This window comes from Panthera pardus, unplaced genomic scaffold (assembly GCF_024362965.1).
Source record: "Panthera pardus isolate Hobbes unplaced genomic scaffold, ASM2436296v1 HiC_scaffold_6, whole genome shotgun sequence".
In the NCBI taxonomy this organism is placed as follows: Eukaryota; Metazoa; Chordata; class Mammalia; order Carnivora; family Felidae; genus Panthera; species Panthera pardus.
The window spans coordinates 103,483,801-103,719,708 of NW_026526991.1; the positions used below are offsets into that span (position 1 = coordinate 103,483,801).

A 235,908-nucleotide genomic window follows, 5' to 3' on the forward strand; every position below is an offset into this window, starting at 1 on the left:
GCTGCTTGTGGGGAGATTCAGAGCTGCTCTTGCTGTCCCCCTGGAATCCAGAACCCAGAATAAATAAGACTCTGACATCCGCCACATCCGAAAGGTCGAGACCCAGAAGGGTGAAGCCTCTCCTGTTGACAAGAAGGAGAGGGGGGAAGACCATTTTGAGGCCGCCCGTCTCTGTTCTGAACCTGGCTGTTGGCCTGCGCCCCAAGCCCGAACTGCAGAGGGCCCCAGGGGAGAAAAGAGCGGGGCAGCGCAAGAGGAGACGGGAGGGCACACGCACAGGGCCGCACGTGCCCGCATCCCACACGCAGGCTGACTCCGTCCCAACACCCACGCACTGCCTTTCAAACAAGCTGGCACGGACACCCTGACAGTTTACAACACCGTCACACCCCTCGTGCTTGCAGGCGCCCGCGCGCGCGCGCGCACACACACACACACACACACCCCTTCCACCGACCGCTCCCACCAGGACCCCAGAGTTGGACGCGCTGCAGAGCCTACCACCACCACCCCCCCCCCACCCCCGCCCCTCCTCCTGGAGTGCTGGGTTTTTCCAGCCGGAGCCTCACTCCCTCTACTGCAATCTCGGGGAAATTGGTGTCTGACGCGGCTGCTCCAGCACGTTATTTATTGATTTACTCTGTCCCCCGGGGAGACCCTCCTGTCAGGAGAGCTGCGACCCGGAACTGAGGGAGGCGGGAAGCGGCGGGGCCACGGGTGGCGGGGCAGAGGGGATGGAGACGAGGACGGTTCAGCAGCCCCCGCCCTGCTCATCAAGCTCTGGGAGCCCCGCAGGGGCCACCCGGCAGGAGGCCAGAAGAGTGGAGGGAGACTCCAGGAGGAGGGGACAGGAGGCAGCGCTTCGCGACCGAGCCCCCCTGAGCCAGCAGCGCCGGCTCAGACAGGCCACCCAGTTCCTGCACAAGGACTCTGCCGACCTGCTCCCCCTGGACAGCCTCAAGAGGCTCGGCACCTCCAAGGACTTGGTGAGGCAGCCCTCTCCCCACCCTTCCCCTCTCTCTTCCTATATCCTGGGGAGGGGGCGGAGGGCCGGAAACTGCAGACCCTAACCTTCAGATCCCCCCTCCCTTGCTGAGAGTGGGGCAGAGGTAGTCCCAGGTGGAGGGGCTCCACCCCGACCATCCTCAGACTCTTCACTGGGGGTGCTCCCGTGGCTTGGTGGCTCTGGGGGGGCCTAGTCTCCTTGCTCAGTCAGCTTCTCTCACACAGCCCAAGACTTATCTTGGGGGTGATGAGGAACTGTGCTCTCTAGGAGAAGAGGCTTACAAGGACACAGGAACCTTCTGGAGCAGTCATTTACTGCTGGGAGGGCCTGGAGGCCTGGCCAGTTTAGGGTTATGGTTTCTCTCCTGTCCCTAAACAACGGATTCCTTCCTACCAGCTCTGACCATCCATTTGCCTTTTCCCTCCAGAATGGAAGCACTAAGGGCCTCTGTCCTTTCCAGAGCCTCAGGGTTTCATATGGCTCTTGCCTGGGCCACCAGCCCCCTGAGTGCCCCCTTACTTCCTCGTAGGGGCAATGGCCCTTCCAGGCTTCTTTCTTTCCATCTCCCTGCAGCAGCCGTGGCCTCCAGAGGGAATGGGGTGGGGGTGTAACAAGGAGGTGAATGGGTCAGGGGCAGCTGCGTACACTCATCCCTCCCCCGCCCCCACCGAGACAGTGGTGAAGAGCATGGGCTTTGGAGCCACGCTGCTTGGGTTCAGATCCTGGCCCTGCCACTTACTACCTTAGGCAAATTGCTTGATGTCTCTGAACCTGTTTCCTCATCTGCTAAATGAGGACGAAATTAGTAGTATCTCCCTCATGGCGTTGCTGTGGGAGTTGCACAAACTAATGCCTATAAGGAGCTTAGAAAAGAGCCTGGAAAATAGAAAGCATTATCTAAGGTCTGAGTATGATTGTTCCTCCAGCTACGACTCCATTTAGCTTGAGGGAGAAAGTAAGCTCTGTAGGGCCCAGAGAAAATGGAACCCTCTGTGGCCTGTGGCTCTTCTAGAAGAAAGGAGGGCTTTTGCTTGGAAGCACTCTGTTCCCTCACCCATTTCCTCATCAGAAGGTCTGAGAGGAGGACACTCTTCCAAACTGAAGGGCACGAAGTCCCTTCTCAGCCAACGCAGCCCCTCATTCCCTTTCCTGACCCAGCCCTACCAGATTCCTCTCAGACGAAATGTTCCTTCTCCAGGAACCCAACCCAGAGGCCAGCAGATTCCCAGCCTCATCCCGGCAGCTCCCAAACAGGAAAAGTGACCAGACCGAGATCTCAGTTCAGGGAACTTCGGGGCTGCTCTTGCACACACACAGAGAGCACAGCTGAGAAACAGGGAGAAACGGGACAGCAGGGAAGCTGGTGCTTTGGCTCCCGGTGGCTAGGACCTCTGAGCCTCTATGGTTTGGAGACCACCCTACATCCATCTGGCCCTGGATTAGAGGCTCTGTTAACATTACCATCCCAGCGTGGCAGGTCCAGCCTTTTGATAAGTCCTGAGCTTTTCACCTCACCCCACTGCCTCAGGACGTCCCAAATTGATCTCAAGCAGTTACCTTGTGTGGCTTTGGCAGTGAAGACACAACAGGTTGGGGGGACCCCACCGTCTCCCTCCTTAGGATGACTCTGGAGCAAACCTCACAGCAGTGGGGGCCTGAAGGCTGTGTCCATCGTGGGAAAGGTGGGAGGAGAGCTGGGAACTGCAGAGCCGCTCTTTCCGGCCTGCCCTGGAGTTCACTGCCCTTTTCCCAGACCTGGGTCTCCTGCTGGCAGCCTTGCTGGCGGGAGCAGCAAGTCTCAAGGGGCTCATTAAACCAAGGGTAGAAAAACAATCCCACGTTCCCAAGAAGAAAGGGCAGGTGGAGAAGGATGTGTGGCGCCTGGACAGATAGAGTCATTCTTCAACAAGCATTTATTGAGTGCCTACTATATGTTAAGCTAAGCCTTGGGGTATAAAGATCTGATGTCACAGGCTCTCCAGGATAATGGGAGAGTAAAAGCCACAAATAACAACTGTGAGAAGCATGACAAAGGGAGCTAAGAGAAGGGATGCTGGCCCCAGCCTGACGTGTGGAATGAAGAGTACAAAGAGGTCAGAGAGGGCTTCCTGGAGGAGGTAAACCCTGTGTTAATTACAGGACACACATGGAATTCCAGACTTAGATAAAAACCTCTCTCCCAAATAAAGAGTAGCTCCGGAACAAAGTACGTTGAACCAGTCATCCAGTCTGGCCCACAGAAGAATGAGAGTCGTCTCAGGAAGGGGGTTGAACAGGAGCAAATGTGTGGAGGCCAGGAGCAAGCAGCCTGGTACAAGCGGTACACGTAGGGTCAATGGGGGCAGATAGGCGGAGCAGAGGACAAGGCTGAGGACGAGGCCATGACCAGGTCATCTGGGCTGAAAGTTTCAGGTCACCCCTGAAAGTTTGGGCTTTATCATGCAACAGGAAGCAGGCATGCTTTGATGGGAGTTTAAACAGGAGTAATATGGTTAGTTTTGTTTTCCTTTTCTGCTTCTCAGACTTTACCATGCACATGAATCATCAGGACATCTTGTTAGAATGAAGCTTCTGATTCAGTAGGTCATGATTCTGCATTTCTAACAAGCTTCCAAGTGATGGCAAGTGATGTTAAAGCTACATATCTGAGGACCACACTTTGAGCAGAAAGGGTTTTATTTTTCTTAAGTTTATTCATTTATTCTGAGAGAGCGTGAGCTTGAGCTGGGGAGGGGTAGAGAGAGGGGGAGAGAAAGAATCCCAAGCAGGCTCCACATCATCAGTGCAGAGCCTGACATGGGGCTCGAACTCACGAACTGTGAGATCACGACCTGAGCCGAAATCCAGAGTTGGACCCTTAACCGACTGAGCCACTCAAGCACCCGAGTAGCAAGGGTGATGCCAGATAATCACTGGCTTCAAGCAGTTGTGTCTGAGAGACAGCAGTACTGGAGGCCAGTTCTTAGGAACTTAGGGAGGTGGTCCAGTGATCCGGGACAGCTGAGGTGAGGCTTGAATAAAGGCAGTAGTACAAAGCAGGGTATAAATACAGGAGACAAAGCTGGCAGAACTTAGTAAATTGACCAGATGGAGTGAAGGTGGTTTCAGGCGAGGGATGGTTCAAGCATCCTAGTTTTGAAGATGTGACTTTTTTTCTCTGACTTCCATCACAACATCAACTCTGGGATCTGCAGCCCATTGAAGGATGAGGTCAGAAGGGGAAACAAAGGGGGAAAAATGTTAAAAATGTGTTGTAGACCTGAGACAAAAAGTTCCCCAAGCATAATACTAGCTCCTGAGAGGTCTTGGCAGTCAATAGGTTGGTCTAACTTAGAATGGACTGTTCTTTTCTCATTTCTTCATTGCTGAGCAATCTATTGGGGTCTCAGCAAAACAGTATGATTTGATACGAGGGTTCACTCTGCTATAATGATGTGACGGCTGGGACTTGGGTAAGATCCTGCCCCTTTCTTACTCCCGTGAGACGCGGGACTGGGGTGGGGTTGGGTTGAACATCGTGGGAGATCTAAGGTGGGAGAGCTGAGTGGCCTGGATACTTGGGTTTAGACCTGTCTGTCTTCTTTGTTTTGTGACGGAGCCAGCAGCCGCACAGTGTGATCCAAAGACGCCTGGTGGAGGGAAACCAGAGTCGGTTTCAGGGGGAGTCTCCCCCCGCGCAGGCCCCGATTCACAGCCAGGAGAGCAGGAGGAAGACCAGCAAGACACAGATTCCTGCTCTTCTGGTGAACTGCAAGGTGAGAGGCCTCCCAGGGCACTGGCTTTCATGAATGATCCTGTGAACGGCTCACTTCCGCCACTCTCCTTCCTCCCCTGGGTGGTGAGGGAAGGAGGGAGGGAGAAAAAGCACCTCTCCCCCGAGGTTGGACCTAAAAATGGGATCCTGTACATTCTCTACTTTCTACCTCAACCCATCTTCCCTCCGTGCAATTCCACATGTCCGTGCCAACCCTTTTATCAAATGTAATCTCCAAATGCGCATGTGTAAATACTTGCCAGTGTTTCCCGATGACAGCCTTGTCCTCTCTAGAGCCATTTGACCACCCCAGCGGTACTGAACACCCACCACTCCTCTGCCACCACTTTTGTGTGGCATTTCCTCTTCCTGCTCTCCAGTCTGTGGCCACATTCTAGAACCTTTTAAAGCCTCAACTGTTACCTCTTCTTTGAAACCTTTTCTGATTTCCCCAGGGGAGAAAGAGCCTCCCCTCCCTCTCAATATCCAGGACACTTTATTGACAACCCTTTCATAGACCTTAAAACTTTCTACCATGCATTAGTTACATGTCACTTCCCCTACACCCGAGCACAGCATTCATTGATGTACCTTCCAGCAACATCTCTGGCACATAGCAGGTGCTCAGCAGAAGTCTGGATTGAGAAAATGACATGCATTTGGGATGTCCAAGTGTACCCACAAATGTCTGTATATATCCAGAAGAAAGTGAGCCCGTCTGTTTCCGTGATAAACCTGTCGCTTACCCTCATCTGAACTTCCCGGCGAGACAGCCTGGTCTTCTCACCCCTCCTGTATCCCTCACCTAGACCTCTCTAACCTAAGCCCCCAGCTTCCCAAGAATTCCTCTACACAAACAGATCTCCATTTCTGGTCAAGTGGTTCCCAAGTGTATGATCTCCCCATAGACAGCTCTATTTCCTTTTTTGATTCCTCCATCTAAGAGCCAGTTTTGCCTCAATTGCATGAGTGCCATAAAGATCACTCTGAAAGGCTTGGTTCATTCCCTTCACTCGTTTTTGAGAGGGAGTCATCAAAGGGCTGGGAAAGGTGAAGGATCCAAGCCCAATCCATTCTCACTGACTCCCCGCGACCCTCTCTCTCAGTGCCGAGACCAGGAGCTTCGGGTGGCCGTGGACACAGGCACCCAACACAACCAGATCTCGGCTGGGTGCCTCAGCCGCCTGGGGTAAGAGTGCGGCCTAAAAGGATGGAAGGGGGATGGGGTTTCTTTAGGGGGGGTGATGAAAATATTCTGATATTAGATAGTAGTGGTAGTTGCAAAACTCTATGAATATACTAAAAACCTCTGCATTTATAAAAGGGTAGCTTTTGCGGTATATGAACTATATACCAATAGAGCTATAATTGGAAAAAAAAAGATTGGATGGGGGCTCTGGTAGAGAAGACAAGGATTCAGACCCCACGTGGGGGCAAGGGATTGGATGAGAACCCACGTGTAGGGGGAGGGGCGTCAGCTGACAAAGGCATTGGGGTTGGGAGCTGTGGTGGCCATAACCCTTGCTTCCCAACCACAGGTTAGGGAAGAAGGTCCTCAAAGCCCCAGGTGGGGATGTGGCACCTGGGCCCCCCACGCAAGTGGAGCAGCTGGAGCTACAGCTGGGCCAGGAGACGGTGGCCTGCTCAGCCCAGGTTGTGGGTGAGTCCTCCGTTCATTCACAGCCTCTTCTTCCTCTTCCACCTTCCTCTCCTGGCACCATATGAGGTGCCCCCAATCTCTGGGCCCAGATCCTCAGAGCTGGGGGTGGGGAGGGAAGACAAGGAGTGAGTGCTCACAGGGCACTGTGACCCCTGGGTGCCCTCCAGCCTCTTCTGTTTTCAAACGATTCCTGCAGATGTTGAGAGTCCTGAATTCTGTCTCGGACTGCAGACTCTGCTTTCTCTCAAGGTAAGAAGGATGCGGGCGCTTGACCCACATTTGGGGCCTGATCCAAAGGGCTGGGATAAAGAGGTAAAAGGCACAGGCGAGGAAGCGTGGGCCAGCTTCTGATGAGAATGGCTCAGAGTTGTGGGATTTCACCTTGCTTCCTTAGAGGTTCCTTATTTGCCCACAAGTGAAACATAAGAACCAGGTCCCACTGCCCACAACCCCAGAGTTCCAGGTGAATGGAAACAGGGGGATGAGCAAGGAGCAGGGGGCTGGGGGCTGTGGAAAGTTTGGGGTGGGGAGGGCTGAGGGAGAGGCTACCTGCTGAGAGAAGCACACATTTCCCCCCACCCCCCACAGTGCTGCATCGACCTCGAGCATGGAGTGCTGCGGCTGAGGGCCCCCTTCCCAGAGCTGCCCTTCCTGCCTCTGTACCAAGAGCCTGGCCAGTGACTGATGAACCAGTCAGTCCCCGGGGGAAGGACCTTGCCTCGGGGAAGAGCCATGTTGGGGAATGGGGCATTACTAGAGCCAGGTACCTGGGACTACCACGTCTGTCCCTTCTGTTACCACCCTGACCCTGCCGTCCCATTGGCCTCAGTCAGCCACATTCTTCTCTGCTTCTCAGCAACTGCCCAATCCTCCAGAAGACTTCCAGAAAGAGGGCCCATGATCTCAGGGCTCTGGCCTCCCCGTTCCCCTCCAAATCAGGACTGTGGAAAAGGATGTAAGCGTGGCGTGGTAGGAACTGGTCCAAGTCAAAGGCTGCAGCCTGTACTGTCCTTTACCTGCCTCCAGATCCACCCCACACACCCCTCGGTGGCCTTCACTCCCATGCCTCTCCCTTCCCCTCCTGGGGCTTAGTACCTCTTGCAACTAGACTGCCACATCTCACCCACCAGGGGTCCTGTCCCTGCTGCCGCCTGCCTTTCTGATTCTGCGCACATCTGCTCACAGCTGAGTGGGGGAAGAAACAGGAAACAGAATACTCCGGTACAGTAGAAAGGCAAGTTGGCAGAGGAGCTTCAGAAGCTTTCTCAGTTACCTTTCCTGGGGTTGCAAATGTCGGAAGTCAGTTATTATTTGATTTCCCTGTGCAAAACCTTGGGTGTACCTCTAGCATTTCTCCAGGTGTCTCTCCTCCTCCACTTGCTTTTTTACACTTGAGGGGGATGGTGAGGAGCCCTGTTGGGAACTGCCCCTACAAGGTGGACAGGATGGCAGGGCCTGGCCGTACTCAGACTTGGAACCTAACCAGTAGTCTTTCTTATTTCTAGAACTACTCACCTCATTAGACGTTCTTCCTTCCCCTCATCTCTGGCCTCCTGAGCTTGAGCTTGTCTTATTTTGGAATCTTATTTTGATCCCTTGCCAGGCTCTGAGCCAAAGCACAAAAACAAGGAGGCTTTTCATCTTCACTGTAAAGAGAGGAACCCAAACCTTAAGGAGCCAGACACCCTGAGCGTCTTTCTGGCAGGTTTGAGTCTCTCAAGTCACGGACGAAGGGGAGAAGAAGACAGTGGTGTAACTAACCTCAGCTAGGGAACTAGGACCTTGGGGTGGAAACAAGATTGTGAGCCTGGGGTAGATTAGAGGAGAACCAGCTGCCCTGTGACATCTGGTCTTGCCTTTCCCAGCTGAGTCCCCTGACCTCAAGAGAAGAGGAGGGGGCTCACTACCACGTGTGTAATGTGGGTACCCTGGTCCCTCACTGCCTTGCCCCATAACCTCTGCTTTCCTGGCTCTGCTTGTTCCTTCCTGCCTCCTGCTGCTTCTATAACCGCAGACCCCAGACCCAGTGGCAGGCCTTCAGCCCAGCTGCTTCTCCACTTGAATAAACACCTGTTTCTCTATGCTCATGTCCTTCTCTGGTTTCCCTCCATGTCGATCAGAGTCCAAATTGGTAACTCTGCCCTTATTCCCTTACAGAAAGGTGATGTGAATGTGGACCTTTCCCCAGGTTGACCCGTCTGGCTGGGTTAATATAATTGAGAGCAATGGCTTTCTGACTCCCCTGAACACAACTCACAGCAGGAAATACATTTTACAGAGCAGTTAGCATACACACGCACATGCACATGCACATGTACAGTTATAACAGAACAATACTTCCCTATGCTGTGAGTATGACACTCTGATATTTTTCCTTCTATTTTATTCTACCCCATTTCGTTTATTCAAACAATGCTGACCACAACCCACCAAAGAATTGCAGCCTGTAACGTGAAAAACACTAACTTACGGTGCACAGAATCGAGAGCAGAAGGAATATAAATGGTCCAAGATAGAATTCTGATTGTGGTCTGGATCATAAACGCGCATCGGATTCTAAAGGTGTTTTGGGGGGATGTGGGGGCAAGGCCCACAAAGTTGCAAAAGCAACATGGCAAAATGAGAAAGTGCTAGCCCAGTTTCTTTGGTAAAAAGAAAACAATCATCTCAGCGTTGCTGGGAACAATTAAGACCAGACTGTAAGATAATTAAAGACCCCCGCTTCAAAAGCAAAACAGTGTGCCATTCCTGTAATAATCCCTAATGCCAGTGACTTGGAGCTGTGCCACGGAAGACGGAGCTTGGGATGCGGGGAGCCCTTATCTCATTGCCCTACTGGCTCCGAAGTCTGGTTTCCTTACAAGCATCAGAGCCATGCAAAGGATCTGTGCTCCCTCCTCATGAACAAGTCTGTTTTCCACACAATGAGATTTGGAAGTGGGGGGGGGGCGGGGGGCGGGGTCTAGGAAGGGGGCAGTCCCAGATGATGTGGAATGAGGCTGGGGTTCTATGATTCTGCTGATGTGATGGGTGAGGTACATAAGGAAATAGGGCCGAGGGCCAACTCGCCTCTTCTTTCACCAAGGAGACCATGAAGGCTATAGTTCACAGCTTCCCTAAGGTTGCTGCCATCTTTCCACGCTCCTCTGTGATGTCTACTCCCAATCCTTCCAGCACTATGGATACCTTGGGGGGTGGGTTGGTTCAGGAGGCTCCTTCTTCAGCTAAGAGGGCAAGTCCAGCTAGGTGGGATCGTGAAGGCTTGCAGGAGCACACTGTGGGGGCTGGTCTGGATGGTAGAGGGTTTGGTGAAGCAGGGCGCGGACAGCTGGGAGGTCATCAGGATCTGAGGGCAAGAAAGGGGCGGTTCAGAGGCTGTGGATCTCCTGGGCACCTGGCATGGGGCTTCTCAGGCCCGAAGCACTCCTGGGACTCACCCACGCCCAGCTCCTGCAGCAGGCTCTGGAACTCTGGCTCAGCCTCCAGCAGCTTCAGCAGATTGGTCGACTCCATCCGCTCAAGCTGCACCTCCCAGTACACGTAGATCTTCTGGTTGAACGTGACGTACACGAGGCAGGGGCTGTTGCGGCCCTCCTTGCAGGCATACAGGCCTGCAGGGTGTGGGGGTGAGACAAAGGTCAGAGAGTTCCAGTCCCAGTGGGGAAGGGCAGAGAACAAGAGGCCTTGGAGTCAGCAGTTTGACCCTCCCACAGACGTCAAGCAGAAAGCTAAAGGCCCTCTTTTTTTTAATTTAAAAAAAATGTTTATTTATTTTTGAGAGACAAAGCATGAGTGGGGGAGGAGCGAGAGAGAGGAAGACACAGAATCTGAAGCAGGCTACAGGCTCCAAGCCTGTTGCGGGACTCAAACTCCCAAACTGTGAGATCATGACTTGAGCCAAAGTCAGATGCTTAACCGACTGAGCCACCCAGATGCCCCTAAAGGCCCTCTTTCTAATCCATTTGTGTTGGGAACTCAGTAAAATAGGTAAAATACCTCCCCATTTCAGATATGAAAAAACACCATGAGGGAACCTGGGTGGCTCAGTCGGTTAAGCGTCTGACTTCGGCTCAGGTCATAATCTCACAGCTTGTGAGTCTCAGCCCGGTGTCGGGCTCTGTGCTGACAGCTCAGAGCCTGGAGCTTGCTTCAGATTCTGTCTCCCTCTCTCTCTGCCTCTTCCCTGCTTGCACTGTGTCTCTCTCTCAAAAATAAATAAACATTAAAAAAAAATAGGTGTTGAGTTATGGTATGATGGCTTAATAAATTAAAAAAAAAAAGAAAAAAAACTCACCAGGCAGAATGGCCCCACAAAAGTGCTTTGCTGATTTTCCCATCTTAGTGATAGGCTTGGAGGAATGAAGGACAGTCTTGGTAGTCCAAGGGGTAGATTAGCAAAACACGATCAGAAACTAAAGCTGGGCACCTGGGTTGCTCAGTTAGTTAAGTGACCCAACTCTTAATTTCAGCTCAGGTCATGATCTAACAGTTTGTGAGCTCTCTCTGATAGCATAGAGCCTGCTTGGGATTCTCTCTCTCTCTCTCTCTCTCTCTCTCTCAAAGAAAGAAAGAAAGAAAGAAAAAAAGAAAGAAAGAAAGAAAAAGAAAGAAAGAAAGAAAGAAAGAAAAGAAAAAAGAAAAAAGAAAAAGAGAAGAAAGAAAAGAAAGAAAAAGAAAAGAAACTAAGGCTTCTCTTTGGTGGCAGTCCCTTCTTCAAAGGCATTTTAACCTTCTGGGTCACTGGAGTATGTACACCAGAGCGCTGTACAATTCTTACCATTTCAGCAACCAAAGATCTCCCCATGTCACCTGAAAAAGCCAGGACTGCTTTCCAAGTCCCTGATTTAGAACAAATGCAAATTGTCTGGGAGAATGCTCCTCACACAGTTCTGACATGCTCATATGGGAGAGAACTTTCCCATGCCTTCACACATCCCAGACGGGCAGATGATAAGAACTCATCCCATTCTTTAACATATTGAGAGATGAACCTGTCACTGTCTCTCATTCCTTATTTAAAACTGTGCAGACGGTAATTCAGTACCCACCATCACTCTCTAACAAAAGTGCCAAAGAGCTCATTTGTTTATGAAGACACACGTTAGGGGACACAGAGAGAGTAGAAATGAGAGGCAAACAAGTGTGGTTAGAGAGGGTCCATGGGGTGGGGTCCCACCTGCACAGAAGGCTCGGATATTCTCGTCCACTTGGAAGCGGACGACGGTGCGGTTGTGATCAATGATATACGTCTGTCCATCCCAGGCACAGGCAACCACCTCCTCATGCCCATTGCCCTGAAAAAGGCCAGAGACAAGGATGCAGGGGTGGTGGGGAGCTGGTAAATAGAAGAGCCCGAACGATGGGTCTGGATAGCACATAAAGGACTTGTGGACCTAGTTCTGGGTGGCCAACAGCCGGGAAGGAAAGCAGCCCTAAGTTTCTTACTGAACTTCCTCCGTGCGCCAGTCACCAAACAACTGATGAAGGAGACACCATTATTCCCAGTTTTATGTGGAGGAAACTTCAGCTTATAGACATGAAGTCGCTCACTCGTGGTCACACAGCATAGAAGGGAGGCAGCACAGAATCAGGACTCAAACCCAGGCCTGTTCTACTGACTTCAAAGCCTCGTGCCTTTTCTCCTACCGTCACACATGCACAACGGCAAAGTATGCCCCCGTGTCGCAGATTCTGCGGCTGCAGCCTTGGTAAAGAAAGGCTCATAGATAGACGAGAAAAAAAATTACAGAACATACATCTGGAGTTGAGGCCAAAAACTCACTTCTGGACCCTAATAAATTATTTCTCTTTGGAGCCATTACTCCTGGAAAAGGTGCCGCCGAGAGATTCCGCGGCAGTGCAGAGATGGTACTAAGCCCTGAGAAGTTAGGAAAAAGACTCTCTTGAGACGCAGTTAAGAGTCTGTCTGAAGAGACTTAGATAAACATCGGGAGCAAACTGTGAAGTGAGAATGGACTCATTTGTATCACATCTCTCCACGTGAAGAAGGTAAGAATGTTCCTCTCACCGTGACATCCAGTTTCTCTAGGGCAAAAAGCTGGTGATCCACCTGCACCGACCACAGCAGCTTGTCCGCTTCCTCCATGAGCTTCAGCGTCCCTGCAGGGTGACAGGCAGGCCGGGGTGGGCAGGACAAGGACCCCTGAGCGCACCCCACAGGCACACAGCCTCCTGCCTCAGCAGGAACTCACCATCCAGGGTGCAGAGGGCAAAGAGGCCGGAGCCACCCATCTCAGAGTTGTGGCCTGCAGGAGGGACAGAAGGACAGGAATAAGAAAATGTGAAGGGTAGGGCAAGGTCAGAGCACACAGGGTGGGGTGAGAGGCGGCCCAAGGTAGGGAGGAAGGGAAGGCCCAGCATCTTCCCTCTCCCAGGACTGATGCTTGCCCCTCAGCTCCCTCCTGTGTCCCCACCCCACCTTCACCTCGTTTGATGTTGCCAATGAGGTGGGTGGAGACATTCTTGTTGTGGATGCGGCCGGAAGTCTGGTGCAACATGACATCTCGGGCAGCCGGGGCCTCCCTGTGTGGGGGTGGGGTGGGGTGGGAGGGATACTAAGTGGGGACCAAATGAGCCTAGTTCTGCAGGACGTTTGTGGCCCCGATCTCTGTACGAGCTTCTAGGATGTGAATCAGCCTGGAAATCTATTGCTGACCCTGTCTGGCCCATGTGGCGAGTAGAAAAGAGAGGGACAGAGCTGCCAAGTTAGAATCTTGGAATCTTTTCCAGGTGCTACGAGGTTAAAGCCCAGGATTTCCTGGGTCCTGAAATCATTTTCCTTAATGGGGCAAAGGTGCTGTGCCAGGACCCAGCCGAAGCAGCTCTGCCCACTGCAGTCCTGTCCACTGCCAGTGCATCCAGGAGCCCATCTAGATTCCACACACCCACACCATCCACAGGTCTGCGCCCTTACCTGCTGCCCTCCGGGGCCCCCTCAGAGGTGGGAGGGGGCCTGGCGTCCTTGTTCCAGGTACACAGGAGAATGGCGTAAGCACAGCCCGGCTGAGACACCATCAGTTCAGGAACACCCAAGGGCCCTGGAGTCACTGAAAGACTGTCCACCTGCACCAGGGAACAAGGCCTTAAGGGGGGCTGGGGACAGAAATGGGACCCTGCCGAGAGCATGGGAGAGAAGTGGGGCAGGGGCCCTGGGAACAGCATCCCAGGCTTGGGGGGCAACAGCAGGAGGAAGAATTTGAGTTTGTAGGGTTCCTGCCTCGTGCCATCGTCTCCACATAGCCCATCTGCTCTCCACTGTGCATGTCTCAACCAGGGTCCACACTCTGACACAGAGCACATCACACCCTCCAGCACACTCTTAACTCTTAGCCTGGTGCTCTTTGCCTCTTATTAGTAATTTTCCCCTAAGACCCTGACTTGAAACTCTCTTCTTTGGATTTCTCTCAACAAGGAGATTTTCCCTTCCTCCCACTCTAAACCCTGACCCACGACTGTTCTCCCAAGAGGGCCCCTGCAGGAGGGCTTCCTCCCTGCTCTCTGGGCTCCCTGAGCACCCCCCGCTCAGCCTCTCACCTGACCCTCCAGTGTCCACTTCTTGAGTGACACCAGCTGCCCTGTTGGATGTTCAGTGCCTTCACCCAGATCTTCCCAGCGGAAAGCCCGTACCACACGGTCCGTGTAACCAACCACCAGCTCACAACACCCATCTCCATCTGTGGGTCCACAAAGTAGGACGAGTTTGGAGCCACATGTGTGTTCATTAGCTTGAATCCTACACACATGTCCTCTCCGCCTCCTGCTAACATCATCAGCGTTTGCGCCGAAACCCGGTACAACTTCAGACCCCAAGAGCTGTGCTAGTCCCCTCACACTTTGTGCTGTGCTTCTTCTCTCAGATACACAACTCGAGTGTCCTGATTCATGCCACATACCATCACCTTCGTGACAGCTTCTGGCCGAAACATCAGCCCTATATCTGTACGACTCACTCCCTTGCCACTTTCAGTGTCTGATCAAATGTCACTTTCCCAGAAAGGACTTTCCAGATAACTCCATTTAGAATTGGTAGCTCTACTTCTCTACCCTGACACTCCCTAGCCTCTTTCTGTGGTTTATTTTCTCCACGGCACTTACTACATTCTAATATACTATTTAATCTTCTTAAAATATTTTACACTGTTTATTTTCTGTCCTTCCTAGGAAAGGTCCAAGAAGGCAGTGATTTTTGTCCATTTTATTCACTGCTGCAATCACAGTGCTTAGAATGATACCTAGTTTATAATGGGAGCTTAGTAACTCAACATAAAATGCATAATAATTGCACCCATGAATACTAACTACCTCCCTGAATCCCGTGACATCTGCTCTACTACCCATTGACTCCTATTCCCCTGGCTGCCTGCGGAGAGAGCCATGCCCACCGATGTCGCTGATCAGCATGACCTTGGTGTTGGCAGGGATGTGCTGCTTGAAGACTGGATGCTGCTCCTCTCCCATTAGGGTCTCGTGGTGCCCAGAAGCATCCAGGGCCTTGGTAGGCGTCAGGTCACACAGGTGAAACCATCCCTCAGCACTCACCGCCACCACCAGGTTCTGGGAGAGGCAGAGGCATAGGAGGGATGGCTGGGGAGGGAAGTTTGGGCACAAGCCTGGTCGTTAAAGGACAGAAGTGAGGGCTAAAGCCTTTAACTCTCAACTGATTTCCACCAGGAGAGGGGGAGCAATCTAGGCAAAGCCTTGGAGTTCTACCGAAATCCCAACGTCCCTTAGAGTTCTTACCTTTCCTTTATTACAAACATCTCCAACCCCAACACAAGTCAGCTGCAAAGAAAAGGGGAGACATGCTGAAGGAGACCAGTACTCTCTAATCTCAGTGAAGCAAGGAGAGGGTTTGCTAACTACCATCATTTGCTGAAAAGTTGTGCCACATGACCTACACAGAGAGTTCGTGTTAATCGCGTTCTTGTGCTCTAAGTCTGGTTTACCTAGAGCAGTAGGGAGACCTCAAGTAGTTAAGTCTGTCTGGGCTGAACAAGACAAAGCAAAAGATACATCTAATACAACCAGTCTATCATATTTCTAGACTTATGCAAAGTATTACCCCCATTTTGTACTATACTTTATGAGATCAGATGACCTTGGCAGTTTTTAAAGTACTGAGAGCCACGCGGAAACGGAAGATAAAAAACAACCCACCAGCTGGAGGCGCACTGTCCAGCGGCTTCCCTCCCTGAATGGAATGAACCCTGAAACAGTGGCTGGCTGAGTAGCTGGTGAACTGGGACACACTGGTCGGTTTCTGTATGGCTCAGCCTTGATAGTCCCTGCACAGAAAGGATTCTTCTGCCCCTTACGCCCCAGGAAGTTGAATACTGACCATGCCCTGGCAGGAACAGGTGAGCCACGGCCGACTGTCATCATTCTTATACACAAACAGCTTCCCGCTGGTGTCCCCCACCACCAATTCATTTAACTTCAAACGGAGAGAGAAGACAGTGTTAGGATGGGATCCTATGGAACCACCTGAAGCTTTTCTCTAGGCCCATCCTGGGGACATCATAAGACCTTAATTTGTATCTTCGCCAACTTTAGTAAAAATCTTTTGCAACCAACAAAGCCACAGTTTTCCAGTTTCTTTTTTTTTTTTTTAATTTTAGGGATATGCATTGGGTGTTGTATTTAAACCAATTTGACAATAAATTTCATATTTAAAAAATTTTTTAAAGTTTATTTATTTTGAGACAGCAAGCGTGAGCTTGAGCGGGAGAGGGGTAGAGAGAGGGGGAGAGAAAGATCCCAATCAGGCTCCACATTATCAGCGTGGAGCCTGATAAGCCTGATGTGGGCTTGAACTCACGAACCATGAGATCATGGCCTGAGCTGAAATCAAGAGCTGAAATTAACTGAGCGAGCCACCTGGGCACCCCTCCCAGAGTTTCTTTTTTTCCCTGTCAGGGGTGGGTGTGTGTGTGTGTGTGTGTGTGTGTGTGTGTGTGTGTATGTGTGTGTGTGTCAGAGGAGGATAGCAGAATGGGGCAACACGGAATCTATGACTCTTCCCAGAAAAGTCTGACAAGTGAATAGCTCCATGACCCGCTTGCCTGATTTCAGCTCTTCCAATCTGTCCATTGCCAATAGGACATGTTTTGAAAACAACCTAGAACATTGAACTTTTGGAAAATTGAACTTCAGACCACGTACTTAATCAAGGGCCAAATAAAAAGACAAGGTCAGCTCTGGGGGCCCTCCTTCCTCTACAAACATCTCCAACCCCAACACAAGTCAGCTGCAAAGAAAAGGGGGCCTTTTGAACTTGGTGTGTATGAGTGAATATATACAGGGGATGGAGGTGCTGGAGGGGACAGCACGAAGGGGTTGCTGGTGTCAGCCTCCTCTGTACTCTGGGCTTCTGGCGCCCCCAAGTGGTGGCCCAGCTCTCAGGAGGGGGGGTTCCCTGAAGGGAGTCTCTTCCTATTTGTATTTGGGTACTCCATTTCCCAGTCATTCCGCAAAGGCTGCCTGCCTTTCTAGGGGTAAACAGTGATAACAAGGTAGCACCAAACCCTGTTTCCACAAGTAGCTTTCTGATTTCCCCTGTTGAGGAGTGGGAGGGTGGTGGGGAGGGAAGGGGTGGAGGGGTGGGCAGCCAACACCCCCTTCCTATTCTCAAAATAGAGTGAATATCAGATTCTCAAGAGATTTAATTCTAAAGGCAACAAAGACGTAACAGATCACAAATAAAGTTAAAAATGAATTGGGATTTATCAATGATTTACTTGATTTGAATCTTCGATTTATTTTTTTAATAGTTATGGGAATATTATATTATATTATATTATATTATATTATATTATATTATATCTGGTGGGAATATTAGATCACAGAAGCATAAAACAAGTTTATTGACATTAAACTCTCTCCACCTGATGTTTCCATTTCGGCCGCTCCAGAGGACTTTGGCAGACACACCGGGGGCAGGCTGCACAGCACAGAGGCTCAGTGCAGCTGCCTGGATTTGAACCCAGCTCTCTATGCTTAAATTTTGTCATCTATAAAACAAAGATCATAAGGGTATTTACTGAATAAAGTTGTTCTAAGAACTGAGCTAACAGAGGAAGGCCTTTAAAACAGTGACTGGCAGGGGCACCTGGGTGGCTCAGTCAGTTAAGTGTCCGACTTTGGTTCAGGTCATGATCTCACAGTTCATGGGCGCTGTGCTGACAGCTTAGAGCCTGGAGCCTGTTTCAGATTCGGTGTCTCCCTCTCTCTCTGCCCCTGCCCCACTCCCACTCTCTCTCAAAAGTGAAGAAACAATAAAAAACAAACAAGCAAACAAACAAACAAACAAACCAATGACTGGCATACAGCAAGCACTAATACCAGGTGGTTTTCAGCCTCTAGTTAAAAGGCCTCCATGGCTAGGGACCCTGGTATCTTTCACACAATCTATTCTTTTTTTATACATCCATTCAGCAAATGCCATAGTCCATACCAGCACCTCAGTAAATGTTTGCTTTTCTTTTAAATTAAATTTGATTTAAAAAAAATTGTTTTTTCATTTTTGAGAGAGAGCGTATGTAGGGGAGGGGCAGAGAGAGTAGGACGGAGGACCTGAAGTGGGCTCTGTGCTGAGCACAGAGAGCCCAATATGGGGCTCGAACTCATGAAGCATGAGTTCATGACCTGGGCTAAAATCAGACACTTATCTGACTGAGCCACCCAGGTGCCCCAAATTTAATTTAATCTGAGAGAGAGAGAGTGCGAGTGGGGGAGAGGGGCACAGAGAGACAGAGACAGAGAGACAGAGGGCGAGAGAATCCCGAGCAGGCTCCATGCTCCGTGAGGAGCCCAGCACAGGGCTTGACCCCATGACCCTGGGATCATGACCTGAGCCGAAATCAAGAGTTGGACACTCAACTGACTGAGCCACCCAGGCGCCCTGATAAATGTTTAATTACTAGACAATTAACAAAAAAGATTTTAAGAAACAGAGAAAAATCAGAATGAAAGGGAATGCTCAGTCAGCCCTTGAGTTTCCAGGTAAAGGTAGATAGTGAGTTAGGGGTACAAAGATAAATGCCACAGACTCCCTACTGAGGGGGACCTTACAGTTTTAACAAGGGCACAGACATGGGTATGGTAAGAGCAGTGACCAAGTAGATGTGGCCCAGCCAGGCAATGATAAGCAAGACCAAGCAATGACAGTGAGGCAATGGCTGGTCTCCTGGAAGAGGACATTTCCAAACTAGCCCATCTGCTTCCTGGCAGCTATAATGCTTCCCAGCAGTTCTGCTTCCCTGTGGCTGATCCTGGCTCTGGCCTCTGGAGGTCACTCACGGACGCTAAGAAACCCCAGCTAGAGGGTACAGTCGCCATATAATACTAAAGGAGGCAGGAGGAGAGATCTCTGATCTGCTATAGCCTTCTAGAGATTTTCCCCTGGTGTAGCCAGGCTTCCATGGGCAATCCTACAGGGTGTGCATCCTATTCCTGGCTTCCCTTCCCCCACAACTTACCAGGAAACAAATTAGTTTCAAAGAACTTTAGGCTAATGATTTATGAGGATGAAATAAGTCTTTTTCCTGCCCCAAATGCTGAACTAATAACAGCGTTTCTATCCACACTCATGCAGGCTGAATGTACCACGTGCATACATACATGTACCACTAGGCAACGATCTCAACTACTTGCCCTTCTTTCAATTATATTTATCAATAACATGCAAAGCCCTTCAAATTGCTTTGGGACAAATAATCACATTTGCTTTCCATAACAATCCTCATTTATTCAACAAACATCTGAGTACCTACTATGTGCCAGGCACAATTCTAAGTGTTGGGAATATAGCAGTGAAAAAGCAGATAAATCCCCAGCCTTATGGAGCTTACAACTCAGGGTTAAAAAAAAAAGTAGTACAATATATCTAATATTGTAGAACTGAGTGTATTGGTGCAATCTACTTAGAAAAGTACAATTTCCAAAAAAGCTGATGCCATGAAGCTATGAAAAAAGGCAGGTATTTTTCCCTTTTAAACAAAGAAGACCATCAGATAACACGGAAAATCATGTACGCCTAAAGTCACTCTGTTAATTTACTATTTGAAAATGCCTCTCTTGATTTTCTCATAAAATTGTACTGCTTGGCATATTACGAAATGTGAAAGTCCAAAAAACAATACAAATTTATGAGAATAACTCCTTCCTCCCTACAGGGAGTAGAACCAAAAGAGGCTTCATAAAATATCTTCTCTATCACAGCACAAAGGAGGCTGGGGGCAGGGGTATGTTCTAGCCCTTTTTTCCCCCAGGGAAGAGAGCACAGAACAGTTAGGGACGTGAGAATGAGAAGACGGCAGAATAGGAAGGTGGGGCAGAGGGTAGGAGAGGATGGCAATAAGGTGCTTTGCATTAAAAATAGGGAATAATGAATGAAAAGAGTCTGTTAAGAGTGTCTCACACCAGCAACAGCCCCCATCCCCTCTGATGCTCCACCTCAAAACTCTACATATTTTCATCAATGCACCTCCTTACATTTCGTTGTTCTGGTGACTATCACCCTACCTGACTGTGAGCTAGCTGAGGGCTGGGGCTGTCTTGTTCATTTTGGAATTCCCAGAATATAGCAGAGTCCTTGGCGCACACAATGGGCACTTGAATAAACATTTGCAGAAACAGAATCAAATACTAACAACACTAACACTTGGTGTTAACTGTGGGCCAGGCATAGTTCTACCTGCTTTATCTGTATTAATGCATTTCAACAACGAGAAAAAGAACAGCTGCGGAGATGGTAGATGTCAATTGTTTTTGTAATCCAACCAAGGTGTAGCGCTTTCAAGTTGCCATACGCTTGGTGTACTATGCAGCAGGCATTACAGAAACCAGGCATTACAGAAACTCGGCATTAGGAATGGGGTGGTGGGGTGGAGAGGCAGAAAAGTACAGCAGTGTGTTCCGGCGCAAGGAGCCACGTGTAAGAGCAGCAAAGGCGCGTTTTAAGCTTCTATGGAGGCTTCGAAAGGCAAAGTGATTTGAGGTGATGCCCCTGCATAAGGAGAGAAGCAGTGAGCCGGGATATCGGGCCACCGGTTTACCAGGTTCCTACTGTGAACCAGTTACTGACTTAGGCAAAGGATCAGTTATCTATGTCCCTAAATGAACACCAGGGCAGGGAAGCAGTGCAATTCGGACCTGACTTCCAGGCACGTAAGCTATCTGCCAAGTTCTCCTTAGGTCACCGCGCAGCCCCACCGCGCACGCGCTCCGCTCCTCCCGCACGCCTAGGGCGGCTTCTCCATTTCCCCGGCCCCGCCCTACCCTGGCGCAGAGCTAGGCCGCGTCTCTCGCAGTGCGCATGCACTGACCGTATCATTATCGACGTCTCCGAGGCAGATCGCGTGCGGGAAGAGGCTCCCGCTAAATTCCAAGGCCACGCGTTGCACGTAGCTAACCGACCTCATCGCACTTGCACGGGCCGAGGGACTGGGGAGGCCTGCCAAATGTTCCCCGAGCCCCTCCTGAGAGCAGCCCAAGCGGAAGGCAGCCAAAGCGGAAAGTCACGTCACCACTCGAGCCTCCAATTGCGGCCTTTCTCGCTTAACCTGAAAGAGGAGGTGGGTCTTCCTAGCCCTCTGAACTTGGGGGCGGGCTTATCTGATGTGAGTGACAGGGGCATGGGCCACTCCTAGCCTGGGTAGACCAATCTTAATGGGGGGGGGGGGCGATCTGTTCCCCAGGCAACAGGCTGTTCGGGGTTAGACCTAATAACCTTGACCTCTTCCTTTGTTGCCCTAGCATTGAAGTCTCCAGGCCATTAGACTAAACCAGGGAATCATAATAATCGTAATAATTGACAACTGTATGGTTTCCAACAGTGTTTTTTTTTTGAAACAACTATAAGTTACCTGTTAGGAGCCCTGCAAACAATGTAGTGAATTGAACCAGCATTTAAAAAAAAACAATAGAATAGAAAATACCAAGTGACTCTAGAGTAGTAAGTATTCTTTTTGTGAAACCTTTGTTTCAATTGTAAATATTTATATATGTATATTTTATATACTGGCTTACCACGTGAAAATGACTTTTTAAATGGTGTGTGTATGCTTTTGTGGTCCTTAGTTAGAAAGGTCCTTAGTTACACTTGCTGTAAAGCACATTTCATGTATATTGTTTCACGTAATGAGCACAACAACCCTGAGAGCTTGTATTATTATTCAGTATTTTTGGATGAGAAAAACAGGTTCAGCAAGATTAAGTAAGTCTTTCTTTGGGGTGCCTCATCAATCAGGGCATCAGAAGTATTATTTGCAAAATTCTGTAGTTGTTCAATACACTTTAAAGTTCAGATCTGCAGCTCTAGGCCAATTATGCACTGGTTTTTCAGGAGCCAACGTTGTAAAAATAATATCTACCTCACCTGGGGATGTTGGACCAGGGGCTGGTCCCGCTTTCTATATCTGAGCATGATGGGAGAAGGCACTGAAAAGCAGGACATTTTTGTCTGGGAGTGTGAGAGGGGGATGACACATTTTGTCCCAGAGGTCCCAATGGATCTGACAGCCAGGTAAGATGAAAACAAGGAAGAGCAAACAAAACGGTAAACAGGAGGCAGTCTAGACAAACGCTGGGGACTGCAGATACATTCATGTTTCTGTTTTTGGTGATACATATACTGTGGGGTTGGCCGGGTCTATTCAAAGGTACTGTGTCACACAGGTGTACCTAATGCTTTCAATATATTATCTAATTACGGAGGGGCTGCATGCAACCTCCGGCTACCATATCTCTATCCTTCTCCCATTGTAGCTGAAACCTTAAGCTTCATTGTTGGTTTTAAGGGGTAGGAAAATAAAAAGCCAATTTAAAAATGTTTACCTCTCAATGTAAAGTTAAAATGTTTTGAGTTCTGTTTCTTCTCACTGTTATTTCTTCATTGTTTTCTCTTCTTCCAGCCTTTTGAATGAAATTGTAAAATAAATAAATAAATTCATAAATAACCCAGGACAAAATAGATGAGGATCACCCTGCTTCTGCCACCAAGTGCCCTGGCCTGACCCAGTTCTCTGAAATTATACCCTGACCCAGCACTTTGCAGTGCCTCAGTTTTATCTTCTCCATTACTTGAGTTTCTTGTTCTTGACCTTTCTGTGCCAAGGGGCGCCTGCTAATGTTTGTCCTGTAGGTCATGTCATTATGGTGTTATGTTACATGGCAACTTGGATACCATGCCTTTTAGCTTTTGTCAAGAGAACCAAATGAATTTAGAAAGGGAGGAAAGATAAGTCTTCAGGAAATATGACATGGACCAAGTCCCTCTCCCCACTGTGTGTCAATTACTGTAACTGCCTTGTGTTATAGTCACAGTAAGTGGAACACAGGGGTTGCACAGCCATGTGGACAGAGCCCTGGTTCCACAAGGAGCACCCATGTTCTTGACCCTTTCTAGGGGGATGGTTGGTGGGTCTCCACCGGCACCATCTAGAGCTCACCTTTTTAAAGTCAAGCACTCTTCCAGTATCAGTTTTGGCTTACTCCCCAGAACTGCCTAACCAGGCCATCTTCCTGGTTAGATGACATGGTACAATTGTGTGGGTAGTGGCATAGTCTTTACCAACCAGCCAAATGGTAGCTTCAGTAGAAACCTGCTATGGGAGTGGGGAGTGGTGGGGAGGTGTTAGGTGGGAAGGATTTCTAGGGAGATTCTTTGTCCACTTCTTCCTCCAGGAGTAGACCCCAGTAGAGGAGTCCAAGTTCTGTCTGCTTAGGAAGGCCAGGTAAGAAATAGGACCTTTAAAACTTTCTACACAGCTTTCTATACGTGAGGTCCAGAGTCACTCACCATCCTGGGGCGGGGCAGGGCCTAGGGCTTCCTAATGGGCTCAGTTTGAGACTTCCTTATTCTCCTTCATGATCTACAGTGCACCTTAGCATACTAAAGGTTCTGAGAAGTCCTTAAAGACAGAAACCTGTTTCTCAGACTGACTTGACCCAGAAATTAGGTAGAATTAACAGTGTGGGCAGCCCTGCTCTGAGTGAAATGCTGTTATTTGCTGCTCTCCTTTTGAGTCCCACCCCCTCCCTCACAAGTTTGGCCCGTTAGAAGGGACCACCCACTCTGGGAAGCTTTGATCCTAGAGCCTGTCTGCGTTGTTGTCTGGTTTTTGTTTTGTTTTGTTTTTTGATGTTTTAAGTAATCTCAACACCCAACAGGGGGCTCACAGTCACAACCCTGAGATCAAGAGTCACATGCTTTACCAACTGAACCAGCCAGGCACCCCAGGGTTGTTGCCTGTTAAAAGACTCTTCTGGCCATTCACTTAAGGATGAAGAGTGGTCCTTCATGGTCTCTGAAGTCAAAACATGAGGACATGGGCTTCAAACACAAAGGATGATGAAAATGTTTTAGAACTAAACAGAAGTGGCAGGTGTACAACATTGTAATTAGACTAAATACCACTGAATTGTTCACATTAAAATGGTTAACTTTATATTATGTGAGTTCCACTTCAATTAAGAAAAAAAATATATATATATACAAACAACAATTTTATGTGTGAAGCACTCCTAACAGGGGCACAGGAGACTGGTGATCCTGGAGCCCACATGTCTTGGGGGAGGGGGATGGGGTATGGCCAGTCCTGTCTTCTAGCCAAAGAAGTCTGGAAGGTCATGAAGGCATTATTAATATTATTATTATGTTTATTTATTTTTGAGAGAGGGACAGAGCATGAGCAGGGGAGGGGCAGAGAGGGAGACACAGAATCCAGAGCAGGCTCCAGGCTCTGAGCTGTCAACACAGAGCCTGATGTGGGGCTCAAACTCATGAACTGTGAGATCATGACCTGAGCCAAAGTTGGACACTTAACCGACTGAGCCACCCAGTAGCCACCCGCCCCTACTATTATTATTTTTAATGTTTGTTTATTTTGAAAGAGAGGGACAGCAAGCAGGGGAGAGGCAGAGAGAGAGAGGGAGAGAGAGAATCCTAAGCAGGCTCCATGATGTCAGTGTAGACCACGACTCTGCTGTGGGGGCTCTATCCCACAAACTGTGAGATCATGACCTGACCAGAAAACAAGAGTTGGAGACTTAACTTACTGAGCCACCCAGGTGCCCTGGCATTGTTTTTTTTCTTGATCGTCTCTCCTCAAAACCACTTTGTGAATCTTTCATTCTTACTTTGCCTCCCAAATTGGTGTCTTTAGTGTTGTGTCATTACACGCTAAACAAGGTTTTATTATGAGCCTTAGATTTTATAGTTGAGGATAGTGGGTACATCCAAGTTATCTGAGGTTGGCAAGCAGCTGGGGAACTACAGCCATAAAGTCAGCAATAATGATTTCCAGAAAGAGGACAAGTTCTCTTACGTAGATCTTTCCTTTGGCTTTATTCAGCACTGCCCTTAGCCTCTTTCATTTCAGCTTAATGGTTACAAGGCTCTGAGATGATCTGCGCTTGGAAAGGGAATGGAAGAAACATGGAAGACAGGAATAAGATGTGAGATTCCACTCTTGTAAGTGAAATGACATGCATAATTTCCCCCTTCTACTCTTCAGGTGGTGTGGCCAGTGTAGAGTGGAGTCCAGTGCTCTGATGCTGGTGTAAGGTTGGCAAGGTTGTGCTGGGCCCCACAGTGGCTGTGGACTAAAGTTTCTAACCTTCAGACTAAATGGGATAGGAAAAGATTTTAAGCAGTTGGAGAGGTAGAATTTGGATGCAGTGTAGAGTCAAGTGCACCTGGGGCAAGAGAGGATGCAGGACAGGAGGAACCTTTTGCAGGACAGGAGAGTGGGCTGGAGGTGCATGGTGACGTTGGAGAAGGGCTGCTGGAATGGAGATGGGAAATACTCAGGAGATAAACTGTATAGAACTTGACATTAGGATCAGCAATAGGACAAGATGGACCCTTACATTTTCCAGAGACTGCAAATCTGCAGGAACAGCTAGCAGTGCTGGTCACTACTGGTTTTCCTTTATTCAAGCACATTGTCTCCGTATGGGAAGGTTTTAAAGGTTGGTGAGGGTCAACGGACTAGGTTATGAACTTTGAACGTGGGTCAGAGCAGAGTGTAAGTACGTGCTGGGTCTGTTTTTAATCCTGAAGACTTCTGGCCACTTAAACATCTTCACAACACAGTTTTAATGTTACATAAAAGACTTGTCCAGTTCCATAGAAGTGCAATTGTTTGAAATTCCCGGAATCCCACAGAACCATCCAGGGGTATTAGGAACCTCAGGAGTGCATTTCATCCACTCCTCTATTTTTGCAGATAAGGAAATCTCAACTTGCCCAAGGTCACGTAAACCTCATATTTAAGAGTTTGGGTTTGTTCAAGAGAGCTCCTATTCCAGGCAGACCCTATTTAACTTGAGCCTTGGTTTCCTCTTATGTAAAATGGGGCATTAACTCCTTTGCCAAGGATTAAGGTTAATTCACATGAGGGGCACTTGGGTGGCTCAGTCAAGTGTCTGACTGCAGCTCAGGTCGTGATCTCCTGGTTTATGGGTTTAAACCCCACATGGGGCTTTCTGTCAGTGCAGAGCCCACTTCAGATCCTGTATTCCCCCCCACCCCCTCCCCTGTTCATGCAAGCACATGTGCACTTGCTCTCAAAAACATTAAAAGAAAAAAAGGTTAATTCACACGAGGTTCCTGGTTTAATGCTAGGCTTATGTTCTAGGTGCTTAGTGAGTTAGCTACTGTTGTTGGCTATAGGGGCATGACAGATCTTGAAATGTCAAAAAGACCCAGAGGCACAGGACTGTGTGAACTCAGCAAGAGCACTCAGGAGACTAAAACAAATATTAGTTCTGGCTCTGGCACCAATCATGATGTAGGACTTGGGTGAAATCTTCACACAGAAATGAATCTTCCATAGAAAAGCATGGAGAAATTTCTTCTGGGAGGAACTATATAGGCATGTAGGTAGGCAGACTACCTCCACCACTGTACAGGCCAGCATACATTAGAGAGAAGAGGGTAAGGCTATAGACAGAGGCTCTAGCCTACAAGCAAGATCATCTGGAGAAGACAGATTTGTGCCCCCTGGCTTCTCTGAGGGCCCCATAATGCTATAGGAGCCAAAGGTCAACACATAGTTAGAAGCATAAGCATAAGCTTTTTTCTATTAAGGTCAAAGAGGAAGCTGGAAAGCGGGCCTGAGCGCATGTTCCCTGGCTTTACTGTTCTTCACCTTAATTGTGTAAAAGGTGTCTAACTGGAGGGATGGGTAACAGGAGTTTTACCTTGATGAGAAACCAAGAAAGCTGTGCTTTCTGCTAATCACTTAGGCAGAAGTAGACAAATCTAACCAAAACACACACAACTGGTCCCAGTATTTTACATGTTTATATTTTCCTAAGTGTTAGGGAACAAAAGCAGAGCTATGAAAACCCACCAGGCTGTGGGGTTGGGGGGTGGAGTGGGGAGTGGGGTGGCGGTGGTGGCAGTGGTCTGGGCAGCACCCAGGAGGCCCCGTATGCGGGCACCACTCCATGCTCAAAGAATGCTCCTCCATCGTTGTTGCACTTGCACAGCCACCATGCCCACCCTCTGAGGCCAAACAGAAAAAGGTTGCCTGACACTCAGGTTTCGTTTCCACTTTATTGCTCAAGCATAGAACTTGAGGCAAGCCTGGACCTTCAGCAACGTGCAGAGAAAAGGCTGAGGGGGTTGGGAACACAACCTGGTTGAGAAGGGAAACAGATCCAAAGGGAAATATTGGGGGGGGGGGGGGGGCGGCAGAGGCGGTCATCAGGACACCAGAAGACATCTCAGCCATACCATCTGGGGCAAGGACGGGAACAGAGAGCAGTAGCGGGCACAGCAGTGGTTTTCCCCATGCCCCTAGCACCCACATGGAGGCCACATGTTTGGGAACGGACCGGGAGGAGGGAAGGACAAGGAAAATGGCTGCCCAGGAGTCTCCCTCTCCACCCTGGTTTCACATCAGACCCCACAAGTATCCCTACCACTCACTCCCTTCTACCATTTGAAAAATGGACATAGCAAACAGAAGCAGCAAAATAAATTAACGTTCTGATGAGTGTGCGTGTGGATGGACATTCGTTCACATGTAATGGGGGAAGGGGGAAGGGAAGAGGGGGTGACATCACCTAAACCGATCCCCCAGCCTACTCCTTTCCCCCTTCCCCCAAAGCCACCATCTAACCAGATAGAAAAATAAAGGTCTAATTCACTCAAAATTCTTCAGTTTTTACAAAACTAACAGGGTGGAGGAGGGGAGGGAGCAGGGGAGGCAGGCAGCCGCAGGAGTAGGGCTGGGTAGAGGCTATGCTTCCGTCTCCACCTGAGGCTGGCTCCCTGCCACATCATTCTTCTGGTCATCCTTCATCTCCATGTCAGCATGATGGTTTCCTGCAGCTACTGCTGCCTTGGCCTGCGGAAAGGAAGACAGGAAGGGGATGAGTTCCAGTTCTCATCTGGCCCAATCCCTCTGATGAGAAAGGGGACTTTTCATGTCCCCACTCCCACTTGATTGCACTGATCTGGGGACACAGCTATATTCACCTACCACCATGCTGACACTGTGTTGGGTCTGTACCACAAATACTCATCCCAAGTTGAAAAAAAAAAAAAAAAAATACATGCTAGCTTCCAACAGAATTACCCCAACACAGCCAACTCCCTTTTCAGGTATGTCCTAAAGGCACACACACATGAAATTGTAAATTTACAAAATCGTTCACTATGGTGCTACTTAGAACTGTACTCATCCAACATGGCAGTTACTACCACATTGGCTACTGAGTGCTTCAAATACAGCTAGTTCAAATGGATGGGTTTTAAGTATAACAGAACAGTGGATATTTAAGAGATTTACTTAGTCTGGAAAAGAAAAAAAAAAAGAAAAAAACCCAAACAAATGCAATTAAAAAAATTTACCCACTGCTATATTTTTTCTGTTCACTTATTTGTTTATTTTTAATTTTTTTTTTTTTAATTTATTTTTGAGACAGAGAGAGACAGAGCATGAGCAGGGGAGGGGCAGAGAGAGAGGGAGACACAGAATGGGAAGCAGGCTCCAGGTTCTGTCAGCACAGAGCCCGACGCGGGGCTCGAACTCACAGACTGTGAGATTGTGACCTGAGCTGAAATCGGATGCTTAACCGACTGAGCCACCCAGGCGCCCCTCTGTTCACTTTTTTAACACGGCCACCAGAAAACTTAAAATTGCTGTGTAGACTGCGTTATATTCCCATCAGACAGAGCTAGTTTAGAACACTGGAAGACTAATCAGACTGGGTAAGAGGATATAGGTTATGTGTCCGATGCTACACCATGTTAAGTGCAGCGAAGAATGTGAAAGCTATTTTTTCTGTTGATACAAAACAATCTTCTATGTATGATCTGAAGACAGCATAATGTAGAAAAGAGGTGGAACATGTGGCCTTTTATTTCGGGAAAAAGGAGAAAACGGTCTACTTGTGCATGTACGAATGATCTAAGCACTGGTAATATCAATTGCTTCTGGGGGTGGCAGTCTTTTTACTACATGTTGTTTTGTGCTATTTAAAGTTTTTTTGTTTTTTTTTTTTAAGTTTATTCATTTTGAGAGACAGAGAGAATCCCAAGCAGGCTTGGCAATGCCTGTGCAGAGTCTGAAGTGCGGCTCGATCTCACAACTGTGAAATCATGACCTGAGCTGAAATCAAGAGTCAGATGTTTAACCAGCCAACCAGGTGCCTCTGCGCTGTTTAAATAAAACTACATAACTGTATTATCTATTTAAACATAGGGCTTTTAAAACCTAGGTTTAGCAGGTGCCTGGGTGGTTCAGTTGGTTGATTTCGGCTCGGGTCTTGATCCCAGGGTCATGCACTGAGTGTGGAACCTGCTTAAGATTCTCTCTCTTTTTCTCTGCTCTCCGCCCCCCCCCCCCCCCCCCCCCCCGCCATGTTCTCTCTTTCAGACAGACAGATGGATAGACAGACAGATAAAACCTAGGCTTTAAAAAGGTACAGGTTGGGAAGCACACACAGAGTAACCAACTCCCCACCTCTGGGGCTTGTGAGTGGGTTTTTAGCCCTGATCACTGAGGAAGTGTGGCCCCCACAACAGGGTTCTGTGCTGAAGGAACATACATGTTCTTCCTCCAGAGACAAGGGTAGCTTCTGGTTTCCAGGAGTGACCCATACAACCAGAGGCATGAACAGCCACGGCACTTGGGTTAGGCCTAGCCTCCTCTTCTGTCTATCCCAACTGTTCCCTGTCCCAATCCTTACCTTGCTCTCCTCCTCAGCTAGCCTCTCAAACATGTTGGCATAGAGCTTCTTCTCCCGAGCGAGCTGCTTGCGGATCCGCTGCTGGCAGATAGCCAGCTGGGCCTTGGCGGCTTTGTTGCTGGGGTAGAGCTGCAGGACCTTCTGGAAGTCAGCCCGTGCCAAGTCAAAGTCATTCACCGCCAGGTGGGCCTCTCCCCGGCGGAAAAGGCCCTTCTCGTTGTTGCTGTCCAGTTCCAGGGCCTAAGGAAGCAACAGTGAGACGTCAGTCCCTGCAACCTGTGGCCAAGACTGGGTTCCAAAGGTAGTCCTCACTCCGCAGGATGAGGCAGAATGGAAATGGCTGGCTCCACCCCAGAAAGGAGTTTTGGGGCACTAAATGAACAAACCAAGGTTTAAGAAAGAATCCCAGTTAGTCCAAGAAGCAAAGGGAAAACAGAGCTTTAGGTGAAAGAGAAAGACCCATGACAACATTTTCGTTTTCTCTAGAATAAAGCAGGTATAGAAGAGGGACATGGGGCACCTGGGTGGCTCAGTCAGTTGGGCGGCCGACTTCAGCTCAGGTCATGATCTCGCGGTCCGTGAGTTCGAGCCCCGCGTCAGGCTCTGTGCTGACAGCTCAGAGCCTGTTTCGGATTCTGTGTCTCCCTCTCTCTGACCCTCCCCCATTCATGCTTTGTCTCTCTCTGTCTCAAAAATAAACGTTAAAAAAAAAAAAAAAAAAAAAAAAAAAAAAAAAAAAGAAGAGGGACAGACTAGGAACCAGGGCCGAGAAAATGCCATAGCGGTTTTTCCCATCCAGTGTTACCTTCTACCTGTGTCAGCTGCCTCCTACCACTAAAGCCAAGGTGCTTGCTTCTCCTACCACTAAAGCCAAGAGCCCTTGCCTCTGGGCCCTTCATCTCTGAGCTTCCACTAGCCCACCTACTATCCTCCCCTATCCTAGTCACTGAGACCAAGTTTCAGACCTGCTGGCAGCTCACCCAGCCAAATCCGTGAACATTGCTCCCATGCCTTCTCTAAAAGGGCCTCACCTTGTTACAGCTTTCGATAGCAGCTGAGAAGGCCTGTAGTTTCAGATGACACATGGCCAAGTTGAGGTGGGAGGCCAGGCGAAGGGCCTGTGCCTTCTGTGCGTCCTCATTAGAGAAACTCGACTCGTATTCTAGCCAGGATACAATCTTCTTGTACTGCAGTACAGCTTGCTTGTACTTGCCTTCCTAGAGAGGGAGGGAGGCTTAGGCAATAGACACAGGTTCAGGGGCACCAGGCTGTCAGACTCTGTAGACATCAGTGATGTATGGGCATGAGAAGTCCTGCCTCCCCTCCTCCTCCAGCAAGAGCAGCTAGCTTAGATCTACTAGGTGAAGACTATAGGCATTCCCGCCGCCGCCATCCTCTCCCTGGCAGAAAAGGACTTCAGGCATCAGGAGAAAGGATGGGCCCAGAGGGGCCTTCCCCCAGGCCCCAGATGCTGGCTCACCTTGAAGTACACCGTGCCCCGCTCTTTCACTATGGTGCTCTGTTCCAGCTTCTCCTCGGAGTTCATCTCCCAAGACTCCTTGGCCTAATCCCAAGACAGAAACAAAGCTGTGAACTACCTCAAGGCCACCTACCGGGACAGATTCCGGGACAGAGAAGACCTCGAGCAAGCTCACCTTCTCGAAACTCTTGAGGTGTACTTCGTATTTCAGCTCAGCATTTGGTGGGATTTGGAATTTTTCCTTCCCAACACTGCCAAAAGCATAGCTGGGGGGAAGGAGGGGGGCAAAAAAAATCTAGGTCACCGCTGCCATGCTTAACCCGCTCCCTACTGAAAAGGCTTCCTGTCTGTTTCCTGCAAAGTAACTTCCCATCCCTTGAGACTTGGTTCAAATGTTTCCTGTTTGGCAAAATCTTCCCTGACCTCTTCACACAATTAGCTGGTCTCTTAGCATCTTCCACATCCTCCTCACGCACACTACACACTGGGATGATTACTCAATTACTAATTGCTAAAGCTCACTGAGCAACGAGTCACTAGAAGGCAGGAATAAGGTCTTTGAATACCTGGGAATTTTCAGCATTATACCTGGCACATAATAGGCATGTTATTAAAACATTTAATAAATATCACAATGATGGAGTACATTAATGGAAAATAAAAATTTTTACATTGGTAAAGGAGGGAATCTTGAGCAGCCTTGACTGAAAAGGTTAGCCTTTGATTTGAGATGTGGACAACTGTGACCGTGCTCCTAAATATGGAGATCACTTTTGCTGTGCACAGAGTTGCAGGGCCCTCTATTGAAGCTGTGGGAGTAGTGAACACACACAGAGGAAAAGATACAAGTGTCCAGTTACACAACTAACTGTGGACATGTGGATCTTGGACTTTTGATCACCCCATCTGTTATACAAAGCACCCACTCCTCACCTGGGCTTGAGGTACACAATGGAACGTTCTCCTTTTTCCATGCGCTGAATGGCTTTCTCCAGCCCACAAGGCAGGTCCAGGCTCTCCCCCTCACCAACCTCAAAGCGGAGCTCCCGCCGGTCGAACATCTGGTCCTTATAGTACCCTTCCAGTGTAACTGGCATGAAAAAGAGGCAATGTGTCAGGGATGTGAGCAGGCAGGGGATTGAGGAAGGATGCCACCGGCTTCCCTCTATCACCTCATCACTTCCTGCCCCCAAGATGTCTTTGTCGTGTTCTCAGAGCTGGAGGGACATTAAGAGGAAATGGTCCAATCCCTCGTCTCTCAGACAAGAAATTAGGATCAGAAAAGGAAGTGACATGGGGTGCGTGGATGGCCCAGTTGGTTGAGCGTCCGACTTAGGCTCAGGTTATTATCTCACAGCTTGTGGGTTCGAGCCCCACTGTCAGGCTCTGTGCTGATAGCTCAGAGCCTGGAGCCTGCTCTGGATTCAGTGTCTGTCTCCTCTGTTTCTCTCTGCCCCTCCCCCACTCACGATCTTCTGTCTCTTCCTCAAAAATAAACATTGAAAAAAATAAATAAATAAAATTAAATTAAAAAAAAAAAAAAAAGAAAAAAGGAAGTGACTTGCCCAGAACCACCCAGGGCCTAAGTACCAGAATCAGAACGGAAATCCCAGACTATACTGTCTCACCCTCCACGATAGCGCCCTCATTGGGCCTGGCATAGCCTTCACCCCGAGTCCGTATTCTCCGGATGATTCCGCCATCTTCTTCTTCCGTCAGGTCCTCTCCCTTGAACTCAAAGAGCTCTACCTGTGGGACAACACATAAGGCAACACGACTCCTTTGGGCACTAACTCCATCAGCAGTGAGATGCAACTTCTCCCTCACTCAGAACAGTCCTTAGTAACTGCCAGACCAGGAGTGGACAAAATGGCACTTAGCAAAAGTTCTAAGTCCCGGGGGCTCTAGTCTCAACTCTGGTAGGGGTGGGCCAGTCCCACGGCTTTTGTTGACCTCAGAAGATCCATCCATTTACTACCTGGCTCCACACAGGAAGGACACGTTCCAGCCTATTCTAATCCAGCTACTTGAGAAGGCCAATCTGGTAGGCATTGGAAATGACCCAACATCTTTCAGTAGTCTTCTGAACATTCTCCAAGTATCCAGTAATGAGGGCTAAGCCATCCTCGGAACGAATGAAGTTCCACCTCTCAGTGAAAGCTTTCCTCATCCCCTTGACCCACGGGGCGCATCCCTCCCCTCCTCTGATCCTAAAGCACTGGTATTCCATACTGTCATTTAGAATGTATAGACCTCCTGACCTCTTCCAGTCAAAATTATAACCAATCTCTGGGTGCTGCTCCTGACATAAAACATGCCTCAACCCTCACCCTGCTTCAGGTCCGAAGAAGGGTTTGTGGCCACCTCTCTCCACCCGAGACCTCCATCAGCTGCTGCTCTCTGGCAGCAGCATGCTATGTGTACAGCAGAGTGAGCTGCCCTCTCCCTGTCTCTTCCTCCTCTAAGGCCAGGCCCTTAGCCTTGGCTACATTGTCTCCAAGCAGCAGGAAGGGCTGGAGGGCAGCCAGGACCCAGGCGAGATAAGGCTGGTTCTTCGCCTTGCTCTCTGCTCCTGGACACTCACCTCAAACACAAGTGTGGCATTGGGGGGATTTTTGGAGGGCTGCCTGCTGAACCGTAGGCATATTCGGGTTTGCACGTGATGTGGCACACTTCTCCCACCTTCATGGTTGCTACAGCAATGTCCCAAGCCTTAATGACCTCCCCTGTAGGTATAGAAAGCAAACAGGTCCTCTTTGGCAGGGATCCGACTCTGGGCTCAAACACTGGCTCCAAAAGACTTTTATTATACCACGCCCAAGGGGAGGCTAGACACTCTTTAGAAAAGTAGAAAACTTAGTTGCAATAAGTGCTGTCAGGTCTCAGACCTCTTAAAAAGAGAAAAGTAAAGGAAAAACAAAACAAAAAAACCCCCACTCAACTCTGGAACAAAGGAGTTTAAGGAATAAGGCAGTCCATCCCTGAATAGGAACTGAGGTGTTCAGAGATGATCAGGGAAGGTGAGATAGAGATCAGAGATCGATAGTTACAGAAGAATAGAAGAAAAAAAAAAGAGTAACAGAAGAAAAATTAACAGAGTGTAACAAACCATTCCTCCTTAAACTTCTGAGAGTATAGTTTCTGTTTGTGACAGCTTATACCCTCCACAGAGCCTACACTACCAACCCACTAACCATGCCTACCTTTGCCCAGGTCAAAGGAGAATTTGTCCTTGCGGTCCAGACTGGAGTCAAACTTAGTGCCATCTAACAGCCAGCCAGTGTAGTGGACAAAGACTCGGTCCCCAATCATGGGCAACTCTGTGCCCATGCCCTCTCGCTTGATGACCTGGGAGGAAGGGGGAGAAGGTGAGTACCCAGGCATGGGGGCAGAAAGAGGCACCCACGCTACCTGCATACTTCTGATGGAAACCCAGAAGGAATCGTCTGCTTCCTTGTAAGCCAAGGGACTAAGCCTCAAATGATTCTAATATGGAGTTTGGGTAGAAGTCAACTGACCTCTCACCCCCTCCCCCCATTTTACTTGAGGTGGAACATAAAACTTGGTTTGAAAACTAGAGCCAAAAGACCTGAGGTTCAAGTTTTTGCTGTATGATCTTGTACAAGTCCAACTCTCTAGACCTTATTTGTAAACTAGCAATAATAATCTCTATCAGGGTTGGAGAATTACATTGGTAAAAAGTTAAAAGATGATCAGCAGCAGCAGCAAAGAAATGCCAGTGGTCGTCAGATCAAGATCTGGTTTGCAGATAAGACAAGGATGAGAATATGAATAATGAACAGGATAGCAGCAGTCCTAAAATACCAGGTCACTGATAAGCACAGGGGCTCTCACTCGGGCCCTTAAACTGACTTGGGACACCACCATTCCTGACTGGTAGGCTAATTAAGTCTTTTATTTCTGGGCTAAGGGCATTTCTCAGGAACTTGAGTTCTGCTCCTCTTCTTTAACACTTAAAAGAGGTGACAAGGAGACTCCATGGATCACCTGGATAGGTATACCTTCTAAGGAAAAGGACAAATGACTTGAGGAATAGAAAGGCAAAGGGGAAGGACTGGAGGAAAAAAAGGGGAAATGGCCCTTCTGGGATGAATAACCTTGTAGAAATCACCAGAATGCTGGAAAGAAGGGGAAGCCACATGCCCACTGGGAGAACAGCTTAAGATTCGAACATGTGGGGCAAAACCAGGAGCGTTTCTGGACCAGATAAGGGCTCGCCAAGATCTCTAGCTTTGCTCAGGTCTGTCTGTCTGTCTGTCTGTCTGTCTCTCTCTCTCTCTCACACACACACACACACACACACACACACACGTGGAACTGAGCAGTGGGAGGCCAGGACGAAAAGAAACACTGGTTGAGGAGGAGGTATGAAATCCAGGCTGATTTCACCATCCTGTACTCTGCAAAACCTGTTCTGAATCTGAAGCACCATCAGTCGTTCAGACCCAGGTCAAGATGCCCTTCCCCGAATGCCAGATCCCTCCCTTTCCCTCCTCCGAGGCTCCCAGCAAAGCATCTCCTCCCGGCCCCACACCCCCATGCCCCAAATCAAGACGGCAGAGGGCGAGGTGGGAGGGGAACTACAGGTCCCGGCATGCACTGCTCCCTGATTTTCCCGGGGCCGGGGGGGGGGAGGGGGGCAGCATGGCCGAGCGGGTGACCTAGCTGAGTCCCAGGCTTTAGGAAGAGGGTAACCAAGGGGACGGAGGGCACCAGAACCTCTTTCACGGCGAGGCCCCGGACGCCAAGTGGTACAAAGACCTCTGGGCCAGGAAATAACTCTGGTGACCCGCTTCAGGTCCTAGCTAATGTTTAACTGCCCGGGGGGTGGGGTGGGCGAGCTCTCGCAGCACCGCCAGCGAAGGCGGCCAGGGACTTCCCGCTGCGGCGGGCGGCCTGGCCGGGGACGCAGGGTCGCGGAGAGCTGAGGTGAGGGAAAGGAGCCGGAGCGGGCCCGGGTGCATGTCGCCCGGGGCCCCCTAGCTGCAGCTCGCGTGCAGCGTTGCGGCCCCGCCCCTCCCTCCGCGCTGCACCGCGCACGCCGGAGTTGGCGCTGCAGTCCCGGGCCCGGGCGCCGCAGGGCTGGGGGGCCGGGGCCTCACCCGCATCGCGGGCCCCCCCTAGGGGGCCGGAGAACGGCCGTGGGGAGGCCCGCGCACATCGGCCACCCCCTGCGAGCGTGCGGCGGCCCTCCCAGCCCGAACAACGCAGCTAGATCCAGGAAGGCGATGCAACCGGCCGCCGGCCCGGCTCAACGACCCGCCCGGACGCTGCAGAGGCGGCCCGGGGCTCCCAGGCTCGGCGGGAAGGGCGGCTGCGATGGGCGTCTGCCGTGCCCCCCATCCCCCTACCTTCAGCACGCCTTCGTCTTGCTTGGGGCTAATGTCTACCCCCTCGAGGGGCAGCGGCGCCGACTGCGCCCCGCTCTCGGCCGCCTTCATCTCCTCGGCGGTCATCGCCACTCGGTGCGCCGTTTACTCCGGGAGCACTGGGCGCGAGCCAAGCCCTCTCGTACGGGCCTGTCTGCACGGGCGTGCGGGCGGGAAGGCGCTAGCGCGGCGGCCACCCAGTTGCAAACCGGTCGAAGGCTCGAGCACCTCTGGCTACCGGCGCGCTCGCAGCCCGCGGCGGATCGGGCGCGGGAGCAGGAGTAGGTGGGTAATGAGCGGCCGCGGGGAGCGATTGGTCCCACCCCGCCGCGGAGGGAGGGGCTGGGAGGAGCTGGGGCGGGAGCGACGGACGGAGGGGGAGGAGGTGGAGAACTTTCTAGAGACGGCGGCGTCTAAGCCTGTTCGGGCTGTAGTACTAAGGGTGCTTATATTAATTTTTTTTTTTTTTTCCGTGTGGGGGGGTCATTCCTTCTCCTAGCTGCTTGGCTCTCCCCTGCCCCCACTCCTGAAACTCTAGGACTCTGGGGGTTTCTCCCGCTCACTACTCCTGCTCCCCTCCGGCCCAGCGCCCTTCCCCGGCCCTCCCCCGTCCGTTTCCCGGTCTAACCGGATTCTTCCAGATCCTTCTCCATCCCCCTACATCACTCCAATACCGAGCCTGCCAGCCGCCCCAGATCCGCCCTATACATTGCATCTTGCAGCGTGGTTTGCTTAGAGCCTTGTAGCCGGATGTGAGTGGCAGCGCGTCCGTCTCCCCGGGACCCGAGACGCGCATTTTTATAAAAGCCGGTCGTAAGCGCGGACAGCATGATCTCTCCATCTTTACTCGGTGTATATACTTAACGAATTGGGGAGAAAGTGAGTGAAAAGATGTAACCCCACTGCACAGAATTGGGGAAAGCAGCCTTGATTGCCCCAGAGCCGGCAACACGTGCCGCCTTCAGCTCTTTAAAATGCTACAAGCAGCAGATCTGCAAGAAATGACCCGCTGAGCTGAGGGCTCTTTAAATGGGGCACATATTAAAGGGACCTAACCCGGCAATAATAAAACGACCGTTTAGGTTAATATTTAAAAATAAGAATGGTTTCAAGTCACGAAAAAAGTCATTCCATCTTATCAAAGGCCCGTGGGAAGGAATCTTTTCTTAATACTTGGTTCCGAAGTATTTAGCGACTGCCTGTGGAGTACCGAGCATTTGTGTGGCAAGTCAGAGCTAAATAGCCTTTGACAAAAAGATACATCTAGGGAGAGTCGGTTTTGCTCAGTACTCAACCGTTTAACATAGTGCCTGGTGAGCAGTTATTGGCTGCATAAATTTGTATTCCAATAATAATTATTTATTTATTTTTTGGAGTCCTTGCTATGTGCCTGGTCCTGTGCAAACTCTCCCATTTAGGTACGCAATTTAATTTGCTTGTGCCTGGTCCTGTGCAAACTTGTTGCTTGTGCCTGGTCCTTGCTATGTGCCTGGTCCTGTGCAAACTCTCCCATTTAGGTACGCAATTTAATTTGCCCTATTATAGATGAAATTTCAATACCATAACATAATTTGATAATTCACTGTAGTCTTTTCTGATGGAACTTGAGGGGAAGGGGATACAGAAGAAATAAAACCGTCTCCTCCAGCAGTTTACAGCAAATGACTTTAATGTGTATTTATTTTAGAGGGGGTGTGTGTGGGAGAGGCAGAGAGAGAGGGAGACATAGACTCTGAAGCAGGCTCCAGGCTCTGAGCTATCAGCACAGAGTCAGATATGGGGCTTCAACTCCGGAATGGTGAGATCATGACCTGAGCCGAAGTCGGACGCTTAACGAACTGAGCCACCCAGGCACCCCTACAGCAAATGACTTTAGCCACAACTAAGACATTTCTCATTAGATGACTGGGGATACCCTCAGCGGGAGGGTATGGGGGGTTAAATTTTTTTTTCTTTTTTCCTCAGTAAAGGAGGAAATAACTGTGAATGGAGGTCCTCCAAAACTCCAGGAGACAGAGGTGGTGGGGAAGGTGCTGGCTTGCTGGGTTGGCAGTTATCTTGCTGTTGGTTTATGCACAGGGCTATCCCATCATGTGATAGTTTCTTTTGATGCTAGGTTCATTGGGTATTATCTGGAAGAACCAGTTGGGATGGAAAAGAAAAGTTCACCTTTAGAGGACTGCTTTTTGCATCTGTTTCCTAATTGGAAGCAAACAGCATAAGTCTGCGTCTTTTAGTTCTTGTCAGTACATATTGAGTGCTTAAGATGCACCTGCCATTGCCTGAACACATAATAACAGAAAGAGCATGTGCTTTGGAGTAAGCAGAGAGTTGGGTCACTGGCATACTATCTGATTTGGGGCAGGTTATAGGGATAGTAACATTGGTCAATGGAAGTAGTTGTGATGGTTAGGAAAGAGGAAACACATGGCAGGTGTCTAGCACAGTGCCTGCCTTCAAGTGGGTGGTTACTAAACAATGGTCATTATGTGATAATGTGATTATGTGATAAGTGTAATGGTAGAGACGGGGGCAGAGTGCTAAGAATACAGAGGTCTATTAGAGAGGAGAACGATGGGGTGGAAGGGAAAGGGGAAGGATAGGAGGGACAGGTTTCCAGTGAGAAAGTTCTGACCCCTTTTGAGTATAAGAGGAGCTAGGGAATGGAAAGGAGAAGGGAGAAGCAATAGGCATTGGATTTTTGAATTCCCAGACCAGAGCCTTATTGTTTCTAGATTTTTTCCCCCAGTCCTTTACATTATATTCTTCTGATTGTAAAACTTACACACACTTAATGTAGAAAGTGTGCAGATGTTTTGTTCTTTCCCTCCCCTGACTTGCCCCTTTGTCCCAGCCCATTTAAATTAGTACTCCCATTAAAGATGTTTAAGAGTGTAATTATTTTCACTGGTATTATTCACTCATTCAAAACCCTTCCAAAATTTTCCCCTTTTGTTGAAGAAGAGAACATACTTTTTTTTTTTTTTTAAATAAATCCACTTTATACTGTACATGACTCATGCTGTGGTCAGAAGCTGTGTTATTACCAAAATCAGCCTTCCTGAGTTCATCTGGTTCATCTTTGTAATGCTAGGCCCATCCTTCAGACATAAAGACCCCATTATTTAAAAAAAATTTTTTTAAGGTTTATTCATTTTTCAGAGACAGAACGTGAGCAGGGGAGGGGCAGAGAGAGAGGGAGACACAGAATCTGAAGCAGACTCCAGGCTCTGAGCTGTCAGCACAGAGCCCGACGTGGGGCTTGAATTCACGGACCATGAGATCATGACCCGAGCTGAAGTCGGATGCTAAACTGACTGAGCCACCCAGGTACCCAAATACCCCCCTTGGTTTTTAAAGTTGCTATTTTGACCTTAGACTGCCAATACTCTTAAATGTTAAAAAAAAAAAAAAAAAAAAAATATATATATATATATATATACACACACACACATATGAATCACTTAAAATTATGTGAGTTGAGTATGTGTGTGTGTTTATACATGTACACATGCACACTTTATATAACATACCAACATAACGAACCTTGGGAGTATACCACCTAGCCTAAGAATTAGAATATCACCAATATGATTTGTGCTAAAAATAGAAGAACAAACACTACTGGGTATTTACCCAAAGAATACAAAACCACTAATTCGAAGGGATATTTGCACCCCTATGTTTATTGTAGCATTATTTCCAATAGTCAAATTATGGAAGCAACCCAAGTGTCCATTGATAGATGAATGGGTAGAGATGTGGTATAGTCACACAATGGAATATTACTCAGTCATAAAAAATGAAATCTTGCCATTATCAGCAACTGGCTGGATCTAGAGAGTGTAAGGCTAAGTGAAATAAGTCAGAGAAAGACAAACGCCATATGATTTCACTCATATGTGGGATTTCAGAAAAAAAACAAAGAAGAGACTCTTACCTATAGTGAACAAACTGATGGTTACCAGAGGGGAGGTGGGTTGGGAGAATGAGTGAAATAGGTGAAGGGGATTAAGAGTACGCTGAGTACTCTTAGAGTAATGTATAGAGTTATTGAATCATTAAAAAAAATTGTTGAATCATTATATTGTACACCTGAAACTAATATAACACTGTATGTTAACTATATTGGAATTTTTAAAAAATGTAATACTAAAAATGTTAAGGACTTATATCATTTCTTGCTACTTTCGGTGTCTTTTGACTGAGGAAATACAAACTATACTACTGACCAAAACAGCTGCTCCATAGTTCATGAAGCATACATATATTTACTTATTTATTTACTGGTCCATTTTCATACACTTGAAAATTGGTAGACGTCTGTGTGAAGTTTGCACATAAGAGAGATCTGCATAGTGTAAAGCTCTTGAGCTCTGGATTGGGTTCAAATCTCGGTTTCATCATTGAACACATTGTGGGCCCTTGGGCAAGTTTTCCTGAGCTCTAAATTGGGAATCGTGATAGTCCCTACCTCATAGGGGTTTTCCTGGGAGGAGTAAATGAATTATTATGTGTGAAGTACTCAAAGCAGTGCATGGCACATGGTAATAAGTAAGTCGTAATAACCCTAGTGCCCTGTTTTATTGATTCAGGCTGTCGATTGCTGGACCATGAAATAGAAGCCCTGGAGGACCCTGGCTCTGGCCTTTAGGTTGAGAGCCACTGGGTTTGCTCTGTCATTTCCAGAGGAGTGCTCTCTCCTGATGTTAAATCATATCTGTACCTTTTGCTCTTTAACACTCAATTATGAATCTACCTAATTCTAACTCATAGTATCTTTGTGTGCTGATAATTTGTCATTCCAAAGAGACCCGGAATCCTGTGATGGTAAAGATTTGGTCCTAATATTTCCTTGGGCTCCACCATTATCTGATCTCTCTGGGGACAGGAGGACAGGATATTTAGTGGTTACCCTGCTAAGTAAAGAGTTTTTCTTCCTTTTAAAACTAAAATTTCCCACCACAGATAAATATATATTTTTTTGTTTTGATCCTAAGGTCATAAAAAGTAGCCAATCTTCATCCCCTGTATCTATGAATGCACTGAAATATGGCTTCGGCCTTGTTTTTCAGAGGGTCATATAGCCAAATACTTACTTTGGTATTATTTCTAGGTTCCCAAACTTGAGTGTGATTGAAGATCAGGTGTTTGTCGTGGTTGTCATCATGTCTAATTAACATAATTAAAACGGAGATTTTCATTTCGGAAAAATACAATCTTGCCCTCTATTGTCCTCATTTGAAAGTAAATGTATATTTAATATCATAAATGTGCACTGTAATGACCACAGGAGCAACCCAGTAGCTGTCATTACTGAAAAATTAAGAAATTATTTTTCCTTCAGTATAGTGTCAAACTTCTATAGTTGGTCTGCTTACATTAAGTAAGTTCTGGGGGAACCTGAGTGGCTTAGTCAGTTAAGCACTGACTTAGGTTCAGGTCATGATCTCGTGTTTGGCGAGTTCGAGCCCCACATCGGGCCCTGAGCTGATAGCACAGAGCCTGCTTGGGCTTCTCTCTCTGCCTCTCCCCACTCACACTCACCCTCTCCCTCTCAAAATTGAACAAACATTTAAAAAAATTAAAGTGTTTAAATTGTAATAATAATAAAAAATTTATGTGAAAGTTCAGATTTATTCTTATTTCCCAGAAGTTTGTTCTATATCGGTAATAGCTTTACCAGTTAGTCAAATATTGGCTTAATGTTTATTCTTTTAGCATTTATTCAGAATGTGTATTCAGAACATCTCTGTCTTTAACCTTTCACCTGGGTTCTCTCCACAACTAGCCACCTCCAGGGAAACTATTCTGGTATTTCCTTGGGCTCACTTCCTCAGGTTTAATTACTTCATATGATACTGGGAACCCTAACCAAGGTTGGAAATACTCACATAGATTCTGGGATAGACCAGACAAAGCCTCATACACCTTTGGGGGAGAAGGGTATCCTTTTATAAAGGGGTTCTTGGTCTGCTCCTTCATTGATCAATTATTCGACATCCCAACTGTCCTCTCTTTCCCATGGGAAGGAAAGATAGAGTTATGGAGAACATCCCTCATCCCTTCCTCAAGACTGGTGCCCACTAATGCTTGCTGCTACTACTTCCTATAAATGGCCAGTTGGTATAAAGTTATTTACTGCACACATATTGAGTTCCAAGGTCATCACTAGGGTTTGTAGGGTGCCTAGAGTCTACAACAGAAGTACCCTACCCTTAAGATGCTCACACAGAGAAGTTAGAGCAAAACCAAGGGCGAATCAGTGTGGCACTGTTTCAGAGAGCAAAATGCCCAGATCTGGTAAGGGGGAAAGTATGCTGGGAAGGCCTCAGAAAGAGCTAGAACTTAAGGAAGATCTGGAAAGATGGGTAGTATTATCTATTTACTTAAAAAATATGTAAATGTACAGCTCGATAAATTGTTACATATATATGTGTATATATATATATACATATATATGTATATATATGAACCCACATATATATGTGTATATGTATAGGTATATATATACATACATATATATGTATACACACGTGTGTGTGTATGTATACATATATATAAATGTATACACACACGTGTGTATACACACACACACACACACACACACACACACACACACATATATATATATACCTAACTACCACCCAAATCAAGATATAGAGCATTTCAGCACCCCAGCAGCCTCCCTCATGTCCCCTGCTTGGGCAATAATCATCCCTAGGAGTAGGAGTAACCACTATTCTGACCTCTATCACCATAGATTAATTCTCTCTGTGTTTGGACATCATTCAAAAGGAATCATACAGTATGTACTTTTTTGACTGGCTTCCTTCATTCTACATTGTGTGTGAAATTCATCCATTTTGTTATATGCAGGAGTAGTTCATTACCTTTTGTTGTTATATAATATTTGATCTTGTGACTGTATCACAATTTTATTACCCATTCAATTGATGATATTGGGGTTGTTTCCAGGTTTGAGCTATTATGTGCAAAGCTTTTATGAACATTCTTTTTTTTTAAACGTTTATTTATTTTTGAGAGAGAGCGAGAGGGAGGGGGAGCAGAGAGAAAGGGGGACAGAGGATCTGAAGGAGGCTCTACACTGACTGCAGAGAGCCCAATGTGGGGCTTGAACTCACAAACCGCAATATCATGACCTAAGTCAAAGTCGGACGCTTCACCGACTGAGTCACGCAGCCACCGTGTGAACATACTTATACATGACTTTTGGAGACACAAGTGCTCATTTCAGTTTGGTATATACCTAATAAACACAATTGCTGGGTCATGGGTTTTCCTTATATTTAGCTTTGGTGGATACTGCCAATTTTCCGAAGTCATGGTATCAAGTTACACTCCCACCAAGAGTGTCTGAGAGTTCTAGTTCTTGCTCATTCTTGCCAAAACATGGTATTGTCAGTCCTTTTAAATTTAGCTTATCTGGGGGAAGTAGTGCTATGTAATTTGTATTTCCTTGATAGCCAATGAAATTGAACACCTTTTCATATACTTATTGGCCATCTGTATGGGTTGTTCAAATCTTTGTGAGGTACCTGTTTGTATCTTTGGCCCATTTTAAAAGATTACATTGTCTATGTTTTTGTTATTAATTTTGGAATTTCTTTATATATTATAGGTATGATTTGCTTTGACAGATATATTGCAATATTTTGGTCTGTAGTGTGACTTTTCACTCACGTAATGATATGATATGTGTTTTTTTTTTAGTTCATTTATTTTGAGAGAGAGAAAGCATGAGTGGGGAAGGGCAGAGAGAGAGAGGAGGAGAGAGAATCCCAAGTTCCATTGCCAGCACAGAGCCCGATGTGGGGCTCGAACCCATGGACTGTGAGATCATGACCTCAGCCGAAGTCAGATGCTTAACGGATTGAGCCACTCAGGCACTCCACATAATGGTATGTTTTGATGAACATTTTAATTTTAATGAAGTTCAGTTTACTAATGTATTTTTTATGCTTGGTGATTTTCTCTAATAGACTTTAGTTTTTAGAGCAGTTTTAGGTGCAAAACAAAACTGAGCAGAAGGCGCAGAGATTTCGCCTAGAACCCTACCCTCACACCCATTATAGCCTCTCCCCATTATCAACATCCCCCCACCAGAGGAGTACATTTGTTAAAATCAATGAACCTGCATCAATACATTACCACCAGTCAAAGCCCATAGTTTACATAAGGGTTCACTCTTGGTCTTTTTTTTTTTTTTTTTTAAGTTTATTTATTTTGAGAGAGAGAGAGAAAGGGGAGAGGAGAGAGAGAAAGAGTGCATGAGCATGGGAGGGGCAGAAAGAGAGGGAGAGAATCTCAAGCTGATTTTGCACTGTTAGCAAATAGCCTGACGTGGAGCTCAAACTCACGAGATGGACTTGAGTTGAAATCAAGAGTTGGACACTTAACCGACTGAGCCATCCAGGCACCCCAGGTTCCCTCTTGGTCTAGTACATTCTATGGATTTGGACAAATTTGTAATGACATGTATGTACCATATACCATACCATATACCAATAACTGAATAAAGCTGTTACAAACACCTGTGTGCAGGTTTTTGTATGGACATAAGTTTTAGACGTCTTTGGGTAAACCATTGTATGATAAGAGTATGTCTGGTTTTGTACGAAACCGCTAAACTATATTGCAAATTGGGTGTTTTGCCTTCCCACCAGTGACAGTTAGGAACTCTCTTTCCTAATACTTCACATCCTAATCAGCATTTGGTTTTGTCAGTGTTATGGATTTTGGCCATTCTAGTAGGTGTATAGTGTTTTCTTGTCATTTTAATTTTCTTTTCCCTGTGGTGTATGATGTAGAACACCCTTTTGTATGCTTATTTGCCATCTGTGTATCTTCAGTGAGATATCTGTGAAGGTTTTGGGCCCATTTTTAAATCACATTTGTTTGGGGTGCCTGGGTGGCTCAGTCGGTTGGGCATCCAACTTCAGCTCAGGTCATGATCTCGTGGTCTGTTAGTTCGAGCCCCACATCAGGGTCTGTGCTGGCAGCTCAGAGCCTGGAGCCTGCTTCAGATTCTGTGTCTCCCTCTCTCCCTCTGCCCCTCCCCTATTCATACTCTCTTTGTCAAAAATAAATAAACATTAAAAAAAATCAGATTTGTTTGTTTTCTTATTGTTGAGTCTTAAGAATTCTTTGTATATTTTGGACAGCAGTCCACTATCAGATGTGTCTTTTGCAAATACTTCCTTCTTGTCTGTGTCTTGTCTTCCCATACTCTTGACATTGATTTTTAGAGCAGAAGTTTTTAATTGTAATGAAGTCCAGTTTATCCATTGTTTCTTTCATGGATTGTGACTTTGGTGTTGATCTAAAACCTCATTGCCATGACCAAGGTCATCTAGGTTTTTTTTCCTGTGTTACCTTCTAGGCGTTTTGTAGTTCTGCCCATAGACATTTAGATCTGTGATCCAGTTTGAGTTAATTCTGTGAAGGGGTTACGGTCTGGGTCTGGATTCTTTTTTTTGCACCGGGGTGTTCAATTGCTCCAGTGCCGTTTGCTGAAAAGACGGTCTTCGTTCCGTTGTATCTCCTTTGCTCCTTTGTGAAAAATCAGTTGACTGTATTTATGTGGATCTGTTTCTGCACACTCTGTTGTGTTCCATTGATCTGTTTGTTTTTTCCTTTGTCAATACCGTGCTGTCCTGATTACTACTGTAGCTCTATAGCTCCTTTGTCATCTGTCACATGTGACCATATATTTATATCTGTTTGTGTACTCTATTTTGTTCCATCGGTCTGTTAATCTATCCTTGTGCCAATATCTCACTATCTTAGTTGCTCTAGCTTTAAAATAAGTTTTCATATCTTGTGGTACTAGTCTTCTAGTTTTGTTCTTCTGTTTCAAGATTGCCTTGGTTTTTCTATTCTTTGATTTTTTTCATATGCATTTTATAGTCACCTTGTCAATGTCTTCAAAAAATGCTGGGATTTTGATTGAGAGTTCATTGAATTTATAAATCAAATTAGGGAGTTTTGACATCTAATACTGAGTTTTCCAACCCATGAACATGATATATTCCTCCATTTATTTGGATATTCTTTACTTTTATTTCAGTAATGTTTTGTGTTTTTATTTTCAGTATAGAGGTCTCATCTTTTATTAGATTTATTCCTAGGAATTTTTTGTTTGTTTTGGTGCTATTATAAATGCTATTTTTATTTTGATTTATTTTTAATTCTTTTAAATGTTTTTTTGTTTGTTGTTTTTTTTTACTTTTGAGAGAGAGACAGAGACAGAGACAGAGAGACAGAGTGTGAGTAGGGGAGGAGCAGAGAGAGAGAGGGAGACACAGAATCCAAAGCAGGCTCCAGGCTCTGAGCTATCAGCACAGACCCCAACATGGGGCTCAAACCTATGAACTGTGAGATCATGACCTGAACAGAAGTTGGAGACTTAACCAATTGAGCCACCCAGGCACTGCTTTATTTTTATTTTTTTTAACTTTATTCATTTTGAGAGAGAGAGAGCGCATGCACGCAAGTGGGGGAGGGTAGAGAGAGAGGGAGAAAGAGAATCTCAAGCTGGCTCCACACTGTTAGCCCAGAGCCTGATGTGGGTCTTGAACTCACAAACGGTGAGATCACACCTGAGCTGAAATTGATGCTTAACCGACTGAGCCACCCAGGTGCCCTGGAGCCTCCGGAAGGAATGTGGCCCAGCTGACACCTTGATTTTAGCCCAGTGAGACTGATTTTGGACCTCTGACCTCGCACTGTAAGATAACCACTTTGTGTTGTTTGAAGTCCCACATCTGCGGTGATTTGCTAGAGCAGAGGTATATCGGCACTCAGTGTTTATGGAACAATTCGGAGCCTTTTTCTTTGCTTCTGTGTCCAGTCTTGATTTTGTTTCTGCCATACTGTTCTGAGTGGAGGGGGCAGGGTGTTCAGGAGGTGAGAACAGTTATGAGAGAGTTGCCCTAAAATGGACATGAGCACCTGCTGCATAGAGTAGATGGGCCTCGGATGGGGTAGAGTGTGCCAGAGAGCGGGAGATGAGATTATTAGGTGGAAGCAGAGGAATTTGGCCCTCCACTGATAAGAGACCACTCGGATTGGAGTGTTTAGGCGGTTCATTGGAAGTTTGGAGGGGGGTGTTGGCTGGACTGGGATGCAATGAGCAGGGGGAGAAAAGACTCAGCCTCTCTCACTCCACCTGGTGGGAGGGCGAACCTGGCATGCTGTTGACTGTTATTCCAGAACAGCGTCACACAGTTCTGCGAATCAAAGGGACACTGTTCATGAAGGTTGGCGGATCTGGGAGTCACGGCCACCTCATCTGTCTGAGACACTCTGGCTCTCCAGATTGCCCAGCATGCCCCACCCCGTCAGTCGTCTCTGAACTAATGCAGGCCTCCCTGATGACATTCTGAGGTGGCGCTGTCAGCCTGGCCAGCACTTCACTACACTCTGCACGGGCATGGGTTTTGTTGGAGGGGGACCATATTCAAAGGGCACCAAAGCACACTATTTGGGATCTTGAGAGGTATGCACTTGTCCTCTCCACCTCTCTCTCTGGCCCTGGTGGCACACTCCATGCTGAGAACGCGGGCGGGCTTACACTGTCTCTCCACCTCTGGAGCTTTGATGAGACTTCTGTCCCTCAGACCCAGGATGCCTCCAGACCCCTGGACAAGGAATTTTCCATTCTCTTTACTACTTCTACCTAGTCTAGGAGAGTTCAAACCCAGCCTCCTTCAGGAAGCTTTCCCTGGTAGCTCCACCTGAATTCTACTTATTTTCTACAGTGCATGTTTTCAGCGCCCAGTGATTGTTGGTTGACTATTTCATCCTGTATTATAGGGTCATCTAATTATTCTGAAAAGGCAGGTACAGATGGACGCCTTGTGTTCCAGTGAGATGACTTAGGAATTGGTGACTCAATTGTTCCCTTCCTGAGGACAGGGAACAATTTTCTTCATTCGTGCTACGTCTCACCAAGTATATTGTAAACCACTTGAGGGCAGGTACAGTTTTATGTGGAGACAATGTTTATGATCCCATTCCAAAGTTGTTCAGTAAACTCTTCAAGGGTAGGATGATTGGACCGGAACTAAGTAAGAGATGAGGAGGCCTTCTTTGGAAGCCCAGAAGAGATCATTTGTTCATTGAAAAAGGCATTTCCTTTCTAGTGGGGTGAATCCCTAAATTTAGGGCAAATCTATCAGGCAGCTCTAATCATTCACACTATAAAAAGTTGGGCCTCTCATCCTTGTCCCTTTTTTTCTTTCGTGTGTGTGTGTGTGTGTGTGTGTGTACTCTCCTTTCAATATTTCAACAAACATTAGATATTTACTGAGTACCTTGTGTGGTAAACATTAAGGACTCAAAGATGAGTAAGAGGTGATGTTTCTCTGCAGGTGGCTATCTTAGCTGCTCTGAGTCTTTACCTATCTGGGTACACATCACTCACCAACTTCTGTCTCCAGTCTCAAGCTCCTTCACCAAGTCGATTTCTCATGTTAGGTGTTAGACAATTTTCCACATGTCAAAATGCAGGCAATAAGACTATGGCCCCAAGAGGAGCAAGGTAATGATTCTCCTTGCCGAAAGCCACCCTCCCCTGCCATGACTTCACGTGGCTTGTTGAAGCTGTGGGAAGGGGTGAAGGGTGGGGGATCCTAACTGGTGTTTGTAGTTTGGCAGAAAGCAGAGACACCCAGAGCACTAGACACAACACTAGACACTAGACACTAGACCAGTGGGAAGTTGAATTAAAATCAAGAGAAACTAATGGTCAAATTCAGTCTTTCTATGTACAAGAACAAAACACATGTTTTATTTATTAATTTTTAAAAATGTTTTATTATTTATTTTTGAGAGTGAGAGAGAGCACGAGCGGGGGAGGGGCAGAGAGAGAGAGGGAGACACAGAATCTGAAGCAGCTACAGGCTCTGAGCTGTCAGCACAGAGCCTGACGCTGGGCTCGAACTCACAAACTGTGAGATCATGACCTGAGCTGAAGTTGGACACTTAACTGACTGAGCCACCCAGGCGCCCCAAAAAACATGTTTTAAAACAATGGAGGAAAAAATTACTGATTGCCTACTAAAATGAATGAAAACAGCAGGAATAGCAACAACAATGACAACAGGACAGAGTGGAAAACAAATACAGTATAATTTAGAGTTTACAGTTCAGTGTGAGGGACAGACCCATTCTAAGGATATGCCCTCCTTTGGAAGCACTGACCTGGCTTTTGCACCCTAGCTTGCATGGACATGGGAACAGTGTGGGAGTGGACGAAGGTGTCCCACCAACACCTCAATCCAATTCTATTCTCCATCCTCCCCTTTTCCAGCTTACTCCTCCTCCAAATTTTTTTTTTTTTTTTTTTTTTTTTTTGCAAGGTTGGATGGTGTCTGTGGTTAGGACAATGCCTCATGTTGTCAGGAGAGGGCAGCAGATCATTTCCCCCTTCACCCAGGTGATCACTCCAGAGCTTTCTTGGATTCCATTCAGTTTTCAGATGGTTACTGACTGCCCACTATGTGCTGGGCACTGGGGATGCAAAGCTGACTAAGATATGGGACTCTGCTCTGGAGAAGCCAATGGAAACACATAAAGTGCCAGATATGGCGTGAGGTGCTAAGGCAAAAGGCTGCTTGGAGGACTGCAGTGTCTCAAGGAAGGATGGGGAGACATTACAAAGCACCCCCTAGAGGAGATGCTTGAACTAGGTCTTGAAAGATGATGGGCACCTGGGTGGTTCAGTCAGTTAAGCAGCCTACTCTTGATTTTGGCTCAGGTCATGATCTCATGGTTTGTGGGTTCGAGCCCCACGTCTAACTCTCTGGGATTCTCTGTCCCTCTCTCTCTGCCTCTCCCCCACTAATGCACACTCTCTCTCTCTAAAATAATAAATAAATAAGTAAATAAATAAATAAACAAATAAATGAAAGAACGAAGTCATATGTATGTGTCCATATACAGCCAAGAAGGGCATCCCAGGCAGGGAAGCCAGGGTGAGCATAACACTGACTATGGGCAAAAGGTGCTGGGGAGGGAGCAGGAGAAGAGCCTCTGGAAGCTGAGGGATCATGTAGTGCTATCCTTGGCTGCCATGCTAAGAGCCTGAACTAGAGCCATGAAGGAAATGGAAAGCCATCGTAGGGGTTTAATCAGGAGAATAACACACTCAGATTTGCACTTTAAAAAATTCACTGTTTTAGGGGTGCCTGGGTGGCTCAGTTCGGTAAGTGACCAACTCTTGATTTCAGCTCAGGTCATGATCTCGTGGTTCATGAGATTGAGCCCCTGTCAGGTGCTGTGCTGACAGTGTGGAGGCTGCTTGGGGTTCTTGCTATCCCGCTTTCTACTGTCCCTCCCCTGCTTATGTGTGTATGTGCATACTCTTTCTCTTAAGATAAATAAAAATTAATAAAAAATAAATAATTAAAAAGTTCACTCTTCCAGGTCTGTAGAGGAGGGATACTGTAGGGTTGTAGGAAGGGCAGACCTGAAGACTGATTTACCTGGAACAGGCAGGGGTGCGAGATGATGGTGCTCTAAACAAAGATGGAAGCAGTGGGGTGGGGAAGGAGAGTTGGACATGAGGTTTGGTCTCTGATTAGATGGAGTGGGTTGGGGGCAGATGTCTCCCAGGTTTCTGGCTTCAGTGGCAGGGGTGAGTGCTGGTGGCAGCTGATGAGATGAACAGAAGGGAGGAGGAGAGATCTGGTGAGAAAGATGGCATGTTGTTGACAAGTATGGGGCATCATGTCCTACTCTACATTTCATTCCTGCCATACTCCTCCAATCTAGACCCTTAGTATTTCTCACTGGCAGAGGCTTCCTGTTAGGTCTCACCATGTTTAGTTTCTCTCACTGTTGGAATAACTTATGACTTCTTTTATTTATTTATTTATTTATTTATTTATTTATTTATTTCCATCCTTCCTTCCTTATTTATTATTTTAGAGAGAGAGAGAGAGAGAGAGTGCATTAGTGGGGGAAAGGAAGAGAGAGAGGGACAGAGAATCCCACAGAGCTAGATGTGGGACTTGAACCCACAAACCATGAGATCATGACCTGAGCCAAAATCAAGACTAGGCAGCTTAACAGACTGAGCCACCTAGGTGCCCCAAAAGAGAGAATCTTTTTTTTTTAATTTTTAAAAAATGTTTACTTATTTTTGAAAGAGAGAGAGAGAGAGACAGAGTGTGAGTGGGGAGGGACAGAAAGAGAGAGGGAGACACAGAATCTGAAGCAGGCTCCAGACTCTGAGCTGTAAGCACAGAGCCCAATGCAGGGTTCGGACCCACATAACCGTGAGATCATGACCTGAGCCAAAATTGGACGTTTAACTGATTGAGCCACTCAAGTGCCCCAACCAAGAGAGAGAATCTTAAGTAGGTTCTATGCTCATCATGGAGCCTGATGCGGGGCTCTATCCTATGACCTTGGGATCATGACCTGAGCCAAAATCAAGAATCAGACACCCAACCGACTGAGCCACCCAGGTGCCCCACGACTTCTTTCACTTAATAAATGTTTATGGGTAGCCCATTACATTCAGGCACTATGATAAGTTCCTTCCCCCACAGAGCTTATGGCCTAGTTCCGGGGGATAGGGTGAAGGAAGAGATAGATACCTTAAGCTGATAGTTGCAATACAGTATGAAAAATGCTCTCATAAATGAGAACATTCCAGGGGCTGGGGGGTGCACATTATCTGGATGACAGCAGTGTGGGCCAGGTACCCAGGCAGAGTTTTTAGAGCAATGACATCAGGGCTCAACTGGATGAGTAGAGACTTACCCAATGAGGGAGCAGGTGGCAGTGGGGGTGGGACTGGAGAGAAAGTGTTTAAACAAGACTGGAAATAAAAAGGGGGGGGGGTATGTGTGGTGCCTGACCCTAAGGTGTGCAGCACAGGAGAAAACAAGCAGCCTCCACTTGAGAGCATGCAGGAAAAATCATGTTCTCAGGTTTCCATTTGAGGATATGGACACCTGGGTGGCCCGTATCCTGGCTCAGTCAGTTAAGCGACCGACTCTTGATTTCAGCTCAGGTCATGATCTCATGACCCCTTGTCAGGCTCCACGCTGTCAGTGTGGAATCCCTGCTTGGGGCGCTCTCTCTCTCTCTCTCTCTCTCTCTCTCTCTCTCTCTCTCTCTCTCTCTCTCAAAATACACTTAAAAAAAAAGAGTTGAGGAGAGAAGGAAGTTTTTGTAATACAGAGGCTTTTCCAAAGGCATTGGAGAGAAGTTGGAAGGGGTGGAGGCAGAGGGGTAGTTGGAGGGAAGAAGCACAGAGCAAATAGGGCAACTCATTTATTTGTTCATTTTATTTAATAAGTTGGTACTGAGGACCAGGTTCTAGGCCAGAAATACAGTAGCGATCAAGATGAGCAAGTTTCCCAATCTCATGGAACTTACATTTTTGTGGGAGAAGACATATAATAAATAAGATAATTTCAGATAGTACAAAGTGCTATGAAGAATGGAAAATGGAAATGTAATTGAGACTGACTAGGGGAGCTTTAATAGGTTGGGGGACCAGGGAAAACCTCTCTGAGGAGGTGGCATTGACATGTGAGCTGAGTAGGAGGTGAGCATCCCTTCTAGGGAGAGGAGACAGTAAGAGCAAAGGCAAAGAGGATGTGGGAGAGTAAGACGTTTGGAGGGGCTTGTATCCTTGGGGGGTAAGCAAGGATAACAGTGGTGTGGGCCTGATGGGGTTTAGCCGTCACAAGCTTAGGCAGAGAATTAGTTGCTCCGGTTCTTCAGTGGGCAGATGGACCCTCAGGCCTAGAGGGATTGTACTTCTGAAGGAGCTTTCTTAGTCTTTGATGAATGACACTAGTTTTCTGGAAGGAGTTGGAGTTGGTCTGTATCTGGATTGGTCACTTGGGTTCTGGAAGAGGCTCCAGACTCTAGGCTAGGAGTTGGCAAACTATGGTTCAAGGGCCAAGTCCTATGTTATTAGAGCACAACTCAGCTCCTTCATCTACACGTTGTTGTCATTGGTTGTGTTAGTGAGTTGAGTAGTTGCAACAGAGACCACATGGCCTGCAAAACCTGAGACACTTACTATCTGACCGTTTTATGGAAAAAAGTTTGCTAAGCTTTGCTCTAGGCTGTGGCTGGAAGTTTTCTCCGAGGCAGTTCAGTGCTGGTCTGGGTGCTGTACTCTGGAGCGCGGTCTCCAAAAGCTTCAAGTGCATCTTAGGTGCTATAAATCTGTTAGCCATTAAGCTTGTTCACATGCATGTAGGAGTGTGCTGTGAGCCTGGAGATGTAGTTCAGGCTTGAACTGGTCTTCCACGAGTGGTCTGTGGGCTCTGCCACTTGCTGCAAGACACATTGTTCCAAGTCACAGTTCTGTGCGTGTCATGCCCTGCTCAGTAACATTAAACAATTCTCTGTTGCTGCCTAATAAAATTCAGATCCCTTAACCTAACTCCACATAATGGCTCTATTGTACCGTTCCAGCCTTAGTTTCCAACTCTACCTAGACACTTAAATCCTCCCGCCAATCTTGACTACTCACCACTTCCCACTTTGGTGACTGAATCATTTTGGGACCATTTATCACATTCAGCTTTCTATTCTTGGTTGTTTGGGTTCTTGTCTCATGGGCTCTATCAGTTTTTAAACTATGTGAGGGCGAGTACCACATCTCTGTTTGTTTATTTATTTTTCCAGTGCTCATCAGTGATAATTTTTTCATAAATACCCTTTATCAGAAAGCTTTTTCTTTTCCTAATTTACTGAGAGTTTTTTTTTATTTTCTATTTTTTTATTTTAATTTTTTAAAAAATTTACATCCAAATTAGCATATGGTGCAACAATGATTTCAGGAGTAGATTCCTTAGTGCCCCTTACCCATTTAGCCCATCCCCCCTCTCACAACCCCTCCCGTAACCCTCAGTTTGTTCTCCATGAGTCTCTTCTGTTTTGTCCCCCTCCCTGTTTTTACATTATTTTTGTTTCCCTTCCCTTATGGTCATCTGTTTTGTGTCTTAAAGTCCTCATATGAGTGAAGTCATATGATTTTTGTCTTTCTCTGACTGACTAATTTCACTTAGCACAATACCCTCTAGTTCCATCCAGGTAGTTGCAAATGGCAAGATTTCATTCTTTTTGATTGCTGAGTAATACTCCATTGTGTGTGTGTGTGTGTGTGTGTGTGTGTGTATACACATACCACATCTTCTTTATCCATTCATCCATCGATGAACATTTGGGCTCTTTCCATACTTTGGCTATTGTTGATAGTGCTGCTATAAACATGGGGGTGTATGTGTCCCTTGGAAACAGCACACCTGTATCCCTTGGATAAATGCCTAGTAGTGCAATTGCTGGGTCACAGGGTGGTTCTATTTTTAGTTTTTTGAGGAACCTCCATACTGTTTTCCAGAGTGGCTGCACCAGCTTGCATTCCCATCTCTGTTCATTTTTATGTGCCCAGTAGAGCTGCCTTTTAGGAGAGAGTTAGGTTGTGTATTTGTTACAGTTACTTAGCACTGTTTCTTGAATGCATTTGGCACTCAAAAGTATTCATCTAGTGTTCAACCAAAGGGCTACTGTGTTTTTTTAAAGTAATCTCTCTGCCAAACATGGGGCTCAAACTCACCACCCCTAGATCAAGAGTCGCATGCTCTATTGACTGAACCAGCCAGGAGCCCTAAGGGTCTACTGTATTAGTATTTATTAGTATCTACTGTATTAGTATTTATTTGTATCCTTACACCTAATACTGGACACATAATAAATTAATGAAAATAATGACTAAATGAATGATTGCAAGTATTTCTGCAAGGTGAGAGGAAAGCAATAATTTATTAGTAGTGATAGGGAGGCATTTGGGATTGTTGCCTCTGCTGTTGTAGGATAGGTTTGGGACTCTGAAGGTTGGCATTTCCTAATTCTAAATTTGAAACTTCAGTAAATTACTACTAGGTGGATAAAGTCATATGAACCATGGGTCTTTGTCTAAGTAATGTACTTTTAGGTGTGATTAATTAATTGAAAGGGAATATAAAAGTGAAAAACAATGTTTAGAGGTTATCTTCAGCCATGGTGATAAGCCCTCTAGATAATTACTTATTACTACAAAGTCATGAAGTAGATTTTTAGAAAAACTTTCTATTGTGGAAAATTCTAATCATACAGAAGTCAAGAAAATAGTGTAGTCAGCCTTCCTGTACCCATCACTAAATGTACTGTTTATTAGCTCATAGCCATTCTTGTTTCACATATACTCCCACCCATTTCTTCCCCTCGCTTATTATTTTAAAGCAAATCCCAGACATTATATAATTTCATCCATAAATATTCAGTATGTATCTGTAAAAGATAAGGTCTCTTTAAAAAAACATAAGCACAATACCATTGTCACACCAATCATCCCACACAATTATTCTTCAATATCATCAAATATTCTGCTATCTCCAAATTTACAGTTTCATATATCTTTTTTACAATGTGTTTGTTTGAACCTGGATCCAAATAAAGTCCCACTTCATGATTGTTTGATTTGTCTCTTAGCTTTTTTGAACTTTGATTTCCCCTTTCATCTCTTTTTTTCTCCCTTGTGATTTATTTGTTGAAGAAAAAGGACTGTTTTTCCCATATTTTGGATTTTGCTAATTATAGCCTCATGATGTTGTTTTACATGTCCCTCTGTTCTTTGTATTTACTATAAATTAGTTTGTTCTGGTGGCTTGATCAGACTCTGGTTAGAGATGTGGGGGGCAACAGAGATAATCATATCTGGATGTCTTTTTTTTTTTTTTTTTTTTTTTAGTATGTTAGGAGCTATTGATCAATTATGAATTGAAAAATGTTGGCATAGGGTGCCTGGGCAGCTCAGTCGGTTAAACATCCAACTTCAGCTCAGGTCATGATTGTGAGTTCCAGCCCCGTGTCAGGCTCTGTGCTGACAGCTCAGAGCCTGGAACCTGCTTTGTATTCTGTGTCTCCCTTTCTCTCTGCCCCTCCCCCACTCACACTCTGTCTCTCTCTCTCTCCCTCTCTCAAAAAATAAATAAACATTAAAAAAGTTTTTTTTAAATGTTGGCATTATTATATCATTGCTTCTCCCTTTATTAGTTGGTATACTTCTGGAAAGAGATACTGCTCTTTATAAACTGTTTTTGCTACCCAGTGCTACAATTTATTTAGAAAAGCCTGAATAATTGCTTGATTTTTATTACCATTTTTCAAAATAATTTTTTTTATTATGCCCTTCAAAGGTGGCCACTTTTTTCCCCCTTTAAGAATCATTATGAACTCAGGAATTTAAATGTGTTTGATGTATTTTAATACATTGCAATTATTAACTTTGTTAATATGCAAAATGTCTCATCTTTGGTCAGAAGGAGTTATTTTTATTTTCTTCTTGATTTCTAGTGACTAATGATGTTGAGTGCTTTTTTTTACGTGCTTATTGGTCACTAATATATCTTCTTTGGAGAAACGTGTATTCAGATCCTTTGCCCATTTTTAAATTGAGTTATATGTATTTATTATTGAGTTGTAAGAGTTCTTCAGGATACAAGTCACATATATCTATATGATTTGTAAATGTGTTCTCCCATTCTATGGATCGTCTTTTCACTTTCTTAATGTGTCTTTTGAAGTGCCAAAGTTTTTAATTTGTCATTTTGTTTTCTCCTTGTGCTTTTGCTTTTTGCCTAATACAAGACCACAGAAATTGACTCCTATGTTTTCTCCTAAGTTTTTGTTCTAACATTTAGGTTAGATGTGACCTATTTGAGCTAGTTTTTGTGTATGGTGTGAGGTAGGGGCCCAAATTATTTTTCCTCTGAGGTTATCCAATTGTCCCAGCACCATTTGTTGAAAAGATGATTTCTTTCCCATTGAATTTTGGTACTTTTGTAGAAAATCACTTGACTATAAATGTAAGAGTTTATTTCTGGACTTTCAGTCCATTTCCATTAACCTGTATGTCTATATTTATGCCAGTACTACACTGTCTTGATTATCTTTGTAGTAAGTTTTGAAATCAAGAAGTATAAGTCTTCCAACCCTTCTTATTTATTTATTTATTTATTTATTTATTTAAATGTTTATTTATTTATTTTGTGAGAGTGAGCATGAGCAGGGGGAGGGGCAAAAAGAGAGGACAGAGAGAATCCCACGCAGGCTTTGTGCTGTTAGTGCAGAGCCCAATGTGGGGTTACCATGAACTGTGAGATCATGACCTAAGCCAAAATCAAAAGTTGGATACTAACCAACTGAGCCACCCAGGCGCCCCAACCTTTCTTTTTAGGATTGTTTTGGGATTCGTTGCATTTCCATATGAACTTTATGATTAGCTTGCCAGTTTTCACAAAAAAGACAGCAGGGATTTTGATAGAGATTATGTTGAATTTGTAGACAATTAGGGGAGAATATTCATCTCAATTATGTTTAGTCTTCTGATCCATGAACATGGGATGTCTTTCTATTTGTTTAAGTCTTCTTTAATTTCTTTCAGCAATGTTTTATAATTTTCATTGTACAAGTCTTACACTTCTTTTGTTCAGTTTATTCCTAAGTATTTTATTCTTTTTTATCTTATTGTGAATGGATTAATTTTCTTAATTTCATTTTCAGATTGTCCATTGCTACTGTATAGAAATACAGTTGGTTTTTGTATATTGATTTTGTGAACTTGCCAAACTGGCTTATTAATTCTAGCTTTTTTTTTTTTTTTAGTGGATTTCCTAGGATTTTCAATATACAAGATCATGTCATTTGTGGGTAAGACTGTTTTACTTCTTCCTTTCCATTTACCCTATTCAAGTCTGAACCTGGAGTGCTTCTCCTTGGCCCCTCCTCTCACCTTTCCTTTTTATTTTTTTTTAAGTTTACTTATTTATTTTGCATGCATGTGCAAAATAAGTTTATTTATTTTCCATGCCTGTGCATGCACAGGCAGGGGAGGCACAGAGAGAGAGAGAGAGAGAGAGAGAGAGAGAGAGGGAGGGGGAGAGAGAGAGAATCCCAAGCAGGCTCCATGCTGTCAATGCAGAGCCTGACACAAGGCTCGATCTCATGAACCTTGAGATCATGATCTGAGCCAAAATTAAGAGTGGGGACACTTAACCAACCGAGCCACCCAGGTGCTCCTTCCTCTTGCCTTTTCTTTCTGTCTCTTTTTTTAAAAATAAAAAAATGTTTATTTATTTTTGAGAGAGATAAAGAGTGCGAATGGGGGAGAGGCAGAGAGAGAGGGAGACACAGAATCCAAAGCAGGCTCCAGGCTCTGAGTTGTCAGCACAGAGCCCAACATGGGGCTTGAACCCACGGACTGTGAGATCATGACTTGAGCCGAATTCAGAAACTCAACCAACTGAACCAGCCAGGCACCCCTCCTGTTGCCTTTTTTTTTTTTTTTAATTTTTTTTTTTACGTTTTTATTTATTTTTGAGATAAGGAGAGACAGAGCATGAACAGGGGAGGGTCAGAGAGAGGGAGACACAGAATCTGAAACAGGCTCCAGGCTCTGAGCTGTCAGCACAGAGCCCGATGTGGGGCTCAAACTCACAGACCGTGAGATCATGACCTGAGCCGAAGTCAGCCACCCAACCGACTGAGCCACCCAGGCGCCACTCCTGTTGCCTTTTCTAATCAACTGCCTAGTTCTGCCTATTTTAACCTCCAAAGTATCTTTGTAATCTGTTCTTTTCTCTTCATCTCCACTGCTACTACCTTAGATCAAGTGACTATTATTTCTCACTCCTCCTCAAATCCACCTTCCACATTACCCAAAGGGTGATTTCTCTAAATCACAGATCCTCTGATATGTGAACCCTTCAAAGATTCCCCATTGCCATAGCATGGCAAACAAAGTTTTTCCTCCTCAGTTTCATTTTGTACACTTCCACCAAATATTGAACTCATTAATGCACTTAAGATATCAATTTTAACAGCTACATGACACTTACATCATTTGGAGATATTGTACATTTTTGATGGGTTCTGTGTGTACTTCCCTTTACCTATCATGTTGTCTCATGCCTCAGGGCTTTTTGTGTATCTTGTTCCTTCTCCCTCCATATTATCCCCTCTACTCTGTTTCATCCTGAGAAACCACACTCACCAGCCCATTCTTTCTGAAAGCTTCTCTAACTCTTACAGAATTAATTATGTGCTCATCTCTATTTTTTTCAGAACATTGTACATGCCTATAATATTGCACGTATTGTCCGATAATTGTCATGTGTTCTTTACTAAGTTCTTTGAGGTCAGCAATCATGTTAGATTTATCTTGAGGGGCGCCTGGGTGGCTCAGTCGGTTAAGCATCCGACTTCAGCTCAGGTCACGATCTCGCGGTCCGTGAGTTCGAGCCCCGCGTCGGGCTCTGGGCTGATGGCTCAGAGCCTGGAGCCTGCTTCTGATTCTGTGTCTCCCTCTCTCTCTGCCCCTCCCCTGTTCATGCTCTGTCTCTCTCTGTCCCAAAAATAAATAAACGTTAAAAAAAGAAAAAAAAAAAAGAAAAAAAAAGATTTATCTTGAATACCCTCACAATACCTATCATATAGACAATGCCAAAAATTTTTTGTTGAGCTCACTTGAATTAGGCTTTTTCTATAAACCTTGCTTTTAATAGACCATTTTCTAAATTGTCAAACTGTTTACATTTTCAAAAGAACATACTTAAAAATAACATTTTTTTAGATGAGAAAAGTAACATATGTTTATTTAAACTGAATGGTACTTATAGAAAAGTCCTTAGAAGAAAATAAAAATTCTTTGTAAATCTACCATCTGGATATGTTACCATTTTGATGTAAGCTCTTCCACTTTTTTCTGTGGACTCATATGTGTTTGTGTATATATGTGTGTGTGTGTGTGCATAATATATGTGTGTGTTTTTAATTTTTAATTTTGAGAGAGTGCAAGCGGGGGAGGGGCAGAGAGAGAGGGGGACAGAGGATCCAAAGCAGGCTCTGTGCTGACAGCAGAGAGGCCGATGTGGGGCTTGAATTCACAAACCCATGAGATCATGACCTGAGCTGAAATCAGACGCCCAACCAACTAAGCCACTCAGGTGCCCCTACATGTGTGTTTATATAATGTACACAAATACGTATATATTCATATATACTACACATATATTTTATACACATATATGTATATGTGTAGTATATATGAATATATACGTATATATGCATATATGTATACACATATGTGTATGTGTAATATATATGAATATATATGTATATATATAAAACAGTATGATACATACTTTTTGTAGCCTTTTTTAACTTAATGTAATATTAATGTTTTATCATGTCACTAAATATTATTTTACAAAATTATTATTACTTTTTAAAGATTTTATTTTATTTTAAGTAATCTTTACACCCAATGTGGGACTTGAACTCACAATTCTGAGATCAAGAGTTGCATGCTCCACCAATTAAGCCAGCCAGGGGCTCCTACAAAAATTTTTGAAAATATTTTTTAAATTATTAAAACAATTTTTTGTTAATATTTATTTACTTTTGAGAGAAAAACAGAGTGTGAGCAGGGGAAGGGCAAAGAGAGAGGGTGACACAGAATCTGAAATAGGTTCTAGGTTCTGAGCTGTCCACACAGAGCCCAATGCAGGGCTCAAACTCATGAACTGTGAGATCATGACCTGAGCCAATGTCAGATGCTCAACTTACTGAGCCATCCAGGTGCCCCCCAAATTATTTTTAATTACTGTACATATATGTATGTACTGTGATGTAAATATCTATGTATTGTTGAGTGTCAAGAAAATTTTGAAATTTTACTTATAGACGAATAATGCCATGGTAAATATTTTTGTATATAAACCCTGTGCACACCTTTGGTTCAACATAACGAGTTTATTGAATAGTTACTATGCAGCAGGTATTGTAAAGAAGTTATAATAAAGCCATTTCTCTCCAGGAGTCATAATTGGGGGAGGGGAAGCTCTATTCTACCTTCGGTTCTTTAGAATAGGAGCTGGTGGGTTAGTTCCAGGGTACACATTCCAGGTTTGGTTGCTAAGGTGTAATTGTTTCTCAATAATTGGGTAGTATTCCCAGGAGACACTTCTATGCCATCTCAACTGCTTCCTCATAGTGCTGTTGTCCATCTGGTGTGGGCAAGAAGGAGAGAAACAGGGACTGGAGCAGGGTCAGGCCTAGAGAGAAGGTGAGTCTGAACATGAGAAATGAACTAGACAGGGGTGGGAAAGGAATGGATTCAAGGGACTTTTTTTTAAAGTTTATTTATTTATTTTGAGAGAGAGAGAATAAGCAGGGGAGGACAGAGAGAGAGAGAAAGAGAGAGAATCCCAAGCAGACTCCATGATGACAGTGCAGGGCTCGAACCCATAAACCATGAGATCATGACCTGAGCTGAAACCAAGAGTTGGCCACTTAACCGACTGAGCCACCCAGGTGCCCCATTCAGGGGACATTTAATAAGTAAAATTCTCTGTCCTGGCAGGGCTGTGGATGGTGTGGGAGAGAAGTCAAAGATGACTGAGACTTAAGCTCTGCCCAGAGATAGGGATTAATTTTGGGATGGAGAGAAGATAATATGTTCAATGTTGGATGTGCTGAGTTTTAAATACTACAAGAAATGAAGAAGTCTAAAATATAGAAATAACTATTTGCAACTTAAGGCCTAGGGAGACAGATTTTGTTACTCTGAAATTACTCTATATTTTTCTAACGAAGTTTAAAATTTACCAATTCTCTATTTTTCTTCTAAAGAAGATAAGGATCTTAAACTCCTTAATTAGCCTGCAACCTCACCCTTCTCATCTTTTGTGCTGTGTTGTCTAATGTTTTCATTCCATCATGGTTTTAACTCCCTCAAATTAGTGGTTATTATTATATTTCATAGTCAATACTTATTTAAACTTACCAACCTCTCAGTCTCCTAACAGAAAATAAATTACACACTCAAATTAGGATAATTCAAGGACAGTTTAACAAATAAATTAAAGCAACTATTTCTAATGAGTATGTGTGAATAGAGATTAAGAAACCCACAAGATATTAGGGTACCTGTGTGGCTCAGTCAGTGGAGCATCTGACTCTTGATTTTGGCTCAGGTCATGATCTCAAGGTAGTGGAATTGAGCCCTGTGTTGGGCTCCACACTGAGCGTGGAGCCTGCTTAAAATTCTTTCTCTTTCTCTCTGCCCCTTCCCCCTGCTTGTACTCTTCCCTCTCTTAAAAAAAAAAGAAAAGAAAAGAAAAGAAAAGAAAGAAAGAAACCCACAAGAGATAGTATAATATGCTGGAGCTGATAGCAACCAGAGTTTTATCACCCCTAGACCTGAAGGGATCTGGGGAGGGAGCCACCATGAAAAGCTGAAAGGAGAGTAATACATATAGGGCTATCATGAGAGAAATAGTGACCTCAAGGTATACACGCAGCCAAAGACCACCATGATAGGAGGAAACAAAAATATATACTCTGATCTGACATCTTTTCTTTCTGCAGTGTACTATTAGGGCTCCCCATTGGCAAAACCCAGTTCCAAGCCAGAGGACAAGGGAGTTTATTTGATGTAGCCTCCAAAGCATTTAGCAGAGTGTAGAAGAGTATAGGCAAGATCTGGAGAGCCAACAGAAGATATTCAGGATACAAAGTGTTTTACTAATTCTTAGTACATAACTAATACATTTCTTGAATCTTCCTCCTCCTTTCCAGGTTTATTTTATTCCTTGCTGAAGTAAGGAAATATACTAGTATTTCTTTCATTGGGGGCTTACAAATAAAAAATTTCTTAGCCTATCTGGAAATGTCTTCATTTAGCTTTCATTCTTGCATGATATAGCTGAGTATAAATTTCTAGATTGATAGTTATTTTACCTTATTTATTCATTCATTCATTCATTCATTCATTCATTTATTTATTTGAGAGAGAGAGAGAGAGAGAGTGTGTGTGTGTGAGTGAGCAGGGGTGGGGCAGAGGAAGAGAGAGAAAGAGAGAGAGAGAGAGAGAATCTCACGGGGCTCAATCTCATGACCCTGATATCATGACCTGAGTTGAAATCAAGAGTTGGATGCTTAACTGATTGAGCCACCCAGGTGCCCCATGGTTATTTTCCTTCAAAACTTGGAAGCTATTATTGCGCTGTCTTCTCTGTTGTTGCTCATGAGAAGTCTGTCTGGTAGTCTTGCCTTTGTAGTTAATCTTTTTTCTCTGAAGCATTTAGTATTCTTTTGCTTTCTCTGGTCTTTTATTTTATTCCAGTGTATGTAGATATGGATCGATTTTCTTTATCCTGTGAAAGACTTGGTGTTCTTTTTCAATCTGAGGATTCATATTTCCTTTAATTCTGAAAGACCAGACATTTTCACTTCAACTATTAGCTCTTGCCTGTTTATTCTTTTGGAATTCCCATTAAGTGTATATTGGAGTTTTTCATCCATCTCTCTAAACTTCTCTTTTATTTTCTTCTCTATATGTCTGTGCTATATTCTGGGTCACTTTTGCTACTCTTTCTTCCAATTCACTAACTCACTCTTTAGCAGTATCTTGTCTACTATGAAGCCTATCTACTGAGTTGTTTGATGTCTATGTTTTTCTTGCTGCATTATCTTTTAAAAATATAACTTCTTGTTTCTTTTATGTAAAATCCTGTATTCTTTTTATAAAGATTTTTTTATGTTTACACACTTTTTAAAGACAGAGAGAGAGCACAAGCAGGGGTGGGCCGGAGAGAGAGAGAGGGACACAGAATCTGAAACAGGCTCCAGGCTCTGAGCTGTCAGCACAGAGCCCGACACAGAGCTCGAACCCACGAACCGTGAGATCATGACCTGAGCTGAAGTTGGATGCTTAACTGACTGAGCCACCCAGGCGCCCCCTGTATTCTTCTTACAGTTCCTATTTTTTTATTAAAAAAATTTTTTTATGTTTATTTTTTGAGGGAGGGAGAGAGAGAGAGAGCGCGTGAGTGAGTGGGGGAGGGGCAGAGAGAGAGAGAGAAAGAGAGAGAGAGAGAGAGAGAGGGAGACACAGGATCTGAAGCAGGCTCTAGCCTCTGAGCTGTCAGCACAGAGCCCGACATGGGGCTCGAACCCATGACCAAGAGATCATGACCTGAGCTGAAGTCAGATGCTTATCCGACTGGGCCACCCAGGATCCCTTACAGTTCCTGTTTCTTAATTTAAAAACTATTGTGTTGGGGCACCTGGGTGGCCCAGTTGGTTAAGCATCCAACTTCAGCTCAGGTTCCTTCAGGAGATCCAGCTTCAGATCTCCAGGTTCCTGAGTTCGAGCTCTGTGTGGGGCTCTGTGCTGACAGCTCAGAGCTTGGAACTTACTTCTGATTCTGTGTCTCCCTCTTTCTCTGCCGCTCCCCTGCTCATGCTCTGTCTCTCTCTCAAAGATAAATAAACATTTTTAAAAAAACCCTATTTTGTTAAATAAACACACAGAAAGGTGCATGAAATGAGTAAGTAGACGTCAATGATTTACCACAAATCAAATATCTGTGTCACCACCATCCAGATCTCTCTATTGTGATCCTTCCTAGTCATTACTCCCTTCCAAGATAATCATTAATTTAAAACATTTTATTATTGAATTATAGTTGACACACAATGTTATATTAATCTCAGGTGTACAACAGAATGATTTGATGACTCAATATATTGTGCAATGCTCATTACAATAAGTGTAGTTACCTTCTGTCACCATACAGCATTATTACAACATTATTGATTATATCCCTATGCTGTCTTTTCATTTCTGTGACTTATTTATCTTATAACTGGAAATTTGGACCTCTTAATCCCCTTCACCTACTTCACCCATCCTTCCCCTGCACCCTTTCCCTCTGGCAACCACCAGTTTGCTGTCTGTATTTATGAGTCTGTTTCTGTTTGTTCATTTGTTTTGGTTTTTAGATTCCACATAGAAGTGAAATGGTTATTTTTTTAAATAAAAATCACATTCTTGCTTTTCTTTAAAGTTTTACTACCTAAATTTGCATTCTGAAACACAGTAGTTTATATTTGTCTGTTTTTGAGTTTTTTATAAATACAATAATGAAGTATGTATTATTTTGTCTCTGGCATCTTTCACTTATTTTGTATTTGTTAGATTTACCCATACTGTTGCAGGAGATTGTGGTTTGTTTATTTGCATTGTTATATAGCATTCTATTATATTAATTTGTGTGAATATATCACACTTTATCCATTAGGATGATATTGGACATATGAGTTGCAGTTGGGGGCTATTATGGATAATGGCGCTATGTTGCTATGCACATTATCTGTTGCTATTAGTAAGCATGCATTCCACTAGCTGTGTACCCAGGAAAGGATCATGGAGTATGCGTATTTTAAGCTTTAGAAGGTAATAACAAATTGTTTTCCAAAGTGGCTGTATTATTTTACATCCCACTAGTAGTATGTGAAAATCCCCATTGTTCCAATCCTTGCTACACTAGTTATTGTAAACCTTTAAATTTAAGCCATTCTGGTGGGTGTGTTGCAATATACTTTTGTGGTTTTAACTTCTACTTCCCCAATTCCTAGTTAGGCTGAGCCGAACCTTTACATGTGTTTATGGACCATTTGGATATCCTCTTTTATAAATTCCGCTTAAGTCTCTTACCTATTTTTTTATTTGTGTTTTTCTCTGATTTGCAGGGGATTGTTATATATTTTGGATATGGTTACTATGTTGATCTTATGGATGATATGTATCTTTTTTCACTCTGAGCTTTACCATTTTTACTCACCTAATGGTGTCTTTTGATGACTGGTGAATTTTAATTTCTCTCTTACATTTTATTTTAATAAAATACCAAACCTATAGAAAAGTTGAAAGAATAATGTAATGAACACTTATTATTCTTCAACCTACATTCACCAATTTGCTAAAATATTTTGCCATCTTTGTGCTCATCTCATATTGTCTCTGTCTCTGTCTCTCAATCCATACACAGACACACACACATAAAGATCTGAATCATTCCAAATTAATTTCACACTTATATTATAGACTTTAAGTATTACATACTTTAAGTATGTATCCCCTTAAAAAAAAAGGAGGGCGTGCCTGGGTGTCTCAGTCAGTTAAGCATCCAACTTCGGCTCAAGTCATAATCTCGCAGTCCGTGGGTTTGAGCCCTGCATTGGGCTCTGAACAGCTCAGAGCCTGAAGCCTGCTTCAGATTCTGTGTCTCCTGTTCTCTGCCCCTTCCCCACTCATGCTGACTCCCTCTTTCTCTCTCTCTCACAAAATAATAAGTAAACATTAAAAAAAAGGAAATTCTAATAACTTTATTATCTCAAGGAACTTAATATTGATACAATATTATTATTGTCATATAGCCTATGGTCAAATTTCCCCAAGTATCCTTGAAATTTTCTTTATAGCTAGAATTTCCTTTCTAGCTGTTTTTCTCCCCAGCTAAGATCCAATCAAAGATGATTATTGCAGGGACGCCTGGGTGGCTCATTCAGTTAAGTGTCTAATTTTGGCTCAGGTCATGATCTCACTGTTTGTGAGTTCGAGCCCTCCTGTCGGACGGAGCCTGCTTCAGATTCCGTGTCTCCCTCTCTCTCTGCCCCTCCGCTGCTCACGCTGTGTGTGTCTTTGTCTCTCAAAAAGTGAATAAACATTAAAAAAAAAAGATGATCATCGTATTCTCCTTTCACTTAAAATAGTCCACTCAACATTTTTGCCTTTACTTGTCTTGTAGAATGTCCCATAATCTGGATTTGACTAACTGTTTCCCATTTTAGATTCAGGTTAAACATAGTGATACTATGTTTATAGTACTACATGGCGATATGCATTCCCCATGGCATCATCAGGAACACATAACATCAGTTGTATTATTGATAATTTTAAGTTTGATCATTTGGTGTAGTGGTATCCATCAGATCTCTCTATTGTGAAAGTACTTTCTTCCTGTTATAATTAATACATGACATGTATGGTGATGCTTTGAGGCCTTGTCAATATTTTGTTCCTTGATATTTCTTGACTGCATCAATTATTTCATTTGTAGTTGTATTTCTATCATTCTCTCCCCCACTATAACTACCATGCATTTTTTAGCTCCAATTTGGGTCCATGGATTCCTTCCTTTTTCTTTTTTCTTAAATGGATTTTATTTAATTTATTAAAAAAAATTTTTTTTAATGTTTATTTATTTTTGAGACAGAGAGACATGGAGCATGAGCAGGGGAGGGGCAGAGAGAGAGGGAGACACAGAATCTGAAGCAGGCTCCAGGCTCTGAGCTGTCAGCACAGAGCCCGATGCGGGGCTCGAACTCAGGAACTGTGAGATCATGACCTGACCCGAAGTCAGACGCTTAACCGACAGAGCCACCCAGGCGCCCCTCTTAAATGGATTTTAAATCTATTATCATTCTTTTTTGATGTTCAAATTGCTGCTCATTTGGAAAGTGAGAGAAACCTTTAATCTGGATCTTTTGTCCTTTTAATGCATACCCATTAGTTTTTGAGCACTTCCCTGTTTCTGGCACAAAAAGGTAGAGACTTATCTTGTACTTTTCCTACTCCCAATCAGTAATCAACCATTTCTCCAAGAAGCTTTTTTTTTTTTTTTTTTTTTTTTTAAGACCAGGCTATGAATGGTATGTAGAAAGTAGATTTTAGGTAGTAGGTGTGGTCATTGCTTCTAGGCCTCTTCAGTGGACACAGTGATACTTTAAATCAGGAATTATTAATTAAATTATTTAAAATTAATTAAAATTTGAACATCATGGGCTCCCATTCCATATTTGCATCTGCCTTTTTCCATGGTAACAGTCCTGTTTCCTGAAAAACAGTTTGTTTCCTACAATATACAGAATAGTTTCAGAATCACTACCCCAATAACACTACCAATAACAAACTCAGTAAGTAAAGTTCAAGGCTTCTTTGCAGGTCTTTTTATCTTTAGAATATATCCCAATAAGGGCATATGCTTAAGGTATTGTGTTTAAAAGTTACTGGAATACTTTTCTGTGTAGTTATATAATCACTTTCATATGCAGTTAGGTTCACTTCTTTCTGTTTTATTCATTTATAGGGTCTGTCTTTTTTGTCCCATTTGGATTTAGCTTATTTTTGAATACATGAAACATTTACATGGTTGAAAAGTCAAAACTTTATAAAGAGGTAAAGCCAAAGAGGTCTTTTTTTAAGCTTATTAATTTATTTTTAGTAATTTCTACATCCAGCATGGAGCTTGAGCTCACAACCCTGAGATCAAGAGCTGCAGGCTCTTCTGACTGAGCCACCCATGTGCTCCAAGCCGAAGGAGTCTTGATCTCATATTTCTCTCTTTCTCTTCCCTCACGCACTAATAAGTAACCATTTCTATTAGTTTCTGGTTTTATCCTTTCTCTGCGTTTTCTTTTCAAAAAGGAGCAAAACTTAGGGGCACCTGGGTGGCTCAGTTGGTTAAGCGTCCAACTTTGGCTCAGGTCATGATCTCACTGTTCGTGGGTTTGAGCCCCATGTCAGGCTCTGTGCTGACAGCTCAGAGCCTGGAGCCTGCTTTGGACTCTGTGTCTCCCTCTCTTTCTGCCCACCCCCCCCACGCTCTCTCTCTCAAAAGCAAATAAATAAACATTAAAAAAAGTAAGCAAAACTATACACATACATAAGAATATATACATACACAAAAATGTACACATATATTATCATTTTATTACACAAAAGGTAGCATAATTTTATATCATTTTGCGGAGATCTTCCTCACATTTTAGCTGCACATTCCCCCACTGGGGAAGGTACCATAGTTTCTTCATCCAGTTTCCGATTGATAGGCATTTTGTTTCCGGTATTTTGCTGTTACAAGCAATACTACGATGAGTGATTTTGTCCACATATTGTTTCATATTTATAGAAGAGAAGCTTCCAGGTAAATTTTAGAAATGGAATTTGCTGAGCAAAGAGTTAATGTGTATGTGATTTTATTAGATGTTGCAATACGTCACTCCACTGGGGTCATGCCATTTTGTACACCTACCAGCAATGTATGGCAGAGTTTGTTTTTCTAAGCTTTATTGGCTTTGAAAATTTTGTCAATCTGATGAGGGGAGAAATTGATCTTGGTGTAGTTTTTTTAAAAAAAATTAATGTTTATTTATTTATTTCTGAGAGAGAGAGAGAGAGCAAGCAAAGGAGGGGCAGAGAGAGAGAGAGGGAGACAGAATCCCAAGCAGGCTCCATGCTGCCAGCACAGAGCTCGATGTGGGGCTGGAACCCACAAACCATGAGCCAAAACCAAGAGTCAGACATTTAAACAACTGAGCCACCCAGGTGCCCCCCTTGGTGTGGTTTAAGTTGCTGGTGTGTGTGTGTGTGTGTGTGTGTAGACCTTGTAATAGGTTAACATTTTATTAAATTTTATTTTTTATTTTTTAAAATTTACATCCAAATTAGTTAGCATATAGTGCAACAATGATTTCAGGAGTAGATTCCTTAGTGCCCCTTACCCATTTAGCCCATCCCCCCTCCCACAACCCCTCCCATAACCCTCAATTTGTTCTCCATATTTATGAGTCTCTTCTGTTTTGTCCCCCTCCCTGTTTTTTATTATTTTTGCTTCTCTTCCCTTATGTTCATCTGTTTTGTATCTTAAAGTCCTCATATGAGTGAAGTCCTATGATATTTGTCTTTCTCTGACTAATTTCACTTAGCATAATACCCTCTAGTTCCATCCACGTAGTTGCAAATGGCAAGATTTCATTCTTTTTGATTGCTGAGTAATACTCCATTGTATATATGTACCACATCTTCTTTATCCATTCATCCTTCAATGGACATTTGGGCTCTTTCCATACTTTGGCTATTGTTGATAGTGCTGCTATCAACGTTGGGGTGCATATGTCCCTTCGAAACAGCACACCTGTATCCCTTGGATAAATACCTAGTAGTGCAATTGTTGGGTTGTAGAGTAGTTCTATTTCTAGTTTTTTGAGGAACCTCCATACTGTTTTCCAGAGTGGCTGCACCAGCTTGCATTCCCACCAACAATGCAAAAGAGATCCTCTTTCTCCACATCTTCACCAACATCTGTTGTTGCCTGAGTTGTTAATGTTAGCCATTCTGACAGGTGTAAGGTGGTATCTCATTGTGGTTTTGATTTGTATTTCCCTGATGATGAATGATGTTGAGCATTTTTCATGTGTCAGTTGGCCATCTGGATGTCTCCTTTGGAGAAATGTCTATTCATGTCTTTTGCCCATTTCTTCACTGGATTATTTGTTTTTTGAGTGTTGAGTTTGATAAGTTCTTTATAGATTTTGGATACTAACCCTTTATCTGATATGTAATTTGCAAATATCTTCTCCCATTCTGTCAGTTGCCATTTAGTTTTGCTGATTGTTTCCTTCGCTGTGCAGAAGTTTTTATTTTTATGAGGTCCCAGTAGTTCATTTTTGCTTTTGTTTCCCTTCCCTCTGGAGACGTGTTGAGTAACAAGCTGCTGTGGCTAAGATCAGAGAGGTTTTTGCCTGCTTTCTCCTCAAGGATTTTGATGGCTTCCTGTCTTACATTTAGGCCTTTCATCCATTTTTTAAGTTTATTTTTGTGTGTGGTGTAAGACCAGTGGTCCAGGTTCACTCTTCTGCATGTCGCTGTCCAGTTTTCCCAGCACCACTTGCTGAAGAGACTGTCTTTATTCCATTGGATATTCTTTCCTGCTTTGTCAAAGATTAGTTGGCCATACGTTTGTGGGTCCATTTCTGGGTTCTCTATTCTATTCTATTGTTCTGAGTGTCTGTTCTTGTGCCGGTACCATACTGTCTTGATGATTACAGCTTTGTAGTATAGCTCGAAGTCTGGGATTGTGATGCCTCCTGCTTTGGTTTTCTTTTTCAAGATTGCTTTGGCTATTCAGGGTCTTTTCTGGTTCCATACAAATTTTAGGATTATTTGTTCTGGCTCTGTGAAGAATGCTGGTGTTATTTTGATAGGGATTGTATTGAATATGTAGATTGCTTTGGGTAGTATCAACATTTTAACAATATTTGTTCTTCCTATCCAGGAGCATGGAATCTTTTTCCATTTTTTGGTGTCTTCTTCAATTTCTTTCATAAGCTTTCTATGGTTTTCAGTGTATAGATTTTTCACCTCTTTGGTTAGATTTATTCCTAGGTATTTTATGGGTTTTTATGGGTTATAATTTTTTATATATTATTATTATTATTTAATTTTTTAAATGTTTATTTATTTTTGAGAGAGCACACAAGCAAGCAGGGGAGGGGCAGAGAGAGGGGGACAGAGGATCTGAAGCATGCTCTGTGCTGACAGCAGTGAGCCCGATGTGGGGCTCAAACCCACAAACAGTGAGATCATGACCTGAGCTGAAGTCCAGACATTTAACCGACTGAGCCACCCAGGTGCCCCGAATTTTTATATATTATTGCTTGATTTAGTTTTTTACTCAAAAAAAAAAAGTTTTTCACATCTAAAGTCATGAGAAAGATTGGCCTCAGTGTTCTGTTTTTGTACAATCTTTTTAAAGTTTTAGTATCACCATAATGCAGGTTGAGTAATGTTCCCTTCCCTTTTTTTTTTTTGATTTTCTGGAAATTTTGTGTATAAGTGGAATTATTTTTTCTTTAAATGTTTAGTAGAATGTATTGATGAAGCTGTTTAAGCCTGGAGTGTCTTTGTGCAAGGCTATTAATTATGAGTTAAATTTCTTTTTCTTTTTAAATTTTTGTATACTTAAATTTTTTTTTTAATGTTTATTTATTTTTGAGACAGAGACAGAGCATGAGCAGGGGAGGGGCACAGAGGGAGGGAGACACAGAATCTGAAGCAGGCCCCAGGCTCTGAGCTGTCAGCACAGACCCTGATGCAGGGCTTGAACTCATGAACTGCAAAATCATGACCTGAGCCAAAGTTGGACACTCAATTGACTGAGCCACCCAGGCGCCCCAAGTTAAATTTCTTTAGGAGCAGGGACTATTCAGTTTTTTCTACTTATGTCAGTTTTAATAGAGCATCCTTTTTTTCTAGGAATTTGTCCAATTTACTGAAAACCTTTAAATTTGTCATAACATTGTGACCTTTTGAGATTGATTTTTTTCATTTAACATAATACTCTTGAGATCTACCCAGGTTGTTGCATGTATCAATAGTTTCTTTCTTTGTTTCTTTGTTTGTTTGTTTCTTTCTTTCTTTCTTTATTTCTTTCTCTCTACTGTTTATTTATTTTGAGAGAGAGAGAAAGACAGAGAGAGGCAGGGGGAGGGGCAAAGAGAGAGAGAATCCCAAGCATGCTCTGTGCTGTCAGCGCAGAGCCCGATGTGGGCCTTGATCCCACAAACTGAGATCATGACCTAATGCGAAATCAAGAATCAGACTCTTAATCGACTGAAACACCCAGATGCCCCAATAGTTTTTTTGTTTTGTTTTGTTTTGTATTTTAGTTGCTGAGTAGTATTCTATGGTATGGATGTACTATGGTTTATTTAGCCATTCATGTATTGGAGGACATTTTGGCTGTTACTAATAAAGCTCTTTTGAACTTTTTCTTTCTTTCTTTCTTTCTTTCTTTCTTTCTTTCTTTCTTTCTTTCTTTCTTTCTTTCTTTCTTTCTTTCTTTCTTTCTTTCTTTTTTTTTTTTTTGCTGGGTTGCTGGCAAGCCAAGGATGGTGATTAAGGAATGAGGGGGTGGGACTGGGACTGGCAACAAAACTTTCTGGATAGTGAGCACCACTGCATGTCCCACAAACATACCATGCCACAGGAATGGAAGAGTAGAAGCTCATCTTGCAGATTTTTCTAGCTCCATCTACTAACAAAGCTTAACATCATCATGTCAACTAGCAAAGAAGAAATGTTTCAGGGTCCAGTTTCAGTATTACAGAGTGAAGCATGAAGGGGTAGATTTGGAGCTAAGAGGCAACACATTGATAACTAGAACACAGGGTTTTACTTCCTTTAGTTTTTAACATGTCTTATTTACATTAAGCTAAAAATATACATATGACGTTTTCGGAATGTTATACCCATATTATTACTGACAATGAGACTATTGAACGCAGTTCAAGATTTCTTTTTGTCTTTAGAATATACACCATTATGATTGTACAAACAAAATACTGGATTTTAAAATCACCCGAAATAATTTCTCTCCTGATTTTTTTCTCTCTGATTTCACTAACAATATGCAATGAGCTTTGTTTGTTTCAGTTTGTTTTCGATTTTTGAGGATTACTCTATTTCTGACTTGTACTTTTTACTTATACAAAACATTTACTTTATTTCAAATTAATGTTTATATTTAATGCTGTAAACTCCCCTATAAAGAGTTTTAGCTGCCTCATAGCAATTTTGACATGTCATATTTTTGTCATTCAGTTGAAATATTTCCTAATTTCCACTGAGGTTGCTTCTTTGTTCCATTGTTTATTTAGAAGTATATTTCTTAATGTTCAAACATATGAAGATTTTGAGGTTATATTTTTATTATTTCTAGCTTAATCACATGTGGACAGAAAACATGTTCTATATGAACTTAGTTGTTTGAAATCTGTGGATTCTTGCTGTATTGCCCAGCACACAATCGATATTATATGTTTTATGTATGCTTGAAGAGAATATACATTCTGCAGTTGTTGGGGACAGTGTTCTGTAGGTTCCTTATATAAATTTGTTAATAATAGTTTCCAAATCTATATTCCTACTGATTATCTTTTTGTTCTATCAGTTCTGATAGGTGTTAAAAAACCTGACATTTTAAACCTGGGTTTATCAGTTTCTCCTTTTTGTTCTATCAATTTTTGCTTTATACATTTTGAGGTTATGTTATTAAACTCATCCAATGTAAGAGTGTATCTTCTTGGTGAACTAAATCTTTTATTAATATGAAATGATGTTCTTTAGTACTGCTCTTTGCCTTAAGATCTATTGAAGATCTGCTGCTAATCTAGCTATACTAGCTTTTTTTTGGATTCATGTTTGCTTGATATATCTTTGCCTTTCCTTTTCTTTCAGTCTTTCTGCATCCTTTTCTTGAGATGTGTCTCTTGTAGATAGCATATGATTGGTTTTATTGTTAATTCAGTTTAGACATCTTTTTCTTTTAATTGGAACATGTAATAAATTTACATTGAATGTAATTACTAGTATATCTGGGCTTAAATCTACCCTCTTTAAAAGCATTTTCTGAATATGCCACCTCTTATATGTCTCTAATTTCTCTATTTTCTTGCCTTTATTTGGATTGAATTTTTTAAAAAAATCATTCTATTTTCCCCTTCGATTACCTAATTATTTACACATTCTTTTATATTTACTACAGTGGTTATTTAAAACTTTATTTAATGTTTATTTATTTTGAGGGAGAGAGAGACAGAGTGCAAGCAGGGGAAGGGCAGAGAGAGGGAGACACAGAATCCTAAGTAGGCTCCACACTGTGAGCTGTCAGCACAGAGCCTGACATGGGGCTTGAACTCATGAACCATGAGATCATGACCTGAGCTGAAGTTGGACGCTTAACCAACTGAGCCACCCAGGTGCCCCTACAGTCGATATTTTAGACTCTTACTCTATAGGGTAGAGTACAACATCCATCTTGATATTTCTTTACTATCTTTTAGCATCTCTTGTTGCTGTTAAGGAACTAGCTGATTGTTATTCCTTTGTAGGTAATTTGTGTTTTATTCTAGTGGCTCTAGAATTTTAATTTTTATCCCTGATGTTCTGCAGTGTCACTGAAACATCAGTTTATCTTTATTTGTCCTGGTGAGTACTTGGGTTACACTTCCCATCAGAGGATTCTTGTCTTTTTTTTTTCAATTCTAGAAAAGTCTCAGTTATCTTTATATATTACCATCCTGCCATTCTTTTGGAACTCCTCTCAGTCCATCCAACACACCTGCTACTTGTTCTTTTATTAAAAATTATTTTCTTTATTTTCCTACATTGCACACTGGGTGAATTCCTCACTATTTTCTAATTTACTAATTCTTTTTTTTAAACTTTTTTTTTAACGTTTATTTATTTTTGGGACAGAAAGAGACAGAGCATGAACGGGGGAGGGGCAGAGAGAGAGGGAGACACAGAATCGGAAGCAGGCTCCAGGCTCTGAGCCATCAGCCCAGAGACCGACGCGGGGCTCGAACTCACGGACCGCGAGATCGTGACCTGAGCTGAAGTCAGACGCTTAACTGACTGAGCCACCCAGGTGCCCCTGATTTACTAATTCTTTAACTGTATTCAGTCTTGATTATATATTATTTGTTGAGATTTCAAATTTTGATGCCTATGTTTTTCATTTCCGAGTTTTCTAATTGGTTCTTTTCATATCTACCTATAAATTATTTCATTCTGTCTTTATTTGTTCTTTTAAGATGGAAATTATTTCTTCACTTTTTTAGCATCCTAAGCACATTCATTTGATGATAATGAGGAGGAGGAGGTGGAGGAGAAGAGGATGGTGACAATGATTATCATTATTATTATTTTATTAAAGTCTTTGGGAGACTGTTTTACAAAATTAATCTCCTCTGAAGTAATTTCCTGTTCCAATTGTTGATTTTGTTATGTTGTCTATCTTTTGTAGCATTAGATTTCTACATGTCTTTGGGAACTTGAGTTTGTTTATTTTAAGTAGCATCTCTCTATTTCTCTTCCTTTCCCTCTTTCTCTCCTTCTGTGTAAAACACTTCCTTTCTAGTTGCTTTTTGTGACTGTCTCATTTGCACCCCTACTCCTGATCTAATGTCCAGAACCTGGTCTTAAAATGACAGTAAGTGGCTCTTCTCCTGTAGAGATATGGGGATGTTGTGGATTCAGGTAGAGTGCCAGCAGTTTCTAATTGAGAATAATAATCAATATTTACTGAGTTAATACTATATGCCAGGCACTATTCTACATATATTATTTCATATAATGTTCCTAACAGTTCTATGAGTTAGATACTACTACTACTATTGCTACGACTACTATGACTATTACTTCTACTATCACTACCACAATGATGACCATTTTACAAATGAGTAAATTAAGGCATGTTAAATAATGCCTTTAGTGAAGACAAACCAGAACATTTGAATGAATGAATGAATGAATGAATGAATAAATAATCCATTGTTGCTGGTAGCAGATAGACTGAACTCAGACCAAATTAATTTTCTGGCTTTTTTTTCCCTATCATTATTAACCAAAACTATGGGTATATGTCACTGGAATATAAGTTTGTAGTTTATAATAGCCAATTTTATTAATATGAAATTATTTTATTTCTATGAAATTTTTGTAGTCCTATAGACAAGTACTCTCCTACTCCAAATCTCTATCCAACTCTCACCCATAGAAAGCACTTTATAATGTCAAGGGAAAAGATGTGATCCAAAGGGCAGGCTGAAATGCTGAAAGTGATACCTAATAGTACCTATCTCATCTTTTTTGACTCTCATGTTAATTTTTATTATACTTATTTTACATATGAATAAATAGAGTCTCCAGGAGTTAAATAAATTGCCTAAGGATATATTGCTAGTGGGGGACAGACTCTGAGTCAGGAGCCAAACTTGTGTCTTCTGATTCTTAATTATTCTTTGCATGTTTTCATCATACCATGATACCCACCTGTGATGAAATACCCACCTATAGCAAGAGAGAAACAGCTCCCCCTCCTCACCATTTTTATTTCTTATAGAGATGTTTATAGTTATGGTAGGTTCTTCAGAGATCACGGACAGGAACTTGGATGTCTCAGAAAAGAACATCAAGGACTTTATGGAGGCACTCCAAGTTGCTGGTCAGGTGAGGACATCTCAGACATCTTCCTGGCTCCAGCCAGCATAGGACCATCTCGATCAAGGTATTTGGTTGGGCACACACCCACTGTGCCAGGAGAGTGGGAAAATTTCCAGTCAGCAGAGCACTACTTGGTCCAGTCCATTCATAGCTCCAGGTCTAGTTCCAGTGTTCCTAGTCTGGCCCATATTCTTCACTCCTCAACCTCTGGTCCAGCTTTAATCCTCTTCCTAGATTCACTCCTCCTCTTCCTTTCTTGACCAGGGATCATTATTCTCTTTATTATCTTTACCCTTCAACCTTCCTTTCTTCTTGAGTCCCCTCTCTCCTATAGTTGTCAGCAGACAATGTCTTACAAACGCTCAAGTTGCTGAAAGTCAAAATCCTAAATAACAAGATGGCAACTCCACGATGCCAGAAGGTGACAGATATCATCGTTGACTACATGAAGACCATGGTGAGGAGCTGTGCCTCTGGGTTGGGAGCTTTGGGGAAAGAAAGCACCCCAGGTATGAGCCCAAGAGTTCTTTCTGGTGGATGATGACACTTGGAAACTATGTGAAAACTTGGATATGAGTATCTCATTTCTAAACAGTTTGCTGGAGTCCATATCTTGTACTGTGAGCCTATCTCAAGAACTGTGACATAGACAGAACTGGAAGATACAGTAGTGAAGTGAAGTGGTGAGGCAGGAGGAGTGAAATGGAAAGGGGGAAGGATTTGGGCTGTTGATCTCAGAGTCTGACCTGGTTTTCAGACTGTGTCCTGGGATTCCTTAGGTGGTCACCTTTGTTATTACAACTCAACTAAGCATCTCAATCTATTTACTAACTTATTTAAACCCACATATCTGTATGCTAGCCCACCTTTAGAGTGAACATTCATGATATCTACTTATCCATCTATTCACATACTTTGTACTTACTTCCCTGACATTGGGTTAATCTGGTTCCTTATTTTCTTGGTTAACTACCTACCTATGGGGTATCTTCCTTCCAGTTTGCCTGCCTTCTTTGGCAGGCCTGTCTTCTGATCAAGACCACTGACCTTTCAGGGACTTCCAAAGTTGCTTCTGTAATCTACCCACTTTCCTGATGATTCACTTGCTGCTGCAGTGAAACCTCTGTGCTTTGGAAACTTTAATCCCCACTCCCACCCCAATACACAGATTGTGCGGATTTCTTGTCTTCCTGTTCTTTGCACACTTTAGGCAGCTCTTGCCCTCCATCACTGGGAAGGTGTCTATTGGATGGGTGGTAGGTGAGTTCCTGCCTATTCGATGGAGGAGAATCACTTATTGACCAAATCTGATTCTCAGAGCTGTGGGACTCATCTCGGGGATTAGCCTTGGAACAGTTAGTCTTTCTCTTTTCAGAAGCCAGAGGGAGAACTGGAGGAGTTGTGCACTGAAGTCCTATTGGCTCTGGGGTTCCAGTCTCCAGGAATAGTCATCTTCAAGCTGTGGGACAGATGGCATTTGAACAACTTGCCCCCAAACGGTCTCCTGGTTGCAGTGGGGAGACTCATCTTCTGCCAGGGTATAGATCCCTATTGTGGAAGAGTTAGTCTGAGAAGAGGATAGGGCCAGCAGGGGGTGGGGGCTTTGTATTTATTCTAGACTAGCTTTATCCTCCTGATTCCTTTCATTGGACATCTCCATTTAGTTCAGTCATGGGATGTATGTGTAGATGGGAAGGGGACAAACTAGGTCCCTATTGGGCTGCTGGGAACTCAGGAGGGAGTTTATGGAGACCAAGAATGGCAGAGTAGGACATATTAGGGCATGAGAGACTGTGGAGCTGGAGAGAAGACTCCAGGTGGAGAGAGAAGGCAGAATAGAGTGGTGGGGTGGGGCAAAGGAGGAAGCAAGGAGTGGTTTACTTAAGGGAACCTTAAGTTTTGAATTTGATTAGGGGCTTGGAAGGTAATAGTGTAGCAGGATGAGACCAAGAATCACCATACAATCTCTATCCTGGTGGCTATTGGTGATGGCAGTGGCTCTCTTACTCATTCCACTACCCTCTCCCAATCACAAAGTATGAAAAAATAATCAAGTCACCGGCCTATGACAGTGACTTCCCTTTACCACTTGGAACTGGGGCCAAAGAGAATCTGGGGGAAGTCAGCTGACCTTCTGGGCATTAAGATAAAAATGACAAAGCATGTGGCTTAGGCTGCACAGCAAGCTCAGAGGACACAGTAACAGAAATTGGAAATGTGTATCCTGATATAATCAGGACAAATGTTTTCACATCCACTTCAGACATCATTGCTCTTTATTTCCTTAAGGGTCCTTGGAAGGGAGTGTTCATGCCTAGGCTGTACCAATATCTTGTATCTGTATGCTATGCTAACATCCATTATTGAGCTTAATCTTTCCAGCAGCCCTGTGCAGCAGTCACATCAGGAATTGTAGTCCTATTTAACAGTTGAAGAAGCTGAAACTCAGATAAATTAAGTAACTTGCTCCAGGTTGCCCAGACTCTGGAGGCAGAGCTAGGATCAGAACCCAGGTCTCCTGCCTCCCAATCTATAGAGTTTCCTACACTAAGGCTAGGATGCACCCCTCCCTGGGATAGGGATGTTTTTCTTGTACTCTCTCTCTTAGGTGCAGACCCCTACATTGGTGTCACATGGGAATATATACTGCACCTTCTGAGGATGGCCCAAAAGGAGGATGACATGTTGGCAGTATGTCATGGTGAGGATTAGGAGGGTCTGGGGAAGACTCTACTGGAATAAGGGAGAGAGGAAAGAAGGGAAGAATGAGACTGGGTCCCTCTGAATAGGGATCCCAGAAGGCTGGGGAGGGGCAGGAAATGTCTGAGAGCAGCTGCTCTTCTCCATCTGACTTTTCTTCTCCTGATCTGGGGCAAGGACCAAGTTTGATTAGGGATGCTGTGGGTGTAGACAGCCTCAACCACTTTCCCTTTCCCTGCTGTGTGGACAAAGTGTGGTCAGAAAAGAAAGATAGTTGGGGAGATGGTGAATGGGTTGGTGTTTCCCAGCACAGGACACCACAGACCCTTTTAGAGTTGGGGATGAGAAGACTGTGCCCACATGTATGTATGTTTTGTTTTGTGGGAAAGGAAAGGTGATGTGCAGCTCAAACTCCCTGTAACCCTCATAGTGCTCAAAGGATTGGTCATCAGTGCCCGGAAACATCTGGATCTGGGTACTAAGAATGATGAAATGATGGACATCACACAAGAGGCACTGTCCATCAAGGCTTACCTCACCCTTCGGGTTCTCTTCAATCGTTGGTCCCTGAGGAGCAACAACAAGGTGGGATTGTAGATAGCAGGGGCTGGATGCATGGGCTGAAGGAGTAAGTCTTGAATCAAAGATGGGACAGGGCCATGTCTAGCCACTTATTGGTGGGAGGATAACTTAAATGGCTCTTCCAAAAGAGCAGGGTGATTTTCCTCAGGTTCCTCCTCCCATTCTCCTTAAAAGGGTACTATCAGAAAACTCCACTGTCTGTTCACATAATATGTATGCAATTAAGCAACCTTACATTTACTGATTACCATCATTTGCTAGGCACTGTGCTAAACCTTGCAGATACAAAAAGGACTAAGGCAAAGCCTCTAAGGGATTATCTTGCCTTCATCCCTGAGCTGAGGCAAGTTTGTTGTGTTTCCTTGGGCACAGGTGACAGAGGAAACTCTGGTGATAATTGGCCATCTCTTCTTCCTCATTCCACCATCCAAACTCAAGAATCAAGTGAACCGTTTAACCCGATGGTTAATGACTTTGATGTCTGCAAAAGTGGCGCCTTTCTACATTTCCCAGGTGATTGGAATGGGGTGAGAAGATAACTTAATGGGTTTATGCTTTCCATGTTTACTGAGTAATTAATGCTGGGGTTGGCAAAGCACGGCCCACAGGCCAAATCCAGCCTGAAACTTGTTTTTGTAAAGTGAGGTTTTGTTGGAATTCTGCCACTCCCATTTTGAATTCATCTCACACTTTGAATCTGACTTTCCTCTTACCTCTACACTCAGATTTAAATGGCTCATCAGAGTAGATCAAGCCCACCTGGATAATGTCCCTATTTTAAGGTCAACTGGTATGGGACTTTAATTATGTCTGCAAAATCTCTTCATATAAACACCTACATTACTGCTTGATTGAATAACTGGGAGAAAGGCCCTGCAATTTGGGGGGGCCATTGCTATATTCTGCCTACCTTAGAACTGTTACACCAATATTAGATATCTTTAGGAGCAGAGGACTCGGAACCACTACCCAAATTTTCTGATTGTTGTTTCAGTCCTTCTTCCATTTCAGTGGCATTCCTCAAACCAATTTCCCTTCAAATTTTAATGGGGATTCCGCAAAAAGAAGATGTGTTAGTTAGCAAAATGGGTGGGAAATACTGAGTTAAAATTAAATAAATATCTTAAATGCAGGACTTCTCAGAGCTTTCAGTATGTAGGCTAATCTGGTCCTCCAAGAAGCAAATACTAACATGTGATTAGAGGTGCAAGAGATTTATTGGAGAAACATCTGTGAGGGAAAACAGGGATAGAACCAGAGAGGATTTGGAGAGCCATCAGACTATGATGTATGTCTGACCCTTGATAAGGCTAGGGAGAAGGAGGGAAGGAAGGGAAGGAGAGAGGAAAGAGAGGAAGGTTTTAGATTACAGTGCAGTTGTAAGAAAGTTTTAGTAAAGCCAACAGGGAGTCACTGAACCAAAGTTACCCATCAGAAAAGTCCTACATCTTGAAGGACTAATAGGCCCGTTTTAGTGGACCTGCCATATTCAGTCATTGGCTGGGACAAACCTGTGGGAATCTGACTTCAGTTTTAACACAGTGATGGATTTTAGAGCATGGCAGCTGCACGTATTGGTCAATTATGCACCAATAGGCATCTGAGAGGCATATTTTTCAGGGTTACTAAATATGCTAATGTGCATTTGTGAATTTCAAAGAGGAGGATTTTTTTTTGAGTGCAACACACATTAACATCAAGTTTCCAGTGACTACAGTGTTCAGTCTACTGTTATGCTACCACCTCAAATACACTTTCCTTGGTATATGAAGGGATGGCCTTTCTCACACATATGCTCTGAGTTTTCCACATTAGTGGACCAGCCACACAATCTCTTGTTTAATCTCCCTTCTGGCACATGTCTCCATGTTGCCTGGTGTATGGTCTATGAATTTGGAACAAAGGTTTGCTCTATGTAGCCAATTAGCCAGTTGAAGGCTGAAATTTGTATACCAATTACTAGTCTGAAGATTATTCAGGTGGAAATTTCACCTCATGTCTTGGCTGACAGTGGAAATGTTTTGACTACTCCCTTTCTTCTTCTCATTCCTCCTCCTCCCTCTCTCCAAGGAATGGTGGTCAAGAATCAAGATAGTTATCAGCCCACAGTATAATTTTGTTTGGACATCAACTAGCACTAGCCAGCTCTATTTAAGCAAGCTGGCCCTAACTGGGAATCCATCAGGTAGACCAAAGGAGAGGAAATGTTGATTTTTTAAATTTATCCTGCTCCTTTGAAGACAGCCAATACTTGCAATGTTGAATTTCCCTATAGGTTTCTGTGGAATAATGAGATTATATGAAAATAAGTATAGCTTATTGGGCAAAGTGGAAGGGCAGGTCATGACTGTGTTAGGCTATGAAAGAACTAGACCCTGAGCCTTTTTTGGAAATGTCCAAGAGGGCAGTGTGAAACAATGATGACTTGGGCCATCCTTGAAGAGTAGATGTGAGGACAGAGGATTTCTCTTGAGGCTGTGGAAAGTCTGAGCTGACTTGTACTTATTCTGTCCTTATTCACACAGTGTATCTTCCAACTTATAGATGCTCTGGCTCTTAGTGGCTGTGGAGGTATAAACTTGGAATCCCAGCTGGGAAATATTATAGGCATGCTGTTCAAACAGGTGAGTGTTATGGGGCTAGAAGGATTATGGGCTTGCTTTCTCTCTTCTTTGGAGGTGATGGCTACCCCAGCTCAGGTCACAACCTCCAGACGATGGAGGTGTCTTTCACATGGTGACCTTAACCATACACATCAGGTTTCCCTGGAATAGGCAAATGCCTGGATTCCGGGAACTGAGTGGGATATTCTCCATAAGGTAAATTGGGTACATTCTACATGTTTCTTGAAGGTCACAGACCTTTGCTGCTTCCCCCTAATCTCTGGTTAAAAGGCAGAAAGTTCAAACCACTCCATAATACCTGTGCGAAATGTCAGGCCCTCTGTTTTGCAGCCTAGAGTAGGAAGAGGAAAACTGAACATTTTGCAGAAAAGGGTTACCTTCTGTATGTTTAATTTGCTTCCCACTCTCTTCTTCCCTTTGGGGCTGGGAATGTGGATTCCTGGGTTCTGTTTTCTTGTTCTCCTTATGTCTAAGCACCACACTTCCCATGGATACATGCCTTGGTTTCCTCATCCACATTCAGGGCCCTTAGTTTCAGTCCTCCTGGGTCTGATGGCCTTGGTCTCCCCACAGCTGAGTGAAACAGTTGAGGACTCAAATCATCACTCTGTACAGAACCACAGCCTTGCCCTGAAGGCCTTCTATATCCTGAGTAAGTTACCACAGTTCCCTAACCCCAGGTATTTGTGTGGGTGGGCACTCAGGATCATTTTTTTGTCTCCTTGGACTGGAGCAGGGGCCTAAGTTCCCATAAGAGGCTTCCATTCTTCTAGATTAAATGCAAAGTGATCCATGTGAGCTTTGCCTGAAATTCAATGAATCTCGAAGGGTATAGACATAGCTCCATTCCCTTTACCTGAAGTTGACTTCTCTTTCTCCTTCACTGATTCCCAGCTCAGAAAGGTGATCCTGTAGGGGCTCCTGGGTGGCTCAGTCAGTTAAGGGTCCGACTTTGGCTCAGGTTGTGATCTTGCAGTTTGTGGGTTTGAGCCCCGCATTGGGCTCTGTGCTGACAGCTCAGAGCCTGGAGCCTGCTTTGTTTGGATTCTATGTCTCCCTCTCTCTCTGCCCCTCCCCCACTTATGCTGTTTCTCTCTCTCTCAAAAATAAATAAACATAAAAAAAATTAAAAAAAAGAAAGGTGATCCTGTAATTACAACACTAATCATCACGAAAAGTGTGCTGACCTATGGGAGGGCGTGTGGTGGAGCCGTGGAGGGACAGAGCCCAGCTCAGGAAAACGATCTGGCCCTGTGCTTGGCACATGGTAAATGCTGAGTAAACACTGGCTCTCTTTTTCCCTTTTTCCTTTCTCCAACCTAAAGGACACTAGTTTATCTAGTTCATGGCATCAGTGGTTTGCTAAACATGATTTACTTCTACTTACCACTTCCTACTTAAACATACACTTGATTCCCTTGTATTCACACCCTTCTGATAGCCAAGTTATATAATGATCGGGTGGTAACCTTAATACGAGAGAACGTGGAATCCAAGGATCCAGCCAAGATAGTATCAACCATTCAAATTTTCACAGATGTGCTCCAGAAAGGTGAGTGGCCTGGTCCTATGGATCTTCTTTCCTATGAGAGCTCTTTTCTCTGGGAGACAGTCCCATGTAGTAGTTAAAAACTTGGTTTTAAACTCAATGTAAACTCAAAGTAAACTCAATAGGTTTAAATCTTGCCTTCACTTCTTATTAGCGTGCAAACTGTAACAGGTTGCTTTTAGTCTGTACCTCTATTTCCTCATCTGAAAATGGAGGTAATATTAATACCTACCTTTCAGGGTTTTTAGTGAAGATTAAATGAGAAAAACATATGCCAGGTGCTTAGACAAGTTCCCACTATGCAGTCAGTTTCATAGTGATGTAGTCTATGATTGTTATCTTGTGGGAATAGGCTTCAACTCCAATCAAGTGTTTGCCAAACCTTTGCTTTGTGCCTAGCACGGTGCAAGGTACTGAAAATAGACACTTAAATAAAACATAGTCTCTACTCTCAAAAGAGTTCACTATCAAGCAGGGAATATAAAGCTGTTCAGATAGTGAAACAATGCAAGATAATATGTGATAGGTTGTTTAAATGTGAGCATGGTGATGTGCAATAGGAAAACAGAGAAGCTTGTCAATCCAGAGATGAGATGGGCTCTGTGCAGGAGATGCAGGCAAGGAGATTGTAACAGCAAGTTAGGAGAGGGAATTCACATAAAGAAGAACAGAAGAACAGTGGTCATAGTTCTAAAGGTTGAGATATATATGGGGCAGGGGGAGCAGCTGGAGAGGTGGATTTGTGTGGGCAGTCATAGGAAACTGGAAAGGGCTGGAACTCAAATGCCAGCTTGATGAAAATACTGTTTTAGGTCACTCTTCAGTCTGCTTTGAAGCAAAAGTATGGTGGAAATAACCTCTAAGGATTCTACCTGGCCCTTGAATACCAGGACAGTACCTAGAATTCCTCCCAACTGTCTATCTTCTTGTGCCTCCCAAAACAACAGAGAAGGGTGGAAATTGACCCCCAGCTGCATGTCTGTCTTTTCTCTAGTGCCCCAGACAGAGCAACTGAAGAATGAGGTGATGCATTCAGTCATAATCATGATTCAGGAGGATCTCAAACCAGTGAGCAGAAAGGCTAAATGTTTGGGCTGGGAGGGCAATTGGTTTTATGAGACCTTGAAGTTGTATAAAATGGAGAGGGGGAGGTTCATGGATGAGGGGAGAGGTAAGGCACTCTTACCAAGCTCTTCATGGCCTCAGACATTCCCATGGGTTACATTTGGGCTCTTCAAACCTGAGAAGGATTTGAGAAGCGGACGGGTGGTTCCAGCTATTTTCTGAGCCTTGTCAGTGGGGACACAGAGCTCTAAAGGATACTAAAAATTCAGAGGGGAAGAAGACCTCAAACATTATATTTAGCATGGGGTCTGAGAAGCCATGGTTTTAACAAGCTCTGCCAGGCTTAGAGGCAGAAACTGCTCCCAGCTCTGAATCGTGCAGGACAGGGAGAAGAGGAGCAGTGGTTTAGGGTGCTAAATGGACAACAATGACACTATCCCTAAAAACAAAGTCCTAAATATTCAGAAGGTTAATGGAGAGACTGGGATCATGAGGGCTGGGCCCTCAGGACTTGAGGAATTCATTCCTGGCTTTCTCAACGAAGGCCAGAACATGGTACTTTTCCTGGACTCCGATTTCTCCCTACCCAATACTTCTGCCAATTTCTTATCTTATATAAGGTGTGGGCAAGCTAAGTGCTTATAGTTCTCCAGGAGGATGGTAGCATCCTGGTAGCAGCTGAAATGGGCTAGAATTTGAGGGTGGAGTAAGGTGGTCAGGGTCAGTGGCTGTCATCCCCTGGAGCCCACTGAAGAGTCACATTGGGTTTGAAGTCAGGAGATCTGAGTCGCTTGAAGATACCCCTCACCTGCTCTGGTCCTCTGTGTCCTCACCTGGAATAGGAAGGGTCATACTGATGTGCCTTCCTATGTTGCCACATGATGGTCTATAACCCCCACAGGTGCGAAGGGCCCTCCTGAACTTCATCGAGATGCTGATCCAGCATGACTACTTGGCCCTGCCCCAGGGGAGCATCATCATCAACTATGTCATCAAGCTCAGCATGTCTGACTGCTCAGTGAGCAGGGTCCAGGCAGGGAGCAGACAGAGGGTGGGAGCAAGAGAAGGGCAGGTTTGGGAGCAGAAGGGAAAGAAGAGGAGGGTATGGTTGGCACAATGAGAATGGGCTTTGATATCTTAAACTCTGAGAGGTGAGCCAGGGGAGGCCTTGAGCCAGAAGACTCAGCTAGCACTGGTTTCAGATTTAAATATTTCCTTTTCTTATTCCAGAATGAAGAGGACATCCAACTAACGTGTTCCAAAATCCTACAGATGGTACAAACAACTAGGGTCAAAGAGGCCCCTTCATCTCCTCCTCCCCTGACTCCCCAGATCACTACCCTGACACCCAGATTGCATACTCTCTGCCTGCCTTCCACCCCCTCCCAACTCCATATAACCCCTTGTACTGTCTCTTCCACCCTCCCCACCTCTGTCTGAAACCACTCAAGTGCCTGGGACTTCTCTAAGAAGTGGCTCAGTGGAGCAGAAGAGGGTCACTGGATGGTAAACCTGGAGGCCTGAGCCTGGGTCCTGTTCAGCCAGTTTCTGGCTGTAAAATCTTGAGTAAATTTCTCTCTAGGTTGCAGTTTCTCTTTCTGTAAAAAAGACTATTTTTTAGTGACTATTCACCCTTGCTGGTCTTAGCAATCTCTAGGGATTCTTGAAGACTCCTACGGGTTGCTGTGTGGTCAGAGTTGAGTCAGGGGCCATGGGAGGAAAAGCTGTGATTTACTCTCCCTCCCAGAGTCCCCCTCTCCCAGCAAAGCTGTCTCCTGATCACTAGCATGTCTTCTACCCTTGGGATGTTCCCCAGTGAAGGTGATTACAAGTGACACAATTCCAAATTTCAAGAAGTCCCTCTATCTAATCAGGTCCTTCCTACTGTAATTTTAATCAGGACCTTGGTTATGTTTTACCAACATGGAGTGGAAAGGGAAAGAGGGTGAGAGGGAAGGGCAGGAAATGGGCAGACTGTGTATATAAGGTCTCAAATGCCCCTCCAGGAAAGGAAGACAAAGCCATGGGGTTGGAGAACTTATAGTTGGGGCTAATTTGGGGCTTGACATTGAATCCCTTGCCACATCTTACTAGGTAACCTTGCCCAAACTGATCACCTTGGTATGCCAGCCCAGCAACACCTTGGCCTTCGTGCCCCTGAGTAAGATGGCCACGAAAATGGCTCTGAGGGCCCGTTCCCTGGGCCAGGTTCCCTACCTCAGCAGCTTTCACCTCAGGCGTAAGTACACGGTGGGGAAGACTGTGGAGAGAGGTTAACTGTGAAAGCACAGGCTGCCACAGGCCGGGAGAGTGGGGGCAGGAGACAGGGTGAGATTCTGAAGGGGCGGTGGGTGTAGGGACAGGGTGCAGATCTGCAGGGCTATGGCTGTGAGCCTGAGCCATGATGGAGGAGGTAGGCAAAGGGTTAGCACAGCAGATTGATGCCATTTGGCCCTTCACGTGAATGAAAAGGGGATTTCTTTGGGAGACAGGCAACCCCAGACACAAATCCTTCTTGCCTTTATTCCTCATCTTGAAACACTGGAGTAGAGATGTAAGAATATTGTTGTTAATTACAAAGTAATGTGTACACAGACATTCCTGACCCTTTGCCCCGATTCTGAGCATTATTCTTTGTTCACCCCTTCTTGACCTCGAGTCCCAGTGGGAGTCAGAGTTGGGGTGAGGATATCTGTTCAGCACATTACTTGGGGTATGTATGTGTGCTTGTGTGTTTGGAAAATAAGCATTCTTTATTAGGGTTTAAAAGGTGGAAAGGTAACAAATTACTTTCCCAGTGTTGAGAGTTCTGATTATAATCCATATGAACAATAGATATTTAAAATATGGACCTAGGATTTTCAAATATGAAAGTCTACGCTCAATAAAATGTATACCTGGATTACAACTTAGAATAGTGGGAGATGTTTTCAAGGTGTCCACTAATAGAATACACTCATGGGTAATGACCATTTACCATGCTCTGGCTGGACAATGCCAGGCTGACATAGCAGCCTTTCTTCCCTAGTTTCTCTCTCTATCTCTATCAAAAAAAAAAAAAAAGCTTTTAAAATTGTGATATAGGTGACATACAGTGTTGTATTAATTTCAAGTGTACCATGTAGTGATGTGACAATTCTATACATTATGTTCACCATGATAAGTATAGTTATCATCTGTCACCATAAGTATGATTACAATATTGTTGACTATATTCCCTACTTTGTACTTTTCATCCCCATGACTTATTTCTTTTACAACTGGAAGTTTGTACCTCTTCATCCCCTTCACCTATCTTGCCCATCTCTTACCTCTGGCAACCATCTGTTCTCTGTATTTATGATTCTGTTTCTGTTTCTATTTTTCTTTGTTCATTTGATTTGTTTTGTAGATTCCACATAAAAGTGAAATCATATGGTATTTGTCTTTTTCTGTTGTGCTTATTTCACTTAGTATTATACCCCCTAGGTCCATCCATGTTGTCATAAATGGCGAGATAATCATTCTTTTTTATTCACCCTTGCTGGTCTTAGCAATCTCTAGGGATTCTTGAAGACTCCTACGGGTTGCTGTGTGGTCAGAGTTGAGTCAGGGGCCATGGGAGCTGAATAATATTCCTGTGTGTGTGTGTATGTGTGTGCGCGTGCGGACGCATCTGTTTTATGCTGGAAATGGTTTGTTTTGAGGCTGAGTCAAAATGTCAAAATCCCCATGGCAATGGCACCAATGCTCACTCTCCACTTTGCTTTTTGTCCTCCACTAAAGAATGGATGGTGGGCTGCTGGGAATGGGGGGCTGGAGGTTGGGCATCCTGGAGCTGGCACTGACTCTGTCCTATTCTCTTATCCTCTTTTAACTCAGCTACCCAGTTCATCTCCCCACAGAAACTCCTGACCCATCTTGTGGTAAGTGATGAATGAATGGGATGAATACTACCTTGCCATCCATCCTTCCATCCATCCATCTATCCGTCCATCTCCCCATTCTACAAATAGTTGAGTACCACTCTATTCCAGGCATTGTGCTGGGCAAGGAATAAAGGGTAGGGCCAAAGATCATAGAGACTTTGGGGAGAGGTGATCCAGGCCAAACAGCTCGGAGGAGGGAAGGAATGTGGGTCGGAGAAGACCTGGCCTGTATTCTATGTGGCCTTATTGTGAGCTGTTCTCTGTTGATCTTAGACATGGCTTTCTGGATCTCATTTTCTCAGCAAGTGTGTTTTGAGTTTCTCTATTTGCCCAGACATTATGTTATAGACATTATGTATACTTGCAAAGACAAGGTGTAGAACTGCTCTTGAAGTGTTCACAGTCTTAGTGGGAAAGACAAGCCTGGGAATAACTACCCATAATGCAGTGTGATAAATGTTAGTAGAGGAATACATGGGGTGCATTGGGATCTTAGAAGAGTGATGGGCTGATTTGGTCTCCAGGAATCAAAGAAGGCATCACAGAGGAGGCAACGTTTTGAGAGCATCTTGCAGAACATGTAGTTCACAGGTGGAAAAGAATGGGAAGGTCTAAGCTTCAGCTCTACCATTCAATGGATTTGTTCTTATTTTCTTCCTTCTTTTCCCTTAAATCCGTTCTCTGCCTCCTGCTCGCTTCTCTTGTTTCTCAGATGTTTTCCCTGAAGCCCTATAGAGAAGGGGAGTTTGGTGTAAGCTCTCTAAGGCTACTATATGCCCTGCATCCTATCACCTCCCTGCACCCCGTTATCAACTCGAATGTGGGCCAGCTGTGGATGACGGAGATCCCACAGATGTTGCAGATGCTGGATGGTGAGGGGTTGGCTGCAAGGTGGGAGAAATGGAGCTGGGGCAGGGGGGCAGACTCCAGAAGAGTCTGAGGTACAGGATGGATCTTCCTTGGGGTGAGGAGAACCAGGACCAGTCTCTCTGTCTTTCTGAGATGCTATTTGGGTAGGTCTGCTTCTTGGACCATGTTCTGCACTGAGTAGATATGCAGTCCAGAATTCTGTGGCTCCAGAGTTCCCAGAATGCCCCTTCTTGTGGGCAGAGGATCAGGGAAAAGTGTGGGCTTTGGAACCAGAGAGACCCAGGTTGGTATCCTTGTTCTAACACTTGCCTGCTGGGTACGTTTGACCTTTGAAAAGTCATACATTTCCTGGAGCCTCTGTAAAGTGGGAGAATAGTTATATTGTGGGGTCATGGTGAAAATTAAATGTGATGATGGGCATAAGGCCCCTGGAATAGTGTCCAGGTGTTGGTTCTTTTTCCCCATCTGGGGCCTTCTGGTCGGGCAGATCATGCTTTCTCCTTTCCTAGATCACACTGAGAAGAGCCTGAATCAGGAGGAGTGGGAAGACAGGCTGCTCCAGGTGAGCACCCTATGAGACATTCCTCCCTCCACACTTGCCTTCTTTCTCCTCTTTAGGATCCTGAGGGAGACCCCCCAGAGACTGAGACATGATCAAGAGACCTCCCTACTCAAGAAAACTTATTTCTGGGGAATCCTTGGCTCCTGGCCTCTGCATCAGAGTCTCTGACTATATCCTAAACCTTAATTTACCTTCCACACCCTCAAAGTCCGACTGTCAAGAGAGAGTAAGGAAATGGGGCCCTAGCTTTGTGATCTTGGGCAAGTTATTTAGCCTTTGCCAGCCTCAGCTTCTTCATCTGTAAAATAGAAATAACTCCTATCTCTCATAATTGAATAGGATAATATAGGAGAGAGAGAGAGCCTTGTAGACTATAGTTTCACATACATCATTGGCATTACCATCATTGTTGCTATATTGTCATTCTCAGTCCTGACTAACCCCCTTTGTATATTTCAGCTCCTCCCCATTTCTTGAGCTCTTTTTTCATATTTAAAGACCATGTCCCCTTGTCTCTTGCTTCTTTCTTACCCACTTCATGAGGCAGACAATCCCGGCCACTGCTCTGTGTGGTCCTTTTCTCCTTTTTTACTCAGTTTTCAAGTCAGTCATTATTGGCTATCGATGATGACAGCTGGCTGGAGCAACTCATTAAGGTTGTCTTGGAGAGGATAAATTATTTCAACGATAATGATGAGGAGGAGAAGGTAGGTGTGTGTGTGTGTGTGTGTGTGTGTGTGTGTGTGTGTGTGTGCGTGCATGGCACACCACACGGCTGGGGGTGGTAGTTGCAAAGAGACAAATGGGGGGGTGGAGCTTGGGGGGAGGGAATACAGAAATGTACATAAAGTACAGGTCTTGGGGGAAAAGCAAACCCATGTTTCTTGGTCCTGGGGAAGGGAGGGTTGGGGAGGACATGGAGCTGGTGGTCACACAAGAACAGCAGAAATATCAGTGTCTTATATTTGCTTAGTGTTTTGGGTTTTATTAAGAACTTTGCCATTTGTTGCCTTAATTAAACCTCCCAGTAGTTCAGAAGTAACAGATTAGATCTGGTATTTGGGTGCAGTGGAAAGATTATTGACCTAACAGTCACATTTAAGCAAGTTAATTCAAGTAATATTTGAGGGCATACCATGGATCAGGCACTGTGCATGATGTTGGGGCTGCAGAGCTGAGTAAGGAGGAAGGGCTCTTTGCTCACAGAGTTCAAGGTCTGTGCTGGTGAAGGCTTTGTTTCTGTCCCGGCTTTTCCTGTGTTCTGGGTGTAATCTGGGTCAGGTGTCTCAGCCTTCGTGAAATTTCAGTTGACTCACTTGGGAAGTAGCAATAACTCCTACGGCACAGGAGAGTGGGTGAATATAGACAACAACATCTGTGCAGTTGCTCTATAAATTCAACAGACCAAATAACCAGACAGCTCAATCCAGAGGGACTCAGAGTTTTACACAAATTATAGGTAAAATTGGCACCTGATTCCAGGTTTCTTGATTTTTAATCTTATTTTCCTATCACTGAGCAACACTTTACTTGGGCTTTGGGGGGTCTCCAGGGAAGAGGCCCTATTTTCAAGACTGATTATTAGCTCTCTAATTATTAATAAATATTTATGAAGCACCTGCTATATGCAAAGCTTTGTGGGTGGTAAAATGAAGCAAACAGGAATTCTGATCTTATCAATAAAGTTATTAAAAATATGTACTAAATGCTCACAGCACAGGAGGCATGAATCAGGCATAGAGTACTCACATAAAAGACACAGACTCTGCCTTCAGGAAATCATTGTCTGCTTGAGCAAACAGAGGACAGAGTGGACAATTACAGTAAGTGTGGTAAGCATCAGGATCAAAATGTGCACTGTTTGCTTGGCAACACAGAAGGCAGCTGTTTACTTGGCCTGTGGGCACTGGCCAGAGAAGCTTTCTCAAAGGCGGTCCACCATCTCAGTTCACTCATGACTGTTCTGGTTTCAGCTCTGAAAGTCCAGCATATTAGGAAATACCTCAGTCCTGGGAAAACTGAGAAGATCATCACTCTAGAGAAGAATAAATAGGTCTGGGAAGAGTAATCATTTGTCAGCTGAGCAGAGAAGCAGTTTACCTTAGGTCAGGTTTCATAGAAGCAGAGCCTAAGGTGGGGGTCCTTGTCAAGTGATTTAGCAAGAAAGTGCTCTCAGGAGAAGCTGATAAAGTAAAGGAAGCATGATAGGAAGGGGAGAGGTTAAGTAAGGATATGGGGAGCCCTGATGGAAACTATACTGCAGAGTCCATCCTGTTAGAGACAGGTGAGAGGGGCTTTTGTACTTCCCCACCCCTCCACCTCTCTGTCACTTCCATAGTTGGTATGGGGCAGGGATGGGAGAGAGAAGAATGTAACTCTCAGGCACCTCCAGGCAAAAAGGTCCAAAAAGGCTGCAGGTAGGAACTGCTCATGATGGTGCCTGCAGTCAGGGAAGGGAAGGAACCCTTGAGTCTGGCCAAAGCACTAAAGGCATCTGCTAGGGGAAGAAAAGGTGCCCACAGACAGGAGGTTTTAGGGGGAGAGTTGAAACATTCACTGAACATCTGGTATACCCTATTTGTCTACTGTGTCAGACACTGTGTTAGCACTGGAGTTGAGCAATGAACCAGACACGCACTGCTCCTGAGCTTTATTCTCATTGGAGATGAGAGCATGGGGCAAGTTAAGAACTAACCTAACAAATACATTAACAAGATAATTAGCAGTTGTGATGAAGCTTTGAACGAAAGAAGCAGGATGGTGAGCTGGAGAGGAATTTAGGAGGTCAGGGAAGGCTCACTGAGCCAGGATCAGAAAGAGAATGAAACAGCATTTTGAAGAGCCCAGGGAAGATTCCAGACAGAGAAATAGGAAATATAGAAACCCTGAGGCAGGAAAGTGGGTGAGTACGTAAATATGAGTATTACAAGGTAGACAAAGGCAATGCACAGTAAGCAAGGATAAAGACTACTGAAATTCAGAGGAGGGAGAGATAAACATTACATAAAGATACTTTTTTGATTATGCTATGTTAATTTTAAAATTACACAAATTTGAGGAACTGTTTTTATTTTTAAAATTTTTCAAGTGAGACATTGTTATCAAAATTTATTTTATTTTTTGTTTGTTGTTTTTTAATTTATTTTTTCATTCAAGTATAATAGACATACAGTGTTGTATTAGTTTCAGGTGTGCAATACAGTGATTTCACAATTCTATACATTTCTCAGCGCTCATCACAATAAGTGTACTTTGTCCACCCACCCATCCCCACTCTGGCAACCAGCAGTTTGTTCTCTGTGTTTAAGAGTCTGTTTTTTTTGTTGGTCTCCTTTTTCTTTGTTCATTTGTTCTGTTTCTGAAATTCCACGTATGAGTGAAATCATATGGTATTTGTCTTTCTCTATTTCATTTAACATTATATCCTCTAGGTCCATCCATGTTGTTGCAAATGGCAAGATTTAATTCTTTTTATGACTGAATAATATTCTATTCCACATCTTTATCCATTCATCTATCAATGAACAGTGTTGCTTCCATATCTTGGCTGTTATAAATAATTCTGCAATAAACATAGGAGTGAATATATCTTTTTGAGTTAGTGTTTTCATTTTCTTTCGTTAAATACCCAGGAGTGGACTTGCTGGACCATATGGTTAGTCTATCTTTAATTTTTTGAGGAGCTTCCATACTGTTTTCCACAGTGGCTGCACCAGTTTGCATTCCCACCAACAGTGCACAAGGGTTCCTTCCCCCCCCCCCCCCATCCCCACAAACTCTTGTTATTCCTGGTGTTTTTTATTTTAGCCATTCTGGCAGGTGTAAAATGATATTTTTTTGTGGTTTTGAATTTTCACTTCCCTGATAATTAGTGATGTTGAACATCTTTTCATATGTCTACTTGCCATCTATATGTCTTCTTAGGAAAGATGTCTATTCAGGTCGTCTGACCATTTTTTAATTGAATTATTTGCTTTTTTGATGTCGAGTTGTATAAGTTCTTTAAATATTCTGGATATTAACCCTTTACCAAATACATCATTTGCAAATATCTTCTCCCATTCAATAGGTTGAATTTTTGTTTTGTTGATGGTTTCTTTCACTCTGCAGAAACTTTTTATTTTCGTGTATTTCCGATAGATTAATTTTGCTTTTGTTTCCTTTGCCTGAGGAGACCTATCTACAAAAATGTTTCTATGGCTGATGTCAAAGAAATTGCTACCTATTATTTCTTTTAGGAATTTTATGGTTCCAACTCTCACATTTATGTCTTTAACCTATTTTATTTTTGTGTATGGTGTAAGAAAGTGGTTCAGTTTCATTCTTTTCCATGTAGCTATCCAGTTTTCCCAATTTCATGTGTTGAAGAGACTGTCTTTTTCCCATTGTATATTTCTGTCTCCTTTGTCATAGATTAATTGACCATAAAAGCATGGGTTTATTTCCGGACTATATTCTGTTCCATTGATTTATGTGTCTCTTTTTGTGCCAGTACCATGCTGTTTTGATTACTACAGATTTGTAGTGAAGTTTGAAACCTGGGATTGTAATACCTTTTGTTCTTCTTCTTCAGGATTGCTTTGCCTATTCAGGGTTTTGTTTTATTTGGTTTGGCTTGTTTGTTTTTTATAATTCCACACAATTTTTAGGATTGTTCTACTTCTATGAAAAATGCAGTTGGTACTTTGATGGGAGTTGCATTAAATTTGTAGGTTGCTTTGGGTAGTATAGACATTTTAACAATATTGGTTCTTCCAATCCATGAACATGGGAGATCTTTCCATTTGTTTGTGGCCCTGATACCAAAGTTAGATAAAGGCATTACAAAAAAGGAAAACCACAGGACAATATCTCTGATGAACATAGATGCAAAAATGCTCAACAAAATATCAGCAAGCAGAATCCAACAATACATTTTAAAAAACCATTCACCATGATCAAGTAGGATTTAGTGCAGGGATGCAAGAGTGGTTCAATATTCACAAATCAATCAACAATACATCACATTAACAAAAGAAAAGATAAAAACCATATGATCATCTCAATACATGCAGAAAAAGCATTTGACAAAGTACAATATCCATTCATGGCAAAAACTCTCAATGAAGTAAGTTTAGAGAGAATATACCTCAACATAATGAAAGCCATATATGAAAAACCTACAGTTAACATCACACTCAATGGTGAAAAACTGAGAGCTTTTACCTTAAGATCAAGAATAAGACAAGGATGTCCACTCTCACCACTTTTATTCAACATTAGAACTGGAAGTTCTAGCCACAGCAACCAGACAAGAAAAAGAAGTAAAAGCCATCCAAATTGGCAAGTAAGTAGTAAAACTTTCACTATTTGCAGATAACACGATACTATGCACAGAAAATCCTAAAGACTCCACCAAAAAACTGCTAGAACTGATAAATGAAATCAGTAAAGGATACAAAAGTAATATACAAAAATCTGTTGCATTTCTATACACTTAATGAAGCATCAGAAAGAGAAATTAAGAAAACAGTCTCATTTACAATTGCACCAAAAATAATAAAATAGCTAGGAATAAACTTAACCAAGGAGGTGAAAACTGTAAAACATTGAAGTAAGGAACTTTTCATTTCCTAGCTGGAAATGGGAAGTATGTGGATCAGGGAAAGTCCCTAAAGGGATGATCCATGCCCTAAGAGTTTGAGAAATTAGAAATACAGTTTTCTCTTAACTCTAGCTTGAGTCCCTGCTCTGTAGGATTACTACCTTATCCAGATGCCCCCCCCCCCCCCAGAACAAGAGGGACTGTGTGGAGGATGGGGCATTGGGGGAAGGTGCTGGCTGACAGTTACAAAGCCAGTTTGGGAAATGTCTATTCCCCAGGCTACCCTAAGCTTATTCCAAGCTATGCATAGCCTTTCACCTCTACCCTTTCACCTCTCCTAGGCTTTTCTATATAAATTCTTGGGCTTCACCCTGCGGACCTCGAGGAATATAAAAATGGTGCAGATGATGCTCTCTGCCATCCTACAAACTGTCCATGAAGAGCTGCATGAGAGGGAGGTGAGGTGGAGGAACTGGCAAAGCAGGGTGGATGGGGGGAGCATTTTTACTTTAAGAGTCAGGATGACAAAGTGGTTAAAAGCTGGGACCTGGCAAACTAGACAACCTGGGCTGGAATCCTAGCTCTACCACTTTATAGCTGTGTGCCCTTGGGCAAGTTACTTACTATTATTATTTTATTTTCTGAATCACTTCAGGAAGTTGCAGTCATGATGCATGCGTATTTACCCCTAAATACCTCAGGATGTACTACCTAAAAATAACAATATTCCCTTATATAATCAAAGCACAGTGATCAAAATTAGGAAGTTAACATTGCTACAGTACTAGCAAATTATCTATCTAATTATCTAATTTATACAGCTGATCTATGAAAAAGGCCAATTGTCCCACCAACATTTTTTTAGAGCAGAAGAAAAACATTTTTCCCCCCTCTGGTCTGGGATCTAATTTAGAATCAAATAGTGCATTTATTTATCAATTATCTTTAACAATTTTTAATATGGAACAGTTCCTCAGTCTTTATCTTTCATGATCTTGACATTTTATTTTATTTATTTATTTATTTATTTATTTATTTATTTATTTATTATTTTTTTAATATATGACATTTATTGTCAAATTGGTTTCCATACAACACCCAGTGCTCATCCCCAAAAATGCCCTCTTCAATACCCATCACCCACCCTCCCCTCCCTCCCACCCCCCATCAACCCTCAGTTTGTTCTCAGTTTTTAACAGTCTCTTATGCTTTGGCTCTCTCCTACTCTAACCTCTTTTTTTTTTCTTCCCCTCCCCCATGGGTTTCTGTTAAGTTTCTCAGGATCCACATAAGAGTGAACATATATGGTATCTGTCTTTCTCTCTATGGCTTATTTCACTTAGCATAACACTCTCCAGTTCCATCCACATTGCTACAAAGGGCCATATTTCATTCTTTCTCATTGCCACGTAGTACTCCATTGTGTATATAAACCACAATTTCTTTATCCATTCATCAGTTGATGGACATTCAGGCTCTTTCCATAATTTGGCTATTGTTGAGAGTGCTGCTATAAACATTGGGGTACATGTGCCCCTATGCATCAGTACTCCTGTATCCCTTGGGTAAATTCCCAGCAGTGCTACTGCTGGGTCATAGGGTAGGTCTATTTTTAATTTTCTGAGGAACCTCCACACTGTCTTCCAGAGCGGCTGCACCAGTTTGCATTCCCACCAACAGTGCAAGAGGGTTCCCGTTTCTCCACATCCTCTCCAGCATCTATAGTCTTCTGATTTGTTCATTTTGGCCACTCTGACTGGCATGAGGTGATATCTGAGTGTGGTTTTGATTTGTATTTCCCTGATGAGGAGCGACATTGAGCATCTTTTCATGTGCCTGTTGGCCATCCGGATGTCTTCTTTAGAGAAGTGTCTATTCATGTTTTCTGCCCATTTCTTCACTGGATTATTTGTTTTTTGGGTGTGGAGGTTGGCGAGCTCTTTATAGATTTTGGATACTAGCCCTTTGTCTGATATGTCATTTGCAAATATCTTTTCCTATTTCGTTGGTTGCCTTTTAGTTTTGTTGATTGTTTCCTTTGCTGTGCAGAAGCTTTTTATCTTCATGAGGTCCCAATAGTTCATTTTTGCTTTTAATTCCCTTGCCTTTGGGGATGTGTCAAGTAAGAGATTGCTACGGCTGAGGTCAGAGAGGTCTTTTCCTGCTTTCTCCTCTAGGGTTTTGATGGTTTCCTGTCTCACATTCAGGTCCTTTATCCATTTTGAGTTTATTTTTGTGAATGGTGTGAGAAAGTGGTCTAGTTTCAACCTTCTGCATGTTGCTGTCCAGTTCTTCCAGCACCATTTGTTAGAGACTGTCTTTTTTCCATTGGATGTTCTTTCCTGCTTTGTCAAAGATTAGTTGGCCATACTTTTGTGGATCTATTTCTGGGGTTTCTATTCTATTCCATTGGTCTATGTGTCTGTTTTTATGCCAATACCATGCTGTCTTGATGATTACAGCTTTGTAGTAGAGGCTAAAGTCTGGGATTGTGATGCCTCCTGCTTTGGTCTTCTTCTTCAAAATTATTTTGGCTATTTGGGGCCTTTTGTGGCTCCATATGAATTTTAGGATTGCTTGTTCTAGCTTCGAGAAGAATGCTGGTGCAATTTTGATTGGGATTGCATTGAATGTGTAGATAGCTTTGGGTAGTATTGACATTTTGACAATATTTATTCTTCCAACCCATGAGCACGGAATGTTTTTCCATTTCTTTATATCTTCTTCAATTTCCTTCATAAACTTTCTATAGTTTTCAGCATACAGATCTTTTACATCTTTGGTTAGATTTATTCCTAGGTATTTTATGCTTCTTGGTGCAATTGTGAATGGGATCAGTTTATTTGTCTTTCTGTTGCTTCATTATTGAAGCATTGAAGCATTCTGTTGCTTCATGTCATCTGCAAAAAGTGAAAGCTTAACTTCATCTTCGCCAATTTTGATGCCTTTGATTTCCTTTTGTTGTCTGATTGCTGATGCTAGAACTTCCAACACTATGTTAAACAACAGCGGTGAGACTGGACATCCCTGTCATGTTCCTGATCTCAGGGAAAAAGCTCTCAGTTTTTCCCCATTGAGGATGATGTTAGCTGTGGGCTTTTCATAAATGGCTTTTATGATGTTTAAGTATGTTCCTTCTATCCCGACTTTCTCGAGTGTTTTTATTAAGAAAGGGTGCTGGATTTTGTCAAATGCTTTTTCTGCATCGATTGACAGGATCATATGGTTCTTATCTTTTCTTTTATTCATGTGATGTATCACGTTGATTAATTTGCAAATGTTGAACCAGCCCTGCATCCCAGGAATGAATCCCACTTGGTCATGGTGAATAATTCTTTTTATATGCTGTTGAATTAGATTTGCTAGTATCTTATTGAGAATTTTTGCATCCATATTCATCAGGGATATTGGCCTGTAGTTCTCTTTTTTTACTGGGTCTCTGTCTGGTTTAGGAATCAAAGTAATACTGGCTTCATAGAATGAGTCTGGAAGTTTTCCTTCCCTTTCTATTTTTTGGAATAGCTTGAGAAGGATAGGTATTATCTCTACTTTAAACGTCTGGTAGAACTCCCCTGGGAAGCCATCTGGTCCTGGACTCTTATTTGTTGGGAGATTTTTGATAACTGATTCAATTTCTTCGCTGGTTATGAGTCTGTTCAAGCTTTCTATTTCCTCCTGATTGATTTTTGGAAGTGTGTGGGTTTTTAGGAATTTGTCCATTTCTTCCAGGTTGTCCAGTTTGTTGGCATATAATTTTTCATAGTATTCCCTGATATTGAATTCATAGAATTCCCTGATATTCCTTGTATTTCTGAGGGATTGGTTGTAATAATTCCATTTTCATTCATGATTTTATCTACTTGGGTCATCTCCCTTTTCTTTTTGAGAAGCCTGGCTAGAGGTTTATCAATTTTGTTTATTTTTTCAAAAAACCAACTCTTGGTTTCGTTGATCTGCTCTACGGTTTTTTTTAGATTCTATATTGTTTATTTCTGCTCTGATCTTTATTATTTCTCTTCTGCTGGGTTTAGGGTGTCTTTGCTGTTCTGCTTCTATTTCCTTTAGGTGTGCTGTTAGATTTTGTATTTGGGATTTTTCTTGTTTCTTGAGATAGGCCTGGATTGCAATGTATTTTCCTCTCAGGACTGCCTTCGCTGCATCCCAAAGCATTTGGATTGTTGTATTTTCATTTTCATTTTTTTCCATATATTTTTAAATTTCTTCTCTAATTGCCTGGTTGACCCATTCATTCTTTAGTAGGGTGTTCTTTAACCTCCACGTTTTTGGAGGTTTTCCAGACTTTTTCCTGTGGTTGATTTCAAGCTTCATAGCATTGTGGTCTGAAAGTATGCATGGTATGATCTCAATTCTTGTATACTTATGAAGGGCTGTTTTGTGACCCAGTATGTGATCTATCTTGGAGAATGTTCCATGTGCACTCGAGAAGAAAGTATATTCTGTTGCTTTGGGATGCAGAGTTCTAAATATATATGTCAAGTCCATGTGATCCAATGTATCATTCAGGGCCCTTGTTTCTTTATTGACCATGTGTCTAGATGATATATCCATTGTTGTAAGTGGGGTATTAAAGTCCCCTGCAATTACTACATTCTTATCAATAAGGTTGCTTATGTTTGTGAGTAATTGTTTTATATATTTGGGGGCTCCCATATTCAGCGCATAGACATTTATAATTGTTAGCTCTTCCTGATGGATAGACCCTGTAATTATTATATAATGCCCTTCTTCATCTCTTGTTACAGCCTTTAATTTAAAGTGTAGTTTGTCTGATAGAAGTATGGCTACTCCAGCTTTCTTTTGACTTCCAGTAGCATGATAAATAGTTTTCCATCCCCTCACTTTCAATCTGAAGGTGTCCTCAGGTCTAATGTGAGTCTCTCGTAGACAGCAAATAGATGGGTCTTGTTTTTTTATCCATTATGATACCCTATGTCTTTTGGTTGGTGCATTTAGTCCATTTACATTCAGTGTTATTTTTTTTTTAATTTTTTTAAATCTTTATTTATTTTTGAGAGAGAGAGAGAGAGAGAGAGAGACAGAATGTGAGCAGGGGAGGGACAGAGAGAGAGGGAGACACAGAATCTGAAGCAGGCTCCAGGCTCTGAGCTGTCAGCACAGAGCCCGATGTGGGGCTTGAACTCACAGTCCGCGAGATCATGACCTGAGATGTCGGACGCTCAACCGACTGAGCCACCCAGGCGCCCCTACATTCAGTGTTATTATAGAAAGATATGGGTTCAGAGTCATTGTGATGTCTGTAGGTTTCATGCTTGTAGCGATGTCTCTGGTACTTTGTCTCAAAGGATCCCCCTTAGGATCTCTTGTAGGGCTGGTTCAGTGGTGACGAATTCCTTCAGTTTTTGTTTGTTTGGGAAGACCTTTATCTCTCCTTCTATTCTAAATGACAGACTTGCTGGATAAAGGATTCTCGGCTGCATATTTTTTCTGTTTATCACATTGAAGATTTCCTGACATTCCTTTCTGGCCTGCCAAGTTTCAGTTGAGAGGTCCATCACGAGTCTTATTGGCCTCCCTTTATATGTTAGAGCACGTTTATCCCTAGCTGCTTTCAGAATTTTCTCTTATCCTTGTATTTTGCCAGTTTCACTATGATATGTCGTGCAGAAGATCGATTCAAGTTACATCTGAAGGGAGTTCTCTGTGCTCTTGGATTTCAATGCCTTTTTCCTTCCCCAGATCAGGGAAGTTCTCAGCTATTATTTCTTCAAGTACACCTTCAGCACCTTTCCCTCTCTCTTCCTCCTCTGGAATACCAATTATGTGTAGATTATTTCTCTTTAGTGCATCACTTAGTTCTCTAATTTTCCCCTCATACTCGTGGATTTTTTTTATCTCTCTTTTTCTCAGCTTCTTCTTTTTCCATAATTTTATCTTCTAGTTCACTTATTCTCTCCTCTGCCTCTTCAATCCGAGCTGTGGTTGCCTCCATTTTATTTTGCTGCTCATTAATAGCATTTTTTAGCTCCTCCTGGCTGTTCCTTAGTCCCTTGATCTCTGTAGCAATAGATTCTCTGCTGTCTTCTATACTGTTTTCAAGCCCAGCAATTAATTTTATGACTATTATTCTAAATTCACTTTCTGTTATATTGTTTAAATTGTTTTTGATCAGTTCGTTAGCTGTCACTATTTCCTGGAGATTCTTTTGAGGGGAATTCTTCCGTTTCATTATTTTGAACAGTCCCTGGAGTGGTGTGGAACTGCAGGGCACTTCCCCTGTGGTCTCTTGAAAAACTTGTGTTGGTGGGCGGGGCTGCAGTCAGACCTAATGTCTGCCCCCAGCCCACTGCTGGGGCCACAGTCAGACTGGTGTGTACCTTCTCTTCCCCTCTCCTAGGAGCAGGATTCACTGTGGGGTGGTGTGGCCCATCTGGGCTACTTGCACACTGCCAGGCTTGTGGTGTTGGGGATCTGGCGTATTAGCTGAGGTAGATCAGCAAGGTGCACAGGGGTAGGAGGGGCAGGCTCAGCTCACTTTTCCTTCAGTGATCCACTTCAGGAGGGGCCCTGTGGCACTGGGAGGGAGTCAGACCCGCAGGAGGGATGGATCCACAGAAGCACAGCATTGGGTGTTTGCACGGTGCAAGCAAGTTCCCTGGCAGGGACTGGTTCCCTTTGGGATTTTGGCTGGGGGATGGGCGAGGGAGATGGCGCTGGCGAGTGCCTTTGTTCCCCACCAAGCTGAGCTCTGTCGTCTGGGGCTCAACAACTCTCCCTCCCGTTGTCCTCCAGCCCTCCCGCTCTCTGAGCAGAGCTGTTAACTTATAACCTTCCAGATGTTAAGCCCCGCTTGCTGTCAGAACACACTCCGTCTGGCCCCTCCACTTTTGCAAGCCAGACTCGGGGGCTCTGCTTGGCTGGCGGGCTGCCCCTCAGCCCCAGCTCCCTCCCTCCAGTCCGTGTAGCGCGCATCACCTCTCTGCCCTTCCTACCCAATTCTGTGGGCCTCTTCAATCCGAGCTGTGGTTGCCTCGTCTGTGCTTGGCTCTGGAGACTCTGTTCTGCTAGTCTTCTGGTGTTTTTTTGGGTTATTTAGGCAGGTGTGGGTGGAATCTGAGTGATCAGCAGGACGCGGTGAGCCCAGTGTCCTCCTACGTCGCCATCTTCCTCCCTCCTCTGGGTGAGATGGTTTTAAAGGGCAAATTGGGCACTCATTCAGCCCTGAAAGCTGGTCAGGCATAAAAGTAGGCTAGCACCAGGGCTGGGGGGCTCAACCTTTGGAGAGGACTCTGCTGGGCTGGCACTGGTGTGAAAGAAAGTTTTTTCTGAGTCTCTGAGTGCGTGTCACTTGTCTCTTCCTGTGTGCCAAGTATTTGCTGTAACAACTTTCTTGAAATTCCTTTAAATGACAAACAAATATTTGAATTGATCTTCCTGAAATCTGATTCCTTTGTACCTAGGGATGATGTGTCAATTTCCAAGAAGCCTCCTGCCAGATGTAGCCCAGACAGGGGGCAAAGGGGGAAGAGAATCTCTCCACAGGGCGTGGGTCTGGGAAAGATGCAAAAGGCAGTCGTGACATTTTAAATGTATAGACCATTTATTTTGTAGAATATATGGCATTTTTGGTTTGTCTCATATTTCTTCATGATTAGGTTTAGATTATGTATTGTGGTGGGAATACCACAGAGTATGTGTGTCAAAGGATGGTTTTAAGGATTAAATATATAAAAGCTCCTAGAACAATGCCTGGCACACAAGCACTCTCTAGGTGTTGGTTACTGGTAGAGTTGGTACCCATGTTCTCAGGCCTCCCCTCTCCAATGTCTCTTCCCTGCCAGATTCTCAGAGCATCCACCATCATCATGACTATATCATCAGGTATTTACCAAACCCAAGATGCAAACAATATCGTTGAAGAGACAGACACATATAGGAAGAAAACAGCTGTGTATTCTATTACACAGAATAGCCTTACATGAGTGGTCACAGAGACATACAGTGGCTGTGTGGGGTGGTGGGGACTTGGGCTAGTTGGGTCTAGATTAGGAGAAGGAGTGAAGTGGGTATTCTCACTTGACATAATATTCCAAGACAAGACTCAGGAGCAAGAACTTTTGGGGGCATGTCTATAGAACTGTTAGTCGTGTGGTGGGACTGGAATGCAGAATTCTTTGACGGGAAGTGAAAATGACCCCTCTGCTGCCACCTGGGGACAGACTGGATACAAAGGATAAAGATAAGAGGGAAGAGGATGTTCAGGATGTTTCCTGGGTTTCTGGCATGGTCAGCTGGGAGGATAATAGTATCCTTCACTGAAACCAGGAATGGAGGGCAAAATGGGGAGGAAGATGATGCATTCAGTTTTTGATCAGGAGAGAAAAGGGTGCCCTTGGTATAGCCAGGTGGAGATGTTCAGTAGCCATGTAGATCTGGAGCTCAGATCTGAGCTGGATGGCTACGTTAGGGAACAATTATATTGTCCCTTTCTGTAAAATAGGATTGGTAATATTTACCTCAAATCTTTAGGGTTAGGATCAGTGAGATAGCATGTGTTAAGTTTGGTAAAAACTAAGCAGTAAATACTCTGATGATGTCAGTGATGAAGAAGATGATGATGGATGATGATGATGATGATGATGATGAAGAAGAATGACCAGGATGACTGGAAGCCATGGATAAGGGATGGCATAAGAAGAGGGACAGAATAAACCCCCTTTCTGATTTTCAACTAGTCCCTGCTTCACAACTAGGCAAAATTTTCCCTTCATCTACTTGGAGGTCGAAAGTCTGTAAGTCCCACTAATACTTCATCCTTTCTTGAAGATCTGTGTCCTGGAGCAACTGTAACTGTCCCCAGGTCCCTGTCACTCTGCCTCCTCTACTGCAGAATCTTAACGGTGGCCTGTCCTGCATAAACAAGCCAGTTGGCAAATAGCTGCCACCTGCTTGTCTGTGTTAGATGTTCCTTTAGCTCTGTGCCCAGATATCCTTGTTGAATAAGCTCTGGAAGACACTTGGCTGACATTTAAGTCAAAGGGCCTGTTATGAGGCAGAGGGATTTAAATTAAATGCTGTTCCTGGCAGGAATTATAGAATCCCCAAGTTTCCCTTGCTCTTGTCTCCCACTCAGTCATCTGTTCCCAGATCCACTAACCACTGATAGCATTTTCACTTAGTTGTCCTTCTACTATGTCCTACAAAACACATGCAGGACGTTCCTCATTCCTCTCTCCCCAACTCTAGACACGCCCCCCTTTTCCACCTTCCCATTATTGGTCAGTTACTGCTGTTTCCTGTTATTCAGGGTTAGAAATATTTGCACTGTCTGTTAGTTGTCTCTCTCTTCTGTTTCTTCTCTGATTATCCATCCAATCCTGTCAACAATGTGCCTTGGATTTGTTCTTCCCCTTTGCTCCCTCCTCACCACCCTTCTCTGAATTACTAGTGCATGTAAGTATTCTCTGTTCTGCAATGTTGGATTTGATAATCCCAAGATTTTGTAAATCTGTGACTCTAATTTTTCATAATCTGAGTTAATTTGCTTCCCCACCCCCATGCCTTAGGCACCAAAACTCTACTGAATCCACAAATGAATTCATGTACATATGAGGGCCCACAGTTCACAAATATTATGGCAGGGTGTGTGTGGGGGGTGTTCCTCTGCTCCATGATATTCAGGAAGGGCTTTTCTGGATGTTGTCAATTAGTATGAAAAATACAAAAATGAGGACTCCTGAATTTTGATAAACTCTGTGCCACTCTATCATCTGTCTATCTATCTATCTATCTATCTATCTATCTATCAATCATCTTTTAGAGTTCTTTTTTCCCCCATCATGATAACTGCACTCTCTAATCCCCATCCCTTATTTCCCCCATCCTCCCACCCACCTCCACTCTGATAACCATCAGTTTGTTCTCTATAGTTAAGAGTCTGTTTCTTGTAATTTGCTTCTTAAATTATTTCTTGTATGGACTTTGGTTCTCCCCCTTGATTTTAAGTAATTTGAATCAGAGGAACCAAATTTTCCTTCCATTTATTTTCTTTCCCATTCCTCTCTCTTCCTCTCTCTAAATCTATAGTTCTGGGAGAACATAAAGTTCTGGCTCACTTTGAGCTGTGGCATGAGGTTGAGGCTATCCCTATTACAGGGCATTGCTGTGGCGCTCAGTATCGTGTCCATGAAACATCTGAAGGTAACCCTGGACCAACTGCAAGCATATAGTGCTATACTCACTGAAAAGAACTCATCATCCATCCTCAAACTGATGAAGGTGATGGCATTCCTGGGAGCTCTGCCAACCTCCCACACAAAGCCTTCCAAGGCATCCCTGTCACCCCAGACTCCCCACTTCTCTGAGGTGTGCTGACCCACCTATAAATGTTTCTATTTCCCTCTGGCCAACTGTGGGGAAGTTTCATCCTCTTGTCCCTTTCCCGTGCTCCTTTATGCCGTGAATCAGGCCCTGGTATCACCAGCTGCACCACCTTCCTCCCAGCTGTTCACCATTCCACAGCCCCATCTTCCCTTCCGTGTCATGCAGGCAATCCATTCCTCTCTGAACCTCCATTTCCCCATCAGCCAAGGAGGATAAGATGAAGAGAAGGCAAGTTTCCCCCTTCCCCCTACAGGAACATCAGCAAAGGGAATGGGGGCTGGTCTGTAACATCATCTACTTAAGCTATAGCAAGATTATTTCAGAGAGCAAGGGAGCCATCTTCATGCATTTAGATGACATCCTGGCCATGGTCCTGCAACACTACCGCAACTGTATTGTAGAAAAGGTACTTCCTGCTTTCTCTACTTCTCCAGTGTCCCATCCCTGCCTTTTTTGGCCCTTCTGCTCCAAGAAAATGATGCCTGGCCTTGAATGGAACTCGGGGGTGGGGCGATCACAGTTGTTTCAGGGGAGGTAAGAGGGAGCCCCAAATAATTTTTCTGCCTTTGCCATTTGTTCAGAGCATATATCCCTAGGGTAGGAAAAGAAGCCTTTCCTATTCCCTATTCATTTACCATCCAACTAGACATCCTTCGGAAGAACTTATTTGGTAAAAAGACAATAACTTAAGAGACATGGAAGCTTTGGGAGCTTTGCTTTCCTAAGCTTCCCTCAGAAGGAAGATGCAGGGTTTTAGCCTAAGGAAGCCTTAGCACCTCATCTCCCAGATTTTGTGTAGGTAGTTTTCCCTTGCCCCAGGATCATTCCTACCTTGGAAATCTCTGAGTATACTGGTTGGTTCAGGATAAGAACCTGAAGTTGGAGTACCTGGATGCCCTGACCAAGCTAATAAACATCTTGAGCAGCCAGCCCATGGCCTTTCAATTCAAGTTCCCTCAGAAAATAGAAATTGTAACCTTTATGATGGTAAGTACAACTCAGGAGGATGGAGGTAGAAATGCACAGAGGAGGGAGGATGGGTCCTCATTCATGGAAACCATTGGCAATGCTCCTAGACTAGGCCTGGAGGATAAAAGTCCAGATTTTCTGGTTGTTTTTTCCTACCTTATTGTTCCCTTTCCCATTCTCAAGGTAGGGGTGAGTGCTGTGGGGAAGGTATGGTTGGGAGTAGGAGAGATGTGCTATCCTTCAGAGTCTTTGGAAGTCTCTGAAAATTCTAGGTCCCAGTTTCCTGTGAATACAGCCTGGGTGGGAGGAGGGGGAGGAAGGCAAGAAAGATATATTCACATCCTCTTGTTCTCTGGGGTGGGGGATTGGGGTGGGTGTGTTACAGGAGTTAATCAGGGAGGAGCCATTGAATTCCATCTCCAGTTCCATTAGGCAGAGGGCAATGAACTTCATCACTAACTTCAGGTAACAATGTTCCAGCCATTCTGTCCTCCTTCCTCTGAATGGATTTCAGTTCTTTATTCCCTAATCTATCCCCACCTTATTTTCTTCTCTGCTTTTAGTATGGGGGCCCCAGGCAGTTGTAGACATCTGTTGGACAATGTATGCCACCTCTTTTTACCAAGATTTTTTGGATGGGATTTTTGGAGCATGTGGCAGAGACCACCTCTCCCATCTTCCATAGGCACTTGCTGTTGTTTCTGGTCCAGTCTTTCTTCTGCTCACAGGGATGTCCCTGACTAAACACCTCCATCTCCATCATTGACTGCCTCCCCCATTCCCTCAAAATACCCGGGGAACCAAACAGTAATATATCATCCCCAAATATTAGTACCCTTTTCTGTAATAGTTCCTCTTTCCCTTTATCCTTTTCTTTCCATATTCCTGGCATTTTAAAACTTTTCTTACTGTTTCCTCCTTTTCTTCTTTTGGTTACCTTTTCTTTTGGTATCTTCTTTCTCCCACCTCTCCCTCTGTCTCCACCATCTCTCTCTTATTTTCCTCAGCTGTTATTCCTGGCCATTACTCTCTGGTTACATTTTTGCTCCTTCCTCATGGATCTTAGGAAGCTCCATCCCCTCACAGAGGTGGAAGAAAGAACAGAGCTACTCCAAACGTGCTTTCAGAGTGTGCTATGCCTGCCATCCACAGAGGATTTGCAGAAGGAGGCATCCAGTTCCCAGGAAGCCCAGGCCACTGAAGTAATTAACTCTTTGATGTTTGTCTTTTTGTTTTTATTTTTTACTTTTGAGAGGATGAGAAGTATAAGTTCAGCAGTTATATGTAAGGACCTCTTTGATAAAAACATGATAATCATCAGAGATTACTAGGTCATATAGTCTGAACACTACTCATGAGAAGTACTTCCTTCTTGAGAGCACTCATTGATTGCCACTGTCACAACTTTAATATTCTGGCCCAGACACGGACACTCAATTCTTTACCTTTTACTGTTGTACAATTGAAACCAGACGGGAAGGTTTCAAACGTGATTTTACTAAAGGCCCATGGGTAAATAAGTTCAGAGAGTCAGCAAGAGAGCTGAGTCCATTTCCCACAGGGTCTGTAGTGTTTCCTTGAAGGAAGGAAGAGGGATTCAGTTTTCCAATTTGCATTTATATGTTTAGTTCCTAGGAATTCTTTCATGTTCTCTGATTACTCCTTTATTTTGACTGATTGTTCTTGTTTTACTGATACCACAATCTCCTGCTTCTTTTTTTTGAGGATATTAATAAGAATTTTTAAAAATAAAGGTTTCTATTACTTACTGAATTAGTTTGGTTTTCTTTAGGACCATTTGGTCTATTTGTTTAGTTGGGCCTTTTCATCAGATGTCTGGTGGTCCTTCTTTGTCAGTTCATATTTATTTATGTTATGAAGGAAGGACTGGTACATACAGAGAAAGCTGAGGTCGGTTTCCTACGCTTGTACCCCCATGAGGCCTTATTCAGTGTAGCTCTGGTTAGAGAGGGAAGGTTTTGACAGGATTTCCCCATGTTTGGGGCAAGCTGGGATCTCCCCATCCACTAGGACAAACCGCGTATCAAGCAGATATTTGTGCTCTGCTGAAAACAACAGAAAAATTTCTTCAAGTTAGTAATGGGCAAGTGGCACTTGAAATGTTAGGGGGAAACTTGTGGAGCAGAACTTCTCAAGGAAGGCTTCCTGGGAGAGCTGGAGCACTGAGCTAAGTTTAGAAGGAGGGATGGGACTGATATCTCAGCAAGTCTTTGAGATCTCTCTTTTCTCCCTCAGGATTTGCTCATGGAGACCCTTCAATCCCTCCTAAGGCTAATGGAGACACTTATTGTTGAGATGCCTTCTCAGATCCAGTACTGTTTGGAGGTCAGTGGGAAGGAGCCCCTGAAGTTGGTGTATTGGTTTTCTAGGGCTGCCATAACAAAGTACCACAACTGAGTAGCTTCAAACAACAGAAATATATTCTTTCACAGTTGTAAAGGCTGGAAGTCCAAAATCAAGGTATCAGCAGGGTTGGTTTCCACTGGAGGCTCTGAGGGACAACCTGTTCCATGCATCCCTCCTAGCTTTTGGTGATTCCTGGTGGCCCATGGTGTCCCTCGGTTTATAGACCTACCATTACAATCTCTGCTTCCATTTTCACAGGGTATCTGTGGGGTGCAGGAGGATATGTGTGTGTGTGTGTGTGTGTGTGTGTGTGTGTGTGTGTGTGTGTATGTTTCTCTGTCTTTTCTTCTTAATAAGGACAAGAGTCATAAGATTAGGGCCTATCCAAATCCAAATCCAATATGCACTCACCTTTACTTGAGTTCATCTGCCAGTGACTATTTTCCAAACAAGGTCACATTCTGATGTTCTGGGTGCACATGAATTTGGGGGGGACTCTATCAACGCAGTACAGTTGGGAATAGAACAGCAGAACAGTTGGGGGGAAAAGTAAGAGGTCTGAGGATGAAGGTTGGATTCAGACCTTTTAGGGAAAGGATAACCAGAGCTAGGATCCAGATAACATTGGTCTGCTCTTTGGAGGACATCTTTTCCTTTTTCTTTCTTCCCCTTCAGTCATTGCTGTGGTCATCTTTCTCAGCTCCCTCTGCTCCCTCATGGGAGCTAAAGGTTAAAAGCATGGGCTCTTGACTGCCATACGCTGCAATTCCAGATTCTGATTCTGCTCTTAACAGTATAGCCTTGGGGAATTATTTAACTTCCATCTGCCTCAGTTTTCTCCTGGAAAATGGGATGACAGTAGTTAACATAGTCATTTTGATAACTGAATGAGATAATGTTTACAAAGTGCTTGGCTCATCTGCTCATTTAAAATTTGTTTGTCTTTTGATACCATGTTTTCACTCACATGTGGAATTTGAGAAACTTAACAGAGGACCATGGGGGAAGGAATGGGGGAAAAATAGTTTCAAACAGAGAGAAGGCAAACCAGAAGAGACTCTTAAATACAGAGAACAAACTGAAGGTTGATGGGGGGAATAGGGGAGTGGGGCAAATGGGTGATGGGCATTGAGGAGGGCATTTGTTGGGATGAGCACTGGGCCAAGAGCACACTGTATACACTGTATGTTAGCTAACTTGACAATAAATTATATTTAAAAAATAAAAATAAAAAATAAATTTTGTCTTTTAATTGATTTGATTTACTTTATACTATTGTCATCATATTTTGGCCTTCTCCTAATATCCTGTTCCCCAGCTACCACATGAGGCTCAAAATTTCTTTGTAGTTTCTTTTGTTGTCAAAATATAGATCACTAAGGAATATATATAGTCAGACTATTGTGCTCAAAAGCTACTTGAAATAATTATTTTCTATATGATTATATTATCAAATTGGGATAATTTAAACTTGTTTGTGTTAAATTTTAGGGCTTCCTTTCTTTTATTTAATTGAAGAGAATAAAACTTAAAACTTTATAATGTTTCATGCAAAGAATTCTTGCTCCTACTCTGATTCTCTTAACCTCATTCCCACTTATCCCCTGTAGATAACCATTTTTAATGGCTTCTGGTTTGACCTTCCTGTCTTTCTTATTGTGAAAATAAGCAAACCTGTGTTTATGATATATTATAATTATTTTCCTGCCTTTCTTGTGCTGTAGGTAGCACATTTTATCTACTGCTCTGGATCTTACTTTTTTCTCTTATCCACAATCAGTTCACAGATACAGTCCTTATTTTCTTTGTGGTTTTATACATTGTGTGGATGTACCATAATTTACTCAGCCAGTTCCCTATGGACAGACATTGGGCTGTTTCCAATCATTTTGCTGTTAGTTTTCTTCTTTTTAAAAAAATTTTAAATGATTATTTATTTTTGAGACACACACACACACACACACACACACACACACACACACACACAGAATGTGAGAGGGGGAAAGGCAGAGAGAGAGAGGGAGACACAGAATCTGAAGCAGGCTCCAAGCTCTGAGCTGTCAGCACAAAGCCCAACATGGGACTGGAACTTGTGAACTGAGAACATGACCTGAGCCTGACCTGAGCCAAACTGGGATGCTTAAACGCCTGAGCCACCCAGGCACCCTACTGCTAGTTTTCTTCTTAACTTTATTTTGCAGTGATTGTTGATTCATTGGAAGTAGCAAAAAAATAGTACATATAGTCCCTTGAATGCTTTACCCTGCTTCCCCTAATGGTGACATCGTATATTACAGCAATAACTATCAAAACCAGGGAATTGTCGGTATATTACTGCTTGGCTACAGACTTTACTCAGTTTTGGCCAGTTTTTACACATACTTATTTGTGTGTTCTATGAGATGTAATCTCACGTATAAATTGTGAAACCACCACCACCACCATCATGATATACGATGTTCCCTCACTAAAAGAAACTCTTGTACTGCCCCTTTATAGTCACATCTTCTCCCGCTTTGTCCCTGTTCCCTGGAAACCATTAATCTGTTTTCCATCTCTGTAATTTTGTCATTTTGAGGATGTTAAGCACATGGAATCAAATAGTATATAAAATTTTATGAGATTGGCTTCTTTCATTTAGCTTAATGCTCTTAAGATCCTTTAAGTTGTCTGCATCATTAGTTTATTCCTTTTTATTGCTGAGTAGTATTCCATGGTATGGATACTAGAGTTTGTTTAGCCGTTCACCCATTGAAAGACATTTGGGTAGTTTCCAGTTTTTGACAATTATGAAAAAAACTCCTGTAAATATTCATGTACAGTCTTTTGTGTGAATATACATTTTCACTGTTTGGGATAAATATTCCAGAGTGTAATTGCTGAGTCATGGTGAGTACATGTTTAGTCTTATCAGAAAATTACCAAACTATTTCTCAGAGTGACTGAACCATTTTATGTTTTTACCAACAATGTATGAGATGTCTAGTTTCTTCCCATCCTTGCTGGAAAATAAAATCCTTGGTATAATTTTTAAATTTTACCTCACTGTGGTTTTAATTTATGTTTCCCTTATGGCTAATGATGTTGAACATATTTTCATGTGCATATTTGCTATATACATCTTTGATGAAATGTCAGTTCATGTCTTTTGCCCATTTTCTAATGGGATTGTTTTCTTACTGTTGAGTTTTGAGAGTTGTTTATATATTTTAGATAAAAGTCCCTTGTCATATCTATGGTTTGCTATGTGTAGCTTGTCTTTTCATTCTCTTGACAGGGTCTTTCACAGAGCAAAAATTCTAAATTAAAAAAAAAATTTTTTTTTAACGTTTATTTATTTTTGAGACAGAGAGAGACAGAGCATGAACGGGGGAGGGGCAGAGAGAGAGGGAGACACAGAATCGGAAGCAGGCTCCAGGCTCTGAGCCATCAGCCCAGAGCCCGACGCGGGGCTCAAACTCACGGACCATGAGATCGTGACCTGAGCCAAGTCGGACACTTAACCGACTGAGCCACCCAGGCGCCCCAAAAAATTCTAAATTTTGATGATGTCCATTTTATATTTTTTTCTCTGTGGAATCATGACTGGTGTCATGTCTAAGAACTAGGTCATGAATATTTTCTTCCATGTTTTCTTCTAACAGCTTTTTAGTTTTACATTTTACTTTAAATCTATGACCCATTTTGAATTAATTTTTGTATAATGTATGAGCTTTAGGTTGAAGTTCAATTTTTTTTGCACATGAAAGTTCAGTTCTTCTAATGCTATCCTTTATATATTGAATTGCCTTTACACGTTTGTCACAATCAATTGGCCATATTTGCATAGATCTATTTCTGGACTCTGTATTCTGTTCTATTAACTTCTGTGTCTATTCCTTTACCAATACCACACTGTCTTGATTAATCTAGCTTCAGAGTAAGTCTTAAAATTGTATAATCTAATTTCTCTTTCTTCTTTTTCCTTTGCATATTAATTTAGAATCAACTTGTCTATATCTATAAAACATCCTGCTGGATTTTTATAGAGCTGCATTACATCTATAGATTCATTGGGAAAAATTGAAAGCTTTATTATGTTGAGTCTTCTAATCCATGAACATGTTATGTCTCTTCATTTATTAGATCTTCTTTTTCATTCACTAGCATTTTGTAGTTTTCAGCATGAAGAACCTGTATATACCTAAGTATTTCATTCTGAGGAGATACTGTAATTGCAACTATTTAAAATTTTTAGTTTTCAGTTGTTCATTGTTAGCATATAGAAATTCAGTTGAGTTTTGAATACTGACTTGTATTCTAGAACTTTTTTGGTATATGGATTCCTTGGAGTTCTCTATGTAGAAATCATCTTGTTTACAAATAGGCACAATTTTATTTCTTCATTTCAAATCTTATACCTTTTATTTCACTTTCATGCCTTATTGCACTAGCTAAGACTTCCAGTATGACATTGAATAGGAGTGCTAAGAGTAGACATCCTTGCCTTATTCCTAGTCTTGGTGGGAAGGCATTCAGTTATACACTACTAAGTATGATATTTGCTATAGATTTTTTTGTAGGTGCCATTTATGAGGTTAGGAAGTTTGCTTCTGTTCCTAGTTTGCTGAAAAATTTTAATATGAATAGATGCTGAATGCTGTGAAATTCTCTTTCTGTATCAATTGATATGATCATGTTGATTTTCTTCTTTAGACTATTAATATAGAAGATTAGATTGATTTTCAAATGTTGAAACAGTCTTGTGTTCCCAGAATAAATTGCATTTTGTCATGGTGTATTATTTTTTTTATATTTTGTTGGATTTAATTTGCTAATATTTTGTTGAGAATTTTTGTATCTATGTTCCTGAGGGACAGACTTATGGTTTTCCTTTTTTGTTGTCTTTGTCTGATTTTGTCATCAATTTAAGATTGGCCTCATAAAATGAGCTAGGTAGTGCATCTTCTTCTATCTTATGGAAGAGACTATGTATAATCTATGTTATTTCCTTTTTAAGTATTTGGTAGAATTCACCATTGAAAACATCTTGACCTGGAGATTTCTTTTTTGGGGAAGTATTTAAACTATGCATTCAATTTAAAAAATAGTTTTGGACTATTCAGGTTATCTGTTTCATTTTTGGGAGTTTTAGTTTTTGAAAAATTGGTCCATTTCCATTTCATCTAAATTATTGAATTTATGTGAGAGTTGTTTGTAATATTCTCTTATTATGCTCTTAATGTGAACTTTCTTTCATTATTGTGCCTTTTCTCTTTTTACTTCTGTCCATCTTTCTAGAAGTTTATCAGTTTTATTGCCCTCCTTGAAGAACCACTTTTTGTTTCATTTTTTCTCTATTAATTTTCTTCATATCTTTATGTTTTTGTTTATGATTTTATTCTTTGATGCTATTATCTGTAGTATTTTCTTCCTTCTGTTAGCTTTGAATTTATTTCACTTTATCTAGGTTTTTTTAAAGTAGAAACTTAGATTTTTAATTTGAAACCTTTCTCCTTTTGATTTTATTTTAACTTAGTATAGTTATCATACATTGTTATAATAGTTTCAGGTATACAATATAGTGATTCACTTCTATATGTTACTCAGTTCTCATCAAGAGAAGTATACTCTTAATTCCCTTCACTTGTTTCACCCATCCCCCCACTCACCTCTCCTCTGGTGTGCATCTGTTTGTTCTCTATAGCTAAGAGTCTGTTATTTGGTTTATCTCTCTTTTTTTCCTTTGCTAATTTTGTTTCTTAAAGTCCATGTATGAGTGAAATCATACGGTATTTACCTTTCTCTGACTGACTTAATTTGGTTAGTATTATACACTCTAGATCATCCATGTTGTTACAAATAGTAAGATTTCATTCTTTTTTACAGCTGAATAATATTTCATTGTGTGTGTGTGTGTGTGTGTGTGTATACACACATACATATACATATACATATACCTATACATATACATATACACGTACATTTTCTATATCCACTCATCTATTGATGGACACTTGGGCTATGTCCATAATTTGGCTATTGTAAATAATACTGTAATAAATATAAGGGTGTATATATCCTTTTGCATTAGTGTTTTTGTAATTTGGGGGTAAATACCCAGTCGTAATTACTGGATTGTAGGTTAGTTCTAGTTTTAATTTTTTGAGGAATCTTCATATTGTTTCCCACAGTGGCTACCCCCATTTGCATTCCTACCAACAGTACTTGAGAGTTCCTTTCCTCACCAACACTTGTTGTCTCTAGTCTTTTTTTTTTAATTTTTAAAAATATGTATTTTTGAGAGAGAGAGAATGAGCAGGTGAGAGGCAGAGAGAGGGAGACACAGAATCCAAAGCAGGCTCCAGGCCCCGAGCTGTCAGCATAGAGCCGATGAGGGGCTCAAACTCAGGAATTGTGAAATCATGACCTGAGCCCAAGTTGGACACTTAACTGACTGAGCCACCCAGGCACCCCTTGTCTTTCTGATTTGAGTCATTTTGACAGGTGTGAGGTAATATCTCATCGTAGTTTTAAGTTGCATTTCACTAATGATGAGTGATTTGAGCATCTTTTCATGTGTCTGTTGGCCATCTGCATGTTTTCTTTGGGGAAATGTCTATTCATGTCTTCTGCCCAGTTTTCATTAGATTGTCTTTTGTATGTATCAAGTTGTATAAGTTCTTTATAAATTTTGGAGACTAACCTTTTATCAGATATGTAATTTGCAAACGTCTTCTCCCATTCCACAAGTTGCCTTTTAGTTTTGTTGATTGTTTCCTTTGCTGTGGAGAAGCTTGTTTTGTTTTTTGTTTTTGTTTTGTTTTGTTTTGTTTTGTTGGTATAGTCCCAATAGTTTAATTTTGCTTTGGTTTCCATTGCCTCAGGAGACATATCTAGAAAAATATTGTAATAGCTGACGTCAGAGACATTACTACTAGTACTCTCTTCTAGGATTTTTATGATTCAGGTCTCACATTTAGGTCCTTAACCCATTTTGAGTTTATTTTTATATATGGTATAAGAAAGTGGTCCAGTTTCATTCTTTTCCACATTGCTCTCCAGTTTTCCCAGTACCATTTGTTGAAAAGACTATCTTTTCCCTATTGCACATTCTTTTCTCCTTCGTCAAAGATTAATTAACTGTATAATTGTGGGCTTATCTCTGGGCTTTCTATTCTCTTTTGTTGATCTATGTGTCTATTTTTGTGCCTGTACCATACTGTTTTGATAACTACAGCTTTGTAGTATAACTTGAAATCTGAAATTAAGATACTTCAATTTTTATTTTTCTTTTTCAAGCATGCTTTGGCTATTTGGCATCTTTTGTGGTTTGATACAAATTTTAGGATTCTTTGTTTTAGTTCTGTGAAAAATGCTGTTAGTGTTTGATAGGGATTGCATTAAATCTATAGATTGCTTTGAGTAGTATGGACATTTTAACAATGTTGGTTCTTCCAATACATAAGCATAGAATATCTTTCCATATGTTTGTGTTGTTTTTAATTTCTTTCATCTGTATTTTATAGTTTTCAGAGTACAGGTCTTTTACCTCCTTGGATAAGTTTATTCTTAGGTATTTTATTATTTTTGGTGCAATTGTAAATGTGAGTTTTTCTTAATTTCTCCTTCTGATGCTTCATTGTTAGTGTATACAAATGCAATGGATTTCTGTACATTGATTTTGTATTCTGCAGCCTTACTGGATTCATTTATCAGTTCTAGTAGGGTTTTTTTTTTTTGGTAGAGTCTCAAGGGTTTTCTATATACAGTATCATGTCATCTGCAAATAGTGAAACTTTTATTTCTTCCTTACCAGTTTGGATGCCTTTTATTCCTTTTTTTTTTTTTTTGGTCTGATTGTTGTCACTATGACATCTAGTAGTTATGTTGAATGAAAGTGGTGAGAGCAGACATCCTTGTCTTGTTTCTGACGTTAAGGGAAAACTCCTAGTTTTTTACCATTGCATATGATGTTAGCCGTGGGTTTTTCAATTATGGTCTTTATTATGTTGACATATGTTCCCTCTAAACCTACTTTGTTGAAGGTTTTTGTCATGAATGGATGTTATACTTTGTCAAATGCTTTGTCTGCATCTATTGAAATGATCATATGGTTTTTATCCTTTTTCTTGTTGATGTGTGTATCACACTGATTAATTTGCAAATATTGGGAGTAAGCATTGTTGAAGTCTCCCCACCCCCCCACCACCACCATATCTAAGTCAGTCTCCCAAAGAGCCTGAACAGCTGCAGAAGATTTTCACCAGAGGTTTGAGCTTTGAAACAGCTGATGAGTGTCTGAGGAGCCATTTTGAGCATTGGGAACACTTATGGACTGTGTGGTAAGGAGAGGCCCAAACACCAAGAGCTCCAGAAGCTTTGGGTTTGTCACATATGCCACTGTGGAAGAGGTGGATGCGGCCATGAATGTGAGGCCACACAAGGTGGATGGAAGAGTTGTAGAACCAAAGAAGGCTGTCTCAAGAGAAGATTCTCAAAGACCTGGTGCCCACTTAACTGTGAAAAAGATTTTTGTGGGTGGCATTAAAGAAGACACTGAAGAACATCATCTAAGATTATTTTGAACAGTATCGGAAAATTGAAGTGATTGAAATCATGACTGACTGAAGCAGTGGCAAAGAGAGAGGCTTTGCTTTTGTAACGTTTGATGACCATGACCCTGTAGACAAGATTGTCATTCAAAAATACCATATTGTGAATGGCCACAACTGTGAAGTAAGGGAAGCTCTATCTAAGCAAGAGGTGGCTAGTGCTTCATCCAGCCAAAAAGGTCAGAGTAGTTCTGGAAACTTTGGTGGTGGTTGTGGAGGTGGTTTTGGTGGGAATGACAACGTTATGGGTGAGGTGGCTTTGGTGGCAGTCGAGGTGATGGTGGATATGGTGGCAGTGGGGATGGCTATAATGGATTTGGTAATGATAGAAGCAACTTTGGAGGTGGTGGAAGCTATAATGATTTTGGCAATTGCAACAATCAATCTTCAACTTTTGGACCCATGAAAGGAGGAAGTTTTGGAGGCAGAAGCTCGGGCCCCTGTGGTGGTGGAGGCCAATACTTTGCCAAACCACAAAACCAAGGTGGCTATGGTGGTTCCAGCAGCAGCAGTAGCTATGATAGTGGCAGAAGGTTTTAATTACTTCCAGAAAACAAAGCTTAGCAGGAGAGGAGAGCCAGAGAAGTGACAAGGAAGCTACAGGTTACAACAGATTTGTGAACTCAGCCAAACATAGTGATGGCAGGGCCTAGCTGCTATAAAGCAGACATGCTTTAGACAAATTCATGTGTATGGACAAAAAACTCAAGGACTGTATTTGTGACTAATTGTATAACAGGTTATCTTAGTTTCTGTTCTGTGGAAAGTAAAAGGATTCAAAACAAAGGGTTTTAATGTAGATTTTTTTTGTACTCATGCTGCTGATTGCTAAATGTAATTGTCTGATCATGATGCTGAATAAATGTGTCTTATTGAAAACATGTTTTTGCAAATATTGAACCATCCTTGCATCATGGGACTAAATCTCACTTAATCATAGTGAATGATTTTTTTCAATGTATTGCTGGATTCAGTTTGCTAATATTTGTTGAGGATCTTTGCATCTATATTCAGAGATACTGGCCTGTAGTTCTTTTTTTTTTTTTTTTTTTTTTTTTTTTGTAGTAGTTTTGGTATCTGTAATGCTGGCCTCATATAATAAATTTGGAAATTTTCCTTTCTCTTCTATTTTTTGGAATATTTTCTTTAAATGTTTGGTAGAATTCACCTGTGAGGCCATTTGGCCTGGACTTTCATTTGTTAGGGGTTTTTGATTACTGATTCAATATCATTGCTGGTAATTGGTCTGTTCAAATTTTCTGTTTCTTCCTGATTCAGTTTTGGGAGTTACATGTTTCTAGGAATTTATCCATTTCTTCTAAGGTGTCCAATTTGTTGGCATATAATTTTTCATAATATTCTTTTACAGTCCTTTGTATTTCTGTGGTGTTGGTTGTTATTTCTCCTCTGATTTTGTTTGAGTTCTCTCTCTTAAAAAATTTTTTCCTCAAAAAACTAAAAATAGAAATACCCTATGATCTAACAATTGCACTATTAGTTTTTTACCCAAAGCATACAAAAATATACAGATTCGAAGGTGTACGTGCACCCCAATGTTTATAGCAGCATTATCAACAGTAGCCAAACTATGGAGAGAGCCCAAATTTCCATCAATTGATGAATGGATAAAGAAGATGTGGTGTACACACACACACACACACACACACACACACACACACACACACACACAATGGAATATTACTCAACCATCAAAAAGAATGAAATTTTGCCATTTGCAAAGACATGGATGGACCTTGAATATATTATGCTAAGTGAAATAAGTCAATCAGGTAAAGACAAATAGCATATGATTTCACTCGTGTGTAATTTCAGAAACAACACAGATGAACACGTGGAAAGGAGGGAAGAGAGAAGAGGGAAACAAACCACAAAGACTCTTTTTTAAAAAAGATTTTTTTAATGTGTTTTTTGAGAGAGACAGAGACAGAATGCGAGTGGGTTAGGGGCAGAGAGAGGGAGACACAGAATCCGAAGCGGACTCCAGGCTCTGAGCTGTCAGCACAGAGCCCAACATGGGGCTTGAACTCACGAGCTGTGAGATCATGACCTGAGCCGAAGTCAGATGCTCAACCGACTGAGCCACCAAGGCACTCCTAAGAGACTCTTAATGATAGAGAACAAACTGAGGGTTGATGGAGGGAGGTGGGTAGAAGATGGGCTGGATGGGTGATGGGTATTAAGGAGGGCACTTGTTGTGATGAGCACTGTGTGTTGTATGTAAGTGATGAATCACTGAATTTTACTCCTGAAACCAACATTGCACTGTATGCTAACTAAAACTTAAATTGAAAAACATTAAAAATTTTTTTTGATGAATCTGGTTAAAAGTTGATCAATTTTGTTGATCTTGTCAAAGAGCTAGATCCTGGTTTCACTGATCTGTTCTACTGTTTGTTTGTTTTTTTATATATTTCATTTATTTCTATTCTAATCTTTATAGTTCCTTCCCTCTACTGGTTTTGGGGCTTGGTTTGTTCTTTTTCTAGCTTATTTAGGTGTAAGGTTAGGTTGTTTATTTGAGATTTTTTTTCTTGCTTCTTGAGGTAGGTCTGTATTGATATAAATTTCCCTCTTAGAATAGTTTTTGCTGCATCCCAAAGATTTTGGGCCATTGTGTTTTCATTTTCATTTGTCTCCATGTGTTTGCTGATTTTCTCTGTGATTTCTTGGTTGAATCATTCATTGTTTAGTAGCATGTTATTTAAATTCCATGTATTTGTGCTCTTTCCAGATTTTTTCTTGAGGTTGCATTACAGTCAGAAAAGATGCATGGTATGACTTCAATCTTTTTGAATTTGTTCACGCTTATTTGGTGGCCTAATATGTTATCTATTCTGGGGAATGTTCAATGTGCACTTGAAAAGAATGTGTATTCTTATGTTTTAGGATGGAATGTTCTTTTTAAAAATGTTTATTTATTTTTGAGAGAGAGCGTGTGCACAAGCAGGGGAGGGACAGAGAAAAAGGGAGACAGAGGATCCAAGCAGACTCCTCACTGTCAGTGCAGAGCCTGATGTGGGGCTCAAACTCATGAACTGTGAGATCATGACCTGAGCTGAAGTCAGACGCTTAACTGACTGAGCCACCCAAGTGCCCCTGGAATGTTCTGAATATATCTATTAAATCCATCTTGTCCAGTGTGTCATTCAAAGCCATTGTTTCCTTGTTGATTTTGTGTTTGGATGATCTGTTCATTGATATATGTGGGGTGTTAAGGTTCCCTACTATTATTGTATTACTAGTGATTACTTCCTTTATGTTTGTTATTAACAGTTTTATGTATTTGGGTGTTTTCATGTTGGGTGCATGACTATTTACAATTGTTATATCTTCTTGTTGGATTGTCCCCTTTGTGATTATATAGTGTCCTTCTTTGCCTCTTGTTACAATCTTTGTTTTAAAGTCTATTTTGTGCGTGCGCGCGCACACACACACACACACATGAAAGAGTCTAATTTGTACAATATGAATATGCTACTCTGGCTTTTGTTTCACATCCATTTACATAATAAATGTTTCTCCATCTTTTCACTTTCAGTCTGTATCTGCATGTGTCTTTAGGTCTGAAATGAGTCTCGAGCCTCCTATAGGCAGCATGCAGATTGCTCTTGTTTTTTTGTTTTTTTTTTAATTTTATTTTTAACGTTTATTTATTTTTGAGACAGAGAGTGACACAGCATGAACGGGGGAGAGTCAGAGAGAGAGGGAGACACAGAATCCGAAGCAGGCTCCAGGCTCTGAGCTGTCGGCACAGAGCCCGACGCGGGGCTTGAACTCACAGACCGCGAAATCATGACCTGAGCTAAAGTCGGGGGCCCAACCGACTGAGCCACCCAGGCGCCCCTACTCTTGTTTTTTTAACCATTCTATCACCTTATATCTTTGATTGGAGCACTTAGTTCATTTATATTCAAAGTAATTATTGATAGTTATGTACTTATTGTCATTTGTTACTTGTTTTATGGTTGTTTTTGTAGTTCTTCTCTGTTCCTTTCTTTTGTTTTCTTCTCTCATAATAAGTTGGCTTTCTTTAGTGATATACTTGGATTCTTTTCTCCTTATTTTTGCATATCTATTACTGGTTTTTGATTTGTGGTTACCATTAGATTTGTATATAACATCTGCATATAGCAGTCTATATTAAGTTGTTAGTTGCTTAAGTTTGAACCTATTCTTTACTGCTTTCCCCACCATGCTTTAGGTGTATGGTGTCATATTTAGCATCCTTTTATTTTGTGAGTCCCTTGACTGATTTACAGATATACTCTTTTTTTCAAATATACTTATTTTTACAGCTTTTGTGTTTCTTACTTTTCTTGATCTTACTTATGATCTGTCCTTTTCACTCAAAGAGTCTACTTTAACATTTCTTGTGGGGCTGGTTTAGTGCTCATGAATTCCTTTAACTTTTTTTTGTCTGGAAAATGATCTCTCCTTCTATTCTGAATGATAGCCTTGCTGGATAGAGCATTCTTGGCTGCAGATCTTTTCCTCTCAGCATTTTTAATATATCATGCCACTTCCTTCTGGCCTGCAAAGTTTCTGCTGAAAACTACTCTGATAGCTTTATAGGGTTTCCCTTGTATGTTACTTTTCTTGTCTATTGCTGTTTTAAAAATTCTCTCTTTACCACTACTTTTGCCATTTTAATTACTATGTATCTTGGTGTGTACCTCCTTGGGTTGATTTTGTTGAGGGATCTCTGTGCCTCCTTGATCTGGATTTCTGTTTCTTTCCCCGGAATTGGTAAGTTTTCAGCTATTAATTTATTCAAATGAATTTTCTTCCCCCCTTTCTCTCTCTTTTCTTTCTGAGATTACTATAATACAAATGTTATTACACTTGATGTTGTCACTGAGTTCCTTTATTCTATTTTCATTTTGTATAATTTTTTTCCCCTCTTACCCATTTGTACTGATTATTTTTCATCATTCTGTCCTCCAGGTCACCAATTTTATTCTGCTTCCCCTAGTCTGCTATTAAATACACTCTAGTGTATTTTTAATTTCATCTATTGTGTTATTCATCTCTAATTACTTCTTTTTTATTTCTTTATGAAAGGTCTCACTGATGTCTTCCACTCTTTTCTCAAGTCTAGTGAGTATCTTTATGAGCATTACTTTAAATTCTCTATCAGGCATATTACCTATCTCCATTTTTCTTTGGTCTCTTTCTGTAATTATGCCCTGTTCTTTAATTTGGGACATATTTCTCTGTCTCCTCATTTGTATATAACTCGCTGTGTCTGTTTCTGTGTTAGGAAAGTCAGCTACATCTCCTGCTCTTGAAAGTAGTAGTCTTGTGAAGAAGAGGTCCTGTAGTGCCCTGAGGTGCAACATCTCCTATTCACCAGAACCTGGTGCTTCAAGGGTGTCTCCTATGTGTGATGTGTGCACCCGACTATTGTGGCTGAGTCACTCTTGCCTTCAATCCAATCATCTGCAGTGGCTTTCTTTGCTTGTTGAAGGCAGAGTTTGGTCCCTGTGTGGTCAGTGTATCAGTCTGGGGCCAACTTGGGCTTCAGCTGAGTCAGAGCAGGCATTTTCCAGAAATACAATAGCACCAAACTGCAAGGCACTTTCCCTGGGTTGTCCCTAAGAACGTTTTATTGGTGAGCAGGGCCTGTAGTTAGATGGGCTAACCATTAGCCCCCAACCCATTGCTGGGATAGTAGTTTGATTGGTGTGTCTGGTTATCTTTCCCTCTTCCTAGGGCAGGAGTCACTTTGGAGTGGTGGTGGTCCCTGTTGGGGCTGCTTGCACACTGCTAGGCTTGTGGCTCTGCTTTGGATAGGCTCAGGGCAAGAGCATATTGGAGGTGGATCTGCAATGTGTTTTGGGACAGGAAGTGCAGTGTTAGCAAGGTTTGTGTGCTGGTCCTCTGGGGGAGGGGTCCCACGGTGCAGGGACTAGGGCAGGCCTGGCTGGAGAGGATGGATCTGCAGATGTGAGAGGGGCAGTGTAGGATTCATGGTATTAGCAAGTTAGGTAGAGATTTGGTGCTGCCTTGGTCCCCACAGATGGCTGTGTGTTTATGCTGGGGCATGGGCACCTGCCAGCTCCTTTTTATTCTTGGAGGAGCTTCCCAACAATCTCTGTCCCTCCAGGACATAATTTGAGATTAGTAAACAACTTTCCCTGCCATATGCCCCAGATGTTTTTCAAACTGCTCCTTCTATGCTGTATCTCTGAAGGGCTGTTTTTTTGTGCTGTCTCTTTAAGGGCAGGGACTCAGTTTCCTCTCACCCTCTCAGCTCTCCCAGAGCCAAGCCTGCTGATGTATAAAATTCCAGGTTTTGAGTCTGCTGGATTCATCAGTAAGAACCGATGAAATTTGGCCCCTCTGGTTTTCATAGCCAAATGTTAAAGGGATTTGTCTTCACTGTGTGGGCTTCCCAGATCCATAGACTATTTCTCTCCCCTGCCTGTGCCTATGAGCCTCTTGGCAGACAGTCCCCCAGCTCTGTTTAGCTCCTCACCACCTCTCTCCCCTTCCTACCCTCTTCTCTACATTTAGTTGTGGAGTTTGTTCTGCCAGCCTTCAGGTCATTTTCTAGGTTATTTACACTGAGGTGAGTGTTATCTAGTTGTATTTGTGAAACGAGGTGAGTCATCTTCCCAGCAATCCTCTAAAATATACCTCCAGGAAGAAGGGAACCCAGGACTTCAACTGCTGGGAAGGAAGGGGACACTTGGAGGCTAAGGATCAGGCCACCTATACTTCCTCCTGCAGTGGAGATGGTACAGAAATCCAGTGTATGAGCCACTTCAGTCACCCCTTTCTCGTTTTTTATTTTTAAAATTTTTTTTTAACGTTTATTTATTTTTGAGACAGAGAGAGACAGAGCATGAACGGGGGAGGGTCAGAGAGAGGGAAACACAGAATCTGAAACAGGCTCCAGGCTCTGAGCTGTCAGCACAGAGCCCGACGCGGGGCTCAAACTCATGGACCGCGAGATCATGACCTGAGCTGAAGTTGGCCGCTTAACTGACTGAGCCACCCAGGTGCCCCTTTTCTCCTTTTTTACTATAAACATTTAGTTTTCTAAATTTCCCTCTAAGCACTACTTTCGCAGCATCCTGTACATTTTAATATATACCTCCAATATCATTTCAGTTCAAAATATTTTGTAATCTCTCTCAAAACTTCCTCTTTGGCCAATGGATTATTTAGAAGTGTGTTATTTCCAAATGTTTGGAGAATTTTCTATTCTCTTGTGGTTATTGATTTCTGGTCTAATTCCTTTATGGTCAAAGACATACTTTTTACATGATTTTACTTTTTTTTTTTCGGATAGAAAACTTTCTTTTCCCTAGCAACACTTTGCTTATTTATCACCTAATTAATATCACAAGAATCACAGTAATTTGAGTTGACAATATTGCCAAGTACAGATCATGCCGCAGGGTTCAATCATATGCATTGTTAAACCTTGCTAATTACACATTTATGTAAAAGATAATTCATGCAAGATGTATTCTTTAGAATGTGCCCTGTTGGAACTTTGGAGAAGTACATTATGGAAACATCTGTTAGTGGCCATAAAATTGCTTAAGAATAACTGGCATTCACTTAGCTTCTTCCATTTTGGTGTCGTTAGTGCATTACATATAAATCAGAATGAGTCTACTTCATTTTAGTGTAAATTCATCTCTCCATTCCACCACACAGAGTTTTTGTTTGTAATCCAGCAGGATAGCTACAAAGTTACTATGATACTTAGCAACTCAAAGAAATGAAAAAAATATCAATTTGTTTGATAAGTTTGAAAGGCAATGTATCCTTTTTATTATATACCACAAGGTCTGACTCCTTTGAAATTTCCAAAGGGTGTTGTTGTTGTTGTTCTTCTTATTCTTTTTAATGTTTATTTATTTTTGAGAGATAGAGCATGAGCAAGGGAGGGGCAGAGAGAGAGGGAGACACAGAATCTGAAGCAGGCTCCAGGCTCTGAGCTGTCAGCACACAGCCTGATGCTGGGCTCGAACCCACAAACTATGAGATCGTGACTTGGGCCGAAGTTGGATGCTTAACCAACTGAGCCACCCAGGTGCCCCCAAAGGGTGCTCTTCTGATTAGAATATATTATTTCTGGGAGACTGATTTCAATTTTTAAATTTTTATTTATTTATTTTTAATGTTTATTTGTTTTTGAGTGAGAGAGAAAGAGACAGAGCGTGAGTGGGGGAGGGGCCGAGAGAGAGGGAGACACAGAATCTGAAGCAGGCTCCAGGCTCCACACTGTCAGCACAGAGCCTGATGCGGGACTCGAACTCACAAGCCGTGAGATCATGACCTGAGCTGAAGTTGGACATTCAATCAACTGAGCCACCCAGGTGCCCCTTATTTCAATTTTTTAAAAGTTTTTATTTAAGTTCCAGTTAGGGGCTCCTGGATGGTTCAGTCAGTTAAGCGTCCAACTCTTGGTTTCAGCTCAGGTCATGATCTCACAGTTCGTATGTTTAAGCCCCATATCAGGCTCTGAGCTGTCAGTGAGAAGCCTTCTTGGGATTCTCTTTCTCTCTGACCCTCCCCTTTTCTCCCTCTCTCTCTCTCAGAATAAATAAATACACTTTAAAATAAAATAAAACAAATTCCAATTAGTTAACACACAGTATAGTATTAGTTTTAGGTGAACAATATAGTGATTCAACACTTCCATACAACACCCAGTGCTCTTCACAGCAAATGCACTCCTTAATCCTCATCACCTGTTTTACCCATCTCTGTATCCACCTCCCCTCTGGTAACCATCAGTGTGTTTCTTGGTTTGCCTCCCTCTCTCTTTTTTTCCCTTTTGTTTATTTTGTTTTTAAAATTCCACATATGAGTGAAATCATATAGTATTTGTCTTTCTCTGACTTATTTCACTTAGCATAATACTCTCTAGCTCTATCCATGTTGTTGCAAATGGCAAGATTTAATTTATAAAAGGAAGGATAAAACCATATGATCCTCTTAATAGATGCAGAAAAAGCATATGACAAAGCACAAACTCATTCATGATAAAAACTCTCAACAAAGTAGATTTACAGGGAACATACCTCAATATAATAAAGGCCATACATGAAAATCCACAGCTAACATTACTCCGTGGTAACAAACTGAAAGCTTTCCCTCTAAGATCAGGAACGAGACAAGGATATCCACCCGCACCACTTTTATTCAACATAGTATTGGAAGTCCTAGCCACAGCAGAGAGGAAAAAGAAATAAAAAGCATCCAATTTGGGAAGGAAGAAGTAAAATTTTCACTATTTGCAGATGAAATGATACTATATATGGAAACCCTTAAAGACCTCACCAAAATAAAATACTAGAACTGATAAATGAATTCAGCAAAATTACAGGACGCAAAATTAATATACAGAAATCAGTTGCATTTCTATATACTAATAACAAAGTAGCAGAAAGAGAAATTAAGTAAACAATCTCACTTACAATTGCAGTAAAAATAATAAAATATTTAGGAAAAAACTTAACCAAGGAGGTGAAAGGCCTGTACTCTGAAAACTATAAAACACTGATGAAAGAAAGTAATTTCATTTCTTGGTGTCATTAAACATTCACACATCCCAATCAGTTGGTTTGTCTCTTTTATTTTTTTTAATGTTTATTTATTTTTGAGAGAGAGAGAGAGAGAGAGTGTGGGGGAGGGTGAGAGAGAGAGGGAGACACAGAATCTGAAGCAGGCTCTAGGCTCCAGGCTCCACACTGTCAGCACAGAGCCCAACATGGGGCTGGAACCCATGAACCACATGAGACCATGACCTGAGCCGAAGTTGGACGCTTAACCAACTGAGCCACCATGCGCCCCTGTCTCTTAATTCTTTTAATCTATATATTGCCCTTCAATCATTTTTTTCCTTGAAATTTATTTGTTGAAGAAACCTAGTCATTTGTTCTCTAAATTTCCCACATTCTGGGTTGTCCTAATTACATCTTTTGGGGGCCACTTAATAAACTCCTCTAAATCTGTCCTGTAAATTGCGAGACCTAGAATCTGTTAGATTCTAATTGTAATTGTTGGATCTAGATCATGAACCTGATCAATTTTTGGCAAGATTACTTCACAAGTAGTGTTGTCTTCTTCTATCAACAGCCACATGATGTCTTGTGGTGTTTAGAGCTTTTGATGATCACTGCTTAGATTCATTAATGGCTGAGAACTGGTGACATTCTTTAAAAAAAAAAAGACCTTGTTATTGAGATATCACTTGCTATGATAAAGTGTACAAGTCTTAAGTGTACACTTAGATACATTCTTACATATATACATGTATATATGTATATATGTTTGTATATATATGTATGTATCTGTGTAAATATCAGATCAGGATATAGAACATGTCCAAGACCCCCAAAAGTTTCCTCTCCCAGTGAATAACCACTGATAGCCACTATTCTGACTTCTATCACCATAGATTAGTTTAGCTTGTTCTTTAAACTTCACATAAATGAAATTTTATAGTATGTACTTTTTTGTGTCTATATCATTTTGCTTCAACATTTTATCTGTGAGATTCACTCATGTTGTTACATGTCGCATCAGATCATTTTTTATTGCTATGTAGTAGTCCACTGAGTCAATATACTTCTATTATTTTTGCAAAATGATGACACTGTAATTCTATCATTCCTTGTTTATTTTTACCTGGAATTCTTCTATAAAGAGAAATCGACTTTATAAGCTGTTTGGTTACTTTGAGGTATAGCTCATATAGGAAAGACAAGATAAATGCTGGTTTCCCTTCATTAGCTATCAAGGTAATGTAAGTATTTATTTCCTAGTCATCCAAAGATAACTAGTGAGGGTTATTTCTCTAGTATCATATAAATTTAAAATGAATTAAAAAAATTTTTTTAATGTTTATTTTATTTTTAACAGAGAGAGACAGAGCATGAGCAGGGGAGGGGCAGAGAGAGAGGGAGACACAGAATCCAAAGCAGGCTCCAGGCTCTGAGCTGTCAGCACAGAGCCCAACACCGGGCTCAAACTCACAGACTGTGAAATCATAACCTGAGCCGAAGTCGGACGCTCAACCGACTGAGCCACCCAGGCGCCCCTAAAATGGATTTTTAAATGCTTCATATGTTTTGATCAATTACAACTATTATTCTTATGGATGCTTAAATTGTCCCTTCTTTGGTCAATGGGAGCCTCTTCAGGTTAGCTCCTGAATCCCTCTAATATAACGCCAATAGTCTTTCATGGCTTCCTTGCTCTCCAGTATATTATCTTGTATATTTCCTGTCTCATTCCTGGGATAAACTGTTTCTCCAATGACCAATGATTCCTCTTAGTGAAAAATGGTATTTAGAGACCACAGTCTTGGCACGGGGCTATTTCATCAGAGTCTGGCTGCAAGGAAGACTTGCAGATCTCCCACTAGAATTCTTCCAATCTTCAAGAAGAATGTTGTTTTCTTATCAATGCAGCATCAGTATTCTCTTCCATTGCTTGTAGATTTTTCATCTGTTACCCTTCTTTTTTTCAGTTATAAATTGCTGTTTGTTTAGTTCCATTAATATCAGATTGATTATTGTAGATTGACAATGCATCTTTGGATTGGTGGTATTTTGGGTCCATAATTTACCAATAGTGATACACTGACATATTATGTTTCAAATAGGAATCATCCATAATTATATTTCTCAAGCAGGTTTATACATAATTCAGCTAGGAATCTGTGAATATAGTGACTCTTTTTTGTTACTACCAAGTTCTCTTTCTATTGAAGACTGGGAAAACATTATTGGGGGACCCTGGGAGACACTGACCCCCATTGAAATGAATAATAGTCAATATAATTTGAGAGCCACTGATTTAATTTTTTTAAAAAAGGAGGTGTTAAATGAGGGTGTTTCTAGCACTTAGATAAGGTAAATTGGGGGCTGGAGGTATGAGGGCTTCTGGTGCCAGAGCCACATATAACCTGCCTGACAGCAAAAGAAGTCCTGTTCTCAGAAGTCTTGTCCTGATCCTGTGCAGAAGCCAGGTTCAGGTTACATTTCTACCCTCCAGAATACAGCTTAACAGGTCTCTCCCTTCATTCTCTTCTTCCTCTAGCATCTGAACATATGGCTGAATTCCCAGAACGACAATGAGAGGGAACGGGCCATGTGGTGTGCTGCCCGTATTCTTGGCTTCACTGCAAAATGGAACAACTTTGGAGTGAGCAGGAGCCTGCCCTGGAGCGTGGGCCCTCATCTCTACCCTTATGTCAAACTTGGTCACATATTACCTAGCCTCAATTACTCACCCTCACCCCACCTTCTCTCTTTCCTCCCTTTGTCTTTTTCCCTACCACCAATTCAATTCCATTTCACTTGGTTCAGTTTGATTCCAGCTATCTCAACAAACAGTTGCTGAATACTCACCAGGCACCATGCTAAGCGTTACAGTGGATACATAGATGACCAAGACAGTTTTTCTATTTTCATGGATCTTATAGTCCACTGGGGAGAGAAGCATGCATAGAACAAACTTAAATAGAAGGTGATTATGAAAGTACAAACCAAATCTAGGAGGAATGAAAGATCAAAACACAAATGAAGTGTAAGTGAAGGGAAAGCTTCATAGAGGAGGAGACATTTGAGCTAGGCCTGAACAATGAGTGCAATATCAAGGGGCAAAGAAGAGGGACAGTGTAAGGTCATTCCAAAACTATGATCCCACAAGTTTTTAATAGCTACAACCCACCTGTCTAATTTCATTCCCGTTAACCTCACCTAGTCTTTCCTTTCATATCTCTCCTGAATCCCCGCCTCCTCCCGTTTTAACTCAGCCTAAGGGAATGGCTGGGATAACTTGTGACTTCCTGCTCTCCTCTCCAGGTGGAGATCAAGTTCTCTCGGTTGGGGTGCTTGGTAAGGCTGCTGGCCATGCGCTGCCAGGACCCAGTGGACAACATCTGCTTCCTGTCTTCACAGGCAGTCTACAACCTCTACCGTATCCTCCTGCTGCAAAAGCGTAGGGAGAATCTCCTCTTTTCACTTCTGCTCTGCCCTCCCATTTAGGTTTGGCCATCCACCCACATACTGTTCTGGAAGAGTGAGAGCTAGGAAGTTACCTGAGCAACCTCATTTCCAATGAGGAACCTGCCCCTAGACATCTACCTATACCCTCTTGGGACAAAATAGCTACTCAGGAAACAGTTCTTTTGAATTAGTTTCTCCCCCTCTGGCTGAGCACCATACTCTGACCTTATTCTGTCTCTGCTCTGAGGCAGGCAACATGGGGGTTCCTTTGACATTAGCTCTCACCTTTCCTTATCTTACAGCCCATTCCCCTTCCCCACGGGATATACATCTCCCCAAGCTGATTTAGTGCAGCAGGTGATTTGGGTTGGGCAGATGGGAACCTAAGAGGAACCTAAGACACCTTTCGAGTGTCTGAGGGGTGGGGTCGGGTGTCTTTGTTTCAGAGATGCAAAGGAAAAAACAGGGCTTATGGGAAGAAGAGGGCAAGAGTGAAGTCTATAGCGCCAACGTGTTCTATAACAACACCTTTGAGATTGCCAAGGTGAGAGGGCAGGGCCAGAGACAAACTGGGAAGAGCCTGGGCCTCTAACCTACATCATATTATAGACTCCTGCGGTGGGACTCCTTTATCCCATCCCCTTTCCCATTCCATTGCTGATTGTGAACTTTTACTTCGGGGAAATTTTTCAACATGCTACAGTATGCTCCCTCTTAAGCATCATGGGTCCTAATCCTTCTTTCTTACCTGTCAACCCAGAAGCATTTGCTTCACACTAATGATGCTTTTTGTAGACTCAGCCCATGCCTCAAACACATGTCATTAAGGATCTTGGTCTCAGCCCTTCTTTCCCAGCACTCTGCCCCTGACCTGTGAGCCCCTCGGTGCATCTGAGGTCAGTGTTTTCTCCCTCCCATTCCCAAAGACTCTGTTCCCAGTGAAAGAGTCTTCTAGGAGCTAGGCAGACAGCACAGGCCTAGGACAAAAGCACATCATATTTTCAAGAAAAGGTCTCTCCTCCTACCCCAACCAGGAAGGATGGCACAGGCTACCTCAAACAGGAGGCCCTGGGTGCAGGCGGCCTGATGCCACCCTTACAGGCATTTGCAGAGTACTTCACCGAGATGCAGCTCACCCACCTGGTGCTGACGGCCATGGAGGGTCTGACTGACAGCAAGGCCACGGTGTCTCTGGCAGCAGCCCAGCTGATGAGTGCTGTCATGAAAGAACGGGGCAGAGATATGATAAAGGTAGTGTGGTGCTGTGGTGGGAGCTCTGTCATGCATGCCAGGAGCCTGGGCTCTCTGCTGGCTCTATTCCAAACCAGCTGAAGGGCCTTGGGAAGTCCCTTTCCTCGTAGGCCTTAATTCACTCACCTCTAACATGTAGGCTTGGGCTGGATTTACTCTGTGGTCCCACTGAGCTCGGACATCTGTAATTCTGAGCTCAGGGCTGGTTCTTCAGAGAAAGACAACCACAAGCAGTGGTGTGGGCAGCTGCAGGGCCTAGTGGCTGAAGCACAAGGAAGCACTGAAGGGGGGATTCACTCTGATTCCCAGGGAGGGGGGGGTCAGGGGGCTTAGATTTCTGTGAAGGTAAGGTTGTGGATTGCAAACTAGCAAGCTCATGGAATGACTGACCTTTGAGTACATTTTCTTTCAGGATAATGTGTACAAACAGGAAGGTTTTGCCTAAAAATCCACATTTCCTGCCTCACCGAGAAAAACTTTTAAATGAGGTCACATAGGGCAATTCTTTGGCCACTGTCCCTTTTATATATGGCACGGGCTCTCTAGACCTTCCTATCTCTGAATCTCCTGACACCTATTGCCTTCACTCATTTATGTGGCTTGCCTGGCCTAGGTGCCAGAAATGGAAGGATACTTCTGAGGGTGTCCTTGAGGTATTATAATAAAATGGACTTGGCAGCGGGCCATAAACTAGGAATCTAAGGGCCAGATGAGAGTCTATGGTACCCCCACATCCAATGCCAACTGTTCCTGCAGTTTCAGGGATTTCAAATGGATCTCAGTGGGGAGAAGAAGCCCTGAAGGGTGTATAGGGCTTTTGTCTCCCTCCCAGAGCCTTTTGTGTCTCCTGAGTAACCTTGGAGTAACTCTCTGGACTTTGGGCTGCGGGCAGACATCTGTCCTAGTGGACATCGATGCCAGCTTCTGGAGTTCCTTTTGTCACCCCTGCTGGTCCAGCCTCTGGCACCCTAGAATTCTGCCTTAAGAGTCACTGGCAGGATTGCAAGTAGCCCCTTGAGTCAGGGAGTTGGTAGGTAGGAAGGAAGGGGGAAGGTAGCAAGGAAACACTTGCTGAGACTCTTTTGGCTCTTCCCTATAGATTGAAGAAATTGTGGAGGGGATTGTGGGACGGCTCAACTTACAGCTGGAGCCCAACACAAAGGAGGAGACAATGCGGGCCATGTGCTTGCTGGCTGGCAACAACACCCACAGGGTTGTGCCCATGCTGCTCAACAAGACCCTGCCTTGGGACAGGTATCCCTCTCATGGCCCGGGAACACAGTCTCCAGCCCAGTACACCATCCCCTGCCTCAGCCCAAGCCCAGCCCAAAAATCAATGCATTGGGATGCTTTCTCTTTGACACCAATCACACTTCCTGTCTGCGTTCTCTGGCCAAGTCTAGACCCTGAGAACTGGCCCTTCAAAGGCCCAAGACCAGACTAATCCTCGGAGCTTGGTCACCAGGGCCTGTGACATAGCTGCCCCTGGGTCCCGCAGAACCAATCTGGCCCTTTGGAAGGCATTTGGCACCCGGCGAGAGACCACAATCAGCGTCCTGCAGCTGCTCATAGGCATCCTGGAAAAGCTCCACTCCAGAGAGGAATCTAGGGAGATGGCCTTCCAGCCTGTGGCGGTCAGCATGGGAGCAGGGGAGCCGAGGACTTCCTGTTCTGGGACTTGGGGGCAGAGCTGAAGGTCAAGAGCTGCAGGGTGGGAGCAGGTCTTAGAGGAGCAATCACTAATACTGTACATTCAATTTACACTTGTACCTCCTCTTGGTACCTGTGTATCTAAGAACTGCATGTTGCAGAGAGAGCAGGGATTGATCCCATTTTATGGACAAGGAAACTGATGTTTAAAGCTAAGCAGCTTTCTCTGTCTCCTGATTCTGGGGCTGGTACTCCTTTTCCCAGGGCCTGGGGTGTGGCATGGGGGTTAGAGGCAGAAGAGGTTTGGTTGCCAGGGATGGACAAAGTATTCCCCAAATCCTTTTCTCCTAAAAATGTTAGAGTTGCTTCCAATTTTGTTTCTGATGTCAAGAGAGTGAAGAGAAAGCAGATTGCCTGTGTGTGGCCCCCTTATTTTCCTAGGGAAGAGTGGTGGGCTTTCAGTTCTTAGATGCTTCTTATAAGCCTGAGTCAGAGTGAGCTGTGCCCTTTGGGCAGTGATAGGGAGGGCAGGGTGTGGAACTCCGTGTGTGGGGCTGTGGGACCATTTTATGTCTTCATCCACCATCTGCCAGGTGACATGTGCTTTGTGTGAGATGCTGTCAGGGTCCCTGTGCCAGGAGGCTGTCCAGGAGCTCTACCCCCGGCTGTTGCTGGCTATACTGCATCATCTCTACTGGGTGATTGAACAAAACGTCCCCCAGAAGATGGTGGTCTACAACAGGGAGGAGGGCCCAGGCCGCAAAAGCAAGCCCTTTGATCCTACTAGGTAAGCCCAACAGCCTTGTGACGGACAGCTGGGACTAGTCCATTCCAGAGGGCCCTGGACAACTGGATGCTGGCCCCCTAGGAATGCCAAGGAAGAGAACAGAAGAGCGGAGACAGAACATGGGTGTGCGTACTGTGGTCACATGTGCTAGAATATTCTCACATATTTTCAAGCTTCTCATTTATCATCTTCTTGTATGCATTCTTCAGCTGATTCACTCAGTAGTTCATGTCCATATTCATAACTGCCCATGAAGAGATTCAACTAGATGGTAGGTGGTAGGGCAAGCCCGCATCTTTGTCATTCTCTCCATGCTGTTGTGGCATTTGAATCTGGATGACCTTTGACTTGGCTTTGTCACTAGCTTTGCTGTCTTGCACAAGTCACAACTGGGAGTTCTGTTTTCTCATCTCAAAAATGGGGGCTGGACTCCTAAATACGTGGTTGTCATGCTTTTTTTTTTTTCTTTTAAACCTCAGGACATTCTATCCATATGGAATCTTATATAAAATGAGAACAAATAAAACCAAAACCAAATAAAACCACATACTGATTAGGTGGGTGTGGAGTTGAAGAGATATCCTAACCCCATTCTGTGCCCCAGAGAGCAGAATTGGAAAACCATAGCACTCAGATATCTCTATAGTCTCTTTCATAGGACTCTGTGGTTAGATGAGGGCCAGGGTTGAGGGAGTGGATGGGCATTTGGAAATGGCTTTCACAGAGCCATTGATTCTTGTCAGCAGGAAAGGAGAACCCAGCTACCCAAGCAGGAAACTGTCTCCTGGTTTGCAAGCACAGGATGCAGACCGGGGCATAATGCCTTGTTCATCCTTCTCTCCCTTTCTTTTCACACACCCAATGGTGGTGACCTTCAGTTGTGCCTTGGAGGTAGTGAAGCTGGTGTTCGTGGCAGCTGCATATGAAGGAGTGGTGGTCTATGCAAATCAGCATCACTGCTGGGACCTTCTGTCCAGCCCCAAGTGTTACTACATAGGGATCATGGACCTGACAAGGTGAGGCTATTTCCCCAGTAACCCTGGTACTGCTCTAGTGCCAGCCTTTAGTGGCCCCTTCCCCACCTCCCAATCCTTTGGTCTCCTGCCTTCATGTCTTCCCTGTTCCATGCATGCTGGTCCCTTGCCACCTGCCCCCCCCCACCCCCGCCAGCAACTCTTGGCTTCCTGTGTCCCACCCCAGTGGCATTGTGAAGAACTGTGAACCTGCCATCCTGCATCGAATCCTCAACCTCATCAGGAACATCCTCTATAGCTCCAACTATCACAGGAGGATTCTGGCCAGGACTTTCTATGCACAGGTGAAGCGTGGGGAAAGGTCCACAGCCTGAGCCATTCATATCCTGGGCTGAGGAACATTTAACAGAAATGTTAAATAACTAGCCCCAGAAAGAGAAAGGATAATCTTAAGTCATTTAAAGTGGGGTCCCTTCTCTGGCGCTTCAGGTGCCTGGTTAAAGGAGGCAGGAAAGCCTGAGGAGGGGGCCAGCGGCTTGTGCTCCAGAATGATCCATGGATCCTAGTACCTGACTCAAACTTCAAACCTTTTCAGCATTATCCTCTACCTCCTAAACTTAGTCTCCACCCCGTGTATACAGAGCTACCACTGTGCTCAACTGGACACACACATTACCTGAGTATGGGATCTGAGGGAGGACTGAGGGAGTACTGGGTACTTATAACTTTTTCTCCATCCATAGCTGTGTCTCCTCATACCCACAGCTGCTCTGGCACCGATCAGTGGCTCAGACTGTGGGGCAAGACTTTTTGGGCAATCTAATCAAGTGGACCAACGAGCCCAACATCATTATGAAAGAAGTTGGGCTCCGTGGAATCAGTAACCTCGCATTGCACCCAGGACAAGTAAGAGTGGGGAGAACCAAATGGGAATTGAGTGTTACTCCCTGAAGAATTGGGCTTACCTCTTCAGCCCAATTCTTCTTCTCCCTGAAGAATTGGACTTACCTCTTGGTTCTCTTAGTTATCCAGGGCATAGTACATTCCCCAACCTCTCATCCAAGGACAGCACAACGTCCAGTTTGTAGACTTACATAGACTGGCCATCAGACCTCCTAAACCCTGTGAACACAAGCCTTCTACTTCCTGGGCACATCTGGCCCTCAGATTCCCCATGTCTGTTCTTCTTAGGCACTGTTTTCCAAAAATCCTGTCCCTAGGGTGTTGCAGGATCCTCAGGTGGTGAGTGATCTCTGCCTTCTTCCAAATAGTCAGAATCTCTGAAGAGCCAGGTTCCATTCTTGCGAGACTTCCTGAAGAATGAGGCACGAGTGACAATGCAGGCAGTAAAGAGCCTACGGAACATCATCTGCTTTGGGAAGCAACAGAACACCAAGGTGGTATTTTGCAGCATCTCCAAGCAGCTGCGTCCACTCATCAATGATGTACGGGCCAAAGTTCCTAGGATCAGTTGGAAACAGTATGGGCTGGGACTGAGGATGAGCCCTGGAAACTGAGCGGAGGGTACTGGGGCAGGGCTGTGGGACTGTGGAAGAAGGCTGAAGTCACCAAAGAGTAGCAAAAAGGATACTTGGCTACCTGAAGCCATGCATAGGGTTGTCCCCAGTGCATTCTCCATTACAGACAGACCTAGCACACAGTTATCTACCCATTCTCTCACCAAGAGCCACTGAAGGAAAAAAAAATGGCACCCTGCTGTGAAATTGGTTCTGGAGTGAAGTGTGGGGAGACAAGTCACAACTCTACCCTTCTCCCAGATAACACAGGAACCCTAGAATGCTAGGAACCTTGTCAAAAGGACTCAAAGGCTCAGGAATCTGAACTGCCTACACCAATACCAATCCATTTCACATCTCAGCCTGGGACCTGGACTGTTGTCTGTCCTGTAGTTCAGTTTTCAAAGTCTATGGTATGTGGTTTAGGGTCAGATCTATGCATGGAGTGAACACAGGAGTTCATAAACAACTTTATAGGGTCACTCTCCCTAGCTCCTCCCTCTCTGTGACCTCCCTGGTTTTACAGTTCTTTGGGGCTCCCTTTTTCCAGTTGTCTCACAAGAAAGCTGGTACTTTAGTTACTCTGCAGTGCCAGGCACCTCTATGTGCCCACAACGGGGCCAAGTGGCATGATGGCAGAGGAAATAAAGCAATGGGGGCTTATCCATCCTCTTGGGGTCTCAGCTCCTTCAGATGGAGAGTAAGCTTCCCCTCTCTCAGAGTTTTGGCTCCTATAGACTCCCATGGGGCTTGTTTTGGAACTGTGACATGAGAGAATCAAGGGAAGAAAAAGAAACTTCATGCATTAAGTAGAGGGCTTCTCTTGGAGCTGTCTGCCCAGGGTGCTTGCTTCCCAGTTTCTGGTTTCCTTGTGGGCCAGCCAGGGAGACCAGCTGGTATGAACAGATGTGCCCCTCAGCTATTGAGACTGGTGGCATCCTCCTACCCCCACAGTAGCTGGAGCGTCAGGAACCTCTTCATCTTTGGCTTCTGGGAATCTCTCTTACTTCCTTAAAGCTTAGCTATACATTAAAAAAATTTAGGGGGGTAGGGGCACCTGGGTGGCTCAGTCAGTTGAGCGTCTGACTTCAGCTCAGGTCATGATCTCGCAGTTCCTGAGTTCGAGCCCCACATTGGGCTCTGTGCTGACAGCTCAGAGCCTGGAGGCTGCTTTGAATTCTGGGTCTCCCTCTCTCTCTGCCCCTCCCCCACTCATGCTCGCTCTCTCTCTCTCTCTCTCTCTCTGTGAAAAATAAATAAACATTAAAAAAATTTTTTAAAATTTTGGGGGTATTTATTATCTAGCATTTAAAGGCATTTATAGTGATAAGGTTATCAGGTTATCTTTTCTCCCATATTGCTAGAATGGAAAGTTGAGATTTATGGTCTAATCAAGAAATAGTAAACGGTTATCATGTACACAATGACAACCTGCCAGAATGAAAAGAACACTGACCCTCGGGTCATAGGTTCTGTGTTCCTGGTGCTGCTTTTACGATTCACCTAGCCAGAGGAACTTAGGCAAATCTCTGTTGTTTTACCATTTGTAAAATTTTCTTCTATTATTTTATTGCTATATCCTCTTTTTTTCTCTTCTTTCTGTTCTGTCGTTTGCAATTTCTTTAGATTTATTCTCCGTGTTTCTTCATTTTTCTTTCATATTTCCCATCTCTTTGTCCACCTTGGAAGAATTTCTGGGCTGATTCTCCTCTTACTAACTCACACTTTAGCTGTGGTTATTCTGCTATCCAACCCACCTATTGAATTTTTATTTAATATTTTTTTATGAAGCAGGTCCTTCCTCTTTATTTTTCTCTTCTAGTTGATGGTGTGGTATCTGAATAGCTATTACATTATTCTATAGAGACACTACTTTACTTTTACCTGTATTTATTTACTCATTTATTTATAATTTCAAAGTTTGGACTTTAAAAAATGTCATATATCTATCTATATCTATAGATATAGATAGATATTACAAAATCTTCTGGATGATTCAACTATACTTTCTCTAAGGTTTTGTTTACATTGTAATTTTTTTTTTTAACATCTATTTATTTTTGAGACAGAGAGAGACAGAGCATGAACGGGGGAGGAGCAGAGAGAGAGGGAGACACAGAATCTGAAACAGGCTCCAGGCTCTGAGCAGTCAGCACAGAGCCCGACGCGGGGCTTGAACTCACGGACAGTGAAATCGTGACCTGAGCCGAAGTCGGACGCCCAACCGACTGAGCCACCCAGGCGCCCCTACATTGTATTATTAATTGTATCCTCGGGTGGTGCAGGTTTTTGTTTGTTTCTCTTGTGGTCCTGATTTTCCTGAACATTTGGTGAGTCTTGGTGGTGAGTTCTGGAAAGTTTACACTACTGACTCTTGGCCAGCCCTCTGTGAAATACCTATGACTGCAGCCTGGCTTCAGTAACTGTGGGACGTGTCCAGGGATATGTGGACAGTAGGATGCACCAATAGCCAGTCTTTGTGGGATTCCCTGTTCTTCCTGGGTGTTGCCAGACTCGCAGGGCCCCATCCCCTCTCTCTGGTCGAGATAGCACACTCCCTGCTCTGTGGGGGTGGTATGTCTCCCTCCTGCTTGCTATTTAGCAAGGAGGATACTGGGAGGGCAGCACGGAAGGAGACACTGTGCTGTGCCCCTGGACTACCCCTCTCCAAATGACCACCTGTCAGTTGCCCAGCATCGCTTCTGCTCCTCACATTCAGAGCTGTTAAGCTTGGAGCATTCCCAGAACATGCCCACCTCCTCCAGCAGTCTGTTCTTGCCCACACTTTGGACTGTGGTTTCAACTTTAATTCCAATCCTGTCTGCTGTGTGTCTTTCAGGGATATTCTAGTCCTCTGTCAGGGGGGATCCCATCTACTATTTCAGAACCATTATGGATTTAAAGAGACGTGTCTCTACTATTTCTTTCAGGGATTTGGGGCAGGAAGGGATAAGTGAAGCAGTACTCAATCACTGATCTTGAGCCAAACTGCCTGTGATACTTTTTAGTTAAAGTACTAACACTGAATCATCTGTTTTGTTATTATGTTCACTGTGCAAAAAATAACAACATGTATATCTATTTTGTTAAAATGTCTGCTTCCCAAATCCTACAAGTTCAGGGACTATCTGTCTTGTCCCACCACATCTCTGTTATTTGGTGCTATGCCTAGCTCCTGAGAGCTATCCAATAAGCATTTGTTCAATTAACATAGAATATACTCTTGAAAGTGTACAGTTTAGCTGTTTATGACCGTTGTTAATTAGTACAGGCTAATATTGATTTAAACAATTTTATTCACAGTATAACTAGGATAGCTATAGGTATTTTTAAAAATTTGGCTAAAATTTTAGCCAAATCCTTAGCTAAATCCTTAGAAGAGAAATTAAGCTGTCATTGTGACCCAGGGAAGAACTGAAACTATGATCTTGGCTTCTCTAAGCCTGTGCCTTAACAGAGGGACTTACTAGCTCTGGACTCTAAAGAGAATTACTCAGATACACAAACCGTGTTGCCTTTACATGGTAAACACAGTGCCATCAGGGTACTTTGGACGTGGAAATGAGACGTGGGAGTAGGGAGCCAGGCCAGGCAGGGCCAGAGGGAAAGCACAGCCGCCCATCTCCGTTTTGCTCTTCGTGGCAGGAGAGGGACCTGGTGAAGATCTCGGCCACCTCTGCCCTGGGCCACATGCTGCATCGAGTTCACAAATTCAAGCCGGGAGCCATCACCCGAAGAGAGATCTACAGTTTTCTAGTCCCGCTGCTGCTTAGCATTCAGGATAATAACACCGAGGTAGTCAAGGTACTGGCGACCTTTGTCCTGGCAGATTCCCACCCCTCCTTTTTTTGCTAGAGCAGAGCCCCCTTCCCTTTGACTCTATTTCATGAGCCCAGCCTTGGCTGTACATTTCCTGTCCACATCTTTGGTGTCATCCTCGGGGCTGGCTCTGAGCACTTTTACCCTCTCTTTTGGATGCTGTTGATCTCATCCTGATATGGTTCTGTTCCCTGAAGCTATTTATGTCCCATGTCCTGAACAAGGTCCCACGTTTTACCTGATTCCAGCTCCAAACCCTCAACTGAGCCCCCTGGGGGCTACCTTCATGGTCTTCCACTTAGCCTCCTGCCCTGGCTCCGCAGAGCCATAGGAGTGAGGCTTTGGGGATCCCCTTCTCTCCATCCCGTAGGCCTGTGGAGGGGCCCTGACTGAGTGGACTAAGGTGATTGGCTGGTCATCACTCACACAGACATTCCAGCACACCACCCTCAGTGATCACATCCAGGTATTGGAAGAAACGTGCAAGTACCTGGTGAGTGAGAGTCTCTGAGAAGCCAGGCCACAATACTCATGTCAGGAACCCAAAGGCAGGCTAAGAGGCTAAGGAGGGGAGGGCTGACAGAAGATACATTCTTTCTTCCTCAATTCTCATTCTTTACCATCAGCAAAATCTGAGAACACACATTTGGGAGGCCAGTCCTTGGTTCTTCATATTTGATTCTCTTAACATCCCAGTGTCTGCTTTCAGAGGCTAGGGAGGTCATGTGAGGGTAGTAGATGGCAATGGGGCAGAGGTTTTCTGGTGACACTTGGCAGGAAGAGATGCAGGCAGGCGTCATCAGGGCTTTAGTGGTCATGGTGTTAGGGTCTGTGGCTCCTACGAAGTCAAGAATAGGGACGAGGTCAGGAATCCTTGTTGAAAAGTAAATATTTAAGGGCTAAGCAAGTAGATTAGGAATTAACATTAGTAATTTTAATATTATGGACTTGGGTGCTTATTGCCTTATATAGGTAGACCCACTTTAGGTTTACAAAGCACTTTTATATCCATTATCCCACTGGAGCCTTGCAATTCTGTGAAGGATGGGCAGGTCTTATATATCCACTCTTAAAGATCAGAAAACCGAAGCCAGTTTGCATTCCCACCAAGAGGGTTCCCATTTCTCTACATCCTCACCAGCATCTGTTGTTTCCTGAGTTAATTTTAGCCACTCTGACTGGTGTGAGGTGGTATCTCAATGTGGTTTTGATTTGTATTTCCCTGATGATGAGTGATGTTGCAGCCACTTAGGAAAAGAGTGTGGAGATTCCTCAAAAAGTTAAAAATAGATCTACCCTATGACCCAGCAATAGCACTGCTAGGAATTTACCCAAGGGATACAGGAGTGGTGATGCATAGGGGCACATGTACCCCAATGTTTATAGCAGCACTTTCAACAATAGCCAAATCATGGAAAGAGCCCAAATGTCCATCAACTGATGAATGGATAAAGAAGTTGGGGTATAATACAATGGAATACTACTTGGCAATGAGAAAGAATGAAATCGGGCCATTTGCAACAACATGGATGGAACTGGAGGGTATTATGCTAAGTGAAATAAGTTAGTCAGAGAAAGACAGATACCATATGTTTTCATTCATATGTGGAACTTGAGAAACTTAACAGAAGACCATGGGGGAAGGGAAGGGGAAAAAATAGTTTAAAACAGAGAGGGAGGGAGGCAAACCATAAGAGACTCTTAAATACAGAGGACAAACTGAGGGTTGATGGGGGGGTGGGGAAGAGGGGAAAGTTGGTGATGGGCATTGAGGAGGGCACTTGTTGGGATGAGCACTGGGTGTTGTATGTAAGGGATGAATCACGGGAATCTACCCCCAAAACCAAGAGCACACTACACACTGTACGTTAGCCAACTGGCCAACAAGTTCTATTTAAAAAAAAAACAAAAGAAAAGAAAACTGGAGCCAGTGTCAGAGTCAGTATTCAGCCCTGGGTCTCCTGGCTCCACACCAGTTGTGTTTCCCCTTATCATGTTGGTATGAAGCAGCAAAATCCTCTTTATGAACTTCCTGCTAAAGTCTGCCCTGTCACTGGGGTAGGGATCTCTGAGGTTCCAGATTGAAGCTCTCTCAGCTGACTGAAGACAGAACAGTGCTGCTTGTGGACAGGGTGAGGGGGGTGAGGGGACCTCTAGTGGTGCTCCCAGGCACCGCCCCCCCCAGCTCCTGGTCAGCACCACCCCTCTTTGGCTCCGCAGGTGGGCACAAAAAAAATACAGCTTGTGGGGGAGTTTCTGTCCCAGAGCTTCGACTTCCTGACGAGCCCTCAGTCCTTCCTACGGGAAGCTGCCATCAACTTCATAGGTAAGATGCTTCCTCCTGGCAGCTCTTCCCTCTTGTCTTCAGCAAGGGACCCTCCTTGACCTTCCACAAGGGCTAAGCCAGAACCATGGTACTGTGAAACAGGTCACTTCCTTTCCTAGCTCTGACCTGATTAGAGAGGCTGTCCTGTGACCCAGGCTCAAAGTCCATGTTAGAGGGGCACCTGGGTGGCTCAGTCAGTTGAGCATCTGAATCTTGATTTCGGCTCAGGCCCTGATCTCACTCTTTGTGAGATAGAGCCTCATGTTGGCTCTGTACTGACAGAACAGAACCTGCTTGGGATTCTCTCTCTCCCTCTCTCTCTTCCTCTCCACAGTTCACCAGCTCTCTCTCTCTCAAAATAAATAAATAAGCATGAAAAGAAATCCATGTTAGAAAGGCTGGAGGAAGAAGAGAAGGCTCTGTGCCTTTGCCCCACTCTGTGTGGGTCCACCCACACTGACTGCACTCTGCTTTGTGGGGAAAAGAACCATACATGTTTGAAAAGGAAACAACTATTGCTTCCATTGGAACCCCATGTATTTTCAAAAATATTTTTGTTTCAAATTATAATAGCAGTACAGTGTGTGTTTGTGTTAGAAAACTTAAAAAAATTCAGATTGGCAAAAAAGAAGAAGATAAATAATGCCAGAAATTCTACGATTTGGATTTAACCACTGCTAACATTCTAGAATTTTCCCCTAAGAATATACTACACACACACACACACACACACACACAGCCATTTTAAAAACCGTGAAGTTTGGTATACTGTTTTTTCCCTTGCCTATCACAAATACATGCCATTACATACCCTTCAACATTTTTTTTAAATCACTGCATAATATTAATTCCATTTTACAGGTAGATTTATGAAACTATTTAACCAGTTCTTATTTTTGAATATTGAGACTGTGTCATCTTTTGTTTTTATAAGCAGAGAGACAGTGCTTAAATCTCTACATGCCACCATGATTATTTTAAGATAAATTTCTTCAAAAAAATTTTTTTCTTAATGTTTGTTTTTGAGAGAGAGAAAGCACGAGCAGGTGAGGGGCAGGAAGAAAGAGAGGGAGACACAGAATCTGAAGCAGGCTTCAGGCTCTGAGCTGTCAGCACAGAGCAGGACTCGGGGCTCAAACCCAAGAAGTGTGAGATCATGATCTGAGCTGAAGTTGGATGCTCAATGGACTGAGCCGTCCATGCGCCCCAAGATAAATTTCTTAATAAGTAGAATTGCTGGGCCCAAAGGGTAGGCACAATTTTAAGGATTTTGGTGCTTAAACTGCCATCTAAAAAGTTGCAATCATTTCCCATTGTTACCACTACTGCATGTATGTATCCATGTTACAGATATTTGCTAACCCTGGGTAGTACTTTAACGTTCATTACCAATTTGATAGGTGAAAAGAGTAGCTTGCTGTTGTTCTGATTATTTTTTTTTTTTTTACCAGTAGTGAGATTAAACATTTTTCCTATGTTTACTGACAATGCATATTTTATTTTTGCAGATTAGTTAGTTGCCTCATGCCCTTTGTTCATTTTCCAACTGGTGTGGGAACCCCATGGAGTTTGACACCCTGGATTCATGCCCTACTTGTCATCTGCCAACAACATTTTCCTGGGTCACAGCTGCTCTGAGCATTGCTCTTTCACTAGAATACTGACACGTGGGCCACAGGGAATCTTGGAGAAACATTTCTTGCTAGAACTGGTTTACACACTTCCTTGTTCGCTAGAGGGGGGGAAAGGGTGGCCCAAAGGTCTGGAATTCTGAAAGGACTTTACATCTGTCCTATCCTTAGGATTAACAATTAAGAGGTTAACCATGAAACGAATTCACGAGGATGATGTGGAGCTGTTACAGAATGGTGAGTCCGGGCCTTGTACCTGGGTTCTGGGTACCACAAGGCATGGGGCAAGACAGAAAGGAAGAGGGGGAATCCCTTAAGGACATGTTTTGTTACTTTCAATAAAGTATGTCTTTACCACTATAAATGTTATATGGACAAGGAGAAAATGGAGAGAAGTAGGAGGAAGAAAACAAGTTATCCATTGTGTTGCTGCTTAGAGAAAAACAAGGCTAACCAAAATGTTCTAGTCCCTCAAAATTTATCATGTGCTGTCAGTTGCTGATGCTACAGTGGTGTTCAAGGGAGACACCCCCTGTCCCCTAAAGAACTTGCAGTTTTGTGCTCTTTTTTATTGCAGTAAAAATATTTTAAAGTTAATTTTTATTTACAGAAGAAATGCATGAATGTAGTCTGTTTGCAAAAAAAAAAAAAAATGGGAACATTATTGATAAGGGTAAAGTTCTTTTTTGGGGGGTAAATTTCTATTCACGCTCAAGTCTGGCTCCTCTACCCTCTTCCCCTGTTTGTTATGTAGTCTTGTATGCTTTTGCTGTGTACACATAGAATATATATGTTATGTAACATATAATATATACTGTAATACATTATAGGATATACAATGTTATATATATGTATACATACATATATACATATATATATAACTTTCTGCAACAGATATATGTGTGTGTGTGTGTGTGTCTGTGTGTGTATGTGTGTGTGTATACACATATGTCTCCTTGTATACAGGTGTAAGTGTTTCTCTGGGCTGGATACCAGAAAGTAGGCTTTTATCATGCATATTGAGCTTAACAGGGTTTAGAGTAAAACATTTTAACCTTCCTTCCTGTGTTGACATGAGTTCCAATTACCACCCCTCCCAATTTACAGGCTTTTGTTACTGAATATTTTAGTTCTTTTTTTTTTTTATAACCCAGAACTTAGATACTATGATTCTTGTTGTTACATTATACAAACAGTGAGGGCTTACTGCAGCGTTATATGCTCTCCATTCCTTTCTCTATCTCTAACCATCCTTCATTTTTTTTCATCCTGAAATACACTTTTTAGAAGTTTCTTTAGTGCTAGTATCTTGATGTTATGCTCTCTTGGATTTTGCTTGTTTGTAATGACTTTTTCTTATCACCATTCTTGCAAGGTAGCTTTACTAGTGGCACAATTCTTTTTTTTTTAATTAACAATTTTATTTTTTAAAAGTAATCTCTATATCCAATGTGCGACTCGAACCCACAACCCGGAGATCAAGAGCCACATACTCCCCTGATTTAGCCAGCCAGGTGCCCCTAATAGTGACACAGTTCAAGACCAACAGTTTATTTCTCAGCACTTTGAAGATATACTACTGTCTTCTGGCTTTATTTGCTGCTAAAAGGAGCCTGCTGTCATTAATTTTTGTTCCTTTGCAGGTTAATCTATCCCTTTTCTCCAGCTAATTTAAGATTTTTCTTTTAGTTTTTAGCATAGCAAATAGGGGCACCTGAGTGGCTCTGTTGGTTAAGCATCTGACTTTGGCTTAGGTCATAATCTCACAGTTTGTGAGTTTGAACCCTGCATGGAGCCGGCTTTTGATCCTCTGTCCCCCCCCCCCCCTCTGCCCTTTCCCCACCTGCTCTCTCAAAAATAGCTAAACATTAAAAAAAAAATCTAGCAAATAGTATAATAAACCCTCCAACCCTGTCCCCCAGCTTCAACAAGTATCAACTCATGGTTACCTTGTTTCCTCTGTTTCTCTACATACACCCCTCCCTGCCAGCTTATTCTGAGCCAAACCTCAGACTTCATATTATTCATCTATAAATATTTTAGTATATATTTCTAAATGAAACTCTTTTAAAAATTAAAACATTAAACAACTGTTTTAATAATAGACATGTTTTGGAGTAGAATGCAAATTATACATGAATTTTTAAGATAAAGAGGTTCTAAAGATTTGTGGAGTATATGAGATTTGAGGTAATTCATCCAGACCCTTGAGGCTACGCATTTATTCTCTTCTGCCTCTGAAGTTAGGGGTACTTCAGAGAAGTGTTTCCTAGTCCCAGTCTCTAACCCTCCTAATTTCAGAGGTATTTGTCCATGATCATAGAAGTGAATTACTGGGAGAGCCAGAGCTAGAATTCCAATTCAGGGAACTTTTTTTTTTTTTTAAGTTTATTTATTTATTTTGAGAGAGAGAAATGGAGGGGTAGAGAGAGAGGGAGAGTGAGAGAGAATCTGAAGCAGGCTTCACGCTGTCAGCATGGAGCTCCATGCAGGGCTCAATCCCATGAGCTGTGAGATCATGACCTGAGCCAAAGTCAGACACTTAACTGACTGAGCCACCCAGGTACCTCCAAATTCAGGGACCTTTGCACCAATGAATGCTCACTCCATTGTCCTTTAATTTCATCAAAGTCCTGAAAAAGAGGGAATAGGAGTTGGGGTGTGGAGGAAGAAGAGCTGAGATTCCCAACGTATATCAGAAGAGAAATTTTACCTCCCCTGCAAAATCCTTTGGTCCCTAAAATAGCCATACCTATGTTTGCTATAGGAGGTACTTCTGCGCTTGCTCTCAATTAAATTAGTTTCTTAATTATTAAAGACCTGCTGTCTACCAGGTATTCTTCTAAGCCCTGGGAAATTGCAGCGAACAAAACTGATGTCCCCACCCTGCTACAGCACCCCTTCCAGCGGGGTAGGGGAGGAGCCCTAACCAAGTACATATGTGTTAGATAGGCACTATGGAGAAGGTGAGGCAGGACCAGGGATCCAAGGGTCAGAGGGCGGGGCAGGGGTGCCCCCACCGATAAGAGGCATTGGAGCGGAGACCTGGAGGAAGTGAGGGAGTGAACCATCTGAGTAGCTGAGGGAAGAGCACCTGGCATGTTCAAGGAGGAACAAGAAGTCAGCGTGTTCATGTGGAGTGAGCAAAAGGAAGAACAGGAGATGAGCTCAGAGAACAGCAGTGGGGCCAGAATCCTGCCAGCCTTTTCGGCCATGGTAAGGATTTAGGACTTTGCTGTGGGTGGTAGGGATACTTCACGAAACACAGTTCTCAACTCCTCCAAGGTGGGGGGTGGGGTGGGAAGGATTCAGGGTGCTTGTGCTAAGTGGTGCCTGTGTGATTCATTCCAGTGCCGAATGGAAATGATGTTTGAATTCTTCCATGCCACAGTTTGCTTCCTTTGATGCAGAGACAAGATGGAGAGAATGTTGGCTTTTACAGCCCTGCCCCTGTGTGCGGGTCCTTGTGTACATAAGAGTGGGTGTGCGTGTCAGAACGGCCTGACACGAGTACCACAGCTTTGCTGTTGTCACTGTTCTAGTGCTGCACATGCTTGTCCTCAGGGACCTGCCTTCTGGTTGGAGCCCACTTACCTTCCTGGGACCTGCTTTGAGCTAATACTCTGGATATGCTGCTTTTAAAGGGATGGTGGCTATGGGGTGCCGGGGTGGCTCAGTCGGTTAAGCGTCTGACTTCAGCTCAGGTCATGGTCTCACGGTTCATGGGTTCAAGCCCCGTGTCGGGCTCTGTGCTGACAGCTCAGAGCCCGGAGCCTGCTTCTGATTCTATGTCTCCCTCTCTCTCTGCCCCTCCCCTGCTTGCACTCTGTCTTTTTCTGTCTCTCAAAAATAAATAAATGTAAAAAATAAATAAATAAATAAAGGGATGGTGGCTCATCTTTCAGAGGAAATGCCTAGCAGGCACTGCAGAAAGACAAGTTTTTGTTTCCTTTCTGGCTTATTCACTGCTCTTTATCTAGGGTAAAAAGTGGTGAGGTAAATGACTTTTAAGGGTCTTTTCTTCCAAGTCAATGTGTAATGAAAAACACAGGCTCCAATGTCGGCTAGCCCAGTTTCGAATACTGGCTCTCTCAATAATGAGCCGTGTGAACTTGAGCGAGTTACTGTCTCTGTGCCTCAGTTTCTTCATCAGTATCATGAGGATAATAGTGCTGATCTTAAACGTTGTTTAAGTATCAGATACAGATGCATGTAAAGACCCGTGCTTTGCTGGGCACAGACGTGTCCCACAGAACCTTTGTGTTGACTTGGCTTAGTCTTCTGGACTGAGGCAGGGCAGGGTGCCGGAAGCAGTTGGCAGAGAGGGTGCTCGGAGTTCTGGTCAAGGAAGAATGAGTTTGTTAGCTGCTGTTAAGAGTAGCCATGCCTTCTCCTGCCCCCCAGTGACCAGGTAGCAGCATCTGTCCCATTAGGGCCCTAACCCTGGCTTCTGACCCTAATGTTTTGTACCTCTATTGCCTTCTCATTTTTTTTACAACTGAGGTCTCTACTGGGTAGTAGAGCCCTATTCCCAGTGACTGGAGCATGTCAGGGAAGGTACACCTAGAATGAATACCCTAGACTCCTCAGCATACCAGAGAACTGCCTTCCTCATCCCAGCGAGCCTCTCAGAAAGACTGCCTAAATGATGTAGACAGGAGGGACTTTTTTCCCCAACAAAAGTAATTCCGGTTACATTTACACTCATATCTAGTGCCTAACAAACCTTGTGATCACGAGATGGCTCTTCACAGGATTTATGTATTTACTGTGTAGCTTGAGCCCAGTTCTTCCGCCTGTGCTAAGTACAAATGAGATGAACCTGAAGCAGTAGATTTTGATGGGCTTGAAGGCCCTTTTGAGCCAACACCTGTCCTGTTCTCTTTATTCTTTGCATGCTAAGTAATTTCCAGTCTCCATCCCTCTGTTCCCACCTGGATCTAAGCCCCCCTGTAGGCCATTCCCTAACTGGACCATTTTAACAACCCCCACCCCTGTCTCTTCTCTACACAGAAGCCAGATTCTCTTTGAAACATGTACATTGAATCATGTCGCCCCTTGCTTAAAACCCTTCAGTGATTTTCCATTGTTCTTCAGGTTGAAGTCTGGTCCCTTACCTTTGGCCACGAGGCCCTGACTGATCTGGTTTCTGTCTCTCCACCCTTAGCCTATAGCACCATCCCCCCCCCCCACTAGAAGGTGCAGCCACACTGGCTACTTTCTACATTGTGAATAGAAGCCCCCATCCCAACCTTCAACCTTCGGGAGTGCTTCTGCCCTTTCTCTTCATGTAGCTTCTTACTTCTCAGCTCAAATGTTGCCTTCTCAGAGTGGCATTCCCTGACTGGCCTATCTAAAGAGCTCCTTCCCAGGTATTCACTGCCATTACTCTGTTAATTCCCTTCCTCATACTTCATTTACATTTGCTTGTTTGTTTTGTCTTTCCTCCACTAGAATGTTAAGTTCTTGAGGGTGGGGAATCTTTCTTGTTCACCACTGTATCCCTAGCACCTGAGCGGATAGTAAGCGCTCAGTAACAGCTGTTGAAAGAATTAATAGTTATTGTTTATAACAGTGAAAAATTGCAAACGACCTAATTACTCACTAATAAGAGAGTTCATCAAAGAAATTATGATAGAATCATGTGATTGGATATTACGGTGTATAGCAGAATATTTTGTGGGAAGAAAAAAATGTAAATCTTATTTTTGTAAAAAGAAGTGTCCATATTCGGTATCTAAAAAAATACTACCGGCGTGACTGGCTGGCTTAGTCAGCACAGCGTGCAACTCTTGATCTCTTGGTCATAAGTGTGAGCCCCATGTTGGGCACAGAGATTACTTAAAAAATATATACTGCAAAGATAGGAACGAAAATATTAACAGTCTTATCTCTGGGCGAGGGGTGAGTGATTTTTCTTTCTTTCCTTTAAAAAAATGATTTCTATTTAAACATTTTTTCTACAGTAAAAGAAGTATTACTTTTATGGTGACAAAAATTATTCTAAATGAAGTTATAGAATAATAACCTGGCATGTGGGGTGGAAAAAAATGGCATCCTTGGAGATTGAGAATCTGAGTTGACCTCCTTTCTGGTTTCAGCTATTGGAAGCCTGAGGAATGATCCTGTGGAATCTATCCAGTCTTTGGTCACTACTACCCTGAAAAACCTTGATGAATATCTTAATCCCGAGTCTATCTCTGCTTCCAGGATGAGCCAGCTGAGCAATAACATCTTCAAAGTCACTGGCATGAAAACCTCAGAAAGAAAGAAGCGACTGTTTAAGACTGTCAAACAGGAAAGAGATGATGATGACAATCAGAAAAAGAATATCTGGAATTGGCTTCGAGGCCCTCTGAATTCCTTGTGCAACTGGCACAATAGGAGGGTGAAAACTACTCCACTCATAATAGGTAATTCAGATAAATAATCAATATGGTCACAGGTCCCAACATCTGAAAGTCCACCTACAGAAGCTGGACCTGCCCCTAAATAAGTTGCACCTAACTGCTCTGGGACTGAAGCCTTTTCCATTTGTTGTCCAGATAAGCAGTACTTTGATTCACAGTAGCTCTCCTACCTTTTTCCAACTGGACGGGCTACCTGGGATTAAACCCAAGGAGGTGGTTTTGATCCTAGAAGGCACAGTATGTGTCTCTCCCTAGGGGATTGTTGGCTATCAGCATATACATTTGTCAATAAAACTTATTTTCTCGTCCTAAGACAAGGTGACTTTCATCCTAGTTTTGGGGGATTGGGGGTAAACCTGAGTGACAGGGACAGCTTTGTATCTCCTTCAACCTTCAGGTAAAATTCCAAATGACGAGAGTGAGGAGGAGTAGGATGGTGGAACAGCACACCCTCTGGTTTCTGATCTTTTTCCCCCCACCGCCTCACACCTTGGATGAAATTCCCAGGCCTGACACACTTACATGGGCACATTCAGATTTCAGGTTGGAACAGAAAAAGGTAGGCTGTGGGTGTAAACAGTGGAGTGGCAGTAACACCAGCCCCATCTCTCTCACTTAAAAAAGCACATCAGATTGCAACAGAGTAAGTGACATTCTTGTGGGGATAAGTTTGAGTCCATTCTAATTTGTTTTTAAAAATCACTCTAGGGGTGCCTGGCTGGCTCAGTTGGAAGAGCATGTGACTCTTGACCTTGGAGTTGTGAATTCAAGCCCCATGTCGGGTGAAGAGATTACTTAAATTAAAAAAAAACACACACACACACTTGGGGTGCCTGAGTGGCTCAGTCACTTAAACATCTGGCTCTTGATTTGGGCTCAGGTCATGATCTCACAGTTTCATGGGTTCGAGCCCTGCATCGGGCTATGTGCTGACAGTGCAGATCCTGCTTGGGATTCTCTCTATCCTTCTCTCTCTCTACCTCTCTCCTGCTCATGCTCTTTCTCTCTCTCAAAATAACTTAGAAAACAACACTTAAAAATCACTCTAAAACTCAGACTTGAATCCTTGCTCCCTCTCCCACATAACCATTATGACTAGTTCTTTTATCCTACCTCAGAGCTCTGCACTTCACTGCTGTGCGTCTGACGTCTCATCTAGAAATGGCCTTGATAATACTGCCTGTGGATCCTCCAGTATTTTTTCTCCCCTTCTTTTTTTTAACTGTGTGTTTGGTTGCCTAGAAAAAGGAATATGTTTCCTAACCTGCCTTGCTGCTAGGTCTGACCCACCCAGGTGGGTGGAAGAGAAAGTAGCATATCTGACTTCCAAGACATGTTCTTCAAGGGCAGGGGCCCATCCATCTTTGTCATGTCTCCCTGGTGACTGGAACGTAGGCATGATGGTTGGAGCTAAATAGCTATCACAGATCATCAGGAGGAAGTGATCTACTGAAGATGGCAGAACACAAGGATAGAAGAAACCTAGGCCAGTTATGATGGTAGAGCTGTTTACCAGTTTGGATACCTTCAGACTTTATCTGGGGGGTTGGAGGGTTAGAGGTAAAATTTTATCTGTCTTACCCAATGCTATTTGAGTTTTCTGTCACCGGCAAAACCCAATCTTGATGGATTTACTTAAACTTTCAACATTGCTGTAGGGATTAAAGAGGGTAATGAATATGAAGTGCTTAGCGGTTTGCCAGGCACAAAGTAAGAGGGCAATGATTTTTTTTTTTTTTTTTTTTTTGACAAAGGTCATGCCAGTTAGGTATTGGAACTTGGTTCTTTGAAGTTTGAAAGATGTGGAAAGACCAAAGAACTAGTTCCCACTCTGGTCAAATTGATTAAATTAATTTCTTTGAAGTTAACCATGATGAGAATGGTTTTGATTGCTTCTGAATTTTATGAACTTTTAGATAAAATCTTTCGAAAACTGTTTTCCTCCTATTTAAAAATGAGAATATCAAACTTACCTTATGGGTGTTATGGACTGAAAGGAGATGGCTGTGTACTTTGTATATAAATAAGTGTTTACTAATGGCTATAATTATTACCTGGGTATGATGGTTAATTTTATGTGTCAACATGGTTGAGCCATAGCTCCCAGATATTTGGTTAAACATTATTCTGGATGTTTCTATGAGGATGCCTTTGGATGAGATTAACATTGCAATTGTAAGTAAGTTAATCAGACTGCCCTCTATAATGTGGGTGGGCCTCATCCCATCAGTTGAAGACCTGAACAGAATAAATTCCTGGGACGCCTGGGTGGCTCAGTTGGTGAAGTATCTGACTCTTGATTTTGGCTCAGGTCATGATCTCATGGTTTGTGAGACTGAGCCCTATGAGGGGCTCCATGCTGATGGCATGGAGACTGTTTAGGATTCTCTCTCTCTCTCTCTCTCTCTCTCTCTCTCAAAATAAATAAATAAACTTAAAACAAAACAAAACTGACCTCCTGAGAGCTAGAAGGAATTCTACCAGCAGATGACGTTTGGACTTGAACTGGAACATGAGCTCTTCCCTGTGTCTCCAGCCTAATGGGCCACCCTATATATATTGGACTTGCTGGCCTCCATAATTGGCAATTCCTTAAGTCAATCTTTCTCTTTCTACACACACACACACACACACACACACACACACACACACACACACACACACACACCCTATTGGTTCTGTTTCCCTGGAGAACCCTAATTAACACTAGGCAGTCTCCTCTGAATGAGTAGAGCAGCATCAACAATTTGGGATGACATAGGTGTGGTTGGTGACAGTTGGCAGAAGAACTAAACTTTAAAGGAGAAACACTACTCTGACTTAGCTTCTGAACCCAAGCACTGAGACTTTCCCTGCTTTGTGTATTGGCATTTGCCCCACTGGCCTTTGGCCTACTTTTTCGTTCTGTTTTTGGCTTTCTGACTTTCACTGCAATTTCCTTCAAACTTGGACTTCTCAGGATACCCCCAACCCTGTCATGATCTCTAATTCTTGCAACCACTCCCTGGCTGCCCATTCTGTACTAAGACAGCTGCCTTGTCTGTATCAGGATTCTGTAGGGCCCTTAGTCTTGTATTTGGGGAGATCTTGCCCAAATCAGGCTACCTGGCAGAGGAAGCTGGTCAATGGCAGAGGGAATAGTTGCCCTTTCACTTGGTCCTTACATCAGCACCCCCTGTCTTCCTTTGCATGGTTTCCCCTTCTTCTGCCTTCCAGCATGCATCTCCCCCTTGTCTCCTCCCCTCCAGACTCCTTGAACGGGCGGAGCACTTCTGCTCCTCCAGGCTTCTCATCATTTAGACTTTTCTTAACCCTTGCAAAGTGATTTTGTTCAAACTACTGTACTGACTCTCCCTTATTAAGTTGCCAGGGAATTTCCTTCTAATTATTGTCCTTCTTGACCTTGCTGTATCCAATATTTTTGATCATTTTCTCTTTTAGCTCCGTGGTGGCCCTAATTTGCATTCTACTCCTCTAGTTAATCAATCTCTCACCTTCCTTTCCCCCAAATGTGGCCATTTCTTAAAGGTCATTCCCTGCTGTTTTCTTCTCTTTAAAAAATGTGTGGTAAAATATATATAACATAAGATTAACCATATTAACCATTTTTAAGTGTATGGTTTAGTGTTAAGTATGTTGACTTTGTTGGCAACCAATGTCCAGAACTCTCTTCCTCTCATAAAACTGAAACTCTATACCCAGTAAACAACAATTCCCAATTTCCCACTCGACTCAGTCCCTGGTAATTTCCATTCTACTTTCTGTCTCTATGAATTTGACTACTCTAGGTACCTCCTTTAAGTGGAATCATACAGTATTTGTCTTTTTGTGACTGGCTTACTTCACTTATCATGATATGATGGTTAATTTTATGTGTTAACTTGGATGGACCATGGTTCCCAAATATTTGATTAAACATTATTCTGGATGTTTCTGTGAAGGTGGTTTTTAGATGAGATTAGCATTTAAATCAGTGGACTTTGAGTAGAGCAGATTATTCTCCATAATGCATGTAATCAGGTGAAGGCCTTAACAGAACAATGGATTCCCAGAGCAAGAGATTCTGCCAGCAGACACCCTTTGGACTTGAACTGCAACTCTTCCCTGAGTCTCCAGTCTGCCTGCTGGCTTACCTCACCAGATTTTGGGCCTGCAAAGCCTCCACTTTGTGAGCCAATTCCTTAAAATAAATTTTTTGCTATACGCATCCTATTGAATCTGTCTCTCTGGATAACCCTGACTATAATGTCCTCAAGGTTCATCCATGTTGTAGCAGATGTCAGAATTTCCTTTCATTTTAAGGCTGAAAAATACTCCATTGTATATAAATACCACATTTTGTTCATTCATCTCTTGATGGACACAGGCTGCTTCAACCTTTTGGCTATTGTGAATAATGTGGCTATAAACGTGTACAAATACCTGTTCAACTCCCTACTTTCACCACTTTTGGGTAGACACCCAGAAGTGGAACTGCTATATCATATGCTAATTCTATTTTTAATTGTTTGAGGACCCACCATACTGTGTTCCATAGTAGCTACACCATTTTACATTCCCACTAGCAGTGCACAAAGGTCCCAATTTTTTCATGCCCTTACTAACTCTTGTTATTTTCCTGTGTGTTTTATAGTAACCATCCTAATGGGTATGAGGTGGTATGTCATTGTGGTTTTGGTTTGCATTTCCCTTGTGATGAGTGATATTGAGGATTTTTTCATGTGCTTGTTGGCCAACTATATCTTTTCTTCAGAAAAATGTCTATTCAGATCCTTTTGCCCATTTTTCTTTCTTTCTTTCTTCATTTATTTACTTATTTATAAAGTTTATTTTGAGAGAGAGAGAGAGAGAGAGAGAGAAAAGAGAAGAGAGAATGAATTCCAAGCAGGCTCCATGCTATTATTGAGGGGCCCAACATGGGGCCCGATCTCACAAACCATGAAATTGTGACCTAAGCCAAAATCAAGAGTCAGATGCTCAACCAGCTGAGCCACCCAGGCACCCCTCCTTTTGCCCACTTTTTAACTGGGCTGTTTTGTCTTTGCTGTTGTTAAGTTGCAGAAGTCCTTTACATATTCTAAATATTAGCCCCTTATTAGATACATGGTTTGCAAATATCTTCTCTCATTCTGTAGGTGGCCTTTTCACTCTGTTGATTGTGTCTTTTGATGCACAGAAGTTTTAATGTTTATTGTCGTCCAATTTATCCATTTTTACTGTTGCGCCTATGCTTTTGGTATCCTATCCAAGAAATCATTGCCAAATCCAAATCCCCTCTGTTTTCTTCTAAGAGCTTTATACTTTTAGCTTTTACATTTAAATCCATTTTGTGTTAAAATTTAACTTTTTTTTTTTAAGAGAGATAGTGAGTGAGCAAGTGTGGGAGGGGTTGATCCCATGAACCTGGCATCATGACCTGAGCTGAAATCAAAAGTCAGATGTGCAACTGATTGAGCCACCCAGGTGCCCCCATTTTGTGTTAGTTTTTATATATGGTATAAGGTAAGGGTCAGACATCATTTTTGGCATGTCAATGCCTCCCCTCCCCCCTGCATTTTAACTGTTCACATCTTCAGAAATTTTATCACTTACCAAGGCTTTAGTTCTTTTACTCAGGGGTGATCAAATCCATATACCGAGCTTCTATCTCTTTCCTGAACTCTAGTCCTCCATTTTCAAACACTGCTGAATACCTCATGGAAACATTGATGGGGTAGCCTATAAATTCAGTCCAATGAATTAGATCAACCTATTATGTGAAGAAACAGAGTGTATCCCATGTCCACGAGAGTGTGGCTTAATGAGGAAAAGTCATACACCTAGATATGCACTGGACATAGTAATCAAATAAACTAGGGCTCAGAGAAATAATATTAGGGTGCATCTTCCACTGTTCCAGGAGAGGCACATGGATTCTTGGGGATGGGAGAAATCTGGTCTCTAGAGTTTTTCTCTTAGATGACAGGCACATTTCATGGGATTTTCCCAGTAAGTAGGTGATACATTTCACTCAAATTTATATGTTTTCCTTGTTCTGATTCTATGCTTACCAAGAAATCTTCCAATTCACATTGGCTTCCTAAATAGAAAGAGATAAATTAGCTTCCACTCACTGGAAACAGCTCCGTTATAAAGGAATCCATTGGTATGGATGTAAATTTAGTGATCATGCATTTGTAGTCTGACATTTTTTTTATATTTATTTTGAGAGAGAGAGAGAGAGAGAGAGAGAGCGAGCATGAGGAGGTGAGGGGCAGAGAGAGAGGGATAGAGAGAGAATCCCAAGAAGGCTCCACACTGTCAGTGCAGAGCCTGATGCGGGGCTCAAACCCATGAACAGGGAGATCATGACCTGAGCCAACATCAAGAGTTGGGCACAACTGACTGAGCCACCCAGGCGTCCCAGTTATCTGACACTTTCTGAGTTTACTAAGATAATTCAGCTTCTGGACTGATGCTCAGTTGGTATTTATTGAATGGATGAATGTTAAGGCCAGGCTATACCTTGGAAAAAAGATGCCTTTGAGAAATCCTGGTTCTGCCTGCAGCATGGCATGTAACTAATGTGTACCCCATCAAACTGCATAACAAAGACAGAATATTCCTACCCCCCTTCAAAATGCATCATCACTCCTGACCTCCTCATTTTTGCTCTACTTCCAATTGCCAAAAGCCTAAATCTCAAAATTTGATTTACACTTAGGACCCAAGTTTACTTATTATTAGATTTTATTTATTTACTGTTAGATTTAGAGCACAGCTGTATCTACAGGGGATCTAAGGAAACTTAAAATAAAAGCATAGGAATGGTAGGGGTGGGTAGCTCAGTGGGTTAAGTGTCCGACTTTGGCTCAGGTCATGATCTCGCAGTCTGTGTGAGTTTGAGCCCTGTGAGCCCGGTGTCGGGCTCTGTGCTGACAGCTCAGAGCCTGGAGCCTGCTTTGGATTCTGTGTCTCCCTCTCTTTCTGCCCCTCCCCTGCTTGTGCTCTGTCTGTCTCTCTCTCTCTCAAAAAATAAACATTAAAAAAAAAGCACAGGAATGCTAAATTAATATTAGTAACAGCTAACCTTTGTTGAGCTTTTATAATGTGGCATGCAAGGTACCTTAGCACCTTATCTCACAAGAATCCTGTAAGGTCGGTTCTGTCACTATCTCCATTTTAGAGCTGAGAAAACTGAGGCTCACTAAGGCTCAGAGTGCTTAAACAGCTTGCAAGTTCATTGAGGTTGTTAATAGTGGAGCAGGGATCTGAATCCAGATGGTCTGACTTACTAGAGCATGGACTTAAAATGATCAAGAAGTAATAAGAACAGAAAAAGAAAAGTATCAAAAAATGCTGGTCAATGAAAAACTAAAATAGCACACATGTAGCTTTGAGGTTATTAGCAGCAGAGGCAAAAAGGCATATATAATGGGCTTAAGCAGCTCTCACTGTTGAGTTATAGAAAATGTATTTGTATGTGAATAGGCAATTTTTTCTCCCTGGATTTGAGTTTTGAGAGGAGTTTGTTAAGAAGGTCTTGGAGTTAATTCAGTGAATGGCACCATCTAAAGCTATTTAATAAGAAATGCAGAGGTGGTCTACATAGGGCTAACAGTCTTGATTTTACCTTTGGGACAAAGCCCAGGGTCCAACATTAGGAGTGTCAATCTTGTATATAAGCCATAGAGTGAGGATGAGGGGAAGACAGAGGGTCATATGCAGGTTTATGGCCTAGCAGTAACTGCCTCCATCCCCTCCGTTCCTACCGCTGGCACTCTTGAAGTCCATGTCCCTATTGCATTGTCTGCTTTTCTACCTAACCTGGCTTCTTTGCTTGCTCCTGGTCTCTCTCCCTCCCAAACACCCTTTGAGATAGGGAAACTGAAGGACTTCATAAAAATCTGCTTTTTTCTCCTTTTCCTGCTTCTATTCTTGCTAGGACTTGCACCCACCCCCACCTTACACATGCCTCATAGTGCAAATAATGTATGTCTTCTTCGTAAGAGACAACATCTAAGGAAGGACCAGGTATGAATGACGGGAGGAAGCCATCCTATGTGTTCCACTGGCACTAGACATCATGACACCAAGACCCTCTGGCTCCACGTAATAACACTTGGGCCCTCCTCTTTGTTCTAACCGGTTCCTGGATGCCTGAGGACACGTACAACAGACCACACTCCTAGATAAAAACCCAGACCCCAAACATAGACCAGACTCTCTCTCCTTTCCTTTCTGAGTCTCCCAGACACTTTGTCTGTAATTGTACTCTTTCTATACTTTCAATAAATTCTGCTTTCATTTCCTGCTGGCTCAGGTTTGATTTTTTAAAAAAATAATTTATTGTCAACTTAGCTAACATACAGTGTATACAGTGTAGTCTTGGCTTCAGGGGTAGATTCTCGTGATTCATCACTTACATACAACACCCAGTGCTCATCCAAACAAGTGCCCTCCTCAATGCCCATCATCCATTTTCCCCCCTGTCCCAATTCCCCACCCCCATCAACCTTCAGTTTGTTTTCTGTATTTAAAAGTCTCATGGTTTGCCTCCCTCTCTGTAACTTATTTTTCCTTCCCTTCCCCTATGGTCTTCTGTTAAGTTTCTCAAAATTCCACGTATGAATGAAAACACATGATATATGTCTTTCTCTGGCTGACTTATTTCATTTAGCATAATACCCTCCAGTTCCATCCATGTTGTCACCAATGGCAAAATTTCATTCTTTTTCATTGCCAAGTAGTATTCCATTGTATATATAAACCACATCTTCTTTATCCATTCATCCATGGACATTTGGGCTCTTTCCATACTTTGACTACTGTTGATAGTACTGCTATAAACATTGGGGTACATGTGCCCCTTTGAATCAGCACTCCTGTATCCTTTGGATAAATTCCTTGTAGTGTCATTGCTGGGTCATAGGGTTGTTCTATTTTAAATTTTTAAATTTTTTGAGGAACCTCCACACTGTTTTCCAGAGCGGCTCCACCAGTTTGCATGCGTGCTTGGTCAAAGAGGACAACCTTCCCCGATAGAGGAGGACCGTTCTTCGGTCAAGGGTATACAAGTAGCTGCGTTCCCCTGCTAGAACCTCCAAATAAGCCACCCCCCCCCTCCCCGCCAGCACTGCCGAGTCCCTGGACCTGGCCTGCTGGCATCACCTTCATACTGCTTCCAGTTTAATATTTCCAAGACATTGCCTTTGCAACTTAACCTCTGTGTTTAAAAACATTTTAGTGACTTGCAAATTGCCTACAGTATGTTAAAAAGAAAACCACAGGCCCAAAATGCATCACTTAGGCCAAGTCAGTAAACCAAGACTCAATACCTGCCCTAACTGCAGTTTCAACCTCCAGGAATTGTAACCTTTAACTAGTCAGCATGGAATTTCCTGGTCAACCACTAGGAAATTTACTGATATACTCCTGCTCCAGTTGGAAGGGGATGGTGGTGGGCAACCTTGCCTAAACAAATTCCTTGCTAACAAATTCATTTTTTTTTTAAAGTCTTCTTTGTCTTTAAAATCCTTTCTTTTGTTTAACTTAGTGGAGCTCCCCTATGCTTCCTAGATGGGATGCTATGGATTCAAGAACTGTTTAAAAAAGCCAATTAGATCTCCAAATGTACTTGAATTTTGTTTGTTTTTAACAAGTATGAAGTCTAAGTGTACTATTTTGCTGTTTAAAGTCTTCTACCACCAGACCCGACTTACCTTCATGTCTTATCATCTTCTATTTCTCCAATGGTGCTTCTTAAATTAGAGGCTTCATACCAGGAGTGGGGGGTGAGGGAGGTGGAGGAGGGAGGTGGAGCTTTGAAGCGATAGGGCCAAAACCTAGCGAGCATTTCAGACCACAGACTCTAGGGGTCTGTCATGACCAGGACTCCCAGCGCCAGAAAAAAAGCCCAGCCCTGAGTCTGCCGCGCAAGCGCAGTGGAGCAAAAGGAGACCAACTCCCACCCACCCCTTCGAATTCAGGGGTGCGCAGGCGCAGTGGTGCGGGGGCGTGGCAACGCAGCACGCCCCTCCCAGAGGCCGACGTTGAGGGAGAGGCGCCGCGAATTCAAATTCCGTAGCGTTATGCTCAGACTCCTCAACTCCTCCCTGGCCTGGACTTCGCGAAGCAGTCCCTCGGGCGAAGACGGTGAGCGTGGTGCCGTGTGAGAAGGCGAAGCGAGAGGAGAGAGGGCAGGCGCTGGTGGAAACGCAAACACGGCGGGCTGTAGTGCAAAGGGGCAGGGCGAGTCGGGAGCGGGAAAGCGTTCTGGAACCGGGGGGGCGGGGCCAGTGCATGATTGGCAGGCTAGAAACCAATGGGAGGGGTAAGGGCCTACCAAGGAGGGTGGGACCTGTAGTTGACGCCCCAAGCGCTTTTGGAGTGAGACTAGCTAGCACGCGTCTGGGGGCTTCAGATTAGCCCGGCTGTGCTAAGCGCTTTTCATAAATTGCCTTATGCAGTGGTCACTACAACCACATGTGAATAAGTGCTGTTACCTGAGAAGACTGAGGCTTAGGAATATTCACATAAGCTGCGATCCCAGACCTGGCCACCCGAGCCCAGTTCCCATACTGTTAATGGCTCCGCCCCACTGCCCATCAAGGAATCAAGGTGGAGTAGAGTCCAGTCAAGAGGACTGAGATGAATGGAATTGACCAGCTTGTTGGAGGAAGTGTCATGAAAGTGGAAATAAATACAAGTAGAGAGAGAGAGAGAAGGCCCCAGCAAGGTGTCACTGTGGGGGTTGCAGCCCAGGCTGTCTCTCCCGGCCTTGGAGCATTGCCGTTGTGCAACATGCTATGGCTTTGGACTAGCAGCAGGTGCAGGAAAGCTTTTCTTTTGGGGCTGTGTTGTCTCCCAGGTGTGTGAAGTTCAAGTATTTTCGGAGCCTAACAGCACAATAGTACCTGGAACGTACTTGTGTCAGGTTGCTGTAATAAAATACTTTAGGCTGGGGAGCTTAAACAACCGAAATTTATTTTCTCACTGTGGCAGAGTCTGGGAATTCTAAGGTGCTGGCATATTTGGTTCTTGGTGACAGCTCTATTCCTGACTTGCAGATGGCCTCCTTCCTTATCCTCATATGGTGTGGAAAGAGAGCTCCTCTCCCTCTTTCCTCTTCTTATAAGGCCACCATTCCTAGTAAGGATTAGGACCCCACTCTTAGATTTTGTTTAACCTCAGTTTTCCCCAAAAGCCCTATCTTCAAATACAGTCTATATGGGGGGTTAGGCCTTTAATACATAAATTTTGGGGGGACACAATTTAGTCTATAGCAATAGTTTATACACAGGTAAATAATGAGTGATAATTGGGTACCCGAGGAAATGAACTCTAAGAATTAATATGTCCCTGAGGGCTTTCATGTATCTTATGTCCTTTATAAGTGTATGGCATGTGCCTTGCCACTGGTGGGGATTTCTAGGGAGAACTCGTGTGGGTCGTGGTTGTCCTCCACAAAACCAACCTGAAGAGGTCAGAGTTACACCAAATGACCTTAATAGCGCTTAGTGAATCCATGATTCAAGGATTTATGCAAACCCTTCTTTAACTTGTGATTTGGCTTGTGCTGCTTTGGGAATAATGAGATCCATAATTACCACCCACAGGGAAGTGAAATAATAATTGCTTTTCTTCTGTATTGTTTCATGTTGTCATTCTGAAGTTTAGTAACCAAGCCTTTCTTTTCAGTCTGCTTGCCCTGGTGGGAGGAAGAGGGAGGAAATATAAAGCCCAAGGGCTTGGAGATCTGGCAGATGAGGGTTCACATCTTGAGTTCAAGCACTTGCTGAGTGACTGGGCAAGTCTCAATCTTTCTGAGTCTCAGCGTTTTCATCTATAAAATAGAGCTAATAAAAATATCACACAGGGTTGCTGTGAGGTTTTGTGAAAACAGTTTGAAATTATTAACGGGCCCTTGGACTAGATATTTTAGTCATGGGGACTATTCTACCCACACCTCTGAAGAACAGAAACCTCTACCTACAGCCACCATGTCAAGCTGGCTATTCATTCATTTCATCAAGATTTATTTGAATACCTAATAGGCGCCAAAGTACCTATTCTGGTGCTAGGGGCAGGGAAGAACAAGACAGACAAGTTTCCTCCTTTTATGCTGTGTATATTCTGGTAGGGGAGGATTGTAAATAAGTTCAGCTAGTGCTAAGAGCTGTGAGGAAATTAAATACAGGGTAATAAGACAAAAGAGTCATTTAAAGTAGGGTGGTGTGTGTTTGGATGGGAGTGTTATTTGACCCACATGGGGTGGCCAAATAGGGAGGGAGTCATTTTTAAGGAGGTAAGGGGAGTCCTCTAAATGTCCATTGTTTCCCACGCAGGGGTGGAAGGGAGTGGTGGACAGTAAGCACGAGGCCCAAGCTGATTATATCAGGCAGGGTAACTCATCAGTCTATAGGCTGACCAGTGAGTGATCTATTTTAAATGGAGAGGCAGTGCTGACTAGATTTTTCTCTTGGGATTTAGAACTAAGAAACATGGAAAGATTTTTCCCTTGGCATTGAGAGTTGGAGCTAAAAGGTAGAGGGTGCGAAGAGGCCCTGTGCAAGCTGAGGTTTTGGGTAAGCAGAAGCTATGAATAAGCAGAGGAGGTCAATGAGTGGCTCCATGTGGCATGTGACTGAGTGGGAGAAGGACAATCCATGGGTGTTTACTTGCTGGTGAAGTTCTTGGAGCCCTCTTAGAATCCAGACTACTTTGTAGTTGTGGTCTGCAGAAATCACACTCTGCTAGTGCCTTAGGTTCTAGGTTTTGGCACGTTGTCTCAATTTTTAATTTCTCAATATGTATATTTTCAGTAGATCTCCCTTTTACTTATGCTAGTTATCTTTTGCCAGACGAATCTTACTAAAAGAGCCATATGGATCTTGGTTTGGATCCCTGGTTTTCCTCTTATTAGCTGTGCCTTTGAAAACTAATTTCTGTAAGCATTAGTATCCAGCAACTGTATCCTTAGAGTGTGGTACAGGTTAACTGAGATAATAGTAGTAAAAAGGCCTGTGAACTGATCAAAATTTGTTAGATACCTTCCTCTTTTATTCTGATCTGAATGGTTTTTTGATTACATGCCTCCCTCTCAGTATTGACTTGTCCTAGTTTTTAAAAGTCACCCCCCTTTTTTTTTAAGTTTATTTACTTATTTTGAGAGAGAGAGCATGCATAAGTGGGGGAGGGGCAGGGAGAGAGAGGAGACGGAGAATCCCAAGCAGGCTCCACACCGTCAGTGCAGAGCCCCGTGTGGGGTTCTGTCTCACAAACCGTGAGATAATAACCTGAGCTGAAACCGAGTCAGACGCTTAACTGAGCCACTCAGGTGCCCCCAGAGTCACCTTTCTTGTAGTTCTTTCACCTCTGTAGTCATTTTAGGTGTCCCTAAACTGGAAGAACATCATGGCAACTACCCTTCTTTCATAAATGTATGGACACTGTCGTTAGTCTTATTGAGGCCAGTTACATAGCAAGTGGATTTCAGATTGATAATTATTTGTATTTAGAAGAGATGGGCCTGCCCAATAGTTTGGAGCAGTGACTTCCAAAAAGAGAGTGGGAACCAGGATGGAAGAGTCAGTCCTCCAAATGGTAATGAAGGAAGAAAGGGTATGGAGAAGCTATCTCAGAGAAATTTGGTTCAGAAGAGGAGGGAAAAAGGAGGCGCAGAGTTCTTAGACCTTGGCCTGGCAAGGAACAAGAAATGCTGTGGTCTCAGTATTGGAAGCTCTGGCAACCAGGTCTTAGTCCCTGTGAAGAGAGCTTCTCCCAGCCTGCAACCAGACAGAAAACTCTTTATTTCTTAAAGCTGGAGAAGTTTTAGGAGGAGGCTCTGGTTTATGCTGGAAGTGGAGGCTAGGACGAACTAAGAAGCACATTAAAGATACCTGTGAAATATGTATGTATACGTGAACCTGTGTCTCGGAAAGGACGTACTAGTAATTCTCTGCCTGTGCGTCATGATCTTCCAGATCTTCCCAGCAGGCTTCAGTGAGGCAGCTGTGCCAGGCGAAGGCTGCACTGTGGAGATGTGAGAGAACCATCCTGCAGAGGTAGCCAGGAGTGACATCCTTGACATCAGGGGCACAGGTCTCTGAGAGGAAGTCTGTGCACTTTTCCTGGAGGCATTAGAAGGATGTCTAAAAAGCGAAATAATCCCAGGTAAAATGGCAGGGCAGTTTCTGTTCAGGGGCTTTGCTAGGCTGCTTTCTGTGTAACCATTTCTGATAAATGTCACCAAGTGGATTACATGATTTGGGTATGGCTTCGTGACGATACCTGGAATGGAGAGAACGTGGTCTCTGCTGGCAAAAAAGTGTATAACCTAAGGAGAAATTCCATAACTAGTATTGAAACTGCTCTTAGGAACTGTTCTAGATTTCAAGCCAGTACTTCCAGGTTTATTTTTTCCCCCTAGGACCATGGCTAATAAAACCCAGGAAGATGGTGGCATCCATTTCCCTTTTCCCTTCACACCCTATTCCATCCAGAAAGACTTCATGGCTGAGCTCTATCGGGTGTTGGACGCTGGCAAGATTGGAATATTTGAGAGTCCAACTGGCACTGTAAGTATGCATCATCAGGGGCTAAGAAGTGTCCTGAGAGACCCCTGATTCCGACACTGCAGAGGCCACCTAGCATGCTTGTTAGTCTAGGCAGAGATTTTCATGGTTTGACGTCAGGCAAAGTAGTTCTCTCAGTTTATCTTTCTGAGTAATAGTCACTTCCTGTATTAAAATGTTAAACAGAAGGGCACCTGGGTGGCTCAGTCAGTTGAGCCTCTGACTCTTGATTTTAGCTCAGGTCTTGGTCTCGGGGTCATGGGTTTGGCTGAGCCGTGTTGGGCTCTGTGCTGGGCGTGAAGCCTACTTAAAAAATAAATAAATAAACACAGCCCCAGAATCTGAGAACAATTAGGCTAAAGAATTTGAATGCCAGTAGAAACCAAGACCTGTAGCACTAAAACTTTCCAGATTGTTCTGGGTACACAACTGCTTTGATGTTGAGAAACAAATTAGTTTGGCTTTTTCACAGATTAAACCTATCGGTTTAGTCTTTAGCAACGAGGTTACTAAGTGCTGAGGGTTCCCATCAAAGGGCCCTGAGTTTTTCCTTCTGGGACTGGAATGAGAGAGGGATTTATCAGAGGGTGGCCTTGAGGAGGATTAGGGCTATGGCAAGCAGTCCCAGCCTCTTGCCTCCCGCTCAGAAAGCACCGTGTGATGGTGAGATGCCTGCATTGATGTGAAGGTCCCCCAGTGAGGCCGCGACCTCCTGGAGGCCGTCCTCCATGTCTCTGTCATCCGGTGGAGCTCGGCATTTTCGACCCACGGGAGGTTCTTAACACAGTGCAGCAGTCCACTACCAGTCCACTGAGGTGTTTCTTAGTATTAGCAGAGGCTTCCTGGTAAATAGACTTGGGTGTTTCGAGTCCTTATTTGACCATTCTGCAACAGTTGGTGGTGGTGAACATATCCCTCTCCTTTTGTGTAAAGTGATCCCAAAACATGAGTCAAAAATAATGCATGTCATTTAAAAAGTTAAATGTATTAAACTTGGTTCTTTGGGCAGGTACTTATAATTCTTTTAACTGTTTACCAAGAAATATACTTGCATAGCACATTTGAAATTGTAAGCTTTGTGCTATTTCTTGATTTATGGATTTAATCATTGTACCTTCCTCTTGTGAGAGCTAAGATGCAGCTTTCTTACCATTTCTTTTCCTTCCCTCGCCCCATCCTCCCGTTGTAGTTAGATGGAAAGTGTTAGCCTCTCCTAAGCCGGTATGCTCTGATTATGGGTTTTCGTCTTGAATAATTTTTATTTTCCCAGGGTTGTTAATTGCCTTTTAAAGTGTGTCTAGCTAATATGCCTACACCACTTTCTTTCACACCATCCAGTGGCCTCCGTAGGACATTCCATACATAAAATTACTGCTTAGTCTGGCTCCTCAGCTGCCATAACAAAATACCACAGATTGGGTGGCTCAGATGACAGAAATTTATTTTTCACAGTTCAGGAGGCTGGGAAGTACAAGATCAAGGTTTGGGCAGCCTCTAGCTTCTGGTGGAAACTCTTCCTGGCTTGTGAGGGCCTCCTTCTTGTTGTGTCCTCACGTGGTAGAGAGATCTTTGGTGTCTCTCCCCTTTTATAAGTAGACCAGTTCTATAGGATCAGGGCTCTGTCCTTAGGACTCCTTGAAGGCCTTTTCTCCAATACAGTCACATGGGAGATTAGGGCTTCAACATGAATTTGGGGGCAATATAATTCAGTCTATAGTAATTACCAATTCCATTTTACCCTGCAGACTTCCTTCTTGAAATTCTCCCATTTGTTCTTACGATCTGCTTCACAACTATTGTACTAAGATTTCCCATCTCTCCTTAAGAATAAAAAAAAAAAAGCAACATTATGAAGTATAATTGACATACAATAAAATGCACGCCTTGTAAGTCCACAAGTTCAGTGAGTGTTGACAGATGGAAACCCCCATATAGCCACTGCCACAATGAAAATGCCAAACATTTCCACCAGCCCAGAAAGTTTGTTGTACCCCTGGCTGCTGTTCCTCCCCTCACATCCCGCCCCAGCCTCAGGTAGTCAGTGATCATTTACCATCTCTGTAGATGAGTTTTAACTTTCTAAAATTTCTTGAAAATGGCATCATATCATAAGTACTCTTTTGTGACCAGCTTCTTATGCTCAGCCAGCATAATATTTTGGGGATTCATCCATGTTGTGCGTATTCTTAAGTTTTTTCTGTGTTTGAGTCTCTTGTTTCCTGGATTCGTTATCTTCTTTGTTTTGGTAGAGAACATTCCTGAAGGGTTGTATGGGAGGTAAGATTTTGAGACTTGCTGAAAGGGTATTAATCTGCCTTTCTCTTGATTGATACTGATAGTTTGGTTGGGTATATAATTCTAGCTGCAGAACACTTTTCCCTCACAACTACTCCCTTTCCTCTCTAGTTTCCATTGTGGCTACTAAGAAGTCCATTGCAACCTGCACCCCAGTTCTTGGTGGTGACCTGACCCACCTCATCCTCCAAAGTTTTCAAGATCTCCTCTATCTTTTGTATTCTGAAATCTCATGTTGATGGGTCAGATGTGTGTGTTCAGTTCCTTGTGTTGGCCACTTGGTGGGCTCTTTCCACCTGGAGGCTTCTATCTTTCCATTCTGAGACATTTTCTCACATCTGATAATCTTCCTGGTACTCCCATTCTTTGAGTTTTGGACTTGCTGGTTAATTCTGTAATTATGTTTTCTTCTAATTGCCCATCTCTTTGGGCATCCTGGTTGGGTTTTGTTTTGTTTTCTTTTTGCTTTAAATTCTGCTTAAGATTTCTTTGACTTTGCTGTCCAGTCTTTCTATTCAGTTTATTTTTATTATCGTAGCCTTAATATTCAAGAACTTTTCTTATTCTTTGATTTTTAAAAATAGCATCCTGTTTTTGTTTCATGGAAATAATATCTTTGTGAGGATATCAATTATAGCAGTATTTTGAATTTTTGTCCCCCCCTGTATCATCTTGTCATGCAGCCTCCTCCCTCCCCCAGTTTTGGTTCTGTGTTTTGTTGAGAGGCTTTCCTCAACTGTCTGGTGATCTTTGGTTGTCTTCTATTGGTGTTCAAGAAAAAGCTACCACAGGGCTGATGGACAGGCCTGTGGTGCAAGCTGGCTGTGGACCACTGAACTGGCCTCTCTTTTGGGGCCTCCAGTGATCAGTGTCTGTGTGATTTCTCTTGAGCCATCCAGTTTTTCCAGAGAAGTCTCCTCTAAACTCTTGCCTTCTAGTCCTAGACTGATGGTTAGTATTCTCGAGGGTGTCCTGGGGAAGTGGCTTCGGGTGCATGGTTTTTTGCTTAGTGTCCTGGTTTGATTTCAACTCTCTTCTCCACCCTTCACTCGACCTGCTGTCTCTGGGGCCCTCCTGGCTTAGCTCCTCCAGAGGGTGCACATCCTATCTTTTGCAGAGAAGATCTCTGCAGGCACTTAGGCTTACAGTCCTTTACTCTGTCACGTCCAGTTCTCTGCTTTTCATCTCTCCTAAAACTTGTTACCCTCCCTTCTTCCACTTTCTTTCTGTGGGGTTTAAGCCTCTTCTTCCTTTGGTGTAAATTTAGTGTGTTTCAGAAAAGAACACAGAAGAGCATGTATTTATTCTGCCCTGTTTAATCTGAAGGCTTCAGGTCCCCATCTCAGCCCTCTGCCCATTCCGTACATCCTCTTCCTCTTCTCAGCCCTTTGTCTTTGATGTTTCTGATTCCAGGGCCTCATATCTTTGTTGTGTCTTCAGCTACCATCACATTCTGAGCCTGTCTGCATCTCACTTGGTAAGCTCTTTCTCCTGTCGCCATGTTGTTACATGCCAGGCCTCACCTGCTGGGCCTCTGCCCTGGGTGGCCACCTCCCCACTTGGGTCCTCATGATGCCTACTAAACTTGGACATGTCACCTTTTTAGCCTTTCATGACTCCACCACGTTGTGCTGACCTTCTGACCTTGTGCCCCCTGTGCCTTGTGTAACATTGCAATTTTGGGCACTCTAAAACCTGGAGTCCATGCTTCGCAGAGAACTGTGATGCCCTGCAGGTCCTGCGTTAAGTTTGTGCCTGTGGGGATTTTTAGGGAGCTGCTTCCCAGCATCAAGCCCAGCACTTGCTACAATGTGGGTGTTTAGAATGAATGAATTTACTTATCTTGGCATGTATTTTATGACTGTGATATCTTGGATGGTACCCCAGGAAATAACATTGTTCAAAGCTAGGTATATTGTGGGTACTTTATTAGATTTATTTCATAACTGAGGCAAGCATTTGGTCATACATCCTTTTAACATTTTCCGATTAATACTTTTGCTGTCTTATTAGAAGGTATAGAATTGCAGGACCTTAGTTCTCCTTTCTCTTTGTGTTAGAGTGTATTCACAGTTGTTTCTGGAGGATAACTTTGACCTTCCCCTTAGGAACTTCCTCAGCTCACTTTGAAGTGGAGAGTGCTGGCTCTCTAACCAGGTGTCTGGCCCTGGGCCATTGTTACAGGGGGATGTCTCACCTGCTGCTAGCCAGGTGATGGCTAAAGGCAGTAGCTCCCCATTTTACTGGCAATACAGAATGGCTGCTCTCCAGGTTCTGCTGGGGAGTGCTGTCTGGAAGTCTCTGCCACTCAGTATTTCTCAAAAGCTGAGAGAAATGGTATACATGGGGCTTTTCCATAGATATGTTAGAAGTGCCATTCTATCATAGGGCCTTTCAAGAATTGATGAAATAGGTTCTTAATCTAGGACAGTAATAATTGTATTATTATTACTTAATAATAGCATAAAAAAAATCTCCAGCTGCTTACTTATGTACCACGTATTGTTCTAATCCTAGTGTAGGTATTAACCTTTTTTTTTCAAAAAAATTTTTTTTCATGTTTATTTATCTTTGAGATGTTATGTTTCATGTTATTTATCTTTGAGAGAGAGGGAGAGACAGAGCGCAATCAGGGGAGAGGCAGAAAGAGGGAGACACAGAATCTGAAGCAGCCTTCAGGCTCTGAGGTGTCAGCACAGAGCCCAATGCGGGGCTTAACCTGTGAGATCATGACCTGAGCTGGAGTCGGATGCTTAAGCCACTGAGCCACCCAGGTGCCCCTGTAGGTATTAACCTTTATGGGTAGGAACTTAATGCTTGCAGCAGTTCTCTGAGGAAGGTACTATTACTATCCCCCTCCCCACCTTTTTTTTTTTCCCCCCAACTTCCCATGTTTGTACGTGTGGAGCAAAGAAGCCTAGAAAGGTTAGCCTCAGGTCACAGCTGGTGAGTGGAGGAGCCAGTGTTTGGCCAGCAGCCTAGACTCTGGAGCCTTAGCCACTGTGCTCTGCTCTTTCCCCAGCTCTGAACACCTGTGCATTTTACCTATAGTTCGTTTAAGCCCAAATTAGGTTCAGAACCCCTCTGGATACTCTGGGACCTCCTAGTTTAAGCAGGCTCGGAGAGCTGACTGCCTGGCTGGAACGTGTAGGTTCCTGTAGAGACTCGCCTGAACTGAACTGCCCTTTGGACACCAGAAGAAGCAGCCTTAAGAAACCCATGTCAGCGGCCTCCCAGAAGGACTGTGTTAGTGCTCCCCCTGCCGTAACAGAGTTTCACAGGCTGGGGGTTTCAGTAATAGAAACTTACTCTTCACAGTTCTGGAGGCCAGAAATGCAGAATCACAGTGTGGGCAGGGGTGGGTCTCTCTGAGGGTGAGAAAGAAGAGACTGTTCTGGCCTGCCCCCCTGTGTTTTATCACATCGCTTTCCCTCTGGGCATGCCTTGGTGTCCCAATTTCCCCTTTCTGTAAGGACACCAGTCTTACTGGATCAGGGCCCTGATCTTAACTAAATACATCTGGAGTGACCCTATTTCCAAATAAGTTCACATTCTGAGACACTCAGGGTTAGGACTTAACACAAGAGTTTGGGCGGAGGGTCCCAATTCAACCCACAGGGAAAATTCTGGTCTTTAAGTAAAGAATTGTGTTTTCCAGAGCAATTCGTTTGCTTTTAAAGTGTTTTGGAGACCAGGACTCATGGGGCTGTATTAAAGTGGAGAGCCCAAGGTGGCTCCCCCTTAGTGAGGATATAGGATTTCAAGCTATATATTATTTGGCCTAAATTCTTTTTGGGGGCTATTTATCTACTTCTTCGCCTTTTTTTTTTTTTTTTTTTTTTTTAATTTTTTAATGTTTATTTTTGAGAGAGAGAGACAGAGCGAGAGTACAAGTGAGGGAGGGGCAGAGAGAAAGGGAGAATCCCAAGCAGGCTCCGAGCTGTCAGCACAGAGCCCCATGTGGGGCTTGAACTCATGAACCGTGAGATCATGACCCAAGCGGAAGTCTGACGCTTAACCTACTGAGCCACTCAGGTGCTCCAAATTCTTCACCTTCTAATTTTGTTAACTTGTGATATTTATATGTAACCTGATAAGCCACATTAAATTATTTTAGGAACAGTGAGCTGTATAATTAAACCATGAATTTCATTTTCATTTCTTCCTTTTTCATATTTTCCTTGGCTATCCTTTTGCTAATTCCCTTCCTGCCCTTTCCCAGCTCAGTCTTAAACTACCTTCTAGTAATTAAAGGTAGACCTTCCCTGAAGGCTTTATTAAAATGGGAAACATCATCTGGAAAGCTTTAATTTTTGTTCTCTTTTCCTGAAGACCTTTTTCTTCCTGTAGGGAAAATCTTTAAGTCTGATTTGTGGGGCCCTTTCCTGGCTCCGTGACTTTGAACAGAAGAAACATCAAGAAGAAGCACGTCTCCTTGAAACTGGAACTGTCCCCTTAAGTGATAGGAAGGATCAGCCCCCATTTCTTTCATCCTCCTTCAAAGAGACCCCAGACACCCTGAGGCCTGCCGGAGAGCCTGACTGGGTGACTCAGTTTGTGCAGAAGAAAGAAGAAAGGGACCTGGTGGACCGGCTGAAGGTGAGCCCTAGGGTGATGGGAGGTGAGAATGATCCAGGAAACAGTGTTTGGGTGGTAATTTGGGGTTGATGAGTGTGTCCTTCTCCTTTGCAGTGCCTTCTTGAGCCAGTGGTACTGTGCCCTTGCTGTCTTTTTATTTTTTATTTTTATTTTTTATTTTTATTTATTTTTTTTTCTTGCTTGCTGTCTTTTTAAAGCTTCTTTGTTTATTTTTGAGAGAGGGAGAATGGGGGAGGGGCAGAGAGAGAAGGAGGAGGAGAGAATCCCAAGCAGGCTCTGCGCTGTCAGCACGGAGCCCGACACGAGGCTTGAACTCTTGAACCATGAGATCATGATCTGCGCTGAAACCAAGAGTTGGACACTCAACTAACTGAGCCACCCAGGCATCCCGCTTTCTGTCTTTTTAAAGCTGATGTCAGTGGGCCTTCTCTAGACCAGGGATTGGCAGTTCCATTCATTACCCACCTGGAAAAAGAACCTCACTGTTGCCATTGGCAACATGGTTCAGTGGCTGCAAACTCCATTCAGGGAATGAATTTGATTGAGAGTCCGTGGCTTCGGGAGGGAGTGTGTAGACCTGCAGTGAGCAATAGGGCTGGGACCCAGTGAGGGTCAGGGATGCTGCTGCACCCTTGAGAGTTGCCCATGGAAGGGAGAACCGCCCTGTGTGAAGAGGCACGAGGCCGAGCCCCAACTCTTTAAGGAGGGCCTGGTTTGGGCTTCCTGCGGGAGTTTCCCGTGTGGCTCCTTTACCCTGTAGGAGGAGCAGGTCAGGCGGAAGAAGCGAGAAGAGCACCTGCAGCAGATCCGTCACAATGCACAGCTCAAGTATGCAGCCAAGCGCATGGTGAGTGTCCTCTCGGAGTGTCAGGGATGGTGTACGGGCACTGTCCCACTGCGTGGGGCCTCACGGAGTTGCTCCTTTGGATGAGTGGTCAGGACCTCAGTATTCTTGCCCTGACCCCCCCTCATCACCCGGAAGCTGGCAGCTTGAGCTGAGGTATTGATGCCTGGGGTGTAGATACCAGTAGGACAGCGAGGCCTGTGGAAATGGCATGTGTGTTGTCCTTGGTGGTAGCCACTTCGAGGCTGACTCCATCAAGGGGGCAGGGGCACCCGTACTGAGATTCCTCTGTCCCACTTGTAATGCTCTTACACAGAGACGGGAAGAAGAAGAAATGGAGCGTCTCCTCCACCTCAGCAGGGAGATGCTAGCAGAAGGAACAGGGACCGAGCCCCTAGAGCAGCTGGAATGTGGGGACGAGGAGCTGGTCCTCGCCGAGTACGAGAGCGATGAGGAGAAGGGAGCAGCTCGTGGGTAAGATGGTGCTTCTCCTTTACCCACCTCCCCTGCACTGGTCTGCATGGGGGCTCCCAGGGAGGCAGCTCCTGTGCCTAGAGAGAGGCAGCCTGCTGTGTCCCTCATGAGACATCTGAAGGGATGGAATGCCATCCCTTAAGTTCCTCATAAATGGGGGCTGTGCCTTAGGCTACAGGGCTAGGAAGGGGAGGAGCAGGGACCTGCACCCAGCACCCAGGCCACTCTTGATCATGTGCTCTTAGCTCCTAGACTACACCTTGTGAGGTTTATGATATAAATCATCAACGTATCCTTAGCCCAACTTGTTCTTTTCGCCTTCTGGCTTCTGAGTTTCTGATGTGTGAGTCCTAAGCTGCTGGGTGGAGTAGAAACACTGAAGGTGACAGCGAGGATGTTCTGAGGCCACACTGCCCTAGTGGGAGCCTCCTTTTTCATTCATGCTTTAGTTGCACAAATGACCTTTGAGGGTCTGCTCTAGGTGTGGCGTGGCTCCAGATGCCACAGACGACAGACATGACCCCTGCCCTCCGAAGCTTGCATGTAGTTGACGGCAGGGGGGTGGGGAACGTACACCAGAACTGTGAAATGAGCACATTTGCCCAGGAGGAGAATAAAACTGGTGAAAGGGGTAGCGTGTGGGGTCACACCTCCAGGTGAAGCCAGGAGAGCCCTCCAAGGGGGTGACAAAGCATGAGAAAGAGCCATGGGGAGACCTGGGAGAAGAGAGGTCTAGTCAGTAGCCTGAAGGTACCCTGGTCTGGAAACGGGAACAGGTTTGGTAAGTTCAAGGGGCACAGAGAAGGCCCAGGGGCTGAGCAAGAGCGAATGAGGGAGAGAGGGGAAGAAGAGGCAGCTGTGTGTTTGGGCCTCATGGGTCCACTGAGGGTTTGGGTGTTCTCAGTGCAGTGGGGCTGTGGGGTTTCAAACAAGGGAGTAACAGGATTGTATTTGGGCATTAGGGCATTAAAGTCATTTTGATATCAGTTCTTTCCCCAAGTCACAAGTACCCCTAGAGGTCATCCCTCTTAGGCTCCCAACTTGGAAGCATTGTTTTCTGCTCCTCTAAAGGTGACTCCAGTGTTCTACATTCTCATTGACACTGTGGTCACCATGTCTGTGTAGAGTGTAACTCCAAGGCCTGAAACCTTCGGTTGACTCTTTTGTGATGGAGAAAATCTTCAGTCTGTCTGCAGTGCACCTTCTAACTTCACCATCGGGTGCTCAGCGTCCCAGCTGCCCTGACTTTTCTTTCTTTTCCCCCTCAGCTTTATTGAGATATAATTGGGTTATAACATTGTGTAAGTTTAAGATACATACCATGATGATCTGATATTTGATACATGTATGCATTGCAAAACAATCACTATGATAAGGGTAGTTAACAAATCCATCATCTCACATACTTAACATTTCTTTAAAGATGTGCTCTCCTAGCAGCTGTCAGGTGTACAATACAGTGTAGTTAATGACAGTCATCATGCTGTGACCCTAGAACGTATTATCTTATAATGGTACCTTTACCTTTTGACTACTTTCACGTCCCTCTTCAGCCCCTAGCAATCTACTCTGTTTCTAGGCGTTTGGTTTTTTTAGATTCCACTTAGGATATGCCACAGAATTGTCCTTCTCTGTCTGACTTACATCACTTAGCAGAATGCCCTCAAGGTCCATATATATTGTCACAAATGGCAAGACTTCTTTCTTTTTTATGGCTGAATATTTCTGTGTGTGTGTGTGTGTGTGTGTGTGTGTGTGTGTGAGAGAGAGAGAGAGAGAGAGAGAGAGAGAGAGAGATAGAGAGAGAGAGAGAGAGAGAGAGAGATTTTCATTATTCATTCATCTGTCAGTGGATACTTCGGTTGTTTTCATCAGTGCTGCATTGAACATGAGGATGCAGAGATCTCCGTGAGATAGTGATTTCATTTCCTCTAGATATATACCCAGAAATGGGATTGCTGGGTCATATGCTACTTAATATTTCTAATTTTTTGAGGAATGTCCATGCTGTTTTCTAGAGTGGCTGCACCAATTTACATTGCCACCCACAGTGAGCAAGGGTTCCCTTTTGTCCACATCCTTGCAAACATTTCTTTCTCTTTCTTCCTTTCCTTTCCTTTCCTTTCCTTTCCTTTCCTTTCCTTTCCTTTCCTTTCCTTTCCTTTCCGTTCCGTTCCGTTCCGTTCCTTGTCTTTCAGAGTACAAGCAGGAGAGAAGGGCAGAGGGAGAGAAAATCCCAAGCAGACTCCATTCTCAGTGCAGCGCCTGACCTGGGCCTTGATCCTTATGACCCTGGGATCGTGACCCAAGCTGAAATCGAGAGTTGGATGCTGAATGGGCTGAGCCACCCAAGCACCTCATCTTTTATCTTTTTGGCGGTAGCCATGCTAACAGGTGTGAGGTGAAATCTCATTGCGGTTTTGACTTGCATTTCCTTGGGGATCAGTGATGTTGAGCATCTTTTCGTGTACCTGTTGGCTATTTGTATGTCTTTGGAAAAATGTATACTCAGTTCCTCTGCCCATTTAAAAAATTTTTTTCTGTTTATTTTTGAGAAAGAGACAGGGTGTGAGTGGAGGAGGGGCAGAGAGAGAGGGAGACACAGAATCTGAAGCAGGCTCCAGGCTCTGAGCTGTCAGCACAGAGCCTGATGCTGGGCTTGAACTCACAAACCATGAGATCGTGACCTGAGCCAAAGTTGGACGCTTAACCAACTGAGCCACCCAGGTACCCCACCTCTGCCCATTTTTTAATTGGATTACTTGTTTTTTGCTGTTGAGTTCTATGAGTCCCTTATATATTTTGGATATAAGCCCCTTATCATCAGATAGGTGGTTTGCAAATATCTTCTCCCATTTCTTGGTTGCCTTTTCATTTTGTTGATTGTTTCTTTTGCTGTGCAGAAGCTTTTTAGTTTGACATAGTCCCACCTGTTTATTTTTGCTTTTGTTGCTTATACTTTTGATGTCCTGTCCAAGAAATTATTGAGAAGAACAATGTCATGAAACTTTTTGCTGTGTTTTCTTCTAGGAGTTTTATGATTTTAGGTCTTACGTTTAAGTTTTTAATCCATTTAGACTTAGTTTTTGTGAGTGGTATAGGAGAGGGGTTCCGTTTCATTCTTCTGCCTGTGACTATTCAGTTTGCCCAGCACCATGTTGAAGAGGCCATCTTTTCCTCATTGAGTATTCTTGGCTCCCTTGTCCAATAGTACTTTACTATATATACCTGGGTTTATTTTTGGGCTCTGTTCTGTTCCACGGATCTTACGTGTCTGTTTTTATGCCAGTACCAAAGTGTTTTGATTACCATGCTGTTTGAAATAAGGAATTGTGATTCCTCCAGCTTTATTCTTTCTCAAGATTGCTTTGGCTATTTGGGGTCTTTTGTAGTTCCTAATGATTTTTAGGATTCTTTTTCTATATCTGTAAAAAATGCCATTGGAATGTTGATAAGGAATTGCATTAAATCTATAGATAGCTTTGAGTAGTATGGACATTTTAGCAATGTTAATTCTTGTGACGCATGAACATGGGGCATTTTGTCATCTGTGTCATCTCCAGTTTCTTCATCAAAGTCTTGTAGTTTTGAGTATATGTCTTTCACCTCCTTGGTTAAATTTATTCCTGAGTATTTTATTGTTTTTTTTTTTTTTTTTTTTTTTTTAAAGTTTATTTATTTACTTTGAGTGAGACAGAGAACAGGTGAGTGGGGAAGGGGCAGAGAGGGGGAGAGAAGAGAGTCCCAAGCAGGCCCCTTGCTGTCAGAACACAGCCTGATGCAGGGCTCAGAATCACAGACCGTGAGATCAGATCATGTCCTGACTGAAATCAAGAGTTGGACGCTTAACCAACTGAGCCACCCAGGCACCCCAATATTTTATTGTTTTTTTTTAAATGTTTTTTAAAATTTATTTTGAAAGAAAGAGTGTGAGTGGGGGAGGGGGAGGGAGAGGGAGAGAGAGAATCCCAAGGAGGCTCCGAGCTGTCAGCTCAGAGCCCAATGCGGGGCTCAAACTCACAAACTGTGAGACATGACCTGGGCTGAAATCGAGTCAGACACTCAACTGACTTAGCCACCCAGGTGCCCCAGTATTTTATTGTTTTTGATGCCTTTATAAGTTAGACTTTTATTTCTTTTTCAGATAGTTTATTATTAGCATACAGAAATGTACCTGATTTTTGTGTGTTGATCATGTGCCCTGCAGCTTCACTGAATTTATTAGTCCTAGCAGTTTTTTGGTGCTATCTTCAGGGTTTTTGTAAATAAAATCATGTCGTTTACTTCTTCCTTTCCAATTTGGATGCTTTTTATTTCTTTTTCTTGTCTGATTGGTCTGGCTATGACTTCCAGTATTATGTTGAATAGGAGTGGTGAGAGTGGGCAACTTTGTCTTTTTCCTTGTCTTGGTGCAAAACCTTTCACTCTTTTACTGTTCAGATGTTAGCCGTGGGCTTGTAATAGATGGCCTTTATTATGTTGAGGTACATTCATTTGTACCTAATTGATTGAGAATTTTTATCATGAACAGGCGTTGGATTTTGTCATGTTTTTTTCTGTGTCTGTTGAGATGATTATGTGACTTTTATATATCATTCTATTTATTGATGTATCCCATTTACTGATTTGCATATGATGAGCCATCATATTTTAGGGATAAATCCCACTTGATCATGGAGTATGATCCTTTTAATATGCCATTTAGTTCAGTTTGTTAGTGTTTTGTTGAGAATTTTTGCATCTGTATTCATCAGGGAAATATGTTAGCCTGTAGTTTCCTGTGTTTGTAGTGTTCTTACCTGGCTTTGGTATCAGGGTAATGGTGGTCTCATAAAATGAGTTTGGGAGTGTTCCCTCCTCTTCAGTATTTTGGAAGAGGTTGAGAACGGTTGGCATTATTTCTTTAAATATTTGGTAGAATTTGCCTATGAAATCATCTAGTCCTGGGCTTTTCCTTTGGTGCTCAGAGGCCTGCCCCTAAGCACAGATTTCGGGATCTGGATTAGAACCAAAACTTTTGACCCTGCCCAGGGCTGAGATGTCCAGACCTCTTTATGCATCCTATCTCGAAGAGATAAGGGCAGAGAGGCTCTGTAAACCCTTTGCCACCTGCCTCCAAGACTGCTTGCCCACTCCTGTACTTCTCCTCAAGAGGCCCCTGGGAACAAGAGAAAGAACTTGAGTGGAGTTCGTGAATATTAGAGAAAGTGCTACTTAGGGTCTGGGCCTGAGCCAGTAATCCTGCAGATTTCTACAGCTTCCAGTGCCCTGGCATTTCAAGAGACATGAGCCTCTCTGAGAACACAACTCATTCTGAATATAAAATTTTTGCTCTTCATTTCTTCACATGTCCAGCTTCTTACTAGATTTGGTTGATTTTGCTTACTGTGTGATTTAAATCAAGGCCTTTCAGACAAAGCTGACTGAACAATTATTGATTTATTTATTGACCAGGAAGGCAACCCTATAACTCCTCTTCTAATCCCCCAAAGCAATTAGCATTTCTGCTTTTTTTTTTAAATAAAATTTGCCAGGTGAGTAAAAAGAATCCCAGTGATGGCCCTGTAGGTAGAGTGTGTCTGTGAAAGATTTTGTGTTTTCTGAGGAACCTAGACTAATAATGTTGACCAAACATTCAGCCTTGTAATGCAGGATTTACCTCCCCACCAATCTGCCAGTGCACATGGGCTCTTCATTCATTGCTGGGAATGGTAGACTGAGGTGCTGGTGAGAGAAGAGATTTATCTGGTTCTGAGTGACAGCATCTTTTATTCAGTCAGTCAGCAGTCAGTTGTGACTTCCCTCAGGAAATGTGAGTGGAATTCCTGCTGTGTGCCAAGGCCTTGGTGGGACCCCTGGCATTCACAGAAGCTAGATACTCCCAGGTCCTGCCCGTGGACGTGACAGTCTGGAGGGGGAAACAGACCAAGAATAAGTTATTTTGAATGAGGTGCAGGGGGGCCATGGCAGTGTGTCAGAGGCCAGCCAAGCCTATGGGGGAGGTTGGAGAAGGCTGAACAGAAGAGACAATGTTTATATGGGGATCTCAAGGTTGACAGTTGGCTAGGTAAAAGAGGAGGTGAAGGGAGAGAGCATTCCAGGCAAAGAGAACAGCATGTCCAAGGCTCTGAGGTGGCAAAGAGCAAAGTTCTGTGGGGAACTGAGAGAATTCCAGTTTTCTGGAGGGTGGACAGTGAGGACAGAGTAGCCTTTGATGAGGGACAAGTCAGACACTGAACCTAGGCTTCGGGCATACTGTGCCCCTTTCTCATTTCCCTCCTGAGCGGCAGTAGGAGGATGGGGTTGGTGTTAGCCTGGGGGTGTCTCTCTGACTGAGCGAATGAGCACCTGCTCATTGGTGGAACCTGGTTGTTGGAATGGTCTGTCTCCCTTTGGCTGAGGGCTCCAACCCCAGCAATGCTGGCCTCCATGTGGGGAACAGCTTACTTGTTTAGCTAGTTCCCATACATGGCACATGCTCGGTACAGTGCATCTCAGTTGACCTGAGTCCCCAGGGAAGACTGTTCCGTGTTATTTTTCTCTCTCAGAGTGGACGAGGAGGAGGAGGAGGAGGACCTGGAGGAAGAACACGTAACTAAGGTAAGACATCGTGTCCTGGGTATTCTGGGATTGGTCCCCAGTCCAGGGCTGTATCCCCCTAGCTGCTTCTCACTCTCCTGGGGTTCCCCAGACCCAGACCTTGGTGTCGGTGCTTACTTGGCCAGATGGGCTAGGCACCCAGAGGAAAGGCCTCTCCTGGCAGTGAAGCCTGGGCTTGTGTGCCCCAGGGCATCCAGGAGCTGCCGTTCTGGGCCACGGACCAGTGGTATCTCTCTGGGGAAAGGGGGGGCGGCAGGCCAGAGCAAGAGCACCCTGCCCTTTGGCTCCCTCTTCTCTGGTTTGTATTTTCGTTGGCATGGAGTTCTGTGAGGTACATATGATTCTGACACCTCTCATGTTTAAAATCATTTGGTTTCATTTGTGTAAGACTCTTGTTTTCTCTGTTAAAAGTAGATATTTTGCCTCTATTTTTCTCTTCTTTTGTCGCTGTTCTCCATCTCAGAGGAGCACAGAGAGAGTTTAGCTCAGTGCCCCCCTGCCTTACTGCCCGCCTGTCTTCCAAGCCCTTTGGGAGGTGTGTGTGGACAGCCCACCCCCCAACACACTCCCCAGAATCTACTCTTTCCCAGTTGGGAACCACAGCTCAGGGAGGTGGCCTGTCCTGAGATGAACAAGCCCTGTAAAGTGGCTGGATTAGCGGCTGAGCAGGACTGATGGGAGGCGCTCCATGTCGTGGGTGTTCTCATGACCTTCTGGAGCTGAGGGGATGGTGGGGACTGCCCCGGCCCTGTGTTAACTGAGATCTGCTGTGGGACAGAGTCCCCTTGCTTTAGGTTTGTGTATCTGTGGCCACTCTCCCCAGTCCCTCAGCCTATTAGACCATGTATTCCTTGATGTGCAGACAATATTTGGAGAAATTGTGGTCTCCTCTTTGAAATACCCTGCTTTTTCTCGGAGCAGATTTACTACTGCAGTCGGACGCACTCCCAGCTGGCCCAGTTTGTACACGAGGTGCAGAGAAGCCCCTTTGGCAAGGACACCCGGCTTGTCTCCCTTGGCTCTCGGCAGGTAAACAGAGGCAGTGGGTCTTGGCTCAAGTGCCGACCTGCTCCCTTCCCTGGGCCTTCGTCTTCTTCAGAGAAGAATTCTTCTTAGAAGAATTGTGGGTCCGAGGCAGGCCGAGCGGTGGGAGGATCGGCCTCTTCCGGTCCTTGGGGGGCTAGGCAGGCTCTGGAGGGTTGCTGTGTATCACATAGCTGGGACCATTGTGTTGACTTTTTCTTTATCCTCTGTCTTCTAGAATCTTTGTATAAATGAAGATGTGAAAAACCTGGGTTCTGCGCAGCTTATCAATGACCGCTGCATGGAGATGCAGAGAAGTAAACACGGTAGCCGCCAGCACCCTGGAGCTGTGCAGCAAAGAGCTCTGGGACTGTCGTGTAGCCTCAGGCAGTACTGGGAAGGGGTCGGGAGTGGGGCAGAAGTGGACAAGGATTTGGGAAATAGTGTCTTAAATGGCAGTGACGGCAGAGCAGACGGCCGGGTCCTTCCTAAAGACCATCTCCTTGGGAAAAGGCGTTTTGCTTTTTGGGTCAGTGTCTAGTTCAGAACCCTGGCTCTGAGATGATTTTACTGGCTTTTTCTAGCGAACACCAAATAAAATACCAGAATGGTGTGCTGAGTACCGAGAAGTACTGGGAAGGGTTTATCGGACGCCACCCTATGGAATTGGGCTTCTGACCCCATGGACACTTACCATTCTTTCTGCCTTTGCCCCCTTGTGCCTGTGCCCCTCAGAGAAGAGCAGAGCTGAGGATGAGAAGCCCAAGAGGAGAAGGCAGGAGCACCAGGCCGCATGCCCCTTCTACAGCTATGAGCAGCTGCAGCTCCTCCGAGACGAGGTCCTGGTGGGGGTGAAGGACATCGAGCAGCTGGTGTCCCTGGGGAAGGAGGCTCGGGCCTGTCCCTATTACGGGAGCCGGTTTGCCATTCCAGCAGCCCAGGTGAAGACCCTGGAGGGTTGGGCAGTCACTCTTGGCTCTAACTGTGGCCTCATCCCCAAGGAGTTTCCTCATTCCTCTTAATTTGGGAGGATGTCACTGGCCATGGTTGGACTGACCAACACACTGCACACCAGTGACCTGTCACCCACACGCCTGGTGCGTAGGGTCAGAGGCGGCCCCAGGTGCCTTGTGGCTCTGGGTTGCAGGAATAGTTGGCATTATTGGGGACAGCAGATAAAAGCCAGGAAGGGAGGGGCGCCTGGATGGCTCAGTCGGTTGAGCGTCTGACTTCAGCTCAGGTCACGTTCTTGCGGTCCGTGAGTTCGAGTCCCGCGTCGGGCTCTGGGCTGATGGCTCAGAGCCTGGAGCCTGCTTCTGATTCTGTGTCTCCCTCTCTCTCTGCACCTCCCCTGTTCATGCTCTGTCTCTCTCTGTCTCAAAAATAAATAAATGTTAAAAAAAAAAAAAAGCCAGGTAGGGGTGTGCAGTCCTAGTGAAAACACAGAGTCGGGGGCGAAAGCTGAGGGGATGAAGTAAAGGGGCTGCACCAGAAACGTGTTCCCAGATGGCCTTTCAGAGGAACCTACCCACCAGTGTGTGAGAAGACAGTCTTCTCTAGACTTGCCACATTTGGTGTCATCTTTAAACAGAAAAACTGCCGGTTTGCCAGATCAAAAATACCATAGTTATTTGGTACGATTTTACTAATTGCCACTTCTTAATTTGAATGGCTTTTGGAAATAGGGTTTCGATTATGGAGACTTCCATATAAGAAAGAAGAGATTAGGTAGGTTTTCAGTGATTCAGGGAACATGAGTAATAATTTTACAAGGCAGTTAAGTGCTCATTAATATACTACGTTGAACCGTGTTGCGTGGGTGCTCAGAATTAAATTCCAGAATCCTCCCAGCCCTCAGCATTGTTGCATGCCGTGCCTGGGTCTGTTTGCCACATTGCAAGATCAGTGCCATAGATACCTGTGTGCAAATATAGTAAGATGTCCTGAGATTTTCATGATCTTAACTTTTTGAGATACTTTTCACCTCATTTTTGCTTTGTAGTATCCTACTAAAAAAGCAAAGGCAAGTATTATCCATATGTTCTCATATCCATATGAGGACACAGGCCCAGAAAGGTTAAGTGATTTATCTGTTTTCTCTTAGTGGGTGAGTAATGGAGCCAGTATTAAAGCTGGGCCTTAAGTTTCTAGTTTTCTGGATTTTCACTCTATCAGTATTCTTTTAACTGTAAAATCATCATCACAGAGAGCACCTAAAAATTCATGGAATGCTTTTATTTTTGTTTACCCTCCACCCCTTAGCCCTTATTTGAGATAGAGTTTATCATTTTGCAGATGAAGAAATTGAGGCGCAGAAAGATCAAGTCATTCTTCCAGAGTCATTTAGCTGGGAAATAACAGCTCCAAGACCAGAACCCAGGGCTACCTACTAGTACACCACTGGTTTTCACAGTGTTTTGAGGAACCTTGGGTGCCTCAGGGGCTACCTCGGGGGTATGGATAAGGCTAAGCAGGGGTTCCACGCTTCTCTCTGCTCCCCTCTGCCCACTGCCACTCTTGGTTCAGTCAGATTCAGATTGGCCCCAGTTATGTCTGTTTCATATTTCATGTTCCACATAAAACCTGAAGAGGGGGTCTGTTGCTAAAAGCACAGGGCTTTGCTAGAGCTTTCACTCTTGAATGCCCCTACACGTATTCTGGTTGGGAAATGAAACCACTCACACCAGGAGCTTAGAGCAGGTGGGGCTGCTGTGGCAAGGAGCCCAGCCCTGCTCAGGTGGCCACCCCCTCCTCCCAGCTCGTGGTGCTGCCCTACCAGATGCTGCTGCACGGGGCCACCCGCCAGGCCGCGGGGATCCGGCTGCAGGGACAGGTGGTGGTCATTGACGAGGCTCACAACCTGATCGACACCATCACGGGCATCTACAGTGCAGAGGTCAGCGGTTCCCAGGTGGGTCGGCCTCTCCCTTCTTGGGCCAGTGCCTGCTGTGGGGAAGAGGGATGTGGATCATCTCTCCAAGTGCCTAGACCTGGAATTCGTCTGGCAATGGCGTGGGGAAGGGTGCGCTGAGTCGAGGCAGTGGCCTCATCAGGGGTGGACTGGCTAGAACTACAGGGACCCAGATCTTAGAAATGCTGGCACCCGGCGCAGATAAGGTGACTCATTTCCTTGTTCCTCACTGGCGTATGTCATCCTGAGTCCCTCCAGCCCAGGGTGGTACCAGCCAGTTCTCTATAACCCAGGACAGTGGGGTGAGGGAAGCAGGGTCCTCACATGGTTGGACATCATTATTGTTGCTTTGAGGGGTTCTCAGTATTTCTGAAAGCCACTATTTATCGATTATCTCCTCTGTGCCATGCAGCATACACAGTATTGTGAAACCCCACGCTACCTCTGTGCAGGCTGGTATTCCTAGTTAACGTTGAGAACTCTTGAAATTCAGGGGGGCATAAGCAGTGTGCTGCTCTCTTCACCTTGGTTGTTTCCCATGAGGTGTCCTGGCTAGCATCTTCTAGGCATGATCTAAGATATCATTGGCACAGCCCTAGGCTGCTTGCTCAGAGCCTGGGCCACCTTCACACCTGTTCTCTGTTCTCTCCAGTTCTGCCAGGCCCATTCCCAGTTGCTCCAGTATATGGAACGATATGGGTAAGACACTGCCTCCTGAGGGGGAAGGGAAATCCTGCTCAGTCTCCGGGAGAAGCAATTGGGTCTCCATCTCTGGCCCAGGCACCACACCAAGTGGGCCAGGGTGCTGTTTACCTCCTGTTTGTGGTGGTGTGTATCCCACATAGGCCGAGGGTGCTTGGGACACAACAGCTGGCTGTGAAGGCCTTGGGCCATGGCCATCCTTTTTCTCTGGGACCATATTTGTCACTGTGGTCTACCTTGAAAGACTGGACAGAAACGCCACAACTTGGGGCATTTGGAAGGGAAGCAGCTTGGGGAGTGCTACCACTTGATGTCCGTTGGTGTCTCCTCAGGAAGCGTCTGAAGGCCAAGAACTTGATGTACATCAAACAGCTCCTGTATCTGTTGGAGCAGTTTGTGACTGTGTTGGGAGGTAAGGAGCACTATGCCCACCCCAGCCCCTGGCCTGCTAAGCTTGCTGCAGTCCCTTCTCTGGATGCCAGTCAGGACACCTGGGATTTCTGTGTCCTCAAGAATTGTCTTGGCCATTGATTTAGAAGATTCTTATTTTTCATAGCTTTGTTGAATTGTCTGACCGTAGATCCTTTTTTGGTTTCTAGTTTATATTTCCCTGAGTCCTTTTTATTTTGCCAGACTTTACTTCTCAGGTAGTAATAACAGCATAGTGTAATAGAAACGGGTGACGTTACTTTGGAGTGCTCCTGTGAGGAGAGCTGCACAGGCACGCTCACTGTTGTTGACAGAGGAGTCAACTAAAGCTCAGAGATGTGACCTGCCTCTGCTTCATGAACCTAGTAGGAGAGACTAGAGGCTTCCGGCTCTAGGTTTCATACTGCTTTGCACAATTCTGTGTCACCTACCCTTTCCTTTACTATATATATGGCTGTCATTTGAAGGCTTTCATAGAAGCCAAAGTTCTGGAAAACCAGTGGGGTGTTCCACTGGAGGGATTTTGTCTAATGTCGGTGTTCCTCCCTTCCACCTCTGCCTTGCCACTGGCCACTGTGCAGCCTGGACAACTCTTTGTACCTGCGTAAAGTGGGTGGTCCCTTGGCCCCAGCCTCCTTGGAGGAGGTGTGGAAAGAATGAGATAACAAGGCTTTGGGCTCCATATGCAAACGTGGGTTAGATTTTGAGGCTTCCTAGAGCTTCCCACCCTCTCAGTGGGTTCTTTGGGTACCATAAATGGCAAAAAACCTGTTTACATGTGAATGCTCTTATTTGATGAGTACATCAAATAGTGTACACACAAAATGTGTGAGAGGATGGGGGTGGGGGGCAGAGGATCCCCATCCTGACCTGCTTGAATTCTGTTTTAGGAAACATTAAGCAAAATCCCAACACACAGAGCCTTTCGCAAACAGGTAAGAGGGCGGCCTTCAGAGACTCAGAGATGGTCTGAGCCGTTTCTGAGCTCACCTCTGGGCCTGTGGTCTTCAGAGCAAGGATTCCAAGGCCCTTCTTTGTTTATCCTTAGGGACAGAGCTGAAGACCATCAATGACTTTCTCTTTCAGAGCCAGATCGACAACATCAACTTGTTCAAGGTAGAGGTTCTCCCCCTTCTGTGTCAGCGCCCAGTTTCCTTATCCTTAACTGCCACCTGCGAGCAGAGCACTGTGTTAAGACTGGAAGGAATAAAAAGTAAATTTCTTCTGTTGTGAGTCAGTCTAGAAGTCTGAGGATCTACAGCATAGATGTTTGTAATTAACCCTTAAAGTGTCAGCAAGAAAAAAATCTTCAATCCAGAGTGAAGGGTCCTAGGGATTGGTGAGAAAAGGTGCCTTTCATTTACCATGTAAGCACAGATAGAAACTCCCAGGTCCTTAACCTCATTCCATCTTTCTTCTGGCCCAGTCTTTGCCCTGGACTAGAAAGAGCAGGTCAGCTTTGTGAGCACCATCCTGCTATTGGGCTGAGGTGGCTGAGAACACTCCCAGGGCCACTCTGTGTGACCCGCCCCCATCCTTGCACACCAGCCGCAGGTGTCTGCCTGCTCCAGACCTACTGTTCGGGGTACTGCTGCCATCACTTGACTCACAACTTAGCGATTCCAAATTACTAAAAATACAGAGCACTTGCTGTGTCCAAGGCAGTGCACCAGGTTCTGGGACCCCACGGTAGGAGGTACCATCACCATTCAGAAGCAGAGGAAACCAGGGCTGGGTGAGGTTTCCCCAGGACGACATGTACTAGCCATACATGAGTGAGCAAATGGTGCCTGGTGTGGGAGGCAGCATGTGAGCCCCGGCTTGGCCTTGAGACCCTGCTTGCTTCCCTCCTGCCTTCCCATTTTTCTTTAAACCAGCTTACCTGTTTTGATCACGGTCACTGCCATTACCCCATCTGACCGGTTGAGGCCATTTTGATGCCTTTCTTCTCCCTTTGGGTCCCGCATCCAAACAGTTGCCGGGCCTCAGAGCTGGAAGGAGCACTCGAACTCCCACTGCTTTTCCATTCCCACAGCTGCCACTTCAGGGCCGGCTCGTTTCCTCTCGCCTCCTTTCCGCTCTTCCTGGCTTCACTCTCTGTCCCTTCTCAAATCTTTCCTACACTGTCATCTGGTGAGTCCTCACTGGAAGATAGTGCCCTTTTTAGAAATCTTCAAAGGCTTCAACTCCCTGTCTTCCTTTCCAAGCTGCACATGTTGTACACACTGGAGGGCCCCCGAACAAGCCCCAAGCTTTACCCTCTCTGTGCCTTTGCTCGTATGTGTTTTTTTAAACTCTTAATCTTTTCAGGGTTCATCTTAGGTGCTGTCATATTGAAGGAGAGCACAGAAGACCTGTCACCAGGAACCTTTAGAGAGGGTTGGGGCTATGCAGACGTTAGTGAGGAGGCCATGTGCATGAAGGTTGCTCTTGTAGGAGAGCGCCGTGTTGTATGTGGGGGTGGTGGGAGAGGAGTGACCTCAGAAAGGAGGTTGACCCGGTTGGCCACAAGGAGGCTGGGTTCCTCAGGAGCTGTCAATGAATCATGCTCCCTGGGGTTTTGGAAGGTGGTGTTGTTTTTTTTTTTTCCAGCCTAATTGTTGCATGTGCCTGCGGTGGTTTGCTTTTGCAGGTGCGGCGCTACTGTGAAAAGAGCATGGTCAGCAGAAAGGTACAGCCTCTCTTCCTGGGTCTGGCCAGGCTCCACAGCACCCCACCTCCTGCCCTCCCAGTACCTTGCTCTCCCCTGCCCTTTGGAGCCCCAAGTCACCCCTGCTCCCTTCTTACTGCAGGCCTGCTTGCTGTGTCGGGTGGGGGTGCCAAGATGCCTTGTGTTGGGGGGCAAGTTGTGGGCTATGTGGGGTGCAGCAGAACCTCCAGCCTGGGCTCCCACTGCTGCACCCTCATTCCTCCCTGTGCTTTCTCTCCCCGTCCCAGCTCTTTGGCTTCACAGAAAGGTATGGCACGGTCCTTGCATCCTCCAGGGAGCAGTCCAGACTGGCTGGGTTCCAGCACTTCCTACAGAGCCTGCAGCCCGCATTGACCGAGAGTGAGTCAAGAGGGGGAGACAGGGCTGCAGGTGGGGGCCAAGAATATCCATCCCTCACGTGTGGACTCCTCTCCTGCCTCATCTGTGGTCCCAGACCGTCTTCCTTCTGCTCTGTGCAGCTCCCGTGCCCCACGGAGATGAGGGAGAGGCCAGGGTGCCACGGTCTGCTTCCCCGCTGATGCACATCGAAGGCTTCCTTGCAGCCCTCACCACTGCCAACCAGGATGGCAGGGTCATCCTGAACCGCCAAGGTAGTCCAAGGAGGAATCAGCATGGAGCCGGGAAACCAAAGCATGAAAAGATTCTACCTTGCACCTCTCTGGGTTAGGACGAGGAGACAAGGTGGTGAAAACTGGTCCTCTGTAGCCTGGGTGGGCTGGTGTAGGTGCGGTGAGGAGGGATGTGAGGCACTGGGGAGGCTGGCATCTCACGCCAGGTTATGAGAGAAGTTGTATAGCCTACTGGTTACAGGTATGTGAGTTTTGGTTTGAGTCTTGATTCCGTCACCTCCAAGCTGTGTCTATCACTCTGAACCTCAGTCTTCATGTGCAAAAGGAGCTGGTAGTGCTGTCTGCCTCGGGCTTGTCCTGCACTTTGAATGGAATCTAATCAAAAGGGAAAGTGGTATCTCTAGTGGCTCCTTCATGGACACAACTGAGCTCCCATTTGCCTCAGACTCATGGAAGTCTTTGTTCGGCCTGCCTGCAAACCACCCCCTCCTTCCCCAGCTGGCTCTGTCTTTTTTTCAGGAAGTCTTAGTCAGAGCAGCCTCAAATTCCTGCTCCTGAATCCAGCCGTGCACTTTGCACAAGTGGTGAAGGAATGCCGGGCAGTGGTCATCGCAGGCGGCACCATGCAGCCGGTAAGGGAACCAGACCCAGCCTCTTGTGGCCCGAGTGCTGGGATGGGACAGGGACAGGGGGAAGAGGCGCTGTCCAGTGGGCCCCCAAACCAGAAAGGGGTCAGCTTGAACAGGCCAAGCAGCATCCACCAGGTGGCATTGCTGTGCTGTCTCATGCCTGGGTCTTTAGCCTGGGGCAGGGGTGGAGTGGGCAGTGGGGGTGGAGGGAGGCACATGGCTGGTGATTTGGTGCTTTTGTAGGCTAGGTACTGCACTTCTCCCAAAGATAGCCGTTCTGGAATTTCAGGCCCCCATTTTAGTGCCATTCGCTCCTTATACCCACCATAGATACGACCTTTCCTTTCTTTTATAAATTTATATACACACACATGTATTTAGGAAAGTATTATGTTTTCGTTGTAGAAAGCAGAGACCAGCAAAAGCAGGAAAAAAAAAATAGATGATAATTCCACCAGCGAAAGATTTTATTTTAGTGTATATCATTATACTAGTCTTTGTGTGCATAATTTTTACAAATATACATACATATTTTAAAAACAAAAATCTGTATCTCTACATGCTGTTGCTGTGATTTGCTTTTTTCACTCAGCAACAAATGTCATAGACATTTTTCCTTGTCAGCAGTATGTATTTATTCTACCATGCTCTGGCTGTGTTTTTTTCTGTTACATGAATATGTTATATCTTATAGAACTACTCTTCTTTTGTTAGATATTTAGGTGATTTCCAGTCTTTCTCTGTTTTAAGCAACACAGTGGCAAACAGAACCACGTCTCTGCACAGCAGTTCTGTCCTTAAGGTACACCTAGCCCAGGACTTCAGTGGAAGCCTCCTCAGTGCCCACGCAGTCATTCGTTTCTAACCTCAGCCGCTAGAATCCCCCATTGCTTTATTAGTTTCCAACTTTTCTTTCTTTTCTATAGACTTGTATATTTTTGTTCATGTATTAAAGGCATCTATAGTCATTGCTGCTTTCAATGCCCAGGTGTCTCAGACTTGGCCTGTCAGAGCCCGACGTGTTGCCTCTGGTCCTTGATGAGGCCCCACTAGCTTTGGGATGCTTTCTTGCTTTCTGGCAAGATGAAACATCCCAGCCACCTTATGCCTTCTTTATCCCATATCTGGGATCATTCATTTTTCTAAGATAACCTGGTTTCTTTTATTGGGGATTGGTGTTTAAAAACCAATATCTGGGTATCGGGGTGTTTGTGGTACTCCTGGATTATAAATGTTTTTAGGCCTTCTTGTAGACTGGGGAAAATGGTTTTAAAAAACCATGAGTCCATATTGATATTTCTAAATGAACATCAGTCAGTTATTTGACCTTACACTGTATGTCTTTTCTCTTGAGCTGAATGTTTGGTTTCTTACTACATTGACATAACTACTTATTTGCTATGTCCCATAATATACTTAAGATATACTAAAATAGCTTCATGTACAGTATTATTCTAACAATAAACTATTGATGAAAATTTCATTTCTTTGCATTTATTTTTTGCCCTTAGGTATATCCTACTAAGGATGTATGGTCACTAAGGATCTGAAGTCATTTGAAGTCAGCCATTGCTTTGTGTGCTTATGTTGTGAATGTGACAGAGAGTTAGGCTTTCTTTGTTGCCATGTGTTTTCAGTTTTAGAGTTTGATTTTTCATTTTAGACATATATATATTTTTTAATGTTTATTTTTGAGAGAGAGACAGAATGCAAGTGGGTTAGGGGCAGAGAGAGAGACACATACAGAATCCGAAGCAGGCTCCAGGCTCTGAGCTGTCAGCACAGAGCCCGACGCTGGGCTCGAACTCATGAGCTGTGAGATGATGACCTGAGCCAAAGTTGGACGCTCAACCAACTGAGCCACCCAGGTGCCCCTAGACTTAATTATATTTTTAAAATAAGTAAACACCTGTATGGTTCAAAAGTCAAAACTGCATGGAAGATACATTCAGGGGCTCCTGGGTGGCTCAGTTGGCTAAGCATCTGACTTCTGCTCAGGTCATGATCTCATGGTCCATGGGTTTGAGCCCCACATTAGGCTCTGTGCTGACAGCTCAGAGCCTGGAGCCTGCTTCAGATTCTGTGTCTCCCTCTCTTGCTGCCCCTCCCCAGCTCATGTTCTGTCTCTTTCTCTCTCAAATATAAACAAACATTAAAAAAAAAAAGATGCATTCAGGAAGTCTTACTTCCATCCATTTCCAGCCTGTTCCCCATGCCCATAGGTTATCATTTTTCTTACTCCTAGTCTGTCCTTCTATGCTTTCATTTTATTTTTCTCCAGAAATAAGCAAATATATATACTTACTTTTTCCTTTCCTTTGTCTTTTACATCAAAGCATAAACTGGTTTTTAGTCACCAGTGTGTTGTGGCACGCCATTCAGTAGCCAGCGCCATCCGTGCGCCTCTTGCTGGCTCGGAGCTCTGCGCTGGCAGGATCCAGTGTGATGCTTTCAGCTGACCCCTCCTGAAGGGGATCACTGCACAGGAAGTATCCTTGTGCATGGGTTGGTTTGTGGAGCTGTATGCTCAGAGGGGACTCCTAGGTAGGGGGGCTGCCAGGTTGAAAGATAAAAATACATCTGATTTATTAAATATTGCCATGTTCCCCCCCAGCTGGAGCTGTACTGTTCTCTCTTCCACCAGCACTGTGTATATGTGCCTACAGAGGGATACGCTTTGGGATTTTTGCCGATTCAATAGGTGAAAACCCTGGAACTCTTTTTTTTTTAATTTTTTAGTTAATTAATTATTTTAATTTACATCCAACTTAGCATATAGTGCAACAGTGATTTCAGGTGTAGATTCCTTAGTGCCCCTTACCCATTTAGCCCATCCCCCCTCCCAAAACCCCTCCAGTAACCCTCTGTTTGTTCTCCATATTTAAGAGTCTCTTATGTTTTTGTCTCCCTCCCTGTTTTTATATTATTTTTGCTACCCTTCCCTTATGTTCACCTGTTTTGTATCTTAAAATCTTCATATGAGTGAAGTCAGATGATATTTGTCTTTCTCTGACTAATTTCGCTTAGCATAATACCCTCTAGTTCTTTTTTTTTTTTTAATGTTTATTTTACTTATTTTTGAGAGACAGAGACAGCATGAGCAGGAGAGAGAGAGAGGGAGACCCAGAATCTGAAGCAGGCTCCAGGCTCTGAGCTGTCAGCACAGAGCCTGACGCGGGGCTTGAACTCACGAGCTGTGAGATCATGACCTGAGCTAAAGTCAGACACTCAACCGACTGAGCCACCCAGGCGCCCCTAATACCCTCTAGTTCTATCCACATAGTTGTGAATGGCAAGATTTCATTCTTTTTGATTGCCGAGTAATACTCCATTGTATATATATACCACATCTATCCATTCATCCATCTATCCATTCATCCATCGATGGACACTTGGGCTCTTTCCATACTTTGGCTATTGTTGATAGTGCTGCTATAAACATGGGGGTGCATGTGCCCCTTTGAAACAGCATACCTGTATCCCTTGGATAAATACCTAGTAGTGCAATTGCTGGGTCATAGGCTAGTTCTATTTTTAATTTTTTGAGGAACCTCCATACTGTTTTCCAGAGGTGCTGCACCAGCTTGCATTCCCCCCAACAATGCAAAAGAGATCCTCTTTGCATCCTTGCCAACATCTATTGTTGCCTGCGTTGTTAATGTTAGCCATTCTGACAGGTGTATGGTGGTATCTCATTGTGGTTTTGATTTGTATTTCCCTGATGATGAGTGAAGTTGAGCATTTTTTCATGTGTCGGTTGGCCATCTGGATGTTTTCTTTGGAGAAGGTCTATTCATGTCTTTTGCCTATTTCTTCAATGGATTATTTGTTTTTTGGATATTGAATTTGATAAGTTCTTTATAGATTTTGGATACTAACCCTTTATCTGATATGTCATTTGCAAATATCTTCTTTCATTCCATCCAGTTGCCTTTTAGTTTTGCTGATTGTTTCCTTTGCTGTGCTGAAGCTTTTTATTTTGGTGAGGTCCCAATAGTTCATTTTTGCTTTTGTTTCCCTTGCCTCTGAAGACATGTTGAGTAAGAAGTTGCTGCGGCCAAGGTCAAAGAGGTTTTCGCCTGCTTTCTCCTTGAGGATTTTGATGGCTCCTGTCTTACATTTAGGTCTTTCATCTACTTTGAGTTTATTTCTGTGTATGGTGTAAGAAAGTGGTCTTGGTTCATTCTTCTGCATGATGCTGTCCAGTTTTGCCAAGACGATTTGAAGAGACTTGTCTTTATTCCATTGGATATTCTTTCCTGCTTTGTCAAAGATTAGTTGGCCATGCATTTGTAGATCCATTTCTGGGTTCTCTATTCTGTTCATTGATCTGAGTGTCTGTTCCTGTGCCAGTACCATACTGTCTTTATGATTACAGCTTTGCAATACAATGTGAAGTCCGGATCGTGATGCCTCCTGCTTTGGTTTTCTTTTTCAAGATCGCTTTGGCTATTCGGGGTCTTTTCTGGTTCCACACAGATTTTAGGATTGTTTGTTCTAGCTCTGTGAAGAGTGGTGGTGTTATTTTGATAGGTATTGCATTGAATATGTAGATTGCTTTGGGTAGTATTGACATTTTAACAATATTTGTTCTTCCTATCCAGGAGCATGGAATCTTTTTCCATTTTTTTGTGTCTTCTTCCATTTCTTTCATAAGCTTTCTCTAGTTTTCAGTGTATAAATTTTTCACCTCTTTGGTTAGATTTATTCCTAGGTATTTTATGGTTTTTGGTGCAATTGTAAATGGTATTGATTCCTTGATTTCTCTTTCTGTTGCTTCATTGTTGGTGTATTGGAATGTAACTGATTTCTGTTCATTGATTTTATATCCTGCCACTTTGCTGAATTCTTGGATCCGTTCTAGCAATTTTTTGGTGAAATTTTGGGTTTTCCATATAGAGTATCATGTTATCTGCGAAGAGTGAGAGTTTGACTTCCTCCTAGCTGATTTGGATACCTTTATTTCTTTGTGTTGTCTGATTGCAGAGACTAAGATTTCCACTACCATGTTGAATAACAGTGGTGATAGTGGACATCTCTGTCTTGTTCCTGACCTTAGGGGGAAAGCTCTCAGTTTTTCCCCACTGAGGAGGATATTAGCATTGGGTCTTTCATATATGGCTTTTATGATCTCAAGGTATAATCCTTCTATCCCTACTTTCTTAAGGGTTTTTATCAAGAAAGGATGCTGTATTTTGTCAAATGCTTTCTTTGCGTCTACTGAGAGGATCATATGGTTCTTGTCCTTTTCTTTTATTGATGTGATGCATCGCATTGATTGTTTTGCAGATATTGAACCAGCCCTGCATCCCACTTGGTCGTGGTGAATAATTTTTTTAATGTATTGTTGTAATGTATTGTTGGATCTGGTTGGCTAATATCTTATTGAGGATTTTCACATCCACGTTCATCAGGGAAATTGGTCTGTAGTTCTCCTTTTTAGTGGGGTCTGTGTCTAGTTTTGGAATCAAGGTAATGCTGGCTTCATAGAAAGAGTTTGGAAGTTTTCCTTCCATTTCTAGTTTTTGGAACAGCTTCAAGGGAATAGATTTTAACTCTTCCTTAAAGGTTTGGTAGAATTCCCCTGGAAAGCCATCTGGCCCTGGACTCTTGTTTTTTGGGAGATTTTTGATTACTACTTCGATTTCTTTACTGGTTATGGGTCTGTTCAAATTTCTATTTCTTTCTGTTTCAGTTTTGGTAGTTTATATGTTTCTAGGAATTTGTCCATTTCTTCCAGATTGCCCATTTTATTGGCATATGATTGCTCATAATATTCCCTTATTATTGTTTTTATTTCTGCTGTGTTGGTTGTGATCACTCCTCTTTCATTCTTGACTTTATTTATTTGGGTCCTTTTTCTTTTTGATCAAACTGACTAGTGGTTTATCAATTTTGTTAATTCTTTCAAAGAACCAGCTTCTGGTTTCATTGATCTGTTTTACTGTTTTTTTTGGGGGGGGGGGTTCAATAGCATTGATTTCTCCTCTAGTATTTATTATTTCCTGTCTTCTACTGGTTTTAGAATTTATTTTTTCTTTTTCCAGCTCTTTAAGGTGTAATATTAGGTTGTGTATCTGAGACCTTTCTTCCTTCTTTAGGAAGGCCTGGATTGCTATATACTTCTCTCTTATGACCGCCTTTACTGCATCCCAAAGGTTTTGGGCTGTGGTGTTACCATTTTCATTGGCTTCCATGTACTTTTGAATTTCCTCTTTAACTTCTTGGTTAGCCCATTCACTCTTTAGTAGGATGTTCTTTAGTCTCCAAATATTTGTTATCTTTCCAAGTTTTTTCTTGTTGATTTCGAGTTTCATAGCGTTGTGGTCTGAAAATATGCACGGTATGATCTTGATCTTTTTGTACTTGTTGAGGGCTGATTTGTGTCCCAGTATGTGATCTATTCTGGAGAATGTTCCATGTGCACTTGAACAGAGTGTATATTCTGGTGCTTTAGGATGAAATGTTCTGAATATATCTATTAAGTCCATCTGGTCCAGTATGTCATTCAAAGCCATTGTTTCCTTGTTGATTTTTTGATTAGATCATCTGTCCATTGCTGTGAGTGGGGTGTTGAAGTCTCCTACTATTATGGTATTATTATCAATAAGTTTCTGTATGTTTGTGATTAATTGATTTATATATTTGGGTGCTTCCACATTTGGAACATAAATGTTTACAATTGTTAGATCTTGTTGGTGGATAGACCCCTTAATTATGATATAATGTCCTTCTTCATCTCTTGTTACAGTCTTTATTTTAAAGTCTAGATTGTCTGATATAAGTATGGCTACTCTGGCTTTCTTTTGTCAACCGTTAGCATGATAGATTGTTCTCCATCCCCTTACTTTCAATCTGAAGGTGTCTTTAGGTCTAAAGTGGGTCTCTTGTAAACAGCATATAGATGGATCTTGTTTTCTTATCCATTCTGTTATCCTGTGTCTTTTGATTGAAACATTTAGTCCATTGACGTTTAGTGTGAGTACTGAATAAACCCTGGAGCTCTTTAGAAATGCCAATACATGTTATCTTCCCTCTAGAGGTTCTTATTCAGTGGTGTGGGCTGGGGCCTGGCCATGTGTATTTTGTTTTGAATGCCCACTGGTGATCTTGTGGGCATGGGCTGGGGTAAGGTCCACTGTGCCCAGTTTACCAGATTCCCTTTGGTGTTTCCACAGTTTAATTTTTTTTTAATGTTTATTTTTTGAGAGAGAGAGAGAGAGAGAGAGAGAGAGCGAGCATGAGCATGGGAGGGGCAGAGAGGGAGGGAGACACAGAATCTGAAGCAGGCTCCAGGCCCTGAGCTGTCAGTGCAGGGCCCCATGTGGGGCTTGAACCCACAAACTGCAAGATCATGACCTGAGCCGAAGTTGGATGCCCAACCGACTGAGCCACCCAGGTGTTCCTGGTATTTCCACAGTTTAAGTGAGACTGTCAACACTGGGTATCAGTAATTTTTTTTCCTTTTTGTTATCTGCCAATTTGTTATCTGCCTTACGTTTTACCTCTTTTTTCTGTTCCTATGTATTTGCTGCCTTCGAGCCCAGACTTCTGTCTTCCCCGGAGTGTTTCTCTCTGTCCCCCTCCCTGTCAAGGCCCCTGCCTGCTCAGGCCTGCGGGGAGCTCATGGAGCCTTGCTGTTGTGGTCTGCAGGTGTCTGACTTCCGGGAGCAGCTGCTGGCATGTGCTGGGGTAGAAGCTGAGCGAGTGGTGGAGTTTTCCTGTGGTGAGAATCCATGGCCAGGGTGGAATGGGCCATGTGTCACACTCTGGCAGCTTATTGTCACAGTTGAGGAGGCCACGAGGTGGGAGCTTCTCCCTTTGCCAGCTCTCCGGCGAGCTTACTTAGCCCTGTGCTTCTGCACTGTGTCCCTCCACCTACGTGGGAGAGGTCTGAGTCCCGCCCACCTGCGCTGTGCAAGCAGGGCAGGTGGCAGAGTGTTGGAATTGTTCTCCTAGCATGGAAGACAAGGTTGCGGAATGCTCCTTCTGGACACTGCCTTGTAGAATAGCCCCTCCTCGGTCTCTGCAGGTCATGTGATCCCTCCAGACAACATCCTGCCCCTCGTCATCTGCAGCGGGCCCTCCAGCCAGCAGTTGGAGTTCACATACCAGAAGAGAGAACTGCCTCAGATGGTTCGTACCAGCCTGCTTGCCTTACCACAGCCTCTGCCAGGGCAGGAGAATAGTTTCTGGGGTGGTGGGTGCTCTGGCCAGTGCTTAGTGTCCAGGTGCTGGGGTCTTCCACCACAGAGCTGGCACAGAATGGCTGGTGTCCATCTAGATGCTTATCAGGGGAAGTCTGAGCGTTCCCCTCCCCTCACTCCCTGGACTGTTAAGTTTTCTTAAACCTCAAGGTGTTCCTTCAGGATGAAACTGATAAGGAAGCTGTTCATTTCCTTTGCTTCTCTTGCCATTTGGTTGCATCAGTCCCCACCTTGGGCAGGGATGCAGGTGTCAGGAGCTTGTCACTAGAGGCTGCCTGGGGTTTTCATGGCGCAGTGGGCATTGGGAGTTGGAGCAGGGAGGACATGACACGCCAGCAGCAGGGTTATTAGCTCTGGAGTGCTAATGGCCTTGTGATGTGTGTGGTACACTCCCAGAAGCATCAGCTGAGTGTGTGTGTGTGGTGAGAGGGTGGCACTTTCCTGTCTGTTGATTTCTGCCCGGGGCCCTCTGGGCCCACACTTCTCTTCCCCGATCGTAGTCACCCTTGGATCTGTGCTTGGTTTTGAGTCCCAAGGTTAGGAAGCATTGTTCGGATATGGCTTCAGGGAGGGCTCTGTCTTCTTTCCTTAGATGGATGAGACGGGTCGTATTCTCTATAACCTGTGCAATGTGGTCCCTGGAGGGCTGGTCTGTTTCTTCCCCTCCTATGAGTACCAACGCCAGGTCCATGCCCACTGGGATAAGAGTGGTCTGCTGGCCCGCCTGGCTGTCAGGAAAAAGGTGAGTGACCCCCTCATCTGGGACTCCCACTTGTGAGGTCAGTGGTACCCAGGGTTCCTGCTAGGATTTCTCATGCATGTCAGACCAGAATGTTAGGCTTACATATGGGCTTCTGTTAGTTAGTTACTTACTCCCACCACTTCTAACACCTCGTCACCTCCCACAGGATTTCTCTCTAGCCCCTTACTCTGTGGGGTTCTCTGGTTCCCAGTCTGGAAAATATAGGGCTGAGAGCAGACCCTGGGACCTATGCATTCTGAAACCTTTTCCTGGGAGACATTGTCTGTTCTCCTTCAGATATTTCAGGAACCCAAGAGAGCGAACCAGGTGGAGCAGGTGCTGCTGGAGTATTCCAGGTGCATTAAGGTGAGAGGTGTAACTGAGGCCTTGGGCCCAGAGAACATCTGGAGCTGGCAGCTGCAGATATTTTGGGTGGCATCCAAGCTCTGGCTCCACAGCTTGGGCTGTTGTCTCCTGCAGTGCTGTGGCCATGTGGGAGGCACGGTGACAGGTGCTCTGCTCCTCTCCGTGGTTGGAGGAAAGATGAGTGAAGGCATTAACTTCTCTGACGACCTTGGCCGGTAAGTTGTGGGTCTCTCGTCTCCTGGGCTCTGACACCGACCACCCCTCACTCCAAATAGCAGGGACCCTGCCTGGAAGCCAATGCCATCTGAGTCTGCACCCTGGCTGACTGCTCAGGTCACTCAGCTGTATGGGGAAGTGTTTTGGCCCTTTGCTTCCAGGTGGAAGTTAGGCTGATCATCAGGGTTCAATTCACGTGGCCTGCATTGGGTTTCTTAGCTGAGAAAATGCACTCGAGGTGGAGGTACAGGGTGGGGAGGGAGGGGCAGAGCCAGTGAGCACAGCTTGAGGGGGCAAAGGTGTGCTGGATATAGCAGCTGAGGACGCATGGTGAGGACCGGGTCCTATATTCTGGCCCTTGAAGATGTGATGGAGGCCTGACTGCCCACATGCCATGGCCTCATGTTCCCTCCATGCTAGGTGTGTAGTTATGGTAGGCATGCCCTACCCCAACATCAAGTCTCCAGAGCTACAAGAGAAGATGGCCTACCTGGATCAGACTCTTGTGAGTACCTTCAGCGTGCCAAAGGATGGGAGGAGACAGCTGGGGAGAAAGTTCTGTCGCCTCTAGGGCTGTGATACCAGGGCGGTACAGCTGCGACCTCCCCACTGCCCGCTGATGTGTGCCAGTGTTTCCTGCTTGCTCCAGGGGATGGGATGTACCTCCTTACCCTCTTGAGCCTCTCTGTGATCTCATCCGTTATATCAGCTGCTGGCATTGTGCCCATGAAGACTACTGTTCTTGCTCCAAAGCCTGGCAGTGTAATTTTCTCAGAACACTAAGAAGGAGGCAAGAAGATACTGATAGATCATCTCCTCTGCCCTTCCCAGCCCAGAATCCCAGGTCAGCCCCCACCAGGGAAGGCTTTGGTGGAGAATCTGTGTATGAAGGCTGTCAACCAATCTATAGGTAGGCCGGGGACTGTTCCTGCGGATAGTGGTGATGGATGGTGGGAGAATGAGTTGACAGGGAAGAGGGATTTTACTGCTCTTTGGGGTTGGGGGGACACAATAGACACCGTGGCAGAGGCTGGTTTAACCAAGAAGCCCCAACCTCTGTTGCCATCTAGGCAGGGCCATCAGGCACCAGAAGGATTTTGCCAGCATAGTGCTCCTGGATCAGCGGTATGCCCGCCCACCTATCCTGGGAAAGCTGCCAGCCTGGATCCGAGACCGCGTAGAGGTCAAAGCCACCTTTGGCCCTGCCTTTGCTGCTATGAGGAAGGTCAGTCCTACCTTACCCTGCCCCCTGAGAGCCTCCCCACCCCTGAGATCTAGTGTCTCACTGCCTATGCCTGTCTCCCCAGTTTCACCGCGAGAGGCCTGGCCCCTCCTGATGGATGACCCACCACTGCCTGAGTGCCAGGCTCTTCCTTCACCCTGCCCACTTGAAGTGTTGGGGAGTGTGGGGAGCCAGCCTAAGAAGGTGATACCCAGGTGGAGACCAGACCAACCCCTTTCTGGAGTCAGTGGGCTGCCAGGACTGGGCACAGGTAGAAAAACCAGTAGGAGAAAAATCGAGTCGATCTGAAGAAACAGTGGGTCCTGGCCATCCTCTGGCTCACCCCGGGGCAGTTGTTCCCCTCCCTGTAATTGAATGTTTGTCCATTCAGCATGGCCCAGAGTCAAGCTTCCTGCCCTGTTCCACTGCACTATCTCTGGCCTTGCAGTCTCTCAGTGGCCACCTTCTCAGGCAGGCCCTCCTGCCTTTCCCCCCTTCTGGCTACAGTTAGCTGTTCTAGACCTTCACCCTCTCTTCAAAACTAAGAATGTTCCCTATTTCCAGCTTCCTGGTGCCCATAGGGCTCTTTCTGCACCCCTCAACCCTACCTTCTTTCTCTATGTTGTTAAGAACTGGGAAGGGGCACCTGGGTGGCTCAGTCAGCTAAGCATATGACTTTGGCTCAGGTCATGATCTTGCAGTCCGTGAGTTCAAGCCCCATGTCAGGCTCTGTGCTGACAGCTCACAGTCTGGAGCCTGCTTCGGATTCTGTGTTTCCCTCTCTCTGCCCTTCCCCTGCTTATGATCTGTCTCAAAAATAAACAAACATTAAAAACAAACAAACTGGGAAGAGTGTCCTGGGCCTTTGTTTTTAAACCATAGGGCTGGTCCCTAACCTCTTCCACAGCATTTCTTGCTCCCTTGGCTTGGCTCCAGGTCTTCCTCCAAGTCAGTGGCACCTTCCCCCTCAGCTACTTGAGCAAACTCCAAGACACCTCCTCCCCTGACTTAGCAATTATGCTGAGGGCCATTAGGCTCTCAGCAGGACTATTTTTAGAGACCCCGTGTCTATCAGGGAGACATTTTTCCCTGTGTGAAAATACCCCCGCCTCCGTCTGCACCAGCTTCCCTTGTTGACTGCACCTCTCTTCTCTCCCTGACCCAGAGGAAGGGGCCTCGGTCCGCCAGGTGCTCTGCCCCCATTGCTTGAGCCTGGTGGGAACAGGAGGACAGATACTGGCTGGGAGGAGACACTTGCACTCTGCACAGCTATAGTTCCATGATTAAAAGTGTGCCACTGGTTTATGCTTGGTTCTTGCGGTATTATGTCTTTATTGATCCACGTATTTATTTCAGTCTGTAGCTGGAGGAGAGCACAGGCAGAGAGCAGGGGGCTCCCCCCTCCCAGCCATTTGGCCTCAGAAGCTGGCCACCTCACTCCTTGAAGAAGGTTCCGGGCACAGACCTGGGAGGGGGGCAGTCCTCCACAATCCCTGTTCCTCCAAGGGCAGCAGGGGCAGAGCGACTCACGGGCCAGGCAGCCCTTCCTAGCTATGTCCATGTGAGGGCAGTAACTAAATCTGGGTTTTGGTGGGGAAGGAACGGCTAACCCCTAGGATTCCCAGTCGTCCTCATCTTCCTCTCCAGGTGGCTGCTGTGGGGGAGGCAGAGGCGGTATGGAGTCTGACATTCGGGCAAAGGCTCCTCCTGGCCCCTCACCGGTCCCTGTTGCAGGTCCTTTGCCAGAGATACCTGGGGGGACAGAGTTGGAGGGTGAGGGGGTTGGTGTGGGATACCAGTTCACCCAGCCCCTAGAGACTTAAAAACAGGAAGAAAGTGGCAAAACGTTCATGATACAAAATATCCTGAGCCTCCCAGCCCAAGGGAAGGGAGCAGGCTCTGCTTCCTACCTTTACGCCTCATGACCAGCTTGTTAAAGAGATCCGACATCAGGTCCCCACCTTGGCTTGTGGCTCTCACTGTAATGGGAAAGCCACTAGTAAGGAAAGATGAAGGAACCAAGGGGAAAATCTGCCTCTGGGGTGACATTCTCAGGGTTTGGATCTATTTATTTTTTGCTCACTATCAACACATGCCAGCCCCTCCCACAGCCACCATGTCTTGGAGGTTCAGGCTGGCACTGGATCCAGCACTGGGGCACTAATATGAAACTGAGAAACACAGCCACCTGAAACAGAGGGGGAGGTATGAGTGGCCCCATTGTACGGATGAGGAAACTGGCCCAGAGAGGTCAGGCAATTTGTCTGAGGTCATAGAGCAGAACTTAGAAACTGGCGATGGGATTCAAACTCAGGACTTCCAGGGCATTGCTGCTTTGTGCCCAGGTGTTCTAGTCACGCCGGCATTTAAGATTCATAGCAGGTGCAACCTGCAGCCTCAAGAGGCTTAGCAAAGCAGGACTGGGCTAACCCTCCAGGTCCTCAGTCTCTAAAGGATCTCATGTCCCCAACCATGTCCTTGGACAGCCCCTGGCAGATTCTAAGAAGATTCTCTGTTGTCATAGTTTGAGCTGGGTGAGGCTCTGTCTCCTATTAGCTTAAAGAGGAAAGTTCTAAGCAGGCTACAAAACCAGGAAGGATCCCACAGCCTAGGCCACCCAGGGCTTCCAGCAGAAGCATAAGGCAGGTTGGCTAGGTGCTGCCTTTCTGCACCACCTTTGGGGTGGGCAGAGAGCACCCTATTAGAGTCATGGCTACAAGAGAAGGTGGCCCTTTCCTAGAGCCCTCCTGGAATGGTCCTAGGATCCCCTCACCTTGCTCCTGCTCCTTCTGTTTCTTCTTCTCCAGCTTGCGCTCCTTAACGCTGCGTAGCTTGGCCTTGCCGATGCCCCCAGCCTGGCGGATGGACTCCAGGAGAGTGGCCCGGCCACTGGAGGGGTCCACCACTTCCTTGGGAGCTCCCTGGACTGTAGCTGGGAGGGGCAGGGTGTGAGGAAGAAGGCTGCTCAGGCAGGCTGCCCTATGGGACAGCCTTGCCCAGCTGGAGGTTCTGGGGGTCCAGAGGCTTCCCCTCAAACCTGGCTGTGAGAACAGGCTGTTCCTCTTGACAAAGGAAGCCAGTGGGTGAAGCCGAGCCTTGGGAGCCCATATGCAGCCTGAATGCTGACTGTGTCTGCCTGCACTCAGGAGGTCCTGTATGCAGGCACCCCTGCTCCCTTCCAGCGCCACTTGGTTTAGGGGCTACTGCAAATCTACCCGTTTGCTGACAGTGTCTGAACTTGACACATGAACCAACAAGGAGTTTTTGTGCCACCTGTGGGTTCTGGAGATAAACCAGATGTCATACTAAAACGAAAATCCCCGTTTTAAGGATTTGGATATTTTATTGCTGAACTTTTCCATTTTTTTCAGTAGCCCCTTTTTAAATAGGAATGAGGGACCACACCTTCATGTCTAGGCTCCCTCTCCCTGGAGATTAGAATTTTGGGAGGCTACAGTTTGAAAACCACTATTTCATGTACCCAGGGGAACAAGATTTTGAAATTACAATTCTTCTGAAAGTCTGAACCTTATGGCCACATAAACCTACAGAAAACCCTTCAGGAATCCAGAAATCAGAGGCATCCTCAGAACACATGTCCCCTCCCCGCCCCCAACCCCGGGGGCACCCTGCTGCTGCTCTACCTGGAGACAAGCCACCACTGCGGTCTTCTTCCCTGGCACCTTGGCCTGGGGAGGCCAGGGTCTGGGGTGGGGGTGGCGGAGCGCTGACCAGCACAGCTGGAGCTGGGGGAGGCGGCGGGGGTGGGGGTGGGGGTGGGGGTGCTATCAGCACTCCATCTTCCGGGTCTGCAACGGAAAGGTGGGAAAGTGTGATGTTCCTAGGATGCAAGTGTCCGAGCCCAAGAGCTCCTGCCCAACTCCTGTTTCCAGCTCACCTGGCTTGAAAGGCTCGGCCACCTCTGTGTGGAAGGTGGGCAGCTCTGGAATGGTGCCAGGGGCGGAGGGGGCGATGCCGGGGCCCAGGTCAGCACTGTACATGAGGTCGTCAGCGATGCCTGGCAGGTCAGGCAGGTAGGATGGCACGTCGATCTCAGGCACTTGGCCCAGGTCAGGCACATAGAAGTAGTTCTCTGGAACCTGCACGATTAGGTGGGAGCGTATGAGTCGGGGGCTGCAGGGGACCGGGGCCCTGTAGTTTGACCTTGGGGCAGTGAGCAGGGCCTCGTGCACACCCATGTACAACAGGGGGGGAGCAGGGCCTCAGCAGACCCTGAGGATGCTGGCAGACTCTCCGCTGCACCCCTCCCCGACACGCGCCCTCCATCTCCACCTGTTGCTCCAGCTGCTCCCTCTTGCTGATGGACAAAGGGGCATCGAACAGCTTCTCCTCTGTCTCTGCCCCCAGCATCACGTGGGTCTTCGTTACAGCACCAGCCAGGGGGTCCAGGAAGACGTACTTTTTGTACCTGCAGAGGTGGGATGGGTGGGGGGGAGTCCATCATATCTGCTCTAGGCCCATGGTCCTGACCCATCTTTCCTGTTTCTTCAGCGCCACGGTTTGTACTATGGACTCCGAGGCCTTACAAGGTAAAAACCAAACTGCTCAGCGCCTGAGCCCCCCCCCGCCCCCAGCCTGCAGGCTTCTGCACCCAAGTCTGATACCCCCTGTATCCCCCACAAAGCCAGGCTGGGCCCCCAGCCGCCCTTCCAGAGCCCCGCCCTCTGCCGTACAGGTTCTCAGTGGTGTTGAACAGCAGCAAGGAGCTGACGGAGCTGATGTTGCTGGGAAGGCCCCCGAGCCCCTCCTCGGCCTCATCCTCAGGCTCTTGCTTGGTGTTCACACACACAGGGAAGTATTTCAGCTTCTCCTGGCAGGATGAGGGGTGGTAACACAAGAATGGTGGGTTTCAGTACTGGGTCAAAGTGACCACCCGTCCCAGTCAAAATCCTCTGAGGGGACAGAACCCTCAGTTCCTCCCCCACAGCCAAGGCCACCTCTGGTCACCCCTCCAAGTGCATGAGACCTGCAGGGCCCACTCATCCAGGGGGCGGTGCTTGCTCTGGATCCTGTGGCGGGGGCGTCTCTGTACACCAGGGTCCTGGGCACCTGTGAAGATGGAACCATACTCCTGCAGACGCTCTGGTGCTGGGTACTTGGCACTGGAGAACACCTGTGGACACAGAATCTTAGATCAATTCTTCAGGGGGCCCAAGATGCTCCAGAGCCTAGGGTGGGGTTGGAGGGGTGGATTCTGAGCAGGAGGAAAGCTTGAGGGGTGGCTGGACAGGGTGGGCAGGGACCTGGGCAACCTCAGAGGTGTGGGGATGGGATTTCTGGGACTGCTTGCCAGCTACAGGGACTCGGTCACATGGGCTACCTTGATGGCCTTCTTGCTGCCCTTGATCTTCTCAATCTTGGCCTGGGCCAAGGAGACCCTCTCCCCAATGGCCTGCAGCTGCCTCCGGCTGAGCTCTACTCGCTGGGAGATCCTGCCATGGAAAAAGAATCACAGGCTGAGGGCCGCTCCCCAGAAGGCTACAGCTTCCTGCACACTTGCTTCTTCCTGCAAACCTGCAAAGCCAAGGGCTTGGGCAAGGGCCCTTAAAATACAGTGTTCTCTGCTGGTCACAGCAGATCTTGGGACTGCCCGGGTGGCCTCTGCAAGGCTTGTCTAACCTGAAGAGTCTATGAATGAATTCCACTGGGTTCCTTGGAGCTCTGGGTAGGAATGGGGAATCGCTCTGGCCTCAAGTCGGTGCCTGGATGTGCCATCTTAAGGGACAGGGCTCCTGCCTCCAGGAGTTTACAGCCTCAAGCAGGGGCAAGCAGAGACAAAAGTATCGTGACTCACGTACGTAATCACCTACTTCCAGACGAGGAAACTAGAGCTCGGCAAGGATGGGTGACGGGCAAGACTGGGTCTAAATTCAAGTCCCAGACCCGTTTACAGGGAGCTGCCCCAACATATCATAAACAGCTTGTGTGGGCAAATCCAAAGTCCCCACCGTGGTTCTCATGGTTGTGGTCAGGGTGCTCTTGGGTTTCCACTCACCCTTCCCTGATCAGTGGGCTCCAGTGACACCAGTGCCCTGCTAGTCCCCAAACATGCCAAATGTATTATCGCATGGCCTTTGCATCAAATGGAGTGCTGTCCCCACAGATAACCACAAGGCTGGCTTCTTCGCTTCACTGAGCACCCTCCTCACGGAAGCCTTCCTGGCCAAGGACTCTTAAAGATGCACCTGTCACTTCCCAACCCGCTTTAACACAGAGCCATTTGACATTATGCATGTGTGCTCCAAGGGGGTAAGGGCTTTGCTTTGGTCCCTACTACATTCCCAGTGCTGGCACCTGCAGGGGCTCGCTGAGTGACAGTACCCATATGCCCTAAATGTAAATGCATGTGAGTCTCACTTATGCTGTCCCATATTATTGAGCAATGGCAAGTTTCTTCTCACCGCAGAGTTGACAGAGACACCAGGGCATCCTCCTCCCGGTTGCTTCCCCACCTCCAAGAACACCAGTCCCTGCCTGCGACCACCGGGTTTCATATAAGCACTCACCTGGCAGGAGTGGGTGCACAAGTGAAAAACAAAAGAGGCAGAACTGCAAGTTTACTTTGCAGGGGAGGAGGACACATTGGATGGCAGAGGGGCCCCGCTGCCTCTGGGGTCAGAGACTATACAGCCAGGGAACTCTGGGATTTCTTTAAAAGTTGAACAGTCAAAGCTCTGGACCAATCTTCCTAAATCAACCAACCTCCACCAACTCTAGAGGATTCTGTCCCCCAGAGAACCAACCCGATCAGCCAATTTCACAACCGTAGGGGTCTCTGTTCCCCAAACTCCCTGATTACTCCTGGCTCCTTATGTGTAGGGAGCTACATGAGGTGGGGGGCTAGGGTACAAGCAGGTACCCAAAGCAGCTTAGTCTTCCTTGACAGACTGGTCTGAGTGGGGCAGTAACAGAGAGAACAGAGGGCAGAGCATCCTTCCAGTGAGAGAATGCAGAATCACCAGACTTGCGTGAGCTCCATCTTTTCTGACAGGAAGAAAGGTTTCCATCCACTGAGAAAGGTTACTCACGCACAAGCTACTTCCTCCCCTTCCCAACCCAGCCACATTCTGCCCCTGGGTGCTGAAGCAACGTCAGTGGTTACATAACCACTCGGCTTGAAGTCAACATGGAGAGTGGGAGGGACATCAGAACTGGAGAAGGACAAAGGCTATTCTGTTCCAGTTCTTCCATCAAGGAGAGAAGGGCCCGTTTCTCCAAGTTGCAAACATAAAGCTTAAACAATAAACCCTGGCAAATTTCCAGAATGGATTATTAAATCGAGGGTCTGTAAGCACTTCGAGGAGAAAGAGGCAGATCCCAGGGGCCAGCATTGTTCTAAATTCACAGCATTTCTTTTTTTGACAGCGTTATTAGACTGGTGTATCAGGGGAAAGCCTTAAACACAGTGCATCTTGAGTCAGCAAGGATTCTGACGGCTTCTCACAAAATCCTGTAGACGAGATGGAGCTATGGGGGTTGGAGGAGAGCACATTTAGGAAAAATCAGAGCCAGATGAGCAACAGTACCCAAAGGGCACTGCCGAAGAACGAAATGATTTCAGCCTTGCACAAAGGCCTCTGGCAGGGCCCCATCTAGCTCATGTAACACTGGATTAGTAAACTGGGGGTACTGAACGGAGGAGGGTCAAAATGGTCCACATAGCAGAATCAAGACTCAAATAATCTCGCGAGGCCAGAAAGATGAACTGCAATCAACAAGATAAAATTGACAAGGGATGAAGTCCAGCATTTAGGTTTAAAAAGTACACAAATACAGAAAAGATGGAGGTTTAGCAACAAGGCCTGAGGTTCTGGTTAACTATAGCTCAGTATGAGCTAAAAGTGTGTTAAGCAGCTTAAAAAGGAAATGTGATCTTGGGGCACACAGCTCCTTGTCCCTCCTTCCTTCTTTCAGTAAACAGGGGACATCCACTCTCTTGGAGGCACTATAGAGAAAACAGACCCCAGATTAATGAGCTAACCTATGCTGGGCACCAACCTCTCTGCAGCTGTGTCCCCTTTAAACTGGATCCACATTTTTTATTTATTTTAGAGAAAGAGAGAAGAGAGAGCACGAGTGGGGGAAGAGGGGCAGAGACAGAATCTTATCAACACAGGGCTCAATCCCATGACCCTGGGATCATGACCTGAACTGAAATCGAGTTGGACGCTCAGCTGCAAAGCCTCCCCAGGTGCCCGTATACTGGATCCACATTTTAAGAGTCCTCTGAATTCCATCCGGACTATAGGGTCTGTTTTCATTCACTGCTGTATCTCTAGTACCTGGGACTGTGCCTGACGTGTAATGAATACCAGCTGAATGTAAAGTGACAAGTTAACGTCCAAAGGAGGGTGATGAGGACAGCGAGGAGTCATACAAAGATGACTGAAGGGTGTTCTGGCTACAGGTGAGATGACTTAGGGAATATGGTGATTCCCTTCAAATATCAAAACTATAACAAGTGCTGTTGGGCTGAGAAGCGAGTAGACTTATTCCGTCACCCCAGAAGGCTGCATAAGGACCAGCGGGTGGAGTTATAAGGAAGCAGACCTCTTGTGCAGATCTTCTGCACAAGAACTTTTTAGTAAACAGTTACACAGCTTTGAAAATCAGAGTCCAGCAGGATGACCACCTGTCAGGAACGCTCCAAGGGAGACTGCTGTGCAGGGCAGGGGAGAGGAGGACAGGAGCTTACAAGCATCCAAGAGCCTACAGGTCTAGGTAATGGCCTGCTTGTTGACAAAGCCCCCATCTAATCTGTCACAGTCACAGCCATGGGGCCAAAGACAGTGCAGACCATGGGTGAAACGGCTCTCACTGCTGGGCAGTGGCAGTATGAAGGCTGCATTAGGAAGGACTGGCAGGCCATACGCGGCTGGGATGGAGTGCCACAACCCATTAGCGGCGTCTCCCGTGAGGGTGGGGGGTAGTGGCAAGTGGGCGATCTGCCATTCCTAATTGATGCCCGCTGGCTTGATGGTCTGCTTCAAGGCAGGTCTGTTTCCAAGCTTATCATGGAAGCCATGTCCTCAAAACACATTCGCCCAGACACCAGGGCTGTTTCTGCTGGCGGTGACAGGAAGGAACTGGCTTAGTTGGTCTGCTCAGAGCCTGGGACAGAAAAGAATCAGGTAACGCAAAACCGCCCTCAGGGAGATTCCCCTCTCCAAGGGAGAAGTGACTAAGATGCCCCACAAACCTGGGTCTAACATCCAGTTAGCAGCAGTGTGACCTTGAGCAAATCACTCAGCTGGCCTCGGCCTCAGGTTTCTTCAGCTAAAACAGGGACAGTGACTTCTAGATCATGGAACTATTGTAAAGGTTAAAATGAGCACTTGTATGTCTAGTGTTCCTGTACTAGCAGCTATATCCAAAGTACTCGGTTAGCATTTGCTATTGCTACCCCCGAGATTAGGAAGGAAGAGGGGCTCCAGGCACTCAGATGAAAGCAAGAAGAGGTGGTGCTGAGCTGACGTGAAGCAGGAAGTTCCAGGCCAGGAAAGAACACCATGGAGCAGAGAGCTGGGCAACAGCAAGGGCTCCTCTGGCTGGCGTGGGAGGGATTCAAGGAAGCGCCCTAGGGACCACTCCCCGCCTGGTGTGGGGGAGGTTGGGGACAGGTGGCCAGGATAGTGCTTGGGCCCGGGGGCCCCTACCTCCAACGCTCACTCCCATTCCCTCAGGGATGGTTTTCTGCCACGGCCCCTGGCCATCAGCACTCCCACCCTGCCTTCTGCAGAGACTGCTGGGGAGGAGGGAGGAGGGAGCACCCTTCATGCCCCAGAGTCTCTGCTTCTCCCCTCGCCTGTCCCACCCCTTGGCATTGAGACCCCCCTGAACCTGCTCTTGCCATTCTCTCCTCCTCCTCCTCCTCCTCCTCCACTCACTGAGATGATTAGGAATGATCTGCTAATTATGCAGGCGGCTGACTGAGTGCTTGCCAACCTCGGGAGTCACCAGGTGCCAATCAGGACCAAGAAAGGAGGGGAGGGGAGGGGAGTCTGGAGGAAGTGAGGCAGAGGGGGAAGGATGGGAAAGGAGGAAGGGGAGAGAGGGAAGGAGGGGCTGGAAAGACAAAAGAGAAGCAGGGGAAAAGCTCTGCAGAGAAAAGGAACCCTTCCCCAGGCTGCGGCTTCCTCAGTGAGGTGGCCACAGCGCTAGGGCTGATGGGGATACCGAGTGACAGCACTTGACCCCAACCTCCACACTGTCCAGCTCCTCTTCCCTATGCCACCCCAGCCCCCTCTGCCTTGTCATCTAAGTCATGTGAAGCCACTGACGTCTCTGGGCAGCTATTTTGGAGCCTGGCTCGTCCCAGGTGAAGATGAGGGCAGGTGAGGGATGGGCACTCTGCCAGGCAGGAGGAGAAGCAGGTCCAGGAGAGCCTGAGAGGTGCTTGTCATTCTTTCCATTCTCCCTGCGGCTCCCGCTGCGGCAGAGCAGGAGGAAGAAGGCCAGCTCAGAATGCTAATTTTCCATGAGCTCACCTACCTGCGGAACTGGGCACAGACGCCCCTGGGGCTGATGGGCCTGCGCCTGAAATGGCAAAACAGTGGGGAGGAGAGACAGATACCTGCCTGTCTCTTCTTTGCAAGAAGTTTCCAAGCAGGTGGAATAAGTTTAAGGGGGAAGATTCCAGGCGGGGGTCACATTCACTGCAAAAGCCCATGAGAAATGAGAAGCGCACACACTTGCTGACTGCTGCAGGATGGGGGTGGGAGGAGCAGACAAATAAGGCTGGGTCTGGGTACGACCCCCCACCCCACACTATCCCTGACCCCTCCTTTTCCTTCACCCCAATCTGTCATCATTCCCTCTGAAATGTCTCTCATCCAGCCCTCCCTGCCGGCAGCTCCCCTGGACTGCAGCCTCACCCCTTCCCTGCCCTGACTGCAGCAACAGCTCTCAGTGGGTCCCTGGAAGCCACCCTCTCCCCTTCCTGTCCACTCTGTGAGGGCTGCCTGCTGAGCCTTCTCTCAACTCTTCTATGGCACCCTTCCCGGCTCCAGAACCTATCATGGCTCCCTACAAGGCCTGAACCAAGACCAAAGTCCCGTCCTGTTAGGAGAAGCCCCCTGGACCCTAATGTTCTGATCTCAACTGTTCACTCCCCCACCTCCACCCTCCCACTCCCCTGCCATGGTGCATTCCCACAGCAATGCGGAGCACAGGAAGAAGAGACAGCCCAGCTCCCAAAGGCACACAATCTAAGGGGGAAGCGAGGCCCACAGACACAGGTAAAGTTGACTTTTCACACCCTGTTCTGCAGTGAAGGAACTGAATGTGTGGGGCAAGCAGTAATGTCTCTACTCCCAGTACAAAACACTCCCCGTTCAGGCCACCCTCCCCTGGGGAGCCTGGGATACACCATGCTCCCCATTCAGGACTCTGAGCCTCTGGCACCCGTTTGTGGACCTCACTAGATGACCTGTACATGCACATTCCTACCCTGCCTACACACAACCTATCCCTCCTATGGCCACCTTCAGGAGGCCGGCCTTCCCTGACCATGTGTAGGAGGCATGTGGGTTTCCTCTACTTCTTCCTTACTCAAGTAAGGGCCCTCATTTCCTGTAAGGAATCCACTGCTCCCATAGGCCGGGTCCCTGCACTTCAGCTGGGGCTAAACCCAGGGTGTAGGAGTAATACCCTTAACAGGGTCTATGCCAATTGGCGTGTCATGCCCTCTGCCCCCACAATGGGCTCTGGGATAGACAGGAGAACCCAGCCAGGCCAACGGGCCTTCCGAGGAGATACTGACACAAAGGAAAGCCCTCTTTCCTGCTGGACCTGAACCTGAGTGTATGAGCTTCTGGCCCTATTGCAGAGTGAAGCCTGGTGGGGAATGGGACTGACCCAGAAGCAGCAAGCTGGGATGGAATGGAAGAAACGTCAGGTACTGAGGACATCACTTAAGCCCTGCAACTCCAAATCCTGCTCTACTGATTGATTGCTGTTTGCTTCAACTGGTTTAGGGAGTTCTGACTGATTAAAAAAAAAATGGTGGCACATTTAAGTTTTTACTATTTTGAGAGAGAGAGAGAGAGAGCACAAGCAGGGGAGAGGCAGAGAGACAGGATCCCAAGCAGGCTTTGTGTTGTCAGCGCAGAGCCTGACGCGGGGCTTGATCCCATGAACTTCGAGATCATGACCTAAACCAAAATCAAGAGTTGTACACTCAACTGCCAGAGTCACCCAGGCGCCCCAATGTGCCACCAATTCTTACTTATTTCTCCCTTCTCTAGATCCCTAGAAGCCTGCACAATTAATGTTATACAACCAAGACTCCATCTACCATCATCCATCATCAGGGAAATATGAATAAAAACCACAATGAGATACCACCTTACACCTATCAGAATGGCTAAAATTAACAACTCAGGAAACAACAGATGTTGGTGAGGATGCGGAGAAAGGGGCACCCTCTTACACTGCTGGTGGGAATGCAAACTGGTACAGCCACTCTGGAAAACATTTAGGAGGATACATAGAAAGATAGAACTACCTCAGAAATTTAAAGATAGAACTACCCTACGACCCAGCAATTGCACTAGTAGGTACTTATCCAGAGGACACAAAAATACAGATTCGAAGAAGCACATGCACACCGATGTTTACAGCAGCATTACTGACAACAGCCAAATTATGGAAACAGCCCAAATGTCCACCAACTGACCAATGGATAAAGTGGATGTAGTGTGTGTGTGTGTGTGTGTGTGTGTATACACAATGGGATATTCTCAGCCATCAAAAAGAATGAAATCTTGCCATTTGCAACAATGTAGACAGAGCTACAGTGTATTATGCTAAGCAAAATAAGTCAGTCAGATAAAGACAAATACCATATGATTTCACTCATATGTAGAATTTAAGAAACAAAACAGATGAACAAAAGGGAAGGGGAGGAAAAATAAATAAAATACGATAAAAACAGAGAAGGAGACAAACCATAAGAGACTCTTAACTATAGAGAACAAACTGAGGGTTGTTTGTAGGGCACTTGTAATGAGTACCAGGTGTTATATGTAAGCGATGAATCACTAAATTCTACTCCTGAAACCAGTACTACACTATATGTTAAGTAACTTGAATTTAAATAAAATCTTGGAAAGAAAAAAAAAAAAGAATCCATCTAGAGACTTACTGTTTTAGCATTCTAGACTATAAGATCCGTGGGGACAAGAACCACGTTGTACCCCTCACGTATCGGTACCCCTCAGGGTCCAGCACATTTGGCACATGGCTGGAGGTTAATGGAGTGACCAGGCACCTGGCTGTGAGGGGAGCCTGGACTTAGGTCCTGGGCTCCTGAGAAGCACCGTACCTTCTCTGGACCAGGCCTAGCCACTTGGGAGGGCCCATATTTCACCACTTTCTCCCAGGAGATAGACTTCCCGCCCTCCCCTCATTCCATCCATGGGCACAGGGACAGCGAAACTGTCTACCAGTGTCAAACACCAGGAAGGGAAAGGGCAGCATACTAAAAATCCAGTGCTCCCCTTAGAGAAAGGCAAGCATACAATCACAATCCTGGAGAGAAAACACAAATGTTTCTGATGGATTGTTTTTGGCATCCATTTCAGTCACTGGGCATGGGTGGCTATAATCTGGGACTGATGGCTCTTAAAGGCTTGTGTCCTTCGCTTATGTGTTCCTTAGGCATATTTAGCAAAAATTCCTTAGGCATATTCAGCACAAATATAGGCACAAAAGGCAAATTCCTTAGGCATATTTAGCGCAAATATAGGCACAAAACGGGCACATAACACTTTTCATAACTATTGATAGCAAGTTAATGGAGGGCCACCATAGGCAGCAAAGGAGCAGAGCTGACAGCAACTGATAAAAGAGGGGATGTTTAACTGAATGCTTACTATACTCCAGGTACTTTAATTCCCTTGCAAGTTTTAATCTATTTAATCTTTACCACAATCCTATGAGGAAGGCAGCATTATTGATGCCATTTTATAGATGAGAACACTGAGGCTTAGAGAGATTAAGTAACTTGCTCAAGTTTATAAAGCAAGCAAATGGGGAAGTCAGAATGGAGCCCAGGCAGACTGCTCCAGAGGCAACCCCCCTTCATCACTTTGGGGCACCACCCTTTTGTTACATTTACCTTCTGTATAGGCTCGGGGTAGGTAGGTGATTTGGGGGTCAGGTCAGAGGCCAAAGAGTAAGAGGATCTGCTGTTTATATCAAGTCTAACTCCTCCCATTTTCTGCCCGTACTCGGGAAGGCTTCCAGGAGGAGGCCTGCTTCCAGGTGATGAAGGGGGAGGTTACATGGTGAAGGAGCAGGGGTTTCCTGGTCAGGGGTACAAGCAGGGGAGGGGGGGTGACTTGGACCACAGGAGGGACCTCAATCAAATACTTCACACTGGGTGGGATAAAAGGTCCCCATGTGAAGGCATGATGTGGGCACCAGGAAGGAGATCTAAGCCCCATTTCAGGCTTCTTCTAGCCAGAAAAAGACAAAGACCTGCATAAAGGACAAAACCTGGGACCTTTGCAAAGCAACAGCAAACACCAGTCAATAACCGCTGAGTGAAAATCATTATAGCAGAGGGTTATGCTAGATAAGCACTGGCAATACTCCTACTCAAAACCATAAACTACCCCTAAGGCCCTGCCTACCTCACCAGGGCTTCTCGGCCCCCTCAGTCTCTTACTCTCCTTGCTCCAACCACATTGGCTTCCATTCGGGTCCTTCCCAGCTCGGGGCTTTAGCTCATGTCCTTCTTTCTTTCTGGAATTTTCTTCTCAATCTACCCACTCACAATAACTCCTACTCACCCTTCAGATTTTCTCATAAATGTTTTTCCTCACATATGTCTTCCCTGATCCCCCCAGACCAAATCAGGCTTCCTGTTACCAACTCCTGTCACACCCTATTTCCCCATCACAGGGAGACAGTGATAATTCCAGAGTCTAGAGCCATAACAGCTGGGTGTGACCCCTGGCTCTGCCACTTGGGCAAGTCTCTTAGCTGTGCCTCAGTCTCCTCTAGTAAAATGGAGATAACAAGCACATGTCCTCATAAAGTTGTTCTGAGGGTTGAGTTAATGCACTCAGATCAATGGTGGCGCATGGATAATGCCATATGAGTATCAGTTATTACAAAACCACTATAAGTAGGTCTTCATCACAATTGTAATTAAATCACTAATTACACAATTGGTTACAGTCTGTCTCTCCTGCCAGAGTCCAGGGTCCCCCCCCCCCCCCCCCCACCCCATCACCATCCACCGGTAGAGTGATCCCGTGAACCTTTCAGAAACTGCAAAGGTGTGCAGCGAAGAAGCAACTACCAGTTCATACAAGTGAGAACCCACTTTGGATTTCTTTCAGTTAGCAAACACAGGTACGAGCGTAGGTCATTCATAAAAGCAAAGTAGCAGAACGTGACCTTTCAGACAGTGAGGGAAACCCGCACACTCTCTGGTTGGGACAGGGACACTGCCTTACCCGCTGCTGTAAGTAACTAAAGAGTGCAGCACGGTGCCTTGCACACATAAGAAGCACTGAATAAATATTTGCTGACTGCAGGAATGAGTGAGGGCACAGGCCCCCCGGGGGCTCAGTGGGATAGCATGCACTGAGTTCCCATGAGCACTTAAGAGAAAAAGTTTCTAAGTTGGGCTCCTACCTTGGGCCCCCTGGGCACAGGGAAGCCAGCTGGGTCCCTCCAAGACCAAGAATCACCAAAAGGGCTGCTCCTAGAGGGTGCACTCCCACCGCCCAGCCCCCAATCAGGTGCGGGTCGGTGGCGGCACCCACCTGCTAAAGATGTCTCCAGAGACTTTCTGCAGGTACTGAAGGGCATCTGCCACCTGCTGGATGGCCTCCTCTCGCCGCAGGTCTGGCTGGATGAGCGGCACCGCATAGGTCTGCCCCGCCAACGAGTGCTGGGTCCTCATGGGAGTCATGGTGCCTGTGGGAGGGAACCAGAGCATGAGGACCGCCCACACTCAGCCACCACTGGGCAAAGTGCTGGGAGAAGAGAGCCCAGCCCCCCACCCCAACTGTCTGCCACATGTTCAGCCAGTGCAGGCCGGGAAGTGAAGGACAGGGCACTGGGTGGGAGGCCAGGAGCTCCCAGGAGCTGGTACTCTGTAGATGCTTGCTGCGTGAATGAGGAAAGAAAATTGATAGGGATGATGGAGGCTGAAGAGAAGCAGTCAGAGAAGGTGCTTGCTGCTCTGCTAGGCACCCTTTCTGTACATTATCTCATTTCAAACTCCTGAGCCTGGATGAACAAGAAAGAAACCCTGGCTGCAGAGTTCAAAAGAGGCTGGGAGCAGAGGGATGGATTTGGGGGGAAAAATGCCTGTGTCAACTGCCAAATGACAGCCAAGTCTGGAAAAGCACAGAAAATGTGGACTCCTGAATTCTTCCCACTTTGACCCCGAAGAACTCAAGACCTGTTCCTGAGACAGGATAGGTAGTGGCTGGTGACTCTGCGTACACCAGTGTCTGGGCTCTGCTCCCCGAGGCTAGAGCTAAGGGGGGGCCAGGAGGAAGGAGGGACATGTGGGGGCGGGGGACAAGAAGGAAAAACACTCCTTCGAATTGCAAGATGAGGGCAGAGTCTATTTATACTGGGTTTAATTAACTCCGCTCCCTGGTGCCACTAAAGCAGCAATCACACTGCAGACAGCACTGATTTGATTGGCAAGGGATGTACCAGGCAGAATATTAAGGCACCGGGCCCCTATAAATAGGCCTAATCACAGCCCCTCAGCAGAAGATGGCGAGGAAGACATTAATCAGACCTGGCACTGCGCTGCACACCTGTTCTCTCAGGCACCATGTTGGGGTCCCTGATTGCAACAGAGGTGTGGGTGAGGCAGGGTAAGTGTGATGGGGAGGGTTCAGGAGGCTTCATTTAGGCTTAAGAACTGTGTGACTTCGGGTAAGTTGCTTGCCTTCTCTGAATCTCTGGTTTTTTCCATTTCCCATTCTGCAGACGGAGAATGGTACTACTCTTGAAGAAGTGGTTATTCCCAATGTCACACCATCTTCTCCAAGGAGTTTACACCTTTGCTCCCTCTGCTAGCTTCCCCAGCACTTCCTTCTACCCTACAGGTTCTCTCCTACCCTGCCCAGGCCAGGCCTCTTCATGATCTGAAATGACGGGTCTGCTCTTCAACTTTTTCTCCAGCAGTGACAATCCTCAGTTTCCCAGACCTGAAGCTGCCTAGAATCGTCATCAGGGCCCAGGAGTTACTCCCCACCTCCCCACTTCTCTTCTCTCCTATCAAATGGCCAAAGTGGGGCCAGCTGATGCCTGAGGAACCTAACTCTGAGACCACTGCCCTCCTTCCAAGGAACCCCCCTATTTATATTCATATTGATGCAAATTTGCTGGCCACTCTAACTTAATTCTGTACCTCAGTTTTCCCATCCCTGAGATCAGGAGAGGGTAAAAGGTAGAAGATACTTTCTGTGTACATCTTGAGATGCATTCCTCCTAAGTTACCCCTTCTGTGTGTGTGTGTGTGTGTGTGTACATTAACGTGAGGGGGTAGTACGGGGACAAATCTCCCAAACAAGGAAGTAACAGGTCCACTCAAGAATTAAGAGATTGAGTATAGCTAGTTAGTGGCTTACTCGTTCTGTCTGCAAGCATCTACTGATCAACTATTAGATGCCAGCCACGATCACAAAAAGATGAATAGGACACTATGCTAGTCATAGAGACAGCCTCAAAACAAACACCATGTGATAAGCGGTCTAATTCAGCCAGGAATACAGTGCTAGGGAGGAAGCACTGAGGAAGCAGTGATAAATCCCTCCAGAGGTTAGGGGAGTCAGGAAAAGCCTCTCCGCAGAAGCTGCATCTCCCTACCAAGCCTGGAAAGGCAGTGCAGGAGAGAACATTCCAGGCAGAACAGCTTGAACAAAGCTGTGTAGGGAATGGCAAGTGGCTTGAGTGATAAGGGTATGACGTTCCTTGGGCCATTAGCAGGGGAAAAAAGGAGAGGCCAGACTGTGATAAACACTGAAAACCATGGCAAGAAGTTTGGACTGAAACCCTTAGGCCTGTGCTGTCCAATATGGTAGCCACTAGCTGCATGTGGCTATGGGCCATCTGAAATGTGGCCAATCCAAGTTGAGGTGCAGTGTAAGTGTAAAACGTACACCAAATTTCAAAGACTTACTAGGAAAAAAATGTAAAATATCTCATCAAAATTGTTATATTCATTACAGGCTGAAATGACCATATTTTAGATATATTAGGTTAAAGAAAACCTATTACTAAATCCATCTCACCTCTTTCTTTTTACTTGTAAAATCACATGTGTGGCTCACACCGTATTTCTATTGCGTGGCACTCCCTTACAGAATCTGATAAAAACCATGGACTCTCCCAGAAAATGAACATACACCAAACCCATCTCGCAGTGCAGTTTATAATTTCAGAAGTGCATAAAGTCTTTTCTGCAAACCATCCCCGGACAGCCGGCTCCCAGGGTCTACAGCCCAGGTTAAAACCAGTGCTGTGGGCAGTCAGGAAGCAAGACCGGGGAAAGCAGTGGGAGGTCAGCTAAGAGGGGCCGGGGAGGGACGGGAGCTGCAAAAGAGGGGTCCGAGGGTTCAGTTCGGCCCACTCGCAGGGCCCAGCGCCCGGAGTGTGGAAAGGCACGTGAGGGTCACGGGGCGCGGTGGGCCGCGACAGGAAGGGAGGCCTGGTGCCTGGGGCCGCGAGTCCGGCGGGCCGCCAAGGCCCTCCCCGCGCCCCGGCCTCGGCCTGGGCCTCAGGCCGGGGGAAGACGGGCGCCCCGAGTGCAGGCGAGCGCGGAGGGGCAGTCTTTCTGGGGGCCGACGCCCGACACCGCTTCCGGGCGGGCAGCACGCGGGGCGGCGGGGTGGGAAGTGAGGCCGGGCGCAGGCCTGTGCGGGCGGCAGCTGGCGTCGGCACCGGGAAAGGGGTGCAGTGGATCCCGCCTCCCGGAGCCCCTCCCTCCCGCCTCTCCTCTGCGTCCCGCCCTCCACGTCCCCGCGCGGCCCCGGGGCCCGCGCCCTCCCCTGGCCCGCCCGCCGGCCGCCCGTTCCTCACCTGCGCGCCGCCCGCCGCCAGCCGCTCCGGCCGCCGCGCTTCCGCTGCGCCCGCTCCGCCGGGTCCTGGCGCCGCCGCCGCGGCGCCGCTGCTCCGCCTCTCGGGGCGCTCGGCCGGCTGGTGGAGCTCTGGGCGGCCAGTGGCGGGCCCCTGCTCGGAACCGACCCCCACCGCAGCCCGGAGCCGTAGTCCAGGCGGGCGTCCCGTTCCCCCGTTCCCAGCCGCCTTCCGCCGATTGCCCGCCCCCTCCGCTCCGCAGCGCCGCCCCGGAGCGCGACCCCCGACCCGGGTCCAAGAACCGCCCTCCCTCCAGCCGTGCGCTTCATCGCGGGTCCGCGGCTCCCCCCGCGCCCTGTGGCCTGGGCTGTGCCTCCGGGGGCACCTGTCCCCTCAGAGTCACTGAGGAGTGACCGTGTAAGGCAAACGCAGAAGGACTGCCACTGTGTGAGTGCCTGGGGCAGTCGAACTCAGACAGACAGAAGGTAGAGCGGTGGGTGTGCGGCGGGACGGGGTGACCGTTTAATGAGCACAGACATTCTGTCCGTCTCTCTGCCCAGAACTGACTCAGGCTCCTCTGAATTCTCTACCCTTGGACCTGCATCACCCAGTTGTTAGCCAGAACCCTCTTAAGTTTCCTTAGCCGGAATCCCCTCGTCTCTACATCAGATCACCCTCCATATCTGACCAGGTACCTCATTCCCCACGATCACCGCCCCCCCCCCCCCCCCCCCCCCCGGAACCTCCGGTGCTAGCCCATCGCCCTGGCTGCCTTCAGCGAGAATCCTGTTCGGTCGGTTGAGCAAAGACTGACTATCCAGTTAGTGATTTTCTATCCCCCGTCCCCGCCCCAACCTGCTCCTTGACTCTGAATCCCCACTTGTCCATGCTGTATTTGCAAGTGACCCTGCTTCTATACCGAGGCTTCTTTTCCCCTGTTGCAAAGTCCTGAATAAATCTCTTTTCACTGCTCTAACTACTGTGCAGTTCTGGTTTTCTTTGACATGTCAGTTTGGGATGAGGAGAAAGTTCTGGAGATTGGTAGCAGTGATGTACAACAGTGTGAACATACTTAATGCCACTGAACCATATACTTAAGAATAGTTTAAACGTTACATTTATGTTATGCACGTGTTACAAAAATAAAAAACAAAGCCGGTTAGTATTTTTAAAAGATTAAACAAAAAGTTAAATGCATAAAAGAAGCATCAGTCCAGAGATCCTGCAGCAGCCCCTCCCCACATTTATGTCCTTGTCTCAGAGTTCTTGGCCCCTCTCTTTTAGGGTTGCCTGATAAAAATACAGAACACCAAGTTTGAATTTCAGATAAGAAATGAATATATATATAGATATATAGATAGATATTCCAAACTAAACGAGACACACTTTAAAAAATTAGTTTATTTGAAATTCAAAATTAAGTAAATGTTTGTTTTTGTTCGCTAAATCTGGCAAACTTAACTCTCTTCTTAAAACTCTTTGAGTTTTGCCCTCCTTCCCTGCTGCCCACCCCCATCCTAGAGTTATTTTTGAGAGAGAGAGAGTCAGAGAGAGTGTGAGAGGGATAGGGGCAGAGAGAGAGGGAGACACAATCTGAAGCAGGCTCCAGGCTCTTAGCTGTCAGCACAGAGCCTGATTCGGGGCTTGAACTTAGGAACCGCAAGATCATGACCTGATAAATACTGTCTTTTTTTTGACAAGAACATTCCAATGTCTTGCTGGCTGCAGCATACAATCGCCACCAATGATGACAAAGAGATGTGTTTCCACCTGTACTGTAGACTGAATATTTGTGTCCTCACCCCCTCAAATTAATATATTGAAGCACTAACCCCTGGTTTGATGGTACTTGGACATAGGCCTTTGGGAAGTAATTAGAGTTAGGTGAGGTCATGAGGGTGGTGCCCTCATGATGAGAGTAGAGCTCTTAAAAGAAAAGACACCAGAGAGGTTGCTCTCTCTCTCCACCATGCAAGGACATAGCCAGAAGATGGCCATCTGCAAGCTGGGAAGAGAGTTCCCACTAGGAACCAAATATGCTGGCACCTTGATTTTGGACTTCCAGCCTCTGGAACAGTGAGAAATAGATTTATGGTGTTTAAGCCACTCAGTCTATGGTATTTTGTTTTTGACTAATACAACCTGCAAACACATTTTCTCCTCCCTCGACCCGAACAATGAGCAGATATTTTTAATGTTTATTTGTTTATTTTGAGAGAGAAAAAGAGAACAAGCAGGGCAGGGGCAGAGAGAGAATCCCAAACAATCTCACAGCACAGAGCTTGACATGGGGCTCAATCTCACGAACGTCAGGATCATGACCTGAGCTGAAATCAAGAGTCGGATGCTTAACTGACCAAGCCACCCAGGCGGCCCTACTGAGCAGGTTTTTAAAGGTCTTTTCAGATAGTCAAAACACATCAAAGAAGGGGAAGTGTGTCATTCAGAAAGGAGAGCATGCAAGCTTGGGGCCCTGCAATTCATTCTTCATGCAACTTTGGGCAGGTCATCTAAATGAGACCTCAGCTGACTCATCTACAAATTGGGCTTGCGAGTGCTTGCCCTGCCTCCTTTTGAGAACTGCAGAGAAAGGATGTCAAAGCACCTAGTGATCTATAAAGATTATTTGTACATGAAAGGAAATTCCTATGTGCTCCAGGATGTTTGTCTATACACAGACACATACATAGACACACAGACATACACAGACACAGACACACAGACACACAGACACACACATAGACACACACACACACACACACCACCACCACCACCACCACCACCACCACCACCACCACCACCATAGCAGCCCCCAATCCAGACCACCCAGTTCACCCTCTGTTAATACTCCATAAAAGCTCTTTCCCTAATCTACTGAGAGGCTCATCCCACACCTAATTTGAAAGGTTTCCTAGGAGCTGGATTGTAAAGACATTTAATCTCAGCCACTTGAGCTGCAGTGGGAATCCTTGACCTCAGGTTGGTTGGACAAAAAAAACCCACTGTCATCCTAATGTGTGAACACTGAGACCCTACCTGCCCTTGTTGGCCTGCCAGGTCACTCCATTTATATGAGATATCCAGGATAGGGAAACCACAGAGACAATGCAGATCGGTGGCTGGTGGGAGCTGGGGGGAAGGGAGAATGGGAAGTTGCAAACTTGATGGGTGCAAACTTTTATGTTGGGGTGATGGAAAGGTTTTGGAGTTACATAAAAGTGCTGATTGCACAACATTGTGAATGTACTAAATGCCACTGAATTTTTCACTGTATTTTATTTTTTTTTAGTTTATTTGTTTTTTAATTTACATCCAAGTTAGTTAGCATATAATGCAACAATGATTTCAGGAGTAGATTCCAGTGGTTCATCCCCTATGTATAACACCCAGTGCTCATCCCCACAAGTGTCTTCCTTAATGCCCCTTGCCCATTTAGCCTATCCCCTCTCCCACAGCCCCTCCAGCAACCCTCTGTTCTCTATATTTAAGAGTCTCTTATGTTTTGTCCCCTCCCTGTTTTTATATTATTTTTGCTTCCCTTCCTTTATGTTCATCTGTATTGTATCTTAAATTCCTCATACTAGTGAAGTCATATATTTGTCTTTCTCTGACTGACTGTACTGAATTTTTCACTTTAAAATGGTCCCTTTTATATGCCTTTTGCCTCGCTTAAAAAAAATGACAGTGGGGTCTAAGAAGTGCTGTGTAAGCATTAGCTATTATCCAGTATGCATTCCTGGACTTCCCCAAAGGAGGGCCCAGCCTGTGTCTTATATTTTTGTAGCCTCCTCTGTGAGGCGAGTGTACTGGATGTGAGATGGAATCAGAGAATTTGAGAGCTTGAAAATACCTCACAGGTCATAGAGATGATGCTCCGCCGACGGAGGAGAGAAGGGGCAAGGAGGCCATAGGCCGCAGGTCTTTCCTGTGTGTCAGGAAAGACACAACAGTGTCCCTTGTCACCATTCTCTCAGCAAACGCTTATTGAGTGCTTGCCCCATGCCTTCAAACACGTCAGGGAAACAGACACTTGAGCAGATGATGGCCAGAGTGTGATCGTGTTTCCACACAAGCAGTGGAAGGGAGCATTGGGCTCTCAGAGGCTTGGAGTGTCCAGTTAAGATTGCTTTGTGTTGTACCACATAGAAACCTCCCTGCAGGGTTTAAGCGTTAGGAGTTTCCTTTTCCACATTGTAGGAAAACTGGTCGTAGGCAGCACAGGGCTGATACTATGGCTTCATGGTTCATTGAGGAACCTGGAATTTTCTTTCTGCTCTGCCCTTAGCACATGGCTGTCATCCTTATGGGTGTAAAATGTGTGCTCCACTCCCCAGCACTGCATCTGAGTTCCAGGTGGGAAGGCAGGAAGCACAAAGCAAAAAGGTAAAAGGGAGATATGAGCCCAGTCTATTCTCATTCTCTCTCTCTCTCTCTCTCTCTCTCTCTCTCTCTCTCTCTTTTAAGCTTTACTTATTTTTGAGAGAGAGCATGTGCAAGCAGGGGAGGGGCAGAGAGGGAGGGGGACAGAGGATCCAAAGCAGGCCCTGAGCTGACAGCAGTGAGCCTAATGTGGGGCTTGAACTCACCAGCCATGAGATCATTACCTGAGCCAAGGTCAGCTGCTCAACCGAATGAGCCACCCAGGCATGTCTGTTCCATTTTTTGAAAGCTTCCCTAAGAATCTCTATCCAGCAACTTCCTCTTACATTTTATTGGCCAGGACTGGATCGTATGCTCTGCTAACTCCAAGGGAGTCTTGAGAAGTGGGTATTTTTCACTGGGTACATTACTGTCCTGAACAAAACTGAGATTGTACCAGGAAGAATGGGAGAACGAACAGAGGGCAGTCAACTGTGCAGTGTCTGCTAGAGTGACCTAGAGCTCATTCTGGGAGTTGGGGGTTGCCCAGGGAAGTCTTTCTATAGCATGTGATGCCAGAGATGAAGTTTAGAGGATAAGTAGGAGTTACTCCGGTGAAGCAGGGTGGAGTTAAAGGCATTCCAGGGGCACGAACAGCAGGAGTGTATCAATTAAGGTAAGCCTAGCTACTGCAACAAACCGCAATTTACATAACGTCTCACTAATTAATGGAACGTCCAAATCAGTTGCCTGGTTTTCCTTCATGTTTTAACTCAGGGACACGGGCGCTTTCCGCCTTTGGCTCTGCCATCTTCAACCTAGGGCTTTCAAATTTGCAACTTTCCTTAGAAGGGGAGAAAGAACATGAAGAATACGTGGGTGGTTTGGAGGAACAGGCCTGGAAGCAGCATACAACGCTCTTACTCATATTCCATTGGCTAGGGCTTGTTCAAGTGGCCACATGTAACTGCAGAGGAGGCTGGGAAATACAGTCTATCTATTCTCCCCAGAGAAAGAGGTAGCCAGTTTGTGCAACAATGATCAGGATGTGAGAAAATGTACACTTGGGAGCGGAATAGGAAATAGGAGACAAGACCATAAGCAGTTTGATGTCACCGAAGTTCAAGACAGAGAGGGGTGGGGATGAGACTGAGAAGTAAGTGGGAACCAGGCCACAATACTGGGTACCATTTTGGGAGCTCCTACTCCATGCCAGGCAATACACTTGGTACTTTACATATATACTCTCAGTTATGTGGCGCATCTGAGTTGTGGAGAAGAGGTGGGAGATGGTCTATGTTTATTTGTCTTGCATAACAATCCTATTTCCTTAGAGCTTTATTGTATGCAAAACATAAGTACATGTACAATATTGAATACTTACAAGAATCTGGTGAGGAAAATATTCCCATCATCCCCATGAAGTATTGGAGAAAAATGAGACTTTGAGAGGTTTAAGAACTTGTCCAAGGTCAGACAGATCCACCTCTTAATAAGCACTCTCATCCACTATATTATATTACCTCTCGAAGAGGGTCTCATGTGTCCTAGTAAAGAGTCTGGACTTGAGCCAGCATGTGTCAAAACCTTGGGACCATAGCCATTGGGTCTGGAAAAAGCCATCTCATTCTGATGCCAAAACTGGGCTCCCTCAGAATTGCTCAGACTTACCTATAATCAGTGGCAGCAGGGGCAGGAAGGACTTCATGAAACCATGGATGTGTTCTTCTTGGGGCTGCACCTGGCTCTTCCAGGTGAGGAAGGTCCCCATTGTCAGACAGAGGGGACAGGGAGCTTCAGTGCCCCTCTCTGAGCCCAAAGAGGTAGTGCTCCTATCAACCAATACTGTAGAAGAAGCCAGAATTGAGGGTGGTAGGAGAGCTGTAAGGTATTCGAGTGAGTCATTTTGGGCTCAGAACTCTCTGTGCCTTTCCTTTGAAAATGGAGACCTTCCTCACCAGCGAAAAGAGAGAGGGGAATGTAAGTGGGACCAGAGGCAAGGCCAACTTATCCACCAAGCACAGTAACAATACTTTCAAGGGACCACAAAAATATTTTAATTAAAATCAGAAGAGAAAAATGAACCGTAGATTCAGGAAGATATTTTAATATATATTAATATATTCATCTATATGCCAATATAGTCATAAAACCTAATTTTTAATATTTTTTTACGAAGTAAGGTCCTCACGAAGGCAAAAGTGCTGTCTATGAAAGTAATAATGAGGCTGGTGGGTGAAAGTGATGGAGAGACAGGGAGGTGTGTGTGTGTGTGTGTGTGTGTGTGTGTGTTTCAAGGCACAGATTGAGGCCCCAGAGTTTTGGGCTGTCATGTCTCCAGCTCTTAGACTCACAGTCATACTTATGGTCACAGGCTGCCAGTGTCCATCTCACTGAACTCCACATATCACGACAGGCTCTAAGAAATTGCACCCTGGACCCTGGTGCCCTGCCCTGCATGGATCTGCATTACAGGAGCTGCACCCCTCCTTTCCTGGCACAGTGTCCACAGCTCTGGAATCCCACTTGTGTGGGAGCTGGACATAGGGCAGCAGGACTAATCCTTGAAATAGCTCAGGGAGGATTATCCCAACCTCTCAGCAGCAGGCTGCACAGCCAGGCTCATCCCCAGGGAGGAGAAGGCCAGAGCAGGGTGGCTGCCCAAAGTAGGAAGACTAGGGAAGGTGAATACCCAGCAGAGGTTCTGCATGGGGCACTGCGAGAAGGGGGGCCTAAGGGGTGGAGCTAAATCCTCAGAGGTGAGATTATGCAAATAAAGACAATTCCAGGCAGAGATCTGAAGCTTGAAAAAAAATCCAGCGGTGGGGGGTGGGGGGGAATAACTTAAATTATAAAAAATTTTAAAGTATGAAAGATGAAATAATCCCTTAAAGTACTTATTTAACAACCAAGTCATTCTGACACAATAAACCATATGTGAAATGTCCTCTCCCCACCCACACACACCCAAGGCACCCACCTTTCCTGCCCCCTCAACTACCATTCAGGCTCTGGCAGCTTTTCTTTCTTACCATCTCATAAACCAAGCAAGTACTGAAATCCTGTCTTCTCCAGTAGATGACAAAGAAGGCAAGTCCCAATTTTCTGGAGCCCAATTCAGTATAGGGAGAATACTCCTGATCCTGAAAGTGTGTGAATCCGCTTAATCACTATGCAAATTGGCCTTCTGGTAAGCTCACGTTTATGCATAGAAATGATAATCCAGATAGAAGGACCAGGTAAAAAGTGGGCTAGGGGAGCCAGAGATTGGGTATGAGTCATGGGTGGCTCCCGCAGGTTGGAGATGGGGGTGCAGGGGGGAAGGGAGGCTGTTGTTTCAATGTTTGGGTGGACATGCTGAGGACAGGAGGGTCTGGGTAAATCTGGGTGATTGGAGAAAGCAGAAGCTGAGTGGTAGATCTGGGGCCCAGACTGCAGAGGCTTATGCTCTGGTAGACAGCAGTCATTTGTGGGCATTGAGCACTTGAAATGTGGCTTGTGTGTGCCACTAAGGAACTGAACTGTTAATGCACTGAATTTTAAGTAACTTAAAAATTAATTTTAAAATGGATTCAGTTATTGGAAAACTTAAATAATGTGTGAGACAACTTGGGTATGTGAATTTACTTTTTCAACCTAAATTTTGTGGAATCTAAATACAGACTGTGTATTTCCAATAAAAATTGAGGATGCCAACTGAAATGTGGCATAAGTATAAAATACCAATAAACTCTTGGGACTTAACATGAGAAAAGAAAATTTTCAAGTTATCATTTATAATTTTTAATATAAGTTTAGATATATAGATTATATAAATAATTTCACTTTTTCTTCCCCCAATTTTTTTTCTAAGTAATCTCTAAGCCCAACATGGGGCTCAAACTCACAACTCCAAGAATCCAGAGTTGCATGCTCCACCAACTGAGTCAGGCAGGTGCCCCAAAATTAATTTCACTTTTAAAAACCTTTAAAAAATGTGGCTACTAGAAGCTTTAAAGTCACACATTTTGCTCACATTATATTTCTTTTTTTTTTTTTAATTTTTAATGGTTTTTTTTTTTTTTTTTTTGAGAGAGAGAAAGATAGGGAGCAAGTAGGGGAGGGGCAGCGAGAGAGGGAGACACAGAATTTGAAGCAGGCTCCAGGCTCTGAGCTGTCAGCACAGAGTCTGATGTGGGGCTCGAACCCACGAACCATGAGATCATGACCTGAACAAAGTCAGATGCCTAACTGACTGAGCCACCCAGGCGCCCTAACTCACATTATATTTCTATTGAACAGCTCCTCCCCAGATGTAAAGGCTGTTAACTCTGGCTTCAGACGGAAGAGAAAAATTAGTAAAGAAGGGCAGAAGGCTTTCTAGGACAGGGCCGAAGATAGCCTGGTGGTAGGAGCAGGGTGGTGGGGGAGAAGGGAGAACAGAGACAGCTTGATGTCGCTATGTTAAAAATGTGTTTCAAGGGGGACCTGGGTGGCTCAGTCCATTAAGCATCCGACTTCAGCTCAGGTCATGATCTCTTGGTTTGTGAGTTCGAGCCCTGTGCCAGGCTCTGTGCTGACAGCTCAGAGCCTGGAGCCTGCTTTGGATTCTGTGTCTCCCCTTATCGCTGCCCCTCCACGGCTCGCTCGCTCTCTTTCAAAAATAAATAAATAAATTTTAAAAAATCTTTTTAAAAAATGCGTTTCAGGAGGCGGGCTGTGTCTGTTAGTTTATATCCTGAGGCTTGGGTACCTCTATACCCCTAGATCCATACCCCTCAGTGCCGCTGTGGCCTCCTCCCCCATTCTTTGTTCATGTGCTGGCAGAGCGTGTCCCACCTATAGTGGCCTAACCATTACTGGGCCACAAGCTTTTCCAGCACATGGATCATTGCTTCTTCCTCCTTGTAGGCACAGTATTAACATCACACCGTAGTTACAAGTGACATTTAGCAAATATTTTGCTGACAGATGGAATGACAGTCCAATTGCTGTTCGCTTCAGTGGACTAACCAGTGTGTGCTGGGCTTAAGAGACCTTAAGGAAAGAGGAGGATGGGCCCTGAGAGACGGGAGGCAGAGGGGCCAGAGCCTGCTTGGGGAGGACTGTCCTCATCCCCTGGGGAAGTTCCAGGGAGCCCTAGGAAGTGGAAGAGGACCGTGTCTGTGTCAATCTAATAACAGCCTCCTAGCCCATCTTTCATCTGGATTTTTTTTTTTTTTTTTTTTGCAGTAGCTTTCTAACTGGTCTTCTGCTTCCACTCTTGACACCTTCAGTCTGTTCTCAACATGGCAGCCAGAGGTGTCCTTTTGAAACATGGTAGGTCATGTGATTCCTCGGTTCAAAACCCTTATCTGAGAGTAAAGCCCTAGACCCTTAAAATCGCCTATGTGGGAACAGCCTCTGAGGTGACTCCCATGATCCCCACTGCCTGGTGTTCATGCCCTGTGCAACTCCTGCCCCTTGAGCGTGGACAGAACCTGTGACTTGCTTCTAACCAAGAGAATACAGCAAAGGTGACAGGACAGGAGTGACTACATGTACCTGATTACATTATATAAGAATACAAAATTGTAATAACATGTTGACAGGGGCAAGCCCTGGCTGCCTTTGAAGAAGTGGGCTGCTGTGTTACAAGCTGCCATATGGAGAGGGTCGACAGGGCTGGGCAGCAAGGAGCTGAGGCAGCCTCCGGTCTGCTTCCACAAGAACTGAGCCCTTCCATTTCCATCCAGCAGCCTGCAAGGAACTGAATGCTGCCATGTGAGCTTGGAAGCAGATCCTTCTCCATTCAGGCCCCGATGAGAACCCAGCCCTGGACAACACTTTCTGTTTTTAATTAAGATATAATTCACAAGGGCGCCAACTTCGGCTCAGGTCATGATCTCTCAGTTGGTGGGTTCGAGCCCTGCATCTGGCTCGCTTCTATAGGTGTGGAACCTGCTTCGGATCCTCTATCCTCCTCTCTCTTTGCCCCTCCCTTGCTCACGCTCTCTCTCTCTCTCTCTCTCTCTCTCTCTCTCTCTCTCAAAAATAAAAATAAAATATTTTAAGAAATAATTTTTAAAAATATATAATATACCATATAATTAGCCCTTTTAAGGTATAAAATCCAGTGGGCATATAGTATATTTAGAAAATTGGGCAACGATCACCACTATCTAGTTCCAAAATATTTTCATCACACTGGAAACTCTATATCCATCCCATCAGAGGTCATTACCCATTCTCTCCTCGCCTGCCCAGCCTCCCCCCTCCCGCAAACCACTGGTTTCCTTCCTGTCTCTGGGGACATCTTTCCTGCTGCCTTACAGAGGACCCAGTTCACTCAAGCCCAGACTTCTGCCTTCCAAAAACTGTGAGATAATAAATGTGTGGTGTTTATAGCCTCTAAGTTTGTGGTAAAGTTATTGCACAGCAATAAACAAGGAATACTGATTTTGGTGCTGGAATGGGGATGCTGCAGTAACAAAAAAAGGGAGGAATGTGGGAGTGGCTTTGGAAGGGTGTGGTGGGCAGAGCTGGGAGAAATTTTGAGGAGGTGGTAGAAGGAGCCAGGATTGCCTTGATTTGATTGTTAGCAGCAGTGTGGACTTGGAGGGCTTGCCAGTGAGGATTAAAAGGAAGTGAGGATTTTATTGATAGCAACTGGAGGAAGGGGTCCTCATTAGGTAGCAGCAGAAAGTTTACAAACATTGTCTCCTGCAGCTCTGTGGAAAATAGAACATGTAAGTGATAAATTGGTTAATATAGCTGAGATTAACAAGCACAACACTGAGGTGCTGCCAGGTTGCTTCTAGCTGCTTCTAGTAAAATGTGAGAGCAGAGAGATAAGTTGAGGCGGAAAATGGTTTAAAAACTGTTGAATGTCAGGACTCGATTTGGAAAATTCTCGGCCTCCTTACATAGCAAAAGGTGCTAAAATTAAGAAATGGCCTCCATGCACATGGAATAAATAAACACCAGTTTAGAAAAAAGGCAGAAGGTGTGAGGACACCATCTTTTGTTAGAACATCATGAAGATCAAAGGATCAGAGTAGTATTGAGTCACACAAAGGACTGTTTCAACAGATTAAGGATGTGCCTCCCAGAACCTTTTAATCTAACCATGGGGCCTTGAGGAAGCTTAAGTGAGTTATCCCATGGCCATCTGAGCAGGAGCTGGGTAGAGAAGGGCTTATCTCGCAGAGATCTGGGATATAGCTTTTGCCTAATGGAATAAACCCTACTGAAATCCGCAGAAGACACACAAAGTTTTTGAGAAAGCTGTTTCAGCAAGTGCACCGCCAGCTTGAACTGTAAGGGATAGAGTGCAAAATGAGAGGGGGCTGTAGGATCTTCCAAATTCTGCTGGCAAGTAAAAAAAGCTCGTAAAACTACTCAGGTACATGGGGTATCTGCGTGCCCCAGTAGGTTGGCTCAGGTCATGATCTCATGGTTTGTGAGATTGAGCCTGGAAACAGGCTGTGTGCTGAGCGTGGAGCCTGCTTGGGATTCTCTCGCTCCCTCTTCCTTTGCCCCTCCTCCCTCAAAATAAATAAATAAACTTAAAAAAAAAACCTATTCAGAAGCAAATGCGTATGAAAGGATGACCCAGAGGACAGTACCCAGAAAGCAGAGCCAAGAAACATGGATTATTCTCAGGTCTTAAAACCTAATCAGGGAACACCCAACATTTGCTCATCTGGATTTCAGAACTGCTGTGGACCAGTGATTCCTTTGTACCTCCTACATTACCCTTTTTTGAACAAGAATGTCAATAGCTGTTATCCCACCATTGTATGTTATGTTTATGGAGGCAGATAACTTGGTTTTTTATTAAAGTTTATTTATTTTGAGAGAGAGAGAGAGCACAAGCAGGGGAGGGGCAGAGAGAGAGAGGGAGAGAGAGAGAATCCCAAGCAGGCTCTGAGATGTCAGCACAGAGCCCAATGAGGGGCTCAGACCTACGAACTGTGAGATCATGACCTGAGCCAAAATGAAGAGTTGGATGCTTAACCAACTGAGCCACCCAGGCACCCCAGAGGCAGATAACTTTTATCTTTTGTTTTACAAGTCAAGTAAGAGGAACAGCTAAAGGAAGCTCATCTATACCTAAACCTGCTTTAGATGAGTTTCTGGACTTTGATCTTGGGGGGGAGGGCATGAATTTATTTTGCAAATGCGATGGACATGAGTCACTGGGGGACAGAGGGCAAAGTGGACAGACTCTGAGGTGACCCCCATGACCCCCACCTCTTTGTAGTCACACCATTGCATAATCCCCTTTTCTCAGGTATATGGGCAGGACCTGTGCCTTGCTTCTAATTGATAAAGTTCACTAAAGGTGACAGTTTATATGTGATTATGCATCCATGATTATGTTACATAAGATTCTACACCTGTCTTGCCAGGGCCATGACTCCCTTGCTGTCTTTGAAGAAGCAGGATGCCTTGTTGGGAGCTGCCATATGGTGAGGGCCACGCAGTAAGGAGCTAAGAGATACCTCCAGTAGATATCCAGTTGACTGAGGGCTTCCATTCAGCAGTCTGCAAGCAACTGAATGCTGCCACATGAGCTTGGAAGCAGATCCTCCCTTAGTTGAACCCTATATAAGAACCCAGCTCTGGGGCGCCTGGGGGGCTCAGTCGGTTGAGCGTCCGACTTCAGTTCAGGTCACAATTTCGTGATTCATGAGTTCAAGCCCTGTGTCGGGCTCTGTGCTGACAGTCAGGGCCTGGAGCCTGCTTTCGATCCTGTGTCTCCCTCTCTCTCTGCCCCTCCCCCACCTCTCTCTCTTTCAAAAAATGAATAAACATTAAAAAAAAAAAAAAAAAGAACCCAGCTTTGCCCAAAACTTTGACTGCAACCTTACAGGGAATCCAGTTAAGCTGTGCCCAGACTTCCAGCCTGCAGAAGTTGTGAGACGGTGTGTGTCATTTGAAGCTGCTACATTTGTGCAACCCGGCAATACAGCACTGATACAGCCTACAGCCCCTTCTCAGTCTGAGCTTCACCCACCTTCTCAGGGCAGGAGTGCCACTGGGCCCCAGGTTCTCTCTACCATAGCCACACGGTCCCTTGCTGGTCTTCAAAATCACCAGGAAACACCTGTGTCCTGTCTTGGCACTTGCTCTCCCTCTTCTGGATGCCCTTCCTGCACATAAATACATGACTCACTCCTTTGCCTCATTCAGATTATTGCCTAAATTTCACCATTGCAGTGAGGTCTTCCTTTGTCACGCTTTAAAAATTGTAGCACACCTCTACCTGTCCCCAACACTTCCTACCTCCCTTTCTTTATTTTTCTCCAATGTTTTTTTATCATCATTTTTGCTCGTTTTATTTTTTACTGTATCGTTCCCAGATCATGGGATGTGCTCATTAAGTACTAGGAGAGAAAATAAATGAACCGTAGGGATTCGTGGATGTTGGGGATGGTTGGGATAATGAAGAGGAAGAGACTGTAAGGCTGGAGGACATTTTCTAGCTGGTAGATTTCTATTGAGTCTAACTTCTAACGTACTTTCCCTGGACATACTCCCTATTATAGAAAATCTGATCCTGCAAGTTGGAGCTGACTGTGGGTCTATCCCTATGTCCTATAAAATAGCAATGGCTATAAACACCGAATTACTTGAAGCATGTCCAGGGATTAACACCTAGTAAGTGGTTGGCAGTGATGGATAGGCCTGTCATCTGACCCATTGTACACATGCGAACACCCAGATCCAGAGAAGTCAGTAAAGTTGACTAAGGTCACTCATTTATTTTATTCCAGATCTAGGAACCAGAAAGGCACTCTCCTGACTCACAGTCCACAGTTGAAGAAGTGGCTTACCAGGAAAGCTTCCCTAGGAGGGGTCAACCCACAGCAGCTGTGAGTTCAAATCCAGCTCTGCCACCAAAGTGCCCCATGTCCTGGTCAAGCTTTGTCCACCTGAAGAGAAGCTGATGTTACCCACTGAGCTGAAGGCGGGTCACTTTCTGACCAGACAGAGAAGATGAGGGCGCTGCATTTGCCGGATGCTAGAGACCCCATGTAGACACATGAAAAGGCAAGAAGCCCTGACCCACAGAGGAACAGGGCCCTCTGGGAGCTGGCCAGACAGGAAGGCAACTGGGGAAACCACAGGGCCCTCCACAGGCCTTCCTCTGTCCATCTTCCTCTACACTTCCTTCTCTCCTCTTCCTTCCTCCTTCTGCCTGACTTCCTCTTTGACTCTCTGTCCCTCCTTCTCTCTTGTTTCCTCTCTTCTTTGTCTTCTTCTCTTGGGTTTCTCAGTCCCTCCCTTCTGCTCCCTCTGCTGCCCCTCTTCCTGCCTTTCTCAGCCTCCTCCAAGCCCAGCCTCTGTGAGGCAGCACACCCCTCTCCAGACCCCAGAGCTGGTTGTGGTCTATGGGGGAGCTTCAGTCAATCTGTGGAGAATGTGTGTACATGGACTGAAGTAATGGACTGAAGTAATTCCTGTGCATGGGGAATGCTTTGCTCCGACTTCTTCCCAGCCAGGTCAGTGACGGAGGCATCTGCACTGGGGTCTACACTTCAGAGACCAGTCACAGCCAGAGGTCAGGACTGCATTGTGGGAAAATCGATGAACCTGTTCCTCTCCTAATCGAGCTGTGTGACTTTGAGAAAGTTACCTAACTTCTCAGAGTCCCACTTTCTTTATGTGCAAAATAGAAATAATAACCCACCTCAGTGGGTTTTTTGAGGATTCAGTTCAATCAAATAAGCATTTCCCTAGCAATTTCAATGTGCCAGACACTATGTTAGTTGCAGAGGAAAACAAAGATGGATTAGATATGCGCTCAAAACTCAAGGCAATTGGGAGAAACTGACATTTGAATTAAGCTTTATTCAAGCAGAATGAAAAACACGAAAGAGAGGTGTAAAATGTACTATGGGAACAGAGGAATATGTGATGAGCCCTGATTGGGGAGAGGGGTGAGTATTTCAGAGGTGTTTTGTCAAACAGAATCACAGTAGGCAAAGGGAGGGATGGAAAGATAAAGATCGAAGAAGGGATGTGAGCCAAGCTATGTAAGCATGAAGAGGGATAG

The 235,908-nt window shown here is 44.7% G+C and overlaps 6 protein-coding genes, 1 long non-coding RNA gene and 1 pseudogene across 21 annotated transcripts; 4 read left to right on the forward strand and 4 right to left on the reverse strand.

The window, feature by feature from the left end:
• Positions 1 to 259: 259 nt before the first annotated feature.
• On the forward strand, positions 260 to 8,507 carry NRIP2 (nuclear receptor interacting protein 2). The gene is made up of 6 exons (XM_019464862.2): positions 260 to 986; positions 4,609 to 4,761; positions 5,867 to 5,949; positions 6,299 to 6,420; positions 6,617 to 6,669; positions 7,009 to 8,507. Exons 1-6 carry the CDS (start codon positions 735 to 737, stop codon positions 7,099 to 7,101), a joined length of 756 nt encoding a protein of 251 aa, XP_019320407.1. The 5' UTR covers positions 260 to 734; the 3' UTR covers positions 7,102 to 8,507.
• ITFG2 (integrin alpha FG-GAP repeat containing 2) lies at positions 3,665 to 20,969 on the reverse strand. 3 transcript variants are annotated; one of them, XM_053895046.1, is made up of 13 exons: positions 20,766 to 20,969; positions 15,779 to 15,874; positions 15,181 to 15,222; positions 14,823 to 14,994; positions 13,975 to 14,114; positions 13,355 to 13,503; positions 12,866 to 12,963; positions 12,633 to 12,686; positions 12,449 to 12,540; positions 11,597 to 11,714; positions 9,858 to 10,031; positions 9,607 to 9,766; positions 3,665 to 4,194 (listed from the first exon to the last, which is right to left on the reverse strand). In XM_053895046.1, exons 1-12 carry the CDS (start codon positions 20,859 to 20,861, stop codon positions 9,663 to 9,665), a joined length of 1,335 nt encoding a protein of 444 aa, XP_053751021.1. In that variant the 5' UTR covers positions 20,862 to 20,969; the 3' UTR covers positions 3,665 to 4,194; positions 9,607 to 9,662. The 3 variants fall into 3 exon arrangements, with proteins under 3 accessions (XP_053751021.1, XP_019320402.2, XP_053751022.1); XM_019464857.2 differs by having other exon boundaries at positions 14,823 to 15,024; XM_053895047.1 differs by having other exon boundaries at positions 14,823 to 15,024; positions 20,719 to 20,803.
• Positions 20,970 to 26,985: 6,016 nt separating this feature from the next.
• On the reverse strand, positions 26,986 to 36,745 carry FKBP4 (FKBP prolyl isomerase 4). Its single transcript, XM_019464855.2, is given in 11 exon segments — positions 26,986 to 27,800; positions 29,647 to 29,886; positions 30,678 to 30,863; positions 31,127 to 31,210; positions 31,302 to 31,392; positions 32,060 to 32,216; positions 32,755 to 32,875; positions 33,711 to 33,733; positions 33,736 to 33,852; positions 34,330 to 34,474; positions 36,499 to 36,745. Coding segments are annotated over 11 exon segments (1,377 nt in total). The 5' UTR covers positions 36,604 to 36,745; the 3' UTR covers positions 26,986 to 27,692.
• On the forward strand, positions 36,726 to 152,670 carry LOC109276224 (maestro heat-like repeat-containing protein family member 1). 9 transcript variants are annotated; one of them, XM_019464863.2, is made up of 40 exons: positions 75,921 to 77,257; positions 77,586 to 77,708; positions 78,627 to 78,789; positions 79,860 to 79,952; positions 80,382 to 80,536; positions 80,906 to 81,046; positions 83,059 to 83,157; positions 83,731 to 83,809; positions 84,599 to 84,709; positions 85,701 to 85,774; positions 86,673 to 86,789; positions 87,002 to 87,046; positions 87,866 to 88,010; positions 89,633 to 89,676; positions 90,392 to 90,551; positions 91,059 to 91,111; positions 91,708 to 91,818; positions 97,037 to 97,153; positions 106,830 to 106,952; positions 107,311 to 107,463; positions 107,922 to 108,044; positions 108,412 to 108,491; positions 109,093 to 109,228; positions 110,283 to 110,372; positions 131,078 to 131,182; positions 131,845 to 131,980; positions 132,435 to 132,532; positions 133,090 to 133,239; positions 134,339 to 134,493; positions 134,738 to 134,873; positions 135,483 to 135,676; positions 136,555 to 136,692; positions 136,877 to 136,994; positions 137,416 to 137,556; positions 137,922 to 138,095; positions 141,813 to 141,971; positions 142,357 to 142,479; positions 144,207 to 144,312; positions 146,115 to 146,180; positions 152,045 to 152,670. In XM_019464863.2, the coding sequence occupies exons 1-40, from the start codon at positions 77,153 to 77,155 to the stop codon at positions 152,371 to 152,373; spliced, it is 4,968 nt and encodes a 1,655-aa protein (XP_019320408.2). In that variant the 5' UTR covers positions 75,921 to 77,152; the 3' UTR covers positions 152,374 to 152,670. The 9 variants fall into 9 exon arrangements, with proteins under 9 accessions (XP_053751012.1, XP_053751011.1, XP_053751018.1 ...); XM_053895037.1 differs by lacking the exons at positions 90,392 to 90,551; positions 91,059 to 91,111; positions 91,708 to 91,818 and adding exons at positions 36,726 to 36,801; positions 58,222 to 58,266 and having other exon boundaries at positions 77,163 to 77,257; XM_053895036.1 differs by lacking the exons at positions 90,392 to 90,551; positions 91,059 to 91,111; positions 91,708 to 91,818 and adding exons at positions 44,262 to 44,438; positions 58,222 to 58,266 and having other exon boundaries at positions 77,163 to 77,257.
• Positions 114,558 to 120,053, forward strand: LOC109276153 (heterogeneous nuclear ribonucleoprotein A1-like; annotated as a pseudogene).
• LOC109276226 (uncharacterized) lies at positions 131,182 to 162,227 on the reverse strand. The gene is made up of 4 exons (XR_002084542.2): positions 162,055 to 162,227; positions 142,477 to 142,824; positions 133,129 to 133,204; positions 131,182 to 131,531 (listed from the first exon to the last, which is right to left on the reverse strand). It is a non-coding gene; the product is annotated as an uncharacterized LOC109276226 (long non-coding RNA).
• Positions 162,228 to 162,373: 146 nt separating this feature from the next.
• DDX11 (DEAD/H-box helicase 11) lies at positions 162,374 to 202,758 on the forward strand. Of its 4 annotated transcripts, XM_019464876.2 has the most exons (28): positions 162,374 to 162,487; positions 166,318 to 166,507; positions 166,764 to 166,911; positions 173,554 to 173,802; positions 174,563 to 174,649; positions 174,963 to 175,120; positions 181,669 to 181,720; positions 182,642 to 182,749; positions 182,982 to 183,069; positions 183,479 to 183,684; positions 185,502 to 185,654; positions 186,307 to 186,353; positions 186,689 to 186,768; positions 187,676 to 187,720; positions 187,834 to 187,901; positions 189,418 to 189,456; positions 189,723 to 189,834; positions 189,954 to 190,085; positions 190,584 to 190,696; positions 198,347 to 198,419; positions 198,726 to 198,829; positions 199,493 to 199,642; positions 199,940 to 200,008; positions 200,123 to 200,223; positions 200,645 to 200,729; positions 201,056 to 201,134; positions 201,295 to 201,449; positions 201,532 to 202,758. In XM_019464876.2, the coding sequence occupies exons 2-28, from the start codon at positions 166,482 to 166,484 to the stop codon at positions 201,559 to 201,561; spliced, it is 2,757 nt and encodes a 918-aa protein (XP_019320421.2). In that variant the 5' UTR covers positions 162,374 to 162,487; positions 166,318 to 166,481; the 3' UTR covers positions 201,562 to 202,758. The 4 variants fall into 4 exon arrangements, 2 of the variants coding, with proteins under 2 accessions (XP_019320421.2, XP_019320423.2); XR_008419504.1 differs by lacking the exon at positions 201,532 to 202,758 and having other exon boundaries at positions 200,934 to 201,134; positions 201,295 to 201,339; XR_002084541.2 differs by lacking the exon at positions 201,532 to 202,758 and having other exon boundaries at positions 200,978 to 201,134; positions 201,295 to 201,339.
• On the reverse strand, positions 202,748 to 220,636 carry WASHC1 (WASH complex subunit 1). 2 transcript variants are annotated; one of them, XM_053895044.1, is made up of 11 exons: positions 220,530 to 220,636; positions 217,247 to 217,400; positions 206,788 to 206,899; positions 206,434 to 206,580; positions 206,141 to 206,277; positions 205,740 to 205,875; positions 205,345 to 205,546; positions 205,091 to 205,255; positions 204,220 to 204,378; positions 203,357 to 203,425; positions 202,748 to 203,198 (listed from the first exon to the last, which is right to left on the reverse strand). In XM_053895044.1, the coding sequence occupies exons 2-11, from the start codon at positions 217,393 to 217,395 to the stop codon at positions 203,059 to 203,061; spliced, it is 1,416 nt and encodes a 471-aa protein (XP_053751019.1). In that variant the 5' UTR covers positions 217,396 to 217,400; positions 220,530 to 220,636; the 3' UTR covers positions 202,748 to 203,058. The 2 variants fall into 2 exon arrangements, with proteins under 2 accessions (XP_053751019.1, XP_053751020.1); XM_053895045.1 differs by lacking the exon at positions 220,530 to 220,636 and adding an exon at positions 219,743 to 220,196.
• Positions 220,637 to 235,908: the final 15,272 nt, after the last annotated feature.

Bases quoted from the DNA above. Each gene is read 5' to 3' on its own strand.
- WASHC1 (XM_053895044.1), bottom strand. From the start codon at position 217,395: ATGACTCCCATGAGGACCCAGCACTCGTTGGCGGGGCAGACCTATGCG. The intron at 203,426-204,219 runs GTGAGGGGATCC...TTCCCATTACAG, and splicing joins ACAGAAGGAGCAGGAGCAAG to TGAGAGCCACAAGCCAAGGT. The intron at 203,199-203,356 runs GTAGGAAGCAGA...CTGTCCCCCCAG, and splicing joins GCTGGTCATGAGGCGTAAAG to GTATCTCTGGCAAAGGACCT.
- ITFG2 (XM_019464857.2), bottom strand. From the start codon at position 20,861: ATGAGGTCGGTTAGCTACGTGCAACGCGTGGCCTTGGAATTTAGCGGG. The intron at 14,115-14,822 runs GTGGGCATGGCT...GTGGACCCACAG, and splicing joins CATGCTGATCAGCGACATCG to ATGGAGATGGGTGTTGTGAG. The intron at 9,767-9,857 runs GTGAGTCCCAGG...TCTTGCCCTCAG, and splicing joins GCTGCAGGAGCTGGGCGTGG to ATCCTGATGACCTCCCAGCT.
- NRIP2 (XM_019464862.2), top strand. From the start codon at position 735: ATGGAGACGAGGACGGTTCAGCAGCCCCCGCCCTGCTCATCAAGCTCT. The intron at 987-4,608 runs GTGAGGCAGCCC...TGACGGAGCCAG, and splicing joins TCGGCACCTCCAAGGACTTG to CAGCCGCACAGTGTGATCCA. The intron at 4,762-5,866 runs GTGAGAGGCCTC...CCTCTCTCTCAG, and splicing joins CTCTTCTGGTGAACTGCAAG to TGCCGAGACCAGGAGCTTCG.
- DDX11 (XM_019464876.2), top strand. From the start codon at position 166,482: ATGTCTAAAAAGCGAAATAATCCCAG. The intron at 175,121-181,668 runs GTAAGATGGTGC...TTTCTCTCTCAG, and splicing joins GAGAAGGGAGCAGCTCGTGG to AGTGGACGAGGAGGAGGAGG. The intron at 190,697-198,346 runs GTAAGGGAACCA...TGTGGTCTGCAG, and splicing joins CAGGCGGCACCATGCAGCCG to GTGTCTGACTTCCGGGAGCA.
- LOC109276224 (XM_019464863.2), top strand. From the start codon at position 77,153: ATGTTTATAGTTATGGTAGGTTCTTCAGAGATCACGGACAGGAACTTG. The intron at 134,494-134,737 runs GTATCCCTCTCA...TGGGTCCCGCAG, and splicing joins AAGACCCTGCCTTGGGACAG to AACCAATCTGGCCCTTTGGA. The intron at 144,313-146,114 runs GTAAGATGCTTC...TCCTATCCTTAG, and splicing joins AGCTGCCATCAACTTCATAG to GATTAACAATTAAGAGGTTA.